This window comes from Notamacropus eugenii, chromosome 1, assembly GCF_028372415.1.
Source record: "Notamacropus eugenii isolate mMacEug1 chromosome 1, mMacEug1.pri_v2, whole genome shotgun sequence".
NCBI classification, from domain to species: Eukaryota; Metazoa; Chordata; class Mammalia; order Diprotodontia; family Macropodidae; genus Notamacropus; species Notamacropus eugenii.
The window spans coordinates 300840098-301072323 of NC_092872.1; the positions used below are offsets into that span (position 1 = coordinate 300840098).

Here is a 232226-nt window from a genome sequence, read left to right on the forward strand (position 1 = left end):
CCAGAAACTGATAAGAAGGAGGTTACCTCTCAGAAGAGGTTTAAATTCTTCTTAGCACTACATAGATACTGCTGTTTATAAGTTTAGTTTATTAATCATGGTCTAGTTAAGGCATCAGCTTAATAATAGTCTATAGCACTAATGATTGTTAATATCAGAGCAAATGATACTGAGATCTATTACTAATTTGTGAAGAAAATATATTGTTGCCCTTAACCTTTATAAAAACTTACGACCATATGACTGCTCTGGGATCTGAGGAATATATCCTGAAGACAGCTTAAATCCCAACAAACCCTGTAACAGGGTTTGTAAAAAGTTGTCTCCACACACAAATATTTAAAACAATCACCTATAGTGGGCAATGACTCTTGAAGAGATCATGATATCTATTCAAGGCTCTTCTTCTATTAAATCTGACTTTTGATTTTACCACTTCCCTAATCACTACCTGTACGTTTGCTTATATAGTCTTATCTACAGCATTCCCTAGTATTCAACATTCTCTGTCTAATGCTACACATCTACTCATTTCTCTGGGCAAAAATAACTGAAAATGTCCATATCGTTATCATTGTTTATGCCATTAGTGTTTAGCAAGAAATTCACCTGAGTCTCTAACACCTGAGTCAGCTATAAAAGAATGGATTTAAGAAGAAAAATATCCTTCTGGTTTCCCAGAGATGATATGTAGGCTTGATGTGATGAAAAGAAAATGGAAGGAGGAAAAACAATTTGTGTGGCAAGTAAAGAAACAGAAGAAAAGAGTGGGGAAGGAAATTTTCATTTTAAAGAATTATAAAGTCGAATCAGCTTTGTAGAAGTTGATACAATAGAATGCTATTTTTTTAAAGGTCACTACTTTCTCAGTGGTGCAGTCAGAAGAATATAGGCTTGGAAAGTCAATACATCCAAGTTATTGTGTTGGCACTGCCACTGATTCACTCTATGACTTTGAGTAGGTCATTAAATTTCTCTCTGCCTCAGGTTTCTCTTCTGTGAAATGGTGATAATAATATTTGCCCAGAAAGATTTTGAAGAGTGAGTAAGATAATAGGTGTGAAAGCACTGTGAAAAGTATAAAACTCTAGGTATGTTACTATTATTTCTTCTCTACCCTGCAGTTCAGCTTTCATCAGTCAGTAGCCCTAGATTTCCAATTACAAAAGACAAAGCCAGGGAATGATGCTCCAAGGTAGTTTAGGAAATGCAAGTGATGTTCTAATAGAGACATGTTATGGATCTGGCCATAGAACCAACTCTGATTGTCTTTTTTTTTTAATGAAGCCCAACTTGACACCTACCATCAAAATAACTTATTTCTTTGACAACAAAGAGACACAGAAATGAAAAAGCAAAACTTTCAGCAATTCAGTTCAACTTTCATCCATATACATAATCAAATACTAGGTCAAATCTCTGGGGCAAAGATCATACCCTCTTTTTTCTCTTGTCATCTGACAAACCAAATTATGTCCTCAAATAAGCTGATGGATTTTCAAGAACAACTAAGACTCTGTTGATATGTTTGTTAAAATATATTGTGCTGCTAAAGAATGCATTCAGGACATTTAAAGAGTGAATCAATCTGCTCTATTATTGTTCCTCCATGTTTCTACTTGCCAAGAAAATGAACTAAAAGGATCAGGAAAGAACGGAACAGGAAGCCTGAGGCACATAATGCAACATATCCATAATTCCATATGTAATCATGCTGTACTGACAAATCTCCTCAATGAAAAAGATTTGATTCATTCCAAATTACAGTTACATTTAATGGCATGTGATTACTCCAAGGTAAGAAGATGGATAGAGATCATCACAAGTGATTACTTATTAAGATTTCTATTCCAAAATTCAGTATGCCTCAGTTACAGTAAGAGTTAAGATTTGTGCAGTTAATCTAAAACAAGAAAAAAACACTGATAAAAAAACAAATTTTATCCTATCCATTCCTACTGTATAATAGGCACACTGCATATTTATGAGACATAGCATATGGAAGTGGAAATTCACAAGTACATAAAAACAAACATCATCACATATTACATTTAGGACACAGCATGCCCTTTTTTTGCCCATTGAAAAGAAAAATCACTATCCAGTGGACAGAGGGCTAGAGGATCTGATAGTAGTAATGCAGCAGGATGTCTTTTTTTTGCCCAGAAGTAAAAATGAAATAATAATATCATTAGATATCACAATAGAACCATAATTGAATTCAAAATTCATCTTCAGAACTGTCAGCTAGGAGCATCACTCGATCTTGCATACTGTTAAATTCTCTCTGCCGGAGAAAGAAAAAAGAAAAATATTAAATCTTTTGTGCCAAAAAGGAAAGATTCTAGAACCAATTTCAAAGTAAAAGAATAGCAATGGTTAATCCAAAGCCCTGGTGCATTTATATAGTATCCTTGCTTCATTAAGCACCATTTCCTTTTTGTAGCAAACTGGACTACCAAAGAGTATGTGGAAACTGAGTATATTTCTTTATTATTTCCATACCTTCCTTTTATGCCTTTTGAATCCATTTCGCCTTCGGCGATTCATAATCTTGATGCTGTAGAGTGCTCCCAGGATGAATAGGGCTCCAGCTATACCAACCCCCACAGGCACCAACATTCCTGACATGTATCCTGCCTGCATAAAGAGGAGACAAGCATTGGAATACTAAATAGACCACCATTCTAGATTTCTCACTACTGCTGGGTTGTAGTATATTTTTATAGGTTTTGAATTCTTCTATTTGCCATGTTATGGAATATAATGCAATTGGTACAAAGACAAGGAGCAAAGTGTATGAGTCGTGAGGGAAAGGCTTCACTATTTTGGGATCCTCCAAAAACTTGGAAGAATGAACTGAAATAAACCATTCAGATTGAATGACACCTCCAACCACTTGGATGAGCACATTTGTCACCATTAGTTTGGGGTGACAGAAATATAATTTGTATTAAAGATGGAAGAAGAGGGTTTCCAAAAATGCTACTACTATTAAAAGGATAGAAATTTAAAATCTCTGCTGGGGTCAAACTCCAATATGCTTGGAGTACTAACATATTCAGTCTCTTTGAGGTTAAATGAGGGCCTAGATTTTGGTGATCATGTTCTTTAAATCTCATCCAGAAAGATTAATTCATATAACACAAAGGAAAGAGAAAAAGAGGGGGGAAAAGAAAGGGAAGGGACTTGCAAATCAAAAAAAGAGAGGAAGGTTCTGAAAACTAAGAAAAGATCATTTCCAGCAAAAGGAGGAAAAAATGACTTGAAGAAAGGAAAGAAACAGAGAGATGGGAAAGAGTGTACCAAAGAAATTGGTACATTGGCTCATGGGTAAAACAAAATAGTTGTCCAGAAGTTAGCTCAGGAGAAGTAAGTGGACAGTATTGTGAAGAAGGGGGGTATGAATCAGTACAACAACCCTCTTCTTTATAAGATTCTTGAAAGGAAGGAATGTTTCAAAGGGTCGTAATCAGATTTAGAGCTGAAAGGACCTTCAAGGGATATTTAGTTCAACTTCCTCATTTTGGAGATGAGGAAACTTTGGTCAGAAGGTTAAAGTCATTCACTCAAAATAATGAATATAGGAAATAATATTCAAGATTTGAAACCAGATCCTCTAAGTTCAAATCCAGCCCTTGTTCCTCTGTATCAGGCTTTTTCTATTGCATGTTTATGTGTGTGAGTGGGTGGGTGGATGTGAGTGTGGTGTGGATGTGGGTGTGGGTGTGAGTGTGTGTTTATATATCTTTGCATGCTCAGTACCTAATAGGGACTGGCATACAGTAGGCAGTTAATAAATGCTAGTTAATTGATTGAATAATTGAATATTAGTCCTTTCACCCCTTCTTGGGTAATCTAAAATATTAGGTTCATTATAACACGTGACATCAAAATACCAGCTTGGCAATGCAATTTCAAGATTTCTCAATAATTTGGCAAGTAGCCCAATATACCTAATTCCAAGAATTAAACTCAAGCTACTCCCAAACACCCTATCTATGGACTATTCCCATAATAAGGGAGGCAAGGCAATTGAATAAGAAGTGGAACAGAAAGGCAATGGTTGTTACTAAATAACTCTGAAAGTTTTTAGCACATGCTTGTCCTCGGTGTTTAACAAATGCTTATTAACTAACTAACTCTGACAAAGACAAAATCTTCTCTACTCTTCTAAAGTTGTCTGTTCTGTATGTTAAAGCTGAACTAATATGATTCCAGGCTGGTGTTTTAAAACCAGCTACTATGCTGAAGAGTGGGCATGAAGGAAGAGTAAGAAAGCCAGGTAAAAAGGTTCTATGAAAGAGTTAAACTGAATCACTACCACTGGATGCCCCTGTATTCCCTGGAGTTGTACTTGTACCTGGAGAGCATTTTGTGCAATGTATTGTACAGCAAGGTGTTAAAGATCTTAATACATAAGACCTGGAAATGGTAACAGCTGGATCCTTAAAAACATTTTAGGCATTCTTCCTCATTTTCTCAAGACACTTAGTGTCTGAAATCAGGATACCATAGCAGGAGTCTTTTTTTTTTTTTTTGGACACAACTAGAGCCATTCCCTCATACACATCCTTTCTTTCTCCCTCCAATTTTTTCCCTCCCAACCAAACTTCTTCACAAAGACAAGCAAACACAATGAAAAAGAGGGCATTTGTGAAAGGGAGATAATTTGGGGAAGACTATCATTAGACAATATAAAGCAAGTCCATTTTATTGCTTGACCTTTTCCTGGCTCTTCTTAAAATTACTAATTAATCACTAGGGAAGTTCTGAAAATAAAATGGAAAAGAAAAATAAGTTAACAAAGAAATGTCAAAATATTACAGCCATAATCCCTTCACATCTTTGTAGGTTCCCTGCTGCAAACTATAATGTTAGGAAAGGGCAATTGCATATCTTTATTCCATTTTCTTGAGTTAGGGTTGAGGATAAGAATTTTGCCTTTCATTAGAGAATGAAAGTATCCTCCACTTACTGAATATGTTCCCATAAGGAAAAAAATTCAGTGATTTTCCAAAAGAGTATAAAAGACTTGTATAAACTCTGAACTTTATAACAGTTTTTCCATCTCTGGTTAAGAGGTTTTTTTGTTTTAGTTTGTTTGGGTTTGGGTTTGGTTTGGGTTTTCATAAATGAGGAGAAAGATAGTAGTAAATGAAAAAGTTATGGATACAATATATTAATGAGACTATAACATGCAAATAAATATGCATTGTGAAATAAGCTACACTTTAGAAGTAATGTCCAAGGTCTTGTAAACTCACATGCTCAAAGGACAACTTTTTCCCTCCTGGATAGATTACCAAGAGTCTTAAAGCAATAAAAACCTGATCAAGAAAATGAATACTCAAGAATATGTTGCTCTCATGGAATATCTACTTTACACATTTAAGTTATTTTTGTTCCCAAGGTTTTAACCAGACAGACTTCATAGAAGTTCATATTTTATGTCTTTTTTGAATGAAATAATAGAGAAATGGGAAGAAAATGTGTTCTTCATTAGTATGGGGCAGGGATAAATATTTAGCATCATTTTTTTAGCATTTAAAAAACATGTCTAATGACACTTCTTAAGTTTTAAAAAAAACAAATAAATTATAAGAATGTTATAAAGTAACATACCTTCTTCAAATATAACATAGTTAGTATCTATATGAGCACCTTAAAGTGTATGTGTTTGCAAAACACAAGCATTATTTTCATTTTATCCTTCGAGCAATCTTTGAAGGTAGGTGCTATCATTATCCTCATTTTACAGATAAGGAAAATAAGGCAGTAAAAGTTAAATGGGTTATGCATCTAATAAGTGTCCTGGGCCAGATCTTAATTCAGATCTTTCTGACTCCAGGTCCAGTGTTCTACCTAGGTACTTGTCATTGCTAAGCCAAAAAAAAAAAAAAAGCCATCCTTTCGGTATTACCTATGAGTTTTTTTCTTTTATTCAACTTATTTTGTTAATGTTATAAATTGTGCTGAGCAGCTCTGTCCTTTTGGAGCTACATAGTTTATGACTGTTTTTAATTTGTGCAGAAAAGACCTATAAGCAAGCCACAAGAATAATAACAGAATACATCATTTATGGCTTGCAAAGTATTTTACATGTGTCTACCTCATTTGAACTGGAAAGGAAAAGGAAACCCTTTTTATCTGAAAAAAAAATTCTAAGTACAATTCTAAGCCTAAACTCTATTGGACTGCTAAAGAAAATGTCTTTATTATTCTGAATGTATATAGTCTTGGTTCTTGCTTCCTTAATTTTTGTTCATTTTTACTTTTGAAAAGCAACTTGGACCATCAGTCACACCTGAGATGCCTGATCTAGTCCCAAGGAAAGCTACTGGAGAGACTGGTGCCCCTGAGACACATAAATGGAAAGAGTGGGAGGAGGGCAGTCTGGAAGATTGGCAGTTATGAGATCCAGGAGTGTGCACTGGCCAAGTGTGTTAGAACTTGTGTTGAGACTAAGGACCAGGATGGAGCAACCAGCTTCATTAAACTTCATAATGACATTAAAGGCAAGAATGAGAAAGAGATGAAGATCAAGATGATTTCCCTAGTCCTTTGGAGGGCTTTTTGGCCAATTTGTGATTACTATTTCCTTATATATGTACATTTCTCCCTATTAGCAATCTGCTCCACCCAATCCTTCAAAGTCCAATGTCTTCTTTAAAGATAGAGCTATAGTGATGGTGTCTTTTGATGGATTTCCTAACGTTCAGAAGAACCAAGAAAAACCTGACATTAGCGAGCACTTTGAGGGAGGGATGGAAAAGTCTTTGATGAAAAGTTTTACTACACTACTCTCTATGATTATCCTAAATTGCTTAATTGACCCAAAGAGGTGTGTGATCAAGAAAAATGACCACTAACCCTTCCCTGTCCCCATCAAAGTACATGAATCAAGGAAAATTCTGCTGCTTTGAGCAAAAGTTCCACTTAGTGTAAACATTAATATTTCTATTAAGCAATTTGCTAATCTGGTATCTTCTTTAGAATTACCATATAACCTGATAAGTTTTCTAATGTGCCATTTCCAATGCCTGACTCTTCTTTGTCTTGATACATGGATAGGTGGGCAAATTATTATTTCCTGCCACAAAAAAATTTTTGAACTGATTAAAATAATTGTCTTTCTCTTTTTCCACCAAGGGTCAGAGGAAATGTCTATACCTGTATCTTATTTCTATTTCCCTTAAATTAATGTTGTTTTTCTATCTTTTGTTCCTATGAATAGAACATGATTGCCTCTTCCACTAATAAAATTCTTAAATGATTTACTCTCTCTGGGCAATGTCAAGCTATCAGTTCTGGAATCCCAAAGTTCTCAGAGGATGGTGGTTATCAGGATCCTAAGTTTCCCCAATTCTTCATAATTGCAAAGTTGATCTATTCATTATAGCATATAGACTCACATTTAAGACATAATATAGCTGAAATAATTTATTTGAGGATGAAAAATAGCCGAAAATAAGACTGTTGCTAATATGTCATGTTCTAAACTTTTGAGTTTCTCCTTTATTGTATTCTGTCTATTTATGGTTTATGTTTTGTTGATATCTCGAACAATACAATTAAATAATACAGTACTGCTTTTAATACTTAAAAGAATAATATATTTTAGTTCCAACAGCATAGATTTACAAAATCTGAACAGAATAAAGATAATTTATGAAAACTGGATGCTAGCTCTTGGGTTGAGGGAAGGATAGAGACAGAGGAGAATCTGTGTACATGAGCATGTATATTTTTGAAAAGTCATTCTGCATGAAAATACTTGACCCTACAGCATGGAAAGCTATCATAAGAATTGCCTGATGAGCTATAGGAATCTGAGGTAAATCATTTAATATTATAGGGAGGAAAAGATTTTCTTGTAGCTAAAATCCCAGTTAAATATGGACTGAAGAATGAGATCTGACACAAGCTATAGCAATTAATTGAAGATCAGATAGATGTGCGTAATTGCAGTTTGAAATTGGGAAATAATTAAAAATGACAAATTTGAAGAGAGAGGGAGTAAATCAGGAGAAATAAAAAACTTGAACCTGGAAGGAAAGTGATTTATCTCTGAGTATTTCAACATGGGTGTCAGGCATAATGCAAGGAAGGAAAACATGTTTTTTTTCTTGTAGCTCAACTATGTTAATTAGGGTTTTTTATTCCAGTGGGAGAATTAACTGTATCCAAGGGCATACAACTCAAGAGGACCCATTGTTAAATTTTCAATCAGGCAATTACTAAAAATCAAGGCTTGACATCGTTTTGTTGATTATCTAGATTTTAGAAAGTATAAGTAATGCATATTAAATTTTAAAGTGTGTGCACACTTTTTTTCCTTTTAGGAGAGCCCAGTTGTTACACATTTACCAGCACATCCTTAAATCGCTCTATAAACATCTTTTTGAAGTTCATCATTTCTTATAGCACAGTAGTATTCCACGACATTCATATACCACAACTTGTTCAGCCTTTCCCCAATTGATGGGCATCCCTTCAATTTCCAGTTCTTGTCCACCACAAAGAGAGCTACTATAAATATTTTTGTACATGTGGAACCTTTTCTCATTTTTATGATCTCTTTGGGTTATACTCCTAGGAGCGATAACAGTCACAGTGTGCGAGGACTGTTTCTGATAGAATTAGTTCTTCACAGTAATGCAAGGACCTAAAACATTCCCAAAGGACTCTTAAGGCAAAATGCCATCCACATCCAGAGAAAGATGTTCTGGAATCAGAACACAGAATAAAGAATACTATTTTCTCCTTTGTTATGTTTTATTTTTCCTCATGGTTTCTCCCATTTGTTTTAATTCTTCTATGCAACATGACTAATGTGAAAATGTGTTTGATAAGAATGTATGTGTAGAACCCATATAAGATTGCATGCCATCTCAGGAAGGGAGGGAGTAGGGAGGGGGAGAAAATTAAAGACTTATGAAAGTGATTGTTGAAAACTGAAAACAAATAAATTAATCAATTAAAATTTTTTAAAAATCTTTCAAAGTTTGCAATAGAAGTTATGGGAATGAAGACACTTACTGGCTGTCAGCTAATAGTAATAATAGTAACTGGCATTTATATAACACCTTAATGTTTGCAAAGTGCTTTACATCCATTACCTTACTTTAGTCTCTCAATATCAATATCTATATTCATATGATATCTCACTCAGGATTTCAAAGGTTATTGTTCTTTGCAAATCTTCATTTTGAGGGGAATCCATTAATTCACCTCTTATTCAGGACCAGGGACTTGCATCTGTATTCCTATATCTTTCCAAAGCCCAGGTTCTCCATGCAGACCCTCTTTTGATGACTCATCCTAGAGGTCCTATATTTGGAACCAACATGCCAGGTACAAGAGAGAATAAGATTATATTTTAAGAATTCTCTAGGACAGACACTGTGTGTGTGTGTGTGTGTTCACCAATCATTGCCGAAGAAGATCATGCCATCAGAGAAATAATGACATGATTTGCACTTGACTTTGCTTTGAGTGAAGGAGGGCTGTGCAGGTCACCACCCTCACTTCTCCTCCAGAGCCATCTGAATCCAGTGACCAGATATTCATCAGGATGACTGGAGATGACCCAGGATGAGGCAATTGGTGTTAAGTGACTTGCCTAAGGTCACACAGCTAGTGAGTGTCAGGTATCTGAGGTGAGATTTGAACTTGGGTCCTCCTGACTCCTGCACTCTATCCACCACACCACCTGGCTGCCCCGTGACAGATACTGTATCCATCTATTGCAGATATTCATTCAATTAATGGTATAGGACTTTGCCTTTCTGTGGATGAATAGTACTACTATTAGCAAAGTTAATCAATCAACAAGGATTTATTAAACATTCACTATGTGCTAGGCACTTTGTTAAGGACTGGAGACATAAAAGCAAAAATGAATCACTCCCCCATCTTCAAGTTGCTAGCATTCTAAGAGGAGAAACAAGATGTACATCTATGAGTATACAAAAATGAATACATGAAGACAAGATAATTTTGGAAAGGAGGACTGGAAATTGGAGAAATCAAGAAAAGTTTCATGCACAGGTGGTATATGAACTGAGATTTGAAGCATCTCAAGTGTTTGACAAGGAAAAATTGAAAGAAAATGTTTTCCCTCTTAACCCTTCACCTGTGCAAACTAGACAGTCACAACCAAGATAATGAACTAAAGCTACACCATTCTGAGGGACTTTTATTAGAAAATTCCACAGACTAAGATACATCCAAAAGAAGAAAATATGTTTTGTACCTTGTCTTTTAGTTTTTCCATCCAACTTCTCACTGAAAAAAAAGAGAATAAAATTTGAATAAATATCATTGCACTAAATTTTTCTTGGTATTAATAGAGCAAAATATTGAAAAGAATCAATAACATTAACATGATGAGAATGCCCCATTTATTTTCTTACTTATTAAACAATGCAGAAAATCGGTGCAAAAAGAACCTTTATCAATACCAGATAAAAAAGTTAAATCTTGTTTTATTCTCTAAGTGGTTTCTATTATTGTATGTATCAGAGGGTAGGCAACATCACTGTTGGGGAGACGATTCAGCTCTAGAAAAACCAGTTGCTTTTTTCAGCTGGTACTAATTCTGTCGAATTATGTCTCATCTTCCTCATCATAGGGAAGGGTGACATAAGCAATACAAGACCAGTTACCTCAGTGAGAGTGACTCTACACCTAAGCCCATACTACAAAGTATATATGGAGTAGGATAAGAAAGATCACTGTTTCAGGGACTCAGTGCTTCTTCATTCATGGAATTCAAAGAGATTGACAAAATTTATTGTTATTATTTTCTTTAAAATTATTTGTAATCTACTTAGAAGTTACTTCATTTTACAACTACCAAGAATTTTGAAAAATGACAACAGAACTACAGTAATCTTGTCTTTAATTTTAGAAAGCACTGTATTTTAATTTGCACCCCTCATTAGCTTTCAGCAGCTAATACAGTTCCTGAATAAACATGTCTCCTTCCCCATCCCCAAAAGTCATTTTTAGTAAAAACTAGAGTTATTCATTTCCTTTAAAAAACAGAGAGAAATACCAAGTAAAGTTAAAAGTAGAAGATCTGAAATATATTCCTTTTAAAAAATTAAACATTTGCCATTTAATGACAAAGCAAGAATAATCATAACATTTATTCATTAGAAAGTGAAAGGAATAATCCAAATATAAAAATCTACCCATAAATATGGGCCACCGTCTCTCATCCATGGACCTCTGTGCGCATGTGTGCATCCCTATATCCATAGGGGTGAGTGGGCCCACACTTAGAATTGAGGCGTCTGATTAGGAAAACAACTGGAACATCTGGAACAACTAGCAATTTTGAAGCACTCTTGATGTGATTTTATTCAATTTCTTTATGACTTTTTTAAGTTTTATTGATGTGTTTTGTTTTTACATAACAATTCCAAATTGCCCCCACTCCTTGAGAGATCTCATACCAAAGTAAAGGGGTTAAGAAAAACTAACAATTCAGTGACCTCATCTTAAATGGCTTGCAAAATTCCACATTTTTCACACATGCCTCTAACCTTTTTTCTTTTATTTTTTTTAATTAGCAAAAATCTATTTTCTTTCTCTCCCTATCCCCCATTCCACTGGGAGAAAAAAGAGAAAAGGAAAACAATTCCTCATAAAGTTAGAGAAGTAGATAGATGATAGATAGATAGATAGATAGATAGATAGATAGATAGATAGATAGATAGATAGATGGATGGATGGATGGATGGATGGATGGATGGATGGATGGATGGATGGATGGATGGATGGATGGATGGGTGGGTGGGTGGGTGGGTGGGTGGATGGATGGATGGATAGATAGATAGATAGATAGATAGATAGATAGCCAAAACAAATTCTCTCAATGACTGTATACAAATATATATAATATATACACACATGCATATATCTGCATATATACATATATATGTCTCATTTTACACATTAAATCTGTCACCCTCTATGAGGAGGTGGATAGCAAGATTCATCATCAATCTTCTAGAATCATTGATGGTCATTGAATTGGTCATTGTTCTTATAGCTTTTAAAATTATTGATTTTTACAGAGTTGTTATTATCACATAAATTATGCTCCTGGTTCTGCTCATGTCATTCTCTATCAACTTGTAAAAATCTTCAAAAGTGTTCATTTGTATAATCTTGATGTTATAAATTGTTCATTTGGCTCTACTTGCTTCACTCTATAGGACAGTTAGGTAGATGGAGTGCCAGGCCTGGAGTCAGGAAGACTCATCTTCCTGAGTTCAGATCCAGCCTTGGATAATTATTAGCTGTGTGACCCTGGGCAAGTCACTTAACCCTATTTCCCTCAGTTTCCTCATCTGTAAAATGAGTTGAAGAAAGAAATAGCAAATTACTCCAGTATCTTTGCAAAAACAAAACCCAAATGGAGTCACAGAGAGTCAGATACAACTGAAAATGACTCAACAACCGCTTCAGTCTACATCAGTCCATATATCTTTCTGTGAAATCATCACTTTGAAATCATCTATTTCTTACAGTAAAATAGTACCCTGTTACATTTATATACCCCAACTTTTTTGGGAATTCCTCATTGCTTTTGCATATGTGGGACCTCTTCCTGTTTCTAAGGATCTCTTGGAAATATAGGCTCTGCAGTGATACACCAAGGCCAAAGTGCATGGACCATTAGCTAATTCTTGTATATACTTCCAAACTGTATTTCAGAATGATTGTACCCATTTATACGACCACCAATAAATAGTCCATCAATGTGCCTGTTCCCTCCAATATCTATCACTTTTCTTTCTCTGTCATTTTTACCAATCTGATGGGTGTGACATAGAACCTCAGAATTCCTTTAATTTGCATTTTTCTTATTAGTGATTTGCAGCATTTTTAAATATGGCTATAGACAGCCTAAGTTTCTTCCTTTGAGAACTATCCATTCATATCCTTATACAATTTATCAATTGAGGAATGGCTCCTATTCTTATAAAATTGAATTAGTTTTTACATATTGTGGAAATGAGATTTTTATCAGATAAATATTTTTAAAAGATTTTTCACAGGTGTTTCCCTTTTAAGCTTAGCTTTATTAAATTTGTTGTGCAAAACCTTTTCAATTTTCTGTAGTCAAAATTAGCTACTTTGTTTTCTGAGATTCTCCCTGTACCTTGTGTGATCATGAACCTTTCTCCTATCCATGTCTGATACAGGTAATTTTTTCCACATTTCTCTAATTTGTTGTTCTCCAATAAACACGTTGTGATATGACCTTTTACATCTAGGCCAAGTTTCCATTTAGAACTTATACTAGTACAAGGTGTGAGGTATTGGTCAAAAACTAATTTATTCCATACTGCTGTCTAATTTTCCCAGCAGTTTTTGTCCAGTGATAAGAGTCCTTATCTCAGTAGTTGAGGTCTTTGTGTTTATCAAATATTAAGGTTCTAGATACATTTGCTTCTGTATATTGTGTACCTAATCTGTTCACTTGCCAATCTCTTTATTTTTATAGTACCAAATTACTTTGAGAATTACTACTTTAGGCATAGTTTCAAATTGTTCTCCAGAATAGTTGGAGCAGTTCACAACTCCACGAACAGTTCATTAGTGTGCCTATTTTACTATATCCCTTCCAATATTGTCATTTTTTTCTGTCATCTTATCCAATCTGATAAGTATGAGGTGGTACCTAAGAGTTGTTTTAATCCTCAGAGTTGTTTTAGTGTACATTTCTCTAATATTAGTGATTTAGAGCATTTTTATATTACTATTGTTAGCTTTGATTTCTTCTTCTGAAAACTGCCTGTTCATATCTTTTAACTATTAATCAACTGGGGAATGATTCTTATTTTCCACAAACTTGGCTCAGTTCCTCATATATTTCAGAAATGAGACCATTATCAGAGAAATTCACTGCAAAAGTCTTTTCCCCCAGTTTCCTGATTCCATTTCAATTTTAGTTGCATCAATTTTGTTTATGCAAAACCTTTTAATATAATCAAAATTATCCATTTTACCTCATGTGATCTCTTGTGTTCATGAATTCTTCTCTTATCCATAGATCTGACATAATTTTTTTCAGTGCTTCCCTAATTTGCTTATGATATTGTTCCTTATGTCTAGAATATGTACCCATTTGAGGTTATCCTGATATATTGTGTGAGATGTTGAGCTATACCTAACTTGTGCTAGATTGCTTTTCAGTTTTCCTAGCAGTTTTTATCAAATGGTGAGTTCTTGCCCCAATAGTTGGGATCTTTGGGTTTACCAAAAACTAGATTAGTGTGGTCATTTAAAAAATATTTTGTATACCTAATCTAGTTCATTAATCAACCATTCTATTTCTTATCTAGTACCAGATTGCTTTGATGATTCCACTTTGTAGTAAAGTTTAAGATCTGTCCCTGCTAGGCCCTTTTCATTGCCATTTCATTTCATTATTTCATTTGAGATTCTTGATCTTTTTTTTTACCTCCATAAATGTTTCATTATTATTTTTTCTAGTTCCATAAATTAGAATTATTAGTGATTTGCAGCATTTTTAAATATGGCTATAAACAGCCTAAGTTTCTTCCTTTGAGAACTATCCTTTGGTATTACATTGAACAAGTAAATTAATTTAAGTACTTTTATCATTTTATTTTCTTGACTCATTCTACCCAAGACCAATTAATATTTTTCCTTTTATTTAGATCTGTATTTCTATAAAGAGTAGTTTCTAGGTTCGTTTACATGGTTCTTGTTTGTATCTTAGTAGACAGAGTCCCACATTTTTCATATATTCTGTAGTCATTTTAATTGGAATTACTTGTTCTAAACTCTTCCTGCTGGGATTTATTAGTATTACATAGAAATGTTAATGATTTGAATAATGAATTTGTTTTATAGCCTGCATGTCTAGTAAAGTTATTGTTTCAATTAATTTTTAGTTGACTCTTTTAGAGTACTTTAAGTACACAATCATATCATCTGCAAACAGTAATAATTTTGTTTCTTCTTAATCTGTGCTTATTTTCTCAATTTTTTCTTTTCCTATTGCTACAGCCTGCATTTCTAGTATCATGTCAAATAGAAGTGGTAACAATGGACATCCCTTTGTTTCACACCTGATTTTACTGAAAAGAATTCTAACTTTATCAGCTACATAAAATGATAGCTCTAGGTTTTCAGCATATATTTTAAGACCCATGTATTCCTATGTCTTCTAATGTTTTAATAGAAATGTGTATTGTATTTTGTCAAATGCTTTTTTCCTTCATCTATTAATATATGATTTTTGTTGATATTATTAATATGGTTAAGTTTATAGTTTTTCTAATATTAAACCAGCACTGAATTCTTTATATAAATCCAACAATATCATAGTATATAATTTTCATAATATGTTGTTTTAGCCTCTTTGCTAATAAGTGATTTAAAATTTTTACACAAATGTTCATTTGGGGTATTGGTTTATAATTTTCTTTTTTGGTTTGATTCTCTCTGGATTATATATCAAGACCATATCTGCATCATAGAAGAAATGTAATAGGATCTCTTCTTTTACCATTTTTATAAGCAATTTACTTGGCATTGGAATTGTCTTTGAATGATTGATAAAATTCACTTGTGAATCTGTTCATTATTTTCTTTGAAAGTCTATTTATGACTTGTTCAATTTCTTCCTCAGGAATCAGATTGTTTAAATTCTCTGTTAATCTGGATATATTCTATTTTTATAAATATTTATTTATTTTATTAAGTTGTCAGTTTTATTGGCATAAAGTTGGGCAAAAAAATTTCTACTATATTTTCATGCTAATAATTTGGATTTCCTCTTTCTTCTTTTTTAATCAAACTAGCTAATGATATCTATTTTTATTGAGTTGTTGGGTTTGTTCTTGTTCCATAAAAAAATAACAGTCCCTGATTTTGTTTATTAATTCAATTTTTTAAAATTTTATTAATCTTTTATTTGAGTTCTAAAATTTCTATTTTGGTGTTTAATTGAGGGTTCTAAATGTTTGCTTTCTAGTATTTTTAGTTGCATCCTCAATTCATTGATTTTTTTTCTTTTTGTTAATAAAAATGTGTAGAGACATAATTTTTCCCGAAGAACTGCTTTGACTGCATCTCCTAAATTTTGGAATGTTGTCTCATTGTTGGTATTATCTTTAATGAAATTATCTATCACAATTATTCATTACTCTTGTTCCTTGTTTTTTATTCATTCTGATCTTTGCTCCAAAGAGTTGATGGCCCGACTGTACATAGACAGCTAACTCAGAAATAATTTTCACATCAATAATAAGTCTTTTCCTGTACACTAAAACATGATTTCATTCATTCTTTACCATGCTATCTGATGTTTTCTATGTCTAGCATCTATTGATTCTTTTTAAAATAAAGTGTTTAATATAGAGGTGTGAGGCTTCTGGGTTATTTAGAGGTCTTGTGGCCTCTCTCCTTCTTTATGCCTAAATCATACTTTCCCATGTATTTCTCCCCATCCTCAACTTTTCTCATTGTTTTATTGAGGTCACTAAGTATCACTAAGACCATATGTTGATTTTATTTGGAGGGTTTTATAAAGTTCTTCAAAGAACTTCGATACTACTCAATCCTTATCAATTGATGATAGTTTATGAGCTATAATTATTTTCATGGTGGTCACAAACACGTCAATTAGTACAATATGTAATAATCAAACATCTCATGAAATAATGTCTCATTCCCTCTGGGCATACAATGAAACCCACTCTGCCAATTTCTTTCTTTACTTCTCTGAGGAATACCTGTAATCTAGGATTCCATTTAGCTACAAATTTCTTCTTTCTTCATTACAATAATTCTCCTATCCATACATCAAAGTCATTTAAGATTCCTTTTTAGAGGAAACAATACAGTGACCCTGTTCAATTTTCCTCCAATAGGAAAGATCAGGTGAGACATAAAACAAGTACATGTATGCTTACCAAAGGTATTCATGACTAAGTCTGAGGACATTGTGGAATCCAAGTCAAAGAGGGATTCCCTGTTGTTGAAGTTGAAGTCCCCAATATTTCTGTTTGCAGATGACACATTATTGATTGCATCAAGCTAAAAAAAAATTGCAGAATCTCCTGGAAGAGGTCTGTAAGCATTCAAAGGAAAATGGCCCGACCATCCAAACAGGAAAAGAGCTAGCAGATAAAGAATGTCTATTGCCCATATTTAGTTATGAATTTAAATAAGTATTCTATAAAGCTTGTCGAACAGCACAGTTATCTGGAACAAACTTGTTCCAGACAATATTGTCTAATACAATATGGGGCTTAGAACTGAAAAGGAAGGGCAAAGCAGGCTTCATTGCTTCACAGATATTATAAATTTCTTTTATTTAATCTATGCTTCCCATAAATGCAAAAACCTATCTTTTCAATACCAGCATTTTACTGGTGTTGCACCATGGCAACAACATGTGGAATACCATTAGCTGTGAAGAACTAAACATAAATATCACCCAAAGGGCAATGGAGAGATGCCTAATGTGTGTGAACAGGCTGTAATATATAATCAGTGAAGAAGAATATGTGTAAAGGAGGTTACCAAAGTATTTTATGATAGGAAAAAAAGTCTGATCATAAGATAAGAGTGAAGAAAGATAAATGTGCAGCCGAAGTGATGGTGCCCTCAGGATGTCAAAAAAGAGCAAGGAAGGCCTCTAACACATTAAGTGGATTCTGCTAAGTGAACTTCTAGGGGAATATGAACAAGAACCATACAGGATGGATGAGCATGAATGGGTTGCAATCTAAATCCTTGGAGTGAACATGAGTCAATGAGATCACATACAATATCTCATGTGATTCTAACAACTCTGTGAAGCAGAGTACATATGTTATTCTCATTTTACAAACAAGGAAACTGAGACTCAAGAAAACTAAATGATTTACCCAAAGTCACACATATGATGACTCAAAGTTTCTCTAACTCTCTATTTCTTACAGCAACTGTTTTATACATTTTTACATATACATAAATCTATATGAATGAGACACATAGGAAAGCATCCCTGAACTTCAACAAATTAAAACACAGTAATAGTCACAGAGAGCAGCTATCAAACATGGTAAACACATAAAGAAAGGAGTCCAAGATGAGAGCTCCAAGAAATTGGATTCTCCCTTAACGTAATTCAGTTCTGCTTAACATATGCTTAACATAGTTCAAATATCCTTAACATAACACATGTATGCATATACTTGTATATATTATATATATATACATATACATATATATGTATATGTATATATTATATATATATACATGTATATGTATATGTATATATATATATATATATATATAATACAAAACTAATAACAATAGACAACTCCCAGTATGAAACTCCACTGTTGGGTTTATGAGTGCTATTAGGCCCCACTTCCCCTTGTCTCCACTAGCAGGCCTTCTTAAATCCCAGCTAGAGTGCCTAGAGGGCTCCAGATACAACTGATAGCCCACAAGGCACCCACTTTCTCTCCTTGCAACTGACCCCTGTATAAAGCAGCCATTCCAATACATCCTTAGGAATCCTTGCCCTTACCATCAGTCTTCTAGCTATGCCCTTAGGGCCTCTAGACCCTTTCATCTGCCCTATGGCTGAACTCTCCTACATGGTTTGCCTACCTTAATTAGATAATAAGTTCCTTCAGGGTAGACTATCTTCTTTTTCTATTCAGATCCCCAGAATTTAGAATAGCATTTGGCACATAGTTAATAAATGCTTTTCATTTATATAAAAGTTATTTTCCCCTCTATATAATTTGATACCAATTGTTCAGGACAAATAAGAAAATTAAGATAAGGAAGCAGTATAAAATCATGTTTTATGTTCCTTCTAATTCATATATTCATATATATAATTCATATCAGTTTATATATTCATTTGCTCAATAAAAATGTATTGAGCCCCTACTATGTGGGGATAAAAAAAATAAATGTGTCCCTGTCTCATAATTTCATTCCTTTTCTGATGGAAAGAAAACATAAGCAAAGAAACATAACAAATAGTATATAACATGAGCCTTCAATGCCTAAAACCTTATCCATGCAACCATAAGAGGATTACATCTAAATGTAGAGGGAAAAAATAGGTTAATATCAGATAACTCAAAATACCACTTTCTTTGAAATCACTAGAACCTGCTGAACAAGAATTGCATATTTGAAAAATGGGGGCTTTTTTGAGTCTCTAGCTACTTATTCTTGGTAAATACTCAATCCCACTCATAGAAATTGGACAGCTCTCATGACCAACTATATTATACCTGCCGATGGTGCCACAATTTTCTTGATGCCTCAGATTAGGGACCTTGAAACCATCTATGGTTCTTCACCTTTAATTAATCTGTCACCTTTTCCCCTGTATTCCTGTTGTAAGCATTGATACTCAGATGCTGGTGGGACAGATCAGATTAGGTAAATCTGGCACCGACAATCCAGATAAGCCTAATGGGTCAGGCAAAAGTTCAGTTTCTGGGAATGAGCTCAGATTTTGGTCATTTCAGGGATGGACACAAAGAGGTTGAAAATAGATCTGAAAGTAAATCAGTCTGTGACAGGAAAAAATAGGTGAGATGCAAGTAACAAATAGCCTGTGAAGGAGTAATAATAGTGCACTTGAGTGGAAAAGGTCTGGTAACTGTACACAGTAGTTATTTACTCCCATTAAGGCTTATAAATGAATGGTAAAGATATTCTCCTAATGCGGATAATCAACAGATTATTCATTGATAGTAAATCATCTCTAGAGGTAGAGGCTAACTGTAAGAAGCTATTGGACACAGATCTGTTCAAGCAAAGGAAATCTTCTGGGACCAGTTCATGAGTTTTTTGGGAAATGTGGTCCAGTGTTGACTCTTAGAATAGTGGGTTGGAATCGAATTGAGCTACCAAGAATACAGAAGGAGAAGGGAACTAGGTCGGTGGGGGATACCACTAGAATGGGGGTTGGCACCCTGATGAAAGGTGTGCCTAGAATGGACTCAGACACTGCTTTAAACAATTTCTCTATGGGAGAAATGAGGAGAGACTTTAATGTGCTTTAACTCCCCTCCACCTGGAGTGGTAAAAGGTTATTCTGAGGCTTATCTTTTTTCTGTAAAATTATATTTTTAATTTCTCTTTGAACTGTCTGAATTTTTACTGGCTGGATAAAAAATCCAACCAATTCTACTCTGCTTTTTTTTAATCTGTGTGTTCCTTATTTGTGAAGTGGGCAGCAAAGAAAACGCCAGTGAATGGCCAGGATTGCTACAAAGATACAAAAATGACCAAGGTTCAGACCTTGGTCTAAAGTTCCTAATCATATTTGGCCTACCACCTGCTTGTCAAAAAAAAAATTTACTCAGCATCCCCGTGGAAATCTACTTTCTTTAACCATTTAACAGGGATTTTTTGAAATGTGCATTATTTCAAAAAATATAAGGTATATTCAATAATTTATTGTAAATTTATGGGGATTTTCCTGCATTGCAAACAAGTCATTATAAGCACATATTCTGCCGATGTATGCTGGACATCCCCACAACGTGCATCATGCTGGCCTGACAACACTTGCTTGTTAAGACCTGTCAATGTACTTGACCACTGATTGGCTATAACGTGCATTTTGTGTGTTTATTTGGAAAATAATGCGATCACCACGACCTTAATTCTGCTACACAGATGAAACATGTTTTTCAAAGTTTTCTTCTCTTCTTTCCTTATGCTTCCACCATGCCCTTATTTTTATTCAATGTCCCCCAATTACACCCAAGGCCACTACCACCACCCCTGGATTGTTCCAGTGTCCCCCAGGGAGCAGTATCATCCACTCTGGGAACCTAGGTAAAAGCATCAGACTTTCTATCTTGGTTGGGAGTTTGATCCAAATCTCAATGAGTTTGGATTTGTTAATAATTTTGCAGTCTTTCTAAAATCAGAGAACAATTAAACCACGTGAATCCAAACCATTAACCCCAGGTAATGGCTGAACAATGAATATCCATGTTTAAGTAGCAGATGGAAGTTTGGTTAGTAAAATGATGCTTCTCTCATATATAATTAACCTCTGACAATTTTAATCCCCCCACCATCCTGAATATAAACTCATACTAATATCCAAATGTCCTATTGTACTGCATATATTAGTAATGATTTTTTTTCTAACGACTTGCTTTTTGGACTACAAGCTCCTTCAGAACAAGAAAAACATTTTTTATATCTCCATTCTCTATTTCAGTGCTGAATATATGGCATGTTCAATTAGCATTTGTTATTAATAATAATAATGCCTAACATTTATGTTAAACCTGATGGTTTGCAAAGCATTCACATATATTATCACATTTGAGTTTCACAACAACACCAAGACATAGGTGTTGTTATTATACCCATTATACTCAGATAAGGAATCTGAGGTTGAGAAGTTAAATGGCTGTCCTGGAGTAACACAGCTAGTAAGTGTTTGACACAAAATTTGAGCCTACGTCTTTTTAACTCCAAGATTTCTCACATTTACATAGCATTTCATTTTATAATTCACAAGGCATTTTGACTGATAAATTTCTTTGAAATAAAACAGTAGTCTCTGGGCAAGTCTAATTGATTTTCATTTACATAGTAGATTTCTATAGACCTTTTCCTATAAAACACTTTACATGACTGAATCTCTGAAGACCACCTCAGATCCCAGGACAGCCCTTGCCTACCCAAGACTGTCCCAGCCCCATTCTTCTTCCTCATTAAGACCACTATCCCATAACACTCCTAAGCCATAAACCCTGCTGACCTCACTTCCCCATTTTCCCAGTCTTGACCTTATAGTTAACCTGTTCAACCCTACATTAAACTCTACTCTAAACTCCCTTGTCCTTACTGTTGTTCACATCTTGCCAAACCCCAATTCAGGATCACTCCAACCATTTGTCCTTCCCACTCATACTCACATCTTGATGAATGGAGCTGGAGGAAATCATACAAATAAGCTGACTAGGTCCACTATAAATTTATATTATCTAATCTCAACAGGGCTCTTAATGCAAGACAATCATTTTACTCCTCTCTGTGTGATTCTCTATTTCACTCCCCACAGAATATCTCCTAAATCTCTTTTCTCCTCAAGCTTCTTACCCATGCCCTTCTTTGCTCTTAACTGAGGATCTCACTTCAATCTTTACTGAGAAAATACAGACCACCCCCCATGTGCTCCCTCTTTTCCCTTTCTCCACATTTCAAAACTTCTTGACATCAGCCCCCCAAGTCTTTCCCCACATACTCCAGTGTCTGGTGAAGAAATAGCTCTTCTCCTTTACTAGAATCCTTTCACAATATCCCTCCTATCTTCTCTAACAAATTGTCCTCCAGAAAACTGCTCATTAGTTTGAAGGAAAAATGAAAAGATTTCACTGAAACTCTAATCTTCAATCTCTAGTGATTTCCTCTCTATTATCTACAAGCATGCCCAAATTTCTCCCAGTCTTAAATTAAAAAACACCCTTAGAGTCATCCATTCCCTTAGGCTTTCATCCTATAAACTTTCCTCCCTTTCAAGTCACTCTTAGAAAAAGCTGTCTATGTTTATGGCCTCCATATCTTCTCCTTTCATTCCCTTTTTAGCCCTTCTGACATCGTAACTCAACTGATATCACCCTCTCTAAAGTTACCAAGAATCCCTTAATTGCCAAAACTAATAGACTTTTCTCAGTTCTCATCATTCTCTAATTCTCTGTAGAATGTGACATTGTTAACCATTCTCTTCCCCAGACACTCTTTGTAGTCTGTTATTTTTTATGACCTCACTCTCTTGGTTCCTATTTTTCTGACTGCTCCTTCTCACTCTCCCTTGCTAGATTCCCATATCAAATCTCCTAACTGTAAGTATGCCTCCACTTGGCTCTCTTCTCTCTCTAATCTCTCTCATTAGGTGACCTCAATTCCCATAGATTTAATTATTACCTCTATGTAGATAATTCCTGGATTGATATGTTAACCCCAAGACTATTTCTCAAGTCTAGTCTTGCATCTCCAGTTGTCTATAGGATGTTTCAAACTGGATGATCCACAGGCATATCAAACTCAATACATTTAAAGCAAGACTCGGTATGTTTTCCCCAAAATCCATCCCTCTTCTGAAATTCTCTATTTCTATAGCAGTCAACATCATTTTCCAACTACCCAAGATGAAAATTTCAGCTTCATCTTCAACCGCTCTCTTTCACCTACTTCCCTCCACACACCAAAATCTAATTAGATTCCAAATCTTCCTGTTTCTGCCTTAAGAACATCTCTCACCTCCAGCCTCTTCTTTCTACTCATATGACTGTGGTTCAGGCTCTCATCACCTCTCTCATGGACTACTGAAATAACCTCCACAGTTAGTCTCTTTACCTCAAGTCTCTTCATACCTAAATCTTCTTCCACATAGCTGCTAAACTGATTTTCCTAAAGCCCAAATCTGACCCTATCACCCTCTTAATAAACTCTACAAGTTCTCTCTTTATGGCATTTTGAATTAAATATTAACCCTTCTGTTTGGCTTTTAAAGCTCTTCACAATAAAGCCCCAACCTACCTTTCCAACTTTGTTATGCATTGCTCATCTTCCCCAAATCTGCAGTCCAGTCAGACTGGCCTTCTCATTGTTCCCCACTCATGATGCTCTATCTCCCATTTCTGCATCTGTACACTGTCTATCCTCTGTGCCTAGAATATGCTCCTTCCTTACTTCTGAGACTTAGAATTGCTTGTTTGCTTCAAAATTTAGCTCAAGGAACATCTTTCATCATGCCTTCACCCTAATCTGCCAGTAACCTCTAGCACCCAAATATATATATATATAATGCATATATACATATACAATATATTATACTTATTTTGCATGGTTTGAATATATATTTATATTTATATAGTTTGTATAGAGGCAGTCTAGGTTCACAATGGATAGAGAGCTGAACCTGGAGTCAGACACTTACTAGCTGTGTGACCCAGGGCAAGTCACTAAACCTCTGTTTACTCATCTGTAAAATGGAGAAAATAATAACACCTACCTCCCAAGGTTGTTACAAAGATCAAATGAGGTACTGTTTGTAAACCTTAAAGTACTGCCTATTAATAAGTAACATTTTGTATAAATTATTACACGTATATGTATATATACAGGTGTGTGTGTCTTTGTATATGTATATGTACATGTATGTGTATACACTTGTTGTTTCCCCTGATAGAACATAAATTCCTTAAAAGTGGAGATTATTTCATTCTTGCCTGTATCTTCAGCATGTAGGACAATGTCTGGCACATAGGAGTCATTTAACAAAAGATTATTGACCAACTCCACATAGTTTTTAGACAACACTCATTCTTAAACATAAAAGTGAAACTAGGTAAGGAAGAAAGACACGTAAGGGAAGCTAATAAATAGCATTTAAAATGAGGCACATCAAGCGCCCCACCTTTCCCTGCCCTTGGCCACCCGGCACCCATGTAAGTCAAGTGAAGAGACCATTAAAGGTACACTTTCCTTTTCCTCCCCTTACCCAAAGCAACCCACAGCCCATCTGGGAAACAGAGAATCAGGTAGAATAAGCACCCTAAGAGCACCTTTTCCCCCCTACCTATCTGCCAATACCCTCTCCCTATCCCTGTTGGATACTGACCCCAACTGCCACCCAATCACTACCTCTATAGGAAAGAATCTTACTTTCTATTTCATTTTTGGTAGGTGGAGCCCCTGTGAGCTGACACTGCTGCTCATACCATTTAGATGAGCAGAGATTTGCCAACTATAATTCTGCAATAGAAAGATGGAAGACCTCTAAGTCTTAGCAACTACATTGCCACTCCATCCTAAGATCCTATAGGCCTTACAATCTTCCCAGGCTTTATATACTCTAGACCAGGGGTAGGGAACCTGTGACCTCAAGACCACATATGGCCTTTCAGGTCCTCAGGTGTGACCTTTTGACTGAGTCCATGCAATGACTCCATGATAAAAGGTTAAAAACCAGTTTTTTTGACCGAAAAAACAGGGTCCAGTGAAATGTGTTATGTTGCCAAGTTCAGAACCCATACACCTAAAGTAACTAAGCAAAGATGAGATCTCTCTCAGATTGAGCCCATAGCTTCGCACTGCACATCCAACAGTGTATACCGAGTTCATTTGTTCAGCTCTGCACAGTATAGCAGGCTGGTAATCCTTGACAAAACACAAAGAATAAATTGGAGCATTAGTAGATCATAGAACTGGGTACAGAGTGTGGAGGATTTGGATACTTAGGGCGGTGACTAAAGTTTTCACCAAATTACTCCGGGACTGGACAGGGCAGAAGGAAAATCAAAAAGCACAGGAGAAGAGGATCAGGTAAGTAGAAAGGAAGAAGAATACCAAAACCAAAATGGGTCCACATTTCAATTTTGCCAAGCACCGGACCCTGCCCTTAATTTTTTTTTCTCTCACACGTCAAATGTAGCTTTCATTTAATTAGTCAGTCCTACCAAGCTTTGCCTTTCCTGGAGCTCCCAGGAAAGATGATGAAGAACAAACCAGTCATGTAAGCTAAAGATAGAAAAAGACTTGCCTAAGACTACAGCAAAGAGAAGTTGTGTTCAGTGTTGATAACAAAATTGTTGGCTCCCAATTTTTCTTTCCTAAAGTCTGTGATATTTTTTTTCATCTATACTGAGAGATCCTGCTAGACTAGCTCAAATGTCTTTTAAAGAAAGCCAGGTATTGTCGTAGAAAGAACACTGGATCTGGAATGCAAGAAGTGTTTCAAATACTTCAATTGTCAGTGGTTGCGTCACCATGAACAAGTCATTTAACCTTGCTTAGCCTATCTCCTCATCTATAAAACAGGAATGATCATAATGCTGTGGTACTTATCCCCACGGTATTATTGTGAGGCTCAAATGAGATAATTTATGTAAGTGTTTTTCTAATATAATAGTTTTTCCAATGTTAGTTGTTTGTTCTATAAATGCTAACTATATGCAAGTCACTCAAAAAAATTGTTTTAACATATGGCTGACATTTTTCAAAGGAAGTATTGGCAATCCCAATTTATGAGTAGCTTCTGTTTCAATAGTTCATTTGCCATCTAATTATTTAGATCAAGTAAGCTCATATTGGTCTGATCAGCCAAAGTCAGATACACTGTGACTTGACTCCAACATAGTGACATTATTTCGATCCTCTTTGAGAATGAAGGACAGCAACCAATCAACCAGCCATTTAGAACAAGATCATGTCTTCCCATGGAAACAATTCTCTGATAGGAATTAGCCTTTCAGCAAAAACCCATTTAATCCTCAAATGACCAAATGGATCTGTGAGCTAACCAACTTGGACATTCTCTCCAGATTACAACTAATCTATATCTACCCATCCTATACAACCCTTATCAATGTTATCCCATAATTCTGGCAGAGGACATCCCCCCAAAGGGTTAGAAGACTTTCTCACTTCTTTCTGAGAATGTCACTGGAACACTTAGTCTGTCTACCTGTAATCCCTTGCTCTTGCAATTTGACCAGCCCATACTCACTTTTTAGCCACACATTACCCTGGTCTGTTCTATCTTAGCATTTTAGCCAGGTGTAATCTGCTGCTCACCATTGCATTCTGTGTGATTGACATTCACTTTTAATTCTTATGAGGCTATAGCATTCCATGTTTAATAGCCATATAAAAACCATTGTAGAATATTGGCACTAAAATTAGGGACCTCTGTCTTTGGAATAAACTTGTGATAATTAAAGGATTTTTGCAATTTCCTGAAGACAATCTAATACACTCTTCTCCTCTAGTTTAATTCTAGGCCCAACTCATCCATGTATAATCTCTCCTAAAGATATATACTGATGGACAAGCTCTATGTGTTGACTAACTAACTGCATTACATAACCAGGGCAATTAATATTCTCCATTCACTTGTTTTTTCTTCTGTGGATAGTTAAGCCAAACTCTTGGAGTAGTTGTAGCCCTTTTCCAGAAGACTCTGCAAGAATCCTGGATAGGATGCAACCAGTATGATGATATCCACAAACAGGAGCATCTAGAAAGCTTCACTACCCATGCATGGAGAATCACTCTTGGAGTTTCTCCATCACGATGGTTAACATATTTGATTAGTATGCACGTCTTTATTTTATACCTCATTTGATATTTATGCTAAGAGGGTCCTCAAGTTATCTGTTATTAGCACTTTCAAGTAAACTTGAATGATCTTGATGTGGATAATAGATATCTTGCTGAAAGAAAGCTTCTAAAGTGTCATTTTGCTCAACTGAATAAATTGCTTTATTGTGAAGAGCAAACAATAAGAAGAGTTGGATTTTGTCTGTTCTATATCTCTCAGACAAGTTTGTGATGGTAAAGATGTGGTCTACTGCGGGATTGTAATGTTAAGGGAATTTGAAGATCTTCCACACCCCTTAATAGGCCCATGTGACCTGCTTTGAGCTTTGGCCCAGAACCACAACTTGAGTCACATGAAGCTCGTAGTGGCAGGAGCTTGCTGAACAGGCAGAGCAGGAAGTGAAAGTGAGGCAGAGCTGGGAGAGAGTGAGGCAGAACAGCTAGTATGAGTGAGAGAGGGAGGAATTTTGCCTAGGGGAGCTTGTTTATGGGAGGCTTAGGAGGGAAGGCTTGGAGATGGTGGTGCTCCCTGCATTGGTGATGTGTATCAACTTCCTTGTTAATATGGTGGATTTGGCTTCCTGGTATCTGAATAAATATTTTGGTTTTGTATTTGAGGAAGAGATTTATATTTTGCAAATTTACCCTGAAAATACACATGCGTATTCATAGTGGCTGTTATGGGTGCTGCATTGGCATTACAGGGATATCACTTAAGGAAACATTCTTGTTTCCTACTAATATCCCCAGTCAAGGGTTCCCTTGATTCATGTGCAGGCACTTCTCATAAAAATATAGGCATATAGATTGGTAATTGCTGATTTTGTCTTAGTAACTTTTTCTTCTTTCTTAATAACTTTTAATTAGATACTGGCATCTTTCCCTTCTTCACATACCTTGTGTCCCTCAATGCCTTCATAATTGTATCACCTCCATCGTGAATCCCTTATATATGGTGTGTTCAATCCAACTATTTTTCCTGTCTTTGTTTTTCTCAATGTTATTTCCACCTCCTCTATAAGCACTGGGACTGTGATTTTTAGAGTTCAAGTATGGCCCTACTTCCTATGAAGGCTAAGAAAAATAGCCTATTGTAAAAAGCTTTGTAGATCTTTTTCATTTTTCTTCATTCTTTTTCAAACTTAAATGCCCTCAGGATAATTTTGCTCTGTTGGATCTTTCTGCTCCATGAGTAAATACCGCACATAATCTTCCATCATCCTTCTCTGTAAGATTTTTTTTTTAAAGTTACATTCTAACCTTGTAGTGCCTTGTGTATGACATCTTTCTCTGCTTAACAAGTAAGCCAATAGTTTGCTGACTAAAGTAGTTGTTAGCCTTTTTTTCTGTTGCTATGGATATTAATTTACATTAATTAAACTTCTCTATGAGCTATTATAGCCTGGATCTACAACCTTTCCTTCTCCCATTATTCATTTTTCATTATCAGTGGCTTATTTTAAATGGTCGGGATTGAGTTGTTTTAACTGAATGCTATATCTTTTTCTCATTTTTATTCTTCCTTCTGATTTTGTACTAATTTTCATTTTTAACAAGTTGGTGATCTGACTGTAAGCAGTTGATTCTGGAATGACTCCCACATTAATAATGACCATTTTCTTGTCTATTGAATGTAATGTATCTCATTTTTGTGAGGTTATTCAGTGCTTGCCATGTCTAGTGCCAAAGGGATTCTTTATTCAGACAGTGTTCATGAGAAATGGATATAAGGCTACTATATAATCTATAATTTCTTAGCTTCGCCTGTTTCTTATTCTTGATTGACATTTTCCCATATATTTCTAACCATCCTCATCTTTTCCTACCTTTGTACTGAAGACATCAAGTATCAGAATATATATTCTTAATTCAGAACTTAATTTGGAAGACCTTACTGAGTTACCTCTTCATAAAATTTCTCTACCTCTTCACCAGGTATAAGAATAGTAGTAGCTAGAATTTATGCAGTGCTTTAAGTTCTACAAAGTTCTTTACATATGCTATGTTATTTGATCCTTCTAACAGCCCTGTGAGGTAGATGCTGTTTTATTAACATTTTGGAGATGAGAAAACTGAGGCAGATAGGGCCACACTGCTAGTAAGTGTCTGAGACCAGATTTGAACTTCCTGACTCCAAGTTGAGTACTCCATCTACTCTGCCATCTAGCAGCCTCTAGACACTATTACCTAACCTATGATTATTTTCATGGTGGTATTTTTGCAAATTTGTAATAGGAAGATTATAATATAACTTGAACAAATATACCATGAAATCATGTGTCTTTGGGCATATGATAAACCCAACTCTGCAAATTCATTTTTTCTAATTCTTCAAAGAGAACCTGTGAGCTAGCCTTCCATTTGGTTGCAACTTCCTTTTCTCTCCTTGTTTCATTTAAAGAAAGAATATCAAAATTGATATAATTCAGGTTCTCCATCAGTGTATCCATTTATCTGACAAGGATATCACATTTAGAGTACTGATAGCCAAATTAAAGTTTATAAATGGTCTAGAAACTGTGTGATTCTTATTATAAAGACAAGGATTTCGAGTTGGAAAAAACCTTAGAATTCATTTAGTCCAAATCTCTCATTTTTCTAGATAAGAAGAATGAGCACAAGAAAAATGAAGTGACTTTACTCAAGGTCACACAGAGAGTAATTAGTAGAACTGTGATGGCATCAATCTGAGTAAGAGGTCACATGGAAGCAAGAGGAAGATGAAGGAGCTCACATAGGAAAGGAGAAAAGAGATGTACTGTTTATCCCAGGGCTACATCCTCTTCCCTTTCTCTATTTGTTTTTAAAGGGGGTTTTAGTTTGTATAATGGACCTTTGGGCACACTGTCATGCAACTCACAGGATAGTGACTCAAAAGATTTCAGGAGAAATATCTGTTTCTATTTGTGTAGAGATTTGCCCTCGCCTCCAAAGCTACTTGCACTTACCTTTTGGACTTGTGGGAGCAAAAAGAGGAGTCCAAGAAAGTAAAATCCAAAGAACAGTTGCCATAAAAAGTATATGAAAAATCACCAGTACCCAAGGGGACGTTACTGAGCCAATGCAGTATAAATGAACTATGCATGTATCATGTTCAGGATAGGACCTACATCACTAAAAATCTGTTCAGACCAAGGCTGGTAGTTTTCATTTGCTCCCTCCTTTTATTTCTCTCTCCTAAAAGCACAAGTAGATTCCTTTTGAGACTGATACTTCCCTTAGGGCTTGGGAAACATTTATCCTTTAATGTTAAAAGGTTATTTTGTGTTTGAGCTATCAAATATAATAAAGCTGGTGGTCAGTGGAATTACTAAACTGTGTGGGGTTTTGTTTGAATGTAGTGTGTTAAAGGGGGCATTTGGGAATGACACCCAGTAGGGGAAAGAGATTTCAAATTGCAGTTTCTACTAAAGCAAAATTGGAGGGGGGAGTGAGAGGGGAATCATAGACAGAGGAGAAAGTCATTGATTTAGTTTAACAACTACACAAGAGCACAGAAAAGAAAAAGTCATTCACCAAGATTTCACTGGGTACAAAAGTAAATCAGCAACAATTAAACAGCGAAAGAAGCTAACTAGATGGCATCAAGTCACTCATCCACCAATACTTATAACCTGGTTTAAAGGAAAACAACTCCAGAAAGAAGGGGGCCAAGGGAATGGCTAGAAAGTGATAACCTAGAGAAGAAGTATCCCAGCCCACAGACGGATATGAGGGAGTAAAGGACTGACAGCTCTGCCCAGCAGCTCAACGCACCAGCAGCTAAAATACTTGTTCATTTTTTTTATAATGGTTCCCATGGCAATGGCACAGGGTGCTCCAACAGTTACAGGGTCAGCAGTTACTCTGTAAGCATAGACCAACTGTAACTTGAAGACTGTCTTTACTATGATTCTTTGACTCTACATTTTAAAGTTTTCCCAGGTTTCTCTGGATTTAAAGTAATAATAATAAGAGAAAAACTCAATTAGAAAAAAGTGACCATAAACTACTCTGAGAACTGGTACTAAAATGTAATATTTTCTTAATGGGATAACTCTATGTCCCTGCTAGGAGGAAAAGAAGAATATTTTTGCTCTTAAAACTCTGACTTGAACAAAGGAACAAGAGCTGTCTTTTTGTTATTCAAATTAGTGAGGAAGTAGATGAGTAGATAGGTAAACAAATGAGGAAGAAGGAGCTTCTAGAAAGTTTAGCTTGGAAGCTAAGTGGTTTTTATCAACTTTAAGTGCATGTTACCAATTCACTTGCATATCATGGCATCACCTCCCTGATGTCATGGTCATCTTCGAGAACATAGGACAAACAGCAATGACACATATTCCAATTAAAAGTAGCACTGCCTAATGTCCACAGAAGGAAAAAACAATGAACAAATTCATAAAAGTCCTCTTTGTATTTTGTGGCCAACGCCAGTCATTTGTTTGCTGTGACTAAGATGGTCTTCCCTCATTAAAATAGCACATATGCATGTTAACATGAATCAGTGACAATGTGTTTGAATCTCACAGCTCACATTTTACACCAGGAATCCATCCTCAGTCAATACTCTCTTTTTTCTGTAAGGAATCTGTAAGTATTGCTTAAGCTAACAAATTATAACATTTCTTAATAAAAGCATAAACAGTAGATAAACATTTATTAACCACCTACTATGTGCCAGGCACCATGCTAAGTGCTGGAAATACAAAGAAAAGCAACAGACAGTCCCTACTCTCAAGGAGCTCAGTCTAGGAGGACAGCATGTAAACTATATATAAATAAGATATATACCTATATATCTATATGTATATGAAAATTGAAAATAATTAACAGAGGAAAGAGCCCTTACATCATGAACTTGCTAATAGTTCCTTCCTGATTTAGTAATTTTGCATTATATATGTATATATAGCCATGTCCATAAATACCAATACACATTATTGGGTAGCTAGGTGACACAGTTGACACAGATGACAAAGACTCATCTTCCAGAGTTCAAATTTGGCCTCATTTACTACTGAGTGACCCTGAGCAAGTCACTTAACTCCATTTGCCTTAGTTTGCTCATCTGCAAAATGAGCTGGAAAAGGAAATGGCAAACCACCCCAATATCTCTACCAAGAAAGCCCCAAATAGGATCATGAAAAGCCAGGCACGACTGAAACAAATGAAAAACAACAACGCACATTTATATGTATATTAGCATATACCCATATTTACACATAAATATCAGGAGTTCCAAAAGTCTTGGGGCAATTTTAAGCTTTAATATCTTAAACTGCCTAAAACTGCTCTAATACTTTTGTACTTCAACACCATCAACATCATCATCACCACAAATAATAACTAATATTTATATGGCACCTATAATTAGCCATAGCTAAGTATAGCTGTGCTAAGCATTTCACAATATATTATCTCATTTGATCCTCACAACAACCCTAGAAGGCAAAAGCTATTATTCTCCCCATTCTACAGAAAAGGAAACTGAGGCAAATAGAGTTAAAGTGACTTGTCTAGAGTCGCACACCTAGTAAGCTTCTGAGTTTAAACTCAGGTCTTCATGACTCCAGGTCCACCACTCCACGCACTGGGACGCCACTTAGCTGTTTACTCTCTCCACTATTAGATTATACCAGAGCTAGCTAGTCATTCACGTCTGCTTCCTTGGAAGACAGCAAAGCACTCAGTACCCTGCTTCACCAAATGACTGGGAAAAGAGAGAGAAAAGAAAAAAGAAGCATCAAGTTCTGCATCTCCAAGTAGATCATGCCTCATCTAAGACCCATAGTTGAAGCCTTCAGGTGATTATTACTGTCCTTACTAAGTTTTCCATTTACAAATAATCAACACAAAGTGAATTTCTTTATTGTGGAGGATTTTGTATTTCTCTAAGATATTGCAGAGCAATGACAAAGGAATTAAAAGAGCACAGAAGGAAGAAGCAAGGGTTCTGAGGACTGGGAGGAACATGGAGTACAGTTCTAAGAAGGTAGTTCCAGTTCCTATTCTCTGCCAATTATTGCTGGTCTTCCATTTCTCCCATTTTCTCTTCTTTTCTCTTCATTTCTCTTCTCCATTTCTCCTCCAGATGCAGAGCACTAAAGCACCTCCAGTGCTCTGGGGGATCACATGCATTTCAGACTCTCCACACCCACCCACTGATTCCCCTACCTTCCTTTCTGCAGCTCTAACACTGTCTATAAAACCTTGTTTTTATACCAAGCCCAGAACTGCCTGGTTTCCATCAGAGCTGGCAAAATGATCAGTACAAGGCTTTAAAGAGGAAATCTGAGGCATGTTCTAAACAGAGTACATACTGTGTAATTTTCATCTCCAGAGTGTACCTACCAGTCTAGAGACAGTATAATTGGTAAAATGGGATTGGGGTGGGGGAAGGAGAAAAGATCTTGACAACTTTCAGAGAGCTCAACCTTTTAAAAAATTACATAGCATTTTATTTTCCCAATATTATGAATCATAATATTCCTCTGAGAGGAGGAAGAATAATGTCCTCTGTCACCTCCTGATACTATTTTTTTTTCCTCAACCAAGTATATAGCATCTCACCAATCACCATAATCAGTACTTTGTAATACAAAATATATGCATATTGGTGAATCATATGTGTAACAGTAGATTTTATCTTTGAAAAGAGAGCCAGATGTTCTAGGACATTCAATCTGCAAGGGAAAGTTCTAAGGATTTTAATTTTACAATTATATTTCATTTAAAAATATTTATACCTGTTTCCAGTCTTTTTTTTTTTATAAATGTAGCCAACATGTCATCATTAAGAAACTGAAGCTCTTATTCACAGCCAATTTGTGTAAATATTTTTAGATTCCAAAAATATTCTATTAGCTCTCACTAATCAGAGGTGATACTATAAAACAGGACTTCTTGCTATTCAGTCTTGTCCAATTGTTCATGACTTCACGGACCATACTGTTCAGGGAGTTTTCTTGGCAAAGATATTAGAGTGGTTACCATTTTTTTCTCTAGTAGACTAAGGCAAACAGAGGTTAAGTGACTTGCCCAGGGTCACACAGCTACTGTATGTCTGAGGCTGGATTTGAACTCAGGGATTCCTTACTCTAGACCCAGCACTCTATTCACAGAGCCATCTAGCTACCTCTTAATAGGACTACATGATGATAAAAGGGTGGGTGCTATATGTAATGGATACTAAATTTGAAGAAAGAGAACCTGTGTTAAGTACCCACTCCAAAACTTATCAGCTCTGTGATATGGGAGCTGACATTTAGCAACCTCAACATTTATTAAACAGCTACCAAGCACACAGCACTGAGTTATAATCTAGGTAAGATTAAAAGTTTAGGTAAAATATGGTCCCTGACCTCACAGAGCTTATGGTCTAGTAAGGGAGGTGGACACATGCACACTTAAGGGGGTTTACTCAGGAGAGTCTTTGATCAATTTGATGAGTTCTCCCAATGAATTTGATGAGATTACAGGAAGTAAGCCTTTCCTTTGGAGATATCTGAAAGGCATCTCTCTATGAGAATATAGTCTTACATGAAGACAAATGTAAAATAAAAATTCACATTTATGTAGCATTATAACATTAACAGAGAGCTCACACAAACCCTGTGAGGTACATACTAAACATACTATTATTCCTATCTTAGTGATAAGGAAATTGAGGTGTAGAGGGGTTAAATTATATGACCGTGTCTCACAGCTAATAAGTGTGAAATCTGATCTTCTAATGCCAAGGCTTGTGTTTTTCCCCTTATACCACAATGCTTTCTCAGTGACCTATATGCAGGAATATGCTAGTAAATGCTTAACAATCAGCTCTCTGGGAGAGAAAAGTATACCTATGATACACTTTTAAGTTTAATCTGCATTATTAACATTTTTTCCAACACTTAAGTTTAGTCAGTCAACAAAACAATAAACCAAACCTTGATCTGAAGCATTTTCCTATTTCTATAAAACATTTCTGTGTAAATATTCACACTAAATATTTAACAATCAGCTATAAGAATCAGTACAAATTGGCACCAACAAACCCATGACTACTTGACGTGACTTGACAGTAAACTTCCCTGACAACACCCACCCAAATATTCTCCACTGACACCTGGAATTTCTTTAATGAAAAACAAAATATTTCATTTCACAACTGGTAGCAATGCTCAGCAAGCAGCCCTGGGAGATCTTATGCATTGTCTTAAGTTAAGGGGCCTCTAATCCAATATCTGATCCCACGCATAAATCTCGACTACAGAACAGATGATCGTTAAGGCTTTTCTCAAATACCACGACTAAGAACTCGCTAGAGTAGACGGCAGCCCATTGCATTTTTAGCAACTTCCAATTGCTAGGACCTGTCTCTATATTTTGAGTTTAAATCTGTGTCCATATATAGCTTCTGTTCACTGGTCGTAGTTCTGCCCTTTGAAGCTACATAGAATAAATTTAATCCCTCTTCCAGAATAAGACTTTAAATATTAAAAAAATTATGTTTCCCTATTATAAGTCATATTACATTTTTTTCTGAGAAAAGTTTTTGATAGAAGAGGGAAGAGAGCGCAGGGCACCTTAAAGAAGGTGAATGAAAAGAGAAAAAACTGAGTTATGGAGAGCAGGTAAAGAATAAAGCAAGGAGAAACCAAAGTTTTTATTCAAGGGAGGCCCTGAAGACAAACCTCACTGATGTCACCATTTTACCCAAAGTCAGCTCTATAATCACTTTCCAAACAAAGCAGGAAAAATAATTTTCTTACTATTTTCCCTAATAAGAAAAGAGAATGCATTTTTATGGTCCTTATTCTTAGGCATATTGCATAAATACTGAAACTGCGTCTCAAGTAAAGAAGGACACTGATTTTAACGTAAATCTACAGCTTTTGGCAGGGAGCTGGATAGTGCAGTAATAGAGTGCTAGAATTGGAATCAGAAAGACTGAGTTCAAATCCATCCTCAGACACTAGCTGTGTGACCCTGGGCAAGTCACTTAACCCTATCTGCCTCTGTTTCCTCATCTGTCAAATGAACTGGAGAAGGAAATGACAAACCACTCCAGTACATTTGCCAAAAAAAAAAAAAACCCTCCACATGGGCTCAAGAAGAATGGATGTGACTGAAATGATTCAATAACAAAATAACTTTTAGTAATGGCTAGAAATTAGGGTTCCTATCATTAAAAATAATTTATAATTTTCCATATAAGCTTCAGGAGCTTTTTCTTTCTTTTTTCTAATTCATAATTCCTTAGGATAATTGTGAAATGTGTAATGAGTTAAGAAAATGGGTGCAAAAGTCAGCATTCAGAAATGCTAAAAACAGAGCAATCCTGGGTTCTCCACCTTCAATAGGTATGATCAAGGGGAGGGTGGGGAACAACATGAAGGCAAGATCTATTATCACTATTATTAAAATAATATTAATAAAAATAATTTGCATTTATATAACACTTTAAGGTTGGCAGAATACTTTCTCATAAGAACCCAATGAGGCAGAAGTGGAGGGAAGGAAGAGAAGAACGTTTATTAAGCACCTACTGTGTGCCAGGCACTATGCTAAGGATCTCAAGTGTTACTATCCTAGATTTGCATATAAGAAAACTAAGGCTTAGAGAGACTAAGCGATCTCCTTAGAGTCACACAGGTAGCAAATGTTAGGATTTGAACTTGTCTCCTAGCTAGTGTTCTTTCTCACATTTTATGCAGAATGAAAATTAAGACTGCAAGGAATTAAAAAAAAAAAAAGAGCAACTGAATTGCATTTCTCAGCATTTTCTCTAGCAATTAAACCCTAAATCCCTAAACATCAATTAGACACTGACACTGGAAATAAAATCTGATTATCTCAGAGACTCAATTCCACGCAAACATTTTTAATATGAGCCCGAAAATGGCCCTGAATTAGCTGGAACCAAAATTATATTTACTTATACCTGTTACCAAACAAAATGGGCTCTATACTAGACTCATTTATGAGTTCTGCTGAAAGTAACATTCAGAAATCTTCCATTTAATCAGTAATATAACCCTCTGAATTATTAATGACAAGTTTATTTTCTTCACAGAAGTCTAAAGGCCATTAAGGCTCCAGCAAGTTACAAATGTGTACTAAGAGAATCTAACCAAACCACATTCACTTCTCCATGCTCCAATATAATAGACAAATATTTTCCTAAATTTGCATGTTATTATATTCACACAGAAGCATTTGCAATAACTTCCAGAAGGAGCAATAACTGCTCCGATCTTAGCTTTTAGAAGAGATGCTTTCCAAAATTTCCATACAACTTATGCTGGAATTAAGGAATTAAGCATCTCAATTAGTTATTAATTAATTATTAATTATTCCCATTAGAAATTAAGATTCCAGTCATCCACTGGTCATCAATAAGAAAAAAAGCCTTAGCAGAAGCCAAGCACAAGTTTTACTTGAGCAGTCAAAAACAAGGTCTTCTATGATCCTGTATTCTTAGAGGGTTAATGGATATAGTTGCTGCTGTGATGCACTTGGGGGATAGATAGAGGATGCACCCATTTTGCTCCTATGGTTTATATTAACAAATATCAAGTAAAAGGAACAGGGAAATCTCATTTTCATCATATCATCACTACTCTCTGCCCTTCTGACTGGGGCATGGGGCTATGAACTCCCAACCTCCACTTAAGAAGAAAGCTCATATCAGACGTGTCATTTATTCTGGGACTTTTTTGACTGAGTTCTCCACCATGCCTCCTTGTTGGGGACCTTTTCCACCACCATCCTTTCTTCTTTATGGCTTCCTTTTCTGAGTGTTGTCTTCTTCTACCAGACTATAAGCTCCTTGAAGGCAGGCACTGTCTTTTCTTCATATTTGTACCGCCAGCTCTTAGCATAGTGCCTGACCTGTAATAGGTGCTTAATAAATGCTTATCAAGTGACTGACTGTTCAACTAAGAGTTGTTGCAAGATCAGGACATACAAATACCCAAACCAGAGTAGTAGTATAGCCACATTACATTAATTCCATTTTATTCATTTCTACCTCCTAGGGTCTTAAAGGACTGAGCAGGCATATAATCCCTTCCCATTAGTTATTTTTCTTTGTAGGAAGGCTTCTCGCTACCTGTGTGATACCACTATTTGAAGGCACCAGAAGAGCTACCCATTTGGCCCAAATTCTCCCTCTCTAGTCTGCTGCTCTATGGCATGAGTACTGCTCCTCTGAGAGTCAGAAAGGAGGTATTTGTAGACAGAATCCCAAGGTTCAAATCCTGACTCTACCATTTACTACTTGGGTAACTTTAGGTAAATCATTTAATTTCTCTAGGCCTCAGCTTCCTCATCTCTAAAAGGAAGGGTAGGTCTAGAGTAGAAATGTCAAACACACTACAAAAAGCCAGCAAAACTCGGGAATGCAGGTGAACCAAATTAAAATGTCATTGAGAAAAGTTTAACAAAATAAATTAAAATACAATACTACATAGATAATATTAATTTGTGATTTTTTTCTAAGTCAATATGGACCCCCATGAGTCAATTTCTATTTGAGTTTGACATCACTGGTCCAGAAGACTTCTGACCTCAAAGTCAGTTCTAAATGTATGATCTTATGAATTAAGTCACTGAATCCAAAGAAATCTATCATAAAATGAAAAATATTACCAGTCGTGCACATGATTTATCAGACACAAGAAATAACACGCACCAATGGATTGCAGCTAGATACCTTGTTGGATTTATGCTTCTGGTTCATAGGAATGCGTTGTTGCTATTTTCTTCTGCACAGAGTTGAATAGATGGAAGAATATCTGATCAGAAAAACATGATTCATATAGAATATGTATCACCTTCATAACTAAAACAATAAGAATTACTGTTCAGAAGCAGAAGCTTTAGCACACGTGAAACAGCTCAGAAAAGCATAATGAATTCCACAGATGTTATCTAACATCTGCACAAATAAATCTTGTAAGGCCATGCGATAGAGGTAAATCACCTTGTAAAGAGGTTTGTTAAGTACTTCAGGAGCTAGGATTTGACAAGAGGTCCATGCCTTTTACTTGATTCAGCTCCGGAACAAATAAAATGAACAAGGGCCAGGGGCAGCACCTCAACACGAAGTCATTAGTCTCTCACTTTCACTTTCTAAAACTAATCATTAAGTCCCAAACATCCACTTCTTTTCAGTGGGCATCATTTGATTCCCTAATGGAAATAGAAAAGGGGGTAAGCATTTCCAAAACTATCCATAACACCTATCACTAATCCATCCTAAAGCATAAGTCCACTACCTTTACTGTCTTAATGTCTACATTTCTTTAATAACATATACATAAATTTCAAAGCTCCTAATAATAGAGTATAAAATCTTTCATGAAAGTCAGGCTTGTGCCTCTGGAAACTTCACTGTCACTTTCAGGGTAACAACTCTAGTCAATGATAATAGAAATTCATCAAATGATCCCCCAATGTCCTAATCATTTGGTCTCTCAAGAAACAGTTGTGCCCTGAGAGTTATACATCTGAGTATTACAACACATTTAGATAATGAATTTCCTCCAAGGGGCACATACCCAGAACTCTAGTGGCAGGATCCAAACTATGGAAGGTTAAAGACTAAATAGAGCATACCAATCCTCCAAGAGCCTTAGAAGAAGAGAGATCCAGATCCTAGTTTAAAGTGTAAATACAAAATCTGAGGCTGGAAATATGGACAAAAAGAAAAACCACCAAACACAATAAAGTAATACTATGAGTCAATAGAAACCCAAGAGGTTAACCCAGAAGAGATTAACTCTACAAGAACAAATAGAACTTCAGAGAAAATTGGCCATGAGGAGTCCATGGATAACTAAAAAAAAACAAAATGAAATGAAGAAAAAATTAGATCTCTAGAGAAAAATGGAATAACTTGGAACAGAAAAGCAAAAAACATAACCAATATATTAGACTTGTTGAAAAACAAAACAAAGCAAACAGAACTGGGTAATTCTATAAGATGTAAAATATTAGAACATTAGAATAAAGTCAAAAGATTGAAAAATAGAAGAACATTTAAGGTATCCATTATCAAAAACAACTGGGCTGGAAAACAAGTTGGGGAGAGAGCATTTAAGAGTCACTGGATGTGATTTCCAGCTTATATAGCAAAAGCTGCAGAGAAGCCCAGATTTCCAACAGAAACCTCAGCAAATGTCAGAAAACAGTTCCAGATGGATGAGCGACAAAGACAACTAAAGAAAAAGATAAGTAAGCTCCTTCATCCCATCCAAAACTGCATGAGAAAGATATGCAGAAACCAATGGCAGTAGCACAGGCTTCACACAATGGAAGCAGAAAGCCTGTGTGAGCTCCCACAAGAGGTCCTGTAGACAGCTGGCATTCTGAACAGGGAGGTGACAATCTAGCAAAGGCTCCAGTCACTGAGACCTTGCAGCCAGATCCCAGCTCAGAACAGGAGTGGAGGATAGAGTCAGCCCCCAGAGGATACTGCACAGTCAGACAAGGCCTGGTTATGCACTCCTTACAGCTCTGGAAACCACACCAAGAGAAAGGGCCATGTTGGTATCAATGCCATAGGTGCCATATAGTAGACCTGAGGCCAACATGATTTCCAACATGTGATCGGAGTCTATCAGAGTCAGAATAAGGGACAAAACCAACTCCCGCTGGAAACTGTGCAAGAAATAGGTCACAGGCACCTGTTAAAGCTAGAACCTACTCTGGACAGCCAAGAGACTGAGAAACCAGGACTTGAGGCAGAAGATGGGGCCATACAAAATATCCATACTATGGAGGGGACAGGACCAAATGAGTCTTGCCCCAATTCATTCAACAATTTCAGAGGAGACTCTACTAAGCACAGAGTCCCAATCTAAGAACTCAAATTAAAAATAAGAATAATGAGAAGAAAGACTTAAGCATGATGGAGAAATATTTTTGAGTTAAGAGAAGCTGAGGCCAGACCAGAAGAAGAAAGCAACATCACAATGATTATAAGAAAAGCATCAGAAAACAATAATAATCATTACACTTTGGCCACAGGGATTTCAAGAGAAGTACAGGAAGAAATGAAGCTAGAGACAAAAATGAAATTATAAATGAAATGAGAGTTCAGGAACAAAGAAAGGGAAAGGAAAATAAATAATTTAGAACAGCAAACTCCCTGCAAAACAACAAAAAATTGAATGGAGCCACAATAAGAAAATAAGTTAAATGACTCCATGAGAAAATAAGAAATATGAGAACAAAGTCAAAAGATTGAAAAATATAAGACAATGTAAGGTATCTCCTATCAAAAACAAATAATCTATAAGCATTTCAAAGATAGATAATTTTTAAATGCTCAAGATCCCTGAAACATAAATAAGTTATGGTACAAGAAAATAATGAAATATTATTGTGCCTTAAAAGTGACCAAAAGTGGATCTAAATCCATCTAAATGATAGATTTAGGAAAACCTGAAAGATGAGAAGACTCACATGTACTAATAGAAATGGCAAAAAGCAGAAAGAGATGAATAATTCATATAATAACTACAGGGAGAACAACTTTAAAAGACTTAGGAACTTTGGTCATGTAATGACCAATTATGACTCCAGAAAACTGATGATAAATCATACTTCACATCTCTTGGCTAAGAGGTGCTAGATTAGAAGTACAGGACGGGACAGACATTTTCAGACATCATCAATGTATAAATTTGTTTTGCATAACTACATGTATTTCTCATAAGGAAAGCCTTTTCTGCAGGAGGCAACAATCTTATGGTGGAGACTGAGGGGGTAGTGGCAGTACTGCCAAAAAATGAAGAAACATGATCATTGAAACATTTTAAAATACACAGAAGATGATGGAAGGAGAAGAGTAAAAAGATAAACAGAACAGTGTAGTACACCATGTTAAGTTCACTGTATACTTTTAATAAAGATATATGTATTAGAGATCCATAGTTCCATGTGAAGAAGGAAGAGAAGGAGATAGAAGAGAAGGAAAAGGAAGAGAAAAAGGAGACGAGAAAGGTAGAGGAGGAGGAGGAGAATGGGAGCATTCACCAAATCTGAGCAGGGATTTTTCACCAAAAATCACTCTATACATTCAAGGAGGATGAACATGAAAATCCAAGCACAAAGACAGAAGCAGATACCAATTTGATAGACTTTGGTCAAGGTCTCATAGAAGATACAACAGCTTGGAATGGAGAAGAAAGAAGGAATCTATTGAGTAGATAAACAAATGACATTTTTATTTATTCAAGGACTGCTTTTTAAACTCTCTTTGCCTCAGAAGAACTAACCATTATCAAATAATTTGATGTGCAACATTCTTATTTGATTTATTTATTTAAGCATCTCTAGTGACAGAGAACTCACTACCTCATAAAGCAACTACTCCATTTTCAAACAACCCTGTTAGAAATTTTTAAATATTTTTTATATTTTTCATATTTTATTTTTTTATATTCAACCAAGATCTCTATAATTATATTCAACCAAGATTCATATCCCTATAATTTCCACCTGCTGATGTATCAGTTCTGCCCTCTGGAATCACACAGGTCTTATTCCATTTCCACATGACAGCTCTTCAAATATCAGAAGAATTTATATCCTCAGGTCCTTGACCTCATTCTCATAGAACATGGTTTCAAGTGCCCATCCCAGTCACTATCTTCTTTTATCTGATCTAGTAATAATGATGAGTCCCAATGAACTCACTAAGAATCCTGAATTCTTTTTATAAATTCATAAATTTTCAGGACACTGAATGGTCTAAAAGAATTAATGCACCTCCCTTCTCAACAATAATAACTTTTTAACTGTGGCCTAGAAAACTACATTTTATGTTCTTTAAAAAATGGCACTTAATTTACTTCAGATCTACGGAGAAAGGAAGACTTTTATGAACAAACAAGTGATAGAGAGCATTATGAAATGCAGAATGGATAATTTTGATTATATTAAACTAAAAGGTGTTTTCCTACAAACGAAGCAACCAAGATCAGAAAGAAAGCAGAAAGCCAGGAAGCATTTTTTATAGCAGGTGTCTCTGATAAAGGCCTCCTTTCTCAAATGTATAGAGAACTGAGTCAAACAAGTCATTCACCAATTGATAAATGATCACAGGATTTGAACAGGCAGTTTTCAGATGAAGAAATCAAAGCTACATATAGTCATCTTTAAAAAACTATAAATCCCTATTGATTAGAGAAATGCAAATTAAAACAATTCTGAGTACTGCTTCACATCTATCAGATTGGCTAATATGACAGAAAAGTAAAATGATAAATGCTGAAGATGTGGGAAAATTGGGACACTACTGCACTGTTAGAGTTGTGAACTGATCCAACCATTCCGGAGAGCAATTTGGGACTATGTCCAAAGGGCTATAAAAATGTGCATATCATTTGATCAAGCAATACCACTACTAGGTCTGTATCCCAAAGAGATCATAAAAAGGGGAAAGGACTTACATGTACAAAAATGTTGATAGCAGCTCTTTTTGTGGTAGCCAAGAATTGGAAATTGAGGAGATGCCCACCAGTTAGGGAATGGCTGAACAAGCTGTGCTATATGAATGTAATGAAATACTATTGTACTATAAGAAATACTGAGCAGGCAGATTTCAGAAAAACCTGGAAAGACTTAGATGAACTGATATTGAGTGAAGTGAGCAGAACCAGAACATTGTAAATAGTAACAGTAACAGTAACATTGTGCAAATGATCAACTATAACTGGTTTAGCTTTTCTCAGCAACACAATGATCCAAGATAATCCCAAAAGACTCATGATGGAAAATGCTATCCATATCCAGAAAAAGAATTGGAGTCTGAATGCAGATCAAAACATATGATTTTCATTTTTTTTGTTTATTCTTTGTATTTATTTTATTCTGTTTCTTCTTTTCCCAACATGACTAATGTGAACATATGTTTTACATAACTGCACATGTATAACCTATATCAGATTGCCATCTAAAAGAGGATCGGAGGGAGAGAGAAAATTCTGGAGCTCAAAAATCTTTCAAAAAATGAATGTTGAAAATTGTCTTTACACATAAATTGGAAAAATAAAATATATTAAGTATTTAAAATAAAATAAAACGGCATTTAACATGCAGGAAAAATGGATTTCAGCTTCTGTCCAGTACATATACATAGGCAGCTAAATGGTGCAGTGGCTAATAGCCCACATCTTAATATCACTTACTATGTGAGAAGCACTGTGCTAAGTACATTACAATTAATATCTCATTTGATCCTCACAACAATCCTGGGAAGTATGTGCTACTCTGATCCCCATTTTACAGATGAAGAAACTGAGGCAAACAGAAGTTAAGTGACTTGCCCAGGGTCACATAGTTAGTAAGTATCTGAAGCTGGATTTCAACTCAGGTCTTCCTGACTCCAGATCAAGCACCCTATCTATTGCACCACCTAATTGACTAGAATGTTGGACTTGAATTCAAGAATAACTAAGTTCAAAACCATCCTTGATACTGACTACTTGTGTGAACCTGGGCAAGTCACTTAATCTTCCTCAGCCTCAGTTTTATCATCTGTAAAATGGGGATAAAACAATTATATCATAGGGTTGTTGCAAGGAAAAAATGAGGCAATATAAACTTTAAAGTACTATAAAAAACACTAGCTATTATTATTAACATTATTAAGGGCTCTGTGCCAACATTTTTCACCAATCTTTGTTTTGTGTGCTGTGAGCATTGATAGAATAGTCTCCTGAGTTTATATGCATGCTGATTCTAAATCTTTTTTGTCAAAGAATGTATCACAATATCTAGTAAATATTTCTGGCAAACTTATGGTAAATGAATAACTGCTAGAACTTGTTCAGGTTCAGTATAATGAGTTCATTTCAGAACAATAATTGCTTCTTTTCTCTTCTGCCTGATCCAATGTATTTGAGGTGAATTTTTGCCAGTTTATACCTTTTTATAACACATTCTGATGCCAAGTTAAATCATGTTGCCACAGGCTGAAAAGACTTGATGTGCTACACTAAAATCAATAAAAGGTCTCACTTTTTGAAAAGTCTATTTGGAAATAATTATTAGGTAACTGCCTGGAAGAATAATTTATTTTGCATGGTAATAATAATATTTTCTAAAAGGGCAGTATATTAATGAAAATTATGAAAGACATTCTCATAATGCTGGTCAGTCTAATAGCAGAGAATCCATTACTTTCCCCATGCTTGAAATTATCTGCACACCTTTATCCTTGGTAATCTACACCTCATACCCATCTCTGAGCCTGAAAAGAACTTGTCAATTCTCGCTAATATATGATATTTTTTTGAGGGAGAAAGAGAGAAGACAGAAATGGTGCAAATAAGTAGAACTCTGAGAAATGAAGGACAATAGGAAACAAGATATTAGAAGTGAGAAAAAGAGATAAAGGAAGAAGAAAAAGAAGGGAGAACAAGAAAGAGAGTTAAAATAACGTTTTTGAGTGAGACTAGGGAAAGCAGAGAGGATAATATTCAGAAACAATTTCAATGAGCTTTGTATTTTTCATAGGATGATAATAACTAGCATTTACAGAACACTTTAAGGTTTGCAACATAATACATACACACACACATACGTGTGTGTGTGTCTGTGCTTTATCTCATTTGATCATAGCTCTAGAGCTGGAAGATACATTAGAAGTCACAATTTAACATTCTGTGAGTACCAATGTAACACTCAGGCTGAGAGATGTCAATCATATCTGTCTCCTCACATGATCTCATCTCTTTTTTCTATCACAAATTTCCTGGAATATATATTTTCCACTGCTTCTCCCAAGGGTCATCAAAGGTCATATGCTGCAGCCCTCTTTTATGCCTACCATGCATCTCTCTATCGCTTTTTGGGTCATACAAAATTTTGACCTTTTTGGAGATCATAGTATTCCATTATGTGTAGTCATATAGCATTACCAGAAGACTGACATTAAAAGGATAGAGCTTTGCGTTGAAAGCACTATGCAATAGGTAAAATGCATTCCAGTCTAGCCATATCCTCTTCTGTTCAGGCCCAGACACAGGTCACTGTCCATCCATATGTCTACTGACAAACTAAATCAATAGATTACCTATCCAACTGCATATCATCATCTGGACAATGGATATTTTTTTCATTCATTTGATTTTCCCATGGAGATTATTAAGCTGATCTTTTTAAAGTAGTCATGAATCTCACTGAGATGGCCCTGTAGTATTTCAGGAATCAATTCTCTTCCTGTTTCCTGCCTTACTTAATATTAACAGAAGATTACAAAGCATATTGTGGGGAATAGGACAGGGCAGGGGAAGGCTAGGGAAAGGAATGAAAATAGCAACACAGAGCACTGATTATTTTCCTCATTACATCAATCTCTAGATGTCAAATATAACCATATGTGCATAAACCCACATTCCTTTGTGAAAAGCCTTTGCAAAGTGCATGATCTTTCTTTTTTTCTCTATTTCTCTCTCTTTCTCCATCTCTCTCTCTGACTCTCTCTCTGTCTCTCTCTCTGTCTCTCTGTCTCTGTCTCTCTCTGTCTCTCTGTCTCTCTCTGTCTCTCTGTCTCTGTCTCTCTCTGTCTCTGTCTCTCTCTCTCTCTCTCTCTCTCTCTCTCTCTCTCTCTCTCTCTCTCTCTCTCTCTCTCTCTCTCTCTCTCTCTTTCTCTCCCCCAATCTTCCTCCAATGATATATTTCTCTGGACAGTTTTCATACAAACGGATATGAGCAAAGTGGAAACAAAAGAGAGAATCCAGAGGGTTCAAAGGGTTCAAATGATTAGAACTCTCTGAATCCCTGTATATTCAAAGCAAAAATAAATAAATAAATAAACAGGTCAACTCTCAATTCTGTCACTTCCTTACTACCTTAGGGACCCTGGGCAAATAATTTAACCTCTCTTGGCCTTCTTTTCCTTTTCTCTAAAATGTTGGGGTTAAACTAGATTAGTCCAGAGTCTCTTCCAACTCTTACCATACCACAGAACTTCCTGAGTATTTTCTGAAGGTTCACTTAGTGATGTCACCTCATGCTGTGATACAGGAACACTGCTAACACCAAAAGACCTGAGTAGGAGATAACCAAAGAGAAAAAGAATCTCCATTCATTGCACCTCGAGCCTGAAGGTTGGTTTATCTGTCTTCTACCCTGATATTAGAAGGTGAGAAATCTACGAGAAGCAATATTGGTCAAGAGTAAACCTTTCTATCAATTCACCTTCTCTTATATGGAATCAAAAATGATTGGGACCAGTTTGGCTATTTCATTAATGTATTCACAATGCACGTTTTTAGAGCCTGAGAATGACATTTTTCTTCTAGTCAGTATCAAGTAGAACATTTTTCTAGTTGTCCTAGTTATTGAAACATTTTTTCTAGTTGTTTCACTCTCCCTGCCCCTGGTGCTTTAAACTCCAGACTAGCAAAGAATAATTACCTCCTAAACATAGAAGAAATATGGGTCGTTTTCTCTGAAAAGCTTGTCCAACTCTGCTGATGTGGAACTAAAGGTGACTGACTAGTGGGCAGAATACTACATCTAAAGTCAGGAGGACTTGAGTTCAAATCCAATCTCAGTACTTATTAAGTGTGTGACCTTGGGCAAGTCACATGTCTTCTACCTGCCTCAGCTTCCTCATGTGTAATAATAATAACAATATTAATATTATATATTATATATATAATAATAACAATAATAATATAATAATAGCACTGTTGCTCATGAGAACAAACCCCAAAATCTGAAATAATTTTAGAAAGAAATTTATTAGGTCATTTGATAGAGAAGAGGGAGCCAAAAAGGTAATGTGGTCCCCTCCCATCCAGGCTCTGGAAGGTTTATATTATATAGAATTTAAACAAGGGCGCCTATACCAGGAAGTACAGTAAGCCAAATACAAGCTTAGATGGCCCGTCACAACTCCCGGGTGTGGTAACCCAAAAGAACAAGGCTTAGACTGGATCTAGGACCTAGGAGAACTCAAAATACCTTGTAGCCATCTCCAACATTCCTAGAGAGTTATTGAGGTTAACACTGGGTACAGACAACCTTTAATCACATAAGGTTGAATTTATACAGTATATCAATTTTTTCCAAACAATATAATAAATAATTTTTCCTATATCACCTACCTCTTAGGATTGTTGGGAGGATGAAATAATAGATAGATAGATACATAGATAAGCAAACAAAGTTTATGAGATAGAAATATATAAAATATGAATAAAATATATAAATAAATACAAAATATATCCTTTCAAACATTAAAATGCTGTATAAATACTAGCTCTTATCACTTCTACTAATAATAACTCATTTACACCGTGCTCACCTTTATATAGGACTTTGAAGTTGGCCAAGCAAATTTCTCACATTTCTCCAAGGTAGCTAGTATAATTATTATTGTTCTCAGCTAAGGACACAGGTTCTGAGATGTTAAGTGATCTGTTTACAGTCAGGCAGCTAGGAGCTATCCAAGGCAAAATTCAAACCCAAGTCCCCTGACTCCAAGTCCAAGACTCTCTCCATCATACAATGCTGCCCCTGGAGGGGATAAACAAAATCCTTGTTGTGGGGATGGTACATAGGCTAAGTGACTATCCTACCTTCAGCTATCTCTACTCAGATCATTCAAACGAAAAGAGTTTCTTTCGGGTCTGAAGTCTGAAAAACTTCAGTTCAAATTCATCCTCAGATACTCACTAGCTGGGTGACCCTGGGCAAGTCACTTAATCTTTCTCAACTTCAGCTTCCTCACCTGTAAAAATGGGGATAATAATAGCACCCACCTTGCAGGGTTGTTATGTGGATCAACTGAGATAATAATTATAAAGCATTTAGCACAATGTTTGGCACATAGTATGTTCTATATAAATATTAGCTGTCATTGTTATTATTAAGTTCATATTCTTTAGAGCCTTCTCTCAATTTTATATATTTCTTTCCCAAAAGCATATCATGCTTTCACCATTTCTGACATATGCAGCAACGGTCAAATGAGGCCAAAATACCAACGTGAATAATATGATCCCACTGGTACTCAGCACTAAGCACCTTCACATGTGCGTGCACACACACACATACCACACATACCACACACATACACACCACACACATATCATATACACATCATACACACACCACGCACATCACACACATCACACACACATGCACATACATCACACACACCACACATATCACATACACATCATACACACATATCACACACACACCACACACACACCAAACACACACCACACACACACCATACACACACACCACACACACACACACACCACACACACACACACACACACACACACACACACACACACACACACACAATCTGAGATACGGCCTGCTGTCATTATTAAGACAGCAGCCAATGGTAGAGACAAGCAGCTCAGCTAAGTAATTATTAAAAGACTGATCTATTTACTATTTCTTGTCTTGAATTCTAATAGATAACTCACTCTTTGAGAAAATTACCAGGCATGAAATAATTTCCCATTCAAATGCCTGTTTGGAAAGGAAGAGCAGACAAGGGGGAGGGTCATTTGATAACATCAAGATAATTTGTTCCTTCAGGATGACAACACTTCTACTTCAAATCACAAATAGCAGGGCAGGCTGCAATTAAAGATTGCTTTTACTATTTATAGAAACAGTTCATTATTTATAATCTTTTGTATACTGTAAGATAGGAGTGAATATTTTTAGGAATTCTGCTGTGAGACTGATTATACAAGACTCTCATTCAAGGAACACCACCCGTCCTAAATCTCCTTTTTGGGGGGGTAAGAGGGAAAGGGGGTTAGCCTTCAGAAAATTCAATAATCTTAATCTTTGTGCTTTAGTCACAGGATTGAAAATATCTGGTAACTCAGCATGTGAGTAATGAATTGAAGACCTTCCCTGAAGAATGAGAGGAAAGCAAATGAAATGCTGTTCATTTCCAGTACCAGTTTATGGTTTAAGAAAATAACAAATTAGTCAAATGGTTCCATCACCAGTAAGAAAAGTCATGTATTCATTTTCAGCAGCCCCAAGCTCTCTAAAAAAGATCAAGTTGAGAAGCCTCGATCTCAGATAAATGCCGCAGTCTTTTGTTACATGAACCAATCTTGAGAGAGTGTTGTACCCCTTACTCAAATGATAAACAGATCCAAACCTCTAGTTCTTCCATTGATAATCTTGTCCTCATTTCTAGGATTACTAGACCAAATCTCATGCAATATATAGAACTCCTTCAAATTCAGACTCATATAAAATTACAAAGAAAATATTACTAATAGATATAATTATCATAAATTTAGAATTGGAAGAGACCTTAGAAATCATCGAGTCCAAGCACCCTTATTTTATAAAATAAGAAAACCAAGACCCAAAGTGAATAAGGGACTTGCACATAGGTAGTAACAATCCTCTGCCTCAAACAGTAGTACTCTTTTTACTCTACCACAGCCGGCTTCCGCAGAAGAAACCATCCCTATTTGAATAACAAAGATATTCATTTTTAAATCTTTATTAAACCTTTTAAGCCTTCATTTGCTACTTTATTTTCATTGGTAAGGTCAATTTTGCATTCTATGGCTCCTCCCTTTCCCCCAGCTCTCAGTATCTATTAGTCTCTCAGAAGCAGCTAGGTGGCACAATGGATAGAGTGCCCAGCCTGGAGTCAGAAAGATCTGAATTCAAATGTGACCTCAGACTCTTACTAGCTGTATGGCCCCGGGCAAGTCACTGAACCCTGCTTGCCTCAGCTTCCTCATCTGTAAAATGAGCTGGAGAAGGAGACGGCAAAGCACTCTTTGCCAAGAAAGCAGGTTCGCAAAGAGTGAGACAACTGAAAGACAACTAAACAAAAATCAGTCTCTCAATATCTACCAAGTCCTGTCAATTTCACTCTGCAAAATTTCTTGCATGTATCTCCTCTTATCTGTTCCCCTCACTACCATCCTAGTACCATCTGCCTGGACTAGTGAAATAGCTTCCTTAAAAGTCTCCCAACCTCGAATCTCTCCCCTCTCTGGTCATAGGCAGAATACCCTTTTAGAGAAGCTTCACAGAAAGAAGGCTAGACAGGGAGTCCAGGGAAATTCTCCCCTACACCTCAAGCTAAGCCTCATTTCTTCATCTGTAAAATGAGTCTAATAATATCTCTAGCATCACACTCAGGGTTGTTATTAAGATAAAATGAGAGGTAGGAACTATTATAACAAGTTGCAGATCACCCTTATTTTTCCCCTGCATTTTCCATTAGATACAGAGGAAAGAAGGAAGCACGTATGAGTAAAGTACTCAAACTAAATATAAAGAACCAAGTATGAGTATCCTGAGAAGTCATAAGCCCCAGTAAAAAAATAATAATAATAATAAAATGAGAATGTAACATCTCACATCTCTTTCTAGCACTCCCAGGATGTGAGCTAAAGGCGTGCACTCGGCAGGTGGTCGCTCTCTTTGGTTTGCCTACCAGTTTCCTGGGTCCAGTGTTGATGCTAGGAGATGGGGAGAAGGACATGGGACAGTCTAGGAAGGAATTGAATATCAGCAAGTAATCAAGAAGCGGCGAAGAGGGAGTAAGATGAAATGGCAGCGAAACAATTTCTCCTCCCACTGTGGCGCTGATTTGGGTTAGGAGGGACTCTTGCAGTGTTTCCTTACAAGGCTCTGGATATGCCTGTCTCTGTAATAACATAAATAAGCAGAACACAGAAAAGAAGATAGCAAAAGTTGAGATTTTTGATCCAGGAAAGTAACTTGCTGCTCTGAAATTCTAAATGTGTATCTCTTATGTGGAGTGGACTGAAATGGAAAACGTATTAAGTGCTTAATGTATCCTGGGTACCTCAGTACCTAGCACCTAAGCACCAGGAATATACATATGACAGACAATTCCCTACTCTCAAGAGGTTTACATTCTAACAACCAGAAGAGATAAAGCATGCAGGATGGTCAAGGAGGAGTGTTTAGACAGTGCTGATTTGATAACTATCCTCAGAGCTAAAGAAGGAAAGTGGTAGTATTAAAGGGTATGCACAGGTATGAAAATGGCCTTAGAGCAGGTGGTGAGTCTGTGTCCAGTCTACATATGGTAAATGATCACCAATCAAAAACCTTGGGTCCCAGGGCAGGATCGTGGGCTGTGGATAAGAGGTGGAAACCAGGGCACAACAACACAACAGCAAAAATTATGTTCTGATTTCCCTTTAACCCATACAAGAGTAGGAAGTCTTTCTGGGGTCATGTAGAGGAAGGAGAAGAAAAAGGGGAACTGCAAAGTAAGAGTAATGAACCAAGAGGACTGGAGCCATGATTTGATTGGTAGAAGGAACTCTTAGGTAATGAAACTAATGGCAGCCATCTCTGCGGGGAAGAGTAAGGGTATGGGGTGTTGGAGGTGGGGGGAGACGGGGCCAGGGGAAGGGAAAAAAGAAGAGGAAAAAAAGGAAAGGAAAGAAAAAAATTATATGATAACTTTATTATATATTTAAAAGGAATTGCAAGTTGTACATAACAGATTTGCAATTTCATGCGCAATCATCTTTTTGATTATACTATTATGGAACTGCTTGTTTTATTCCAATAAATTCTTTAAAAAGGAAGAAACTACCAAGACTTAATGTAGGTGAGCAATTTCTCTGCAACTCATAGTCTTAGTGAGTTACGTATAGCACCAAGAATTACAGTGACTTGCCCAGGATCTCACAAAAGTAGGTACTCACAGCAGAACTTAAACTGAAGTCCTTCTAGCTTCAAGGCAAGTTCTCTATCCATTATCCCATACTACCTCTTAATAAGTCAAACTAGTTATAATATTCAAAGGAGTTAAAATATAACCTAAAGGCTAGCTAATAATATGGGAAATTAATGCTTAGTTTATATTAAATTTCTTGGGGAGAGAGGGAGACAGAACATGGACAAGCAATATGAATGTTGGGTCCTGCTGGCAATGTACAGCATGAACTTGTGCAGATCAAGCTTGGAGCCCCACCTGGTGGCTTCTATAGACATTACACCACTATTCCAGCCATACGCACCTTTAATGTCCATGTAAAGGGAGGAAGGTGAGGAAGGGAGGGGGAGATGCAGTTTATATGTGTGTGCATATTATAGAAGTGACATATGTACTAAATATATTAGGTCTTAAAATTCCATATAAATTTAATCTATATATATACACATACATATATACATATACATATATATATATAAATAATCTGTTCATGTCACTCCACTGCTTAAAAATTTTAGATGGCTCTTCTTACCTACCACTGAGTAAATTTTAACTTTTGTGAGAAACTGGTATTTCTCTCTGGTATTAATAATTATTGTATTAGGACCAAGGCTTTTCCCCTTTTCTATTTTCTCATCCAGAAACCAACTAGTATGAGAAATTTCTCTTAAAGATTTATCCAGACCAAGATCTCGTCAGATAGTAAAAGAAATTCTAAATTTAGGCTAACGGGTATGTTCCTGCTCATTATGTTTGCTCAGACAGATCTGGGAAGTGTTGATTCTTCCTTTGGTCAGAGAAGTGATATGGAAATTGATGTCTCTGATCAAGATTAGGATGATTCAAGTCATGAACCCCCATGTAATATAGCCCACCTTCTTATTGTAATATTCATTTTCTCATTAATTGTTAACCAATTAGAGTTGATTGCCATCCCTCAAGAACACCTACTCTTTGAAGGTCATATAAGCTGTGAGCCCAACTCCATGAGAAGTCTCTGGTCTAAGAAAGATGGCCAAATGACCATCTTTTTATTAAAATGTTAAAAATGATAATATTATATTATCCAAAAATTATGTCTCTCAAATTTTTGTCACAATTTTTTTACCTGGCATACAAAGCTCTACACAATTTGAAGTCACACTATCTTTCCATATTTATTTCTTGTTTTCTCCTTCATATATTCTATGCTTTAGTTGAACTAGACTATATACTTTCTGCCACTCAGACACACACTGTGCCCTCAAGGCGCCATCAATCAATTAACCAGTATTTATTAAGCATACACTATGCAAATAGCTAGAGATACAAAGGAAGGCAAATAATATTCCCTGCTCTCAAGGAGCTCACAGTCTAATGGTGAGACAACATGCAAACAGCTATGTATGGACAAGATCCACCAGCAGTCTATGGGCAATAGTCTAGGCATGAGGACCTGCACCAGGGTGGTTGCAGCAGCAGAAGAAAGAAGGGGAGAAATGTTATGAAAGTAGAAACAATAGGACTGCCTTTCCTTACACTTTTCCCTATGTGTAGCATGTCCTTCCCTCTAATTCTTCACCTGTTGAATTCCCTTCCATTAAAGCCTAGTTCTTCATTGATTCTCCTTCTTCCAGGCTGGTAATCACCTCTTCCCTAGAGCCTCACAAAGTCCTCTGTTTCTAAGTCTCTAAACATAGCCAGAATGTATAATAGCTACTTGGGCTGATGTCTCTTCCCACCTTGAGGGCAGAAACTATAGCTTATCTAAACTTTGCATTTCTATTAGAGATTAACACATTTCTCTATAAAAGAAGGTGCTTAAATTTTTTCTGCATTATGTTGTACAAACGCAGACAGACATGGAGCTCAGTCTTCATTTTACTTTATAAATTAGAACTCATAGGATCACATATGTAGATCTTGAAGAGACCTCAAAGGGCATCTCATCCAACATCCTCATTTTATTGATGAGGAAACTGAGAACAGGGGGGGTTAAGTCACCTGCCCAAGATCACGCAGGTAGTAAGCATAAGAGGCAGGGTCTTAACCCAGGTCATCTGAAGCCAGAGCCAGTGCTCTTTCCACTCTAGAATATTTTTCTTGTTGCCAAGTCATGACACCATGGACCATACTGTCCATAGGGTTTTCTTGGCAAAGATACTGAAATGGTTACCATTTCCTTCTCAGTGGATTAAGGCAGAGATTAAGTGGTTTGCCCAGGGTCATATAGCCAGTGTCTGAGGTCATATTGAGGTCAACTCAGATCTTCCTGACTCCAGGTCCAGCACTCTGTCTGCCGAGTCACTTAGCTGTCTCCTACACAAACAGAGGTTAAGTGACTTGCCCAAGGTCATATGGCTAGTAAGTATCTGAGGCAAGATTTAAACTCGAGTCTCCCTGACTGTGGGCCCAGCTCTATCTACTGAGTCATCCAGTTCTAAAACTTACCTCCTTCTTGTCTTAGACCATACTACTCATAACGCCCACTAGCGGAAAGGACAATTTACAGAGGATAGAAGAATTTTATCTACCATGTTAAAAGTCAGTACAAAGACATATCCTCCAACCCAACCTGAAATCATTGTCTATGAAGTTTAGATTTTAAAATGTACAACACTGAAAGAACCAATAATGACTCAGTTATGAAAAAGTCTCCCAATTTTAAGGCCGAGAGTATAGTTCATATATATCCTGAAGTCACAAAGTTAGCAGGTGGAGAGGAGGGAGAATTGGGAGGTTTGACCGAGATCTATGGGATTATCAGTTATTTAGCTTCTTCTCTGTAGTTTTTGATATTGTAGAGCCACACTGCATTTGGGGAGTTTCAAGTATCCAACAATCTACTTTATTTTCTCTCTACCAAAAGCAAAGCAATTGGAAACATTTATGTCTTGTCTTAATGAAAATTTCTTCCTTCAAAAAGTAGAGAAAACAACACAGGGTACTACTATACTGGACCTAATTCTGAACAACAAGGACACCGCAAATGTAGGAACAACAGACATCTGAAGTAGATATGTAATTCTACAATACTATCTGATAACGAAGGAAAAGAAAGTCATGTATTCTAGATTTTGAAAGACTACATGTCAAGGGTTCAGAGAAAGAATATGTAGCATTTAATGGTCTAATATTTTGAAAGAGAAATCCACTTCCTACAGGTGGAAAGTACTTATGAATGAAATTCTGAAGACTCATGTAAGAAAAGACTCTGATGAGGAGGAAAAAGGCAGAGCTGCCTGAGGGAAACAACATGGATGAAAAAGCATCAACAAACTGAGATTTTTTAAAAGACACTTCCAGAAGATAGAAAAGCAAGGACAAGTGACTAAGAATTGAAATAAAATTGTAGCAGGATCCAAGTTACAAAAGGGATGATTTCAGAGAAACCAGGGAAGAGAGTCATGAACCAGAGTCAAGTAAGCGGAATCAGAACAGTTTACATAACATTATTTCAGAATCATAGATGTTCTGGCCTTTCCCGTACCTCAGATATTTTGAATCAGAATCTCTCTGATTGATGGATACATTTAGTAAGGTCCTCTTTAGGACAGAGATTGAACAGAAAGGTAGGAACAGATTTACATTGAGATAAACATTGAAATTGTGGGAATCATAAACATCCACAGAGTTATAAGGGAGCAACTGGAGGAAAGGGATTGGCTTTTTCTCTTCCCCTTTTGAAATGGAGACTGGAAAGAAGTAGAAGATGGTCCAAGGCCAAAAGAAAGGCAAAGTAGGTCATGTGGGAGTAGGGAGGGAGGAGGGAATTTCAAGTAGAGACTAGGAGATGCAAATGGAGTTCTTGTATCCTTCAGTTCTTCCTCTGGCTATTTTATACATATATGTGCATATACATATGTATATATATGAATATATTCATGCATACATGCACACACATATGTGGGAGGCTTCTAAGTAAGTCATTGGCATAAACAATAAATACTGCAGTTTAAAAGAGGATGAGACCAATGTCTTTTAGGATAGTCAAAGAAGATTTCATTTTTCGTCTTATTTCATTGTCAGCCCAGTCATGATCTTTCATTTAACAAATATTTATTAGTGTTTACTATGTTCAAGACCCTGTGGGGTGTACAAACAATGAACATAATTCTGTTTCTGCCCTCATCGAGGTTACAGTCCAGTGCTTACTGTAATAAATGTGTGTGTATATATATGTATGTGTGTGTGTGTGTGTGTGTGTGTGTATATTTAAAATGAACTTTTACATATCTGTTCCACTCTAATTTCCCTACTTTTTGCCATTACAATCTTGCCAGCAAATTAACCAATGAAATCAGGGCAATCAGGAGAAAGGTAGCATTCCAGAGATGAATAAATGAATGCCATTTATGATGTGTTCACTATGTGCCATGCATTGTGAGTAAATGAAGACTTTTTATTGTTGTTTAATCACTTCAGGGTCTAACTCTTCCTGACCTCATCTGGGACTTTCTTGGCAAAGAAACAGAAGTGGTTTGCCATTTTCTTCCCCAGCTTACAGATGAGGCAAATGAGGCAAACAAGGTTAAGTGACTTGTCCAGGGTCACACAGCTCTTGCCTGAGGCCAGATTTAAACTCAGGTCTTCCTGACTCCAGCCCTAGAACACTCTATCCACTGCACCACTTAGCTGCCCCAAAAATGAAGCCTTCGAGAAATTAATTGACACTCCCTTTCTAGGAACAGATAGGCTGTTCCAGAGTGGATTTGATAAATGCTGAGGGTGTGGGAAGGATTCATACCTGGGGGCAAGATTGCTGATGGCCAGGAAGTGGGGGATTAAAGGGTTAAACCCTCCAAGGCACAGTTTCTGGTCTAGGAGGCAAGGTGAGAACATAAGGAGATGCCCAGGGAGCAGAAAGTAAAGTGAAAGATGGCCTCAGTCAACTTCCCCTTAAGACTAGCTCAAGGAAGCAGTAAATGAGATGAGAAAAGGTTGTCCTCAAAGCCTCCTACTCCACTTTGTGACCCCATTGCTTTGCTCAAGGTCAACCAAAAAAAATGAGTTTCCCTAGCCAGGAATGACCACATCTCCTAACTGTAGCCAAGGGATCAGAAAAGATCATGAGCTTGCCCATTCCTCTCTCCATAAGGCATCCACCCCCAATCTACTCCAAGTCAAGAATCCTGAGCACTAGCAGCAAGATGTCTGGCTTTACAGGCAAGTTCCCCAGGACTAATGAATACTTTCTGCCAGTATCCTTAAATTCCAGGTAGTAAAAGGGTAGGTAGGCTTATGAAGGAGGCTATGAAATTCATCAAAAGTGAGTTGTATTAGCTAAGGTCAAGTTTGATAGACTTCAGTATCAGGAAAAGGTCATATGAAATCTAAATGTTCTCTTGACTCTTTCATGTTTCCCAAGATATGGATAAATCTGAACTGTGCATTCAGGGGGCCAGCTAGAAACTAAATCACTTTGCAGACATTTTTTCAGCAATGAATATATTTCTAATAAGATGCAAGATTTTACAAGGGCCATGATAATAGGATGCTAAACCTAATCAGGGACTGCGCAATAATTTAAAAATCAATTAACAGCTAAACTTTAACAGCAAGTTTATATTCCCTGAATGAGAGAAAGGGAGTTCAAAATGCCTCTTTTCTTCTGCTTCCTGAGAATCCATTTCCGAATGGAATATTGAAAAGTGGCTCAATTCATGTCTGGATCACTCATCCTTTCAAAACCGCCCCATAAATACCAAATCATGTATAAATCAACAGATAGATAGATCTTTGTCTTAGAGAGAGGGAATCACTGAAAATTCTCCATAGCAAAAATGCTGCCAGCATTCTGATTTTTATGGAAAATTAAGGATTAACTGGACCCCACCTCCCATCTCCGTACCTCAGCCCAGGCTATCTGTCTGTCCCCTGTTCTTGGAATGTGCCCCTTCACCTCTGCCTCTTGTTATTCAGTTGTTTCAGCCATATCCACCTCTTCCATGACCCCATTAGGGGTTTTCTTGGCAGATATACTGAAGTAGTTTGCCATTTCCTCCTCCAGCTTATTTTATAGATGAGGAAACTGAGGCAAACAGAGTTAAGTGACTTGTCCAGGGTCACACAGCTAATGTCTGAGGCCAGATTTGAATTCAGGAAGATGAGACTTCCTAACTTCAGGTCCAGTGCTGCTTACTGTATCACCTAACAACCCTTTCCCTTTCAAGCTCAAATCAAGCACAGTATCCTACATGAGGGTTTTCCTGATCCCTTCATTGACACCTGCCTCTGCCTCCATCCAAAAAGATTCTCTCATGTTTATTTTGCTTATACACATTTTGTGCACCCTTCTAAGTGTACATACTCTCTCCTCTCACAGAATGTAAGTATCTTGAGGGTATTTTTGCCTTTGTATAACTTGTTCCTACCACGATGCTTAGCACATATTAGGTAATAAATGCTTATTAACGGATTGGTTGATTTGCTGAGACCCAATAAACATTAATCCATAGAGAAAAAAAATCTTGCATCTCTAAATCTTTCCTTTAAAGTATCATCTTCAAACTTGAAACAAAATTTGAAACCGAGGAGATGCTACGATACATGTAGGCTCCCTAACATTTTTTTAAACAGCCAAATGTTTAAAAACATTGTATTAGTAGTCTTCTATTTATTATCATTCCATATTTCAATAATTGAAATGACAAATCATAAGATTTGTCAGGATGATGTTTACAATTTTAAGATGTTTTCAACATACATAAAATAATATGAGACTCAGAAATAGCTGTAATCTGAAAAAGTATAATAATTTTAATGCCTTTTTAGTCTATAATATAGTGAACTTTAGTCAAATGGAGGGCTATTTATGCATTTTATTTATTATCATTACAGTTTCAATTTCACAATGGATTCAATTTGCCTTACTTTGTATTTTATTTGCTCTTTCCCTTCGTTGCCTACATAGAAGAGACTGCATAATTCCTCTCTAGAGTCTCTTAAACTCAGTAACGGAAGCATCAGTTTTACTGTCATTTTCTACATCTCTGTGTTAGTAGCAGAATTTAGGCCTTGACTCTAGCATTCAATCCATTTTTTTCATCTGCATGGAATATGAAATAAGAAATCTAGTCCTACTTCAAATATAATTCTATTATCACCAAAAAATGAGGCAAGCCTCTGCAAGTTTTAATTCTTCTGTGACTTATACCTCTTACTTGATAATTGGGTAGTCCTCAAAAATTCCATTTTGACAACCATGAACCAAAGAAATAGCTAGTTCTAGGCCCAAATGATGTTAACAATGAAGAGTTAGACACCTGTGGCCTACATCTTATTGATTTGCCACCATAGGGCTGTAGCCACTGACTGTGGAAAAGCCATAGAGTCAAGGAACATTTCCGAGTGAGTGCAACAGAGCACCTACCTAAAAGAAAAATGTGACTGTTTTTCAGAAGCAATCAAATTGTTTATATTGGTTTGTTGCTACTCTGGTTTCCAGTAGTCCTGGTCATTGTTTGGGGTAGGGAGCAGAAATCTTTCTAGGGTGCTTAGAGCTACCATAATATTTTCAAAGTCTTAAGGGACCATGGCCCTAGGGAAAAGCCCTGAAAGTCAGGAGTACCTCAGTTCAAATACTTTTTTTATGAGTTGTATGACCCTGGAAGAGTCACTTAACCTAGGGATCAAATGAGTATGTGTATGTGTGTGTACATATATATGCACACACAAACACATATACACATAGACATAGACATATATGTATAGACATGTGTGTGAATATGTCTATATACATATATGTATGAATATATTATAAATTGTAACAGTATATATGTATATATGAGTATATAGAGAAAATTTACAAATATATATACATGTAAACATCACTCTGCAAACCCTAAAGTGCTATGTAAAAGGTAGTTATGATATTTACTTATATTATTCCTAACCCACAATCACCAGGTGTGGCCTCTACTAAGGTGTAAGGATGACATTTCTTACTTTCAGGTTTTAAGAACTAGCTAAAGATCTAACCCTGCTCTGCAAGTAACACAGAAAAATGCATTTAGGATCAGAGGCCAAGAATAAAGACTCGATTTCTACTTCTATAGTAGCAGTTTCCTTCAATTCTACGCATTTTATTTGATGCACTTAAAAACGTTCTTCGGAGATGGGATCCAAAGAATTAATGAGACTACCATGTCAACAGAAAAGTTAAGAACCTCTCAGTCTAAGAAACTTCCTAATCTGGTAAATGATAGTGTCACATTTTGAAAACCTAAATCCGATAAAGTCCAGGTTACTGTAAGAGAGCAACTATGGATAGAGCTCTGAGGCTGGTGTTGGAGTTCAAATACAGCCTCAGACACTACTAGCTGTATGACTCTGGGCAAGTCACTCAACCTTATTTGCCTCAGTTCCTCATCTATAAAATGAGCTGGAGAAGGAAACAGCAAACCACTCCAATATCTTTGCCAAGAAAACCCTAAATGGGGTCAAGATGAGTCAGATACAACTGAAACAATTCAACAACAGCAAGAGAAGAAAAATCGAGGTCTTAGAAATTCTCATATGGTCACCGGATGAAAGGATTTAAAATTGGAGAAAATTACTGCTGTGGAGGTAGGCTACTTTTAAAATTAATTTGCATTCTCTGAATTCAGGTGATTCTGAAACAAATAACTTAGCTCCATGCTAAATGACAAAGAGAAATCAAAATATGATCGAACATTCTTTTCTCAAAAATATATTACGCAACTACTATGAACATCCTGGGGACTGAAGAAAATACAAAGTTTAGATAAAACATGGTTCCTGCCTTCAAAGAGTTTACAGTTTAATGTGTGCAAACAACCTGGAAGTATTATAAAGATTTGGGCCCAATTCTCTCTCACATTCTAGGCTTCTGACTCCAATTCACTTTTGGACGAGCTGGGCATTGACTCAACCAGCTAGCACCATCTACTGGTACTCTGTGGCCACTATTCCTCCTTGTTTCCTATGTTTCCTAAACTATACATTGCATTCAAGGGGAAGACTACAAGGACATCTTTTGCCCAACACTATTACCCTTACTCCCTGGTAGTGGTACATCAACCTCTTAAAAGCGATTTATTACAAACACTTCAAGTGAGCATACAGACAAGGGGAGGAGGAGAGCTATATAACCATATAAATGATAGTTTCATATGTTGCAAAGATTCTTTATAAACAGCATCAAGAAAATACATGACCAGAAAAATAATGAGCAACCAGTCAGGAAAAATAACAGAGAATAGATGGACACTGGGCATCAAAAGCTATTAAGTGAGATTCAATGGAAGGCCTAGTGCTTTGGGTAGAACCTCTGTGGCAGATGTAAGGAAAGCTGCATCTAATCACACTAAATGAAAAGGCAGAGATGGGTTGTGACCTACTTCAGTGGATGGCGCAGCTGCATCAATAAAAACAGAGTATCTTACAGCTTACTCCTCATCCTCGGTACCAATTACAGGACAATCTGTTTGCTTTTCTTATCTCCCTACTGCCTCAGTGCCTTCTACAGTCTGGGCCTTGATGTTCACTGAGTTCTCATTTCCTTGATTTTAGCATGCCAGGCAGCTGTGTTTTAACTCTCCTTTGCTTGTTTCTCCAGTTTACAGCTATGAGCTATGAGAGTTAGAGGCTTAAGCAAATCTTTTCCTCCTATAACACCCCAGATAAATCTACAGCAAAATATTTCCCTCTTATTTATTGTTGATGGTTAGGCAATGTACTCCCTGACCCCAAATGCCATGCAAGAATACAAATCCCTAAGCCTTTATTAAACACCAGCTTTGAGCAAAACACTAAGCAAGTGGCTGAGGATGCAAAGAAAAATGAAAGATAGTCTCTGTAGTCAAGGACCTTAGGCAATGAGGGGCAAGGAAAGGGACTAGACCTATGGTTTGATAGGTATAGGCAACCCTTAGGTGAGGACACTCCTTCAACTAAGGCAAGTCAAATACCTGTAACCTAAGTCTTAGAGAGAGACCTAGAACACAGATGTTACACATCAAAGGTAGGACTTGAACCCATATCTTCTTAACTTGGAAGTCAACTCTATCTGCTTCACCATGTTTGCTCCCTTATATATTAACAGATAAGCACATACATAATTATTTGAGGAAAGAGAGAACTAACTAATTAGGGAGATAAGGAAAATCTTTCTCTAGTACAGGATTTCTTACCCTGGGGTGTGTGAACTATTTTTAAATAATTTTGATAATTGTATTTCTATTTTCTTAATTTGTTTATTTTATTTTTCATTTCTGGAATAAAACAAGCATTTCTATAACATAGTATGTTTTTTTAAAAGATGATTGTCCATGAAGCTGTAAATCTATTATGTACAATTTGCTATTCCTTTTAAATATATAATAGCTATCATGCACATTTCTTCTTTTCCTTCCCTCATTGTCCTACCCCTATTCTAGAGATGGCTATCATTAGACATACACACACACACACACACACACACACACACACAAATATTTATGTAAAATTATTCTATACAATTCTATTTATCAGTTCTTTCTCTGAATGCAGATGGCATCTTCCTTCATAGGTCTTTTGCAATTAATTTGGGTATGTATAACAGTCAAAATGACTTATTTACTCAAAATTGTCCTTAAGACAATGTTGCTCTTACTATGTACAACATTTTCTTGGTTCTTCTCATTTTGCTCCTCATTATTTTGTGCAAACCTATCTGTTTTTCTAAGATCATCAAGTTCGTTTCTTACAGCACAGTAGTATTCCATCACGATCATATACCACAACTTGTTCAGCCATTCCCCCTTTGACAGCAATCCCTGCAGTTTCCAGTTCTCTGCCACTATAAAGAGATCATTTACAACTATAATTAGTTATAATTGGGGGTTTTTTGTAACCCTATGCATTTAAAAACATTATTCTGAGAAGGGAGCCATAGGTTTCACCACACTGCCAAAGAGGCTTGTGACCCAAAGTAGTTAAGATATAAATCCCTACTATAGGAGTTGGCATATGGGATGAGTATGGAAAATAGCCAAGGATTCTAAGAGGCAGCAGTGAAGCGTATTCAAAGCAAAGGGGACACACTGGTTGAAGACATGGAGACTGGAGATGGAATACTGAATTTGGGAATAGTACGCCAACTGCAAGTAAAGGGCTGCTACCCCTAACTGAGTATAATCATGAAAGGAGTGACTTTTCCTGGACAGAATTTTCCTATTTCCTTCACTGTTCCCTAATGGTTATGGAAATCTGTTAAATATATCTACCTCTCCGTCCTCACCATCCTCTGTCTCACTACTGCTTGGCAAACTGGTATCACTTAGCCTTGGGAGTTTCCAGCTTTAACTCTGTGTATTTGCTGTCTGCACTTTTGTAATGGGTTTTGTCTCAAGATAAAGATAAGCTGATTTTTATTGCATTCTGAGCTAGTGTTTGCCACAAAGTAGGGAGAAGCGCAAAAGGAAATATGTGAGACCAATTGCCCTAGATTTAATGGAAAGCCTATATTAAGCTCTATCTCTGTAACCACAAAGGAGAGTTTGACTAGTAAGTGTTAGGTCCAAGGTTCAAACTTAGGTCTCCTTAGACCAAGTCCAGCACATTTTTCACCATGTCACCATAGATAAGTAAAATGTGGCTAGAAGAGATTTCATGTGCACGAGGTTTTAGTAGACTGAGAACTCAATATGAATTAATAATGTGAAATAGCAGCCAACTGAACCCTTAGGATGCATTAACTGGAACATAGTGTCCAAAACAAGAGAGATTACAATTCTGTTGTACTATGCCCTAGTTACATGTAGAGTACTGTACTCAGTTATGGGCACCATATTTGATGATAGTGCTGGAACTTAAAATCTCACCAAAGATCAGTTTAATTAAATGGTAATGCTTAGCCTGCAGAAAAGATTTGGTGGGAAACATGATAGATTCAAATAAACATCTCTATGTACTTAAAAGGTTATTTTTGAAGATGGATCTCTTTATTTGAAATGTTATATCTGAAGGATTCAATTTGTTTTACCTAGCTCCAGAGGTCAGAACTAGGACTTATGGATAGAAAGCACATTGAGGCAGATTTTGGCTAAATATAAAGATAACCATCAGAGCTGTCCAAAACAGAAAATGAGATGCCTTGAAATGTGATAAACTCCTTACTTCCAAAGGCCTTCAAACAGATACTGGAAGGCTCATTTGTTAGAGATGTTGTAGAGAAAGGTTCTGACCTATGTTAATTAGACTAGAAGACCTCTGAAGTCCCTTCCAGTTATGAAATTTTATAATTCTAGGATTCATTTGGAGACCAATTTGTGAAATGTGGTGGTTAATCAAAAGGGGATAAGGCCATTTCAAAGAAAGCTCACTCTGAACCAGCCACTGAAACATAACTCACACATTTTGTATTAGGCAGATTCTCTTCAAAACTCCAGAATTTCTACATATCAAAACTGACTGACTACTTGGATGTATGGGGTCAATTTCATCATAGACAAAGAGAATGTAAGAATTAGAAGGGATCATCTTCTAGCTAGGCAGTCCAGTAGATAGAGAACCCCACCTAGAGTCAGGAAGACGAGCTCAGATGCAACCTCTCAGTAAGCCAGCAGCAGGCCTTGGGGGAGACTCAATGGGTGGCAAAGGTTTCCAGGACTTGCAGAAGTATATTACAAGGGAGTGTTTGCAGGCACTGGGGAGCAGGACTCTGTTGCATTGTCCATATGCTGTTCTGGATTTCAGTCCTAGGGCACAAAGGAGCACTACCAAGGACAGGGGCCATCATCACATCTCCAGGGCAGAAAAGAGTGCCTATAGTTGCTCACAGACTAGAGCACAAGCCAGCAGAGCAGTGACCACACCTCTCCTTAGATTTCGCCACTTTATAAGAACTAAAAAATTTACATACACCCCAGAACTAGCTCTGAAAACAACACAAAAAAACCTGAAGTTTGTAACAGTGCCACCTCCACCCCTAATCTGGCTAAAGTCCAACTTTAAAATAAAGTTAAAATTCATGAAATAGGCTGAGAAATGAGACAACAAAAAAGAAGAATCCAACCATGTTACTATGGTGACCAGAAAGATCAAAACAAACTCAGAAGAAGGTAACAGTGTCCAAATAGCTACATGCAAAGTCTCAAAGAAAAATGTAAATTGGTCTCAAGCCCCACCCCATTCCCACACACACACACACACACACAAAAAGATTTCCTGGAAGAGCTCAAAAGGGATTTTAAATTTCAGATTTCAAAAATTTCAAATAAGAGAGAGAAAAAAATTAGGCAAATAAATTAGAGTGATGCAAGAAAATCCTGAAAAAAAGTTAACAGCTTAGTAAAGGAGGCACCAAAAATACCAGGGGGAAAAAAATCACCTTAAAAAACAGAAAAGGTCAAATGGTAAAAGAGACACACTAAAGAGAAAAAACTTCTTAAAAAGCAGAATCGACCAAATGAAAAAATATGCACAAAAATTCATCAAGAAAAGAATTCCTTAAAAAGTAGAATCAGCCAACTGGAAAAGAAAGTATAAAAGCTCACCAAAGAAAAGAATTCCTTAAAATAGAATTGAGCAAGTGGAAGCTAATGACTCCATAAGACATCAAGAAACAATAAAATTAAAGAATAAGAAATAGAAGAAAATGTTAAATTCCTTGTTGGAAAAACAACTGACCTAGAAATTAGATTGAGGAGAGCTGATACAAAAATCATTGAAATATCTGAGAGCCATGACAGAAAAAAAGAGTTAGATGTCGTCTTTCAAGAAATTATCAAGGAAAATTGCCTTGATATCCTTGAACAAATGGGTAAAATGAAAATTTAAAGAGTCCACTTATCACTTTCTAAAAGAGATTCCAAAATGAAAACTTCCCAAGAATATTAGAGTTAAATTCCAGAGCTCCCAGATCAAGAATAAAATATTACAAGCAGATAATAACAATTCAAATATCAAGAAGCCATAGTCAGGAATCACACAAGATTTAGCAGCTTCTATAGTAAAGGATTGGAGGGCTTAAAATAAGATATTCCAGTGGGCAAAGGAACTAGGATTACAAGCAAGAATCACCTATGCAGCAAAACTGAGTACAATCTTTTAGGGGGAAAAAATGGATATCTAATGAAATAGAGAACTTTCAAACATTCCTGATGAAAAGACCAGAGCTGTATGGAAAATTCCATTTTCAAATTCAAGACTTAAGAGAAGTATAAAAGATAAACAGGAAAGAGAAATCATAAGGGATTTAATAAAGTTAGACAATTTACATTCCTACATGGGAAAAATGATACTTGTAACTCTTAAGAACTTTATCATTATTAGGGCAGTTAAAAGGACTTTACACAGACAGAGGGTATGGATGGGAGTTGATTATGATGGGATGATATCCCAAAAAAAAAGAATTAAGGTGTGAGAAAGGGGGATACAATGGAGAAGGGGAAAGGAGAGGTAGGATGAAGTAAATCATGTTACATAAAAGAGGCATCAAAGAGTTTTTACAGTAGAGGGAAAGATGGGGGGGTGGCAGGCAATGTTTGAACCTTATTCTAGTCAGAATTGGCTCAAAGAAAGAATAACACACACACACACTGTGATAGCAAGCAAAATAGGATTTTTGCTGTTTTTGTTTTAGTATGATCAAGTGCCTCTGATTGTATAATGTGATTAAAGAAGATCTTCCCCATCCATTAATGGACCTGGGAAGATTTGTAGGAAGGCCCACACCTTTTGTTAATTCTCTAATGAGGCATTGGTTCTCAAGGGTTATGATGCCCTCTTGTTCTGAAAAGAGTATAAAGAAAGACTCTGAGATGAAGTTTTACTTTGGGGCTTACTGACTGGAAGTGTTTTGTTTGGCCAGATGAGACTCTGAGAAGCCACTAAGGAGCCCTCCAGCATTGAAAACCCAAATGTTGGTGCTTCTCTCTCTGATAACTGTGTATGTATGGTCAGACAGTTGCTTCTGTCTGTTGATTTGTGATGTATGTATTGCTTACTGTCAGACAGTTTGGAAAGTCTGTCTGTTGATTTAGATTTCCTTGTACTTTCTCTGAAGTTCAGGGTGCTAACTTTTTCCCCTGAACAAAGTGAATGATACATGTGCTTAACTAAAGTGATTGTTGATCCCTCAAAAGTTGCCTTTCCTTTTATAAATGCAGATCTAAGAACCTGTGATAGCATGCCTTCTCTGTGTATATCATGGTCCTGTTTGCTTTTACACACACACACACACACACACACACACACACACACACACACACTCTTAGGTGAATATAGAAATCTATCTTACTATATAGGGAAGTAAGAGGGGAGGGGATCATAGAAGGGGTGGATTAAAGGAGGTGGAAGTCAGAAGCAAAACAGTTTTGAGAAGGAACAGGGTGAAAGGACAGAGAGAAAAGGATAAACAGGGAGAAAGGGGGAAGTAAGATGGAAGAAAATACACAGTTATAATAAATAAATGTGAATGGGATGAACTTACCCATAAAACAAAAGTGAGTAGCAGAGGGGATTACATGATGTAGGCATAAAAGGGTGATACCATAAGCAAATTAGAGAAGCATGGAATAGTTTACCTGTCAGACCTAAAGAGGAGGGAAGAATTTATATTCAAATGAGAGATAGAGAGCATTAGAAAATGTAAAATGGATAATTTTTATGACACTAAATTTAAAAGTTTTTGCACGAACAAAATCAATGTGGCAAGATTAGAAGGAAAAAGAATGCTGGGGGATTTATAGACTGTTCCTTTGATAAAGGCCTCATTTGTCAAATATATAGAGAACTGAGTCAAATTTATAAGAATGCAAATATTCCCTAGTAGATAAATGATCAAGGAATATGAATAGGCAGTCTCCAGACAAAGAAATCAAAGCTATCTATAGTCATATGAAAAAATGCTCTAAATCATTTTAGAAAAATCATTTAAAATGCAAATTAAAATAATCTTCAAGTATCACCTCACACCTCTAAGATTGGTTAATATGACTGAAAAGAAAAACGACAAATGTTGGAGAGGATATAGGAAAATTGGGACACTAATGCACTCTTGGCAGAGTTTTGAACTGATCCACCCTTTCTGGAAAGCAATTTGGAACTCTGCCCAAAAGGCTATAAAACTGTTGACCCAGCAATACCACCATAAGATCTGTATCCAAAAAAGATTAAGGAAAAAGGAAAAGGATATATATGTACATACATATTTATAGCAGCTCTTTTTGTGGTGGCAAAGAACTGGAAATATTTTATGATGATCAGCTGTGAATACAACAATTTAAGACAATTCTGAAAGATTTATGATGAAAAATACTATTCACCTCCAGAGAAAGAATAGTCAAGGCTGAATGAAGATCAAAGCAAAATTTTTTTAATTTTATTTTTCTTGGATTTTCTTTTTGGTCTGTGTTTTCTTTCTCATCATGATTAATAAGAAAACATGTTTAGCAGGACTACACAGGTAGCAGGCTACACAGGAAAGAAGGGAAAATAGCATGCTTCAGTTCGTATTCAGACAGGTCTTTATCTAGAGGCAGATAGCTTCCTTCATCACAAGTCCTTTGGGATTGCCTTGGATCATTGTATTGCTGAGAAAAGCTAAGTCATTCACAGTTCTTCATCATACAATTTTGTTGTTACTGTGTACAACATTCTCCTGGTTCTGCTCACTTCACTTTGCATCAGTTCATTAAGTCTTTACAGGTTTTTCTGAAATCATCCTGCTTGTCATTTCTTGTAGCACAATAATATTCCATCAATCACATACTACCACTACTTTAGCCATTTCCAACTGATGGCCATCCTCTTGATTTCCAACTCTTTGCCACTGCAAAAAAAAGCTGCTATAAATATTCTTATACAAATAGTTCCTTTTCCCTTTTTTATGATCTCTGAAATACATACCTAATAGTGGTATATCTGAATCAAAAGGTATGCACAGTTTTATAGCCATTTGGGCATAGTTCCTAATTGCTCTCCAGATCCCAATGATATCTTAATCTGCTTCAGGCTGCACTTGGGAATGTTGTGGCTGCATTGTGGGCCACATGTTTGACACCTCTGATCTAGTCTATTCTACAGATGTGGAGATGGATGCCCTGAGAGGTGAAGAAATTTTGTAAGGTGACACAGAAATTCAACATCAGAGTCAGGACTAAAACAAGAGTCTCCTAACTCTTTGTCTGGTATCTAATTCTCCACAAACAAGACTGATGATATAAAAGAAATAAACAAAACAAATGACCTCACTTGGGATTTTTCAAACCTAGGTTTTCTTGGATCTTGGGATAGTAGAATTTCCATGGAAGATCATGACACTTCACGTCTATGCTAGAAATTCCACGTTTGGTTGCCAGTTACAAGTTTTCTCAAAAACCTATCATTTTGCCCATCTCCCCTTGAAAGTACTATTGATTTCTTGCTATTTTATCTCTGGAAATAGATGGTACACTCTTCACGTAAATTTTTCTCATATTCAAGAGTTGTTATTTTTTTCCAAAACAAATCTAAGTACATCTTAAGTCAACACTCATACCTTCTTTTCTATTTCAACTAAATTTCTAACATTTTTATCAGTCACAAGGATAATTAGGTAACTGATGTAAACATCACCATAGCATCCTCCCTGATTCTTTAAAACTGTTCATATCAGTTAACAGCTTGTACTCTTGACATTCTTTCCTCCCTGTGAGTTTCTTTTAAAATGTCAAGTGTCTCACCTGCAGATTTAACTGCATAAAAGATACAACTCTGCTCTAAGTAACAGTCATTCATTTTTATTTCAACATGAAGCACCATAAATGTCTTCACCACATCTGATTGCTTAAAATCCGCTGAATAAACTTGAAAACATTGTTCTAACAAACTAAAGCAACATTACAACAAGTCACTCTTATAGATGGTACTCATCTCCTCCCATTACCACTGAAAAAGGTCCACAATCATATCACACTTCAGTGAACAAGGTTAGGTAAATATCAGTGATATTGTGGGCATTCACAGAAATCTCATGATCATAAGAGGAACTATCTACACTGAGGAAAGGCTACAGCCTTAAAACAATATTTTGCTCATCCAGATATAACCTTGTCACATCTGTCTTCATCTTTGATATCATCTTTGCCTCATTCAATATTCTGTATAAAGGCATTTCACTGATATTAATGTTAGCCACATGACACATTCTTTACTTATACATGTATATGTATGTGCATATATGTGTGCACATGTGCATGCATGTATGTATACATATATGTGTGTTGTGTATATGTGTGTGTATGAAATGTCAGAAATGCCCTAGAGAGTTTCAAGGGAACAAATGAAAAGACCCTAACAAAATGCATGACCTGGTTTCCAGGTCAGAAGCACACAAAGTTGGCAGCAAGCTCTTTTTCAAACTCCTGTGTTTACTTGCTTTGAATTTTTTAATTATAAGGACCCTAAAGATCATGTAAGGGCAGTTAGGCAGTGCAGTAAATAGAGCACTGACCCATATTCTCATCAGATTTGGCTCAAAGAGGGAATAACATAATCAGGTATAGAAATCTAACTTATCCTGGAGGAAGTAGGAGCAGAAAGGGGAAAGAAGAAGGTGAATGGATAAAAGGGAGGGAAGAAGTAGTAAGAGTAAAGGGAAAGAAAAGAGAGAGGGACTGACAGAAGGGAGGGAAAACCGAGGGAAGTGGTGATCTAAAGCAAAGTTCTAGTGAGGAGGGAAAGGGAGAAATGAAAAGGAAATCAAAGCAATTATAAGGAGCTATTTTGACCAACTGTGTATGCCAATAAATTTGACAATATTAGTGAAATAAATTAATATGAATGCATAAGTAGAAGCTATATCAAATTGCATGCCATCTTGGGGAGGAGGGAGGAGAGAGAAAGGAAAAAAATTTAAAACTCAAAATCTTTTGGAAGTGAATGTTGAAAACTAAAAACAAATAAATTATTTAAAACAGGGGGAAAGGGAATCAAAAAATGAGTATAATAACACTTTCCTGAAGTAAAGAAAATGAGGTAAAACTTGTAAAATGCTTTATAAACCATTGTATAAATGCTTCTATTGTTATTGTTACTATTATTATTATTACTACTATTATTATTATTATATCTTAAAATCTTATTAGATCGCTGGGCCAGATAACACATCTCCACAATTTTAAGAAATTGCTGATAAATAGGAGAGTAAACAACACTTTACTTTCAGTATTCACTAATCTCAAGCCTTCTAAGAAATGAAAAAGAATTGCCCACAAATGCTGGAAAACTAGGATCTAGAGTTTGGTATAATCAAATTTTTTCTTATTTTTATTTTTTTCCTTGTGTGTGTTTTGGGAGGGTAAGGCACTGAGTCATTAAATGATTTCCCCATGTCCATGCCACCACTTAGCTCTCCCGACTTCTAGTCCAGGGTTCTTTCCATGACTTCACATCACTTCCAATTCCAAATTTCTGCAAAAAAAACAGAACATATGCAACTACCTGGGAGAGGAAGATGGAAAGGGAAATTTAAGATGATGTTGAGAAAAGGCGTAAAAATCTTTTCCATCTTATTTTCCATTGTTCTCAATAGTAATCATTTGATCATTCATTTTAGAGATGCTGGACATGCTCACACTAGGCATGAATACACATGATATTTTAATGTGATTATAAATCATATGATTATGTAAAAAGAAACAAATTCTATTTAAACCCAAAAAAGCATTAGCTGGTTCTTCAAGAAAATTGTCTCCCACCTTTGAAATGCAAAGGTCTAGGTCTAGATCACAGTTTCCTTAGAAGACACTAATAGTTTGCTGTTTGAATTTATTCTTCCCAAAATCAACATTTTGGTACCTTACTTTAATTTGGGGTTTTAAAACATGATTCATGAGTCACTTGGGAGACAGCAAATGCTGAAGTGAATTCATTCATATTCCTTACACATACTTTATATTTTGTGCTGTTATTTCTGAAAACAAGCTCAAGTGATAGCATTTTCTTACCAGCCAATTTCCATTCCTGTGGATGAACTAAGTTTCAGTCTTTCTAATCCTCTGAAGACACCTGGAACTTTTTATTTAATTCAAAAACCTCAGTAGTGGAGGACAGGAAAAAGAAGTCATGTGCCTTTTAATCTTATTGTAGTGACATCCAATTGGCTCTTTCATATGTCTACAAGTATGTGTGGAAGTTTCTGAAAGAGTAAATCAATTAAAGAATTTTCAAGCTTTCAGAGAAGATTCAGTAATAGCCACAAACTATGTGGTGACTTTTTAGTACTTTCAAATTGAATACATTGGGAGGAAGGAAAGTTGTGTGTTGTTCCCATTTTAAATAGCATTGATGAAAAGAGATATAAATCACACCCCCGTAAGAATCTAAAGGCATTTTAAATTCTGTGAGATGTCTGATCACCTTCATAATCTTGGTAATCTATGTTTGGTCCTTATTTTATACCTGATATTTTCATCAGCATAGCTGTTTGGACAAATCACTCTAGGAATCATAAATGTTTTCTGAAAAAAAGTATTAATTCAATTATTATTTTTAAAAGAGATTTGTTAGGCAAGAGAGGGAGAATCAAAGAGAAGCTTTAGAATTTTTAGAACAGAATTCTTTTTGTCAAAGAACATTCCTAGGCATTTTAGTTGGCTGCAGTGACACCTACTGTTATTAATAAGGAAAAGCCTGTTCAAATACCAACTACCAACTTTATGTAATCCAATAGGCTTCCTTTACAATGAAAGATACAACATCCACACAAAGTTAAAGCAAAGGTTAAAATGACATCATGCACAAACAAAATGTCTAGATTTCATCGTTTCAAGATTTCAAAATTTCTTTTCAAGAATCCCATCCCTCATTATGCATCTTGGAAGAAAGTCCCTTTGGATCGTTAGACCTAGAAATGGGACAGAGGACGTAAAGTCCAAATTTCTGAAACTGAGACATAGAGGAGTTAAGTGACTTGGCCAAAGTCATATATGTTGTAAGCATCAGAGGTGTTTTCCATTATGGTAGAGTGGATGGAGCACTGGACCTGTGGTCAAATCTTGACTTAAACAAGATGCAGTGGATAGAGTGCTAAGCCTAGAATCAGGAAGACCTGAGTTCAAATCTGGCCTCAGACACTTACTAGTTGTGTAACATTGGGCAAGTCATTTAATCCTGTTTGCCTCAGTTTCCTTATCTGTGAAATGAGCTGGAGAAAGAAACGGCAAACAACTCTACTATCTTTGCAGAGAAAACCCCTTACAGTGTTTGAAAACAAGAGTCGGACATGACTGAACAACAACAAAATGTGTGACCCTAGAAAAATCATCTGATCTCTTTGGGTCTCAGTTTCCTCATCTGTAAAATGAAGGGGTTGAAACCAATTATTTTTAAAGTCACATCCAATAACAAATCCATGGATTTTATTATTTTTATTATTTATTATTTTATTATTATTTATAATCCTAGGAACTCAAATCTTCTGATTTCAAACATGTTTCCACTCTACCATGATGCTTCCCTTCAATATTATCAATGGGACTTGGTTGTCTCATATTCCTTGATACCAGTGTTGCCATTCAGTACCATGCTTTAGAAAGTAATTTATACTTCGCTCTCTTTTTTTAGAAACAACTTATGAGGCAGGCTTTTTTTTAATTATCTCCATTTTATAGAAGAGGAAATGTAAGCAAAGAGCTTGCCCGTCTTCTGAGAGAGACCTAGGTCACAATTTCTCTCCTTAAAACCCTCTTAAATGTTTGGGAGTTTTGATGGTTATAGTGTAGAAGCTTTAGAATAAATGCAATTCATGTATTCCTTCTATATTTTTTACTCCAACTCCACATTTATACCTGGCCTCGTGAGAGGGAGGCCCACTTCTTTGGCAATCTCCCTTTTAGAAAGGAGCAAATATAAGTCTAATTATAAAAAGAGTGTGAGGCAGAGAGGAAAAAGCAAGAAAGGAAGTCCTGAAAGGGTAGCACAATTGTGACACTCTTTAGAAATAAAGAAATTCAACTTTTTTTCCCCGAGGTTCCAAGTTCTGTTTAAGGACCCATCACCTTGAATACACTCATTACTAAAATTCTTTCAGTCATACTAAAAAAAGGGGGAAGGAGCAAAAAACAAGATATAGATAAGGTTACTTGGAAATTAGAGATCAATGGTCATAGAATCATAGATTAAGAGCTGGAAGGAACCTTAGAGGCCATCTATTTCAACCCCCTTGTTATAAAGTTGAAGAAAATAAGGCCCAGAAAGATTAAATAACTTTCTTAAGGTCACACAGGTAGCAAGAGAAGCAGAATCTGAGCCCAAGCTAGTATTCTTTACACTTTGCCATGAATATCCCTTATACTGCAGATCTTTTTGGGGGTCGCTAACCATCAGACCAAAATCAAGTCAAAACACATCATACACATTTAGAGCTCCTGCCCTTCAAATCATTTTGTTTCATTTTTTATTTTATTTATTTTATTCTAAACTTATAGAAATAAAACAAGCATTTCCATAACATTGTAGAAATAGAAAGGAAAAAGGGGGCTTGTACACAAAGCAGCAAATCTAATATGTATAACTTCTTATTCCTTTTAATATATAATAATCATGTAATTTTCTTTTTTTCCTTCCCCCACCCCCCGCCATCCTAAATTCACACAACCACTCTCAACACCTTTGTGATCTTAAAGAATCATTATATTACTGTCAATTCCATCCAACTATTCTTCCTTTTCCAAGTGTTTGATCTCAAAACAAAAAAGATTTATCAACTTTTTCAAAATAAAGTTCTCCCATTGGCCATACTGCTCTTCTAGGCAGGCTTTTCTTGCAATTTGACAGGCTCTAAATAAATATAATGACATTGTTACTATTACTACCCAATTGAGAACTTCTATATAATTTCATCTCAAGACACTACACTTGGATAAAGGTCTCTGAAGAACTGTGTGGCTTTTGTTTTGTTTTGTTTGGGGGTCATTATTATTTTTGGCACTTGGGGGTACAGATGAAATTTAACTAAACAAGCCCAATAGTAAGAAGCTTGGGATCTTAAGCTGGAAGTGACCTTAAAATTCATTTAATATAACCTCCTCATTTTATGGATAAGAAAATTGAGAAATGAAAAGGTAAAGTGACTATCCTGAGGTCACATAGCTAATAATTCAGTATCACTTTTCAACCCACTTTTTCTTACTCCAATTCTAGCACTCCCTTCAATACACCATATTGCTTCCACATAAGAACACCCAACAAGGTGTTCAAACTAGATAGTTTCCCTGATGCCAACTAACTCTCCAAAAAAAGCCCAAAGAAGAATTATTTACTAGATGTAAAATAAGTATAGCTGAATTCACAAGACAAAAAAAGAGAGAACCCATCAAGTTAAACTCTTTAAAAATTAACCCAAGAATACACTAATTCTTCCAATGCTCCAGAACTCCTCCCCCATCAGCCTCTAAATTTCCAGCAGGATACACAAACCAGAACAAACCAATCCACAGGCTTTTGCTTAGGACCTATACTGGATTCCTCTCCAGCTATATAACCTTTGCCATCACTCCATACCAGCCCCACTCCCCCAACAAGCAACAGTGTAATTCTGCCCATCCACTTGAGGGAAATGGTAGGGAAAGTATGCTACCTTATTCTCTGGTGATCCCAAGATTAGGGATCCCCAAGGCTGACACCCTGCCTATACTGCTTACCCTAACAAAAAGCAGTAGATACTGATTCAGCCCAGTCATAAAATGAAAGGATGAGAGACATGGGAAGAACTGGTGCAGGAGGTCAACATGACTTATTTCACTGGGCCTAAAAGAAAGGGGACTGAAAACCAATTGGGACCAGTATCTCTTCCTTATTGCTCTTGGGCCAGTAATCACATATTGGACCAGTAATCTTGAACCCGTGTTTCCATTGCTGGAAAGAACATCAACTGTTCAATGACGCTGCTAATCATCCCTGTGACTTCCTAGATCATATCACCTCTCCTTTATCAACCTTTACATGTGGTGCATTCTCTTTTTTAGAAGGCAAGCTCCTAGAGAAATTTTTTTTTTTTGCATTTACACTCTTAGCATTGTTCCTAGAATATAGAAAATACTCAACAAATACTTTTTTCTGTCTTTCAATCAGTCTACCAACTCTTTGAGTTAAAAAACTATTCTTAAAGGAAACATTTCAAAGTAGTCATAAATTATAATGAATTTTTTAATTAGATATTTTTTTCCTACACGTCAAGCTAAGCTTAGTTGCTCCAAGTGAACCAGATCAGAGAAGAAAGGGATAATTTTGTATTCAAGGAACCCTTAGTATACCTTAATAGGGGTGTTTGGGGGAGTTTAGGGGCAATCAGAGTATAGGATTAAGGTACTAAATGTCTTGGAGGAGATAGATAGGGTAGCATGAACACTAAAAAATGTTAGGATTTCTTTAAAAAATAAAAAGGGTAGGGAGAGGAGACACTAAAAATACAAGCAAAATGAAATGGTAGGAGGGAAAAGGCACACAGGAGATCATTGAAAATAAATTTTTGCCTACTTCCATGGTGTTGCCGAAGGATGGCCCTCATTAAGTAGCAAGAGAAGGAAAAGGTGAATAATTAGATTGTCTTTGCATCTCACAATGCCCTCCAATGCTGTATGTTAGTACTGAGCAATATGATCTAGCTGACAATGAATGGTCACTTTTATCCATGAATGCACAAGCCAGCATAAGCTGTCTGTTTCCTAACTGGTGGGAGTTTGGAAGTCCAGTGCCTAACTACAAGGCTATCACATTTGTGATGGTGGCTCCCTGGTTGCCATAAACCAATTTCATCTTCTGTAGTTGGAGGTCATATTACTTTGGGCTTAACACCTAGTTACAAATAGCTAGTATCCTCTGTCAAGAAAAGACAGATGAAAAATTCAAATCCTGTCATTCCAAAGATTTCAGCCCTGTACAAGGACTTAGAGATAGAAAGTATAAATCATAATCACCTTGGGAACTGTCAACAGTATTCTATTTTAAATTTCTTCTTAGGTCTTGGTGGTGGTGGTGGTGGTGTTCAGTCATTTCAACCATGTCTGACTCTTTGTGACCCCATCTAGGGTTTCCTTGGCAAAGATATTGGGAGTGGTTTTCCATTTCCTTCTCCAGCTCATTTTATAGATAAAGAAACTGAGGCAAATAGGGTTAAGTGCCTTACCTAGGGTCACACAGCTAGTAAGTGTCTAAAATCAGATTTGAATTCAGAAAAATGAGTCTTAGGCCTTAGAAATATGAAATTTCTTGAAATTCATTTTAAAGATTCCTCAGTTAATACAGACAGATGTCCTTCATTGGTTATATTTGTATAAAATGGATAAATTGGCCTATAGGAGTCATTCCTTGGAACATATTACCTTCCAATACCAGCATAGATTATGTGGAAGTTTGGGGGGCATTTGTCCTGGTTCTGTTCAACATTTTCATCAAAAACATGAGAAAAAAGACATAGTATACTTTTTTCAAATTTTCAGAAGTGATAACTAGCCCTGGATTGAAAGAATTGAGACACCAAAAGATCTTAACTGGAACACTGGGCTAAAGCTAAGAAGATTACATTTATCCTTTTTAAATTCCAAGTCAAGCTCCTCTATTCAAAATAATTTACAATGAAAGGATGGGAGAGTAGCTAGAAATCAATTCATGGGAAAAAGATCTGGGTTTTATTGGATTACAAACTTAATAAGAATCAGGATCATGATACAAAAGCCAAAAAAGCTAACATGATTTTAGGAGGCATTAGCAGAAATATAGTAACAAAAGCAAGGGAGGTAATAATCCAGTGGAAGTCTCTCCTGGTCAAACTTCATCCAGACTATTATAATCATTTCTGGGCATCAAATTTAGGAGAGATCAGCAAGCAGGAAGAGCTGACTAAAGAAGAGGGATCATGGTGGTGAGGGCACTTAAAATCATGCCATATTATGATTGGTCTGATCAAACTAGGGATAGACAGCAACAAGGGAGAAAAGTCAGGGATAGTGGGACAAGGCTGCTCTGCAAACATTTAAAGGATTGTTCTGTATAATCCTTAGCAGATTTGTTCTTACTGTCCCCAGAGGACAGAACTAGAACAATGGGTAGAAGTGTCAAAGTGACAGACAACAACTCAATATAGGGAAAAGCTTTCTCATAATTAGAGCTATCCCAAAATGACAAAAGGTAATAGACTTCCTTAGAAGGTAGTGAGTTCACCATCACTGAAGTTCTTCAGGTTGAAGCTGCATGATCATTAATCAAGTATGTTATAGAACCCTTTGCTTCTTCCTCTATACAACAGTTAGGAGGGTGCAGTGGATAAATTGCTGGGCCTGGGCTAAAAAAGAACTAAGTTCAGGGTGGAGCCAAGATGGTGGAGTAACGGCGCCCACTTTCTAGAGTGCTGCTCCCAAGTCTAGCCAAATTTCTGTAAAAAATGGCTCTAAACAAATTCTGGAGCTGCAGAACCCACAGAATGATGGAGGGAAACAAATCTCCAGCCCAAGACACCCTGGAAAGTCATCAGGAAGTATCTATCATGCCACACAAGGAGCAGAGTGCAGTTCAGCGTTGACCATGGAGGCACAGATAGGACCTGAGCAGGCCTTGGAAAAACTGAATCTTTCCCACCTGTGGCAGTTTCCAGACTTCAGGACCCCAAAACACAGAGGACAAAATGGAAGGTCAGTGGGAAAAGCCTGTGGGATCAGCGTGGGAGGGTGGAGTGGTCTGACCCCAACCCCAGGGCAGCAGAGGGGGAAGGGGGAAGAGGAACTCACAGTAGCTACAACAGCAGCAGAGGCAGAGACAGAGACTGTTTCCGGAACTCAAGGTCCACAGACTGTGGGAAAATCAAGCAGCTGACAGTACACCCCCACCACCTTGACAAAGAGCTCAAAAGTCAAGTAAATGGCTGGGGAAATGAGCAAAACTGAAAAAAGAATCAGACTATATAATCTTACTTTCATGACAAGGAAGACCAAAACATGCAAACAGAAGACAACAAAGTCAAAGCTCCTCCATTCAAAGTCTCCAAGAAAAATATGAATTGGCTCAGGTCATGGAAGAGCTCAAAAAGGATTTTGAAAATCAAGTAAGAGAAGTAGAGCAAAATTGGGAAGAGAAATGAAAGTAATGCAAGAAAATTATGAAAAATGAGTCAACTACTTGCTAAAGGAGGCCCAAAAGGCTGAAGAAAATAACACTGTAAAAAATAGACTAACCCAAATGACAAAAGAGATCCAAAAACCCAATGAAGAGAATGCCCTAAAAAGCAGAACTGGCCAGATGAAAAAAGAGGTCCAAAAGCTCACTGAAGAAAATCATTCCTTAAAGATTAGAATGGAGCAGATGGCTTATGAAAAATCAAGAAATTATCAAACAAAACCAAAAGAATGAAAAAATAGCAGACAATGTAAAATATCTCATTGGAAAAAAAACTGACCTGGAAAAGAGATTCAAGAAAGACAATTTTAAAATTGTGGGACTACCTGAAAACCACAGTCAAAAAAAGAGCCTACACATCATCTTTCAAGAAATTATCAAGGAAAACTGCTCTGATATTCTAGAACCAGAGGGTAAAATAAGTATTGAAAGAATCCACCAATCACCTCCTGGAAGACATCCCAAAAGGAAAACTCCTAGGAATATTGTAGCCAAATTTCAGAGCTCCTACGTCAAAGAGAAAATATTGCAATCAGCCAGAAAGAAACAATTCAAGTATTGTGGAAATACAATCAGGATAACGCAAGATCTAGCAGCTTCTACATTAAAGGATCACAGGACTTGGAATATGATATTTCAAAAGCCAGAGGAAGTAGAATTAAAACCAAGAATCACCTATCCAGCAAAAAGACCAGAGCTGAATAGAAAATTTTATTTTCAAATACAAGAATCAAGAGAAACATAAAAAGGTAAACAGGAAAGAGAAATCATAAGGGACTTACTAAAGTTGAACTGTTTACATTCTTACATGGACGGATAATATTTATAACTCTTGAGATTTTTCTCAGTATTAGGGTAGTTGGAGGGATTATATACATATAAACAGAGGGCACAGGGTGAGTTGAATAGGAAGGGATGGTATCTAAAAAAATAAAATTAAGAGGTGAGAGAGAAATATATTGGAAGGAGAAAGGGAAAAATAGAAATGGGGCAAATTATCTCTCACATAAAAGAGGCAAGAAAAAGCTTTTTCAATGGAAGGGAAGAGAGGAGAGGTGAAGGGAAAAAGTGAGCCTTACTCTCATCACATTTGGCTTAATGTGAGAATAACATGCATACTCAATTTGCTATGAAAATCTAGCTTACACTACAGAAAAGTGAGGAGAAAGGGAGAAGCAGGGGGTGGGGGGATGATGGAATGGAGGGCAAATGGAAGGAGGACGTAATCAGAAGTAAATACTTTTGAGGAGGGATAGGGTCAAAAGAGAGAATAGAATAAATGGGGGGCAGGATAGGATGGAGGGAAATATAATTAGTCTTTCACAACATGGCTTTTATGTATAACATATATTGAATTGCTTGCCTTCTCAGTGAGGGTGGATGGGGAGGGAGGAAGGGAGAGAAGTTAGAACTCAAAGTTTTAAAAACGATTTTCAAAAATCGTTTTTACATGCAATGGGGAAATAAGCTATACAGGCAATGGAGTATGGAAATCTATCTGGCTCTCCAAGAAAATAGAGGGGATGTGGATAGAGAAGGGACGGATAAGATAAAAGGGAGGACAGATTGGGGGGAAGAGGAAATGCTGTCTTGGGATGGGTGGAAGGGAGAGATGGAAAGGAAAATTTAGAACTCAAAATCTTGTGGAAATGAATGTTAAAAATTAAAAACAAATAAATAAATTAGAAATAAATAACTAAGTTCAAATCAAGCCTCAGACACTTACTAGGCCCTGGGCAAGTCACTTAATCTTTGCTTGTCTCAATTTCCTCAACTGTAAAGTGGAGGTAATAACAGAACCTACTGAAGGGTGGTTGTGAGGATCAAATGAGATATCTATAAAGGGTTTAGCACAGTGCCTGGCATATAGTAGGTGCTATATAAATGTTTCTTCCCTTCCCCTATGCATTTAATTCCTGTGACAGGTTTTTTAGGAACTTTTGGTCTGGATATTAACCAAAATGCACTGACATTTCATCACACTAAACAGTGTCTGGAAATCTAGCATTGCCCAGGGTGCTAACACCTATTGGCAACTAGGTGGCACAGTGGATTCAGTGCTGATCCTGGAAACAGAAATACTTTGAGTTCAAAGCTGGCCTCAGACACTTACTAGTTGTATGACCCTAAGCAAGTCACTTAATTCTGATTGCCTCAATTTCATTTGTAAAGTGAGCTGGAGAAGGAAATGGCAAATCACTCCCAAATGGGGTCACAAAGAATAGATACTATCGACAAATACCAGTCTAAAACATAGAAGAGCCACAAGCAACAAAGTATTATTTAGATGAAGGGTTCCTGACATCCAAGAATCTTTTTTTAATATTTTAATTACCACATTTTAATATAATTTGCTTTCAATACTATATATTTTGTGCATCTAAAAATAAATTCTAAGAAAGTGTCCATAGACTTCACCAGATTGACAAAGGAGACCATGAGTTAAGTCAAGTCAACATGCATTTATTAGGCCCCTATTATGAGTCAGGCCCTCTGCTAAACACAAAGAGGGGACAATTGGTTCCTTCTCTCAAGGAGCTCAATAGAGAGGACAACATGCACACAACTACATACAAACAAGATATAGATGGAATAAATTAGAGTTAATCTCAAAGGAAAGGCATTAAGATTAAGGAGGACCAATAAAACCTTCTTGCAAAAGGTGGGACTTTATTTGAAACTTAAAGGAGCCAGAGAAAGCAGGGAACAAAGATTAAAAGAGACAGAGTTCCAGCCATGGAGAACAGCCAATGAAAATGTCCATACTCAGCACCACAGTGCCACTGTTATGCTTCATTTGGGTTCAGAAGTTCCCCTGGATTCTTAAAAACCAAATCAGCAGAGGTTTTATAGATCCTACCAAGCTGTCAAGACTTCTGAGCCAAGATTCTATTTTTCTGGCATCCAAGGAACAAGCTAGCTAAAGAAAATTGAGCACAAAGTGGAGATTTTTTTCAGGAAATTTTATATAACTCTTCTTCTACCCAAGCCCAGGACAGTTTTAGGAAAGGACAGCTCTGAGAATTGTGTGCTGCACAAGCAGAGAAAATCATAACTCCCGAATGACTGAGAGAATGCTAATCCATGATACTTCACAAGGAGAGAATAGACCTACTTCAACTGGTTGTGTACACATTTCAAGAGGGAACCTCTAGGGAAAGAGTTGAAAGAGAGTGAGAGAGATGAAGTATAAATTTCTAGTAGACCAGAGTCCTCAGGGTTTTGAGATGTATACGGGAAATCAGTCCCATCATGCCCCTTAACCTATATGGCTTGCTATTCTAGAAACTGCCAAGAGTGTCCTTTCTCTGGATGAGATCATTCCCTCTCTCCTGCTCTGAGCTGAGATCTTATCTCATTCAGTTAAAGGGCAGGGTTCATTTACTCTTCTGTATTCTTTGGTAATTCTAATACGTAAAACTTCCCTGATTTCTGCTTGTCATTTTTCTAGGCAGAAATTTTTCTAGGAGAAATTAGTTTGCTCACCATTTGTTTTGGTCTTTTGTTTAATCAGAGTTTGGTGGAAAGGAACATAGCTATAAGCTGAGGGCTACTCTCCTTAGTAGCAATCAGGAAAATGGCTTTCATTCTGAACATATGATGCCCCTGGACAAGAGTTATTTAAGGGAAGGCAGATCTATATATGTCTAGACTGTTACCCTTCTCGGAAACTGGAGGAGAGACTTCTCAGACTTGGCAGCTCATGATACTGCCTTCCCCTCTCCTCAAGTAGGCTGCAGGAAGAAGCATGCAGGTTATAAGACTGTCCATCAGCAAAATCACCCCAGGGTGGAGCAGAAAGAGGGTTAAACTTGTAAAGAGCACTAACTCTCTATTAAGGAGAAGAGGGCTTGTGATCTGAACCAATCAAACTCATACTCACACCAATGAAATTATGTATCTTTAACAGGGAACAATCATCCCTAATATCATCAACCACCTCAACATAAAAGTCTCACTAACAAAATTCCTTACAATTAAAGTCAAGGAACTAACCAATGATCAATGGTAAAAACACCAAATTCACTTTCAGCTCATGAAAAGCAGGCTACAGCCCAAATGATTTAGGAAATTCAGCAAGCAGGAGTCAAAGAAAGTTTTAGCTGAATATCTCCTCATTAGAGAAACAATTTTCCACCCCCCTAACCTCTCTCACTGCTATATGGCAATGCCCCTTTGAAATAAATACCAGGGAATTTCAATAGGTACCAGATCAATAAAGAAGTCATTTTCTCTTCCCCTTCCAGGAGGCTTCTTTCTCCTAAAACCCTTCTGTGTAGGAAGGATGAATGGAATCCTTTCTGGATTTCAGATTATAATATAATAAAATATAATGTAACATAATGCAACGTAACATAACATAATATAATATAATACAATGTAATGTAGTATAGTATAATGTAATATAATGGAATGAAATGCTACGTTATGTTATATTATATTATATTACATTATTAATATAATATAACCTGATATGATATAACATAACATAATAAATAAAATATGATATAATATAATGTAATATAATAACATGTTGGGGGTGTAAGCTCAGTTTCATGTGGACAGTCTCGGGCAGGTAAAGGTGAGGACTTCTAACCTCAGAGTTCTCATGAGGCTCCCCAGGGAACAGCTGGGAATTGAGGCGTGAAACACGGGCTATCTTGTGCATTTCTGCCTCTTCTCCGTGGGAAACTTGCTGGGGAGAGCATCCCACCCTTGAGATTAACCCATGGTCTGAGCACACCTGTTGTTGACTAGCTAAAGGCTGAGAGCAGGCACGGTATTCAGGTGCAAACTATGCGGTGGGAGAGCTTAAGTAGGGTCAGGAAAGCCTGAAGGCGCTCTTCCCGCTGAGGGGCCCTTAGAGGGCAGAAGGTCCCTCCCCTCTCCCACTCCCATCCTCTTGCTGTACGATCTTTGCCTCCTTGGGAGGAGGAGGATTCCTCTCTCCTGAGGAAGAATTTACCCTGCACATGTAACTAAGAGCCTGAATAAAGCCTAACCCTTGTTCGACTCTGGAAAGTCTCTTCTCTCAACACGTTTATTCGGTTTGGCCACCGAAGACCTGCGACAGGTGAAAGGTAAGACTCGGGTAGCCCTTCGGCCTCAAGGCCGAACAATTACATAATATTATAATGTAATAGAACATATTGTTATAATGTAATGTAATTATATAATATGTAATAAACATAATATAATAACAATTGATAGGATAAGGAAAGCAATGTCAAATTAATTCAGAGCACAAAAACATAAGAGTAATGAAAGCAATTGTTAAACATTCCCCAAATGTGCTTTTACTTATTGATAAATAATGTTTTGATTTATTAATTAATTTATTGATAAATCCAGTTCAGCAACATAAAATCAAAATATTTGCATTTTAATTTATGATTAATATAAAAAGGAATGATGTTATTCAAAAAAAAGATTTAGAAGAAGTTGCTCTTACCAAGGCCTTGATTCTGCTGTTCCCACTCCGTAGCATCTGGAACCTGATATGACACGCCTTCCAAGGGTTCCAAGTTGCCCCTGTCTAACCTGGGTTCCTGGGAAGTAATACCAGGGAGAGTAAACCCAGGCAGCTCAGTGTCACCCTCCATGCTTTCATCCAAGGAGTCTTCATCTTTATCTTCCTCTTCTTCTTCTTCCTCTTCCTCCTCTGCTTCATCCTCATCTTCCTCTCCCTCTAGAAAGAAAGAAGTCAAAACAAAACACTGCTAAGTAATACAAATGTTTCATCATTATGCAGTTGCTATAAAATAATGGTATATTGTCTTTTTTAAAAAAATTATCCGTGGTTTAAACCAGATGATGTGTGGTAGGAGAAAAGAAAGAATTGGCATCTACCAAATATCTTACACTTTAATCCTTTCATATTAGGGTTATGTTAGGAAAGATTATTACATCAATTCTCATGATTACAATGACGGTCCAAAGGAAATAAGTGCCCAGGATAATCTGAACTATGATGAAAAAACTTTTTTAAGGGTGTAGTCAATGGAAAGAGTCCTTGTAGTGGAATGAAAAGATGACATTTACTGCCTGTGTGTTCCTGGGTAAGTTTTCTCTGAATCTCAGTTTCTTCAACTGTAAAATGGTGCTTATAATACTGTCACTACTCACAGGATTGTTAGAAGAAAAGCAGAAGTGTGAGGTGTTTTATTAATTAAAAATAATAGGCTTTTTGTTATATGAAGTGACAAAACATATGTTGAAATTTTTTTAATTAAACTTCAACAAAACAGATTAAATACAATTAAAGACAATTGGTGTTACCTTTTCTGGATCATCATTCATATCCTACTCCCTAATTGTGAGTGCACCCCAAGGTTCTGAAGACTCTTCTTCTATCCTTTCTCTACAGTCTTTCTTAATGACTTCCTCAGTTTCTAAGAATTCCATTATTATCTCTATGCAGATGATTTCTAGACTTCACGTCTGGAAGTCCAGTGCTTTAGCACAGTACCTGGCACATAGTAGGAACTTAATAAATGTTTATTAACTGTCTTTTGTTAACTAGCCTGGTCTCTTTCTAAGTTCCAGGTATATGCTACCAATTCCTATTAGATATTTACGACAGGATGATCCATGGGCATCTCAAGGTCGGTATGTTCAAAACAGAGTTCATCTTTCTCCCAAAATCTACCCCTCTTTTGAACTTCTTAACTTTTTTTAGAAGATACCATCATCTCATTAAAAAAAGATAAGGACATTCATGCACAAAAATATTTATAGCAGCTCTTCTTGTGGTGGAGAAAAAATTGGAAATTGAGGAGATGCCCATCAATGGGGGAATGACTGAACAAGTTGTGGTACATGAATGCAATGGCATACTATTGTGTTACAAGAAATAATGAGCTGAAAGATTTCAGAAAAACCTAGAAAGTCTTATTTGAACTGATGTTAAATGAAGTGAGAACCAGGAGAACATTATACATAGTACCAGTAACACTGTACAATGATCAACTATGATGGACTTAGCTCTTCTCAGCACTGCAATAATCTGAGATACTTCTAAAAGACTCATGACGGAAAATTTTATACATGTCTAGAGAAAAAAATATGGAGTTTGACTGCAGATTAAAGCATACTATTTCACTTTTGTGCACATTTTCCCTTTTGTTCTGTTTCTTCTTTCACAATATGACTAATGGGGAAATAGGTTTAATATGAATACACATGTATGACCTATATTAGATTGCCTGCCATCTTGGGGAGGAGCAAGGAGAGGGAGAAAGAAATTTTGAAACTCAAAATCTTATAAAAAATGAATGTTGAAAACTGTCTTTACATGTAATTGGAAAAAATAAAATACTATTTACAAAAAAAAGATGGGGGGAATTAACATCATCCTTCCAGTTGCCCAAGTTCACAGTCTCAAAGTCATGCTCCACTCCTCACTCTCATTTCACATAGCCAATCAGTTGTCCACTGAGCCTTACCTGTTGCTCCTTTCTATTATCCACCTTCCTGGGGTCAAATGCTGCCCTCTTCCCTATTGTGGGACCTAGCAATGTTTCTAGGGCCAAGTGCTTCCCTTCTGTTCTGGAGCCTTAACACTGCCCCTCATGCCAGGACAGAATGTGACATACAACCTACCCACCCAGTTCTGGGTCCCAAATGCTTCCTCTGAATACTATTGTACTCCTGTTCCAGGAATAAAACACTGAAGTCACTGTCACTCTGGGGGACTGAATACTGTCTATTTGTAGCATATTCGTGAGTGGTGCCACTCTGGGTTAGGTTGAACCCTGTTGCAGGTACTGTTGCTAATAAGGACAGAGTTTTTCCTCTATATAAGAGCTAAATAATGCCCGCTAAGCAGGGCCTGAGAATTTGTTAAGAAAATATTTTTTAAACCCTCCACAGATGATAATGTAGAAAGACTAGCAACTTCAGGAGGCACCCTGCCAACCATTGATTAAGATCTGTCATTAGCAATTTCACGGAGTCTTCAACAAGGTTCTTACCAAGGCTAAGTCAAGAGTTAATAATTGGAAGTTCCAATCAACCAGAAGTCTGACACGTAACAAGAATGCACATAATTATACTCATATAATACCCATCTATGGGTAAAACTGTGGGAAACAAGGAAATTCTGTTTTCCACAGTTCTAAGTGATAAAGGTTGTGACCTAACATGAACAGGTTAAAGGTCAGAGAATAATGTGCAGATTCAAGGAGCTGTGTGAGAAAGGGCCTACCAGAGAAGAGAACATGGAGCCACATGGCCAGGGGATGGTATCACAGGAGATCCAAAATTCGTAAAATAATGTAAGAAGCCCCATCTCTCTGAACATGTTGTAGCACTCCTGTAACCTTCCTAGAGAGGCTACCCATTCATTCAGGGGAAATGAAAGTAAAGAGTAACAAAAGCTTTCCTGATTTCACAACAGGTATTGTTCTTTGTTTAAGGTGAGCATGTTTCTCACTATTTGGGGCTTGTTAGATGAGCTCACTTCTAACAGAACCAAAGTAGTGGAATACAGGTTGGAACCCAGCTGAACTCTCCCAACATTTCCCTCCAAACAACTTTAAAATAATGCCTCAAATGATATTTTGGAGTGGCAGAACCAACAAAAGGTAAGAGGGAGATATTTTTCCCAGGCTAAGATAATTTAGGAGATCTGCAGAAAAGGTCCAGAACACCAGGGTCGGCCCAGGCCCAGAGCATACCAGGAGCATCAGAAGTGAATCTCAGAAACAACTTCAGCAGCAGCAGCTTCAGGAACTCTCAGGTTAAAGAAAATACAGGGCTCTGACAAAAGATTACAGGGGGCCTTTGGCTCACACTGGGTGCAGCTGGCACTGATTGGCAACTCTATTATTCATAAACAGTTCTGGGTCACAATTCCAGAGAGGAGAAGAGCATTTGTGATTAGTCACAAGGGAGCAGGGGTCCTGGTCACAGTTCCAGGGACAAAAGGAGTACTAGTACTTGTAGCTTCAATGGAGCAGGGGCCCTTCCTGGGTAAAGACTGGAGCAGAGACAAGAAGAACAGTAACCACTTCTCCCAGGGTAACACCACCTTGAAAGCACTAAAAACTTATAGACTCCCAGAACTAGTTCTGAAAATAGAAGCACAAAAAGCTCTAAAGCTTGGCACAGTGCCTCCCCACATGCAAGTGAGCAAGTTCAAAGTTAAAAAATAGGCTAGGAAAATGAGCAAACAACAACAAAAACAGAACTTGATCATAAAAATAGCTACTAGGGTAACAGGGAAGACCTAGACAAACTTAAAAAACAACAATGTGAAAACAGCTATGAACAAAGCCTCAAGGCAGAATGTTAATTAAATCCAAGAACTCCTGGAACAAGATAAAAAAACAAGATGAGAATGTTAGAGGAAAAACTGGGAAAAGAAATGAGAGTAATACGAGATAATTATGAAAAGAAATTAACAGCTTGAAAAAAGAAACATAAAAATCCATGGAAGAGAAAAATTCATGAAAAAGCAAATTGACCAATTTCTTTACAAAAGATACAAAAATTCCTTGAAGAAAACAACTCCTTAAAAGTAGAAATGGAAAAAGAAGTACAAAAGCTGACTGAAAAAAATAATTCTTTAAAAATTAGAATTGGGCAAGTGGAAGCTAATGATTCCACAAGACATCAAAAAACAATAAAGTCAAAAGAATATTTAAAAAATTGAAGAAAATGTGAAATTTCTCACTGGAAAAAACAAGTGGCCCAGAAAATAGATCAAGGAGAGATAATTTAAGAATTTTTGGACTACCTGAAAGTCATTATGTGGGATACAGCAACCCTTACTCAAATTAAACTCAGAGACTTCTCAAGGTAGAAGGTAAAAAGGAATTTATTACAATCTCATGAGAAAGGGAACTTCCCGCAAGACCATGGGTGGTGTCAGCAAGGGAGTGCACCTGAGTGGAGCAGAGTACAGCATACTATAGTCCTAACGTGGAAATCCTCTAGCTTCTCTTCTCATTGGCTGGGAATCCACACATACAGTCTAAGCGCGGGAATCCACCCCAGAGACAAAGAACATAGAAAGGATCGTTGCTCACCAATGAAGGTTTTTGTTACCAAATATGAAACTTACGGGAAGAATGCCGATATGGTGTGACCAAAACTTTGGTGATTCTCCTCCATTCAGGAGCATTTTATTTGCCTAAGAGGGATACTTAGTTACTTTAGCTTTGGCAGGAAGGGTAGGAGTTTTGGGTTCATGCCTGACAGGTCTTCACTTAACCTGATTTCACTCAGTCATGATCAGAAAAAAAAAAAAGAGCTTACATATCATCTTTCAAGAAATTATTAAGGAAAATTGCCTTAATATTTCAAGTCCAAAGTATAAGATAGAAATTGAAAGAATCTACCTCCTGAATGAAAGAGGTTCCCCAAATGAAAACTTCTAGGAATATTACAGCCAAATCCCAGAGCTCCCAGGTCAAGGAGAAAATATTGTAAACAGCCAGAAAGAAACAATTCAAATAACAGGGAGCCATAGTCAGGATCAAATAAAATTTAACAGCTTCCATGTTAAAGGAACAGAAGACTTGGAATATGATATTTTGGAAGACAAAAGAGCTAGAATTACAAAAAAAGAAAAACCTGCCAATCAAAAATGAGTATAATCCTTTGGGATAGGGAAGGGAGGCAGGAGAGAGGGGAGACAAGCATTTAATGAAATAGAGGGGATCCAAGCACTCCTGATAAATGATCAGAGTTTAACAGAAAATTTGACATTCAAACACAAGACTCAAAAGAAGCATAAAAAGACAAACATGAAAGAGTAATCATAAGGTATTCAATAAAGTTAAACTGTTTACATTCTTACATGGGAAGATAATGCACATAACTTCAAAGAATTTTATCATTATTAGGACAGAAGGAGTCTGCATAGACAGAGGTCATGGGTAGGAGCCCATTATGTTGGGATGTTCTTCAAAAAAAATGTAGGGATGAGAAAGAGGAATACACTGAGAGAAGGGGGAAAGGAAAGGTAGAGAGGAGATAATTTTCTCATGTAAAACAGGGGAACATAAAAGAATTTTTATAATGGAGGGGAACTAAAATTGGTTCAAAGAGGAAAAAATATATAAACACACTCATTTGGCCATAGAAATCTATCTTACCCAACAAGAAGATAGGGGAAATGGATAAGAGATATGAATAAAGGAGAGGGTGGATTGTGGAAGGCAGCAGTCAGAAGCAAGACTAACTTCTTTGAAAAGTAACAGAATAAAAGGAGACAGAGAAGAATAAACAGCAAAATGGTATGGATAGAAATGCACAAAGTGAATGTGCGATAACTGTGAATGTGAATGAAATGAGCTCACTCATAGAACAGAAGCAAATAGCAGAATGGATTGGAAACCAGAATCCAGCAATGTACTGCTTTCACATTTGGGACACAACATGAGACAGAAAGACACAGAATTGAAATGAACCCTGAGCAGATTCTGTAACACTTCAGTTGAAGTGAAGAGGGCTAGGGCAGCAATCATGATCTCAGACAAAGTAGAAATAGACCTAATTGAGAGAGATAATGAGGGAAAACTAAATTTTGCTAAAAGGTACCATAGACAATGAAGTGATATCAAAAAATTTTACAGCAGGGAACTGAGTCAAATTTATGAAAGCCATTCCTCAATTAATAAAAAGGATATGAAGTCAGTTTTCAGAAAAAGAATTCAAAGCTCTCTATAGTCATAAGATAACTCTGAGGTGCCACCTCACAACTATCAGAAATAACAAATTCTGGAGGGAATGAGGGGAAATTGGTAGTGAACTGATCCAACCATTCTGGAGAACAATCTGGAGCTGTTCTCAAGGAGTTATAAAACTGCATATACCCTTTGATACAGCAAAACTTATTACTAGGTCTATACCCCAAAGTGATCAGTGGAAAAGGAAAAGGATTTATATGTACGAAAATACTTATAGCAGCTCTTTTTGTGGTAGCAAAGAATTAGAAATTGATGAGATGCACATCAGTTGGGAACAACTTAACAAACTGTGGCATGGTTATAATGGAGTACCATTGTTCTCTAAGAGAGGATGAACTGTGTGGTTTCAGAAAAAATATGGCAAGGTCTATATGAACTGATATAAAGTGAAGTGAGAAGAACCAGGAGTCAGTGTGCACAGTAACAACGTTATATTGATGATTAACTGTGAAGAACTTGGCTACTCCAATCAATATACTGATCCAAGACAATTCCAAAGGAGTCATGATGAAAAAATGCTATCCACCTCCAGAGAGAGAAGTGGTGAGTTCTAAAATGCAAATCGAGGTATAATTTTCTCACTTTGGGTTTTTTGGGGGGTTTTTTTCACAACATGGCTAACATAGGAATGTTGCTCATGATTTCACATGTAAAACTGATATATATTGTTTGCCTTCTCAGGGTGGAAGAGAGATTAGAAGGAAGAGAGAGATTTAGAACTCAAAATTTTGAAACGATGCTAAAAAATAAATAAATAACAAATAAATCTGATAATATCTAGCCCATGTGACTCAAAAAGGAGGCATTCTTTATTTCAAATAGCTAACATGCAACAAGACCTAAGAGATGGGACATAGACATATGCAATTTATGTTTCCAGTGTGATTACAGGATGAATGAAGTATTAAATGTGAATAGTTACAGAAGCAGTTATTGACAGATATGCTCAGTAATTCTCAGGGATGTATATATCAATTTATAAAAAAGAAATGTTCCATTTCAAATAGTAAGGGGAAAATGTCTAGATATATTTTTTTCCTTTCTTTCCCTCTCTAAGCTGTCTCCTCTATCTTGTCATTTTCTGACACAGCCTCTCTATCAGCTGTTTTACTGTCATAATACTTTATATACTTTGTATTTATGCAATATCTTTCTGTCATGGATTACAAAGTATGACATAGAAATAATATTTCTAAGTCATATTATGAGGTACATAGATAGATAGATAGATAGATAGATAGATAGATAGATAGATAGATAGATAGATAGATAGATGGATGGATGGATGGATGGATGGATGGATGGATGGATGGATGGATGGATGGATGGATACAAGGTTTATTATCCTCATTTCTTGAGAAATGGATCAACAAAGTTATATGACTGACTTCAACTTACACCTATGAATTAAAACTGAAACCAAAAAAAACACTATTTAGTGTTCAGTTGATCAGAGGTTGGCAAAACCTTATATAGGTTGTAGTTTGCTAACCTCTGCATAGATCAGATTCTTTTCTTTACTCATTGCTAAAATTTCTAGCTGCAGTCGATTGATCCAAGAGGCTTAATTTAACTAGAAATAACCACATTCAGCTCCGCTAGACTGGAGGAAAGGGAAGGGAGCAAGTATTTACATAGTACCTACTATGTGCCAGGCACTGTGTAAGTGATTTGCAGATATTATCTCATTTGATCCTCACAACAACCCTGAGGAATAGTTGTAGTTATTATCCCAATTTTACAGTTGAGGCAACTGAGGCAAACAGAGGTTAAGTGACTTGCCCAGGATCACACAGTTAGTAAGTGACTGGGACTGGTTTTGAACTCAGGTCCTTCTCACTCCAAGCTCAATGCTCTATACACTGTGCTGCCTAGCTGAACAAAGGAACGTGACTAAACAGCATGGGGGGAAAGGTGAGGTGCATTCTCCGGATCCAGTCAAAATAGCCTACAAGAGGCTACAAAATAGGCTATAAATTCCATTTCTCACTATGTACACAGATCCCTCAAACTCTCCTCCAGTTTTCCCTTCCATATTCTCCACAGCTAAGAACTATAAAAAATCCTGGTAGGTTTGAAAAATTGCCATCACAGTCACTGTAAAAAGTCCTGGTAGATCTGAAAAGCTGCTGTCACAGTCAGTCTTCATACTGATACTTTTCTGTAATTTCTTCCTAATCAGTATACATGAAAAGTATCTGAGGTATGTCATCCCAACAAAAGATTAAGTGCAGTTTTCTAAAATTCTTTGTTCTGATAAGGTTGCCTCTCTATCTTCTGTTTACTTGTATATCCCCTCCCCACTGTCGTACTTCATACCAGCACCCTGTACCCTCTGGAACTCCCATGTTATAATTAACAAACTTCCCTTCATTTTATACATCTTTCCCCCATGCTCTTTTTATCTTCTAGTTCTTACTGAGACCTGGTGTCTCCCAGAAGTCACTATATCTCATGCCTTCCTTTCCGCTATGATGAAACCATCTCTCATATTCGATGACTCACTAAGCCCTGGAGTGGGTAAGACACCTTGTTTCCCATTGTCACAGTCCAGAAGAGGCAATGAAGAAGAAAAGGTATTCCAACTCCCTCTACCACAAGCAACCATCAATCTTTCCTTCTTTGAGGTCTACTTTCTCCAAATTTATCAGCCAATAAAGATTCTGGTAACTGTTAGTTACCAACTCCGATATCTTTCTTCCTCCTTTCTCAATAAGTTCAGTGCCTGGCTCACAATCTCCCTCACTACCCCAATTCCAGCCTTCATTCATATTAAGGGACTTCAGCAAACATATTAATATTCCTTCAAACACCCTACCTGCTCAATTCCTACAACCTATTCCTTCACTCAACCTAATTTACATACTCCTTATAGTGCCATCACCCTTGAGAGAAATGATTATAACCAATGATTTAGGGAGATTCAGATTTCCCCCCTTTTCTTAATCCTCATTTCAAGACCTCCATCTCTGAAACTTGAACTAACCTTCTCCTCTATCTAAACCCCACCCTGGTAGGGCAGCTATGTGTTCTGCCCAGGCTCACATGGGGCATAAATGACATATATTTCACATTGATATATTTCACAAGGATAGGATTAACTTAAGAAGTAGATGACATAATCAAAGTTTAGGTCCAATCCCTCACTGTAATATTCATTCTCTCAATTAATTAGATATAATTGTCACCTTGGTGAAAATGCTTCTTCGATTGTTTTGGCCTAAGAGAAAACTGACCAATTGACTGTCCTTTTATTAAAATTCTTGACATTATTAATAAAATGATTGTTACCCAGAAATTATGTCTCTTAAACCTTTTTACATGCCATACCCCAAAAGTGTTCTGCTTCCATGGAAAGAACAATCAAATTCCTTTTTCCAATTACAATCTCATATAATTCCATATATATATCTATGCCATACTCTTCCCAAACCCTTTCTTCATCTTCATCAGAACATATAATCTCACGTCTCCACAGTACTTTATGAGGCCATTTATAAGTCATGCATCTGGGATAATTGGGATCATTACAATTTTAATGTTATCTGGACCCTCACTGAAGTAAGGCAATCCTTTTACTCCTAAATTTAATCTGCATTGTTGGTTCCCCTCAAGACACAGTTCAAGGATCACCTTGTACATGAAGTTTTTCTGGTTTTCAAGCTCTTAGTGTACTTCCTTTCAAACCTACTTTGCATTCATTTTGTAAATATTATATCTACGCTTAAATGTGCACATATTGTCTTCAATGAGTATATAAGCTCCACAATGCAAAGATTGTTTCACTTTTCATTTTTGAATCCTCAGCACTTTGCATACAGCCTAGAACACAGTAAACACTTCATAAATGCTTGTTGATTGACTGACAGCAGCCCATCATTTTATATTCTCCCTCAGTAAAATAAGTTGTTAATTTGCTAACATCTTCTGCCTACTAATTCCCATCAATTCTAGAAAGAAAGACACTTTTTCCATCAATATTTTTATTTTTCTTTGTTAAGGCCAAAATGAAATCATAACTCAATTTCAAGAGTAAACTAAGAAAGAAATTAGGGGAGTCAATATTTAAAAGTGAATTTATTGGTCCGTCAGTGACTTTTCTTGCAATGACATTTTCTGTAGCAAATCAAGCAGCACCTCTTCTAAACATGTATTTTTGGGGCATTTTTCAAAGAGGGAAAAACAATTGGAGCAAAATTTCTTCACAAAAAGAGCAGTCCCAGCACTATGATGTTGGATTTACTTCTCAGGTAGAATTTCAAGGGGGAAAAAAATCTCAGATATCAAATCATAAACAAGACTTGGAAGTCAGAAGATAAAAGTAAGTTTTAGAAATTGCTCATCTTTCATGGAAAATACACTTAAGAAACTCTATATTTGATATAAGTATAGTCATCAAGTAAAAACATTTTTTAGGCTTGAATATGTAATGAGATTCTCCAGCAGATATCCTTCAGAGATCAGAAAAGACCCACTAATCTAAGAACTTTTGAAATAACTACTACAAAATGACATCCACTCATCATAATTAATTTGTTGAAATGAAATAAGATGAAAATATCTAGTTGTTTAGTCTTCTACAGATTTGGGTTACATTGATAAAGTTTGAGATATTCATTCCAAATGTAAGAAAGTATCCAAAAACTTGTATATTGCATAGGGATTGAGTTTTCATGAATTTTTTGGAATAATTCCACAGGTACAAAATACTCAGAGAAGCACTTGTAACCTAGGAAACGTTCAAACCAGGTATCAGTTGAAAGACTCATTAGTGGAACTGAAGCTAGGTTTCTATTTCACAGAACTGCAGAATTTCAGGATTGCAAGCAACCTGAAACCATTTCGTCCAATCTATATATGAAAGAAATACCTAGTAACACATAGCAGACAAATGGTCAGGCAACCTGTGATTAAAATCTTCTAAGAAGGAGGAACCCTCTGTTTCTCAAAGTAGCCCATTTCACTTTTGGATGGCTCTAGTTATTAGTAAGTTTTTCCTGACCTCAATCATTTTTAACTACCTCAATATATTTTTATTTATTTCATTAAATATTTTTCAATTACATGTAAAATATTAGCATTCTTTTTTAAAATTTTGAGTTCCAAATTATCTTCTCTCTCTTCCTTGAGATTATAGATTATATATAGATTAGATTATACATGTGAAGTCATACAAAACAATTGCATATTGCAAAAGAAAATAGACCCAAAAAAACAAGAAAAATAAACTTTAAAAAGTATGCTTTGATCAGCATTCAGACTCAATTAGTTCTTTCTCTAGTGGTAGACAGCATTTTTCATCATAAGTCCAACAGTCTTGGATCCCCATGTTGATCAGAATAGCTGAGTCATTCACAGTTGATCATTGTACAATATTGCTATTACTGTATATAATGTTCTCCTACTTCACTTTGTATCAGTTCATATAAATCTTCCCAAGTTTTTCTAAAACCATCATGCTCATCATTTCTTATAGCACAGTATTATTCTATTACATTCAGATTCCACAATTTCTTCAATTGGTCCCCAGTTGAAGGACATCCATTCAATTTCCAATTCTTTGCCACCACAAGAAGAGCCACTAGAAATGTTTTTTTACATATGTCTTTTCACTTTTTGCAAAATCTCTTTGGGATACAGACTTGGTAGTAGTATTGCTGTATCAAAGAGTATGCCCTTTGGGCATAGTTCCAAATTGCTCTCCAGAATGGCTGGGTCAGTTCCCAACTCCACCAACAATGCATTAGTGTATCAATTTTCTTACATCCCCTCCAACATTCTCACATCAAGCTTAAATTGGCCTCTTTATAACCTCCAACTATTGTTCTAGAATATGTCCTTCTGTTGGCCAAAGAGAACAAGTCTGATCACTCTGAAGGAGTGATAATAGCTTTTCAAATATTTAAAGACACCTAACCCATCTCTCTTGAGTCTTCTCCTCTATAGGCTAAACATGCCCAATTCTGTCAACTAATCTTTGTTTGACATAAATTTAAAGTCCTTCACCACGTTGGTTATCTTCCTTTGGACACTTTCCAACTTAATGTATTTTTATGTTGTGGTACCCAGAACCAAACAAAATATTCCAGATTAGTTTGAATGTCACAGAATACAGCAAGAGTACTCCTCCCCATTCCTGGAAGCTGTGTCTCTCTCTTAATGCAACCTAAAAGAGCATCAGTTTTGGCTGTCATAACACACTAGTTCATCCTGAGTTTGTCATCTACTAAATCCCAAATCTTTTTCAGAACTGCTGTCTAACCATGCCTTCCCCATCTTATACTTGTGAAGTTGATTTTTTTTGTATCCAAGTATAATAACTTATATTTAGCCGGATTGAATTTCATCCTATTAGATTCAGTCCTGTTCTCTAACCTTCAGAGATTTTCTTAGATTCTGACTCTATTGTCCAGTGTGCTAGCTATCCCTCATAACTTTGAGTATGCCCTCTTTTTTTTATTTTTTTAGGCCTTGAATACCTGTTAATAATTAAATCCTTCTTTAACTCATTGTCTTTCATGGTGCAGAGTCAACCAAACATAACCAAATGAGTGAAATACACAATTACTATAACTTAAATATGACAACTTTAAATAGCAGATTAAAAAGTCAATCACATAGTAAGTGTCTACTACATGTGAGGCATTAAGTGCTGAAAAGGCAAAAATGAAATAACAATCCCTCAAGAAGCTTATTTTCTTTTGGGGAAACAAAGTACAAATGTTAAGTATATTCAAAATGCAAACAAAATAAATTGGGTAAATATTTGGGTAGGAGGCAGCTGCTCATGGGGAGGAGGGGCCAGGAAAGACTGTTCTTGAACAGAGTTTTAAAGGAAATAAGGATTCTAAGAGGCAAAGGTAAGGTAGTAAGAATTTCCATTCCAGGAATAGAGGAATATCCAATGCAAAGAAGCAGAGGCAAGGGAGGGAGCATCATTTGTGACTCACAGGACTGTGTCAGAGACAACTTTAACCATCTTGGAAGAACCAATCGTTAAATTGTCAGGGTGAATATCTACACCTCAGAAATCATCAATCACAATAAATCAAGACTTGGTTTATTATTTTATTGATTATCTAGACTTATGAAAGTGTTAATAAGTGCCATATTGCTGAGACTGTTCTTTTTATGAGAAAATACCTTTGTTGTAATTGGGTTTTTTGTTTATAATGGAATTGAGAGTACTTACAAAACTCTTGTCCCTCTTCAAAAAACACCCACAAAAAAGACATCTTTAGAAATGGTGCTTCTTATTATCAAAACCACTTGGTACTGGTTAAGAAACAGAAGGGTATACAAGTGGAATAGACTTCGCACTCAAGACACAGTAGGCAAGGAATATAGCAATCTCCTGTTTGATAAACCCAAGGGCCCCAGCTTCTGGGATAAGAATTCATTGTTCGACAAAAATTGCTGGGAAAACTGGATAACAGTTGGCAGAAATTACGCATAGACCCATGCCTGACACCATACACAAGAATACAATCACATGAGAAAAGTGAATTAGAAGAAAAGGACAAAGGAACAATGGATCTGTAGAGAGAGCAATTAAAGTGGCTTTGATACGTTATGCATTGAAATTTATTAAATGCTAATATGCCACTGCCTCTCCTTCTCCCCAGGAGCGAACCCATACATTTGGGAGATTTAAAGGACAGAGTTAGATGAATTGGAGTGAATAAGTCAATCCTCATTCCAAGACATTCAGTTCATTTCATCCCATCTACCCACCCATTAGGTCCCCTAGGCCCAGCCACTATGCACTCTTCTCTCCAAAAAAGTCACACCCACTTTTCGTCTCTTGCTCTGAGAACAATTATCAAGTCAATACCGCCAATGCTATTGGAAAAGGTGTGACAATCCACTGCCCAATGGCTCCATTCAAATCCTTATGACCGTCTCAACCTAAACTGTCACTCTCTAATATACATTTTAGCTCCCTAATGGAATGTGAGTTCTACTGTCTCACTTTTGTACTTTTGTCTCTAGTGCCTATGAGCACAGTGCCTGGCACATAGTAGATGCTTATTAAATGCTTGCTGATTAATTAATTACCTGAACTGATGTTGTCTTTAATAATTCATTTAAGTAAAAGGTCATTCAAGAAACTAAGCAAGAATCATTTGATTAACAGTCTATAATACTATTTGTAGTTTTTTTTAGTACCTACTCCCTTCTTCTTCAGTATCTCCATATCACCTACCTAAAGCACTATTTAATTCTCACAAGAGAAACTTGGGATATAATGGGTATATAAAGGGTAATTTTGGGGTATAAAGGGTAGACAATGGGATATAATGAGAAATATTCCTAGAAATTAAGTCCTAGAATATTAGATCTTTAGGATCCTCAGTTCAGCTCCCTTATTTTATAGATAGACTGATGTTTAGAGAATTACATTCTTTCCCCAAGATTATATAGTCAATAAGCATTTATTAAATACCTACTATACTTCAGGCACTGTGCTAAGCACTAAGGATACAAAGAAATCAAAAGATAGGAGCTCAAAATCCAGCCAACGAGTTGTAGGCCTGAGATTAGAACTAGTAGCTTTCTAGACTTCCAAGACCAGGTTCTTTCTAAAATGGCATGTTGCATCCCTCTAAGCTTATGATTAGAATGTATAAAATGAAGCATTTTTGTTTTCATAAGATAATGAAGTACTATAACAAGTATAAAGGAGTATTTTTTAAGCAGCTCCAACCTTTTGACAGAAAACAGTAAAAACAAAGAAAGAAAAAGAAAAGAAAAGAGAAAAGAATAAAAAGAAATTGACACTAGGACAATATTTACTTAATTATAACTATATTAAAAAGTAAATTATTTAAAGAAAATAAAACACAAAAATCAATTAAAATGCATGCTGATGACAATACAGATTGCAAACAAAGTTTCACGACAATAAAGGGCAACCAACATGAATTTACATTGTTTTAAAGTACTAAAAGCCCAGCAAAAATGTGACAGCTACCCTGAGCACTGAGATTCACTGAACTATGAGAAGGAGCATATAAGCATTTAAAATCTCTGCACTAGCAATAAAGTGCTGTAAATATGCCATCAATTTCAGACACATGAGAATGATGATTTTAGGACTAGACAATAAAATTATTTAATGTATTTTTAAAACCATTCTTTAGATATCTGAAAAAGGGAAGAAAACCATGACTTAGAGGGGAAAAAATCTCAGATCTTATTTCGAGAGAGAAAAGAGAGGGAAGAGGAGTGAAGGGAGGTGAGAAGGGAGAAGAAAGGGGTGGGAAGGGAGAAAAAGAGGAAAAGCATTGAGTGGGGTGGGGGAAGAGGGTGAGATGAAAAGGGTGGGGAGAGACAGACAAAGTGAAAGAGAGAGAAAGAGGAGGGGAGGAGAAGAGGGAGAAGGGGAAAAGGGAAGGAGAAAGAGAGGGGAAAATTTCAATAATTATTGAACCTATATGCCTACTTTTCCATCTCTACAAAATTTTATGAGAATAAATCAAGGACATCTTTGATGAAAGTATGAGAAAGGAACAACAGGCAGGTTTTCACAAATGATATTTTACAGCAGACTACATCGATAGAGTCACACAATTAACTAAAAGCTATAAGAAAAAAACTTTTTGATTTGGTCAAATCAAAAGACCACCTTAAAGGTTTTCCTCCAAAAAGATTTTTCCTTGCAAATGAAAAAAAATCACAAAAGATTCCTTGAAAGTTGTAAGAGCAGAGATGACTTTGTTCAATGACACTGAAAATTAATATCAAGAAATATGTAAAACATGGAGGCTTGATAACGATGTTTGCTATCACGGAAGATAACCAGAAGAGAGGCCAAACTGAAGAGGGATTCCCTCTATATGGTGATCTCCAAACACTCCTCTTTGTTGGCATTGTTCTGATTGTACCACATCCCTGAACCCTGAACTAAGACTCACAATCACCCAAAAAAGTTAAGCCAAACTATCCAAATAAGAAAAAAGCAAATGGAATTTCTATTTTCCAAACAATAAGTAGATGGATAGAAAACTCCTTAACATGGTCCATCAGTACGTATATTTTAGACAAGCACCAGACATTGACACAAATTGGGCACATAAATGAACAGGAGGAAGGGAGCAGGCTAGAATGTCTGTAAAATTTTGCAGCACTTTTAATGCGTCTGAATTTCTCCTAGAAACAAAGACCCCTTCTTTTTAACAACAGTATTCTTTTGGTGATCCTGCCTGTGAGTCATAGAATATCACAATTTCCAAAGAATTAAAGTTGAGAATCATCCAAAAAGCAATGAAAAGTTATATGGTGGCATGAGAAGATTGCCATAAATTGCCACCAAAGAATTGTGTAAGAGAAATTATGTGAAGGATGTTATCAGAGAAATTTGTGACTGGAAAAGAAGGCCAGTCATATGGTGAGTGTGAGAGGAAAATCAATAGAAATCATATATATATATTTTATGTATATATATATATATATATATATATATATATATATACATATTCCTCCCTATGTCAAAAGATCCAGAAAATAAAACTCCCCAACACATGGCAAAAATCTCCTATGAAAAGTTTTTGAAAGTTCATGGAAAAAGAGATCACACAGGATGAGAGTACAGATAGAATGTGATCTGCCAACGTAGAAAGGAATTGCACCACTGATGAAATCCAAGATCCATTAAATCATAAAGGTAAAGGAAATCATCAATAACTGGGATTTTTATACTAGCATCCTTGTATTTTGCGAACTGGTCTAAAATTTTAGGTAGATATTTTAATAAAAATCTTGAAGTAGGTAAGAAAATGAAAAAGCACAAGGCATACTTCACCTTCCCTAACTCATGCAACTAAATCCAGCTCAGGAGAAGCTTCATTTGTTTAAAGCTGTATAATATAATGTTATAAAACCACAGTCTCATTTAAAACTCATTATTTCAACCAATAGAGGGGTGTATATATTTGTCACTCATTTTGCCATCAAAATAAAAGAAAATGTTCTATTATTCCATCCCATAACAGCATTCTTCTCTTTCACTCTTGCCATATTTATGCATGTTTTAATGGCTGGGTCATTGAGACCAAATTAGAATTAGAAGCATTTTCATAACACTTAAACCAAAATCTGCACTCATCCTTAGTACAACTGAAGTGATGAACATCCTTAACACAATACTGAAGAATCCCCAGGAGCAATAAACTATTCAATTTAATTCCATTATTCTTATTCATTGATCTTATAGGACCAAACAGCAGAGAATGAAAGCAAAACATTTAAATGTATTTTACAAATGAATTCTTTGATCTTTGAAATGGCCCCTGATGAGACTGTAACTGAATTCTCTTCTCATTTCCACCATCACATCTCCAGCTACCTGACGAATTTAATAGTCACATAAGAAGTTGGCAAATGGAAAGGAAGTTCTCTCTAAGAGAGGGAATGTTCATTCAGATAGAAAACTCAGACAGATGAAAATTCTGATAGATGAACTCAAGTACATCTTCCATTTTAACTATAATGACTGAAAAGCCCATATTCCTCAAAAACTATATAAAAAGAATAGACTACGAGCAAGTCGCTTAACTCTTTAGTGCTCCAGCAACTCTCTAAGACTCATAAATTGCAGAGAAGATGCTGACCGGCATGAGTAGAGGGATCTTTCTCCTCCAGAAGTCCCCTATATCAATGAAGTCATATATATATTTCCTATCTCTTATGACAATTATCTGAGCTTAGTAGTGTACTCAGAATAACTAAGTAAAAAAAAGAAAGTATTCATTTTTTCTTCAATGGAGATTAAAAATTTACTTAGCTATGCCAAGTATCAGTGTTCAAGGTATTAGATCTATTTTCTTCTTAATACTTATTTAGCTTTGCTAAATATCAAAGTTTTAGAACCTTTTCCCTCAAGCCACCAAAGAAATTAATTTTTCAAACTTTTTTTTCATTCCCAGGCTCCTCCCAACCTCTACATCTCTGTCTGTCTCTCTGTCTCTGATTCTCTTTCTCTGTCTTTGTCCTTATCCCTCTGTCTGTCTGTTTCTATCTCAGCCTTTTCTTCCTCTGTCTATCTCTCTCACAAATTCTCTCTCTCATAAACTCTCTCTCTCTCTCTGTCTCTGTCTCTGTCTCTGTCTCTGTCTCTCTCTGTCTCTCTCTGTCTCTCTGTCTCTCTGTCTCTCTCTCTCTCTCTCTCTCTCTCTCTCTCTCTCTCTCTCTCTCTCTCTCTCTCTCTCTCTCTTGCTCTCTCTCTCTCTGTCTTTCTCTCTCTCCTCTCCCTTACTGTCTTTTGAGAATGTCAAATCTCTTCAGTGGCAACTAGAAATATGGCGGAGGGTTCACATCCTACATAGGCTAAACTGAGCCTCAATCTTTGGCTACCTTTTCTGTTTTGTTATTTTTCTTGAGTATAAGTTAACTGACAAATGTTGGACGGGATGTGGGAAAAGTGGGACATTAATACACTGTTGGTGGAAGAGTGAACTGATCTAACCACTTTGGAGAGCAATCTGGAATTATGTTCAAAGAATTATAAGACTGTGGATACTCTTTGACCCAGCAATACCACTATTAGGTCTGTTTCCCAAGGTGATCAGGGGAAAAGGAAAAGAATCTATGTGTTCTAAAATATTTATAGCAACTCTCTTTGTGGTGGCAAAGAACTATAAATTGAAGGGATGCCCATAAAGTGGAGAATGGCTAAACAAGTTGTGATGTACAATTGTAATGGAATACTACTATGCTATCAGAAATGATGAGCTGGTTTTTCCATTTTTAAAAAATGGAAAGACTTGCTTGAAATAATGAAAAGTAAAATGAGCAGAACCAAGAAAATGCTGTATGTAGTAACAGCAATGTTGTTCAAAGAATAATTGTGAACAATCAAGTTATTCTGAGCACTATAAACACTCAAATCAACTATAAAGGACTATGAAGGAAGATGCTATCCACTTCCAGAGAAAGAACTGATATAGTTTGGTTTACATATATTTATGTAAAATAAATATATTTTATATAATATATAATTATATATTTATATATTAATAAATATATTAACTGTGTTAAATAGTGGCCTTCTCTAGTGGGGAGTGGGGAGGGAGGGCAGGAGATGGGAACTTAAAATATAACCAAAAAATTAATTTAATTCAGTTTTTAGAAAATAAGTTAACTGAGCAGTGATCCTGAGATGCCTTGAAGGCAGCCTTCTAAGTTGGAAAATGTGGAGAGATTTGGGGTCCTCAGTTGGTGCTGAGTGTACTTGGGATAAGGATCCCAGCACTATTTTTTAGAGATGACCATTAGAAGAAAGATAAATCCAGTTCCTAAACTAACTGACCAGAAGACATGAATCTGAAGAAAACTGTTTAGACAATATAATGCTGAATCAAAGGTAAAATGCTGATTCAGGAATCCTGTGAACAATTTCATGTTTTGATGTTTAAGTCTCAGCCTCCAAGGAGAGCCTGACAGTAGTTATACATTACTACTCCTTGTTTAAGTCTTAGAAAGTCTCTTGAGCCAAGTATTTTTTTGAGTGTGTAGTGGAAATAAACAGTTATCCTATACGTGATTCACAGAGAACACTGAGAATCTTTCTACTTTCCTCCTTTTGGGGAGACCTTAGACTTGAACCAAATTTAAACTTTAAGAGATTTTTTTCTAAGGTTCTGAAGCAGGAGGTATAAAGAACTAGCAAGTATAGGGTGGAAAAAATGTGGCCGCACTCTTCAGACGACAGCACTCCTCCGACCCTCAGGATTGAATCAAGTCCACACACAAATAGGGTTATTTGTGCAGTTACTTCAATTTAGACTTCCCCTTTTCAAAGGCAAACTTTCCTTCAGAATTGCCCTGTTCCCTCTTGCTTTACTCATCTTCTCTCTTTTTTCCATTTCACTGATTCTCTGAAACACTCTTTTGAAACCTTTAGTGATTAAATCTCTTACAAAGAATCTGTGAAAACATCACATGAAGATAATTTCAAATATTCCTACAATAATATAAATTAATCTTAATGAATGAAATGTTGAGTAGATGTGAAAGGCCAGGAAAGAACATTTCTTTGTGTTACATTCTTCAAACAGAAGGGCATACTACTCCATGGAGTACAATTTTGTGTTCTCTTAAATAAAATTGTTTTCATCAAAAATTTTAAGCAGATGCAGACCCAATAGTGAGATTATCCAATTACTAATTTATTTTACTTGTGAAACTATTCTGGAGGCTTGACAGTTGAATACACAGTGCTCCCATTCTATTAATTACCCAGAATATTTGACACCAGCAAATGTTGGAAGTGAGCTAACTACTTAGCAGATTGGCCTTGCTTTAAGAGCTCAGTCTGCTTTATCCTTCTTCCATGATTTCACTGAGACAGGAAGGTTTAGTCCTGAATTCCCAATGAATACAAGACATTCCATTATAATTCTCTCCCTAATGATTAAGAAAAATAAAAAGATATGAGGTTAAAAACAAAGACAAGGAGAGAAGGGGGAGAAGATGACTTTTTTCCTTCAGTTTCTCATTGGGGTTTCAGCACTTTTAAATAGCTGCAGTCAAGATGAAGAAAGCAAAGTAAGTGAAAAGAAGAGAAAGTTAAGCTCTGGCTGCATTCAACTCTAAATTATCCCTTTTAAAGGTACACATATAACTCAAAGACATTAAGGATGGAAAGAAAGGTTCCCACATGTGTCAAAATATTCATAGAAATATTTTGAGGGTTGCAAAAACCTAGAGACAAAATGTGAACCCATTGATTGAGGAATGACTGAATAAATTATGCCATGAATGTAAAGGTATACTACTTCACTAAAAGAAATAAAGAATATGAAGAATTTTGAGATGAACTGAAAGATGCAAGTGAGCTAATGTAGAATAATAAAATAGGCAGAGGCAGGAGAATAACATACATGATGTTAGTAATTCTTGTTGTTTGCCTTTCCTACTTGAAGAGGACCAATGACATCACAATGCTGGAGTCATGATACAACGTTTTCGATTGTGGCTGATCAATGCAGCATAAGCTTGGAAGGTTCCACCACAGGTCAAATTGTCTGTTTGAACATTAGAGATGGAGCTATATCTAGATTTCTATGTCTCACATATCCTTTGTGTTATTAGTACTACTAATTAAAAAAAATTAAGACAGATAGCCTTTAATTTAAATAATTAATCTTGATCTAGGAGAACAAATAATGAAATGTACTTTCCTTCTTTAAGTAGAAAGTGGAGACACCACTAGTATGAAATGATGCACATTCTGTTGCTAGATCAATCAGTTTAATTTTTATTTTTTGTTACAAAGAAAGGCTTAATGGGGAAAATAGATTCCTATATTGAGAAATGTTGCTGGTGTAAAAATAGCAAGAATTACTAAAATAGGAAGGAAGGGAGAGAGGGAGGGAGGGAAAAGGGAAAAAAGAAAGGAGGGAAGGAGAATCATAGTAGGGAAAGAGAAGAGGAAGGGATAAAGAGAGGAGGAAAGAAAGGGAAGAAGAGAGGTGAGGAGGAGGAAAGGGAGGAAGGGAGGAGAGAGAAGAGGGAAGAAAAAATGAAGGAAGAAAGTAGGAAGAGAATGGAGGAAGGAGAAAAGAGGGATGAGGGGAAGAAGGAGGGAAGGATGAATGGAGGGAAGAAGGAAAGGAGTAGAGAAAGAAAAGATGGAAGGAGGAGGGAGGGAACAAGGGGGGAAAGAAAGGAGGAAAGAATGAACAGAGGGGGAAGGGAAGGATGGGAGGAGGAACAGAAGGAGGGAAGGATGAGAGGGATAAGGGAGGGAGGAAAGAGGCATGGAAAAAAGAATAAGGGAAAGTAGAGAAGGAAGGAGGAAAGAAAAGCAATTTTTTTTCAAAAGTTATCCAGTGTTAATGGGAAGGGACTCTAATATTCCTTCAAACTATGTAGTTTGCTGACCCTAGGACATTATCTACAGTTTCAGCATCTCAAGTCATTATCAAATATCACAGCATGTTCATTTCTGTCTAGGCTACCAGTTTTAAGTAATATAATTGTTCCAACCAGGTAAGGTACCACTCTTCTAGTCACAGAAGAATGTCATTAAAATAAGGGCTTTGATACATGAGTGGAGAGCAAAAAGATGTAATCACAGGAAAATTAGGTTGAGGATAACTCAAACTTATTTCTTTCTCTTTTTAGATTAGGTTGCATTGTCTCATCCAGGTTGGAAGAGTAGAGGCGGCTCATGGGCCAAATCCCCTCCTGACTGGCACCGAAGTTTTGACCTGCTCAGTCTCTTATGTGGGCCAGTTCTCCTCCTCCTTAAGCAGCCTGGTAGCCACTGTCCTCTTTCTGGGAGCACACCATATTGATGCAAGACTTAATGAGGACACCAGGTTGCTTAGACCAGATAAACAGCAGCTCAGAACTCCCAAGTTGAAGAGATCTATCAACCTCAGCCTTCCCAGACTCAGTGATTACAGGCATGTACCACCACACCTAGTTCAAACTTTCAACCTAGACCAGGGGTAGGAAACCTTCAGCCTCAAGACCATATTCTAGGTCCTTGGGTACGGCCTTTTGACTGAAGCCAAGTTTTATAGAATAAATCCTTTTATTAAAGGGATTTGTTCTGTGAAGTTTGGATTCAGTCAAAGGGCTGCTCTTGAGGATCTAGAAGGCTACTTAAGGTTGCAGCTTCCCAACACCTGACCTAGTCCAATCTAGTCAAAGAAGAAGCCCTCATTGAGTCTTCTGAAAAGAAATAGCTTTGCACTCAAACACTCTTCACCAACACCATCCCCAAAATACTCCTTTCCAGTACCCAGATACCTTGTGATTCCATCTGTTCCAGGTCATATGTCACAGAAGTACTAATGTGTCTTATGGATGGAACGGTTCTTATGGTGGAAGTTAGAGAAGCAGATGTCAGGGAAATATCCACTGTCTCCTCCATCATTCCTGGAAAGGTCACTGAAGGGTCAAAGGCTGGAGGTAATGTCTCTTCTTTTGAGTCGGTGACTGTTAAGGCTACCAATTTTAAAAAATTGTTTTTTAATTTTTTTAAGACAGTTCAGTAAGCAAACTATCACAGAAAATGAGAAACATTAATATTTTTTCTGAAACAAGAGTCAAAATACCAATATCCTAAAACACAAAATAAACTATTTTTGGCAATAAGAAGAAAGGATTTTCCTGCACTAAGTCAATTCATCTATTTTTAATTATAGGTTTCTCTTCTGGGAAAGGAAGTCATAGAATTATCATAGGATCTTAGATTTAGAGCTGGAAAGGACATGTCACAAGTCATAAAAATTGTTTTTCTTTTCACCACTCAATTAGTCTGCATGCCACATGATGGACAGCTAGGTGGCACAGTGGATAGAATGTTAGGCCTGGAGTCAGGAAGACTCATCTTTCTGGAGGGAAAAAAAAACACAAAAAAGAACAAAGTAAAAAAAAAAATATGCTTTGCTCTGTATTCAGACTCCATCAAGTTCTTTATTTGGATAAGGAAAGCATTTTCCTTAATGAGTCTTTTGTACTTGTCTTGGATCATTGTGTTGCTGATAAAAGCTGAAGACTCATCTTTCTAAATTCATGTGTGATCCTGGGCAAGTCACTTAACCCTGTTTGCCTCAGTTTCCTCAAATGTAAAATGAGCTGAAGTAGGAAATGGCTAACCACACCAGAATCTTTGTCAATAAAACCCAATGAGTCACAAAGAGTCAGACACTACTGAAAAATAAACAACATGCCACATAATAACTTTGGTGACTACATTCCAAAAGCCAATAAATACTGATTGAGCATCTACTATGGAGAGGCAGTGAGGTACAGTAGATAAAGAGTTGTCCTCAAACAAGGAAAACCTGAGTTCAAGTCCTGACACATTCTGGCTGTGTGACCCAAGCAAAAGTATACAACCCCCCATGCTTTAGAGCACAGCCTAATAATACTAACAGTTGCTGACCTGATTTGGTAAAGAGAATTTCCATACCCAGAAGTTCCCTATTCCATTAAAATCAAAGGGCTAGCCCTTTCTTAAACTACCTTTCATATAAAAGTACCAATAGTTCATCACCAAAAAAAGAACAAAACAAGAAAAACATTCGAGTGTTTTCTCCAGCTCAAAATAGCCCCCACAGGTAAAACCCTTTCCAAGTTTGAGATCTCTGAAAAAACATGTCAGTAAACAAAGCTAAATCTTTCAAATTAAGCTAGACCTTGGTAGCCTGAAGAATACTGTACTGGACTGGATTTACTCTGCATACAATTTATTTGCACTTAGTTGTTCACATGTCATCTCCCACATTAGATGGAGAGCTCCTTAAGGGCAGGGCATATTTTCTTTCTCTTTTTTTTTTTTTTTTTTTTTTTTGTATCTTCAGTGCTTACTCAAATGCCTGGCACATAGGACTTTAAAAATGCTTATGGACTTGACCTGATTTGAATGAGCATGAGATAAACTGTAGCCTAGGTTTAGCTCTGTGATTGATCCAGGTTTTTCAAGATGTTGTTAAATCTAAATATTCTCTTCAAATCCCACAAATTGTATCTTAGGCTGACCTCTGGATATGCCAGACCATCCTAGGTATTCCAGAGAATGACAAATCCCTTTTGCCCCCACGTAGTTTGGCTTCAAGATAATGTGTGTATATGTTATTGTGGTTGAGTTACTTCAGTCATGTCCAGCTCTTCATGAGCCCCCATTTGGGGTTTTCTTGGCAAAGATACTGGAGTGGTTTGCCATTTCCTTCTCCAGCTCATTTATAGGGGTACATATATCACCACACTAAATTCCATGTCATCTCATGGAATGTACTCAGTCCATAACATTGATCCAGACTCTGTAATCTTAATTTCCATACCTGGGGTAACTGCCAGAGACAAAGGCATGGCAGTATCTGAGATAGTAGTTGCCAAGTATTCTGACTTCCTTGGTAGCTGAGTCACACCAGAAACCACTGTGATGGGAGATGGGCTGTTATTTCTTTCCTCAGTCTCATCAGATTTTGTGATGATCTCCAGAGTAGAATCCTGCTCTTGTGTAACAGATGATAAAGTGGACCCTCCATCTTGACTAGGCATTATCTCTTGAGCTATGTTATCTAAAAAAAGATGTCAAATTTTTATTTCAAATATTCCACTAAATCTCTGTCTCCCCAAGTCAGTGTATAATTAATAAAACATGACAAAACAAAGAAATGTTTCACAGAAAAGGGCTGTTGCAGTAGCTATAGAGCATTTTTTTTTAAGGATAAGAACCATCAAATAAGTTTTGTCTTTTCCCCCAAGAGAGAAAAGAAATCTATAAAACCAAGTCAAAGATATGACTTTATATGTGGAAACAAATTCTGGAAACAGAAAAGAAAGACCAACACAAAAATCCAATTTTAGCCGATCCAAAGCTCCATTTTAGTCATATTCAAATGTCAAAATGATCATTTAAGAGGAAGCAAATTTCATGCAAGTGTGTGACACCCAAAAATTTAAACAGACAATATTTTTCCTGCATAATTCAACTATGAGAGGGAAAAGAGAGTTAATTTTACAAAAACATTTAATGCTTCACCAAAAGGTGATCATTCAATATCTACATATGTTCACTAAGGGAATATGAATACCACTAACCCACGGTGATTTTTGTTGCACAGATTACAAGTAGAAGGTAAATTTCTCAAATCAATTATTATTAAGGGTGAAGATTAAAGTATATTCTTTAATGCCTGCTGACAAAATAAATGTTGATTGATTCATATTCTGTTTTAACTCAATTTTTAGGAAGGTTTATAAATTTTTTTCCTCAATCCTACTTTCAATTACAAGATATATTAGGGATGCTGGTTAACTCTAAAACTAATTAAACCAAAAATAGAAACCTTAGTTGACCAATCACTTTAAACATCATGTTTCAAAGCATAATAGCTTTATTCAAACTTTATTGCTACGCTTATTGTCTAAGTAATCCATCTACTTTCTGGTGTTGAGTGCTTTGATTTTTCAGAATAGTAGTAGTTAATTCCTTTCCTTATCTGTCCACTAGAATGCCCACTTTTTCTGCTTTTTTCTTTCTGTGGAGTTGAAATACCTCATGTGAACGAGAATAAAGGATTTAAAGATCACGCCTATTTCTGTAATATAGCTATACATTTACTATATGTACATAAATGTATATAGTTACCCAGTATGGTGTAATGAACAAGTGCTGAACAAATTAGAAAAACCTGAGTTTGAACTTGACCCCAAATACTCAATAGCTATGCAGTTCTGGTCAAATCATCTAACTTCCCTTAGACTCAGTTTCCTTATCCATCAAACGTAGATAACAATAGTGCCTAACTCACAAAGTTGCTGTGAAAATAATAATAATAATGCCTAGCATTTATATAGTGTTTTAAGGTTTGCAAAGCACTTTACAAGTATTATATTACTTTATCTTCATAACAACTCTGGCAGGTAGGTATTTTTGTTATCCCCTTCTAACGAATAAGGATTGTTGTTTAGTCATTTTTGAGTCATTTCTGACTCTTCATGACCCTATTTGGGGGTTTTTTGGCAAAGATACCAGAGTGGCTTGCCATTTACTTCTCCAACTCATTTTACATATGAGGAGAGTGAGGCAAACAGGATTAAGTGACTTGACCAGGGTCATACATAGTAAGTGTCTGAGGCCAGATTTGAACTCAAGAAGATGAGTCTTCCTGCCTTCAGGTGCAGCACTCTATCCATTGCACCACCTAGCTGCCAATGGATGAGAAAACTGAGGTTAAATGACTTGTTTGGGGTCCTACAGCCAAGAAGTGTCTAAGGTCAAATCTGAACCTGGTCTTTCTGACTCCAAGTCCAGCACGTTATCCATTGTACCACCTAGCTAACATCATATACACATACACATACACACACACATACACATACACATACATATACATAATGCACCTTATAACATTATTATTATTATATCATGATATTATTATATCATTATTATTATCCATGGTACAAAAGAGCTAAATTAGAGAGGCCTTAGGTTCAAATCTCATCTCTGCTACTTACTAACTGTATGATTTGGAGTAAGTTACTATGGGACACAATTTCTTCATCAATAAAACCGGTGGGGGGTGAGGAGAGAGAGGGAAACTAAATAACCTTTGAAACTGGAAATTAATGTGGCAGAAGCCGGGCATAGTCCTGACACCGTATACCAGAATAAAGTCTAAATGGGGACATGATCTAGGTATAAAAGCTGATGCTATAAAGAAATTAGGGAAGAAAGAAATAGTTTGTCAGATTCGTGAAGAATGGAGGAATTTATGACCAAACAAGAGATAGAAAACATTATGAAATGCAAAATAGATGATTTTGATTACATTAAATTGAAAAGGTTTTGCACAAAGTCACTGCAACCAAGATTAGGAGGGAAGCAGAAAACTGGGGAAAAAATTTTATAACTAGTGTCTGTGCTAAAGGTCTCATCTCCAAAATATACAGAAAACTGAGTCAAATTTACAAGAATACATGTCATTGCCTAATTGATAAATGGTCAAAGGATATGAACAAGCAGTTTTCAGAGGAAGAAATTAAAGCTATCTATAGTCATATGGAAAAATGCTCTAAATCACTATTGATTAGAGAGATGCAAATCGAAACAACTCTGAGGTATCACAGCACACCTATCAGATTGGCTAACATGACAAAACAGGAAAATTATAAATGTTGGAGAAGATGTGGAGGAGCTGGAACACTAATTCAAGCTGATCCAACCATTCTGGAGAGCCATTTGGAGCTATACCCGAAGAGCTATAAAACTGTGCATACCCTTTGACCCAGCAATACTGCTTCTAGGGCTGTACCCTAAAGAGATGGCAAAAATGGGGAAAGGACTCACAAGTACAAAAATATTTATAGCAGCTCTTTTTGTGGTGGCCAAGAACTAGAAAGTGAGGGGATCCCCACCACTAGGGGAATGGCTGAGCAAGTTATGGTATTTGAATGTAATAGAATACTATTGTACTGTAAGAAATTACAAACAGGTGGACTTCAGAAATACCTGGATAGATTATATGAACTTCTACTGAGTGAAGTGAGCAGAACTAGAACATTAAATACAGTACCAGCCACAATGTGAGAGGACCGTTTTTGATAGACTTAGTCCTCCACAGCAAGGCAAGGACCTAAAATACTGCCAAATGCAAAATGCCATCCACATCCAGAGAAAGAACTATGGAGTTGGAAAGCAGAATGAAGCAGACCATTTTCTCTTTTGTTATGTTTGGTTTTATTTAGTTTTACTCATGCTTTCTCCAATTTGTTTTAATTCTTTTATGCAATATGACTAACGTTAAAATGTGTTTAATAAGACTGCATGTGTAGAGCCCATATAAGATTACATGCCGCCTTGGGGAATGCGGGGGGAGGAAAGGGAAGAAAATTTAAAACTTATGGAAGTCATTGTTGAAAATTGAAAACAAACAAATAAATTTGAAAAAAACAAAGAAATAACCTTTGATGCACCTTCCTTCTCTAAATCTATGAAACAATGAAATTTTGTATTATTATTTTCTTTTTTATGAGTACTTATATGTATACAAGTACATCCTCAATGGTACCACAGGACTAGAGACCAGGAACTATGGTTATATTTCTCAGAATTACTACCTCCTGGCACACTACCCTCCATGCTGTAAGAATTCATTGAATATTTATTGATTGTTATCAGATGATATAAACTTATCTTATTATAAGTTCTCAAGAGTCTTATATAATTTTGAATTTTTCTCATTTTTGCAAAGCATAACATATACTTTTGTTAACATATAAGAGAAAAATAAAATAGCCCTTGCCTGGGGTTCTGGGACAGAACAGGAGTATAGTTTTAGATTTTGAGTCTTTAAAATGGCAGATTACCATACATAGGAGGTTAGTAATAAAGAAGAGTAAGGGAACAAAAGAGAGAATTGGGAAGACTTATGGTTATAGAAAAAGGAGTTAAAGTATATGCTACATATTCCATTCTTCCTATTGCAGATAACTACAGGAATAATTTTAGTAACTATAGAAAAATTGAAAGACCTGATCTTCAGCTGAAACCAGGTATTAAAAATAATCTCATTTAGAAGAACAACCTTTAAAAGACAATTATGCTATTTCTGGAATCAATTAGGGAAATTGCTAGTATCCTAAACCTTGTACTTACCAAATACAGATTAGGAAAAGGAAAGTTATATTTTCCTTCATTATCTAAATCAGATTTTAATAACACTTTTTAAAAAGTCATTTCAATTGTGAAGTTTTCCATTAAGATTGAATATTTGAACTAAATTGAAAATCTGAATTAAATCCCCACTGAAATGGGGGAAATGTTTGACATCTTTGAACTCTAGGGTCCTTTTTCACACCCCAGTATGAAATAAGCATTCATGCAGAACACTTCACTTTCCCTCTTTCTCCAAACAGTAATGTGACAGACTGCTCATGAAAAAAGAAAAATTGACCACTTTTTTAAGTTAGAATCTCCTTTGTATTTGCTTCTATGGCAGTGAACACCAGGTGGAGAAGCTCCCTCTATTCACACATGTCAAAGTCCTAAGTACTTGTCTCCCCAGTACATAACACAAGGCCTGGCACTTTGTGAGTGCCTTCATAAATTCGTTTTTATGACTGACTGACTGACTGACTGACTGACAAAAGAGGCAACACAGAAACAGATGGTTGCTCTCATTTTTTTTCTTATCCCCATCTCACAGTCCTCAGGGAAAGCAAATTCAGAAGACTTGTGAAATTCATATAAATAAATATTCACACTTAAAACTTCTTTATAGGCAATGTCAGGGGATTCAATGCTTTTAACTTTGTATAAAATAAAATGCTGCCTTGGATAACATTGCTTATTATAACCTTGCCTTGACATTGTAAACAAATTATACATGTGGAGTTATATTTAAGAATATTTTAATAATTTTGGAGGGAGAAAGAGAGTAGATGCATATTTGTGATTTCATGCTTCTGGATATAGAAAATCTCCAAGCTGACGAATGCAAGCCAGCTGCTCATCCACCATTTATGTTGTTAGAAAATTCCCTGGGACATTGGAAGAAAGGATACTTGTGTCAGAGGTACAATTTGATGTAAGGTCACACCACTATCCAGTATGTCACATCATCCCTCAGTTTAATATTTTGTCATGTATTTATTTCATTGGTATATTTTTTCTTTTAATTTAATAAATTATATGGATAATGACTTGCAACTCTCTCTTTTTTTTTAAATAAAATCAGAGGCAAAATTGTAGTCAAAAAATGTGTTCTTTACCTGTTAGTGTATTTCCCAGAGGAGAGTATGCTTCAGACTGAGAATCTGTGATGGGAACTGCAGTCACAGGAAAAAATAAGGCATCATATTCCCCACCATCTAGTTGTCTTGTATTCTGAAATAGGCTTATAGTTGTTACTTTGGTGTCTTCTTTAGGATTCATAAACGGGAAGGAACCTTGATCAGTGAAGGCAACAGATTTTTCTTCCACATGCACCATCACTGGAGATGCCCCAGTATGTGTTCTCTCTCCAACTTTTCCCAAAACAACATCTGCAGAATCTGTCAAGAGTTCCCCTCCTTTCACATCATCATGGTCTGGCTGTACTGTCTGAGGAGCTTTGGCTCCCACATGAAGAGTCCCTGCATTATCTCTGGGCTCTGAGGCTCCTGTTAGGCTTGCACTTGCTAATTTGGTATCATCCCAATCCTCATTCAGGGCTGAGACAGCTGGAATACCTAAAGCTGCTGTTGAAGCACTGGCTGCCATCACCATGCTTCCTGGAATACTGTCAGTTTCTGACTCAATGTGTGGGAAGTACTCTGAGGAGTCAAGTAGGTATTCAGTGACGGTGGCCTGAGGTTGATGAGCTGTAAGCTGTGAAGCACTCTCTCTGCCTGAAGTGAGGATATCAGTTCCAATCTCTGCTGTGGGATTTGTCACAGAAAAAGATACCGTTGTGTGTTCAATGGTTATTTCCAAGTTTCCAGTTCGTGGGTTAGTCGTTAACATTTCTTCAGTGTTCAACTGGGTTGTCATTGAATGTTCCAGACTGTCATCTGCCTTACTTTCTGTCTCCAAGAATTGATCTTCCAGAGACCTTGGAAAACCTTGTGCTGTTTCTGTGGCTTTTTCAACAGTGGGCAGGTTACTGGAACTACTAAAAAAATCAGACTTCACTTTACTATTCAGGGAGACTACTGTAGTAACAGCTGTGGTTAACCTACTTTCAGATAAGTCTTTATTGTGTTCGCTAGGATTAAACCCTCCTTCTTCTGAAGAAGCTGTTGACTCTGTAGGGGTGTACCCATCAGTGCTCTGACTATGTGTGAACACATCGCTGACTTCAGTCAGCTGTGTTTCTCCTCCAACAATGAACTCCTTATTCAATGATGTTCCAGATAGTTCTGTTAAAACTATATTTGAATCTTCTATTAGTGCCAATTGTGCTGTTTGCTTTGAAGGTTTTTCAAGGTCATCTATATTTCGTCTCTCAGTTTGACCTTCGATATGTGCTATTTCCCTCCTTCCCATTTTGGGGAAAGCCAGACATTGTGAGGCAGAGAGAAGCAGGATGTTAGTGAGAGCCATGCAAATGTGAAGTTCTATCGGTCTGCTCATAGTGGAAAAGAAATGCGCTCATAAATTAGTAGAGTTGGTGATTCCAGTAACAGAATCCTGTAGGAAAATAAAACATTTCAAGCTGTCATTTTTTTTTCTTATGGTGGATCCTTTAAATTCAACCATAAGCGAAGAAATCTATAGCATGCTTAGGAGACAGTGTATCAGATAGTCAAACTCCTTCTCACTTCCGAGATGGAGATGACCCAGTTCATTTTTTTCCCTGCTGAATTTTTAAGTTGATTTAACTTGATTCTCCTAGGAAAAGATACAAAGAAGCAAAGTTGGCCAGATCAATTAAAAATGTCAAATCAGATGTGTGTGTATTCAGTGAAAGTGATATGCCCAAGATTACTGTTGCCCAGAAATTAAGCCTACTCTATAGCATGATACCAAGTCCTTGGGTGTAACCATATTCCTACTTATTCATCCCATTTTTGGACTTCTTAATTTTTGATTCAATTTCTTTTTAAGACCAATCAAAATTAAGCTTGCTTACTGTTATTAGTAAAAATAAAAATTATCTTAACAAGAAAACAAAAAAAGAAACTATCAAACCATTTTAAGAGTATCTTCTAAATCATTTTAGACAATCAGACAAATCTGATATAATAATAATAGTATTAGCCTAAGCCAACATACCAATTTAAAGTTTCATCAAAGTGCTTCATACACATTATTTCATTAGATCTCATAATTACATTTTGAGGTGGATAATACAGGCATCATTATCCCCATTTTACATACAATCAAACTGAGATTCAGAAAAGTTAAATGACTTGCCCAAACTCATATAGCTTATAAACAGTAGAGGTGAAATTTGAACCTCAATCTTCCGTCTTCAAGAGACCAGTGCTAACCCAATGGCACTTCACAGTCTTCATCTTTTCAGAGAGACCCATAATCACTTCATACATCACAGAATAATTCTGATAGTTGTTATATTGTTTTAACCTCTATATATTAGGTCTCTGTTTCATATTTGGAGATAGAGAAAAAAATAACATCTTTACCCTCATGGAGCTTACCTTCTACTAGGGAACAACATATATACAGAAAAGTTTAAAATATACTCAAAGTAATTTCAGAGGTCTAGAGAGAGAACTAAGAACTGGAGATGCTCAGAAAAGGTCTCATCTACTCGAGATGATTCTTGAAAGAAGAGGAATGAGGAAAGAGAGTACAAGATGTCATCCTAGGCATGGAGGTAGCAGACAGACTTCCTCTATGGAAAACAGGAAGCAGTTTGGATGGAAAATAAAGGTTATAAAGGTGGGGTAGTGTGAAATCAATATGAAAAGATAGATTAGAGACATTGTCAAGGGTCTTAAATTCTAAACTGAAGCATTTGTATTTTAACCTAGAAGAAATTAAATCATCAAGGAAGTGACATGGTAAGACCTTGTATTTTAGGGGGTAAGAGAAAAAGGGAACAAGCATTTAATAAGTACTGACTATGTGCCAGAAACTGTATTAAGTGCTTCACAAAATATTAACTCATTTGATTTTTAGGAATATAATTTTGGCACCTGCATGAAGGAGGCAGCAGAAAGAGGGTGGGGAGAAGGGCAGAGGCAGAAAGATCTGGTTAAAAAATATTATTTTAATTAAATTCTAAATACAACATGACAAATGTAAATATTTAAATGTAATTCAAGTTAGTTGAAGTGTTGCCATTTAAACATAACTGCCACTAAAAAACAATTATACAAAAAATTATGGCCATTTGAAGAGATAATTCAGGGGCCCTGACTTCCAGAAGCCAAGAAGCAAGAATAAGTGGTAAATCTCCTTAACTCTCCCATATTCACCTTCAAACAACCATAAAATAGCACTCCAAAATAAATCCTGGAACAGCAGAACCAGTAAGAAGACAGGGTGAAACAATCTTTGAACCCAAGAAACTTGGAAGATCTGCAGGAAAGGTCTATGTCACTCAGATCGACAGAAAGCATCCCAGCAAGCCACCAGCAAACCCTAACTCAGCAAACCAGTGGTAGATTCTGAGCCCCAGTGCAGTGGAGCAGGCAAACACCAAACCAGGACCCCCCACATGCCTCAGCATAGCCAAGGGAACGGGCAGCTCTGAGAACCTTGTGAATCTTGTGCTTCACTGTAGCCCCAAGCAAACAGGTAGCACCAACTCTACCACTGTGTAGGCAAACAGTCAGGTGCCACTTACATCACCATAACCAGGGGCAAACAGGCAACTCCCCAGCCACCAGAAGGCCACAAGTTTCAGTGTAGCCCCAGGGAAAGGCAGAAACACCCCCACTGGCCTCAACACAGGCCAAACACCAGCCCTAATATCCCAGTTGAGCACTAGATAAGCTTCCAGACCCCTATAACCTCCAGCAGTTCCACCAATCCCCCACATCACACCCTCAGAACAGTACCAGACATGAGGATCCCTTCTGGGTCTCAGGGCAATATCAGTGTGTGTGTGTGTGTGTGTGTGTGTGTGTGTGTGTGTGTGTGTGTGTGTGTGTGTGTGTTCATCCTTCATTGCCGAAGAAGACCACGCCATCAGAGAAATAATGACATGACTTGCACTTGACTTTGTTTTAAGTGAGGGATGGCTGTGCAAGGTCACCAGCCTCACTTCTCCTCCAAAGTCATCTGAATCCAGTGATCAGATATTTATCAGGATGACTGGAGATGACCCAGGATGAGCCAATTGGGGTTAAGTGACTTGCCCAAGGTCACACAACTAATAAGTGTCAAGTGTCTGAGGTGAGATTTGAACTCAGGTCCTCCTGACTCCTGCACTGATGCTCTATCCACTGCACCACCTAGCTGCCCAATATCAGTGTAGCAACAGGTAAACAGCCAGGGCCTACAGCCCCTGGCACAAGAAGCTTGACACAGTGCCCCTTCCACTCCAGAGCAGAGCTCAAATTTAAAAGAAAGGAGGGAGGCCAAAAAAGATGAGCAAAAAAAAAAAAAAGAGGAATTTGACCATAGAAAGTTATTATGGTGATAGGGAAGATCAAAACACAAACTCAGAAGAGGACAACAATATCAGAAAACCTACGGACAAAACTCCAAAGAAAAATGGGAAGTGGTCTCAAGCCCAGAAAGAACTCATGGAAGAGCTCGAAAATGAACTTAAGAGAGGCAGAAGAAATACTGGGAAAAGAAATGAGAATGATGCAAGAGAATTATAAAAGAAAGAGTCAATAGCTTGGGAAAAGAGCACTTTTTAAAAAACACAATTGGCCAAATAGAAAAGAAAGACAAAAGCTAATTAAGGAAAACAACTCTTTAAAAGTTAGAACTGGACAAGTGGAAGCTAATGACTCTATGAGACATCAAGAATCAACCAAACAAATTCAAAAGAATGAAAAAATAAAAGATAATTGAGCTTTATTTTATATAGCACTCTAAGGTTTTCAAAGTGCTTTACAAAGTTATTATTACTATTTAACAGATGAAGAAACTGAGGTTGGTTGAGATTAACTTGTCTATGATCACACAATTAGTAAGTATCTAAGGCTAAATTTGAATTCAGGTCTTCGTGACTCCAAGTCCCACATTCTATCCACTCTGCCACATAGCTATTTCCAGGGACATTACTACTTCAAAACCCCAAGGATCTGTGATTTCATATATGTATATGCTCCCCTACATGATACGGTTTTTAGCCTTTTCATGTCTTAGTAGACAGTTTAATAAGCTTCTGTGACCAAAATAAAATTCATTACCCATTGGTCAACCTTTTGATGTTGAGTTTTTCTGAATTTACCCAAGTTCGGTCTCAGTTAGTAGACAAACCATCCTCAGATCTAAAATTGAAGGCTTTCCAGCTGATACAATGTAAAAACCAATGAATTTTGAGTAAAAGGACTGGGGTTCAAATATCACCTCTGACAAGTTCTGTTTAACCTTGAACTTTACTCTTTTGGACTCAGTTTCCTTATCTATAAAAATGAAGGGGTTAGACTATGAACTCTAAGATCCCTTCTAAACCCTTATGTCTTTCTAACCTTGACAGACCTTGCCAGAGCTTACACTCTCCTAACATTGTCTTCTAGTGCCTAGGGTCACCTTGACAGCATAATTAAACAGTGGAGCAGGATTTCAGTAAACACCCATGTGCCTGTTAAAACAGCACTCTGCTTAATAAGTAGCCAAATAAAAGCGTTAATGTCTTGCTAGCTATATGACATTTGTTGTTAATTCAACTAAATCAAATGTCACAACTGTAGAGAAGCTATATAATAATGAGCTATGTACTGTTCAGTGAGACTATCCTATATACTTTTCTCTCTGTGAAAAGATTCAAATAAGCTGCCTCTTTAGATCTCTATACAGGAAAGCTGAAATGTCAAACTGTTATTCAGAGTCAAAGAACCTGGAGTGGACCACATAGTATGTCATCAGATACCTGTTGGTTTTATTTTCCACCCATTCAGAAATTTACCCACCTTATATAAACACGTACATTGCCTATTCAGTTAAATCACTTGCTGATTACCTCAGAAGATAGTGAGTTATTCAGTTTGAAACTATATTTACAGAAATCCAAAGCATAAAAATAAAACCTGAAAATTTCAATTGTCTGAATATTCTAGTTTGCATAGCATAAAAACACTCAGATGCATCCACACTTCCATATTTTTAGCATTATTGAGCCAAACTTTAGACAAATGGAATGAATTTTGCACCTTTCATCCATATGTTTTTACATCATGTAGATGCACGTTCACTTCAGTGTGAAAAATGTTGTGAAAGAAATAGATCATGAAGACAAAGATTTAAATGAATGCAAACTCTTTTGCTAAAATGAAATTTTCCTGCAAGCTTTCTAATGTTTCTTCTAGACATTATGCTATACAGTCCTTGAGTAAAAGGAATTCTACCATTTCTCTAAAGACTAACCTTTGGTGGTTTCATAAGTGCTGACCACTGCTTTTAAAATCCAATTTAAAAATACAAACAAGTGATAAACTGCAGATAGCTATCTATCTGTGTATTGTGACCATATGTTCCTTTTCCCCTAAGTAGTACTAGACCTTTCCTCTAAAGACACAGAAACAGATTGCCTATAAAATCATTAGAGGGTGACATGTCTGTAGCTTGAATCAATAGATGACCTTCAGACTTCACATATTTCTCCATCTTTATGAGCATAGCACAAATTTATCTGGAAGCTCCAGTTAAATAAGGAATATGTACCACTTTTTGAGAGACTTGAAACTTGAGAATAAAAGAAGTATCTGAAATGTTTAATTCACTAAAAACATATGCAAACCTATAGAACCATGCATAATCAAGTTTTTTAATGGTAAGCTTCTCACAGTCCTTTTCTCTTGTTTGGAGAAAAAGTTGGTCAGAGATCTATACCATAGCAGTTATCTTAAAGTTGGTCTGTGTTGCAATAATTCATGAGAAAATGGAACACTTCCCACATCATATTTTTGACATTCAGTTTTCTTGTAAAATATCCCTTCAGAATATTCCTCAACTTCAGAAAAATAGTTTCACTAGCTATATGATCTAGAAAATAAGCAAAATTTTCTAAAGAACAGGATTCAACTGTAACTGGTTTTTATCAGATGAGGACCATTCACAATGCTTTAATGGTTCTGCAGTACTATAAAAAAGTTATTGAATTTCTACCACCAGGAGGAATATAAGCAGTTCTGTCAAATATTATCTTTGACAACATCATACTAAAATACTCAAACAGATCTATGATCTTATCAACTTGGATGTTCCCTCAAACAATTTTGACTATCCAGTTTATTCAACTCTTATTCATATTCTCCCACAAACTTACAATAGGAGGTCCACTCAGTGTTCCAGGAGCCTTCCATATTTTCTCCCAACATGAAATTAATGATCAAAGGATATGAAATAGTCAGTTTCCAGATGAAGACATTAAAGCTAACTATAGACATATGAAAAATTGTTCTAAATCACTATTGATTAGCGAGATGCAAATCAAAACAACCCTGAGGTAACACATCACATCTATCAGATTGGCTAATGACAAAACAGGAAAATTGTAAATGTTGGAGAAGATGTGGGGGAGTTGGAACACTAATTTATTATTGGTGAATCTGTGAGCTAATTCATCCATTCTGGAAAGCAATTTGGAACTATGTCCAAAGGGCTATAAAAATGTGCATACTCTTTGACCCAGCAATACCACTTCTAGGGTTGTATCACAAAGAGATAATAAAAAATGGGAAAAGGATTCACATATACAAAAATATTTATAGCAGCTCTTTTTGTGGATGCAAAGAATTGACAATCAAGAGGATGCCCATCAGTTGGGGAATGACTGAACAAGTTGTGGTATTTGAATGTAATAGAATACTATTGTGCTATAAGAAATGATAAGCAGGCAGACTTCAGAAAAACATGGAAAGACTTGAATGAACTGATGCTGAATGAAGTGAGCAGAACCAGGAGAATATTATACACAGTAATAGCCACAATGTGCGAGGACCAACTTTGATAAAGTTATCTCTTCTTAGTAATGCAAGAATCCAAGACAACTCCAAAGGATTCATAATGGAAAACACTGTCCACATCCAGAAAAAGAACTATGAAGTCTGGATGCAGATTGAAGTATATTATTGCTCTCTCTCTTTTTTTTTTTTTTTTTGTTTCTTCTTTCTCATGGTTTCTTCCATTGGTTCTAATTCTCCTTTACAACATGACTAATGTGAAAATAGGTTCAATGTGAATGTATGTGTAGAGCCTATATCAAATTACATGCTGTCTTGCGGTGGGGGAGGGAGGATGAGGAAAAAATTTGGAACTCAAAATCTCATGGAAGTGAATGTTGAAAATTAAAAATAATATTTTTTGAAAGGAATAGTGAAACACTCAGGCTATTATCCCATCTCACCTTCTCATTACATAACCAGCCCATCTTATTTTTGCTCCAGTATTTTCCCCAATGATACTCTTTATTCCAGTTTTTCTTCAAAATTTTCTTCAATTTGCTGTATGTTGCAGCCAAATTATACTCACATGTGCCTCTTCATTGCTTTTTGTGGAACAATCAATTTTTAATTTATTGGAGACTGTAGTGTTCCATGTTTTATTACAATACAATAACACTGACAGAATATTGATATTACAAAGATAGTTCTTGTTTCAGGGAGAAGCTTAAAGGCATTTGCAACTTCCTGAAGGTCATCTAATCCATTGTACTCCTGTTTAACACTGTACACAATTTAATATCTTTTTGAACTACTAGATAGATAGACAGAGAGACAAACACCATAGATTGTTCATTTAACTTGATAATCTGTGCAACAGGTAATCTTCATCCACTCAGTTTTTCTATTGTAGATGATTAAGCCAAATTTTTAGAGTGGTTACAAATATCTCCTAGAAGCATCTACAATGTTCTAGGGCTTCAAGGCAAGCAGGAAGACAACAAGCCAGAGATTCTCAAATTTTTTTGTCTCAGGTCTCCTTTTTACTCTAAAAAATAGTTGAGGACCTTCAAATGCTTTTGCTTACTGGAATGATAGCAATCAAAATTTACCATATTAGAAATTTAAATGGTTCATTTTATTTATTCACTTTATATTTATATATTCACTTAAAAAGCAATAAAAACCTTTTGCATGTTAACATAAATACATTTTATGAAAAATAACCATTTCCCAAAACAAAAAAGGTAATGAGAAGAGCAACATTACTTTACATATTTTTGCAAACCTCTTTAATACCTGACCTAAGAAAAGATTATTGTATTCTTATAGCTGCTTCTGATTTCAATCTGTTTCAATCTGTATTGTTTTTGTTGAAGTATATGAAGGAAATTAAGCCTCACACAGATATGTATTGGGAAAAGGGAATTATATTCTAATAGGCAAATTGTGTCTTAGTATTATTATGAAAATAGTTTTGATCCCACATATTCCTTGAAAGGGTACCAGGGACCCCCAGGGACCCATACTTTTAGAACTACTGTATTAAGTATTTACTATGTACCACACACTACGTCAAGGGCTCAGAATACAAATGCAAGCAAAAAGAAAAATATTCCTTGTCCTCAAGGAGTTTATATTACAAAGGAAGAAAGAAATACATAAAAGAGAGTTGGAAAGTGGGGGAGGAGAGAAGTACCCATGCAAGACATGCAAGATCCAGAGAGTCAGAAGCACAGGCAGCAAGAGAATGAAGTGTATGGATCCATCTCCAAATGGAAGCCTACAGAAGGAATTCACCAATGGGAGAAGGGGGCCTGCATGGCACAGGGATATTTCAGGATGAGAAGGTTCTAGGCACAGAGGGAAATTTCAGGATAGGAAGAAAACTATAGTGAAAAAGTCTGTAAAAATCAGAAGCATTGCCATGAAGATAACAAGTGAAAATGAGGCTTGATTAGATCAGAATGGTGTCCTAGACAGTCACAAGCATCTGGAGGACTTCATCATCCACTCTTTAACTTGGACTTTGCTGGATCTCTTCCATCACTGTGACAAACTTACAAAGAACTTTTCTGAGCCTACTTCCTGATTTTATGGCCTCATCTGATATTTATGATCAGAAGGTCGACCATGATTATTTCTGTTATAGCTCTCAAGGAATCTCAAATAGTTTTGATTGTGTATAGGAGCCACTTTGTTAGAAGAGATTTTTTAAGGGAGTATTTTGCTCTATTCAATTAAATGTTTATTCTATAAATGGTAAGCACAGTGGGACCTTGTATTCTTTACATCTTTCAGTCAATTGTGTGATAGTGAAGATATAGTCTACTATGGAATATCAACTGCTAAGCTTATTTATTCACTACTAATGCCCTCATCAAGAATGCCTATAGATTTTTTCATTAAAATTTTATAGCTCTGGGAAAATAGAAATGTAGATCAGTAAGTGTCAATCTTTGTTATCATTTTGGGATATTTAATTAGGTCCAAGATTTTTTCCAACATTTTGGCATTTTCTTCTTCAAATGTCTTATGAATCAACCCCTTGATGACATCAAAATTATATCACTTCTAGCATATATTTCTTTCGTGTATATTTGGTCTAAAGCAGTTGCTTTTCCCATTTTTGTTCCCTATACTAATATTTCAGCCCCCTCTATAAGCATATGAAGATCCATGACTTTGGAGTTCATGCAGCGGCTTTACTGCCCCTGACAGCAAAAACAACAACTTTATTCTATATATCTTCGCATATCTTTTGCATTTCTCTGTCGACCTCCCTCCATTTTCATCCTTCCGTGCCCTTGGGATGGCCAACAGGTTATCTTACCAATCTTTCTTTATACTGGTTTTAATGTCCTCTGTTTAAAGAGGAAATATTTCTTATAACATCATTATCTTTCTCTATAAAATTTTACAAAAGAGTTTATGTTGTAAACTAATATTGCTTTTGGCTGTCATCTCTCTCCACCTCATAAATAAGTCATATGGGAGGCGGAGCCAAGATGGCGTAGTAGAAAGACGCACATACACATAGCTCCGAACCCACAACCCATAGAACAACTACAAAGAAGTAACTCACGGCGAATTCTGCACCCAGAGGCCACAGAACATTGGAGCGAGGGAGATTTCTGTTCCGGAGAGACCTGCAAACCTCTCATAAAAGGTCCTTCATGCTGCGGACTGGGCGCCGGGACTGGGAGCTGAGTACAGCCCTGCCGTGGCCGCGGCACCGAGAGGAACAGATCCGAGCGGGCTTCAGGGACGGGATCTCCAGCGGCCACACAAGTACCTCCACCCACAGGTGACGGGGGTCGGTGAGAGAGTCCCTTTGGCGGGTCGAGGGGGGAGTGGGGTGCCCCCATGGCTCGGGCCCCCTCGGGAGACAGAAGCTGAGGGGCAGCGGCAGACCAGGGCTCTCCAAGCAGGCAGGAGCCTGGATCCATTGTTGAAGGTCTGTGCATAAACTCCCTGAGGGAACTGAGCCTGAGAGGCAGCCCTGCCCTCACCTGAGCATCTGAATTTAATCTCACACTGAATAGCAGCCCTGCCCCCGCCCAAAGCCCTGAGGCTGGAAGCAGCATTTGAATCTCAGACCCCAAACACTGGCTGGGAGGATCAGGAGGTGAGGTGGGTGTGAGGAAAATATTCAGAGGTCAAGTCACTGGCTGGGAAAATGCCCAGAAAAGGGAAAAGAAATAAGACTATAGAAGGTTACTTTCTTGGTGAACAGGCATTTCCTCCCTTCCTTTCTGATGAGGAAGAACAATGCTTACCATCAGGCAAAGACACAGAAATCAAGGCTTCTGTGTCCCAGCCCACTCAATGGGCACAGGCCATGGAAGAGCTCAAAAAGAATTTTGAAAATCAAGTTAGAGAGGTGGAAGAAAAGCTGGGAAGAGAAATGAGAGACATGAAGTCAAAGCATGAACAGCAAATCAGCTCCCTGCTAAAGGAGACCCAAAAAAATGTTGAAGAAAATAACACCTTGAAAACTAGCCTAACTCAATTGGCAAAAGAGGTTCAAAAAGCCAATGAGGAGAAGAATGCTTTCAAAAGCAGAATTAGCCAAATGGAAAAGGAGATTCAAAAGCTCACTGAAGAAAATAGTTCTTTCAAAATTAGAATGGAACAGATGGAGGCTAATGACTTTATGAGAAACCAAGAAATCACAAAACAAAACCAAAAGAATGAAAAAATGGAAGATAATGTGAAATATCTCATTGGAAAAACAACTGACCTGGAAAATAGAGCCAGGAGAGACAATTTAAAAATTATGGGCCTACCTGAAAGCCATGATCAGAAAAAGAGCCTAGACATCATCTTTCATGAAATTATCAAGGAAAACTGCCCTGAGATTCTAGAACCAGAGGGCAAAACAAATATTCAAGGAATCCACAGAACACCGCCTGAAAGAGATCCAAAAAGAGAAACTCCTAGGAACATTGTGGCCAAATTCCAGAACTCCCAGGTGAAAGAGAAAATATTGCAAGCAGCTAGAAAGAAACAATTCAAGTATTGTGGAAATACAATCAGGATAACACAAGATCTAGCAGCTTCTACATTAAGGGATCGAAGGGCATGGAATAGGATATTCCAGAAGTCAAAGGAACTAGGACTAAAACCAAGAATCACCTACCCAGCAAAACTGAGTATAATACTTCAGGGGAAAAATTGGTCTTTCAATGAAATAGAGGATTTTCAAGCATTCTTGATGAAAAGACCAGAGCTGAAAAGAAAATTTGACTTCCAAACACAAGAATGAAGAGAACCATGAAAAGGTGAACAGCAAAGAGAAGTCATAAGGGACTTACTAAAGTTGAACTGTTTACATTCCTACATGGAAAGACAATATTTGTAACTCTTGAAACATTTCAGTATCTGGGTACTGGGTGGGATTACACACACACACATGCACACACGCACACACACATAGAGACAGAGTGCACAGAGTGAATTGAAGAGGATGGGATCATATCTTTAAAAAAAATGAAATCAAGCAGTGAGAGAGAAAGATATTGGGAGGAGAAAGAGAGAATTGAATGGAGCAAATTATCTCTCATAAAAGAGGCAAGCAAAAGACTCATTAGTGGAGGGATAAAGAGGGGAGGTGAGAGAAAAACATGAAGTCTACTCTCATCACATTCCACTAAAGGAAAGAATAAAATGCCTACTCATTTTGGTATGAAAACCTATCTTACAATACAGGAAAGTGGAGGATAAGGGGATAAGCAGAGTGGGGGGGGATGATAGAAGGGAGGGCATGGGGAGGAGAGTGCAGTTTGAGGTCAACACTCATGGGGAGGGATAGGATCAAAAGAGAATAGAAGTAATGGGGGACAGGATAGGATGGAGGGAAATATAGTTAGTCCTATACAACACAACTATTATGGAAGTCATTTGCAAAACTACACAGATTTGGCCTATATTGAATTGCTTGCCTTCCAAAGGGAAGGGGTGGAGAGGGAGGGAGCTAAAGAAGTTGGAACTCAAAGTGTTAGGATCAACTGTAATGTTCTTACCACTAGGAAATAAGAAATACAGGTAAAGGGGTATAGAAAGCTATCTGGCCCTACAGGACAAAAGAGAAGACAGAGACAAGGGCAGAGAGGGATGATAGAAGAGAGAGCAGATTGGTCATAGGGGCAATTAGAATGCTTGGCGTTTGGGGGGGGAGGGGAGAAAAGGGGAAAAATTTGTAACCCAAAATTTTGTGAAAATGAATGTTAAAAGCTAAATAAAAAAAAAATAAATAAAATAAATAAATAAATAAATAAATAAGTCATATGTTTGCTGATAAAGGTTCTTTTGGGGCACTTTTTGTCTCGCTTATAAGAGCTTATTAACATCAATTAAAATTCTGTATAAAATTATTATAGTCTATGCCTGTTGTTTCTTCCATAATAAATGGAAATCCATGTTTAATTATCAATAACTTGTTTAATTAGTCAGAATTGAGTTTTCAGTTGCATATTCTATTTTTTCTAATTTTTTATTTTTTCTTCTAGATTTCTATTTATTTTTATCTTTGTTCTACCAAGTCAGTGCTATGCCTATACAAAGACAGCTGACTCAGATGTACCTCCCTACATTGGTAGGTTCTTGTTTGGGTGTTAAATTATAATCAATTTAATATTTTGTTATGTTAATCAGTGCTCACATGTCCAGCAACTCTTTTTCTTGATAAAAGTCTCATGATATATGGGGATGAGACTTCTATACAGTCTATCAGACTTTGGCCTTTTTCATTTCCTTATCCCAATCTATGTTTTCCAAGTATGAAAGTACATGTTGACTTGATTTGGATGATCTTAGTGCATGCTTTATAAAAATTTTCTACCTCTTCATTCTCTGCAACAGATATTGAGGCATAAGCTACAATTATTTTCATTGTGTTCTTTTTAAAAATACTTAGCATCAGCAATGTAATATAAGATGACCAAATGTTACATGAAATGATGCTTCTGATGCTTTAGGGATCAAAATAAAGCCAACTATCAATTTCTTAATTTTCCTCTCCAGGGGGAATCTATGAACCATCTTTCCTTTAAGTAGCAACTTCCTGCTTCTTGACATTTTATATATATATATCAATAATGTCAAGAATAAAGTGGTTTTAGTTCCACCAGTAAGAAGTATGTCCACTTATTAGCCAATGGATAAGGACTTCACGTTAACAGTACCAACATTTAAGTTTATATATAATCTAAAAGTTGTGAAGCCACCTTTGATCCCCTTTTCTTCCACTCTGCCACTGTCACTACAGAAGTAGAAGGGGGCTTGCACATAATTAAGGGCCATTTTGTATTTTTTTCCCTTGGTTTACCTTAGCCAAAGAATTCATTGCCAGATAATTAGCCTACTGGTAATGAATCTTGGAAAGCAAACTTAGCCTGATGCTAAGACAACACTCAGTCTTCCCAGCATGGTAAAACCTCCCAAAATCTGCCCTCTGCCAGCATATGCTTCAACCACCCTTGATCACTTCTACATTATGATGAGGCATTAAGGTAAGATGTTCTGGAAAGACAGGTGTAGGTATAGGAATAGTTCAAAGACAAATGAATTACAAAATAAAAATTAATATCTAACCTACAAATGACTAACTAAACTATACAGCCCTACTAAATAAAAGGCTAGTTCATTTTCATATTTTATTTTAGGTGTACTTTTCAAAATTTTTTTAACTAAAATGAAGTAACTGATGGCACACCAGCATATTACATTACTATTTTATGACTACAGCCTCTGTGAATTCTAGACAAACCCAAATAAGGCTAAGTCATGGGTGTTTTTCCAGTGAGAGTTCTCTGAACTCAGAAACTGGTAAGTAAAAATCTCATATTTTACTCTATGTAGTTTTTAACAATAATAATAATAGGTAGCATTTATATATCACTTTAAGCAGAGGTGTGCTGGTACATGTTTATTATTAAACATTAAACATTTCCTGACTGACCAGGGGAAAAAATGTACCCACAACACACTTTTAAGTTTAATCTGTATTGTTAACATTTTTTCCATAACATTCTTAATTCTAGACAATCAACAAAACAATAAACCCAACTCTGATTTGTAACATTCACCAGTTTCTGAGGTGTAAAGGCTCACACTGAAAATTTAACAATTGTCTCACTAGCTAGTTCTAGCTGCCTCCAACACACTCACCATTCTAAAATTTGCAAAGGGCTTTACATTCATTTGGTCCTTCATAAAAGCCTGCAAAGTAGATGTCACTATTATCACTCTTTTATGCATGAGGAAACTGAGGCTGAGAGAGTTGGTTACTGGTCCAGAATCATACAGCTCATATTTACAAATAGTAAATATTCACTATTCAAACTCAGATCTTTCAGATTTCAAGTCCAGTGTTCTTACCACTACACTACTTACTTAGCTGCCTAAATTCATGAATCAATTGTACCCCTCCAACCAAAAAAAAAAACAACCTGTGGGGAAAAAAGTTAATCTAATCTCATGTTTTTACTACTTGAAAAATATTTCTACTTGGATATCATAACACCTCAAATACAATAGGTTCAAAATTGAGCTCCTTATCTTTTCCCACTAGCTAAGCTCTCTCCTAAATCTTTCATTTCTATCACTGACACTACCCTATTCTCAGTGACCCAGTTTTATAACATTAGAATCCTGCTAGATTCTCCTCCTCCTCCTCTATCCCTATATCCACACATTCATCAATTCCTATTGATTATGCCTTCATAATATAATGTGGTAATTTCCCTTCATCTTTATTCCCTTTGCTACCATCATAGTCCAGGTGCAGTTTACTTCATTGGATTATTAAAGCTACCTTTTCAATTAAATTATCTCTCTACCCATATATAGTTTCTCCTTGCTTCAATCATACTATATGTTTACATCACTTTAAATCTTCCTGAGGCACAATTTTTGCCATTTTCTTGCTCTAAACTCTTCATACCATTTCCAACTTTATTTCCTCCACTCTCCCAATCTAAACTACGCAACACAATAAAGTTAGCATTCCTCTCTCATGCTCATTCCAACATCCAAATCTTTGCTCATTTCATTTCCTACAAACTAAAATCTCATTACAGGGAGTCTTTCCCAGTCCTTCTTAATTCTAGTGCCTTCCTTCTGTTAATTATTTCCTATTTATCCTGTATGTAGCTTGTTTGTAGGTATTTCTTTACATGTTTTCTCTTCCGTTAGATTGTGCTCTCCTTGAGGGTAGGGACTATCTTTTACTTCTTTTTGTATCAGTACTTAGCACAGTGCCTGGCATAGAGTAGGCATTTTATCAGCGTTTATTGACTAGTTGATTGAAATGTCTCCTCTTTCTTCCCTCAACCCTCACATTTCAATAGACTACCCATCTTTCAAAGTTCAACTGAAGCATCATTCCCTTAAATGCTTCCCCAAATATCCTGGGCACACAGCGATTTCTCCCTTCTCTAACATATTCTAACTTCTATCTATACCACTTTCAATGATGAATTCTATTTCATGCTTACATGTCTCATGGGCCCAACAAAACTACAGGTTCTAAGTAGGTTCTACCTTATACTTCTGTATCCCACCACAATGCCCAACAGAGCTCTTGATTGAAGAGTTTGGACCAAATATAAATAATCTTTGCAGAATGTAAAAGAAAAGAAGGTATTTAGGGATTCATAAATTTAAGATAATATTTCTAACAATAATTGCTTCATGGATTCCTCTAAATCTATTTATATGTACAACATCCAGTTTACTATGATGACAAGATATCTTCTGAACTCATCAATCAACTGAAACTGCTTTACCCAAGGTAACAATAATCTCTAAACTGGTCTTTTATCAGTCTTCACCCTTTTTTTACTTTTCTGCCGCATTTGACATTACTGATCACCACCTCCTCCTGTATGCTCTCTCTTCCCTGACTTTTCATGACATTGACCTCTCCTAGACCTCCTTCTTCCAGTCTGACTGAGTTTTAATCTCCTTTGTTGATTCTTTTTCCAGGTCACTCCCACTAACCCTTATGTTTACCAAAGCTCTATTCCTAGTCCTCCTTCCTTTTCTCTCAATATTATCTTACTTGGTGATCTCATCGTCTCCCAAGAGTTCAGTAGTCATCTCTATGCAAATAACTCTTAGAGCTGCAGGCCCACATCACAAACTGCCAATTAAATATTTTGAACTGGATATCCCATAGGAATCTCAAAATCAATATGTTCTAAAATGGAATTTTTTTTCTTTCTCCCAAAACCTTACCCTCTTCAAAACTTCCCTATCACTCTCAAAGGTATCACCATCTTCTCTCTTCACTCAGGTTCATGTCAGTATCATCCTTTACTCTTCCTTCTCACACATCCACATATCCAATCTGTCACCAAATCTTGTCATTCCATCTTCATAATATGTCTCATAAAGGTCCCATTCTCTTCACTCACACAGCCACCACTATAATTTAGGACCTTATCATCCCTTGTCTAGACTATTTCAATAGTCTTCTGGTTATCTCTCCCCCATCTCTCCTTACTCCAATCCATTCTCCACACAGCTGTCAAAGTAATTTCCCTAAAGTATAGGTCTGATCATATCACATCTCTTCTCAATGTACTCCAGTGGTTCACTATTACCTCCAGGATAGAATATAAAATCTTTAGTTTGGAATCTAAAGATCTTAAAAACCTGACTCCTTCCCGCTTTCTAGATGTCTAACTCTTTATTCTCATTCACATAGCGAGAATTCAGCTATACTGGCCTGTGTATACATAACACTCTATATCCATCTGTGCCTGTGCACTGGCTTGTAACAGCAAGGACTCCAGCATACATAGGAGGGCCTGCTGTATAGGTCCTTAGATCTGCTTTACTAAAAGAAAAGCAACTTGTGAGGCACCAACAATCACTTTAATCAAATACATATCATTCATTTAGTTCAGGGAGAAAAGTCGGCACCCTGAACTTCAGAGAAAATACAAATAGAAATTACAAGCAGAAATTACAAACAGAAAGACCAACAGACAAAGCTTCCAACTATCTGACCATAGACAATACATACATAGCTACCAGAGAGAAAAACACCAACATCTGGGTTTTCAAAGCTGGGGGGGGCTCCTTAGCAGCCACCCAAAGTCTCATCTGGCACACCAATCTTCTTTCAAAACTAAAGTCCAAAGACCTCATCTCAGAGTGTATATTAAATTTTCAGAGCTGGAGGGCATGATCCTCCTGACTCAGGGTTTCATTAGAAATTAACAAAAGATATCTGAGGCCTATTAATGGGTGGGGAAGATCTTTAAGTCTTCCCCTCACCCACCATTAACCTTACATTAACATTACATGGCTGTGCCTTACACCTGGAATATCCTTTCTCCTCTCTGCCTTTTAGACTCCCTGGTTTCCTTCAAGACTCATCTCGAATGCTACCTTTTATAAAAAGCCTTCTCCAGTCCTTACAACTTAGAGCCTTCACCTCTAAAGTTTCTTTACATCTTTTCTATATATATTTTACAATTATTAAATATTATTATTTATTATATTATAATTATGTATAATTATAATATAAATATTATTAAATATTAAATATAGTAAATACAGTTATTCACATGTTGTCTCCCCCATTAGAATACAGATTCCTTGAGAGCAAAGTTTTGCTTTTGTTGTATTCCTAACACTTAACATAATACTTGGCCCATAGCAAAGACTTAAGAAACAGTTACTGATTAATTGATGATTTATTGATGACCTCTACTCAAATCCCACTCCAAAGTCTTATGATAGCATAGGGAACAGCTAACCAATGTGCTCCATGAAGATAATGGAATATTTTGCATTGCAAAAAAATGAATAAGAAGAATAGGAAGATATGAACTAATTCAAAGTGAAGTAAGAAGGATTATGACTATTAGAATATAAATGGAAATAACAAAAGAAAGACATCGAATGCTAAATAATTATAATGTCCAACTTGGCCCTAAAAAAAAAAAAAAAGAGGAATGTACTGCCTGCCCTCATTTGCAGAGATTTGGAAGGCATAATAATACTATGAGTTAGGTTCTATTATTTCCCGTCCTTACAGATGAGAAAACTGAAGCTTCAACACTAAGTGGCTTACAATGGATCACACAGCCAGGAGGTGTCCAAAGCAAGATTCAAACCCAGATCATTCTGATTCCAAATCCCAAGGTCTATCCACTATAGGTGTAGAATATTGCCTATCTTATCTGATTTACTTGACCTGATGTATAATTTTATTTAACTGTGTTTTTTCCTCTTCTCTCTGTTTTTTAAAAAAAAATTCCTTAATACATAGAGTACCTCTCTTCAGAGTGGGGAGAAAAGGAATACACTTGGAAATGAAGGTAATATAAAAACAAAAAGTCAATAATTTTTTCAAAAGAAATAATACTGCTAATAATGATAACTTTCACATGTGCATTTGGTTTTCAGTTAGTCTTTATTTGTTTAGAAATAGATCAGACACACCTCACATAATGTTAGAATTTTTCAATGTGTTGGTTAGTTTTGCTGAACTTTTTTAACTCTTTGTTATGAGGGACTGCTCTCTGGAAGGGAAGAATACTCTGGGGAATGTACACAATGAAACAAAAGATATCAATAAACAAAAAGATATCAATAAAAAGATAAACAAAAGATACCAATAAAAATATATATGTTTTATAAAAAGAAAGTAAGTAATGGATCAGACATGTCAATGTGTCTTTCCTTGACCTTCCCAAAGCTTCAGTTCTATCATAGATGCATCAACTTATCATTGCTCTCAAGTTTCTCAATCTCTTCTCATAGTTTGTATACATGTATGTATGTATGTATATAGATATACAAATTAGTGATGAAAGAAAAAGGAATATTTCCCTTGTTTTGCTTTTGTCTCACATCCTTTCTTCCAGTGCATGATTCTTCTTTAATACACACAATCAATCAATTTCATTCTTATCTAACTCAGTTTTTTTAACCATTAATTCTACCACTTCCCAAATAACTTCTCAATGACTCACCTGAGTTTATCACCATAAATCTGGCCCTATCAACACAGTTTTATCTTCAGTGTTCCTGCTGGCACTCTTTAACATCTGCATCACTGGGCAAATTGACAATTGTCATTTTTCTGCCACATCCTTCCAGAATCATGCTCCAGTCATCCTCTATGAAATTTAAATAGGCTGGAAAGATGTATGAACTTTTCAAAAAGCAGGTCTCTGAAAACTGGAGGAGGGGAGAATGAGGAAAATTAAATACAAAAAGCTACTCTAAAAATGGCATTGTACTGAGTGAGAAAAAAGTTTAGGATCAAGACTGATTGCTTTATTTGCCATTAGTGAAGTGCCTTTCCATTTGTAAGAATTATGTCTAAATTCTACATGCCACACTTCCACATCTCTCCTTGGAATTTAGCGATGTAGGGCAGTGAAAGAATCTTCCTATGGCTATGATTTATCATTTCATCCCTAGTTTAGTGATGTAACATTTTCACACCTACAGAAAGGAGTTTGCAACATCTATGAAATCAGTCAGAGATAGATTACCATTCCCTGCCCCCCCTCCTCCTTCAATGAGTTAGTGGATTTTCCAGGCAAGCAAGCTCATCTCTGAAATTTCAGGTCTCACATAACCTTGTTTTCCCTGACCTTGATTAATAAGTCCTTATTCATCAATGGCACAGGTATTCTCACTAACCTAACCTGACACTTTCTTTCCCTACTCTATAGTTTTCTAACCTCACCTGGCAAGTTGAATGATTACCAGATTTTTTTTTTTTAATCTTCATACAAGTACACTCCACTTTAAGCAAACTCAACATAGGCAATATAAATTAGGAAAATCTTTTTCATTTTACAAAGAAATCGCTCCAGTAATCTTTTAAATAGCAAACTCTCATTATATTTAACATAAAATCTGATGAAAAAACTGTCAACTTGCACACAACTTTTCAGGAATACATCTATTGCACAAAACAAAATGCACCTATAATTGAAAGAGGGGAGGACTTGAATATAAAATTCCACATTTTTTATCCTGAATTCAAGTACATAATTAAATAAGGTTCTGTTATTAGTTTTAGTACACAAGAATTATCTACTATAGACTGATAAGTGAGACCTCTTACCACTTCATCTGTAAAATGTAGAGAAGTCAACAGAAAATACTTGCAACTGATATTTCTTCTTGGGAAAGTTTTTCATCTAAGCCCAATGGTGTTGTTTGAGTTACAAACTAAAATTTCCAAAGAGGAGAGTACCCTTTAAATAACTATTCTCTCTCGCTCCCCACTGCTTTCAGCTCTGAACTGAAATTAGTTACCAGGGGTAGGGCACATCAACCACTATGGATAACATCAACTTTCAGGTAGGCAAACATGGCAAAGCCCACAAACTAATCCCACATTTTCAACTCTGGCATCTTCCTTGTCAGATTAGTGTTCATACCTGACACCTGGCCGACTATAAGCATCATTCGCCAGAGTAAGGAAGCCCATGAAGCTTATGTGCACATTGAGATGCTCTCCGTCTAGCATATTCCCTAAGAACTGGGACATTTGGCTTTTCTTACTTTGCCCAATTCTAACCTTGGGCATTTTAAAGAAATTTTAGTCACCTTTTTCCGTACAACCATCAAATGATTGCAAAAAGAATAAAAGGAAATATCGTGACATTCCTGATTTCAGCTGTATCTTTTCAACAAAGTACAAGAAAAGACTTCCACCACCTAATATCCCCATTTGTTCCAGTCGATCTGCGTGGAGTGCTACTGGGTGAACAGTGAGTGATCATCTGACAGAAGCAAGCACTTGTCTTCTTGAACTTGTTCTTTGTTATAATACTGGGGGCTAAAAGCGAAGAGAAAGAAAAACGGCAAACAAAAGCCAGGCTCGCCAGTCCCCCTAGCACAAAGGATTCTCCAGAGTGAAAGAAACGAGTCTGGCCTTTAACTGGGGAACGCCCGGGAATCCTCTGAGGCCTGCTGTCTACCTGGTTAGCTAAACCTCTCCTAGTCATCGATGCCAAGGAGGTGAAGGTATACCACTCCCACCCCACGCTAACAGCCCTCAGCCCCCGCAAGAACAGCACTTCGCCCAGAGAATCACCCGGCGAGCCTCGAGGCTGAATGGCTACTGAGCCTCTGCTCCCCCAATTCCCTCAGCCACCACCCAGCACCCTAAGTATTAAATGGGGCGGACTCCACTGCATGCAGGGACCAGTGCGCCCGAAGGGGCGGTGTCCCTGGTGCCTTCCTTACCTGCGCTGCGCCTTTTAGGGGGGCAGCGCGCAGAGAAAGGAAGCGGTGCCAAGGCTGCCGAGGCGATGCATTCTATCTCCGCGCCTGCGGCGGTGGCGGCTGCTACCGCTTTCTGCTTCTGCTGCTGCTTACTCGGCTGCCTCCACCGCTAGGACATTGGGAGGAGGGCGCCTCGCTTGGTTGCTTATTCATAAGGCCTCATTCTAGGCTGGGGATTGGGCTGGGGGGACGATGGACCCGCCCCAGCTCCGCTGTGCCTACCGACGCAGACTGGCAAACAAGACCGTTCCGAACTCCCCAGCTCTCTCCCCCCATCACCACTTTCTCGCTTTCTCCCCCTACCCCCACCCCAATCCCAAGGGAAGAGCTGGCTAGGCGGTTCATGTATACCTTTATCCCCTCTATCCCCTCCTTTCAAGGTCCACTAGCTTCAGGTACCTCCCAGATCCCCCTGCTACTCCTCAGACTTCTGCAGCGTCTCTAAGCACAGCGGCGCTAGGTGCTCTTTACCTGCGGTGAAGAAAAACACAGGACTAGTTTGAAGGTCCGCAATTTCTCCGATCTTTCCTCTCCCTACAGCCAGGTCTTCAGGTCAATAATCTTTTACTTGTGGGCACTAAGTGTGCGCTATTCTCCCAAACACTCTGCCAGCTCTAAGATGATCCTGGGTATATTTGTGCCTAAATACTCTCACTTTCCTCCAAAGACCGAAGAGGATTGGGGTGGATGACAGAACTTGGACCTCCTAAGAACTCAGCCTCAGTAGGTATAGTATAACTCTTGCCATTCTAGCTGATTGTGGCATACTGAATTTAAGCCTAGAAACGCGTGTCAGGAGTCAGTCAAAGCTAAGATCTGTTTCTTCATATAAAAATGTTTAACACAATAGAGTCTGCTAGTCCCATTATCTGGATGGGAAAACATGAATTGTAATGTACTTATTTATATAAACTCCCAAACATTTTCTTTCCTCTCTCTTCCTGCTGACAGTTCATGAACAAATAAACGGATTGTAGAAGCATCTCCAGTGTTCGGTCCCCCTAAGACTCTTGGGATCGTCAGTAGTGGACTCCAAATTAAAATAACATCCCTAAATCTAGCTCTAAACTCTATTCATAATCAATAAATATATTGTTTTGAATATGATGATGACTGAGGATGATGGACACTGTTCAGTTTGTATTAGTGTACACCAGAGCTTCAGGGTATGTTTTTTTAAATACTATCACTAAAATGATACTAGATACCAAGTCATATCATTTCTGACTTCTCTATGAGATCATTTATTTAGATATAAAAGTAGATATAGTGGAACCTATTATCAGAGACTTTTATTACAAGGATTGGTTTCAAAATAAGTCAAATCATCTGTATTATTCAAAGCTTTAAATAATGCCTTAATTGTAATTACTGTGTTAATTATCACCAACTAGAAGGAAGATAATATGATATACCCAAAAGAAAGAATTACAGAATTTGAGAGTTGGAAGGGACACCCACATCCTTCTATGCCAACCCAGATCCAAAAAGAATCCCCAATTACAATATACCTAATAAGTTCAGACTGTGCTTGAAGATTTCCAAGGAAGGAGAATTCATTACCTCCAGAAGCAGAACATTCCACTTTTAGGCAGCTCTAATTTTAAGGAAATTTTTCCTGACAAAAATAGTAAATTGGCCTTCTGACAACTTCCAACCATTGTTCCTGATTCTGCCTTCTGGTGTCAAAAAGAACATGTCTGCTCACTCCTCCTAATGACAATCTTTCAAATACTTGAAGACAGCTATCTGGTCTAGTAAGTCTTCTCTTCTCCAGGTTAAACATCCCCAGTTCTTTCAACTAATACTCCTTTGGCATAAACTAGAAGCCTTTCTCTAGATACTTTCCAGCTTCATGTCCTTCTTAAATTGTTGTAGTGAGCAGAATACAATTGGTACTACTATGTCTCTACTCCTAGAAACTATTACTCTCTTAATGCACCTCAAATCACTTCAGTTTTTTTGACTTCCGTATCATACTACTGACTTATGAATTTGACATTTACTAAGATTCTCAGACCATTTTCAGAACAACTATTATCTAATGAAGCCTCTCCTCTCTTGTGCTTGTGAGGCTGATTTTTTTCTATCCAGGTGTAACACTTAACATGCATCCCAATGTATTTCACTTTATTAGATTTAGTCCAATTCTACATCCTATCCAGATCTTTTCGTGTCCTGATTATTGCCCACTGTGCTAGCTATTATCCTTCAGCTTTATGCTATTTGAAAATTTTATGTATATGCCATCTCTTTCTCTATCCAAGTCACTGATAAAAATGTGAAACAGTGCAGAGCAAAGCACAGATCCCTGGGCTACTCCACTGGAGACTTCTTGTCTTGTTAACTGTAAATCATAAATAACTATTCTTTGAGTCCAGCCATCCAATCAATTCTGATATCATCTAATTATATTAGATTCTGGTCAAAATTGCTCCATTTTCTCCACAAAAATAGTATGGAATGCCTTCTCAAAAGTTTTGCTATAATCAATGTTAAACTATAGCTAAAACATCCCTCTCTTCTACTAAACAGTGCTGACCAAAAAAAGAAAAGAAAAGAAATGAGTATAGTCTTTGATGACCTCCCAATGAAATTATGCTGTCACTAGTCAGTGATCACCAGTCAGTCATTCAACTAACATTTATTAAGTGCCTATTATATGCCAGGCACTATGCTAAGTGTAGGGTACAAAAAAAGCACAAAAAAGGTCCCTTGTCACAAGGAGCCCACAGTCTAAGGGAGGAAACATGCAAGCAATTATGTAAAAACAAGATGGATAGATACACACATACATAAATATGTGTGTATATAGATATGTGTGTATGTGTGATAAATAAGGGATAATTTCAGAATAAGGGTAGCTAGGTGGTACAGTGAATAGAGTACTGGTCCAAGAGTCAGGAAGACATGAGTTCAGATCTAGCTTCAAACACTTGCTAACTGTGTGTCCTTAGGCTAATCACTTAATCCCATTTGCCTCAGTTTCTTCATCTGTAAAATGAGCTGAAGTAAATAATTCCAGTATCTTTGTCAAGAAAACCCCAAATGTAGTCACAAAAAATCAGACACAACTGAAACAACTAAAAACAAAACAATCTCAGAGCAAAGGTAATGTTAAGGAGGACTGGGAAAGGTTTCTTATAAAGGGTGGGATTAGCTAACTTCAGGGAAGCCAGGAGGTAGAGGTGAGGGAAAGAATTCCATGCACGGGGGACAGCCAACAAAATCATTGGAGTCATGAGATGCCTAAAATTTATAGTTTCTATTCCCTTCCCTTAAAAAAAAAAACCAACATTAAACTTTAATTCAGAAAACCAGAATTCAGGCAAGTTTCAGTTCCTATCATCACTAACTGTGTGATCCTCATTTCATTTTTTTGAGCTTCTATTTCTTCACCTATAAAGAAGATAATAATACTTGAACAGAGTTCACAGAGTTATTGTGAGAACAAATGATAATAATGCTTATAAGCATCAATACACCAAGGATATGTCATTTTGTTTGAAACATGGGTCCCAGTCATCTACAAATGAGTAGACAAGTCTTGGAGAGATGCCTGAAATGCAAAGAGTTAAAGTGCCTTGCCCACTGTCACATAATTAGAAAACAGTTCAGAGGTGGAATTTTAACCCAATACATATATATATATATATATACATATATATATGTATGTATCTCCAATCCAGTACACACTTATTAAATGCCTACTATGTCCCATACATACATTTCACTGGGGATACAATTAATAAAAGGAAAGGCAATCCTTGCCCTCAAGGAACTTATAACCTAATGGGATGAGACAATACACAAAAAGGAATAACAAAAGGCAGAAACGGGATATCATGAGGTACATGAAATTGAAAGTAGGCAGAACTACAGATGCAGAACAAACTGAAACCAAAAGTCCAGTTTCTACCTTCTATAAAGAAAGTCACTGGGAGGACTTTAATATTCCACCCTCTAGCTCTCCAATCAGTGTGGAAAGGATAGAGGTGGTTATCAATTGTGTGTGGGGGGGGGGGGGTGTAAAATATATGTATGTATATGCATATATATATATTTACATATATATATCGAGAGAGAGAGAGATCAATATATAAATATAAGAGATTATTAACACCATTTCAGTGTGGTCTAATAGATAAAGAACAAAACAGAGTCAGGAAGACCTGGGTTCAAGCTCCACCTCTGATACAAATTAGCAGTGTAATACTGAACAAGTCATTTAACTTTTCACTGCTCTAGGAAACTCTAAGAATATGAGTTGTAGGGGTATAGCTAGGTGGCTCAATGAATACAGCACCAGCCCTGGAGTCAGGAGGACCTGACTTCAAATCTAGCCTCAGCCACTTGACACTTCCTAGCTGCATGACCCTGGGAAAGTTACTTAACCCCAATTGCAACAACAACAACAAAAGAATATGAATTGTAGAGTAAAGATTTGCATTAATAGAGGGAGTGTACTCATTGGGAGCTCCCTGTTGCAATCAAATCCCAGGTCCAATTTAAAAAAAAATTAACATGGATGTTAGCTTGCCTGTTCACATAAAAGGTTTCACTATATTTACATATCTTAATACTTGTGCAAATATACCAATGGCTTCTTATGCCATTTTTTGCTAACATGTGCCTATTACATGTTACCTTACACAAGACAAGTTTCTGCCATTATCTATCTCTTTTAAGGATTTAATGAAAAAAATGACCTTATGATGTAGTATAAGATGTAGGCTAGCTCTCAAAAAAGAAACTCCATTGTTACTGAAAAGGTTGCTAAACATGGTAACAGGATACTCAGAGAAGTTACACAATTGCCCATGGTCTTTAGAAACAGGATATACTTTAATCTAACTAGAATTAGGAGTAGGCTAAGAATAGCATTTCATCATTCAAGGTAATGATCATAGAGTCATAGCTGAAATGAAGATATCAAATGTGTTTGCCGTGATTATTTGCAGCAGACAAGGCTATATATTCACACAGTTTTTGTTTATCTGCTTCTTAACAAATGCTGTCTTTAAATGCTGTGATCTAAGTGTTAACGCTAAATTTAGGCCAGACAAGAATATATTTGTTCTGCAATGCTTTGATAGCAAAAGCTAAGTATCAAAGTCAATTGTTCAAGATGACATACACACAAGGGAAAGATCACTGAACTTAAGGCAAGAAGACTAAGGTTTAAACTCCAACTCTGTAGACTCAACTCCTAGTATGACTTTAGACAAGTCAATCATGTCTCCAAGCCTCAATTTCTTTACCTGTAAAATAAAGAAAATTATATTTGTACTACCACTTCACAGAGCATCTATAAAGCCCAAATGAGTAACTACATATGAAATTTTAGCAGCTGCCATTGCAATCTCAATAAATGCTAGATTGCTTTGTCATTGCCATTGTATGCTTTGTTCTGAAGGTACCAGGAAGACAAAGACCTACAGCACAGAACCTCTCATCTCAGTAAATGAATTTTCACCAAAAATTGTGAAAATCTTTTATTCCCTTGGTAATATATCTCACAATAATACCACATAAAAGAAATACTTGGTTGTCAAAAGCCAGTTTGTTTTCAGATGCTAGATTAAAACACCAATGGAAGGGACAGGCCTTGTATTGCTAGTTAATTTTTTCATATATATGTAACCCCTGTCCCAAAACCCTTCGGTATTGAATATCCTCCTATTTGGTGGCAATGAACACTTTGTCCTGCATGAGGGGCAGAAAGAGCTGGTAAGAGATGAAGCTTTCATCATTCTCCTTCCAGTCCCCTGTGGGGTACTTTTCAAGCAGGAGAAACAAGTCTTCAAATGAGTCACTCCAAGCACTCCTTTGAGAGAAAGGGAAAAAGGTCAACTCTACTTCAGATTGCTAAAAGAAAAGACTCTAGGAAGACATAAGAAGAGATGGAAATCTCCATCATGTTCCTAGAACCATGTTGTTACTCTAGAGACCTCAAGGAATTTCCTTTCAGTGAGATCTGGGACACTCTCTCTTAGTTGAGCTGTTATCTTACTACCAATGTGAGAGTTCCTTCAATCGATATTGTATAATATATACTATCTTTTGCAGATCTTCTCTGATTTCTGTTTTGCTAAAGTTTGGATAAAAGGCCTTCCTTGCTATTTGCTATGTGTGTTCATTGTGGAACTGGCATTTAGCGGAAAACGGTCCAAGCTTTGGATATAGCACTTGGGGTCTTCCTTCCTATCAACATGATAAAGTGATCAGAAATTAGATGGAACCCAATCATATTCCCTAGATTAATAATATTTAAGGGAGCAGACAGATATACTTCTAGTCTAGTACCCCACTCTCTGAGGAAAGCAGAGTGGTCTCTGGTCCCAGTTTCCTCCTGAAAGGAATAAAGTCTCCCTTGGAGAAGGAGGGGGGATGACTAAGAGGCTAGAGAGGTCTATTTTTCTTCCCTTCAAGTTGCATTATGACAAACCCCTTTCCACACTGGTGGGCCTATTCCACATATGTAGGGCTCATTCCTTCTACTACATATACATAGGTGATCGTAGATTTAGAAAAGATTTGAAAGATTACCTTTTGCAATTCCCTCATTATACAGATGCAGAAACTGAGACACAAAGAGGCTAAACAATATTATATACATGTCATATCACAGCTTCCTTAAGTATCTCATAAGTCAGTAGGGGCAAGGACTATGTTTTTAATTCCTTACATGCTCATATATATATGTGGATGTATGTGGATGTACATACACACATACTTGCTTATATATATCCACATGCGTACATACGTATATGTGCATGTATATATAGACATATATCAAATAGCATAGTATTTATGTAAGTATTTTAAGTAAGGAAAATTTAATGAATATAGGAAGAAATAAACCTCATTATGTCTCCTTCAGATACAGACAAGTCTAACAAAAATATAAATAATAAAGAAGTTAAGGTGTTGAATAGAATTGTTAAAAAGTTAGATATAATAGTTCACTAGCAATTACTAAATGGAACAATTAGAACTTACACAATCATAATTCTCAAAAGTACATGGCATATTTACAAAAAACTGATCATGTGATAGGATATAAAAACCTCATGTACAAAAGCAGAAAAGCAAAATTATTCAAAGCATCTTTTACTGACCACAATATAATAAATATTATAATCAATAAAGTGTATTTGAAGAATTGATTCCAATTTTAATGGAGACTAAAAAATTGAATCCTATAGTATTGGTGAGTCAAGGAATAAAACACAGAAATAATAAATAATTTCTCCAAAGAAAATGACAACAATGAGTCAACAAAACAAAACTTTTGAGATATATCCAAAGCAGGTCCCAGGGAAAATCTGTATCTCTTAATACTTTCATCAGCAAAATAGGTATGCAACTAAAAAGAACTAGTATAACACCAATCATGGAAGCACACCTGAGGACTGCTGCAGTGAATAATTTCAAGGGTCTAATCGCATAGTATAATGAATTCTATTTATTCAGCAATAAACTAAACATTGTTCAATAAAGTAAAGCATAGCATTCATAGCAACATACTTAATCAAGACCAAGTATACAAGTAAAGTCCTCTTTCAAAATACCACATCATCCACCCCTAGATCACAGCAAGAACAATTTCCTTAATCAATACCAAGCAGCTGTAATGCTAATCAGAGAGTTAAAAATCTTCCCCACCCATTAACGGGCCTGCCCATTAAGGAAAGCTTGATTAGGGGAGGCACACATCTTTTGTTAATTTCTAATGCACTGGTTCTCAAGTGTTGTGAGGTCCTCTGGCTCTAAAAAATGTATAAATACTGTGAGGTGAGGTTTTACTTTGGGGCTTAGTTTTTGGAAGACAGTTTGTATGGAAGATGAGACTCTAGGAAGCTGCTAAGGACTGCCCCCTCTGCTTTGAAAATCCAGATGTTGGTGCTTCTCTCTCTGGTAACTATGTACATATGGTCAGACAGTTGGATCTGCCTATTGATTTGTGTTGTATGTATTGATTATGGTCAGGCAGCTGGAAACCCTGTCTGTTGATCTTGATTTCTCTGTTTGTATTTTCTCTGAAGTTCAGGGTGCTGACTTTTTCCCCTGAACTAAGTGAATGATATATGTGCTTGATTAAAGTGATTGCTGATCCCTCAAGTTGCCTTCCTTTTAGAAAAGCAGATCTAAGAACCTGTGATAGCAGGCCATCCTGGATGTGTCAGGGTGCTTGCTTTTACAGTGTCCAAATAAAATCTGCTTTCATCTTAACTCATGGTTGACTTCCAAGTCCCATGGCTCTTCCTCTGTGAGCTGACCACTCCCGACCTTCACCTAGGTTCACATGTAGACAGCTTTCCACTGCTGCTCCAATGGGGTGGGGGGAGGAAGAAGGGTATTATTTAAATAATTAAACCACTAGTTAATCCAATCCAAAAGAAAAATGCTAAATGAAATTTTCAATATCAACAATGAAAAAGGAAAATTCACAACAAATGAAGAGAAAATTGTTAGAAAAGTGAATTATTAGAAAATATTTTGCCCAATTATATGCCAACAAAACTGACAAATGAAATGGATGAATGAATATTTATAAAAATATAAAATACCAGATTAGCAGAACAAGAGATAGGGCCGTTAAGTAACATAATTCCAGAATAAATTCCCAAAGGAAAAAATCCCTAGAACTAGGTGTATTTACAAGTGAATTTTATCCAAAACTTATGAACAATTAATTCTATTATAACATGGACCAGAAAAGAAGGTGTCTAACCAAAAACCATCTAGGAAACAAATATGGTCTTGAAGCTTAAAACAGAGATAGACAAAGTAGAGAAATAAAGCTATGGAATAATATCTATAATGAATATCAATGTACAAATATTGAATAAGATATAAGGAAAGCTAAGAGAGTGCTGAACTTGGAGTCAAAAAAATCTGAGTTCAAATCAGACCTCAGATATTTAATAGGTGACCCTGGGCAAGTCACTTAACCTCTGTGTGTCTGTTTTCTTTTCTGTAAAATGAAGATAATAATTGCACCTATCTCCAATAGTAGTGATGATCAAATAAGACAACACACAAAGCACAGCTCAGTACTTCATGGGATGACCTATTAAACATGAAGCTGAAAAGTTTTTGCATGGGCAAAATTAACATAACCAGGACAAGAATAGAACCAGTCAATTGTGGGGAAAGGTGTATCAAATGTCTCTGGTAAGAATCTGATATCCAAGTCATATAGGTAACTAACAGACATATATAGTATCAAAAGGCATTCATAAATAGATAATTGAGTCAAAGGATGTGAACAGATAATTAACAAAATAATAATTTTATACTATTATAAACTATATGAAACACTGCTCCAAATCACTAATAAGAGAAATGCAAATTAGAACAAGTCTGAAACTCCACCTTATACCCATCAGATTGGCGACCTATATAGCTTGTCCATTAGTATGTTTATCTAGGACAAGCAATATAGATGGATAATGAACTGGGCCTAAAATTGCACAAGAGGAGATCAGGTTTGATTGCCTTTGGGAAACTGCAAAGCTCCCTTGATGACCCCAAACTTCCCATTGAAACAAAGTCCCATTTTTTTTTAATAAAATTTTATTGATTTAGTTTCCATGTCACTTACATTTCCCAATGTGTCCTTCTTTCTACCACAAGCCCAGAAAGCTATTCCTAAAACAAAAGAGAAAAACAAAATTCAGCAAAACTAGGCAATACTTTGAAAAACTATGACAATTAAAAGCAGTGTTTTAAACACATAATTTCCGACCTCTGCAGAGAAGGCAGGAGAGACCTTTTCACAGCTATTCTTTTAGGCCAAGTCTGGTCATAATTACACAGTATTTAGTTTAGATTGTTTTGTTATTTTTATTTCTGTTTACATGGTTGTAGTCACTGTTTAAATTGTTTTCCTGCCTATGCTTCTTTCACTTTGTATCCATTCATGTCTTTCCATATTCCTCTGTATTTATCAAATTCATTGTTTCTTATAACATAGTAATATTCCCATAACTTAACATACTGCAACCTTTTCAGCCTTTCCCCCAATCAATGGATATCTACTTTGTTTCCAGTTCTTTGCAACTACAAAAAGAGCCGCTAAAATATTTTGATATATATTGTTCTTTTTTTCTTTTTGTCTTGCTTGGAGTATATATCTATTAATGTACTATCTTGGTCAAAGAGTATGGACATTTTAATTACTTTATGTTTATTAATTGACTGATTCTGAACTGTATTCCAGAATGGTTAAACCACTTCACAGCTTTGCAAAGTGTTTTGTGTTCCTATCATTCCACAACACTTCCAGCATGGACTATTCCCATCTTTTGTTATCTTTGCCAATCTGAAGGAGTAAGGCAGAATCTCAGATGTGTTTTGTCTTTCTTGTTGATGGTAGGTAAAATTCTTTTGAGTGGTTACAAAGCTCCTTCAGGAGTCTCTGAAAAGTTCTGGGACTTGATGTACTAAGCATAATGTTATTCACAAAAAGAAACCTCTGAAGGATATCTCCACACCCAAAGCATCCATTTTTAACTTAGACTCTTCTAGATCTCTTCCATCACAGTCATATATACATTTGGTGAGCATATAGCTTCCCATTTTATGCCTTATCACAGGTGTGTGAACAGAGGTTCATTGAACAGTGTTGTTTCTGTTGATTTTTTAAAGAAATAATAAATTATTTTGATTTACATATAAAAGTAATTTTGTTGGATATGAACCTTTGTTCTACCAAATAAAAAGCTTTTTTCATAATCAATAAAAAAGTGAATAAAATGAAATTTTATATTCTCTATACTTCAGAGTCAATTACAAAATCATGAATATGTGGTCCATTATTAAATATTGCTTGCAAATACCTGCTACTTTCCAAGGAATACCCCATAGAGCATACCCTCAATTTATGTATCCATTTTTTATAAATATTTTATATAAGTGGGAAGGTAGACATATTCAGATGGCAGCTGATGTTTCTTCATTCATCATTTATGGGACTAATAAAGAAAGTCTGAGGGGTTTTTTTTTCGTTCTTTTGGTACCTTTCTCTCTTTCAGATACTTTGCATATTGATCTTTGATGCCACATATATACTCTTCCACATATACTTGGTCCAATCCAGCTACTTTTCACACTTTTGTTCTCCTTAGTGATATTTCTGTTTCCCCTATGAATATATCTGAGACTGTGATGGGAGATGCCGAAAAATGATATTTTGATGGTATACAAGGGAGGGAAGGTGATGTCTAAACATCATTCCAATTTGTTCTTTTATCAACTATGGAAAAAAATGTGACTATGGGGGATGTATGTGATCTATATGTCCATCATTTCATGCTGATCTGGTTATATGGTAAGTATACTTAGACTCATACTTATGGCCAGTGTTTTTTGGTCCTCTATCTTTCTGATACTTGTTACTATAAAAGTGTGCCATCTAGGAGACAAACCCAAATGGCTATCCAAAGGTCAATTTGAAAAGTCCTAAGACAGACCTCTTCTGTGCATAAAAAAAAAGTATAACTTTAACAGGAAGTGATTAGATTAAATCTCCCTGCCCCAACCATCATGCTTACCCAAAGAGATACTAACAAAAGGAGAAAATGGCATATAAAATAATCCCAAACTTGTCTATTACTTTCTCACTCACCCAGAAATGGAGCAAGAGAGAAGAAAATTATTATTCACAAGGAGCTAAAGCAGATGGTATAAAGGAACAATTAGAAATGAACTCTATATATCTGTGAATACCCTTTGAACCAGGGATACCTCTGCTAGGACTGTATCCCAAAGAGATCCAAAAAAAAGGAAAAGAAAAAAGACCTATTTATACAAAAACTTATCTAGCAGCTCTTTTTATGGTGGCAAAGAACTGGAAATTGAGAGGATGCCCCCTCAGTTGGGGAATGGCTGAATAAGTTGTGGAATATGATTGTAATGGAATATTATTGTGCTATAAGAAATGATGAGCAGGATGCTTTCTTTTTTTTATTATTTCTTTTAATTTATTTATTTAACTTTTAACATTCATTTTCACAAAATTTTGGGTTCCAAATTTTCTCCCCCCTTGTCCCCTCCCCCCACCCCAAAACACTGAGCATTCCAATTGCCCCCATCACCAATCAAGAAATGATGAGCAGGATGCTTTCTGAAAAAACCTGTAAAATCTTACATCTGGCCTACACAACATATGGCCTTAGGGCAGATTGCAGCCTGCCAAAGGATTTGGGGCAGCCCTCAAAAAATGTAGAGGATGCAAAAGAAAGTAAAGATGTAATGAGTGCTTTGTCTGTGCCCTCCTTAATCCACCTTCCACTAAGTCACCATTGTGCCTATCATGCTACGTGGTAAGTGGGTTGTCACTTTGCACTCATATTCTCCAGCTTGTCACGTGATCCATGCCAACCAACCACCATCAGCCTGTCTCTAGTCTGAGAGGAGCGAGAGTCATATCTTTTCCCTGTGTTTGCAGTCAGTATTTGCATTGAACAGGGACAAAGTGAGTCCAGATATGCAACAGCACCAATGCCAGTGACATCTGCTACACCATGAGCATCAACAAGTCTAGGGCTTCTTTCCCTCCCTAGTTGCACAGTCACCCTCCAAATTATATGAGTGTCTGGCACTCTCCCCAAGGTCAGACCCTCAGTTCAGTATTTCTTTGTATGTGAGCAGCTGCTGTGGAGAATTTAGTTACAACACTAAAGTTTTGGGGGTGACTGTAAAATCGATGATAAAAAAGAAATGGAAGATCGATTCAGAACACAGAGTGTTTAATCCAGAATGAACAAATAGATTCTTATTTACTTACATGAGAGACAAAATATTGTACCTTGTTTGCCTAGAAGTAATAGCCATTCCAAAGGAATACAATTTTCATAACCATTTCGAATCAAAACATCCTGACTTAAGCAAATTGAACACCAATGAAAACAAATCAAAACATCCAAATTGCTGAAAAATCTCAGTGGGGAACAACAGTTTTCAAGAAAGTAAACTCAGAAAATGAGGTGGCTACTAAGTTTTCAGATTTCTAAAGAAATTATTGCTGCTGGGAAGTCTTTTACTAAAGATGACTTCAGAAAGGTGTCTGATTGCAGTTTCCAGATTATGTCCCAATTTTTAAAAGTGCGTTTGAGAGATAATTTGATCATTAATTATACGTTTACTTGGAAAGTGAGCTGCTAAAAAATCTATCTATGGCCCGAAGAAGTTTAGCCTATTTTAATTTTGACCCCTGCCTACTTCCAAGTTGTACAGGTCTGGCTTAAATAAACTGATTCAAAGTGAAGTAAGCAGAACCAGGAGGACATTGTACTGCAACATCATATGATGATCAACTGTGAATAACTTAGCTATTCTCAGCAATACAATGATCCAAGACAATTCTGAAAGACTCATTATGAAAAATGCTATCCACCTCCCAATAAGGAACTGAATGTAGATTGCAGCATACTATTCTTCTCTGTCTTAATTTTTTTATTTGTTTTGTCTGTGTCTTCTCTCATAATGTGACTAACATGGAAATGTTTTGCATGATTGCACATGTATGACCTACATAAAATTGCTTGCTATCTCAGGGAGAGAGAAAAGGGAAAAGAGGGAAAGAATTTAGAACCTCAAAAAAAATTTTAAATGAATGTTAAAAATTGTTTTACATGTAATTAGGAAAAAATAAAATATTATTTTTAAAAAATAAAAAATGGGCTCTTGGCATCTTTCCTTAAGTATAAGGAACAAGGGTGTGGTCTCCATTCTAGAGTGTAATTTCTGTACCATTTACTTCTGTTTGCCTTTGTTTGTATCCATAGCACTTAGCACAGTACTGATACATAATAAACCATGTAAATCCTTGTTGATTGACTATTTCTAAAAGGACACTATTATTTTTGTCCATTTTAGTTTTCTACAAAACTCAATCCACTAACACCACTATAGTAAGGAATATGATATTGGAAGAAACTACATTCAGAGTCTCCATTAATGCTGCAGCATTTTTATTGAGGTGGAAAAATATGATAAGACAATAATAGTGGGAGATTTTTGTGTCAAAATATACCTATGAAATTATAATCATTACGTAACCTCTTCTTCCTCTGGTGGAAAAAGAACTAAGATTCTTAAGCTGGTATTTATATTCTACTAAAAAAGTAGATACAAAGAGAAACAATTCAATAAGGAAGAAAAATGTGATTTGTGTGAAGAGATTGATGCAGATGCCCAGGACACTCATCAACTAACCTGGATTTCAAAAAGAAATGTGCAAGAAATGAAAGCAAATGATTATAAGAGCATGGCATAGTTCTATAAAAATAGTGTCAGGAATGCTAAGGCTCAGAATGAAATGAGGTTGACAAGGGAAGCTCAGATAACAAAAGGGGATGTGTGCTTATCTCAGGAGGAAAAGAAAGATTAAAAAAGGGACTGAACTCAAAAATCTTTGAGGTGGTTGAGATGATGAAGGCAGAGCTTCTCAACTCCTATTTTGCTTCTGTTTTCTGCACAAGAAGAATAATCTTTACACTGGAAATAACAGGGATCTGTGCTTGGCCCTGTGCTGTTTACCATTTTTATCAGTGACTTGGATAAAGGCACAAATGAGATGCTCATCCAATTTGCAAGTTATGAGGTTGAATGAGCTGAAAATGACAGATAACACAGTGGATGACAGTGTCAGGATGCAAAAAAAAAAAATCTTGATAGGCTAAAGTATTGGGCTGAATCAATAAAATGAAATCCAACAGGGATAAATGTAAAGTCTTCCATTTATATATGAAAAAAATCAATTTAACCAGTATAAAATTGGAGAGGTCTGACTAGACAGCAGTTATTCTGAAAAAAAAAATTTGTGGACTGCATGCTTCATATGAGTCAGCAGTGTAATGCGGTATTCAAAAAAAAAACCAACGGGGGAAGGAAGGAGAAGGGGATTATTTATTAAGTAACAATGTTGTGTATTAGGCATTATGCTGAGCAATTTATAAGTATCTCATTTGACCCTCACACAAGCTTGTGAAATAGGTGTTGTTATTATCCTCATTGTACAGCTGAGGAAACTGATACAGACAGAGGTTACGTGGCCTGGCCGGGGTTGCATAGCTAGATAGATATCTGAAGCTGAATTTGAACTCAAGTCTATAAGACTTCAAGTCTAGTGCTTTACCAGCCGTGCTTATATTAAAACCATCATGGCATGTTATAAGACTATTAGAGTCTCCAGGAATAGGTAAGTGGTAGTCCTACTGAAGTCAACCCTCATCAGACCCTCATTTGGAGTATAATTTTCAATTCTGCACACTATGGTTTAAGAAGGATATCAATGAAATGGAGAGTGTCCAGAGGAGGGCAACCAGGCTAGTAATAGGCCCAGTTAAAGAACCTAAGAATATTTAGCCTGAACAAGAGAAGACTCAGGGAAGATATGATAGCTGACTTCAGTCACTTAAAAGGCTGTCATATTAAGTTATGAGAGTTATTGTTTGGTCCCAAAGAGCAAAACTAAAAGCACTGGATGGAAACTCAAAAGAGGTCAATTTAGAACTGATGTTGGGAAAAAAAATGACAATTAGAGCTATTCCAAAAATGGAATAGGTTGCCTTGAGAGGTAGCATGAGGATAGACAATCATGTATATTCTACATTATAATAGAGATTCCTGTTGAGCATAGGTTGTTCTAGATGATTGGTATGGTCTTTCAAATCTCAAATTCTGTAACTCTATGATTATATAAATGAAACTAGAAGAAAGAAGGAGGTTGAAACTAAATGAAGGATAGGTCACAGGTATTCCCTGAAGAGCCAAAGAAAGAGTTGACAAAGTGGATTTTATTATATTCCTAAAAGCAACAAGAAATATTATTTCGTGAGATTTTTGGTCATGATGATATAGTACTAATGATAAAATTTTTTAAATCTACCAGGAAAATAATTTTAACTTATGCACTAACATCAGTTGCTGAGGATGACATTGTAGAGAAATTGTACTAAGAGCTTGATAAAACATCCTAAAATCAAATCAACATTATGATTTTTACATAATGGGGACCTGACCAATGGAGCTCCATCTTCCAAACATGTACATTGTGCTCTGCCTGCTGCCAACCCATTTTGAAGAGGATCATTACATTTAACAACTTCCATGCAAAAGAAGGAAAAGTTGAGGATGGAGAGAAATATATGGGGAGAATATGTAAGGTAAAAAGGAATGAGAGGCCAACAATTCATAGATTACACTGAAGCCTCATATTTCTATATCATGAAAATCTTTCCCAGGAAAAAAGTTGATATGTGTTTCACATGGAGATCACCAAATAACACAAAGAACAAAACAGATTCAATTTTAACAGGTAGGGAAAAAGTGCAATTGAAGTGGAGTCAGCCATTTGTGGGTAATCAGACCATCAGTTCATCAAAGTCAAGACCAAAATTAGTATTAAAAAAACAAGAAGAAATAATGATTATAATGGGAAAATATATGGCATACAATTGAAATGACTCAACCCTAATTTGAACATGTAACTGAAAAATCAAAAATGGGAAATGGACTATAAAAATGACATTGACATGGATTATGATAATTTTATCTATTAGTTTAAGCAATGTAAATTACTACAAAAAGACCTGGAAAATACCTCAGTTAGTAAACATCTGACTTAATTTTTCATCAGCAGTTCTGTTTGGTACTCCACAAATATCATGCCTCCCCAGGATAAACTCATCATCTGAAATTTCATCATCGTATACATTAACTTGGTTTTTGATACTCAATACCTTCTTGATATCTTCAATTGCCTCTTCCCTTCTGATTAAAGGCAAAGCAATAAGCTCCTTCCAAAGCCTGACTTTATACAGGGCTCAGAACTTTCCAGGTAACTCTTCATTTTCCATTATCAACTCTGCTAGGTTTCAACTGCACAAACATCATACTCCTGTGCCAAGCACCCCTTGGTTAACCCTGCCCCCTAACTTTTCAGCTTTAGTATATTATCTTCCTCCATTCAATTATAAGTTCCTTGAGGGCATTAACCCCTCTCTTGACCTCTAGTCTCATATCTCCAACTGCCTTTCGGACATCTCTAACTGAATGTTCCATAAACATTTTAAAGTCGACATGTCCAAAAGTGAGCTCATTATCTTTCTTCCAAAAATCTTCCCCTTGAGAAGTAACTAGGAGTAACTAGAAGTAAACACTTTTGGGAAGGGACAAGGTCAAATGAGAGAATAGGAAAAAAAAAGGGGGGATAGGGTAGAATGGAGGGCAATATAGTTAGTCTTGCACAACATGACTATTACGGAAGTCTTTTGTAAAATGACACATACATAGCCTGTAGTGAATTGCTTGCCTTCTCAGTGGGGACGGGTGGGGAGGGAGGGAGGAAGAGAAGTTGGAATTCAAAGTATTAGAAACAAATGTTGAGAATTGTTATTGCATATAACTGGTAAATAAGAAATACAGGTAATGGGGTATAGAAATTTATCTTGCCCTACAAGAAAAGAGAGAAGACAGGAATAAGAGAAGGGTGGGGTGTGATAGAAGGGAGGGCACATTGAGGGAAGGAGTAATCAGAATGCAAGGTGTTTTGGGGTGGGGGGAGGGGGGAGATGGGGAGAAAAATTGGAACTCAAAATTTTGTGGAAATGAATGTCGAAATCTAAAAATAAATAAATAAAAATATTAAAAAATTAAAAAAAAAATCCTCCCCTCTTTCTAACTTCCTTATTACCTGCACTGTTACCCTCCCAGTCCCCTATGCTCACAACCTAAGCATCATACTCAACTCCTCACCCTTTCTCAGCTCCTATGCCCAATCCATTACCAAGTTGTGATTCTACCTTCACAACATTTCTTGTATACTCCCCTTTTACTTCTCTGACACTGCTACCACCCTAGTTTAGGCCCTAATCACTTCACATCTACACTACTGAAATAACCTCTTAGTTGGTTCCCATGCCTCAAATCTCTCCCCACTCAAATCCAATCTTCACTTAGCTATCAAAGTAATCCCCCTAACCACCAGGATCAAATGTAAAGTGCTATGTTTGTCATTTAAAGTTATTGATAACCTCACCTTTTCCTAACTTTCCACTCTTCTTATACTTTCCTGCCCTGGTACTCCACCATCCAATGACTGACCTCCTCTTATTCCTGCTCAAACTCCATCTCCCAATTATATACATTTTTACCTTTTGTTCTCCATACTGGGAACACTCTCCCTCCTCTGCTCCTGATTTCCCTGCTTTTCTTCAAGTCTTAGCTAAAATCTCACCTTCTGTAGGAACTCTCTTAATCCTGCTTAATGCTAGTTAGTGATAGGTAGGTGACACAGTGCACAGAACTCTAGATTTAGAATTGGAAAAGTCTGAGTACCAGTCCAATTTCAGACACTTATTAGCTGTATGACCCTGGACAAGTCACAGAATTTCTAGTTGTCTCATTTTTCTCATCTGTAAAATAGGGATAATAATAGTATCTATCTCTCAGGATTGTTGTGAATATCAAATGAGATAATAGTAGTGAAGGACTTAGCACAGTACCTGGCACATAATAACTGCTATATAAATGTTAATTCTTCTTATTATATTATCTCCAATATGCCCTTTGTATATCTTTTTGAATGTAGTTGTTTGCATACTGTCTCTCCTGTTAGAATGTGAGCTCCTTGACTGCAAGACATTGTTTTTTCTTTTCTTTGGACCTTCAATACTTAGCACAGTGCCTGTTTAGGAGTAAGGAGTAAGTAGCAGCTTAATAAATGCTTATTGACTGGAAGATTGACTGGTTGAAGAAGTGTCAGTGGAGCACCCTAGCTATCCACCTCTCTTCTCTCATTCTTGCCATGTGACCAGGTCATCTACTCTTCCTGTCATGCAATTCCTTGATGACATTTTTATTACTCCTATTCTTCTTTGGAATATATGTGTATATATACACACACATATATATACATACACAGTGTAATTTTGCTCTTTAATAATTTTAAACTGCACTGAGACTTTTGGGACACCCTATATGTTGCTTGCTCCTATCTACCATATACCTTTCATTGCCCTCTGTCTGACAGTAATTTTTAGTTCTTGAGAAACTAATTTAATCTTCCAACTTTTCTCTCTGCTTAATGAAATTATATCGTTTATAATCCTCCATTATTTTTTAAAAAGAAACTACTTGATATAAATGCAAATTTACACATTTTAAAATTTTTCTCCTAGTTTACTATTATTTGTGTCTTGAGTTTTGCCCCTATTTTCCAGCAGCAAAAAGTACCTTTTCATACCAGTGCTCAGTTTTCTTAGGATATAAACTTTTCATTTGTAGGCTTATTACTTGTTCCCCTCCCCTTGCTAATTTTATTATAATATATTCATTCAAATGTTACCTTATTTTACTAAGATCATCAGAGGTGAATCAGTTATGGGTCATAGGGATATGTTACAGTCTGTCACTGAAACATCTCCAGCTTCCAGAAGAGTCTGCTTTTTAAACTTTTCAGACCTGCAGGTCTGATTATAGCTGGAGATCATGAACCCTGTAATATTTTGATAACTATATTTCAATATAATTGGCTTCCTTTGCAATTCTATATATTTTGTGCACTTAAAACTGTATTTTTTGTGCATTTAAAAGCACTGATGATGATAATAGCTATCAATTATAAAGCACTTTAAGATTTACAAAGTGCTTTACAAACATTTGGCTCATTTTTTCCTTTCAACAACCCTAAGATGTAGGTGCTATTATTATCCCCATTTTATAGATAAGGACAATGAAGTAGACAGAGGTTAAGGGACTTGCCTAAGAGATGAGGTTAGATTTTAATTCAGGTCTTCCTAAATCCAGGTGCAGTTCTTTATCAAATATACCACCCACTGGTTTATTCTGAGAAGAGGTCCATAGGCTTTAACAGAATAAAGCCCAAAAAGAGCCAAATTTCTATAAGGGAAACTGACTCAAGTATACAACTAATAGATGTGAATTGCAATTGAATTAAACCTTTTCCACAAATCCAGATGGAATTAATATTATCAGTTGTTCCTCCTCTTCCCCTTGGAAGATAAGCTCCCAGATGTCGGGGGGGGGGGGGGCAGGGGGGGTATGTGTATGTGTGTGTCTGTGTGTGTGTCTGTGTCCGTGTGTGTCTGCGTATGTCTGTGTGTCTGTGTGTCTGTGTCTGTGAGTTACATGCTGATGGGGTCCACAGCGGGTTCACAGTGTCTGAAATCGAAAAGGAGGGGAAATGCCTACTATGCAACCATCACAAAAGGATGTTCTCTTGGGAAGAAATGCTCTACAGGCTAAAAGGAATTTGCCATTACACTGACAATGCTCTCTTGGTTGTATTTCCTGGACTACTTTGTACTAACCTTTCCCTCTGTCCTCCCTACTCCTTCCTTTGAATCCTTTGAAGCTAGATCAAGCTTCCTTTTAGGACCTCTGGATTTTTCAAGCCAGTGAATTCTGCATTTACCCCTGCCAGGCATTCTGTTTACCCTTTGGTACATCAGCTTGGACCATGTCTCTGAATAAAGTCTTTCCTCCCTAGGCCTGCTCCAATCATGGCAGCAGACCTCATCCCCATAAGGGTCAAAGACTGGGCAGATACCCAGCATATAGTGAGTGGTCAAGTCAATAAGCACTCATTAAGTGCCTACTTACATCGATCACTGTACTAAGTGCTGACCATACAAACAAAAGTAATAATAATCCCTGCCCTGAAGGATCTCACAATCTGAGTAATTTTCATATTAATAAGCAAGTTTCTCTGTGGCTATTAAGTCATTCAGTTGTATCTAGTTCTAAGTGACCCCATGGACCTGTCCACGGGGTTTTCTTGCAAAGATAATGAAGTGATTTGTCATTTACTTCTAACACATCTCGATTTTACAAATGGGGAACTGAGGTAAATAAGGATTAAGTGACTTGGTCAAGGTCACACAGATAGTAAGTGCCTAAAACTGGATTTTAATTCAGTTTCCTGACTCCAGGCCCAGGACACTTCATGCACTGAACCACCTTAGCTGTAGCATAGACAGCTCATGTAGACAGAGCCAGACAATAACTTCTGGGACTCAGAATGTTCCTTCTAGCTTTCTATCTCATGACCCTGTGATAAATTAGCTATCTACCTCCACAGATCCAAACTTTCAGTCAGTTTTTACGCTGACCTTTTGTATTTGTGTGACCTTGGGTTCACACTCCTTATCTTCCTCATCTTTAAAAAAGTTGAACTAAACAGTCCCTAAGGTCTTTTCCAGCTCTATACCTCTATGACTGTAAATTACACCTAATTGTCTCAAGGAGTGAAGCAAGCAGTTTTGCATTTCATTTTCCCTGAATTCTAATTTAGTTTAGCACCTTTACCTTAATACTTTAAGCTTTTTCCAACACCAGACCATTGTCTTCATATATAATTGATCCGAAAGACCTTCTCCAGTGAAATGCTGAAAGATATAAGGCTTTTGAAATACCATGAAAGAATTCATTATCTTTTGATATGTATTATTTTCATATGATTAGATCATGATACCAAGCACTCTAAATTTACCATTCCTCCATTCCTCTAATTATGATGAGAAGCAGAAATAGAGGTGAATGCAAATATATATGTATGTATATTATATATCAAAAAGTTTCACTTCTTCTGTGCTAAAAAAAAAATGGCTACATACCATAACGAATGCAAAAATATACTTGAGCCTTTCCAGAAATAATTATACACTTAGAAATAATATATAATGGTCACAAGTAAAAGTAAAGTATCTGCCAGAGTCGTCTAGTAGATTTTCTTCTGTCCTATTTATCAAAATAGAAATCTATCCTAAAACTTAATTAACAGTTAAAATTAGAAAGTGTTACAGCAGAATGTTATGGAGAAGTCTAAGGATACATAAAGTGTTACATAGGGATTTTGATTGCACAATGAAGTCAAAAATAAGCTTAGCCAACATGAAACTCCCACCCTTGAAATAAAGCTTCCAACTCGGAAAAAATATATATACAATCACTACAAGAATGTAAATAGAAATAACAACATTAAAACAATTAAACAATATAATGAAATTAGGATGATGAATCTTGGTTCCAAAGAACTACAAAAAAGGCACTTACCCCCCCACTTCTTTGCAGAACGGGGGAACTATGGCTATGGAATTATTATATCAGACTTTTTCAATGTGTTAGTTTTGCTGAATTTTTTTATCCTTCTTTTTTATTTTTTATTATAATGAATGCTCTCTGGAAGGAGAAAGGAGTTAGCTACCTACACTGGGGAAATGTAGGTGATATAAAAAAAAGGCATCAATAAAAATTTATTTTAAAAAAGAGATAAAATTCAGTCACTCAGTCTCAGTTCTATTAGTCTTATTTCATACTTCAAGGATCTCTAGAGTGGATGCATATTTCCTTGACTGATGCAGTTTGAAATTAACTTTACAACTTTGTTTCCCAGGGTTCCTGTGGCCAGAAGCTTTACTATCAACCTCTCAAAAGAATCTTGGCATAGCCCAGCTCATTTTATTCATTAATGATGATTCAGGATAAATTTCTATTTTGATAGATAGGACAGAAGTCAATAACAAACTTAATTAAATTTAGCAACTATTTACCTTTAAGGTGCCAACCTCTGTATATTTTTCTGAAAATTTTCAAATAATCTGCAACCCAGGCCTTTATACAAGCCTTTCTATACAAGCAGAACTACTGGAGTTTATGTTCCACTGGCATGGCATTTGAAAACCCATGATTACCTTCAGAGCAGAGAAGTAGGATTATAATGGAGGGCCTTATTTTATACAAGAGGAGAAACTAATGATGCAGAGTTCAAATTTTGGATCATTTGTTTGTAAGATCATTACACCTGCTATTTGTGCATTTGGTTAGAACACCCCTGCACTATGTGACACTTTAGGGCACTATAGTACTATTGTGGTCCAAATCAAGTTACATACTGCCTTTTCTTCCAACAGAAAGAGAATGGGTCACTATATTGCTTATTTTGAGAAGTAGCATAATATCTGAGTTGTTCACCATGTGGCACTATAGCTCAGGATTTAACCAGGTGATCTTGTCAAGTCTCTGGAGTGCATGCACTAACTTTCCATATTCCTCAACAAACATCTGGCTCCAAACAGCTGAGTGATGTGCTGAATGTAAAAAAGGGAGTCATGAAGTATTTGTGGTGAGTGTGCTCAGGCCTCAGCCAGAGTAGGGTACATCTCTCTCTCAGTGTTGTAGGGTAGAGTTTCTTTTCTCTACAGCCATCACCTCAAGCCCCCAGACATTGTGTCCCCTTCCTCTCTATTGTTATGGGGCCAATGACTAGTAGCTAATACCAATTAACTTTTACAAAAAGATATTTACTTCAGAGATACAGATGAAAAAAAATATATAAACACTTTCCCCAATATGTCCAGGGCATATTTTTTTCCATACCCCCTCAGTCTCTGGGGGACTAAACTTGAAACTTATATCTGTTCTTAGGTAGTGTTGGTCCCATCAAGTTCATGTACAGATTCAGCACGGATCCTGGATGAATCTTTTCATAAGGTTGGAGTCTCAGAAGTTCTTCCAAAAGATTGACATCAATGTTGGTGATGTTGATATACAGGTACCTTAAGAGGTGGGTTGTCCTTTCCCTGGTTTATTCTCTAAAGGCACCCTAAAGTCTCTTGATACAAAGGTGCCCCACGGGTTGAGTTGTTCTTTCCTTGGAGCCCCAAGGCCCCTCCTCTTATCTTGAAATACCACAAAACTTCCCCTTATCCTGGACTATAAAATTCCTTGTCTCCTCCTCCACCCCCATCCTGAGTCATAGGATTCCCTTGTCTCCTTTATCTTGTGTCATTCATCATCCTCATCCTAAGTCCTTATCTTACAAGACTTATTCTGTCCCTAAAGCTTGAACCCCCATAAGAAACCCTAAAATCATCCTACAGGCTACATAGCTTTCTGTCTATATAAGTCTGGTTCTTCTCCTATATTGGAACCTTTGTTTAGTTCCTTGCTAAATCTCAGCCTGCTTTTGCATCAATAAAGCTCTGAATTGATATGGAGAAGGTCTAAGAGACCTTTCACATCTGAACCAGCTCTCCCCACTCTGACGTCAACATTGGACTGATTGAGGAACCAAGCCTGGACTCACTCTGACTGCCAGATTTCTATGAGTCACTTATCTGAGCTTTTGAAACTCTGAAAGGCAAAGACATCACTCATTTCACCAGATGCCAGGAGCAAAGAAGTCACTAAAATTCCCTAGAAGCAAATGAGATAAACAGTAGCTGAAGTTGACAGATTTTTTTTTAATGCCTCTGCAGTCAAATGAAGAACCTCAGACTCTTACTAGCCTTGCTACCCTGGGCAAGTCTCTTAACTTCTTTAGTTTCCTCAACTATAAAATGAGAATAACAACAGCACCTGCTTCCCGGGGCTATTATGAGGTTCAATAAGATAATATTTGTAAAGAACTTAGCATAGTAACAGGCACACAGTAGGTGCTTAGTGTTTATTCCTTTCCCTTTCCCTATTCTTCAACATGTAGTTAATTAACTGACCAATTATAAAATGTCTATACATGATCTAGGTATATGGGGTGTTCCGGGAGGACTAGCACCTCTGGTATGAAGGCCTGCCTATCCATCTTTGGTGACCACCTGTCACCCAACCCTCACCAGTGGCTCCAAGAAGCTGTAGCATGTACAGCAGCATCTGGGCAGAACTATGTCCCTGGTAGTGAGAGGAAACATGTTAGATTCTAGAGACAGAAAAACAAAATGAAAGTCCCCGCCCTCAAGGAGCTTATTTTATAGGGGAGAGATGGCATGTATGCACACATAAGTGTGTCTATGTGTTTGTATATATACATACATATTTACATGCATATACCCACAGCACAGTTTTGGAGAAGGGAGCCCTAGAAACTGAAGAGATAAGGAAGAATGAGAAAACCTGTCTAAATACTACTCCAGAACCTACCCTCACCTAGACTTGACTTTCTCGGTCCAACAACCACATGTAGAAAGTGGTACATGACAATTTGGAACTATGCCTAAAGTACTATAAAACTGTGCAGACCCTTTAATCCAGCAATACCACTGCTAGGTCTATATTCCAAAGATATCCAAAAAAGGGAAAGGACATATTTGTGCAAAAAATATTTATAGCAGCTCTTTTTGTGGTGGCAAAGAAATTGAAGGAATGTCCATCAATTGGGGATTGGCTGAACAAGTTGTGGTATATGATTGCAATGGAACATTATTGTGCCTTAAGAAATTATGAGCAGGATGCTTTCAGTAAAACCTGGAAAGGCTTAAATGAACTGATACAAAGTGAAGTAAGCAGAATCAGGAGAACACTATACACAGTAACAGCAATATTATATGATGATCAACTGTGAATAACTTAGCTCTTCTCAGTAATACAATGATCTAAGACAATCTAGAAGGGCTTATGATGAAAAATGCTATCCAGCTTCAGAGAAAGAACTGATGAAGTATGAATACAGATCAAAGCATACTCTGTTTACTTTCTTTATTTTTCCTGGGGGTTTTTTGGTCTGTGTTTTCTTTCACAACATAATTAACATGGAAATACATTTTGCATGACCACATATAACATATCAAACTGCTTGACTTCTGAATGAGGGGGAAGGGAAGGAATGAGGGGGAGAATTTGGAACTCAAATTTTTTTTTAAATGTAGAAAAATGTTTTTACATGTAATTGGAAAAAACATAAAAAAATAAAGTGGTGCTTGACCTGAGCTGTGGAGAAAAAGAGGGATTCCAAGGGGTAGAGATGAGGAGGGAGTGTATCTTAAGTATGCAAAAGCACAGATACAGAAGATGGGATATCATATGTAAGGAACGGCAAAAAGGCCAGTTTGGCTAAACCCAATGGTATATGAAAGAGATTACAGTGAAATAAAGCTGGAAAGGTAGGCTGGAGCTAGGTTGTAATGGCTTTTAAATGCCACATAGAGAAGTTGGTGTTTGTAGAAGTAATAGAAGGCCACTTGAATTGATTGAACAGAAGATTTACAAAGTCAGACAGACATGCTTTAGAAATACCATTCTGGTAGATAGGTAATGGAATAGATTAGACAGGGAAGAAATTGGAATAAGGGAAACCAACTAGGTTATTACAATAGTCCAGGTGATAAAGGCCTGAACTAGAGATGGGAATAAAGAGAAGGGTAATACAAGAGAAATGTTAGGGAGCATGATTAGCAATATTCAACAAATGAATGGACACTTGAAGTGAGGCTAAGTGAGAAGGTAAAGATGACTCCAAGGAATCAAACCTTTGTTAGTGGAAGGATGTTGATGTGCTTAAGCACAAAAATAAAGGAAATTGTGAACGGGGTTAGTTTGAGAAGAAAAATAATGAGTTCTCTTTCAGGGCATGGAGTTTGAGGTCCCTATTGGATTTCCCCTTCAGAAAGTCTGGAGCCAAGGAAAACTTGTAGTCATCTGCATGGAGATTATAACTGAATCCATGGGCCCTGAAAGAATAGAGAAAGATAAAGAGTGTGGAGAAGATTCCTGGGGTGCACCCATTGTTTGGAGGTGGTATATGGACGAAGATCCATCAAAGGAGGCTGAGAAAGAGCAATCAGAAAGATAGAACCAAGAGTTTTAGGACACAGTAACTGATCATGACATCATGCTCAGGGTCAGTCCAAGCACTTCAGCTTTATACTCCTTGTACCCAGCATGGTAGTAGGGAGGAAAATCTCTGTTAAGGAGAGATAAAGGAAACAGAAATCAGAAAAAGGTATACATAGGAGAAAATATAACAGACAATAAAAAGCAAAGGAGTTCTTCCACTGGAGGGCAAATAATTCAGTTGAAACAAGAAGAGGAAGTAGATTTCATCCAAGGGGGAACTCCCCAATATTTTCCCAGTGTAAGCTGGGACTAAGGACATGATAGAGACTACCAACTCCACTCATGTCTTCAAAGTCTTTTCCTTCAATAACCTGAAGTGAGATTGGCCTCTTTCATCTTCTCTTGAACCTGGAAGCCAGAAGTATCCAAAGCAACTCAAAGAACACTTAAACCTTGAAGAGTTCCCAAAAGGACTGGCTGAAAACTGAAACTCTCTCACCTCTCACCAACTCTGGCACACCTCTCACACAAAGCAAGGCCTTCATCTCCACCAATAAGGAGAAAATCACATACATCGGGCCTTGGGACAGGGGTGTTACTTTTCACAACACTTAACAGACGAAGACTGTCTTGTCAAATGCTTAAAAACAAATAAAAGTAAAAATACATATAATAATATTTAGATGCTTCTTAGAATTTACATGTATCTTGTCATCACACCTGCCTTCAAAGACAATTTTTCACCCTCGAGCAGTAGTTCTCAGAGTGGCCATCTTCCATATTGTTAAAGCTTAGCTTGGCAGTTTTGATATTTATATTACTGTTGCACACACATACCCAAGTTGAGGGGGTGTACAACTCTCTCTCTTGTACTCCCATATTCAGGTTTGGTCCCAAAAGGGTAGCTGCTATTCCCAGGTTTTAGGAATACTCCATAGGCAAACTATCCTTATGATCCTAAAACTATAGCTTACAAGCCCCCAGTAGTGTGTTTCTCTTTATCATTATCAATTGTGTAGACTCAATTATTTTTATGACAATGGTATTTACTAAAATAGCACAGTAAGAAGAACACCTTAAAAACAACCCCTCCCACTGGTCCCTCCTCCATAAATGGAGGATGCACCAAATACATACAACATCCAAGGAGAAAGCAGGCACAAACATAAAGCACAGTGGTATATAGAGGCACACATATAAAAAACATATGCAGCTAGGGAAGGAAGCTCCTCAGTGTTCTTCCTTTCCTAATAAGAATCTTCATGAAACTTTCCTGTGGGCAGAGTGTCTCTGCGGAGCATTTTGCTCATATGGGCTCCCAAGGTCTGATCCTCTCTACAAAGTGACTTTCATTGGCGGAGCTAGCTTTCTCATGAGTCCAAAATCAGCATTTTTTCTGATGCCGCAGATCATTTCTCAATAGCCTGGTAGATGGAAAAAGAGAAAAGTAGCCAACCCCAAAATTTCAAAGATATGGGTAGACCAGAGGAAGGATCCAGGATGATCCCTTTTGCTTACTATCTTACACTGCTAGACAGAACCACCAAGTGGCTATAAAAGGGACCCTTTTCTGAAAAAAACATTTTTTTAACTTTTTTTTAATCGCTTTTGACTTAGAAATTTTAGATACCATTTTAATTTATCTTCCTACTTTTTTCAATGGAGAATTTCGTGCATTATTTTTGCATGTATTGAAGACAAGTAGACTACAAAAATTTTAATGTTGATTTTTTTCTTTTTAAATTGTCATTTTTCAGCTGTTGCATTTTCTTATTACAGCTTTGACTTTGGAGTTGAATATAGTTCCATGCTTTGTTTCTTTTGGGTAAAACTACAGCTTATTGATTTTTAAATTTTATTTGCTGATATTTTCTCCTGAAATTTTGATATGATTTCCTTTTGAGGTATCCTTTTATCTTCTTGTGATATTATTTTATTCTCTCACTGAAGTTATGAGTTAGATTTTATTTTGAAAGTTGTTTTATTTTTGAACTTTTTTATTTTGAATTATTCTTTTCATCTTTCACTTTACTAACTTTCACTGTTTCTACATATTGTATCTGTATATTGTATTTGCTGTATTGATATTATTGCTTGTTAACTACTATTGATGATAAAGATGATAATTGTTACTGAATATTTATTATGTAAATGGAATGCTGCTGCTTTTTAATGCTGATAATTTGCTATTATTTGATAACACTACCACACAGCCATTTTTTGAAGTTCCGTTTATTTGTTTATGAGACAACTGCCCTTCGGTGATCAGTTAAATACTAGTATTATGGGTCAACGTTGTGAAAATATAGGTGTAGTACTTTAAAAGTACCATTGACATTCATGAGATTATTGATATTTGGAGTAGACCCTGTGGATATGGCTGAGGATGTTATAGAAGTCTCAAAGGTGAAAGTAAAATAGTTGGGGAAGTTTAAAACAGTTTACTTGGGGGAAACATAAGACAATCAATCCATTAAGGATGCACTCTGTGAAAACTTGACCACTCAAAAATATCTGACAAAATTCAGATAGGGGAAAGTACCAGGAAACTGACTTACTATCCTTTCAGAAGTAGAGAATATAAAAATGTTGCAAAATTCATGACTGCATGTGATAACATAGTACAGTAGCTGAGTCATACATGTTTTCCCCCATACAAAACTAAGGCACAATCCTTACTCTAATACTTACAAACACTTCATTTGTGAATGAGGCATTTTCACACTCTCTGTACCAGAGATGAAAGCTCTACCTGTGCTTAAACTGAGGGCGGTCTCTCCTAAGTCAAAAAAAGGTGTAACACTTGTGAGAGAGAGAAAAAAGCTAGATCTACAATAGTGCAAAGCAATACTCTACCTGTATGTCAGGTGAGAATTAGATCCCCTGAGCTGTACAGAAAAGTTTCACATGTGAGCAGGCCACAAACAAAATTCCTTATTACAAATAGGAAGGTTAAATAAACAAAGGAAAGGAATTTTCTCAGGAAAAGTTCCCTTGTCATTCCAAGGAAGACTCCACAGATATCTGGGCCAGGTACACAACAGAACTCCTATAGACTTCTGATAGAGACAAGATAAATTGTTTGATGAAAAGATTTAAAGGCCCAACATTTGAACACTTTCAGGATTCTGTGGACAAAAAAACCCCAGGATTCACATATCTAAGATACATACATAAGCCCAAGGTATTCTACAGCCCTGGACAAATAGTCACGTTGGTGACAGCTGTCACAGATGGCCAGCAAAATTCAGCCAGACTAATAGTGAGTAGGGTAATAGCCTCTGCAGATACAGACATGACCAGATTGAACCAAGTGGTCAATGAGCTAGGGGAATGACTTGACTTAGGGGATATCCCTAAAGAATGCCATAGCATTGAAATATTCACTGAATTGTAATGACTTTTGATAGACTATATTAAGTCACTTGGGTGCTAGAAAAGGGATTCACAATATCATTAATACTGCAATGATTCAACCCCAACCACAGGATCTCAAATCACAGATTGGAACTGGAAAGGACTTTCAAGGCTATCATGTCCTAGCCTTTCATTTTATAGATAAGAAAACCAAGGCATAGAGAGATTGAATAGATTTCTCAGGGTCACATAACTAGTATCTAATTCTTGGTTGAAATTTAGGTCTTCTTGACTCAACCTTCATCACTCTATCTATTATACTTCCTAGCTGCCTCTTAAAGTGTGTTTAAGGCACTTCATGCACGGTTCAAGCAGGGATCCTACATGAAAAGAGTCATCCTAAAAAATTCACAGGAAATCTGATGAGAAGTGAATCCATGAGAACTCATTTGTATCACCAAGAGGATACCCACAGCAGCTATGAAAATGCCAGCATATTTCTAGGTTTGAATCGCAAGATATAACAGCCTCTCTTCATTGAAGACAGAACCAAGACATTTATTCAAACACCAAAAAGACAAATCCATCATAGTAACAAAAAACTCCATCATAGTAACCAAGAAGTCTATACACTTTACAGGGCCTTCCCACAAACCTACTCCCTTAAGCAAAATCACTCCCTGTCTCACTCACAGCTAGCTGCTTGCTTCCTCTCTCTTTCCCAGCTCTGTCTCACTTCCTCTCAGCTCTGCTCCACCCTTCCTACTCCACCCCTTCCTGCTCCATGTGACTTAGACTCATGTGACTCAGGTTTCCATGTGACTTAAGCAGATCACATAGACCTATCAATGGATGGGAAAGATCTTCCCATTCCATTAACAATATATTAACAATACACTAGTCCACCTAGAAAGGAAACAAGACAAGAATAAGACCATGACAGTCTGACCCACAAATGCCAACATGAGGAGAAAAAGAGAAGGGCAGAACTACCTTCTGTTACAACAGTAGAGAAAATGGCCATACTATACAGGCAACATGCATGCAAAAGGATTAGCCGCATTGGGGCTAAAAAAAACCTAAAGATTACAGCTGAAATACTAGGCACCAAAAGTGCTGCCTCTGGGTACAGACTTTGCCAATTATTTGAATTAGTTATTGGGCAAGAGTAGAGAGTCTTCTCCACTTGAAATATCTATTTCTGAACTCTTCACTGTCTTGTTCAGACAGTCTTCACATGACTGTTGTTATATTATTGTATAACTATATTATATTAACCAGTATTTTTTCATTTAGTGTCTACTGAAGAGCGCATTCATCAGTCTGTAATTGCTCACAAGCAACTGAGACCCAATTTAAAACTGACAACCCAAAAGGACCTAGCTTAGCCATGAGTCACACCACCTCTCACTAATACAATAAAGGATGTGGGGCCAAACCACACTCTCTCAGAAGTGTTGGAATGTAAAGAGTGATGTCGTTTTTACAAAACTAATTTCAATATCAGCAACAATGGATTTAAGATCATATTACATAAGCTGAATGAACAATTGTTGGTGTCATTCAAAATTGCTTTTGGTAACAAGTTGGTGGAGTCCCATGCAGACAATGTAAACAGCATTATAATGCCTCTACCTTCCAAAGCAGAGGTTCTAAACTTGGAGTCCATGGACAGGCATCTGTGAACTTGGATAGGAAAACTTAGCTTTAACTGAAATTTAGGGTTAGCTTCAATTATGGATTTAAAAAAAAACTGTTATTCTAAGAAGAGGTCCATAGGTTTCACCAAACTGCCAGAGCAGTCCAAAAAAAAATGTTAAGAACCTCTGTTCTAGAAAAAAGCAATCCCCTTGAAGTATGGGGAGACTAAATCCAAGAGCAAATAAGGGCATGATAATGTGCTACCTAAACTATGAAAGTTTTAGATGACTGGAGTGTAAACTGTACTCCCTAGCTATTCTGGTCCAACACCTGGAATGTCCAATACCTGGAATTTCTAAAAGAGTAGACTAAAAGAGGACATGTTTTTAGGATAAATAAGCTCAATGTGTGTAATATCATTTATTCTAGTTTGGGGCTCTCTAGCATGTGGCAGCAAGTTGAGAGTAAAGACATCATATATTATAACGTCAAGTAAATGTCCAAGTATAATGTCCAAGCTGATGGGTGGTTCTTCAAGGAAAGCATCCCATTCAGCAGTCATATATGCAGATGGATGTGAATAACCCACAGATTGATCTTCATAGGCCAAACTGGCTTAACAAAAAAATAAAAAGAGGCCAGGATTGTCAATGAGAGATATTGTTGGGGAAGTACAGCTTAAGGAGTGTGTGTTTTACAAAGATATCTTAAAAGATGGTATGAATAGATGATAGCCTTCCTTTTCGAAAATAGAGGAAATTATCCAAACTGCCAGGAATTCTCAGGTGTTCAATACACTCTGCCTGGGAGGTAAGTCACACTGGATGTAGATGCCTGGGCTTTGTACCTTTGCCATCAGAGTACCCAAAAATTACATCAAAATTACACCACTACTACCCTTCCCCCATTTTGTTATTCTGTATGGAATAAGCCACTTGGGTTCTCTGGAACTGATAGAACTAATTGGAAGTCATGGAAGTCTGTGTGTTATCTATGAAAATAGGGTGAATGTGCTTTCCCACAGACCCCATCCCATATGTGTAATGAGGGAAGGAGATTGTCATAGACCTAAGCTTTGAAATATTTTGGGTCAAATATGTTTGGCCATAAATGTAACCAAAAGTGCCCAGAAGAAATAATCCCCCTCCTAACACCAAGGAGTATGGATCCATGGATGATCAGGATGGAAGAAGAGATAAGAGATAAGATGAGGCAAACATCATTATGGTGAAGAATAAAAATTTGACTTGGACATGGGAATTCCTAAGAATAATTTCCTGGAAATCACTTGCTTTTTACTTTGATTATAAATCAAGCCCATGTAGCAAAGCAATACTCAGACATCTCATTACAAAGAGAAAAGGTAAATTGATGTTGCAGTTCAATCTCTGGTCAAGTAAGACAACGAATTACACAAAAAGTGTCATAAAAATTGATAAAAGTTTGAAATGTGTACATGGAATCCCTATTGCTCATTCATCTCTCCCAAGCAAGAACTGAATATGCTTATACAACTTCTATAAGGTATTGGGATACTTTTGTCATGCCTATTCCTATTCCAGAATGAAGAAATTAAATCGATTCTGTATCATTTTTTATAATTGATTTTATTCTGCAATTAATCCTATTCTGTATTACTACCTCATTTTGCATGATTACTCAAACCACATTTCTTTCTCTCTTTGCCTATGAGTTAAGTTTAGAAGCTCAGTTCTCTAGTTAATCACTATTCTATTCTTGCCTCAAGGAAATCTTATACTTGAAAGATGCAGGTGAACACCAAGGAGTCTGATCTAGTATCTTTATACCACCAAACTATCCTTCAAGGATATCCGGTTTGTTATTCAAAAAAGTCTGGTCCATTATCTCTAACCTTGTAAGTGGATGCAAATAATGAACATTTCTTAGTCACAAGTGAGAAGGAAGAGGTTACTGCTAGCCCCTTATTCTAATTTCCAATCAATCATGTAGCCCACCCCCATAATGTTACCAGAACCAGAACCAATTATATTGTGTTCCCCACCTACCCAACTCTCCTTTGTTCTCTTGTACTTCCCAAAGCTATATGAAGGCTAAGGTCTACCTCAGGGTCTTTGGTCACTGACCCAATTTATTAGTTACTGCTAATTAATTGATCATGCTCAGACCATTGTCTCTAAGTTTACCTTTATTTTCAAACGTAACAGGAGTCAGCATAAATGAAGGAGATGAGATCAAATATATCAGATATGGAACAAAGTGAAGTGACAACAGGGTTATTTTGCCTGGAAGCTGACTAGGGGGAAAATGTAATAGTCTGGCTTTCTTCTAGTTTTTCCATATCTAGTTATGAGAAAAGAAGGAAAACTGGTGTACTGGTTTTGACAAAAACTGAAGGGCTGGGACTAAGAAAAGGCCTGAAAAAAAGACTGCTGGAGGCTCAGAGCATAACAAAGGAATGTGCATCAAATTAGTTACATTAAGATTGTGTTACTAACCTTAAGGCTAGAGGACAAAATAGTATATATTTTTCTAAATGGGATAAAATGGAAGTTGACAAATGAGTTATACAACCCACACAAAGACCATAAAGGTGTTGGATGATACACATTTTCAGAAACGGCCAATGTATAGATTTCTTTTTCTTACCTGTATTTATTTGCTACAAGAAAGGAAATTTTTGGGGGGGTGGAGTAGTATTGGGAGAGGAGGGCTAGTTACAATGATGCCAAGAAAAAAAAGTGTCATTGAAGTGACTGTTGTTGTTTTAAATACACAGAAGAGAGGTGAAATAAGTTCAAAGTGAGCCACAAACAGGATAGCTTTGAAACTAATAATATTCATAAAGCCCAGCCAGGGACTCAGATTCATACTCCATGTACGTAGCAGCCACACCCCACTTCTCTCTTGCTCTGAGCTGGCTCAGTCACCCCAACCTACTTTCATGCTGGTTAGCCTAAGGATTTCCCCAGAGGAGGAAGGCTAGTTACTCAGCTACAACTCAAATTCTCTTTCAAGTTCCTAATAGCAACTGATAGAGAAAGGGAATCCATTCCTACTATTAATCATTGTTGTTCCTGAATCTCTACCAGAGTGCTTCCCTGTTTACACAAAATCAGTCACCATGATATCATGGACTCAATAAAACATTTACTTGATAATAAAGTGAGATGATGAATATGTATAACGTTACTAAATAAAAGGCAAAAGCAAGAATAATTAAATAGTAATTAAGTAATAATTAAAATGTTTGCCCATAAACCTGGGTCACACTCTGCTATCAAAGCACACAGTAGATGTGAGGGAAAATAGGCACACACCTAGGAGGGGGGCACATGGGTAGGAAAACCCAATTGGAGCAACTCAAGACTGCGAATGGCCGACCCCGATGTCTTAGGTGCTTTTAGGGAACAATCTGCACCAGACTGGGCAAAGCCGTGTCTTTGCTGTGTTTCTCCTGCTACTCTCAGGCCACTGAAAGAATAACAAACCTTTAGCCTAGGGTCACAGCTGCACAGTGCCGACACACACAAGGGCTGTGCTCTTTCTGGAACAAGGAATTCTCTTAAACCAGAGAACTTCCAAGCTCCTCAAATCTTCTTGGAACTCTTAGAGGAGTTTCTCCTAAGGCCGTAAATGGTGATTGCAGGCAACGAATAAATGTCGGACTAGGCATGATCTTGTACATATAAACACGAAACATATACATTATATATAGTTCATATTTGTATCCATACACATATACACGGACACATATACGTAAATACACATGTATTTACCATATACACATAGGTAGATAGACAGATATAGATAGATGATAGATAGGTAGATAGATGATAGGTAGATGATAGATAGATAGATGATAGATAGATAGATAGATAGATAGATAGATAGATAGATAGATAGATAGATAGACAGATAGATAGATATAGATAGACGGACAGATGGATAGACAGATATGGATGTAAATATATCACAGAAAAGTTGGCCGTATTGCTTCCCTTACACGATTTCCATCATCAAGTAGGCTGTATTTCTTTCTTTTCCCTAAGTCACATAATAGCTGTAAAAGCTGTTTGACCCAGCCTCGAAATGTCCTTATCCCGCAAGACCCAAATTCCAAGTTTCCCCGAGAGCTTCCCCTGCAGAATTCTGAAGGACTCCCGGTCAGGGCCTACGGAGCCACGTAGCTGCCCGCAGCATTGCCTGATTGATTTGACACCCTGGATTTGGAGATTAGCAGACACTGCCTACAGGCACTTACTTAGACCTCCTACTGCCGGTCACGCATCCCATGGCGCACTACGGTATAGGAAGGCCCTAGCTATACGAATTCTTCCTACGTCGGTGACGGGGAAGGCCCCGAGAATGACGCAATTTTCCTGCGCCAGGGACAGCAGAAGGCCCTCCCTTTTCTGCTTTCCAGTCCTTTCAGTGGCCGCCATTGTCCTTTACGGGGAGTATCCCCTGCTTGGGCCCTTGGTTCTGGGTGTGCCCCGCAGCCATGCCGCTCTACGAGGGTTTGGGGAGCGGAGGGGAGAAGACGGCGGTAGTGATCGACTTGGGTGAAGCCTTCACCAAGTGAGTCGGGCAGGAGCCGCCACTTTGATTTCATTGTTCGCGGGCGACCCGGCTTCTCCCTGGGGTCCCCGCGTCCCTCCGAGGATGGGGGCCTTTGGAGGACGGGGAGGAGGACCCAGGCATAGTCCCCGAGGGTGGCGAGAAAACGAGTTCGAAACTACCCCGTTTGGGGGACAATTGGTTCCTTAGTCATTGGGAAGGGGGATGACAAAACTGATAATTAAATTCATTAATCGTTGAATAAGTGCCTTCTGTGTGCAAGGCACTGTTGTAAGCGCTGGGGATACAAAAAAAGAGGCAAAAGACAGCCCCTGCCTCCAAGGCGCTTACAGCCTAACGAGGCCGACAACATTCAAACAAACATATACAAATCAAGCTACCTACAACATAAATAGGAAATAATTAGCAGAGGAAGGAGAGCCACTTCCGCTGACCTAGGTTTTTAGGAAAGAAGAAACCCAGTTGTAATGCTGGATGATAATGCAGCTCATCAATTATTTACCTTTTAGTTAATTTTTATTCCGAACTTAGACACCCCAAAGTGGATATTACCTTGTATTTGGTAGAACAGAAGAGGATTGTAAATGAAATTTCTGATCTCTATTGTGTTCAGCCTGATTTTGTTATTTAGGTATATAAGCTAAGCTGCTTGCCTTTCTTTCTGCCTTTTCTCCTTATCTCAGCATTGGTTTAAAAAGATTGATATCAATTGCTTGTTTGCGTACTAAGCAGTCCCAGTCTTTCCCACCTTCTCATTCCCTACTGATTGGGGAAAAAAAGAAAGCCCTCTCATCAAATATTCATGCTCTACCTGTGCTAGATGCTGAGGATGCAACTAGACACTTGGCTCACCTGCTCCCTTCCTGTCAAGGAACTTATTAAGGAGACAGGTCTGAAAAGATTGCTAGCTAAACTTTAATGTCGGTGAAAGCAAACATCTTGTTATTATTCCTCTGTCTTCCCCAGTTATGTCATTTAATAGAGGATCTTTGAGAAAAGTTAATGGTATACATATTTTTTAAAATGGGGAGGAGGGAGAGTGCACAGAGACAGTTGTTGGAGAGCTTGAAGCCTGTGATCATAAGATGACGTGAAGTGGCTTCCAGCTCTGGATCTACCATCTTACGTCTAAAGGAATTGGGAGAGAGAATGATACTGGTTCCTAAAATGTTAAGCTTGAAGAAACCTTAGAAGTAATTTAGTCCAAGTCCTTTATTTTATAGATTAGGTGACTGAGAGATGGGAAGTGTTTTGCATTTAGTAGTTGAGTTGGAATTCTAGTCCAATCCAAGCCTCCTGTCTCCTACTATAGTGTTTCCACTTTACCATGCTGCTTAAGGGAGTATATTCTTGTACGTTTCTAAATTCTCCACAACTCCTAATGCAATAGTGTAAGTTAATTAAATAGTTCTTGAATAGACAGTGAAAGTTCTATGGAATGTGGAGAAGAGAGCTAACTAGAAGTAGTGGAGGTACGCCTGTCATCAATGATGGTGACTTTATGGAAAGGATATACTTAAGAAATATTAAGAAAAGGAATCCACAGGAGACCATTGTGCACACTGCATTGCTGTAATGATGATCAGCTGTGAAAGACTTGGGTACTCTGAGCCACACAGTGACCCAAGACAGTTTCAAAGATTCATGATGAAAAAGTGCTATCCACTGCCAGAGAGATCTGATGAACTCTGAGTGCAAATTGAATAGTTTTCTTACTTTCTTTATGTTTCATGCTTTTAAAAAAAAGATGACTAAGATGGAAATAAGTTTTGCATGATTTCACATGTATAATTGATATAGTGTTTTCCTTTCTCAGTGATCAGGAGAGGAGTGGAAGGGAGGGAGAGAATTTGGAATTCAAAATTTAAAAAAAAAAAGAATGTTTAAAATATATAAGTAATAAATTTTTGAAGAAAAGAAAAAATCAGCAAGATAATAATTGCCATAACATATGAAATAAGTTAAGACCAGAAAGTGATTGAAAATCTACATGCTTTGAGGATTTGGAGCATACGAGTGCCCCTAATAAAAGAAAGATGGAAATGGCTAGAGGACGGGGTGATAGGATTTAGTCTTAGTGGCAGTGATAAATCCAAGAAGAGGCTATTACCAAAATCACAGGTCAAGAAAAGAGTTGAATTTAAGGTTTAAATAAAAGTTCAGGATGTTGTCTGAAAGCAGCACGGTTTAGTAGACGGAAGAGCGTATTAGGGGACTTAAAACTGTTTTGCCTCGACCTTTCTGTTGTAGCTGTTATCAAATCATAGAGTTTCATGTGGTTATTTTCACTCATATGTTTTCTTTGTTTTTACGTTGTAAGCTCCATGAAGGCAAATACTTGGTCTCATTTTATCTTTGTATCTCCCGCATCTAGCACAGCAGGATGCATAACATGTTTAAGTTCTGTTTAAACTGAAGTCCCTAATTTTAGTTAAGTCCGTATCTCTGAGCTTCAGTGTCCTCTCGTATAAGGTAGATTTAATAATACTTGGTTAACCTACTGTTGTTGTCCAACACTTAATTAAAAATAAAATAGAAATGCTTTTGTTTTCTTTGGAAGTTGATCAGTAGAGTGTTATTGTACAATAAAGAACCTAAAAGAAGTGAACCCAATCGAGTTTAATTTCTGATCTACCAATGAGTAATTAATAATAATAGTTGACTTTTATTTATTTCTTTAAGATTTGCAGAGCATTTTAAATACATTCTCTCATTTTAATCATTATTGTCATTAGTTTGACAAATCAATGAGACAAAGAGAATAGACATTTTAGTCACTTTTACAGATGAAGAAACTGAGGCTTAGGTTAAGTGACTTAGAAAGTAGATTAAAGTTCATCTCAGAAAAGTTAAGTGACTTGCCCAAGGTCACACCTTCTGCCAGTAACAGTGTGGATTCAAACCCCTGGTCTTCCTGACTCCCAAGTAGCGAGTAAAAGGTTGTACCTTATCCAAAAGTTTTGATTCTTGCTTCTTTGAAATTATTAGAGGAATCCTATTTATAGACTTTAGGAAATATTGTTGATTTGCATTGTTTTGCTGATTGTCATCCATTTCCTTTTTGGGAAATAAGAAAACTAACTCTCTTAATCAGTGTATAAAAATAATGCAAAATGTTTGAAAATATTTTTAATTTATGATTTTCAGGTGTGGATTTGCAGGAGAAACTGGCCCAAGATGTATAATCCCTAGTGTAATCAAGAAAACTGGAGTGTCCAAGGTACTTTAAACAACTGTAAAATAAATATTTTATTGTAAAATATTTAAATTATAGCTTCAGAAAATAACAGTTGGGCTAAATTTTATTTTCACTGCTTGATAGAGGAATTTTGAAGAAAAATTTTATGGTCACACTTAATACTCTAACTTTTGATAATTAGCTCCCTTTGAAAAGCAATATGGCTTATCACAATTACTTAATAATACAATAGAATACAAAAGAGATAACCAAGAATTATTTGGCATAGGTTTGTTTTTCTTTTTTAATATGGAAAAGGTTATCACCATTGTCAAGTAAATTTGCATGATATTTCTTGTTCCCAAGTGAAAATAATATATGATTTAGAAAACTTTTTAAAAATCATATAGCAATTTAAGTTTCCAGCTATTCTCACATAAGCTAAAAATGTAATATGTATTTGTAGTTTCACATTAAAAAACAGAATCCTATAGAATTATTTTTCAAATCATGGGAATCCCACTTGGTTTATAATGTAATTGTGATACAGAAGAAATCCTGCTGACTAGTAACTGGCTGACCACTTTAATCCTGATTTATCTCTGGTACTTTTCTAAATATTTTGACTTTTCACTTTTGACTTACAAAAGAATGAAATAGCTAATAAAATTTTTATATTATCTTTCAGCACCAAATACCTATATTTGTTAACAAAGAACACATTAAACTTTAAGAATTTCATGATTAAGTGAAAGTATAAAACAGATTATTTTGAACTATAAATAAGCTAGTAATAACATTTTAATCTTTTCAGTCTATTAAAGTTGTTCAGTATAATACTAATACAGAAGAATTGTATGCCTACCTAAAGGAATTCATCCACACATTGTATTTCAGGTAAGAAGAGCCTTTTTTCTTTGGTTAGCAGATTTTGTGATCAGATATCTTTCTTTAAATCCATGAACATAATATCTGTCAGTAATATTTGGTTGCTTTGTGTCACATTCATCGGTTCTAAAGTAAAGTTTACCCTCCGAACATCCATTTCTACCTCCCCAATTTCAGTCTTTCTGACAGATTAGGGACTATTGCCAGTTGGAAATTATAGTGGCATGTAGGTAAAAAGGATTGCCAAGTAGGATAGGAAGTATGGAAGAGCTCCCCTTTTCCCAGAGGACTTGAGAATGCAGATATTTTGGACTTGTGGCTAATTGTTTTACTTGAAGGATGGACTAATGAACTGGTTTGTAAACAATCCTGTTTCTACGTTTTAAGTTTGAAAATAATACCTAGTACAAGGAACAGCAGGAAAAGATGCAGACCTCAATGGAGACTTAATAATGACATCCTGAATAATGAGTATGTCAAAGAATATACCATAAAAACAATTAATTATGTGTAACAGTAAGCCCATTTTGCAGCTGCAGCTGTCCTCAAGAAACATCTCTTAATCTCTCTCTCTGCTTTATGTTTCTTCATCTGTAAAATAAAGAGGTCAAACTCAAGGATCTCAGAAGTCCCTTCCAGGCTCTAAATCTATGATTGCCAATAGGTTAGCAAAAGAAAAAGAAGGAGGCTTAATGATCTGAGTAAACAGCTTTTTTTAAAAACTGGAAAATAACTAAATCCAAAATCAGCATAAAAGAGAAAATTTTGGAAACTAAATAATAGGTTGAATGGAAAACAAAAATATATAGAATTAATAAACAGAGTTGGAAAGTTCTTTCTTTAAAAAGACTAACAAAATCAATAAACTTTGAGCTAAGCTAATCAAGTGCAAGACAAATCAGATTGCTAAAAAAAAATGAAGAAGGCAAATTTACAGCAGAAAAGAAATAAAATGAATTAACTGAACCTATTATACACAATTGCATGTTAGAAAATCAAAAACTTAAAAGAAATGGATGATTATTTACAAAATGTAAAATACTTAAATTAAAAAAACATGAAATAGATATCTTAATCCACTCTCAAGAAATGAAATTGTATAAACCTTAAAACAACTACTAAAAGGGAGGGGGAGGTAACTTTGGTCCAACCAGATTTATAAATAAATTCTGTCAGATGCTTAAGGAACAATTAAAATTACATAAATTATAGTCAAAAAACTGGGAAAGAAAATACTATACTAGACTTGTTTTGTGTGACCAATAAGGACCTAACAGCTAAACCAAGAAGAGATAAGGAAAAGAATGGGAACTGTATGTCAATATCACCAATGAGTAATGATGCAAAACTGTGAAATAATCCTAGGAGAAAGGTTACTACAATATAGCTAAAAAATTATTCACCGTGACTAAGTTGGATACACATGCAAACCTACATACATACATGTGTGTATATAAAAAATGTAAATACTCAGGCAGGCAGCACTAATACACTATGAAAGATATGCTTGGGTCCAGTGATTCATTTTGGAATGATCCTTTTAAAAAGTGATTAAAATAACCATTCCTTTTAATCCAAAGATGTCACCAAGAAAATCCATCACAGAAAAAAGATTTTACACACACACACACATTTATACATCTCTTAATAAAATATTTGGTATTTCTACCTGAGGATGCAAAAATGTTCTTTCTATCTTTGCGTGTGTGTGTGTGTGTGTGTGTGTGTGTGTGTGTGTGTTTATAGAGTCATATAATTTAAAAGTATACAGATAGAACAATTTCTCACTCTCTTTCCTTGTACACACACACACATAACACACACACACAAAATATTCATGGCAGCACTTCGCCTAGCAAAATATTGAAAGCAAAGTAAGTGCCCATCAATTGAGAAATGGCAAAATAAAATGTCTTATATGAAGATAATAGAATATTATTGCATTATAAGTAGTTATAGATTCAGGGGATTCAGAGGCATTTGGGAAGAACTTATGTTCTGATGCAGAGCAAAATGAGCAAAATCAATCAAAAGAGACTTAATGACTCCAACAAGGTGAAGAGAAAGAAAAAGAAAATGGAATTGAACACCAATTATGAAGATCAAATTTTACCCTGGAGGAGAGTTAAGAAAATGGTCCTTTCTCCCTTCATGGTAGAGTTGGAAGGCTATGGATGTGCAGAATTGAAGTCCTTTGATGCATAAAAGTACTGTTGTGGGGATTTGCCTTCCTTCCCTTAGCTATTTTGCATGTTACTTTTATTTGCTATTATATTAAAGCACAATTGTAATCAAAAGGTTTTTTCAGGTGTTCTGAGTTTCTGTGCGACTACCCTGAGGGGCTACTTTAGTTATAAACTATCTTATAAATAAGTGAAGTGTCATTTCTTAATGAAGAAGAAAATCTTAAAATACCACTTTTTCTATGCATTTTTGTAATCATTTAAAAATTCACTGTTTTTCAGACATCTCTTAGTGAATCCCAGAGACCGCCGAGTTGTGGTTATTGAATCTGTACTATGTCCATCCCACTTCAGAGAAACACTCACTCGTGTTCTTTTCAAATATTTCGAGGTATCTACTTTTTAATTGAATATCTAGATTATTTTGAAGTAGTATTTTGAAAGAGGAACAATAGAGTATTTTGGTGAGTTTTTTCCACTACTTACAGTGTTGCACTGATTTTTTTTTTTAATGTATACATTGAATAATATATTCAGAAAGATCTTTTGGTAGGATAGATGACAGAGATGAACTGAAGGTTACTTCAGAAATAAATGCTTATCTTGCTTTTAGGATTCTTTCAGTCACCTATTTTAGATCAACACTATAAAATTTGGAATGCTAACAGATTTTTTTGATTTAACTAGTTTTTATTGACCTATTTCAAAACCTCTTTCAAATTCAAAAGGAACACTTAGCAATTTGGAATTTTTAGTGAGTTTCTTTTAAGCCTTTTTATCACCTGTTGATGCTTTCTATTCTGACCCTCCAATTATTTCTTACTTCGAGATTTCAATGGATATAGTTATTCCCTCTCCTAGGGAAATCTCTTCCTCAGTCTCTAGGAATTACCATGGCTGAAAAAACTAATGACCACAATTATGGCTCCTTCTCTAGTGATGAACATGCATGCTTTGATGGGTTTTTAAGCCCTCTATTAGGGAAGATTGAGCATTTGAAGCAGATTTACCTTGAAGATCTTCATCTGCCAGTTATTTTTAAATTTCTTGGTTAGTAGGTATATCACCTAGGCAATATTCTCAGCACCAAGGGCGACTATGAATATGCTGGCATAGTTCTGATTTGCAAAGTATAACAGACTCTCCATATAGAAGGCAGAAGAAAAACATTTATTCAGACACCAGAAAGCCAAATCCATCATAGTCACCAAGAAGTCAATACACATTAGCACTACAGGAGACAAAGCCATTCCCAAGCCTCCCCACAACAAACACACACTCAGGAACCTGTTTGCCTGTTTCTTCTCTCTCCCTGTGCCCTGTTCTCACTAACTTCCTCACAGCTCTGTTCCACCTACTGACCAAGCTCCTCCCATCACATGTGACTTAGGCTTCCGTGTGATGTAAACAGGTCACATGGGCCTATTAATGAATGGAAAAGATCTTCCCATTTAAATTACTCTTACAATAGGTAAAATTCTTTTAGTTTGATATTATAGAAGCATTTTTAAACTTTAATGTCACTTCAGAAATTATATGGATAACCTGCCTAATAATATTAGTTGATTCCGTGAAAATATAATGAAACAACATTACAGAAACTAGTTAGTTAAATAATGAATGCTAAATAACATTGCAGTGGGTTTCATGACTTTATGGTATGGATTTGATTCTAATATATTAATTACTTTAGGACAAACTTATGCCAGATGTACCTATATGTGAAGCTTTAAACAAACCTTGGAAGGTAAGTGGCTTAGTAGATAGAGAACTGGACCTGGAGCCAGGAAGACCTGAGTTCAAATTCAGCTTCTGATACTTATTAACTCTGGGCAAGTGACTTATCTGCCTCAGTTTCCTCATCTGTAAAACAGGAATAATACTAGCAATTATCTCATAGGATTGTTGTGAGCATCAAATGACATATATACTTAGCACAGTGCCTGACTCATAGTGGGCATTAAGTAAATAATTAAGTATGTAGTTGAGAGAATATTTTTGCATCAACAAATAGAAACATCAAGTTTTTTATTATTAGAAGTATTTATAACATCACCTAGCTATTCTACCAACTGGTTCCTTTTTCCATAACAGAAAATTTTTGGTAAGATACAAAAAGCTATAAATCTTGCTAATTAGGCAGATTAGCAAGCAGAAGGCTACTGCCACTTGAGATAGCACAGTTAAAATTTCAAGGGGTTGTCTTTCTTCATAGACTCTCTTGATAGATTTACTCAGGGCACAATTTTCTTATATCACTGCAGTATATTTTTCCTTAGTTAAAAGTAGAAAAGGGTATCAATCTTAGTTCTGCCCTTTTGTAAGGAGATTATAGTATTACTACTCCAATCTCTTTTAGATAGGACATATTTTTTTTAAGGAACAAAAAATGCATAGTTTTTTTTTAACACTTTTATAATTAGTTAGAACCTTTTCATTGTTTACATTTTTAAGCCAGGCTTATAGGACTTTCCCAAAAGGAAAAAAAAATTTAATCCACGTTAATTAGTCCATATCTGAGGAAAACAGACTATTCCCCCTGAACTGTTAGAAACATGTAAGCTACAAGTATAGTTTCTTAAGTCTCCACCTGTTAAAGTTTCAAAGGTTTTTATCACAAATCACAGTTCCTATCTAGATGAAAGAACATAGCCAGTAATTGTTTTGTCTGCCATATATTCCGTGCTTAGAAAGTACCATTCTTTTTTTTTTCCCCAACAGATCTTTAGCTGATCTTTGTAACTCTAGTTAATATGATTAAAACATGCTGGGGAAAAGTGCTGTCACCCCCCCAATTTTAATACGTAAAGTAAGAGTAGAAACAGTTTGGTCTCACAGGAACCAAGGATTTTGGTAATTTGATGTGTCAATTTTATTCTTAACTGCAATGTAATTTTTTTAAATACAGTTTCTTTTACAAATTTTGAATGATGTTTAGTTATTCCTTCATAATTTTGGAAAAGATTTAATGTAACAAACAATATTTGAGAAATGCATTTGGCTTTTTTTTCCTTAAATTTGAGGTCCTTTTCATGGAATTACTGAATTTTAAATTTGAAAGAAACTTCAGCAGCCATATGGTTCAGTCATATTATGGAGTGACTCAGCCTTTTTCATTTAGTCTTTATTTACTTTCCCCCAGTCCACTTCCTTAATAATTCAGCAAGGCATTCTTCTAGGCCAATTCAAAAATAAAACTGTTCCTACCTTCAAGTAACTTACATTCTACCAGGGGGATAGAATACATACATTTAAGTAATCTCTGGAGCTCTCAAAACTAGATGAGTCAGGAAAGGGTTTGCTTAAGAAGTGCAACTACAGTAATACTTTGGGCATTCTAAGAGATGGAGGTGAAGAGGAAGTATATTCCAGACATGGGGGACAACTTATGTAGAGACCCAGACACAGGAGACATAGAGAGGGTGAAGGAGAATAATATTAAGTTACTTAATGTCAATTTCTTGCTTTAAAAGTTGGTGTTTCCTCAGTTGATAAATGGTCAAAGGATAGGAACAGGCAGTTTTTCAGTGAAGAAATCAAAACTACATATAGTCATATAAAAATGCGCCAGGTCAGAAATGTAGATTAAAATAATGTCGACATATCTCATACCTAGCAAATTGGCTAAAATGATAGAAGGAAGAAATGACAACTGTTGGAAGGAATGTGGAAAACTTAGGACATTAATATGCTATTGATGGTACTTGTGAACTGTTCCAACCATTTTGGAGAGCAATTTAGAATTATGCCCAAAGAGTTATAAAACTATGTATATTCATTGACCCAGCAATGCCACTGTTATTTCCCAAGGTGATCAAGGAAAAAGGAGAAGACCCTGTATGTTCTAAATATTTATAGCAGTTCTCTTTGTAGTGGCAAAGAGGAAATTGAGGGGATGCCCTTCAGCTGAGAAATGGCTAAACAAGTTGTGGTATGTAATTATGATGGAATATTACAGTGCTATGAGAAGTGATGAGCTGGTTGATTTTAGAAAAACGTGGAAAGACTTGCTTGAATAATGAAAAGTGAAACAAGCAGAACCAAGAGAATGTTGTATACAGTGTCATTCAAAGAATAATTATGAACAACCAAGTTATTTTGAGTATTATAAATACTCAAATCAACTACAAAGGATCTGTGAAAGAAGATCCTATCCGTCTCCAGAGAAAGAACTGATAGATGCTGTGCATAGTATGGTTTTACATATACTTATTTTTTTTAAATTGGTATAACAGAAGTTTGTAGTTTCTCATGTAATCCTCTTGCTTTTCTTTATATTTTGAAATATTTTTTGTTATTTTAAATTCCCAATAAAAAAGAAAAAAAATTTTAAATATTAAATAATACTGAAAAGACAAGTGGGAACTATATATGGAGGATTTTAAATGTCCCTTCTCACATATATCTCCCTGCTTCTGCATTAGAACCTAGAGGTCAAGAAAAGTTATTTTCCTTCTTTATAATAGCCCTTTTTTGAACTCTCAATAAAGATAAATGGATTAATCAAGTAAGCATAAGACTTTATTATTATAAGTATAATTGGTAAGAATCATAATTCAGTTTTATTTTCTTTTCAGTTCCGAATTTTCTCCCTTCCCTACCCATTGAGAAGGCAAGAAAAACAGTCCATTACCAAAATACAGTTATATGAAATAAATTCCTTCATTAGTCATGTCCAAAAAAAAAAAAAATTTGCTTTAATCCACACTCTGATTCTGTTAGCTCACTATCTGCAGGTGAACAGCATGTTTCATCATAAGTCCTTTGGAATTGTGGTTGGTCATTGTGTTGATCAGAATTATTACGTCTTTCAGAGTTGATTACATTTACAGTATTGTTATCATCATATAAATTGTTCTCCTGGTTCTGCTCACTTCACTTTGTATCAGTTCATACAAGTCTTCCTTCTGAAACTATCATTTCTTACAGTACAATAGCATTCCATTACATTCATATGTCATAATTTATTTAGCCATTCCCCAGTTGATGGGCGTTCCCTCAGTTCCCAATTCTTTGCCACTTCGTATGAAGTACAGTAAAAAATAACTCATTATCAAATGCATCATTTGATAAGTGAAGGAATCTCCTCATGTTGAAACTCAATCTAGACTTTTTTTTTTGTTTTTTTTCTTTAGGTTCCATCTGTATTGCTTGCTCCCAGTCATCTGATGTCTCTTCTTACACTTGGGATTAATTCTGCCATGGTGTTAGACTGTGGATATAGGGAAAGCATGGTGTTACCTGTATCTTTTGCTGTCAGTAAATTCAAGAAAAGATTCACTGGGCAAAAACACTGTTTATTAATATGTTTTTAACTAATTGTAATTGTTTACTGCAGCTGCTTCTCACTGTATTGTATACCTTGTGGATATGTTATAATATGGGGAAATATAACAAAATTGACTGCTAAGTTCACAGGGTCTTTGATTTACTAGAGAAAGATCTCTAGTAGAAAAAGAGGACAATTATCTTATAATTCTTGTGGTTTGAAGGATGTAATTGATATATTTTAAGCTTTACAAATCCCAGAAAATGTTTAAAGAAGGTGGAGCATACATTTTTTTAGGCTGGTATCATAGAGAAATGTGGAAGCCTTTGGATTTTTTGAGAAGAAACAAGAGGAAGGACTTACTTCTTGATATTGTTCATACATTCCACTGATATTAAACACCTGCTGTGGAAAGGCAGCATGCCTGGGGCAATTTGGGATGCAAAGAAGAAAAAGTTGGTCCTTGTGATCATGGAGCTTATAGCAGGGAAAAAAAACATCTAGTCTCAGTAGAATGTGAAGATACAATAAGAAAGGGATGAAGCACTATTGGAGATCAAAAGAGAGAGGGATTTCTTCCAGCTGAGGAAGGATATAGCCCTTTTGAAAAAAATGGTAAACCTATGGTTACATAAGTATAGAGAGATCCAACTGTGCCAGCTCCCTCCACTGATAGAACTTAGCAACTGTTCTGTAACTTAGAATCGTAAAGAGTTGACTAAGGTTTAGGGAGCTTCAGTGTCTTGACTGTGGTCATACAGACAGTGTGTGTGTGTCCAATGTAGGACTTGAAATCAGGTGTTTCTGACTGGCCCTCTGGCCATGATACCCTTGTTATCTTTCACAAGAATAATAAAAGTTTTCAACAAAATATTGATTGAGAATCCTAATGAAATATGTAGGCAAATTACATATTGTTTTTGTTGGTGTCATAAGATATCCTTGACTACTTTATAGATTTATGAAGGTATACCAATTCTGAATTGTTGGGGAGCCCTCCCCCTAGGAGGAAAGGCCATTCACAAGTAAGTTTTCTGGGAAACTGATGTGCGTTCTCTGATGACATAAAAACATGTAGTTTGACATTAATCAATAGAAAGCTCTTTAATATGGAAATTATTTTAATCGTGCTAATAATCCCCCTTTCTGGTGTTATCTTTATAAACAAGAGGATATTTTAATAAAATGCATAACACATAAGGATATAAAAATTTTTTTTAGATCTTTTGCCTCATCTTTTATTCAAAAGATATGTCAAATTAAGTTTAGGATATTAGGTACAATATTCTTGTGTCACTAACTTTATTTTTAAAAACTTCAGGGAGTTGGAAACTCAGCTATTGGAGCAATGTACTGTTGACATAGGTGCAACTAAAGGACAGAGTCTCCCATCAGTAATGAGTAAGAAATGTTTAAATTAAACTAAGCATGTCGAAAATACTTTATGCTTGTTTCTCATATGTATCTCCTTATTGTTATCACCAGTAAGGAGAAGGCACTGTTCATTCTGTAAACCTGAGATTATTCATTTGGGAGCATGTACTTTTTTTTTGACATCTTGATAACTGTTTTTCAAAGTAATTAGTTTCTTTGTAACCTTATGTATTTTGTTTTATGCATTTTTAAAACATTCTGAGGAGTCCATTAGCTTTACCATACTACCAAAAAGATCCATGACACAAAAAAGTTTAAGAGTCACTGATATAGACTGATATGCAATTTCCTTAACTCCAAATTGAAATACAAAGTGGCTCCTCTGCAGTGTAGTACAAATTGACACTAGAAGTGTGAAGAGTCTCTAATAATAATTTACCAAGTATAGCATTGCAAGGCAATTTCATCAGATGTCTGCTAGGGCACCAGGGCCAATGACTGATGAATTTTAAAAGGTGTCAAGTACAATTTATCATTGTGCACATTTTTACTACCAAAATAGTTATTTCTTTTTCTTTTCTTTTTAACAGGCTTTGCAGTTATAATATTTTATTTATATAGAAATATAAATATATTTTATTTTTACCTATTGTAATTTTTTATTCTAAATATAATTTCTCTCTTAGGCTCAATTCCAGAAGTTATTTTAGAAGACATTAAAGGTAATATTTTATACTGGTTTAAACGCTGATTTTTTTCATTCACTCCTAAAATGTTAATTTGGTTTCAGATTTCATAGTACACGTGGGTATATATGCCCAGTGCATACATATGTAAATAAATTGATATGAGTGTAGTTTTCTAGGAAAAAGATTATATGGTACATGCTACCTTTAAAAAAAACACACACATTTATTAAAACTCTAAAATAGGAAGAGTACTTTGCTTCTAATTGGTCTCCCAGATTCATCTCAGTATTCCAGTCCATTCTGCATACATTGCCAAAATAAATTACCTTAGGTGCAGAATTGACCATACAATTCCTATACTCAATAAACTCCAATGTCTTCCCATTGCCTCTGAGATCAAATATAAATTCATTTGGGGTTTTAAAGCCTGAAAACTGGCTCTACTCTTTCTTTCCAGCCCTATTGAACATTACCGTCTCTCCCACACTTTCCTCTCTGTTCCTCATACAGGGCACTCCATCTTTCTTCACAGTGCCTTTATACTGTCCATCCTCCATTCCTGGAATCATGCTATCATTTTAAAATATTTTCTTCTTTTACCAGTAGATTTATAGGGGCCTGTGGCAGTAATTCATGGTATTTTATTGAGGAAATTCTATTATTACACATTTTTTAGAGAACAAATATTTTTATAGGGATAAAGACTTGAAATGACAGTTCGTTTTTTTAGTATTCTTTTTTCCTTACCTAATGTGAATTATATACTGATATTTGATTGGCCCTCTATTCAAGAATTATGAGATTCGGCCCAAGTATGTATATTCTTACTTTGCTATTGCCAACATACTGGAAATGATTTTAACTTTCAGTTTTATTATTCATGCATTTTATCAGAATTTTCCCAGTTTTTTCTCTGTTTGCCGTTAATTCACTGAAAAATGAAAACTTGTAAAATATTTTTCTAAATAATTTATCTTTTATGTGCAACAATACCTCATCATGTTGTGGAAGGGCCCTAGATTTTTGAAGATTGTGCCAGCAGATCTCAAGCTTTGTCAGGTCCTTTCAGGATGGTAAGGCTTCAAGTAGAACCTATCAAAAGATTGTCATCCAAAAAAGTCAGCATATTTTTAAAGAGGCGCATCACCTCAAAGTGGGCCACCAGGTGGCAGACTTACTCAGGTTACTACAATTTATGAAATGTCTACTGCAGTGTGTAGGACTTTTGATCTCTATCAGCGGAGGAAGTACTTAAGTTGATACAATCACAGATTTTTTGAAGTTTTATAGAAGGCTGACAAACACTCTAGGATACAATAATACATATGCTAAATATATGGATAATCATAAAATGATGGAATTTTAGGGATAGATGAGACCTTAATAGATAATCTAATTCAAAATTTTCATTTTACAGGTAAGAAACATAAGATCAGAGGTTTAGAGCTAGAAGGGACTTCAGAGGCTATCTAGTTCAACCCCCTCATTTTACAGATGAAGAAACTGAGGCCCAGTAAGGTTAAGTGACTTACCCAAGGTCACACAGAGAGTAAGCGTTAGAAGTGGGATTTGAACCCAGGTTCTCTGACTCCAGAGCCCATATCCTCCCCACTGTACCAAAATAGTGAGACCTTCAAACCTTAAGTAACTTAGCAACCATACCACATTCCATTCCTATGTATTTCTTATAATTTGAAGGTGGTGGGGATCTTAGAGTTAATTTATGCCAGCTTCTTATTTTATGAAGGAGGAGACAAAGGCCCAGTGAATCTAAATGACTTGCTTAGATTCATACAGCTAGTAACAGAACAGGAACTCAATTGTCAGCTTGAAATCCAGTGTCTTTCCAGAGCACCTTGTTTTAAATTTTCAAAGTGTGTGATTCATCTCCAACTGTAATCAAAGTCTTTTTTTTAGAAATCTGGGACTTTCACTGATAGAACATTATCTGAAACTACTTTCAGATTGTTTTGGGGAGAATAAAATGATAAATATGAAAGTACTGAAAATGTAGGAGAATTAGGTAAATGTGTCAGACATACTTGTGGAGAGTTCAAGTGAATGATTTATTTGTTTTGTCTATGTTTGATTTATTGCAAAGCACACTCATTCACCACTTTTACCACCAAACTGTTCTTTTCTGTTAAGTACGTACTTGTTTTGTGAGTGATCTACAGAGGGGGCTTAAAATGCAGGCAGCAAAGTTCAACATTGATGGCAGTAGTGAGGTGAGTTTGAAGTACCCATTTATTGCTTGTTCAAAGATTAGAAGTCATGATAGCTTTCCTAATACTTCTGTTTATATTTTTAGCGACCTTTACCACCCCCTGATGTAGACTACCCATTGGATGGAGAGAAGATTTTGCATGTAATTGGATCAATCAGGTTGGACATTCTTTTTCTAAGCTGAATAATGAATCAAGCTTGAATTAAAATTTTATTTGCATACTTTTTCATAAGAATTTTATTTATAAGAATTTCAGTATTTTTATAATAATTTAGCTTAGCATCAGTCTTTTAACAACACGATTTTAAGAATCAGAATCTTATCACAGGAAGCACCCTTAGCTACTAGCCCACCTCCCTTATTTTACAGGTCAGGAAATCGAAGGTCTAAGTTAGTCACAGAGGCAATAGCTAGAAACAGAAACAGTTCTAGAAGTTACATGTTCTGATTCTCAGCCTGGGCACTCCACAGCATAGAGACCTGTCATTCATGATTAATTTAGTAAATGAATCTATAACTAGATTTTAGAGCTAATTAGGAATCACATCACCTTTATGTGTATCAAACATTCACCTGCCTATTTATTAAATGTTTATTAAGGGCTTAAAATGTGCCAAATACTGTGTTAAGTTCTGTAGATACAAAGACAAAAATGAAACAGTCATTGCCCTCAAGTATTTTACGTTCTAATGGGTAAAATAGTTTATGTGTATACACAAAATATGTACACAGCATATTTGGGGAGGGAGATCGCTAGTAATGATGGAAATCAGCAAATGCTTTATGTAGAAGGTTTCATTTGAACTGAGTCTTGAAGGAACTGGGGATTCTCAGAAGTAGAGGTGAGGACTCAGAGAACAATGGTATGGGGACTAGCCAGGGCAAAGGTAAGAAGATAGGAGACAGAGGGTTTTATTGTTCTGAATAGCAGGTGAAACAACCTGGCTGCATCACAGAATGAATTGAAGGTTGGTAATGTATTAGAAGACTGGAAAGGCAGAAAGAGTTCAGTTTGTAAAAAGATTTAAATGACAAGAGAGAGGAGTTTATATTAATTGATCCTAGAAATAATAGGGAGCCACTGGAGTTTGTTGAATAAGGAGGTGACTTGGTCAGACTTGTATTTTAGAAAAATCACTTTGGTGACCATATGTGAAGGATGGAGTGAGATGTGAAGAGAGATTTGAGATGAGACCAAGTAGAAGTTGATTACAGTAGTCCAGGTGAAAGCTGATGACCTGAACTAGGATAGGTTCTTTGTGTGTGGTAAGAAAGGGTCATGTGCATGAAATGTGGAGATAGAGAGGACAAGATTTGACAGATGATTGAATACGTGGGTAAGTGAGAATGAGGAGTTAAGGGTGACAGTGAGATTGTAAAACTGGGTGACTGAAAGGATCCTCACCAGTGATAGGGGAGTTCTAAATAAGAATATGTTTGGGGGAAAATATGAGTTCTATTTTAGTCATGTTGAGTATGAAATGTCTATGGTACATCCACTTCAATATATCCAATAGGAAGTTCATGTTGGGACTGTAGTTCAGAAGAAAAACTAAGGTATATTTATAGAGCTAGAAGTCATCTCCATAAAGATGGTAATTGAACACATTGCTGATGAAATCACCAAGTGAGAGGAAGAATAGGACATAACCATAGGATATACCCATTTATAAGTTATTTAAGTTAGGAGGCATGACATGGATGATGAGCTAGTAAAGGAGACCAAGAAGGAATGGTCAAACAAGTAGAAAGCGAACTAGGGGAGACCAATGTCATTAAAACCCAAAGAGGAAAGAATATCCAGAAGGAGTCAGACAATCAAAAAGGGTGAAAATTGAGAAGAGGCCATTTAATTTTGAAATCAAGAGATTATTAAGAATTTTGAAGAAAACAAATTAAGTTGAGTGATGAAGTCAGAAGCCAGATTATAGGTGTTTTAGGAAAGAATGAGAGAAAAGGAAATGGAGATAAATATCTATGGCTTTTTCAAGGAACTGAAATGAGAAAAGAGAAGAGATATAAAATATAGTTAGGAATAATGAAATTTATTGAGAGTTTTTTAAGTACAGTGGAGACAGAAGGGTGTTTGTAGATGGCAGGGTAAATAAATGGTTGATAAGGAGAAATTGAAGACAAGGGGGAGAATAAAGATTGATAGTATGGACGGTATTCTCAGGAAGACATTAGGGAGTGAGGTCAAGAGTGTAAGTATTGGCCTTGGCAGGAAGAAGAGCTGCCTTTTTAATTCAGGCTGGAATAAATGAGAAAATATTGAGGGAGGACATCAAGAATTGTGAGATGAGGAAAGAGAAACAAGGAACTCTTTGAAAATGACTTCAGTTTTTTTGATAAAGTTGAAGTGAGGACCTTAGTGGGGGCAGGGGACTACTCTGAGAGGCTCAGGGAAAGAAGAGAACAGCTATCATAGAATGGTAAAGAGAATTGATTTAAGGGGGGAAAAGAATTCCTTACACAGTAAGGACCCAGTTGAGATTAGATGATATATCTTTGTAGTGGACCCAATTAGTATAGTTTAATAACTTCCACCAGTTCTATTCAGCGGCACAATTGATATCCGTGGGAGTAACGCATGGATGAGCTTACTCTTTATTATTCACTAAATTTATTTTCTGATAGTGGCATGTATCCTTTTTGTATTTTACATTTCAGTAATTCAAGACACTACTTATCAGGTGCCTACTATGTGCAAAGTTCTGAACTGAATACTGAGGCTATGAAGACAAAAGTGAAACAGTTCCCAAAGATCTTATGTTATACTGAGGAAATACAGTGTATACAGTGATGAGTAAATACAAAGTAATTTGAAGAAGGAAAGAGCAATTTAAAAAATGGGGGTTTCAGTAAAAGCTTTCATAAGAAGCAATACCCAAGCTAAGTCTTTTGAAGTGAGCCACACATTGGGACAGGTAGAGGTGTGGATAGATTGCATTCTAGGAACAGTCTGGAATGAAGGAATGCAGTGGAACGCAGTGCCCAATGCTCAGAATAATTGATAGGCCATTTTGTCTACAACAGAGGTTCCCAGAGGATGGTTCATGGACCCTTGGGGTCCCTACGACCCTTAAAGTCAGAATTTTTCATAGTATACAAAGACATCTTAGTTTCTAATATAGTAATTATGAATAGATATAAATAGACTTCATAACTAAAGCTCTTAAAAAGATTCTCAAAAATTTTTAAGAATGCAGAGAGATTCTTTACAAAAGGACCTAAAAACTTGAGAACCACTGGTCTAGAACATAGAATATTATGAAATAAATCTGGAAAAATAAGTTAGAGATGTATTGTAAAGGGCTTTGAATGCCAAGGTAAGTACTAGTTTGTATTTTATTTTAGAGGTAACAGAAAGCCACTGAAGAGTTTTGAGCAGGAGAGTAACAAGTCCTGACTTTGCCTTAGGAAGATTATTTTGTCAGCTGTGTGAAGAATAGAAAGGAGTCAGACAGGAAGCAGAAAGACCGTTTATCAGAGGAGCCCATGTAAGAGGTAGTGAGAGCCTGAATTTGGGTGGCAGTGTAAACATAGTCAAGGGGATAGATGCAAGAGAAATTTTAGAGGTAGAATCAATAAGACTTGACAGCTGTTTGGATAAGGGCAATGAGAGATAGAGTGAATCCCAACTCCAGGACAAGATGGTGACCTCATCTGAAAGCATGCAGCATTCCCTGTCTGAAATGCCTTCCTTCCTAAATACCCCGCCCTCTTAAAAATTAACAGAAATCTATTTTCTCTCCTTGCTAACCCACATCTTAGTAGGGAAAAAAGAAAAAGCAAATTCCTTATAACAAATGCACAGTCAAGCAAAATAAATTCCCTCAGGAACTTTATGCAGAAGTGCAAATGACCCAGTTTATATCCTATATCCATCACCTTTCTGTCATGGATAGCATGTTTCATCATCAGTCTTCTGGAATCATGAATGGTCATTATATGGATTATAGTTCTTACAGCTTTCAAAATTGTTTATTTACTGTGTTATTGTTGTGTAAATTGTCCTCCTGGTTCTACTCATTTTATTCTTCATCAATTTATAATAGTCTTCAAAATTGTTCATTTTTATAAAATTGCTATTATAGTATGAATTGTTCTCATGTGCTTACTTTACTCGGAATCATTTTATAAAAGTCTTTATTTTTTTTTAAATAATCTCTTCATTTCTCATAGCATAGCAGTATTCCATCGTTAGTAAATAAGTAGTGATGCATATATGAATATCACATCTTACTGTTTGGACAGTGTATTTGAATGTACTTACAAGCCTTTTTGCTCTGTTCCTCCACCATTGTTACTGTCCCAAGGCTAGAAGGAAATTGAGTTCCTCATTAGCCAAGACTTGACTTTCAGGGAATCAATGGGACAAGGAGGAAGCACACCCAGCATACCTTTATCCCAGTGGTCTCTGACTTCTCGGAGTATATTTTAAGCCCAGAGGATTCCATTTACAAATTAGTTTGGAAACACCATTCTAGAACTTAACCTACCATTCAACAAGCATATTTAGTACAATTGTTACTGGCTAGCCAGACAAATATTACAGTATTTCCATGAGAAATTGTGTTGATTTCCACCTTGAGATAGGAGAAATTCATTTTCCTTTACCCTGGCAGTGGGATTAGAGTGACAGTGTAACAGAATTTTTAACTGGAGGAGACCTCAGGCCTCAACAAGTCCACCTAATAGCTGAAAAGGAGTCCTCAGAATGTATCTGATAAATGGGCACCCAATCCCTTCTTGAAAACCTTCAATGAGAAGGGTCACATTGCTTCCTGAGGCAACACATTGTTGAAGTCATTCCATTATATGTTTCACTTTGTTACAAGAGACTCCTCATAGAGTTGGGGTAATATGTAAATGTGAAAAACAGTAATAAAACTTAAAAACAAAAGCAGCCCATAGTTCTTGTCCTTAAAAAATTATTCCTGGAAATGGAACCCAAATTACCTGTTTGCAGCTTCCACCATTTGCCCTAGTTCTGCCCTCTGGGCCAAATAGAACAAGTTTAATCCCTTTTCCACAGAACAGCCCTTATCTACAGATAGCTGTCATGTCCGACCTGATTCTTCTCTTCTCCAGGCTAAACATCTCTCCATACTAATTACAGCCACTTCTGTCTGACAACTTGATTTTAGTCCACCTTTCCCCCTTATTGTACTTCATTCCCCCACATACACTTTCTCAGCCAGTGTGGCTGTTGTTACACATGTCTCTCCCTTGCTCCTTCACTTGTTTCAGTGCCTTTACACAGGTTATCACCCTTGCCTTCAATTTCCTTCCTTCACAGCTCTAATATTTAGGAACTCTAGTTTCCTTCAAAGTTTAGCCCATCCTTCTATATGAAACCTTTCCTAAACTACGCAGCTATAAGTGCTTCCCCCCCAAAAAAAAGAAAATTAAAATTAACTCGAATTTTGGATGTTTTACCCATACATACATATGTATGTGTGTGTTAACTAGTAGAACTTAAGCTCTTTGAGGGCAGAATGGTTTCATTTCTTCCTTCGTATTCCTAGTGCCTACCAGAGCGCTCAGCACATAAATGTTTAATAACTGCTTGTTGATTGATCGTTCCTTATATGGCATAAACTCATGGACCTTCACCAGATTGTTTGTCCTATGTATACCTCAGCTCATCAATGTCCTTCCTAAATTGTGGTTTCCAGTGCTAAAAACATTACTCCAAATGTGGTCTAACCAGAGAAGATTATATAAAGTGTGGCACATCCTTAGTTCTAGAAGCTCTGCCCTCTCAATGCAGCCCAGGGCCAAATTAACTTCTTTGGCCACCACATCTCCTTATTGACTTATATTGCTTACTCTCTACTATCTACTACTTCTCTTTCTCAGACAACCATGCCTCCCCCATCTTGGAGTTGTAAAGTCAGTTTTTTGACCCCAGTTGTTAAATTTTCCATTTATAATCTCTGTTAAATCTCATCTTATTAGGTTCAGCCTGATGTGCCACCCTGTCAAGATATTTTTTAGATTCTATCTTCTAGCATATTAGCTATTCCTATATGTCATCTGCAGATTTGATAAGTATGTCATTTATACCTTTTTCTAAGTCATTGATAAAAATTTCAAAACATCACAGGACCAAGCACAGATCCCTGGACAGATTCACTTCACTAAAAGTCTCCTGCCAAGTTGACAGTTAATTTTTGAATCTGGCCATTTTAACCATTTCTGAATCCATATCACTGTACTGTATTTTTGCCCTTTTTGCTAAGCAGTGAGATCAGGTTAAAGGACAAGAGCACCAAGAAAAGGGATGTTGTTTGGATGTAGGGTTGAGGGGGAATAATGTCAGATTAGATTCCTTTCCAGGGTTGGAAGGAGTGGTAGAGGAAGTGAGGAGAAGAAGCCTGACCCAGATGGGCAGGTTCCAGAGCATGAAAAGAGCACAATAAGTTAAGAATGTGTCAGATTGATCAGGAGTCAAGAATGTAAGTTCCTCTATGCTCACAGGGTTATAAAAATGTGCATACCCTTTGATCCAGCAATACCACTTCTAGGTCTGTATCCCAAAGAGATCATAAAAGTGGGAAAAGGACCCACATGTACAAAAATATTTATAGCAACTTTTTTGTGGTGGTCAAGAACTGGAAGTTAAGGGGATGCCCATTACTTGGGAAATGGCTGAACAAGTTGAACAAGCAGGTAGCTGAACACCTGCTGAGAGAACTTCTTGTTTTTAACAAGAACTGTCTATGTAGGGAGTCTAGACTCTCATCCTAGAGTTGTCATGTTCTGGGCAATGCGATTTGACACATGACTTTTTCAAATCCAGTGTCCATAGTTCAAGATTTTTAGAATTTTTCTAATAGTGTGTGTGTGTGTGTGGGTGGGTGGGTGTGCGTGCATGCACATATACACATATATGCATTGGTGTATATATATTGTATTGTCTAGGCATATGTAAGTATAGGTGTGCTCAGATATACATGTGCATATGTGTAATATATTTGAGGCAACTAGGTTCTGTTGTGAATCTTGAAATCAGCAAGACCTGATGAATTTTATCATAAGTGGCTCTGAATAAATCACTTGACTTCTATCTGCCTCATTTTTCTCATCTGTAAAATGAGATTAATGAAGTATTCCATCCTCATGGTTGGTGTGAGGATCAAATGAATATTAAAGTACTTTGCAAACCTTAAAGTGCTGTATAAATGTTATCTATTATTTTATCTAAAATAGACAGTTCTGATGAACAATGAAGTGCGCCCCAAATTAAACACGAACCAGATGGGCTATATTGCTTTCAGAAAACTGAAAAGCTCTTGTACTGTCCCAAAGCTTCTGTGAAAACAAAGGCCCATCTTTTCAAAACTAATATTTTGCCAGTGTTCCTACAAATGAAGAACGCCAAAGAACAGGAATAAAGGACATCATCAAGTCGTTATATGACAGGGAAAAAAGATGGACTGGATATGTAGCAAGAACAAGGGATAACAGATAGCCCAAGAGTTCCACTGGTAGCCTTAAAATGTGCATTGGGTGGACTCCCAGGGGCAAACTTTTGGTAAAACAAACAAGTCACACAAGATCAGCAATCATGAATGGGTTATATACTGTATCATGTTAGAGTATTCTTAAATCAGCAAGGTCATAAATATGTCTAAATCTGTTTAGTAACAACCTGTTTTGTCATTAAATTATGCTGTCTCATTTTAGAGTTATTTGTATGTTATATTCATCACAGTAATTGCTGTGATACTAGTAGTTTTCTTTTTATCTCACTAGAGATTCTGTTGTGGAAGTTCTGTTTGAGCAAGATAATGAAGAGAAATCGGTAGCCACTTTAATATTGGATTCACTTATACAGGTATTCCTGTTATTTTAATGAATTGATAGAATTCAGTATAACAGATATAATTCAGCAAATGATTACAAAGGGTGTACTATGTGCAGAAATTAGAAATTCCCACATATTCTGTTTTTATTTCATTCTTTCAATTCCATTCAAGAAACATTAATTACCTACTAGTACCTACAAGGTATTATACTAGGTGCTGGCAATACAAAGACAAATATGGAAAAGACCTTGCCCTTGAGGAGCTTATATTCACACTCTACTAGAGGATAAACATATTCACAGTTGCCTAAATATAAGGTAATTTGAGAGCAGAAGGATACTGACAGTTGGGGAAATGAAAGAAGGCAGGTAGAAGGAAGAAGTTATGTCATCTGAGCTGGATATTGAATGAAGATAGGACTTCTGAGAGGGGGTGCTTGGGGGATGGCTTATGTACAAAGATGGTGGAAAGTTGAGTTGTAAAAGGTAGTAAAGCCCTAAACTAGGATAGTGGCACTGTCAATAGAGAGAAGGAAATAGGGGCAAGATGTGGAGGTAGAATTAAGAGTTGCCGAAGCAGCTATTTAAATATGAGTAAGGAGAGTGAAGGAAGAGTCAAGATGATAACATTATAAACCTGGGTGAATAGAAGGATAGTAGCACCCTATACAGTTTGTTTCTCAAAGAGTCTTTATCTCTATAACATTTTTCATGTCTGTATTAGAATATTATCAGAATTATCAGATACTGGTAATTGCACATGTAGCTTCAGAGTCACAAAACTATGAATGAGTAACACTGCCTTAGAGAATAGCATTTGCTTTTAGATCCCTTTTCTGTAATTATTGCAGCACCTATGAATAAATGAAGATGCACATGCTCATTTTTAGAGTGAAATGCTTCAAGGAAATTACATTTATTTTCTCTTTTAGTAAGAAAAATTTATATATAGTGTCATAATTTTTCCAACTGTATCATCACTTGTGAGAAATCACCATTGAAAGATTGTGTAAATCACATAATCATTTCTTAATACAAATGATCACCTAACATTTTATTATTCTAGGTTCATTTTTTAAAAGTCAGGTTGTACCTGTACATACAATAACTTGTTTTCTTTTGTCTTTATTACTAGTGCCCAATAGACACAAGGAAGCAGCTGGCAGAGAACCTGGTAGTCATAGGTGGCACTGCTATGCTGCCAGGATTCTTACATAGATTAATGGCAGAAATCAAGTATTTGGTAGAAAAACCAAAATACAAAAAAGCACTTGGCACTAAGACATTCCGAATTCATACTCCACCTGCAAAACCTAATTGTGTGGCCTGGTTGGGAGGTAAGACTTCAATTTTAAAGTACTATGTTTAGCATGTTAAAAATAAATTTATATCTTCAGAACTTAATTTTTTCTTGTATTGATGATACTTGTTCATTCAATAACCATTACTGTGTTTTTAATGGTATTGATACATGGTTAAGTACAATGGTAATTTTTTATTCAGAACTGTTAAGTGTACCATAAGAATGCGCACGCACACACACACACACACACACACATATGTATATGTTTTACTTTGCTTAAATAGTAACAATTGTCTAATAAATTTATTTCTCTTGTCATTCAAGTGGAGGTATAAGTATAAATTAACATGGTTTATTTGAAGAACTAGATTTATTTAAAAGCCAAAACTAACAATTGGGGGAATAAAGGAAAGCAGGTAAAAGTAAGAGATGATATCACCTGAGCTGAACATTGAATGAAGATATGACTTCTGAGAAGCAGCAACGGAGGGAAAGCATTTCAGGTGGGAGGCTGGGAGGGGAAGAGGGTAACTGTTACAAAGGAATAGAGAAGTGAAATCCAGTGCTGTGTATGAGGAAGAAAGAAAAAGCCAATTTGGTAGTACCATAGCATACAAGAGAAATAAATATATAATCAAGGTTAGAAATATAGATTGGGTCCAGATTGTAAAATGCTTTAAAAAGGCAAAGTAGTTCATATTTTATCTTGGAGAGAAAAGAGAATCATTTTGGAGCTTATGGAATCAGGTGTAAACATAGGGAAGTATGGATATATTTAAAAGATTATACACAATGACAAGGTTAAACTTATACCAGGAATGCAGTTGTTTGGTTCAGTACTGAGAAATCTATAAACATATTACATATAACATATATATTAATCATATTCGTAGTCAAAAAATCTGTTAACAAAATAATAAAAATCACATAATTGTATCAATAAACAAAATTATTTTGACAAAGTATGCCAGCCACTTACATTAAAAGTATTTTCTTGTAGAAATAAATATATCCTTTGTTAATATGAAACAGCTAGGTGATGCAGTAGATAGAGTGCTGTGTGTAGAGTCAGGAAGATTCCTCTTCTGAGTTCAAACTCAGCTTCAGACAACTTACTAGCTGTGTAGCCGTGGGCAAGTCACTTAACCCTGTTTGTCTCAGTTCCTTATCTGTAGAATGAGTTGGAGAAGGAAATGGCAAACTACCATCCTTGCCAAGAAAATCCCAAGTGGGATCACAAAGAGTCAGACATAACTGAAAAATGACTCAACATTATTAATATGGTATCTAAAACAAAGAGTCAGTACTATTTAAAATAGAATAATTCTACAAGGGGTCTTTGCAGTGAAATCAGAATAAAGCAAGGATGTCTGTTAATACCACTATTATTTGATATAGCAATAAAAAAATTGAAATTGGAGGAATAAGCATAGGCAAAGAGTAAACAAAATTATCACTTTAGTTTATTGAGAGTACCCTAGAGATTCAGCTAAGAAATCAATGGAAACAATAAAATAAACAAAGTAGCAATATGTTAAAAATATGTGTATAAAAGTCATGAATGTTTGTATATATTATTCTTTTAAAAGTCAGCAGGAAGAGATAGAAAAAGAAATTGCTTTCAAAATGACTGCAGAATGTATAAAATACCTCAGAGTCTGCCTGTTGCAGTTTGAGCTCTGGGACACCAAAAAGTGTGGTGTCATCTCATGATGTGTTGTGGTGGTGTCATCTCAAAGAATTCAGAGTCAGACCACCTCTAATCCAGGTATAGGCATTTATTGAGATTGATGCCTCTCATGAAGTGGGCTAAGTTCCAAAAGGAACCAGCAACTTCAGAGAAAGCAAGAGGGATTTTTGTAGGGTAAAGATGCAATTACATAACAGAAATTATGAATATTAAAAAGGCAAGAGAGGTTTGTTAAGGGATTAGGTAACGGGGCAGGGGGGGGTGTTCCAGCCACAGTGAAACTGCACCTGCGATTACCCACAGTGCATATAGAGAAACCCATTTAGGGGGGTATGTATATATGATAATAATATTATTATAAGCCTCTGTGTGTTATACGTTTAGGTCAGTTCTTTACTGTTACTGTGCAAGTACTTAGGAAAGTTCCTTCTATTGTTTTGGGGTCCATAACTTGCTTGGGCATCCTGGTGGTGCCGCTTTCTGATTGGCTGAGTATTGTAGTCCTGTATAGGACTAGATGGATGTGGTTGAGGTTGAGTGCATGGACACACCTGCTGTTTCTGTTGGAAATATGAGGAATGGGTCCTAGGGTAGTGCCTAGGTAGAGGCAATAGCTGGCTTTCCACGCCTGCTGTTCCTGTAAGAACTATTGAGTTCATGGACACATCTGTTGTTCTACTGAACAGTGAGGCATGTATGAAGAAGTTAGAATATTGAATATTGGCCAGGGGTGAGGGAGGGGGGAAGGTAGGTGCAGTGGGCCTGCTGTTCAGTGGAGCCTACAAGGAAGTTAGAATTTGGGGCTGGGGGCAGCTTTATTAGGATTCTATTACACCTATTAAAACATATATAGGAATTATATGAATGAAATTACAAAATACTCTTTATATAATGGCAGAATTTAAATAATTGATTCATATTTACATAATAAAAAGAAAAATTCTAACTAAATTGATTTACAGATTCAGTGCCATACCAAACTACAAAATGAATGACTTTATACAACTAGACAAAATAACAACAGAATTCACCTGGTAGAGCTAAAGGTCAAGTATCTCAAGGGAAATAAATAGGGGGTAGGGAGAATGAAGGATGGAGGCCGTGTAGTGCTAGATGGTACCATACCCTAAAGGAGTAATCATCAAAAATTGAACTTTTGGTTCAATTTTAAAAATAGAAAAGTGAATCAGTGGAGACGATTAGACACAGTGAGTTCCAGAAACAATCAAATATAGTAGCATAGTGTTTGATAGACTCAGCAACTCCAAATAATAAGATAAGAACTTTCTAAGTGAGAGAAACTGTTTGGGAATACAGAAGAGGAATCTGGCAGCAATTCAGTTCTGAGCACCATTTCAACTCATGTACCACAGTAAGCTTCAAAGAGATCCATGGCCTAGATGATGCTAATAGCATTTCTGTAGCACCTACTCTGTGCTGGGCACTGTGCTCAGCACTTTACAAATGTCATCTGATTTGATCCTTGCAATAACTTTGGAAGTAGGTGCTGTGTATTCTTCCCTTTCCGCAGTTGGAGAAACTGAAGCAAAAAGGTCACTGAGCTAGTCAGTGTTTAACACAAAAGATCTTATTATAAACAAAGGAACAAGAAAAGAAATACTTTTCATAAATATGGTAAGGGAAGGATCATGATCCAACAAAAGATGGAAGAGATCACAGGAGACAGAATGGACAGTTTTAATTCCATGAAATTGAAGTTTTTGCAAAAGCAAAATTAATTTAGAATTAAAAGTGAAAGTTAACTGGGAGAAAAATCTTTGCATCAAATTTCTCTGATTAAGATCTGATATCCAAAATGAATTGATATAAAGAACAATTCCCCAGTCAGTAAGTGATCAAAGGAAATTAATAAGCAGTTCTCAAAAACAGAAATGCAAGCTGTTAACAGTCATATCACTAATAAGAAGAAGAAGAGAAATTCAGATTAAAACAAGTCAGAGATTATACCTTTTATCCATTTGATTGACAAAAATTACAAAGTCAGCAAATTATTTTTAGAGCCACTACGCTCCCAATACAGCTACACGAGTGCTGGTAGAGTATAAATTGGTCCAGTTATTTTTTAAAGCTGTTTAAAGCTATACCCAAAACATCATGAAATTGTGCATACATAATATCATGTGCCTCAGCAATTTTACTACTCGGCATGTTCTTCCAAAGATATAAAAAAAAGAAAGGACCCATGTGCACAGAAATATTTATATAATAGCACTTTTGTGGTGACAGCAAACTGGAAACAAAATGGGTAGCCATCAGGTGGATAATGGCTGAACAAATTGTGATTTAAGGATATAATTTAATAATGTACCAAAAGAAAGTATGAAATACAAGAGATCCAGAGAAACCTGGGAAGACTTAATGAACTGAGGTAGACTAAGGTAAACAGAACTCATAGAACGTTTTATACAATGACTACAGTCTGAAGTGTAATAGTAAAGGAAACAATATAAAAGAAAACAACTGTGAAGACTTGAAAATAGTGATCCATGCAGACCAATCACACCTCCAGAACATTAATAATGAATCATACTTCCCACCTCTTGGCAGAGAGATAATGGATTAAAAGGGCCAAGAAAAGAGCTTTTATTTTGTGAAGAGAGGTTAGGAGAAGTGTGAGAGGAATGATTTTGATACACACAAAAAAGGAAGGAAGCAAGAAAAAGCATCAGTGAAACATTTTTCAAAATACACAAAGGAGCTCAGAAGGGGATGTAGACAAGGTATTACTGGACCTATTGACTTAAATTTAATATATGTCTTTATAAAGCAGCAAGCTGTATGAATGGAGAAATTTTGTGTATGTTTTTCAAATTCATAATTAAAATTTTTTTCTTAAAATTTTGGGGACAGTGATTAGAAGTTACAGTAAGGGCAGATAACAATTTTTAAATAGGCTTAAGAGGAATAAGGCATAGGGAAAAATGGATGATAGGAGGTTATAGTCTAATAGAGTATTGTCAGAGGTTTTGATCATGGAAATGCAACACTTTGTGGGTAATGATGACATCCAGGATGTAACTACTGGTGGACAGTAGTGTATTGGAGCACCAAGCAAGACAATATAGTACCCGCCTAGCTGTCCTGAGCAGTAGTTTGACTCACTGAAAGAAGCTGCTGCCACTGTCATCATTCACCAGCCAGCCCCATCAAGTGCTTGCCAGTGACCGTCCCCTTTGCAGATTTGCAGCAGGTCTCCAGAATAGCTGTTTATGCCTATAGGGCACTTGCTCTGATCTGGTTCGACTCAAAAGAGGAGTTGGTCATGCAGTTTGGAGTCTCATAAGGACGATTTCTGGAGATCTCTCCCTTGTTCCTGCCTTCCTTTCCCCTTATTTCTTCCTGCTTATGCAGAAACCTAATTTAACTACTAATCACAGGAGAAACTACCCCAGGAATCCAGAGGTGTTTGGGGGCCTCATGCTGACACATGGTGAGTTCCCAAGAAGCCTTTGTGCCATGTGGCCCTGGATGAATACTTTGTGGGGAGGATCTATGATGGTTTTGCCAGTTGGGGGGGTGGGGGAGAGGCAGAGGTAGAGGAGTGGGAAGGTAGGGATTTAGATGTGAATTATTATTATTTCACGATTGGGAGTGGTGGGTAGGAAGAGATTGGGCATCCTGGAGATCACCCTTCTGTATTGGAGCTTGAACTGATATTAAGGGTCTAAGAATTAAATTGGTTGTTTCTATTTCTCACACCCAGTTTTTACATGTTTGATCCTTTAATTTTATTTGTTTTGGCTTGCCACCCTCCATAAAGGACATCCATCCATCCTGGCTCCAAAAAAAAATAAATAAATGTTATAAATTCTGGTGTTTTTAATCTTTTTATTTATTTTTATTCTTTTAGAAGTCTCATTTGCAAAGTAATTTCATGATGTAACAATTGAAATTTTATAATTCTGTTTTTTATGAAGGGAAACATTTTTCTTGATATTTTTCCCCTCAAAATGTATATGTGAACAAAAGTACAAGTAGAATAAATATTAGAATCTATTGTATTTTTATTGCTACTCTTCTGGTTCAGAAATGACACCATTGATCGCATTATTGCTAAATGACAGTGATAGAATTTAATTATACATGGAGAAAAAAATTTTGAGATTCTGAAATGAGAAATAATTGAATTTTGTAACTTTTAGATTTAAAAATGCAAATGAATTTCATGGAAAGTGTTTTTACATGGACATAAACTTGGAAGGTTTATTATGAAAATAAAATGATAGAATCTTAGCGCAGGCTGTGTTCACAGTGCTATAAAAATATAAATCACTAAATATTTCGGTTAAGGTATTTTGAGTATCAGTCCATAGCAAGTTAGCTGCCAAAGTTAAAAAATAAAATAAAATGAAAACATGATTGTAGACTTACCTACATATTAGCCTAAGGTCTTTACATTGAGGACCAAACTGTAACAAAGGCTTAAGTAGTTTGAATGCAGGAAGCATAGGACCACAAAAACCAAGAGTATTATTGATTGTATCCAGTTGCAGCTGCTTCTAACAAAAATTTATTTCAAAAATGAAACATACGATGGAGTGAAATCTCATAATTTATTTCAATAAATTAGTAACAAATTATTTCTAAAGGTACATATAAAAGTTAACCAAGGGCTATGTATCACTGAATGATGATGTAGCAAAATTTAGAAGTATAATGTCCATAGTATCTAAACTAGTTTTTTGTTTTTGTTTTAATTTACATTCCAATATGATTTGCAGTTTTACTCTTAATCCATTTGGTTGCTGTGCCTGAGAATGAAGCCTTGTATTACTCAGAGCTTTGTTTTCTGAGATGAATCCAAGTAAAATCTGCAAAGAGAAAAGTCTAAATCAGGAGTTCCCAATATTCTGAGTATAAAAACTTTTTTAAATAAGTCTCACAATTTTCACTCACTATATTCTCTGATTCTTGTCATTTTATAATTCAGGTGCTATTTTTGGAGCCTTGCAGGACATACTTGGGAGTCGTTCCATTTCAAAGGAATATTATAATCAGACAGGCCGAATTCCTGACTGGTGCTCACTCAGTAATCCCCCTATGGAAATGATGTTTGATGTGGGTAAAGCTCCACCCCCACTGATGAAGAGAGCATTTTCCACTGAAAAATAAATGCCTGAATGAAATGCAGCTGCACTTGACTCGAGAATATATCATCATAACTAATTACAAATGTACTACACAATGTGTACAGGATATTGTGTTATAGTTAACTTTAGGATAAGTGAAAGCAAATCTGTGTTTCCTTTTCTGGCCTTTTTGTTTTTCTTAAGGAGCTTTGGTAGCTGACCTCTGTGAGATTTGCTGTATTTATATAAATAGTATATGCAACACAATTTAATTCTGGAAGTTTGTTAAAGTCCATTATAAGAAAAGGGTAACAGTTTTTTCTCCCCGCAGTTTGTAATATGCATTCCAGCCTTTAGAGAGTCTGTTGAAAATGTCATAATGTTTAATGGCTATTCATTTGAATATTTAACAGTGTTAAACATTACTAGTTATTTCAAATATTAAAGTTATTTCAAATATAAAAAAGTTTTGTTGTGGCCAGTATATTATTCCAGTGGGCAGGGTCCATGAATATATATTATAGCTATGAGTTTCAGGTAAATTAAAATATCTTTGACCCTTCTGGCTGAAAATATTATCTTAAATATAAGGTAACATTACTTGAGCATCTGTTGTGTATAAAATATGAAAATTCTCAAGCATTAATTTCACAGTGAAGAATAGTAGTAACAAATAGCCAGCTTGTATAGGGTCTTAGTATAGGGTCTTCCTGAATTGCTATGACAAAAAAAAAAAAAAAGCAGCCTTCAGTGAGAAGACTTTCTGAATTTAGTCTGGTCCTCAGACAAAGATACAAAGTATCTGTTGCCAGACACCCCCACCCACCCAAAGTCTTTAGTTTTTCAGATCTTCCATATGAGTCACATAGTCTTGATCCAATCAGGGTTACCTACATGACATGATGAAGAGACAGAGGCAGATTTTAATGGAGCATATATTTATATTTTCTGTCAGACCCCAACTCTTACAAGGACTTTTATTGATCATTTCATCAATCCTATACTCTGTATGCCAAATGTTACTTTTTATACTTCCTTAGATAGGTACTTAGCCTCATAATTTTTAAGTGTAAATAATCTTGCTGAAATTTATGCTGGTTTTTTCTTTATTTGGTCTTATGTCACGACTCTTATTCTAATTTGTATCATAATTATTTTTGTGTCCCTTGATTCCCCTACAAAACTGTCAGCTTCTTAAAACAGGGTACTGTCCCTTATTTTTCTTTTTCTTTGTTTCCCAGTTTCACTGTTCAACAGAAACTACTTTCTCCAAAGTTACCAATTAATGAGATCTTAACTGCTAAATCTAAAAACTAATCTAAAAATCCCAGTCTTCATCCCCTTGACATCTCTCCAGCATTCAATGCTGTTGATCACCCTTGCCTTCTGGATAGTTTCTCCTCTTAAGATTTTTGTGGTACTGTTCTCTCCTGTCTCTCTTTGTTCTTTCCTGATTCATCCTCCATGTCATGCCCATTAACTATAGGTGTCTCCCAATGCCTGGTCCTACACTCTTTTCTCTTTTGGCTCTAGACTTACCTCATCTGGTCTCTCATCAGCTCCCATAGATTCAGTCATTTCTATGCAAATGATTCCCAGATCTATCTCTCCATCCAATTTGAGTCCCTCTGCTGAATTGCAGTTACATCTCCAAGTGCCTTTGTTGTACTTGTTGTTATACAGGCATTTTATCTAGACAACTGAAAACAATTCATTATTCAGAAGAGTGAAAGAGAAATCAAGCCAAATACTTTCTTCCATACTCCCTTCTTTACAACTAAAGCAAAAGATTTTCAGTTTTCAGGATAAAAAATAAAATAGGCCATTTACATTTTTTCTCCATAATGAAGTACAATGGCTAAAAAATATATTATTGCAATAAAGAAACTGGATTTTGGCTTGTACATGTTCATTCAAAAAGGCAGTAGGATAGTGAATGAAATGAGAACAGGTCTACCTACTGTTATATATACATACATACACATACAAATGCACATACACATATACATATACGGACATCTACATATATACAGACATATACATATGCATATACACACATATATTCTCAGTTTATACTACTCCCAACACTAGAGCTAACTTTCACATTCCCTATCAAACGATGCCCATGTTTGCTTTATATGGAGATTAACTCGTTAAGGGCTCATGCTAATTACTGCTTGTTTGTTTTAGTCCATATGTTTCATAACATCTGTAGCATACAACAGATGCTCAAGCCTTAACTTTAGGAGTTGAAAATTTAGGTGCAATCTAAATTTTCTGAGCCAAGATCTTCCAGTGCTTCTGTTATCTCTGAAAATGAAATCTCCAAAGGACACATTTTCCCTTCCACAGTCTGCTATAGTCTCCATGTCCCATCTTCAGAGCATACAGTTCTCCAGAAACCTCACACAGCAAAAGGACTAGTGTCCTTTGTCAGATTCTAGCTCTTCTCCACTATTATAATCATATTTATTAAGCTTAAAATCTCTCCCTGCAGTGACATTCTCTAGGTGAAGAGATATAGAATGGATTGGAGCAGGAGTTTCAAAGGATTTAATTGGCTCCAGACTGAATACATTACTAATAGCCACATTACCAAAATCTCTCCTTCAGGAACGTATTCCATGCTGCTAACTGACATAGTAAAGTTAAGAGACTTCACTTCTGTCCACTATCCCAGAGGTGGACAGTTTTTATCACCAGCTGAAACAATCTCTCCAACCGATTAGGTCCTGCTTCAGGTTTGTTCAAATTGTGTACGTAAGAGTTAATCCTGTCCACTTGTCAATAATTCGGTGTTATCCTAAGTGAAACCCACACTTGATAATTTGTTTATAAGCCAAAGTCATCAGTTCATCTTGAAACAGCATCCCACACTTTGCCTGTAAAATCTGAAACTGCTATAACTATTTTTGGAACATCTTTCTTCAATGTTCCAACCCATACAGCACCCTTATGACCCCAAAATCTCCCAGTTCAGTCTCCCATATCTCCTTGGAGCTGCATAGGCTTACCCTTTTTGTAGGCACTGATTAGGAAATAGTTACAGGGCATGATGACATAATGACCAAATCCACCATAGACCACATGTGCCTTATGCAAGTAAATGGGGTCTGCCTGTGCCATGAGATTGTTGATGACCTCTTACAGCTGCTCCTACCCCTTCTGGGCAGCAGCTTGGGCCACCTCAAGAAAGTCATGGTCCTTACATCAAGACTAAGTAGAGGGGAAGGGTGGGGAGCTGGCCAGTTGGCAGTGCTGAAAGAGCATCCTCCAGGGAGTCCAAATGGTCTCCAGTTACAGTAGGGAGGGAAGGCAGGAAGAAGAAAAGGAATAGGGTGGCACCTAGGATAGTCCACAACAATACTAAGAGGAAGTGACTTCCAGCTATTATTTGAATACTGAACCAAATGTCCCACAGGCATTTCAAGCTCAACCTATTAAAAACAATTCATCCCAACTTTACTACTACTGTCAATAACACCCAGGCCTGCAACTTCAGCATCTTCCTCAATTCACTACTCTCATCCCATATATCCAATCCATTGTCAAATCTTATCATTTCTACCTTCACAACATCTCTGAGATATAAAGATAGATATAGATATGTATATACACACACATATATACGTGTGTGTTTGTGTATCCCCTCCTCTCCACTCATGTAGCCACAAACCTAGTTCAGGTCCTCATCACCTCTTATGTAGATTGCTACAATAGCCTTCTACCTCATCTTCTTCCTCAAGTCTCTACAACTCCAATCTACTCTTGGCTGCCAAGATGGTCTTTCTTATAAAATCATGACATCCTGTTCAATGAACTCTAATGGCATTCTCTTACCTCCAGAATCAAATATTAAGACTTCTTTTTGGTATTTAAGGCTATTTATAATGACTTACTCTTACCTTTCCTATATTTTTACATTTTATTCTCCTTCCATTCAATTTCCAATCCATTTCCTCCAACCTGGCACTCTATCTCTAGTATCCGTGACTTTGCACTAGCTGTTCTCCATGCCTGGAATGTTTGGCCCCCTCATCTTCACCTCTTAATTATTTCCTAGCTTCCATCACAACTCAATTCATATCCAACCTTCGGCAAAAGTACTTTCCAGGTCCCCCCAGTTTTTAATGCCTTTCCCTCTGAGATTACCTTCCATCTACGCCATATATATTGTGTATCTATTTATTTATGTGTTCTCTCTCCTCTTTTTTACCTTTCATTATATTTGCAGTAACAGTACGTGGCACATAATAAATTTTAATAAATGCTTGTGGATTATTGACTGCCTTTATACTCCCAGGGTTTAGGACAGTGTCTTGCATGTTTGCTGAATGATTAAAATGGAGCCTTCCTTATGGCATCCAACTTTTGCGTCTAATCATTTTGTTGAGCTCTTCTAAGTTTACTCCAGTCCCTTATATAATTCAACCAAAAATGAACTGTAGTATTCAGTGTAAACTGAACTGTGTATAAACCTTTACTTACTGGTAATTTTATTTTATTATGTATTCTTTGTTTGCTATACTTCATTATATAACACTTATTTTCTTTAAAATCTAATGTTGCTTATCCATATTTACTTAATTGACTACCAGCTTTTATTCTCAAGAATATCACTAAAGGTTAGACTTTGAATTATATGCTTGGTTCAACTAACTATAAGAATATTTCTACTGTACATTTTCTTGGGGGAAAGAGGGACCAAGGGATGATGCAGACCTGTGATGTCATCTATTTAGGCAATTCAGTATGTCTGTCACTGAAGACCTCAATTCTTCCATAATTCATAGGCTTAGTTACCTCCGGCACTGAGAAGTGTATGATCACCTTAAGGACAATGAAATTCAAGGTGATATATTGACTTTCCAAGAGAAAACTTCTTGTGGACAAGCTATAAATTGGTGGAGAGAAAGAATTCAGTATTACAGTAGAAAACTAACAAAGTTTGGTGGAGTTGTGAACTGGTCTAATGATTCTGGAGAACAATTTGAAACTATAACCAAAGGGTTATAAAACTGTGCATGCTGTTTGACCCATCAATACCACTACTAGGTCTGTACCCTGAAAAAAATTAAAGAAAAGGGAAGAGTACCTGTTTGTACAATAACATTTGTAGGAGTTCTTTTTGTGCTAGCAAAAAAAAAAAAAAACCTGGAAATTTAGCAGATGCCAATCAGTTGGGGAATGGCTGAACATGTAGTATATGATTGTTGTGATGGAATATTATTGTGCTATAAGAAATAATGGACAGGTTGTTTTCAGAAAAACCCAAGATGATTTATATGAACTGATGCGAAGTGAAATGAGCATAACTAGAATACTGTACACAGTAGCAGCAATATTGTAACTATAATCAACTGTGGAAGACATAGCTACTCTAATCAATATAATGATCCAAGACAATTCCAAAGGACCCATGAAAAAAAAAAATGCTATCTACTTCCAGAGAGAACTGATTAACTGAGTGCAAATTAAAGCATACTTCTTTCACTTTATTTTTCTTGTTTTGTGTGTGTGTGTGTGTTTTCTTTTGCGACATGGATAATACGGAAAAATGTTTTGAATGACGTCACAAGTCTAACTGCCTTCATATTGTTTGCCTTCTGAAGGAGTGGGAGGTTGGGGAGAGAATTTGGAAGTCCAAAAAAAAAATTTAGAAAATTTTTTAAAATGTAATTAGGATATATTTACTGAAGTAAATAAAAGTATTTTAAAAGGAAAATTATAAAGTTTGACATGATCCCTGCCCAAAGTAACATGCAAAATTGTGATATATGAAGCAAGGGTTTGTCCAGGTAAGCTGAGCTTGGACCTTGTACCCCTGGCTATCTTTTCCTGTTTGTATTTCCTTCCCCTGGGCACAAACAGCAGTTCTGAGATAGATTATGTTCAGCTTTGGAGGGAGCTTCATGAATTTAAAGAGGTCAAAAGGACACAGAAGCACACATTGACAAATACGTAAAACAATAACCCATAATTACTATTATAATCCTGAGAGGTCGGAAAGACTCCCAAGGAACTTGTGAATAGATTTCACTTTAACTTTAACCCCCATTGTCGTAGTATTGAACAATTCACTCAAATCTCCAACTTTTGGCCGATCAAGCATGCATAATTCATCGTCCAGGTGCTAATCACTTTCTCCTCTTAGAAGGATATATAGCTTCAGGAAGTACCTCCTACTGGACAACTCATACCCATAACTTATTAAGGTCTCGGGACCTCTCAAGCTCATGAGACAGCCACCATGGCTAAAAAGAGCCATCTTTCAGGATCGCTGGTCACTTGTGCTCACTCAGTCAGGGAAAGAAATACAAGAAGCAGAGAAGGACTTAAGTTTCAGTATGAGGTCATCTACACAAACTTGCTCTCTCTGCAATGTGCTTAGATAGCCATAATTCCTGCTAGGGAGAGGAAAGGCGAGAGAGAAGTTTTCCTCCATCCTTGATGGAAGTCTGAGGGGAAGGCTGTTGGAATCTCAACCCACTCCTCCAAAACAAAGAAAAAGAGAAAGGTCAGAGACTTTGTCCTCTCCTTTGAAGCCTACTGATTAAGCAGCTATTCTAGGATCCGGTGCCAAACCCCTTTGGAAACTCCCTCCCCCACAGAGACAAAGAGCCCGTTAGAAAGGGGCTCTCCAAGAAAGCACGTGTGCCTCTCCAAAGTGGTCGAACCTTCAGGTCCGCAGGAAGGGGCCAGGGCAAGCTGAGCTCCACGGAAAGTGGCCCAATCCTCCAGAACCGAAGGGCTTCGCTCATTACCTTTATCTCTTTTTTGTAGTTCTGTTTGTTCGCTTATTGGCCCTCCCACACTTGTCCAGTCACAAAGCCAGTATAAATGTCAGACCGCACTTGAGCCCAGGTCTTCCTCACCGACTCTTGGCTTGCTTCCCGGACGCACTGTGTCTAACAGCAGAAAGCTAAGCACCCCTCCATTCGAGCCCTGGCTCACACAAGTCTGGCTATGAGACCCTGGCCAAGTCACAATTTTTCTCAGTTCCCTAGGCAACTTCACTAAAACGGGAAAATTGCAGAGAAAGTGATAACTTTCTTTGGTGGAGGGAGTTCTCACCCAGAAGTTTCTCATATTTCGTATTGATTTACCTTTGTCGAGGTTGTTTTCCTTCAGCGAACATAAAGTTCCCTGGGAGCAAGGACTGTTTTGTTGTCTTCGAATCCCTAACTTTGTACACAATAAATACTTAATAAATGCTTGTTGAATGAACGAATGACTGAAATGGTTCCTCCTGGGCCCCTCCCCCAATACACGGGCGCGCGCACACACACACACACACACACACACACACACACACACACACACACACACACACGAAGATTCATTAGCTTATTCTACTTACTTTATCTTACAGCACGTCAGAAATCCTCTCCCTCCTCTTCTCCTGCCTTCAAGTTTCAGCTAAAGTCTCACTTTGCGCAAGCAGTCTTTCCCAGCCCCCCTTAATGCTAGTGCCTGAATGAATGCATGAAAGAATGAGTGGGTGAGTGAATGAATGAATGAATGAATGAGTGAATGAGTGAGTGAATGAGTGAATGAGTGAATGAGGCCAGTCTCCGGCCTCGGTTCTCTCCGTCCCGCCGCAGCTACCGCAGGACCCCCGGGGTTTCAGAACCTCATCCTCCACAATCGGGGATTCAGTATTCTGTTTGCAAACAAAGAGGGAGGGCCCTCTCTCAGCGAGCATGCATAACGTTACAATTTTTCCTAGAGTGAATTTCATATTCTCAGAAGTTTGGGGTTCTTTATTTTTTGTTGTGTTGTGTTGTGTTGTGTTGTGTTGTGTTGTGTTAAATAATCAGTTTCAAGTTCTACCAGAAAAAAAAAGAGACAGGGTGGGGTACTGTGGCTTTCGATACGCATGCGCAGAAAAACTTCCGCCCTTCCTGTTTGCAAAATTAAACTAACCTTCCAGGAGCACTTTACTTTCATCCTATTTGTTTAAATTAAATTAAATTAAATACAAGCGCGATTGTGATTTGCGTTAGGGTTGCTAATTCTGGAGGTGGAAGACTACGGAAAAAAGTAGCACGCCCAACGTGGGGCTCGAACCCACGACCCTGGGATTAAGAGTCCCATGCTCTACCGACTGAGCTAGCCGGGCCACCCTAAAAGGTTGGCACTTTTTTACCTTCTTGATACGTATACATGACTCATCAATTGTCCTTTGTAAATTTCATTTTTGTTGTTGAACTGAAATGGACGAAGCATGAAGCTTCATTATACAACGACTACGTTGCCTCGGAGGAATTTTTTAAGGATTTTTTTTGGTGCTTGCCCTGGGAAGTTCTCTGAAAGATAAGTTTTCGTAGGGATACAAAGTCAAAGCTTTGGCGTCGTCTTCAACATTCTTAAGGGGGGAAAAGGTGCGAGTGTTTTGTTAAGCCGCTAGTAAAGGGAGGAGAAGTAGAAGAGGTCAATTGTGAAAGTAAAAAAACATGGACACGAAGGGTGGAGTAAAAACAAAATCGAAAGCAAGTCAGCCTAATTAAGATGAAGGGGGAAAAAAAAACCACATCAAAACCAAAAAAGAAAAAAAAAAGCCAGAAAAGGGAGGGGAAGTTGAACTAAGTCGACCCAAGGCAAGATTTCAGAAATATTTATTTTTTCCTTTGAGATATTTTGTTGGAGCTAGGATATTTCAAAAGTTCTAGATCAGTAATGATCGTTTTTAAAAAATAATTTTTAAAATTATCTCAGTTATTCACAAACTATCACTTCAAGCGAACAACTGAAAAACTCATAGTTAATTCGTTGTAATTCATCAAAACTCATAAGCATCTCTGATGTGCAAAACCTAGCCATTGGTAATATAAAGAGATGAAATAAAAGGGCGTGTGCTCAAAGGCGTCGACCATTGAAAGGGGAGATGACATGCACCTCAAATCAGCCAGGGGGTGCTGGAGTCAGGAAGACAGCCCGTCAAATCCAGTCTCACGACACTTTCTAGCTCTGTAACCCTGGAGAAGTTCCTTGTTCTTTCTCAGCCTCTGTTTCCTCATTTGTAAAAGGGTTTCATAATAATATCTACCTCCTAGAGTTGTTGTAAGGATCAAATGAGATAACGTGAGGTATGCTAATATATATTATTATATTATAATGTATATTCTAGAGTTGTAAGGATCAAATGAGATGTGACGTATGCTAATATACATTATTATATCATGTCATCATTATAATATAATAATATATATGTATAGCATGTATAATGCCAACAGTAAATCTTAAAGAACTGTATAAAAACTATTATTATTAAATCAATAAGCATTTATTAAGCACCAAAGGCCTAAAGAATACTGTGCTAGAGACTAGGTAAACTAAAAAGCCTAGGTCAGATGTGTTCCCTGCTGTCATGTAGTTTTCTGTCTAGTTGGAGAATGACATGTATAAAATAATTTGGCTATGCAGTAATACAATAGAATGTAAGCTTCTTGAGAGCAGGCAGAACCTTTTAGTTGTTTGTTTTTTTTAATTTTCTTTGTATCCTCAGCAAATAGTAACACAGTAGGCCCCTGAAAAAAAAAGCTCATCAAACTGAATATGTGGTATAGAGAGATGCAAGATAAAGTGCTTTTTTGTAAAGTGAGAAGAGCTGGTGGTAGTTAGCTACAGGGAAAATAGGAGGTGGGATTTGAGTTGGTCTTTGGAGAATGTATAAACATAAATACTAATCTCAAAAAACAGAGGAGAAGGAACCTTCCAAGTCTAGAGAAAGCCAGGAAAGTACTGGGCCTGTTGCATCTAGTGACAAACATTAGTCCAGTGTGAATGGAAAGGTAGATTGGCAACAGATTAGGGGTGAATGCCAAGGAAGAGAATTTGAAATGCATTTGACAGTAAGAGAGCCACTTAAGATGCTTGAGAAAAAGAATGATATTGCCTGATGTCTGCATAAGAGACATTCGTGTGGCATCAATGGGGAGGATAGAGTTGGAGGTAGGAAGTTAACTGGAAGCCATTGGTCCAGAGTGGTGATATTATGCACACCTGCTAGAGCTGCTTCAATAGGAATTCAGAGGAGGGAGAAAGATTCCAGTGATGCTGAATAGGTAGACTTGATAACTGGCTAGGTGAGGTGATGGAAATGAAGGGAGCTGACAGAAATAGTGGAGCTAGGAGGAAATTCCAATTCACAATGCATTTGAGGAATCATGAGAATGATGTAAATCCGGAACCCAGAAGAGAGGTCAGGGTTCGAGTTATTGTCCAGGAAGTCACCCAGAGGTGATAACAAGCTGAACAAATAATCAAGATTGATGGGAAGATAGAAAAGGGCAAAGTGCAGTCTCTTGGAGAACACTGACTTTGGGAGAATAGGAAGCCGGTGAAGATCTAATGGAGGAGTCATGAAAAGAGCAGTTACAGAGATAAGAGGAAAATCAGGAAACAGGTTATCTGTATCTGAGGAGGAGGGTTTTGGATAGGAAAGAGGTGTCAGTAGAGCCAAGGGCCTTCAAGAAGGTGAAGAAAGTGGAGAATATAATGAGGCCACTGCATTTGACAGTCATCGGGTAGTGGGGGGACGGGAAGTGGGGAAGAACAGATCAGGGACAGCGAAGCAAGGGCAGAGGAGGAGGAGGGACAGAGAGACAGAGACAGAGGCAGAGACAGACAGAGAAAGAGACAGACACACACAGAGAGACAGAGAGAGAGGCAGCATATTTAGACAATATTTTTCTTTTTTATTCTGAAATTAAAAATCCACAAACATCACAATATACACCAAACCAGAAAGAAGTCATGAACTATTTGTACAATTTGGTTTTTTTTAAAGAATTATATATGTATATGTGTGTAATTGTAACAGAATTACTCTATTTGTGTCCCTTCATCAACTTATTTTTGTTTTCTCCTATGCATTTAATAAACAAATAAAATTATAATAATAGCTAGCATTTATGTAGACCCACCTTGGTTTTTTTGTAATGTTATGTCGATGCTCTTTTTTAAAATCTATCCCTTACGCTCCAGCCCATCACCCCCATCTCCAAGTAGAAGCCCTCCCTTCTACACATAACAAACGTATTGTCAAATAAGACAAATTGTAACACTGTTCATGTCCATTCTGTATCTCTAGTACCTCTGCCTGAGAATATTTGCCTGATTTACTGAATCTTGCATAATGCATGCCATAAGGATATTCAAATATTAAGGGGTTTGTGATAGAGGGCTGCAGTTTAAACTTGTAAAAAAGAAATTTACCAAATCTATTTGAAAACAATCAACTCATGTTATGCTGCAATTTTCAGAGGTTTTTCAGATTTCTTAACCATATTTAACAAATGTCAGTAATTCCACAATCCTGTACTTCAGACAACTTTTTTTCCCATCAGTATTAACTATTGGGATACTACTGGTTTTGTATTTTTTTTAAGATTACAGTGCATTTACATAGAGAGAATTTGTTGGATTTTTATTTATATTTATTTCATTCCAGTTTGATTTATTTTAGTTGTTAAAACTTAAGTTTGTCAAGCAGTAGACATTACTTATTTAATTTATTATATAATTCAGTTTATCCAAGGTATGTATGTACATATATATGTAGATGTAAATATAGATTTAGTGTTTTGAAAAAAAAACAAATCTCTCTGACCAAAGATGTTTCATAAATGGCTTTTTAAAGTCACAACTGCTTTGGTTTAGAGTTTTGATATCTTTCAAAGTTGTTTCTCCTTACATTATTATTGTAATAACTAACAACATTGTTTTCCTAGTTGTGCTCATTTCATCCTACAGTAGTTCATATAAATCTGTCCATATTTATTTCTTAGGGAACATTAATATTCCATTGTATTTATGTATCACATTTTAGCTATTTTCCATTGGAGAGGCACTGATTTTCTTTCTGTGTCTTTGCTACTACAAATATTTATGTACACATGGGTCCCTTCTCGTTATCCTTGATCTCTTGTCCTAGGTGTAGGCCTAGTAAAAGCAGAGTAAAATAAAAATGTATATGAAACACACTGACTGGGGGTATATTTCCAAATTATTTTCCAGAAAGTTTACACCAATTCACAGCTCCACTAACACTGTATTACAATATCTTGTCATATCATGACATTTTTAAAAATGGCTATTATCCACTTTTTTTTGTCTTTGCTAATCTAGAAGTCTAAAGTAAAACTTGAAAGTTGTTTTAATTTGCCTTTCCCTTATAGTAATCAAGCCACACAATTTGTCCTTTATAATCAGTTTTATCCCTTATTTGGTTAATAATCTTTTCCCTAGTCATAATACCTTTTTGAGTTCCAATCTTCCCTCAGTCACTTATCAGCTGCAAGACCCCAGGCAAGTCACTTAATCCTGTTTGCCTCAGTTTCCTCATCTGTAAAATGAGTAGGAGAGAAAATGGCAAACCACTCCAGTATGTTTGCCAAGAAAATCCCAAATGGGGTCACAAAGAGTGTAACACAACTGAAAAACAACTGAACAGCAAAAAAAAAAAAAAATGTGCCATAACTATAAAAGTTATCACCTTGTCTTTTAATTTCTTCATAATTTCTTTTACATTTAAGCCAGGCATCTGGTTGGAATTTGTTTTAATATATGGTGTAAGATATTTTTCTCAGCCTAATAACTGCCAAACTGCTTGCTGATTTTTCCAATCAAATAGGGAATTCTTATCCTAGTATTTGGAATTGTGGTAAGCCTGGGTATATCAAACATTATACTACTATGTTCAGTTGCTTCTGGCCTAATTTATTCCATTGATAAACATTACTATTTTTTAACCATTACCAAATAATTTTGATTACTATTGCTTTAATATATGGTTTGAGATCTGATACTGCTAAGTCCCCTTATTTCTACTTGTCTTCAGTATTTTCCTTGACATTTTGTTCCCCCAGGTGAATTTTGTTATTATTTTGTCTAGTTCTATAAAATAACCTTTTTTATAGTTTAATTGGCATGACACTTAATATGTGAATTAATTTATGCAGCAGCATCATTTTTATGATATTAGCACCATCCAAAATGTGCAATTAATATCTCCTCAATTATTTGTCTTTAATTTCAGTAAAGAATGTTTTTTGTTTTATTTATATATGTCCTAACTATGTCTTGGTAGGTATGCTTCCAGGTACGTTAAACATTCTGTTTTTATTTTGAATGATATTTTTTTTTTCTATCTCTCCCTGATGGATTTTTTTTTAGCAATTTACAGAAATGGTGAGAATTTTTGTGGTTTTGTTCTATACTCTCCCTCTCTACTGAACTGAATGTTTCAATTATATTTAGCTAAATATCTAGCATTCTCTCAGTAACCATCTGCAAAAAGTAATTATTTTGTTTCCTTTTTGCCTGTGCTTTTTCTTTCAATTTCTTTTTCTTGTCTTTTTTATATAGCTAACGTTTCTGAAACTGTATCAGACAGTAGTGGTGACAATTGACAGCAATACTTTAACCCCTTAACTTATTGGAAGTAACTCCAGTATTCTCCCGTTGTAGATAATGCTAGTTCTTGGTTTCCAATAGATACTCTTGAAAAGACTAAGGAAAGATGCATTTATTCCTATGTTTCTAGAATTTTTAACAGAAATGAGAATTACATTTTATTTAAAACTTTTTTGCATCTCTTCATAAAATCATGAGAATTTTATGATTTTGTTATTAATACAATTTATTTATAGTTTTCCTAGTATTCAACCAATCTTCATTCTGGGTACATAACTAATCTCACCATAATTAGTTATCTTTTAATATGTTGTTTTGGTCACTTGGTAATATTGTATTCAATATTTTTGCAACAATACATTACAGTCAGTTAGGTGGGTAGAAGGGCAGCTGGGCAATACAGTAGATAGTATTCTGGACCTGGACTCAGGAAGACTCACCTTCAGGAGTTCAAATCTGGGCTCAGATACTTACTAGCTTTGTGACCCTGAGCAGGTCACTTAACTCTGTTTGCCTCAGTTTCCTCACCTGTAAAATGAGCTACAGAAGGAAATGGCAAACCACTCCAGTATCTTTGCCAAGAAAACCCCGAATTTGGTTATGAAGAATTGGACACAACTGAAAATCCACTGAACTGAAGGTGGACAGAGCATGTAGAACAATGGATCCAGAGTCAGGAAGACCTGAGCTCAATGCCACTTGCTAGCTGTGTGACCTTGCAAAAGTCACTTAACCTCTGTCAGCTTCATTTATAGAATGTAGTTCTCCAAGAATTGTTATGGAAAAAAAAAGTGAGGTAATGCTTGTAAAGCACTTTGCAAAACTTGAAGTACTATGTATAAATGTTAGCAGTTATTATTAGAGATATTACACCTTATTTCTCTCTATCTCTCTCCAAGTTTGTATACTAGGGCCATATTTATTTCATAAGAATTTATTGGGATGCCTTCTTTCTCCATTTTTGAAAACAATTTATGTGGTATTAGAGTTGTCCTTTGAATGCTTAATAGAATTCATTTTTGCATTTATCTGGACATGAGTTGTTGTGGGCTTTCTCCCTCCTTGGCCACCCATTTATAACCAGTTAAATGTAATTTTCTCAGATTGAGTTATTTAAATGCTACATTTCTTGTTTTGTTAATCTGGGCATTTCATATTTTTGTAAATACTATTCTATTTCTTTTAAGCTATCAGTTTTGTTGGAATATAATTGAGTAAAATAATTTCTATTTTATTTCCTCTTCACTTATTATATTTTTTCATTTTTTATTTTAGTAATTTAGTCTACTTCCTCCTCTCTCACTCTCTTCTAAACTCGGCAGTTTGACTTCAGAGTTCATTATTCGACTGAAACTGCTCCCTCCAGTTACCAATGATCTCTTAAAAGCCTTTCCTCACTCCTCATCCTTCTTGACTCCTATGTAAACTTTAATACTGTTAATCATCCTCTTCTCCTTGGCACTTTCTTCACTCTAGGTTTTTATGATATTGTTCTATCATGTTCCTCCTCCTACCTGCTTGACCAGTCCTTTTCAATCTCTTTTACTAAATCTTCATCCAGGTCACACTCACTAACTGTGGGTATCCCCCAAGGCTTTGTCCTGGGATCTCTTCTCTTCTCCCTTTCTATTATTTCATTTAGTGATCTCATCAGTTCTCATGGATTTATTTATCATCTCTGTGTAGATGATTCGTACATCTGCATCCTTAACCTCTATCCTTTCTTCCTGTTTCATATCTCCAACTGCCTATTGGACATCTTGAACTAGATGTCCCGTAGATATCTTCAACTTAATATGTTCCAAATTGAAATCATTATCCCACCCCACCCCTCAACCATCACTTCTTCCTAATTTGCCTTCTCTGTTTAAGGGTACTACCATTCTCCCAGGAAGAAAGGAAGGAAACAAGAATTTATTAAGCACCTACTATGTTCCAGGCACCATACTAAGTTCTTTACAAATATTATCTTATTTGATCCTCACAACAACACTGGGAAGTAGGTTTGCTATTATTATCCGTTTTTTACAGTTGAAGAAATTGTGACAGAGCAGTTAAGCGACTTGCTCAGGATCACATGGTTAGCAAGTATCTGATTTGAACTGAGAGAAATTATAACAATTTACTATGGGGGAGATCCAGGATATTTTCCTTTCTATTTCCTCATTTGGAAATCAATCCTTGTTGGCTATTCAGACAGCCTTTGAAGTGCAGTGATGATAATGAAATGAAATCTTGGGAAACCAGGAGAATTTAGATCTGATTAAAAGGTAAAGAAATTCTAGTTTAGGTGAATTTGTCTGGATGGAAATAGATTTCCCCTTTTGTCTAGATTACCCGAGATGAAGTGGTGTGGGTATAGATAAGTCTATTTGTCTAAGACTGAGTGATCCATCATGTATCCCAGACCCTCATTAGAATAAACCCACCTCTCATTATAATGTTCATTTTCTCATTACTTGTTGACTGATCAGAGTTGATTTTCATGTGCCAGGATCTACATGCCAAGACCTTTTTACTTCTCTCTTTTTTACTATTAGGAGATACCCTGTTTCCCAGAGCTAAGATCCAGCAAGCAAGCTGTGTCCTGAGCTTGGCATAACAACAATTATTTGCATTCAATTTCTGGATGAACTTCGCCACAGCTAAATCCCAGAATTGTTTCACAACAGCCCCAGGTGGTCCTTGAGCTCAGACAAGCACCTGCAGGATCCATGCTCTCTGTGACTTTTTGGCCATTGTTTTCAGATTTGACAAAGAACACCCACCCACTCTTCCAAGGGCATGTGAGCAGTGAGGGGATTCCATGAGGGGTCCTTGAGATTCAAGAGTGCCACTGACCCTTTTTATTACTTGTAAACTAACATAATGATTCATGACCTAGAAACTATATCTCTCAAACTTTTATACATCACAGAATCCAGCTCTCACTGATTCCAGGCTCAGCACTCTATCCAGACTCACAACCTTGGTTTCATCCCTGACCTCCCTCACTTTTACTAAACTATATATCCAATCTATTGACAACTCCTGTCATTTCTACCTTTGTAATATCTTTCACATTTCCCCTTCTCTCCTCTGACATAACCTTATCTGGCTCATTGGTTGCCTGTCACAAGTCTCTCCCCACTCTACTCCATCACTACCAAAGTGATCTTCCTAGAGTGCAGGTCTGCCCATGTCATCCCCCTGATCAATAAACTCCAGTGATTATCTATCACTTTCAGTATCAAATATGAAATATTCTGTTTGACTTTTAAAATTTTTCCTGACTTTCCAGCCTTCTTATACTTTATTCCCCTGCATGCACTTGACAACACAGCAACACTGACCTTCTTGCTCCTTCTCTCTCCAGACCTTCTGTCTCCTATCTCCATGTCTTTTCACTGAGGGTCACCCTTCTTCCTTGTCTCTGCCTCCTAGTTTCAGTCTTCCTTCAAGCCTCAGATCAAATTGTACCTTCTGAAAGAGGCTTTTTCCAGCCTCCTATCCCCAGAATGCTAAGTGCTTTTCTTCTGAAATTACTTCCAATTAACCTTGTATATGTCTTGTTTGTACATTTTTTTTAACATATTGTCTTTCCCATTAAAATATGATCTCCTTGAAGTCAGGGAATGATTTTGCTTTTCTTCATATCTCCAGTCCTTGCCATAATGCCTGGCATAAGGTGAAAGTTTAATAAATGTTTGTAGACTTGACATGACTTTTTATGAATGAAAGGATAGGATAGAAACCACCCTCGTTCCATATTAGCCTCTGATTGCTTAACTAGGTAAGAACATGTTTCAATCACACCTAGATCTCAGACTAAATACTAAAAAGGCCTTTTACCCTAGAAGGAAATTACACAAGAATGGATAGGCCTGGGAAACTTAACTTTCACCCGTGGATTGCCTATAAACTATCAAATGAGTCAAGAAGGATTAAATTTCAGGAAAATGGAAAAAGTTAGGTTTTCTAGCATATTCCTAAGAAAGAACTGCCCAGGGGGAAGGGTAGGGAGGACAGGTGTTAGTTTCTTCCTCTGAAGGGTCCAGAAATATTGGACCTCCTATCTTCCCTTTGGTTTCCTTACCACATCAGATCAGCTGTGACAGGGTTTACATAATGAAATAAAGACAGGCCAGCCTCATGTCTCAATAAGGAGACACAGCAAAGGAATCATACTGTGTCTAAGGGAAACTTCTTGAGAATCCCAAGAATGAGAGAACAGGATGTCCAGGAGCTAGTAGCTATGCATTACCTCTTTTGTCAATTTCAAATCAGAATGAGACTCATTTGACCCAGCCCTTCTACATGTTACTCCAAATTTGCATACTCTTTTCATATATGCCAGTTACAAGAAACAGCACATTCTTTTTTACACTCTTGTATTTCTTTTACTTAATTAGGTAAGAACATGTTTCAGTAACATGTAAGTCTTAGAGTAAGTGCTAAAAAGTCTTTGACTGAAAAAGAAATTACACAAGAATAAACTTTGGACAGGCCCAGTAAACTTGGCCATGACCCAAGGAGTGCCTATAAATTTTCAAGTGAGTTGAAAAGGGATTAAATTCCAGAATTCAATTAGAGAATGAACAAACAACTCTTAAAAGAATTGTACACTATTAGCAGCTATATGCAAGCATTCTCCAAATCACTGATAATAAGAGAAATGAAAATTGGAACAACTGAGAGATCTCACTTCACAACTAGCAAATTGGCAAAGATAACAAAGGATGAGAACAATCTTTTCTTTAGTCCTTTGGTTTCATATAACACATTTTTATTTTTAGGTATTTTTCAAGGGATCTGGGCTTGATTAGAACACCTTAACTGTCTGGAATATCTGTCACATCTTAACTGGTTATTTTAAAACAATTTCTTCAAGATATTTATTAGTGAAAGGGGGAAAGTGATGGAATGGATAGTAGTTGCACAGAAGAGATCAAGGGAAGTTTTTTTTTTCTTTTTTTCTTTTTAAATGATTGGGGAAGACATAGTCTATTTGTAGGAAGATAGGAAGCCAAGAGAAAGAGAGAACTTGAAGATACTTCCAAAGTAGTGGGTAGTTAATAGAACAATAAGCTGCTTGATGGTGCAGTGGTTAGAGTGATGGACTTGGAGTCAAAAAGACTCATCTTCGTGAGTACAAATCTGGCCTCAGACACTAAATGTGTAACCTTGGGCAAGTCACTGAACTCTGTTTGCCTCAGTTTCCTCATCTATAAAATAATCTAGAATGGCAAACCAGTCTAGTATCTTTGGCAAGAAAACTCAAATGAGGTCACAAAGAGTTGGATAGGACTGAACAACCCCAACCATTGTAAAATATCCTGGAGAAGAGGAGGGAATGGGGTTGAGAGTCTAGGCAAAGGAATTAGCTTGATGACCTATAATCATTTTTCCTCTTCTATGAATTGAGGGAAGGAGGAGAAAATGGGGGATGAGGTTAAGAAGTTTTAGGAAATGGAAGAAGTTAACAGGGCCACAGGATCATAGATTTAGAGCTGGAAAGGCCCTTGAGGTCTGTAGTCCAACTCCTTCATGTTATAGATAAGAAAATTGAGATCCAGGGAAATGAAGGCATTATCAGAGCGGGCACTTGAACTGAGGTTCTCTGACTCTAAACTGAGGGCTCAGACAATCATATAAGATGATTTCAATCTTATCAATGAAGTAGGAGGCTAGTGATTTAGAGTAACTACTTTGAAATTTTCTATCCCTTTGAAACACACGTACAATGAAAAACATTTTTATTCTTATGAACAGTAATTTAGTATAGTGAAAAGAACACTGGTCAAGATAGCTGGTTTGGGTGTCCTTCCGCTATTATGCAGCCTTGGATCAGTCATTGAACCTCTGCAGAAAACACAATTCCAATAGTCTGGCCGTGCTGTTTGAACGCCAAAAGTATGCTTGCCTGAAAGATTGTTTTATGAAGAACTCACACAGGGTAAGTGTTCACATGGTTTTTGTAAGAAATGCTACAAGGATACTCTCAAGGTTTCTCTTATCCTTGGAATTGATTGTATGACATGAGAAACACTGGCACAGGATCACCCAGCATGGTGTGCTCACATCAGAGAAAGTGCTGTGCTCTATGAGCAAAGCAGAATTGAAGTAACTCAAAAGAATCATGAGATGTGCAAATTTAGAGAATCCACCCAAATGTTCCCATAGAATCCCAGTTGGATGCACTGTAATTTGACTCTAACATAGCAATGTCATTTTGGTCCTCTTTGAGAATGAAGGACAACCACTAATGTACTACACATATCATGCTATATAATATTCTACAACTGTGGTCCAGCTCTACAAAGGAGGGGAGATGTATTTTTTTAACTTTTCTCCAGGACCAAACTTGGTCATTTTAATTACATAATGTTCAGGTTCAGTTTTTTGTTCTTTTTATTTATATTGCCATAGCCATTGTATATAATACTTCCCTGTTTCAGCTTACTTCACTCCTTAACAGTTAATATTGTATGTCTTCTCTCATGCTTCTCTGCGTTCTTTACCTTCATAATTTCTTATGGTACAGCAATATCCCATTACATTCACATGAATGTAACCACAATTTATTTAATCACTTTCAAATTAATGAGTATTCCATCAAAAATTCCTACTTTGAATATTATGGCATATATAAGTCCTTTCTACCTTTATTCTCCTTGGGGTATTTGCCTAGTAGTGGAATTTAGGGGTTAGAATGTATGAACATTTTAGTCATTTTTTAAGCTTAATTTTGCTTTCCAAAATGGTTGGAGCACATCTCCACCAAATATGCATTAGTTTGTTGGCAATCTATTTTTAGCATATCTCAAAGAGGGGAAGTTTACCAACAAATGGGAAAAAATCATCAATCCACTAGGCCTTCTTAGGTTGCCATGTTCTTCTTCTTCTTCTTCTAAAAGTCTCCATTCAACAGATTCAATCCACCAAACTGAGGAGCCCAACCCATAATAAGAAGCTATTATGATGCTGGTGATGATATGGCCCTGTCTCCTCTGCTCAGTAGAAGCTAGACTCTGGCAATGAGTAAGTAATTGTTTTGCAAAAGTGATAGTGTTAGTTGCTGCTTTGGGGAACTTGCAGACCTAGAGAAGTTAAAAGATTCCTTACTCTGACACCTGTCTGATATCTGCCAAATCATTCATCCTGGTGCTTGTGGACAAGGACCTCCAATAACATGGGGTCCGTAGGGTTAGAATGGTGAAGGGGAAGAGACTAGTAGATAACCTGCTTTAGGTCTTACAGGGTCCCATTGAAAAAGGTCTTGAGAGTTATACTTGTTAAAATACCAAGATATTTTGGTGAGATATTGTGGTGGACAGCCTGCATCTCCACGTGGCTTGGTGACAGTGGTGAAAAAGAAAGACACGGGCAGGTGAAAGAATATAGGGCAACTCCTTTTATAGATCCGAGGGTCAAGGTATTTATAGATGGAAACTGCAAGTCTACATGACATTCTACTCATCTCCTGTCCTAGTAATTAGGACAGTCTTATTGTCTTATAGACTGTTAGCTTAGAGGGCGTCTATTTTACATATCCCTTGTATTCTGTAGTTCTCTTGTTTATCTCACAGAGACAGCAACATAGGGAGGGGGATGCCTTGGAGAGCCATTCTGAATGATTATGAGCACAGTCTCAAAGAACAGTTTCCTCAAAGGTCTGTCCTGAACTTTGCCAATAGCACTCCATCCTGGCCCTCAACAAGATATGGGGGTTCTCCAGAATCCAGAGTCCAATAATCCTCTAAACTTTAATTTTAGACTGAAGAAATCTGAGTATTCATAGCTTACTCTTATAATTGCCGGCTTTTCTCTATCCTCATCTTTCTGGATCTCTCTGCAGCCTTGGACTATGGATCACCCTCTTTTTTCTTTTTTAAATTCAACAAATTTTTTTCTTAAATTTTTTTTTTCCAATTACATGAAAAAGTTTTTAATATTAATTTTTTTTTTAAATTTTGAGTTCCAAACTATCTCCCTTCCTCTCTTCTTCCCCTCTCATTGAGAAGGCAAGTAATTTAATATAGGTTAAACCCATGCAGTTATGTAAAATATATTTCCATAATCATTCTGCGAAAAAAACACATTAAAAAAACTAAGAAAAATAAAGTTTTTAAAAGGTATGCTTCTATTTGCATTCAGACTATATCAGTTCATTTTCTGGAGGTGGATAACAATTTTTATCATGAGTCCTTTAGAGCTGCCTTGAATCCTTGTGTTTCTGAGGATAGCTAAGTCATTCACAGTTGATCATTGCACAATGCTATTGTTACTGTGTACAATGTTCTTCTGGTCCTGCTAACTTCATTTCGCATCAGTTCATGTAAGTCTTTCCAGGTTTTTCTGAAAGCATTCTGCTTATCATCTCTTATATCATAATAATATTCCATTACAATATACCACAACTTGCTCAGCCATTTCCCAGTTGATGGATATCCTGTTAATTTCCAGTTCTTTGTCACCAAAAAAGAGCTGCTATAAATAATTTTTTATAACAGTAGGTCCTTTTCCATTTTTTTGGTCTTTTGGTATACAGACCTAGTAGTAGTGGTGATGCTGGGCCAAAGGGTGTGCAGTTTTATAGCTCTTTGACCTAGTTCCAAATTGTTCTCCAGAATAGTTGGATTAGTTTACAACTCCATCAACAATGCATTGCTGTTCCAATTTTCTCACATCTCCAACATTTATCATTTTCCCTTTTTTGCCATTTTTCTTTTCTGTAATGGTAGTCAATTTGATAGGTGTGAGGTGGGTACCTTTGAGTTACTTTAATTTATATTTCTCTAGTCAATAGTGATTTAGAGCATTTTTTCTTATGTTTATAGATAGCTTTGATTACTTCATTTGAAAATTCACCCTTCATATATTTGCCAAGTGAGTAATGGCTTTTATTTTTTGGCTCAGTTCCCTATCTTTTTGAGTAATGAGGCCTTTATCACAGAAACTTGCAGCAAATTCCCTCCCCACCCCAGTTTCCTGTTTTCCTTCTAATTTTGGCTATATTCAGGGTTTTTTTTATGAGTACAAAACCTTTTTAATTTCATGTAATCAGAATTATCTCTTTTGCTTCCCATGATACTCTCTATTTCTTGTTTGGGCACAAATTTATCCCTTATCCATAGATCTAACTGGTTCATTTTCCCATGCTCTCCTAATTTACATATGATATAACCCTTGACCATCTGAATCATCTATCCATTTTGACCTTATCTTAGTATTCTGGTAAGATGCTGATCTCTGCCTAGTTTTTGCCAAGCTGCTTTCCAGTTTTCCCAGCAATTTTTGCCAAATGTTGAGTTCTTATTCCAAATGCTTGTGTCTTTAGGTTTGTCAGATACTGTAGGTGTTGTTTGTCCTTCATTGTCAAAGAGGACCATGACATGAGGGAGGAGAAGCCATGACATGCAAGTGAACTGGATTGGAGGGAAGTAGGGCTGGCAAAATCACCAGCCTCACTTTCTCCTCCAGAGTCATCTGGGTCCAGTGGCAAGATATAGATCAGGACAACTGAAAAAGGCCCAGGATGCAGTGGGGGACCTTGGCCTTTTCTTTTTTCTTTTTGCTATTATAATGTTATTATACTATTTTAAAGTTTATTTTTAGTTTTCAACATTCTTTTCCACAAATTTTAATTTTTTCCCTCCCCCTTCCCCAAGATGGCATGCAATCTGATATAGGCTCTACATATACTATTATCTACATATACTAATGTCCTATAACATATTTCCACATTAGTCATGTTGTATAGAAGAATTGGAATGAATGGGAGGAACCATGAGAAAGGAAAACAAAAGAAAAATAGTCTGCTTCACTCTGCATTCAGAATCCACAGTTCTTTCTCTGCATGTGGATGGCATTTTCTGTCATTAATCCTTTGGACTTGTTTTAGGAGCTTGCATTGCAGAAAAAAGCTAAGTCTATCAAAATCAGTCATCATGTACTATGGCTGTTACTGTGTACAATGTTCTCCTGGTTCTGCTCACTTCACTCAGCATCCATTCATATAAGTCTTTGCAAGTTTTTCTGAAGTCTGCCTGCTCATCATTTCTTATAGTACAATAGTGGGAGCAGAAAAGGCCTGGGGAAGAGAACAAGGAAACGGAGCTTATCTCTTTATCCCAGTGGCTTAGGAGAAGGTTAGTGGAGTCCAATTAATATGTGGAATCCTGGGTTTCAGCGTCATAAATGTTGAGGTCAGATGTTGGGAGAGTGGTTCGGGTGGGAAAGAATTCACTTAGACCTTCTTTGTAGCCTTTGGGAGTTTTATTACATGAAGCAGCATGGGTCTGATGATAAAATCTCCAAATGGCTACGGAGAAAGTCTAAGTGAATTCTTTCTCACCCAAACTGCTCTCCCAAAATCTGATCTCAACACTGCCCTTTAGATGTGATTTCCATCTCCCTTGAATCTTTACAGCATGTTACCTCTTTAATAGCAGTTATCATCCCATTTTGACATTTATATTTTTCAGTTGTATGATTGGACTACTTTAGAAGTCCATTGATGGAAATTATCAGCATAGTCGATAGAATACTGGTCTGGGATATAGGAAGATGTGAGTTTGAATTGTTTCATTTATTTACTAGCTGTTTAGACACTAGGCAAATCACTTAACTTCTTCCAGTATGTTTTTCTTGAATAACTGACACTCAACCTCAAAGGCTGCTTCTGAGGATCAAATGAGATAATGTATGCAAAGCCCTTTGCAAACCTTAAAGCTCTCAGTAAAGGACTGCTATTACTATTCACCAGAGTATGCACATAAGAGTTGAACTAGCTACTTAAGATGTTAATGAACAATAATTAGCCAACATTTATGGCATACTTTAGAGTTTGCAAGGGGCTTTACATATTATCTCATTTGCTCCTAAACTCTAAGAGGTAGGGATGATATTATTATTATTATTCCCATTTTACAGAAGAGGAAACTGAAGCAGGAAGAAATTAAGGGATTTGCTTAGGGTCACACAGCTCAGTGTCTGAGATGGGGTTCAAACTCAGGCCTTATTATCTTATTGAATCAAATAATATAATATTGCATATCTAAATGACACTTAGAGGTAAAAAAATCAGTTTTTTTCCTGTAATTATTTTTATTTAAAAAAATTTTACTTTGACATTCATTTTTTTAATATTTTGAGTTCCATATTCTCTCCCTCCAGCCCCTCCCCTATCTTTTGAGAAGGCAAGCTATATGATTTCAATTATAGATGTGGTCCCGCAAAACATATTTCCATATTCAAATAAGTTTCAAAAGATCCGAAAAAAGAGGTGGGTTCTCCACAGGAGTGTGAGAGAGTCAGCTCCCACCTGCTTGGGGGAGCCTCTTGTCAAATTTTCAGTATAGGCATTTACACTTCTGAAATTTGCAAAGACTACAAATTAGGGCTTCATTTCTTCTTCTTTTGTTAATTGTCTAGGCTTAAGAAAGTAATAGAAAAACTGTCAATGATACAGATTGAACTTTTAAAGTCTCTCCAGGTACATTCCTGTCCCCTCCCCCTACTTCAGGAAATTTACAGAAGCCATGCATGTATACATACACACATCAGCCTCTACACAAGACTGGTCCAGTGTCACTGCCCAAATACTTAGGCTGGATGGACCACAACTTTTTTTTCTTCCATATTTATTCATTCATTCATTCATTTATTTTTCAACATTCATTTTCACAGATTTTGAGTTCCAAATTTTTTCTCCCCTCTCCCCAAGACAGCATGCAATCGGATATAGGCTATACATGTACAATCATATTAAACATATTTTGACACTAGTCATGTTGTGAAAGAAGAATCAGGACAAAAGGGAAAAACCACAAGAAAGAAAAAAAAGAGAAAATAATATGCTTCAATCTTCATTCAGACTCCACAGTTTTTCTCTGAATGTGGATAGCATTTTCCATCATGAGTCCCTTGGAATTGTCTTGGATTGTTGCATTACTGAGAAGAGCTAAGTATGTCAAAGTTGGTCATCATGCAATGTTGCTGTCACTGTGTGCGATGTTCTCCTGGTTTGGATCACTTCACTCAGCATCAGTTCATGTAAGTCTTTCCAGGATTTTCTGAAATCTGCCTGTGCATCATTTCTTATGGAACAATAGTATTCCCTTACATTCAGATGATGTGGATATAACATCAATGCCCTAAGGGTTAAAAAGAATATTAAGAGTTGCTTTTCCAATACTTTGTGAAGACCCTCCTGAGGCAGGGTTGGAGCTCATTCTGTAACCTATCCTGTAACTTGAGGGCATCCTAAAGTCCCTTTCCCCTCATCCTGTGTCATAAATTTCTTCTTTTGTAAGCAGCTATCTCCTTCATCCTGTGCTATAAATTCTCCCTTATCCTTAATCTTCAACCATCATAAATCCTTAAAACTACATCATCCTGAACATCTATAGACTTTCTGTCTACATATGCCTAGTTCTTCAAAAATAAGTACCCTTTTTTACTTAGCCTCAAGGCCACAGTAAAAAAGGTCCACATCCATGTATAGCTTTCATGTAATAAAGCTCCCATTAGTTAAGAAAAAAATCACCTAAGTGAATTCTTTCACACCTGAACTACTCTCCCAAATCTGACTTCTTGTTCAG

At 36.5% G+C, this 232226-nt stretch overlaps 2 protein-coding genes, 1 long non-coding RNA gene, 1 other non-coding gene and 1 pseudogene across 6 annotated transcripts; 1 reads left to right on the forward strand and 4 right to left on the reverse strand.

Annotated features, from left to right (window-relative positions):
* Positions 1-1523: 1523 nt before the first annotated feature.
* Positions 1524-138592, reverse strand: ARMH4 (armadillo like helical domain containing 4). 2 transcript variants are annotated; one of them, XM_072629316.1, is made up of 9 exons: positions 138337-138592; positions 136098-136305; positions 115864-117262; positions 110427-110666; positions 108388-108585; positions 85383-85619; positions 10259-10290; positions 2506-2640; positions 1524-2287 (listed from the first exon to the last, which is right to left on the reverse strand). In XM_072629316.1, the coding sequence occupies exons 3-9, from the start codon at positions 117203-117205 to the stop codon at positions 2222-2224; spliced, it is 2250 nt and encodes a 749-aa protein (XP_072485417.1). In that variant the 5' UTR covers positions 117206-117262; positions 136098-136305; positions 138337-138592; the 3' UTR covers positions 1524-2221. The 2 variants fall into 2 exon arrangements, with proteins under 2 accessions (XP_072485417.1, XP_072485418.1); XM_072629317.1 differs by lacking the exon at positions 136098-136305.
* Positions 138593-174247: 35655 nt separating this feature from the next.
* On the forward strand, positions 174248-206689 carry ACTR10 (actin related protein 10). Its single transcript, XM_072629318.1, has 13 exons — positions 174248-174516; positions 177664-177736; positions 178509-178591; positions 181048-181156; positions 185901-186008; positions 186992-187059; positions 187356-187435; positions 188095-188130; positions 190246-190325; positions 190409-190482; positions 198089-198170; positions 199276-199477; positions 206085-206689. Exons 1-13 carry the CDS (start codon positions 174440-174442, stop codon positions 206264-206266), a joined length of 1254 nt encoding a protein of 417 aa, XP_072485419.1. The 5' UTR covers positions 174248-174439; the 3' UTR covers positions 206267-206689.
* LOC140517782 (uncharacterized) lies at positions 205689-213904 on the reverse strand. Of its 2 annotated transcripts, none has more exons than XR_011971749.1 (3): positions 213584-213891; positions 207763-207923; positions 205689-205965 (listed from the first exon to the last, which is right to left on the reverse strand). It is a non-coding gene; the product is annotated as an uncharacterized lncRNA (long non-coding RNA). The 2 variants fall into 2 exon arrangements; XR_011971750.1 differs by lacking the exon at positions 205689-205965 and adding an exon at positions 207031-207113 and having other exon boundaries at positions 213584-213904.
* On the reverse strand, positions 207920-209436 carry LOC140517781 (serine-threonine kinase receptor-associated protein pseudogene; annotated as a pseudogene).
* A 368-nt stretch (positions 213905-214272) lies between the features above and the next one.
* Positions 214273-214345, reverse strand: TRNAK-CUU (transfer RNA lysine (anticodon CUU)). Its single transcript has one exon. It is a non-coding gene; the product is annotated as a tRNA-Lys (tRNA).
* Between the last annotated feature and the right edge of the window lie 17881 nt (positions 214346-232226).

Excerpts from the sequence above, each read along its gene's own strand:
- ACTR10 (XM_072629318.1), top strand. The coding sequence starts at position 174,440 with ATGCCGCTCTACGAGGGTTTGGGGAGCGGAGGGGAGAAGACGGCGGTA. Across the intron at positions 188,131-190,245 it reads TATTTTAGAAGACATTAAAG|TACGTACTTGTTTTGTGAGT; the intron begins GTAATATTTTAT and ends TTTTCTGTTAAG. Across the intron at positions 199,478-206,084 it reads TTGTGTGGCCTGGTTGGGAG|GTGCTATTTTTGGAGCCTTG; the intron begins GTAAGACTTCAA and ends TTTATAATTCAG.
- ARMH4 (XM_072629317.1), bottom strand. The coding sequence starts at position 117,205 with ATGAGCAGACCGATAGAACTTCACATTTGCATGGCTCTCACTAACATC. Across the intron at positions 108,586-110,426 it reads GTCTCTGGCAGTTACCCCAG|CCTTAACAGTCACCGACTCA; the intron begins GTATGGAAATTA and ends TAAAATTGGTAG. Across the intron at positions 85,620-108,387 it reads GGAACAGATGGAATCACAAG|AGGGAGAGGAAGATGAGGAT; the intron begins GTATCTGGGTAC and ends CTTTCTTTCTAG.